Source organism: Catharus ustulatus, chromosome 9 (genome assembly GCF_009819885.2).
Source record: "Catharus ustulatus isolate bCatUst1 chromosome 9, bCatUst1.pri.v2, whole genome shotgun sequence".
Classification (NCBI taxonomy): domain Eukaryota; kingdom Metazoa; phylum Chordata; class Aves; order Passeriformes; family Turdidae; genus Catharus; species Catharus ustulatus.
Window position 1 is genome coordinate 22,536,839 of NC_046229.1, and position 261,344 is coordinate 22,798,182.

General features: G+C 38.9%; 3 protein-coding genes across 5 annotated transcripts; 1 reads left to right on the forward strand and 2 right to left on the reverse strand.

Moving 5' to 3' along the window:
• Positions 1 to 12,205: 12,205 nt before the first annotated feature.
• VAV3 (vav guanine nucleotide exchange factor 3) lies at positions 12,206 to 162,060 on the reverse strand. Of its 2 annotated transcripts, XM_033067480.1 has the most exons (28): positions 161,798 to 162,060; positions 134,313 to 134,429; positions 110,484 to 110,542; positions 109,706 to 109,771; positions 106,441 to 106,549; positions 103,737 to 103,829; positions 103,569 to 103,637; positions 100,308 to 100,411; positions 98,302 to 98,401; positions 96,979 to 97,074; positions 95,221 to 95,289; positions 92,743 to 92,829; positions 92,168 to 92,253; positions 91,684 to 91,816; positions 91,236 to 91,345; positions 76,187 to 76,288; positions 74,943 to 75,043; positions 66,810 to 66,832; positions 63,855 to 63,900; positions 40,895 to 41,031; positions 37,312 to 37,377; positions 33,837 to 33,871; positions 31,184 to 31,300; positions 30,436 to 30,523; positions 27,130 to 27,259; positions 21,858 to 21,941; positions 16,379 to 16,530; positions 12,206 to 14,660 (listed from the first exon to the last, which is right to left on the reverse strand). In XM_033067480.1, the coding sequence occupies exons 1-28, from the start codon at positions 161,999 to 162,001 to the stop codon at positions 14,619 to 14,621; spliced, it is 2,625 nt and encodes an 874-aa protein (XP_032923371.1). In that variant the 5' UTR covers positions 162,002 to 162,060; the 3' UTR covers positions 12,206 to 14,618. The 2 variants fall into 2 exon arrangements, with proteins under 2 accessions (XP_032923371.1, XP_032923372.1); XM_033067481.1 differs by lacking the exon at positions 21,858 to 21,941.
• A 45,438-nt stretch (positions 162,061 to 207,498) lies between these two features.
• SLC25A24 (solute carrier family 25 member 24) lies at positions 207,499 to 230,405 on the reverse strand. Its single transcript, XM_033067704.1, has 10 exons — positions 230,092 to 230,405; positions 219,591 to 219,717; positions 219,019 to 219,106; positions 218,484 to 218,595; positions 215,341 to 215,499; positions 214,850 to 215,002; positions 213,656 to 213,763; positions 211,867 to 212,034; positions 210,663 to 210,813; positions 207,499 to 210,013 (listed from the first exon to the last, which is right to left on the reverse strand). Exons 1-10 carry the CDS (start codon positions 230,275 to 230,277, stop codon positions 209,835 to 209,837), a joined length of 1,431 nt encoding a protein of 476 aa, XP_032923595.1. The 5' UTR covers positions 230,278 to 230,405; the 3' UTR covers positions 207,499 to 209,834.
• Positions 230,406 to 237,548: 7,143 nt separating this feature from the next.
• On the forward strand, positions 237,549 to 260,584 carry FAM102B (family with sequence similarity 102 member B). Of its 2 annotated transcripts, none has more exons than XM_033068041.1 (11): positions 237,549 to 237,790; positions 249,645 to 249,765; positions 250,354 to 250,383; positions 250,888 to 251,004; positions 252,149 to 252,195; positions 254,445 to 254,551; positions 255,069 to 255,164; positions 255,695 to 255,896; positions 255,980 to 256,107; positions 256,492 to 256,561; positions 258,097 to 260,584. In XM_033068041.1, exons 1-11 carry the CDS (start codon positions 237,642 to 237,644, stop codon positions 258,137 to 258,139), a joined length of 1,110 nt encoding a protein of 369 aa, XP_032923932.1. In that variant the 5' UTR covers positions 237,549 to 237,641; the 3' UTR covers positions 258,140 to 260,584. The 2 variants fall into 2 exon arrangements, with proteins under 2 accessions (XP_032923932.1, XP_032923933.1); XM_033068042.2 differs by having other exon boundaries at positions 237,557 to 237,790; positions 258,102 to 260,584.
• The last annotated feature ends 760 nt before the right edge of the window (positions 260,585 to 261,344 follow it).

The following is a 261,344-nucleotide window of genomic DNA, read 5'->3' on the forward strand; positions in this document are numbered from 1 at the left end:
AGGAGGAGGAATGGTTCTTTTCTGTTCCCACCCATGAACTCCCTGTAAGGACCCAAGGTATGGTGCTGCACTAGACCAGTGAGGCTGGGCGAGTGCTGACAACACACTGGGCAGGTACTGCCAGCAAGTAGGAAGGCACAGAAAAATAAGACACATGATAAAGTAGTCAGAGAAGCCTGGGCCATGCATAGGGGTGTGCACAAAAGATCAGCAAACCCAGCCCTCCCACTCAGAAAGGCACAAGCTGATAAGCTAAGGATCTCTTCAGAACAAGGGTGGTATCATGAGCCTCCAGATGCCTTAAAGGGAAGTAATGGGTACAACTAACTCAGGTAATTAGATGTAAATTATCATATTGTTCATTGGACTTGAAATGTCACAATGTTTATCAATCTCCTGTGGTGACTGGTATTCCAATAAAGAAATCTTGTGCAACACCAGGCAGAAAATGAAAAGGACTCACAAAGTAAAATCATCCATGGTTTGCCTTCTCCTGGCTAAATGAGGCAAAGAAGGATAAAACAGCACAGAACTAGAGAAAAATTACATGACTAACAATGTCTGTATACTAATCACCGAGAGCAGAATAAACAAACAAGGCATCCATATTTAGCAGGTGAAGTCTTGTTTTCCTGAGCTTTCATGGGTACTGCCACTAACTTCAATGTAGCCACAATTTTATCCAGAAAAATATATCAGGTGAAACTCTGTCAGAAAATGAACAGAGTTAAGATGTGAGGAACACTGCATACTTCAACATTAAATAAAAAAATCTTTGTGGTGAGAATTTTTTTCATCACTGGAAAGTAAAATCCCTCTGCATTACACTGTCCCAGTAGCTCCTTCCCCTCCCTCATGCACAGCTGACTGTAACTCACTCTCTTCTTGTTATAAGAGAGAAAACACGAGGGCCTCTTTCACCTGTGTTAGCAGAACTGGATTTTTAAAGCTCCAAAGATGCAGAAATTACGTGGAATTCCTGAATGCATCTAAAATCTGTCCCACAAGTCCAGCAGCAATGAAATAAAACAAAGGATGTTTTATTATGCTCCAAATCTCTCTTGAGAGGTAAAAAGTGAAAGCAAGCATAACCTGAGTAGAAAGGATAGCAGGATATAGAAAAGCAAAGAATATCTTGCCCAAACTGAAATGGTGCAAGAAAGTATCATTTGGTCCCTGCCTCCCAGTAATCACAAAGCCTTGTCATCCCAAATGCTTAGGGAGACTACACGCCAACAAAGAGCTTCCCCCGCTTCCACTCCCTTCAGCAAGCTCATTTCAGTGAGTTATAAAACACAAATATAAAAAGACTTCATTGAAACTAGGAGAGAGCAGATGTTAATTACAGCAAAAATGGTCTCAAAGCCAAACTGAAATTTGGTTTGGTTTTGCACAATTAGTTGGGCAGCACTCCCTAGCAGTGCAAACTGCAGGGCATGCAAGCCCTGACCACTTGAGGAAGATATATGTAGAACCTGCCCATCCTCTGTAACTGAGTGTCACCTCTGTAGTTAGTGCCAATTGCCCTTAAGCTAACGCATCATATATCTTTTTGACAAGAGTAATGGCTGGGTTCTGACAATGAATAACTGCCATTTCAATTGAAAATGTTAAAATATAACTGAAATCAATCATTAAATTATTAGTGAAAAATGTAGGAGAGATGATGGAAGTGTATAACTTCAGTGGAATTATCAGAAGCTTGACTGGCATTGCCTTAGTTCTAATAAGGATTCCGTACAGTGCCAGCCACAAAAGCAAATGGAAATGGTAGTTACAGCACTCTGAGTCTCAGTGACTAAGAGCTGCACTGCTAACCAGAGGACAGCCAAGCTCCTAGATTGTTTCCATTCCACCAAATCTAGTGCTTAATTGCCTAATTCCTCCATTTTAAACTGTCAAACTACTGAAAACGCTAAAGCTACACACACTGTTCCAATATGAGCAATAAAGCTGTGTTCCTCAGGGTCAGCTGCTGGGCTCCCCCAGCACACTATTTCTGGGAAGTAAAGAGAGCTGAACAGTAAGTGCTGCAAGTGTCTCCCTCCAAACCTCAGACTTCTGCAGTATGCCATTGTCTCACTTTCAGTAATTGAAATTAAGCTCTCTAAATATTCCAATCAATTACATTTTGATTTACCACCTTTCATGGCATTTTCCTTTTCCATTCATTGGTGCACTTGACTTGTATTTCCTACACGGACATTGTGTGATAGAATTATATGTCATTCTTTTAAAATATCTCTTTCCTTCTAGGACAAGTTTTAGACTGTACCCTGCACAGTGCCCCTGGACTGATCTATCCTCTCCCCAAACCTAGCACCAATCTCCAGTCTTTTCTACCACCGCTATGATTTGAATACTGATCAAAAGCTTCCCCTGAATCCTGTCTCTATAGGGCTGCACTAAGCATAACAAAATAACAGAATTAAACATCTTCCAGCACCCATTTGTAAGAGAGTAGTGTCTGATTTCCTACATTCAAATGCATCAGTTGTAGTCCTTGTCTCCCCTTGAGGAATAATGGTTCCAAACCACGACTGGACTTTCCCCACCTATCTGCAATATAGGGTAATTCAGACTTTGGGATTGTTCTTCCTACACCAGCCACTAATCATTGCCAAACAAGTGAGAACAGCCTTGTGCCAGCTGAGGGGCAAATGGATGATGGAGGTATCATCAGTGCAGCTCTTCAAAACCCACTGATTCAAGTATCACTTTACTGATCAACTGTTACCTGTTCTGCAATGGTTGAAAACTTTGGTGTTTTCAAAAAATGAATTTGAAATATCCCTTTGTATTCTACCCAGCCTCTAAAATACTCCAGCATTCAGACCCAGCGCTTCATCACTCATACTCCGAGATCATTTTTCTTGCACGCACACAGCTGTTACCCACCCGTCACAAATACAATGCTTTTCTTCAGCAACAGAATCCTCAAAATCTCTAAATTAATCTATTTCCAACACTGTTATGCAGACTGAGACTTTGAAAAAGCCTTTGGGATAGTAATCTCTTCACTACAAGTATCTATTCTCCCCATGTATAAACACTGCAGAATATATCCTTTAAGCTGATGTTATTTGTTCTTAAAGTACCAGAAACTAATTAGAAAGCCATGCCTATACTGTACCAACAATTCATAAGGCCAAAGAAAGTGACAGGGTGGAAATGTTTTGAAAATTTAATTAAATTTTGGAGAATCAATAAAACCATTTATTTTGTTCTAGCACCTGTTTTTAGGCAACAATATCTTCATGTTGCTGCCTGTTTGGTTATATTAGAAATTACATGATCTGCTCAGCTGCAAAAAGACTATTGATCTGGATGTAATAGCAGGAGAAGTGCTGCCTGTTTACAAGGGACTCCTAGTTACTGTGAACACTGTCTGCAAACAGGCAGGGCCTCCAGTGTAACACCACATGCCTCAGAGGAAGCAAGCTAAACACAGCAGCAGCTCACACAGCAAGCACTGAGCCACACTCTTTGTCAGGTAAGAAACTATAAGTCTGACAACAGAAATAACACAAAAGATGTCAATCATTTCAACTGCTCCGAAGAAGAAGATGAGGGAAAAGGAAATAAGAAAATAGAAGAAATTTGATAAACATCATCACTTACCATTCCCACAACTTTTTTTTTACGTCATCCTTTCTGTATACCTACTAGAAATTCTTAGGTATATGAAGAATTCTAAAAAACAGGAAAAAACTGATCTAACTGCTAACCAGTGAGCACTCACTTGTCCAAGGAGACAGGGAGAAGCACTCACTGGCAAAGTATTTTCTCCACTGAAAGAATGACAGTCTGTCCTTGACCACTTCTGACCATACTAGAGAGGAAGGAGACGGTCAGCAAAACGGGAATCTTTGTCACAACCATTACTCTGGAGAGTTTACAACTTTTTCTCTATGGGATTTAAATAGAACATGTCAGAATCCTGTTTGACCACGTCTGCAATACCCATCAATTTCAACTTCCAGCAATATTTAGAGTGTCTTTAAAGCAGATAGCCTTGTCTGACACTCCCCTAACAACAGGGTCAGGTCTCCCTGGCTCTCTTGAAGAAATTGCCTGGGCACCTACAGATTGCAATAGTCCAGTTTCTACCTTCTGTTCACCTAGTTAGTTAGTGCATTACATTTCTACAAACAGATCTAACAACTCTTTAGGACCATTAACCGCTATCATTTTAGTATGTTTGGACTGAGGTGCAGGCTTCATTGAGACCTTCTGACTTTGTTACACATAGAGCAGTTGTTGACCATCATGTATATTATGAAAGAGTGTAGATGGAGTGTTGCTTTTAGTAATACTAATGTGCTTAATAAGAATGTTGCTCATTTCTTAATCCTAATAACCCAAGAACAGAGAAACAAAGCAGGATATTTTCAACTAACAGGTCTTTCTTGCCCTTTGGGTAAATTGTAACTGAATCCAACAAATGTGAAAATACGTAGATTTCTTCTGCAATCATTGTTGGACTCAGAAACCCAAAACAAATAATAACAAACAGGGAGCAAGCAGTCCCTATTAATGCATCATAAAATTTTTTCAGCAAATTATTCATCCAAGAGAGTTTTGTAAAAAAGCACCAGGTGTCCAGCATACAAAAAGTTGTTCTCCAAGTCCTTTGATGGACAACTAGAACCTGATAAAAGCAACAGATCTTAAATTTTGGTCTGCTTTACTGCTGACACTGCAGGATTACTGTAGGTTTTAGGCTCAGAATTAGGAATGCTTACCTCCCACTGCAGTACATGACGTTGCAGTCTGTGCAACTCTGGGCTTATGTCTTTAACCTCAGCTTTCATGCATGTGACACAGGAGTGCTGACATTTCTCTCTATGCACTGGAGATCGGTTTGCTTGAGATGCAGCTGGAATATAATTTTCTGGACAGTTATTTTATGTGATTGCCAGAGAACTATGACTTAACTCTAAGACAGGCCTCAGGCACCAGCACTGGTAAAACCCATACAGCTGAATAATTCTCAAGAGCACATACTCTAACTGAACCATATGGCTTCAGTTTGTACCAGTCTACGTCTTCTTGAGAATGAAAGATCCATGGTTACAACAGAACCTGGCAGTTCCAGTCAAGCTTGAGCTTTTTCCGAGGTTGTTTGCTATAGTCTATATCCTTCCATGGTCTTTGCTTCACACATCTTTTTCATTTCAAAAGCTTGACAGAGAATATAACATGACTCCAACTACACCCCAGGAAGTGTAATAGTGAATTCTGATCTTGGAAATAACCACGTACATTTAAAGGGCATTTGAGTTTATAATTTTCACCCTCCTATAACAACCTATTTTTTAGCATGAACACAACGGATTATTTAAATATTGTACAAAATATTCTGAAGTCATAAAACTCTAAAAACTCTATAAAGTTCCATTACACAACAGAATGTTGTTAAAATGAGTGTTCAATTCTCCCTCACAACAAATTTCCTCCCTGCCTCACAAGAAGCCACACTCAGAGTATCCCATAAATCCTTCCATAAGAAAAAGTCACCAATGTGTAGGTGACATGGTGATTCTATTTGAGGTTCTAATCTTAGCACACAATATAAATAACGGTATTTTTGAAAATAAGTGGAAAGTACAATACACACTAGAAATGCTCACTTTCAAAAACCCAGAGCAAATGTTGATTATACTTTGTGTGTTTTGCTGTTGAATTTCCTACTACCATAGAGTTTCTTTTATTTATATATACACCCCATGCTTGTTACTGTGCTGGGAAGTATCCTGAAAGCTGCTCTATTATGTATACTTCAACAAGTCGAAGTTAATACTCTACTAAGCATTTTTCATGCTATGTGGGGAAACAAAAGTTACATGTTTCTTGCACTGGTAAGTATAATAAGAAACCACTGCCCAAGGCAAGGTGCTCTTTGTGAAAACTTAACACATGCTGGAAAAAGGCCTCTTGGTACTGCTTCCTAAAACAGGGATGAGGAATTCACTGAAGTGTTCTTTTGTTGATGTCATTAGAGGGGGAGGAACAAAGGATACAAAAGAGCATAAGGAAGCACTGAAACACTACACCAGTAGAGAAGAAAGTCACAATTGAGAATAAAAGAAAAAGGATTTGCCAGAAACAGCAATCTCAGGAAAGAAAACTGACTGTTCATTTGGAAAAATGGAAAAATCTGTCTGTTCTTTGTAAGTATACTGGTTGAACCAATGAAGTATTTGATTTTTCCCACCAAATCCTTCTCCTAGAAGCAGTAAGATTCTCAACACTGGCTGAAGAATATTCTGTGTGCACAGAAGAATGCATTATGTCACATCCTCATAACACACAGAGCTCTAACTTTTATGTCTAGATAACACAGGTTTTACAATTTATTTTAAAAATAATATATCAGTAGAGCAAATCCTGATATTTTGCCAACTATATGAAGGTAAGTTGGAGCCACAGAAAGGCCCATTAATATCAGCTCCAAAATAAGCAGCCATGTCACACCCAGGTTGAAGTGCAGTGAAACGTGTATGTGTTCCAAACACCAGCCACACCAACAGGTTCTTGATTTTGAATCCAGGTTCATTTTGTGAGCGGAGACAGGCCAAACTCCAATGACACAGGGAAGAACAAAGTGTCATCTCATATGCCACTTGTTTTCCAAGCACATCCTGTTAGGCCACAGGTTAATCATTGTCACTTCATGCACCCACATATCACACTGTTCATTAATTATTACTTAATGTCACTACACTACTAGATTGTTTGATGAATTCTATTAGTAATTAGAACTGCTCATGCAGTGACATTCAAATAAAACTTCTCTTCATAGTGCATTCATTAGGAAGAGCAAGAAAGAGAAAATAGCTAGGTTTTATTAGATGCATTTCATTTAGACTACAGTTTGTTGATTTATTTTACTGTTAACTACAAAATACTCATGGCAATCCACAAACTGAGACTAAATTCAGCTGCATGTAAGACAAGTCACTGCATCTCCTTACACACATTTAGAACAGAGAAGAATGATGCCACGCCAAGAGCTAACACTGTTATTTATCTAGAAAAGGTCAAACAAGAAAAGGATGCTTTCAGACACCAAGTAGAATTAATCCTAGCACTAGCAGTCAACCATTTGACTTCAAAAAAAGTACAGTCAAGCTGTTGGTTTGTTTGCTACTCTGTGTTTTATGGACAAATTTTAATATTACAGTACTTTTGCAAATTCTGCCTGAGAACTAAATGAACTGGGTTTGTTTTACAAAAATGTAGCCTCTGATGATTTGAGGGGGAAAATGCTCGAAGCAAAGTCATTTCTTTATCACATCTGCCATTCTCTTTAAGTTCAGAACCAAGTAGAAAGACATGGTACCTGAGCTGCCTTTTTTGTTGACTTTCCCTGAAATCAATACATATTTTTAAAAGTTTTGATTTTGAAAAACCTACATATGTGGCAGCAACAGTATGTTCTATCAAAAATAAAACTGAGAACTGCAATAATGCTCTTTAGCTCATGCCTCCCACTGTGAAACAAGTCTTAAAGGCTGTGCTTCCACAACATTTTTACTCTATGAGCTAAATATGAGCCCATTGCATCTCCTGAAGAAACTGTTTTAATTCATAAAAATTCAAACTCTTCATATTTAGCAACCTGCTAGCTATGGATGTTCACCTTATCACCTTTCATTTACCTTTTCCTCTACACATTTCTATGAGATTTTGGTAAACACCAGCAGCTGACTGAAGCACTGCTCAGCTGAAAGGCAGTTACAGCAAGGTAGCACAGCAGGAGCTAGAAAAACACGTGATGTGCACCTCAGGCATCTCTAACTGCACATAAACTATCCCTGACAGACATTTAGCTAGCCACATCTGAAACACCTCCAGGGCTGGAGATACCACAACTTTCCCAGATAATTTTGTGTCTATGCAGCTTATTATTCAGAAAACCTTTCTAAATCCCCTTTCTTCAGTTCAAGGTTGTTTTTCCTGTTTAAACTGACCAGGAACTGAAGAGTTCAGTCTCTTAAGTTATGTAAAACCTCTTAGCTCTTTGGATGCTATTGCCACACACTCCTTAGCCTGTTCTACACTTCCATTCAGACAATCCCAGTTTCTTCAGGAATATTTTTAACAAGACTGGACATCCTACATAAGGCTTAGTGGTCAAAGCTGGACAAAGCACTTAAGCTGGAGCTTTACCAGAAATTAACTAAATGATGACTTCCCATTTTATAGATGATGTTTCCATTACTACCCATCAAGACAGTATTTATCTTCTTCACAGTAAAATCCTGTTAACTTCTGTCCATGGTGCACTTTTACTCTTTTCAGCAGTACTGCTGCTTAGCCACTAGTTGCCCAGTCTTAACTGGTACAGACAATCCTTCCCACCTGTAAATAAAACTTCATGGATATTTCATTGTATACTCTTTCTTAAACTACCAGTTTATCAGTATCTGGGTGATCCAATCCTCCAGCCCACTCACAACCAAGAAGTAGTATTTGTCAAGAATTTTTTTGGGGGGAAGGGTACATTTGGAAAGGACATCCATGAGCATGGTATCTTAACTCCCTAGAGACATACTGAGATCATCAGTGACTAGAAAGGGAAGAGTGTGCAGGCTGGGAACCACTGTTTTTGGAAACTTGGTCTTCAAGTGGTTCTTCATAGCACATAAAAGAAAAAAAAATGCGATCAAAGATTTTCTGTAGCAATCTTTTGTATACCTGTAGATATATATAAAATAAAATGTTTACTAGCATGTCCCAGAAGATATAAAAAGGATTTTGTGGAACTGGTCTTACTGTACAAATTTGAAGAGTTATAATCAAGTTCTGGTAACAGGAAGACTAAAACTGCATTCCCATATTCAGGAGAATTTCCAAAAAAAGTATGTTCCCCATAACTATAAATCAAAATTGCAAAGACTGAAAAGCTGAATCTAGACTTTGTTTAGATTTCTACAGTTTGATTTTCCATATCCTACTACTAATTTGGAGATCAACTGGCCTCTTAATCATCCAATTCCACCTTTCCCTGATAAAATGCACACGCTTACATTAAAACACAACTGCAAAAACCATAAATCTCTCTTTTCTAAATCAAATATCAAACTGCTGTTGCATCCTCTACTTGGAATTGTTTTTGGGAATAGAGCAGTTGATACAAAAGCTAACAAAAGTCCCATCCTGCAATAAAAAATAATGTTACAAAAACAAAAATCAGGCATGACTGCTTTTATGATCTGCCTGTACTTTTCTTCTCCCCACATGAGCAGTACAAATACTTGTGGGACTTGTTCCACACCTCAGTTGAACTTTGTAACGGGAAGGGAGAAGAGGTAGAAAAGATCTTTGTGCACACCCAGGTAACTGAGTAGGGTGTGGGTCTCCTAGTACATTCCACATTATTAATAGCTACTGCCATCAGGACATTAATTGTAAAACTACCAGAGAAAAGGTTTTTTCAGTTATACATATTTCCATTAGCCTTATGAAGAATAAGTAAGAATTATAATACTAAAAATAATACTGTATCTCCTTAAGGACACCTTTCAATTGCTTTGGGAAAAAAGACAACTAATTGAAAACAGATTTTGAGAATTATCTGGTAAGACTCGGAGCAAGTGCAAGAGTCTTTGATTAGGACCCACATCAGCAAATGTTTTCCCACACAGTGACATAAGAGAATTTCTGTTTCCAATTCTCCAATGCTATCTAAAGACTTATTTTGGGCAATCATTTAGAAAAGTTACCACATACCCAGTTGTTTCTAACACATATGGGGTGGTATCAACTTTTTACTTCTTGTTTTCTGGTCTTCTCAATTTCTGTTCTTCCCAAAGCCACATATTACACTATCAATATAAAAAAACAGTTCTGAAAGAAGTAAACCAGCTTGATGCCCCTTGATAAACAGCCACCTCCAAACCTGCCTTTTTTTTGTACCTGTGAGTTTACTTAAGGTCACATTGCAACATTTTATAATGAACTCACATATTTTCCAAAAAGCAGATTTATCAAGTAGAAAATTGGAAACCAGAAAAAAATCACCAATAACTTAAATATTTCAGGAAGCTTATTAAATAAAATCTAACTTCACAGTCATGTAAGCAGTAGAGATCCTCATAACGAATGGGCAGAATACACTACAGCAGATCAGGAATTATAAAACTAAATTAGAAATCCAAATTTCATTTGCTATAAAAACAAACGGCTCTTTGTTCTCCAAAAGGAAGTTGCTAAGATAATGCAATGAATCACCCTTCTGCAGCCAATTTCTGAAGCTTAATCCTTTCTCTATTTCTTTTCGCTAATTATATATGCATCACACATTTCAGCATTTTGTGAGGAAGTGGATATGATTAACATCTCATCTCACAGCTTCAGGAAGCTTAATTACTCAAAACTACCCCTCCTCCACAGAGTGGACACGAAGGAAAGAGCAGAAATTCCACAGCTCGTTTCAGAGCCTGGCTCCTGCTTCTTGCAGTTGCTTGGGACAGGATTGAGCATTACACACGGAGAGCATCCCTGCCTGGCACTCCCTCCCTTCATGCCTGCACTGGGTGTGCCCCAGATGGTGCTGGCTGCCACCATCCCAGCTCTTACAGCCTCTTAGAATGTTTTACATCTGCAGCAAAAACACTGCTGGCAACACACTGAGGGGTCAGCTCTTGTGGGCAGGGCTGCACTGCATCAACGCTTTCTCCAACTCTGTGCCATGACCCCCAGTGAACAGAAGTTCGGAGGACACAAAGAAGTAGATGACCCAAACTAACCCAACAAATAGTCTGTCATATAATACCATGCTCAGCAATAAAATGGAGAGGAGGGAGTGCTTCCTCTGTCACTCAAATGAAATAACTGGTGCTCTGAAGAGAACAACTTGAATGTCAGGCAAAATAGTAATGTAAGGCTCTCAGCAGACCAGTTTCCAGCAAGGAGACAAGAATTAATACAAACAAATATTTTTGAACTGAACATTAGAGTCAAACCTGGGTCTGAGGCTGGGTATTTTGCATAAACAAGCACCGCCTCTCTCCAGATGTACCTCTGTCTCACCTTCATAAATGGCTAAAGCCTCGAGAATTGTCCTTTTCTTCTTCGCAGAGCATCTCAAGCTTGCCTGTGAGGCAAAGGGGAAAGGAATCCTGGTTGGCATAATTTTCATTGTCAAGATAGATTTTTTCAAGCTGAGATTTTCAGGCTTCCAAGCTTTACAATGGAAAAAAAACCATTGAGAACACAGCCACAAGTGGTTCTTATGCCCTAATTACAGTGCTTTCTCAATTTCTCACCCATCAGAGGACACCTCGCACGTACAAGGGGAAGGAGAATGTCTGTGACCGAGTGTGATACTCCTAACAAGAGCATTTAATTGGGACACATTTTTGCATCCCACATTAGGTGTGACTTTTCGTTATGTGATATGTTCATGGGTGACAGGAAAATTATGCCTTACATCTGCAGAGATGTGTAAATGCCTCATTAGGTTTAATAATTATCTGTTAGAAAGGCAATTCTGCAGGAAAATCTCTGTTACTGAAAAATGAAAGGGACACAAAAAAAACCTATACGGCAACTGAACCATCGCTGTCCTTGTTGAATTAATTCACCTGTCCAGAAATATTTTTATAAACACATTAATAATGAATGTTACGTTGTAAAAAATACATGAATGGGCTACATCACAAAAAGGTTATCAAGTAGCCCATGAAACCAGACACAGACTGTATTTTCAGACTTGAGCTCAGTTCAGCCTGAATTTATATGTTAATTCACACAGGAGAGAGGAAGAAAAAGAAGGTGGAAGAGAAAAGATGTTGCTGTGAAAAGTTACACATTAAACTTTTTAGGCACAACTTATTTTCAAGCAAAAAACTACAAGTATCACCTTTGATAGATAAAAATCAATAGCATATGACTGATTCTCTATAGCTAAAAATATAATAATAGATTTTAAAAACTAAGAAAACACACCACAAAACAAAAAAGCCTCAGCACCTTCCTGGATGTGGCACAAGGTGTATTATCCTGGCAATAAAAAGTTCTCAAGGAAAGCTACACTATCCCACTTACATTGACAACCTAATTTTACACCTAACTAAGAATTATATAAATCTTGGAGACCAAAACAAACTATTATCAACTTCTCACAATGAGAAGGTGGTGAGACAAATGAAGTACAACCTTGACAGTAGCAAACTATACAATTTTTGACACATCATTAAACAAAAAAATTAACCAGTTTATTATATTTAACATATTTACAAAATAGTACAAATTAAAGTACTGTAACTCCATTATTGCATGACAAAAAATAACTCCATACAGGCAAAAGCAGCACATGAAACAGACACTCCAGAATATTTAGGAAGTCTTTGGTACTCAAAATATAGTTTAAGATGCAGCATTAACTCAATCAATACAGGGCATTGAACACAGACAATGATATGCAGATTTATACCACAAAAGTAAAGTTTACCTATGGTTTTCATTCTTCTCAAAGGATGACTACTGGACACAGGAATTGTTTCAAAGCTTTACAACATTTTTAAGATGGAGAGAATATCCAAAATTATTCTAAACCCAAGCTGTTGAAAATGACTGATATATTTTTCAACTCATACCGAATTTAACTGCCTCTTCTCAGAACTATATGACAGTAAAGCACTAAATACTTCACAGACCTAGAGCCTATTCCTCCACTCCTTAAGCAGGCAAAACTGGGAAAGAATCATCTTTGTCTACTTAAGGAATATAGGATTAAGCTCACAATAGACAATCAAACTGCAAGGCAAAACATGATCAAAGACTGCATACTCTAACCTACACTGCTGTACACATCATTTACAAAAATTTTATGCATCATCTACATATTTACAAATGCTCTCAAATTATTCCATCAAGTAATGTACTAAACACAATCACAGTTTACATAATTTTGAGGTAAATCTTTGAAAAGTTAGAGCATCAGCAGAATTTCATCTGCAAGGCTGAATCTCTCAAGTCAAGTTTCCAAGGACAAGCTCCTCCCTTTGCCCTGATCACACAGCACTGCCTGCCAGGTGCAGCAGATGGGTAAGATGGTTGCAGACATGAATGGGGATTTTGTGAATTCTCTATGTTCTGGTTGATTCCTCTTGATGGCCAGGAAAGGCCAGAAAGAAGCAAAGAACCCTGGGGGCAGCCCAAATACATACTAGCAGATTCTGCTGTGTGGACAAATAGTGGAGATTATGTTGCTTGAAGAGTGGGAAAACATTGCAGCATTAAAATCTGCAGTGTCAAAGCACACTACTTGTAAGATGCCAACAGAAAAAGTGGACAGGCAAAAGCAAAACAGAGGATGTGGGACAGGATGAATTAACTTCATTTAAGAGCCTGATTTTCTTTCAAGTTTTCAAGCCAGGTGTGACATTACTTAATTATTTAAAACAGCACATCTGAAGACATCACCCACATTTATTTTAGTTTATAACTACATTTCTACCTCTTCATAATTACATTAAACACTGCCTTACTAAGCAGTGGACATCACTTTACAAGGCCTGATCTTTCCTGCTGGCTAACCTAGACACATTTGGGAATGTTGAGAACACTGCAACAAGTCAACTCCCTCACTGAACTGCCATTAACATCCCAGGCAACAAGAACAGAAAGGGCAGAAAGAAGTCTGCAAGTTCCATTTGCATTCACAAAAGGTGATAGAAACTCCTTTCTAACTAGGAGAAGACAGTACTGAGTTGAAAGCATCAAAGCTCATCCAAATCAATCAAGAGGCTGTTCTTGAGAAATTACATCACCCTGCATTAGTATTTTCTCCTTCAGAGTAAGTCTGCAATATTTATTTAATGTTATTGCTGAAAACTTTCAACTCATCGTGACTATCCCCCAGTTGCACTTTTATTGTCAGATGCTCAAATGGAAAAACCTCACATAAAAAGGCTTGAGATGACAATAAAAAGATCACACAATTCCACTTTGTGAATGTTTTTTAAAGCAATACCACATTACTACACCTCTTTAGAATGCCTTTAAACAGACTGTTAGAAGATTTAGGCAGGACCTCAAAGTAGTCAGTTAAGAAATTACATATGCATGAATGCTACTCATATTTACTAAGTATTTCCTTCAGAATGTTTTTGTGAGTGTAAAATGGTTTGTAATGATAAGTAGTTTGATGTCTCAAGACTATACTTTATGCCCACTAGAATGGTTGAAATCTGTTTTCTGCATGCAGTGATAAGGAATAATAAGCCTTCATCTCCTTGTACCATCATAGATGTTAGCTAGAAGAGAAATGTTAAATATTCAGCCATTGCTAGTACTCGTGGTGTAGTACAGGGTGAAATGAAAAGGAACAAAGAATTTCATTTTCCAGAGATCTTCTGGGAAGGTGAGGTTGGACTTTGTACTGATCCCCAGTGATGGAAAACTGGCAGCTTGTTTCTTGCACAGCTCTGGGTAAGGTAATAATGTGTCAGCCCAAACTTCTGTATAAATCCCAACATTAAGACTGGAAGGTTTAGACAGGCAAAAATGTTGCTGTTTAAATACTTAACAAGACCAATAACATATTGAAGATATAAATTTTTATAATCCCTGAAACTGCTGGTCAGCAGAGGATAGTTTTTAGTTCATTCATCCTCTTCAACATAAGTTGATGGAAACCAGCCCACCTAAAAAGGAGGAAAACAGAACAAAGTAATACATGAGATGCACAGAGAATTTTTTTTTATGGCACAAGAAGGCACAACAAGGATGGGTGTATTCAGTAAATATATTAATAAGATCACAAAGATAAACTTGGCTGACCTGATACAGAAAGGAAAATAATAACTTAAGATAAAACAATAATTTGCAGATATAACAATTTGGAGACCAACACCCTCTATGTTACTTCCTTCCTCAAAAAATCTAAAACACATTTGCCCATATTGGAAGTCTAAAAGCTCAGAAAAATGCCAAGAGTGGTAGTAGTTTTACTAGAGGCAGGACACTACTATTTTTCGAATGAGGAGTTAAACTTTTAAGAGGCTCCAGTCAGGTTCAGGGAATCATCTTATAAAGGAACACTGACTGATCTGATTGCTTTACATGGAATTGAATTTCACTGCCACCAAAACAGGTGTCACACATGACACAATTAGACAGCAGTCTAGTGTCCTACACTTCAGAAGTTATAAAGTTATCTAGATTCTGAAATTAATGTGCCAAGGTTTACGTAAGACATACAGTGATGCAATGTCAAATATTTCTTATTTCATGTATTTGCTTTAGGTTTCTTCAGACTTCTTTATGCTCAAAGTCAATTTAACATTCATGAAAGAACTCAAAACCAAACCTAGAGCATGACTGGAAGGGATGAGGCAGAAATCTTTAGACTACCATGCCAAAATATCTCCAGAGATAAGTTTATTATGTCCAGTACAGGCTATGAAAGTTACCAAGGAATGCTAGCATGTAACAGGGCATCCTTTAGAATGTGGGCAGCTGCATTACAATGAGTTAGTTGTTCAGCTTTCTTCACATGTAAAATGTATATAGCACGATGGGTACTACTTCTGCTTCCCTATTTCTTCTGGGATAATTGACTATTTAATAAGCTTTAACCATTTAACACAACCAAGCTCATGTACACAATAAAAATTGCATAAAGCAGTAAGTCTGGACATTCACTTTAACTGCACTTGCAACTATCATTTCCAGTTTCCAGACAATTTACATCCTTCCACCTCACATTCCTTGATCCTGCGTCTCAGCACTTTAGACATGCAAACAGCAGTCTCAAATGCTTCTGACTAATCTGCATTATAAGGCAGTAAAGTAAGACTGAAACAGTAAACCATTTATAGGTCAAAACTGAAACTTCACTTCTAAGTCTCAGAGCAGGGTGTAAAGTGAGTTCATAAAAATCCCTGCTAAATATGTCACTTCATCTGGGCTATATTCATGGAGATCAAAGCAGCAGCCTTCTATAAAAAGGTGGCTGATTCCATGCATTGTAGTCTGGCAGAAAGATGAGGGAAAACATTCTGTGGTAAAGTGCTAAAGAGAGTTGCACAGCACCAGGAACCTGACCCCAAATATGGGTGTGCAAAACACTTCAAGAAAGGTCAACTGTAGCAGAGCTATTAATCCTGGTTATTTTCCAACCATATAACCTTGCCCAAATATTCAGCCTGGTAGGTCACATTAAATAGCCAATAATTTATATGCTGGGAAAGCTACCTGGCATGAGTTCTGCCTAGCTACTATGAAACAAAGATGAGAACACGTTCCATCTTGTGAATTTAAATACACAATGTAGGAACACACTTTTTTTTTCTTTTTTTTTTAACAAAATCGCTGTCAGTGAAGGTAGAAAGAAACAGAAAAAGAAAAGAAATTGTCTTACCCTTCCATTTACTTCACCTCTCCACCAGCCATTGGCACTCATCTTGGTATAAATTTTGACAACATCCCCTTTCAGTAAGGACAGTTCTCGCATGTCTCGTGCACAGAAGTCATACCTGGCTATGGCAATGCCTATCACCTTTGGGCTCAGCACTGAAAGGAAGCAGATGGTGGTATTATTGGGGTTGTTACATGAAGGCTACCAAACTACTGTAAATAGAAACCCTGTAAAACATAAAACAGCAACATACACTGACATTCATTTTATGCAAAACATCTGCACTACAAAGGTCAAGAAGATTTAAATACAGGTGAATGGTCGAAAGGTTGAAGGGACTTTTTGGGATTTTTTGAATAGTCCTCTTTATTTTTAGAAGAAAAATCAAACTAGATGAGCCATAAACAAAATATTCCCAACCCTGATATTGCTAAATACATGTGCAATTACTTTATTCTTGTGCTTCACAATAAAACTTGCTGCCAGTTATATGCATCAACATATTTTACAGGTCACTAATTTCTTTCCAAAAGAATTATTAGCATTTACAGTTGATTTAACTTTAGACCTCTAATGAAGCAAAACAAACAGAATAAGGTGCTGTTCTTTCAAAAAACAGTTCCCAAGTTAAATATTAATGCACTTAAAACTGGAAGCTAACATCAGCATGAGCAAAAAGGTACAGACTTTCTACAGGAAATTTCCATGGATCATTTGTTACAATCTGCATTAATATTGACTGATGTAAATCTATTTTTTTCAGAAGTTTGTTCTGTTAATCACCAGTGAATTTTTTCTATAAAATTAAGGCTCAGTCAAATTAACAATTTAAAGTTTTAAGGTACATCAATATAGAAGAATTTTGCCAATGTAAAGCCCAGACATTTTAAGCAATAAAAAGCTGTTAAGAACTTTCGAAAAACAAAGGTGCAAAAAGCCTCACTTCAGAAACCAGCACCTTTTTCAAAATAATTCTATAGGAAATTATGTTTCCGACGCTGATGTAGAATGCCCGAACTTGCAAAAGAAATCCTCAATGATTTTAGTGTGAGGACAATGAGAGGAGAGTGGGCATGGCCTAAAAGATAGAAGACCTTTGACTTGAGCATTTTAGAAATCTATCTACTATTCCTCAGCATTTTTTAGTTGGATTACTTGGCCACGGCATTTTTCAGCCTTTTTTCCATTAATGTCACTGTTTTCCTATGTAAATCACTCTAAGAGGAGTTCAGAAGAACAGGTAAGCTTCCTTTGAAAAGATTTCAGAAGAATTCATATGAGCATAATGGAGGATTGTTATCATGTACATAGAATCCTATCTGTCCTCAGAACCCCTTCACATTTCTTAGGAATGCCCAATCTTCATCAGGAAATGCCTTTAAGATTCTAGTTTGGGAATGCCCTCAACAATGTAATACTAAGAATTCATATCTAGTTGCCTTTAATTTAAATCAGGAACACAAAACATGGCAAATTAGCTAAGAAATCTTAACAGTTTCAGTTCTGCTTGTGTTTAAGTTTTCTTCTGACTGCACTGGATCATAGATATATAATAGTATTAAATATCTGAAAATCTCTGTATGTTAAAACACTTTCAGCTGAAAGAGAAAATACCAACAAATGAATTTAAACTAAAAAGGAATACTACATTTAAAACACTATTAGATATATCACAGAAATAAAATGCCTTAAAAAAAGTTTTGACAACAGATAATGCCCTAGTTTGTATCACGTCACTAAAGTTTAGTCTAACATTCCTGACTGCCTACGTAGGGTACACTTATCAGACACTTGATAAATTATGCAAAAGATGTCATATAACAGAGAATCAGCCTCTCAATTTACTGCTTGTGTTGATGTTGCAAAAACCTAGGTGACCTATTAAGCACATCAAAAGCTCAAACATGCTTTTTTTCCCCTATTAGCTAGCAGGATGTAGATGCTACTTGTTTAAGTCCTGACATGAATGTAATGTCCTATACCTTATCAGGATTGCAATAATCAATTTTACAGGGAAAGAGCACATCATGGGCACCAATTGTTTTGGAGAAAGAAAAAGAGCAGTTACTGATTGGAGGGTCAGCAACCATTCACAGGTGTGCAGCAATATCACTGGCAGATTTAGAGAAGCACTGCAGGATGCAAGGAGTGATTCTGGGGAGCAGGGTATAATTTCAGATTCTAGAAAGAAGATAAAGGGTCAAGGAAAAATTACAGGAAGCAAAGATGAAAAAATTTGGGAAAAATGGTGAAGAAAAGAACTAAGAAGGGAAGCAATGCATAGAAAAATAATGAAGATGGAAAATTAGCATAGAGAAGAAAGAGGAGCACATCTAGGGGAATGGAGGACCTTTAACTCTTTTTCAAGTCACAAAGCAGAAAGTCACAAAGCAGAGAGGAAAAGGAGAAAGAAGCAAGAGAAATCAAAACCATCTATCTTCAAAAGTCTTGAGGCAGAAAGTAGCAGAATTTAGATTAATTTAGAATCCAAGATCCATATTTTCAAATAAAAGTGAAGCTCATGATAGGAAATATATAAAAGGAAGCCAGATGAGTGATGGAATACAGGAAAATGACAGTGCTAATTTTGGAAAAAAAATATTAACTGTATCTCTCTGCTGACACAGTCACAAAAACAACTTGAGTAGAGACTATCAACCCTGAATTCCCAATTAGTGCTGTCCCAGGAAAAGTAAAACTTGAGTGAAGTTAACACATGGAAAGGACACCTGTACAGATGGGACAGAGAAGGAACATTGAGTTAAGGACAGAAAGAGCAGAGCTATAGGAAGAATGCAGAGAGAGAATGGGATTATAACAGCATAGATCAATTGAAAGAAAGGGCCCAACAGGTGGATGAATGTGAATGAGAAATTAAAGAGGTGGTAAGAGAAAGTGTCAAAAAAGAAAATAAGCTGTTGAGAAAGCAGTAATAAACAAACCTTGCATAACAGAAGGGAGACACTCAGAGAACTCACTGGAAATAGAGCCAGAAATCCAAAGGAGGTGAATAAAAAGCACGTGTGTGAATGAGAACATGCTTTTATTTAATCTGGCCTTTCCTGCTGCAAACAGAAGATGATGACTACAGGAACTGTAATCAGCTTTGATTTACACTGGAATATGTTGGACATTACAGTAAAATAGATGTGCTACAAATGGATTTTAATACTAGTTTGAGCCATCTGGGGTGAAAACAACAGAGGTTCTCTGTGATCACAGCAAGCTGGTCTAGCCCACGTGCTTGAATTCCATGAAGGTCAATGTAGTATTATTAAAGCTGCGAGGAGTTGTTTCTCTCTCCTTGTGCTCTGGCCTCCTCATAAATCTGCAGCCATTGCCCTGAGGGTTGCTCCTGTGTATTAGTTTCAATGCTCCTTGAAGCCATGTACATTTACTTGTACATTTACTATTTCACCAAACCTCAGTGCTGTTGTCCAGGCAGCACCTTCAGTAGTGCTCAGCTGTCACCTTAACGTTCTGTGTTACTAGCTTCCATATCAGCAACTAAGCCAGCTCTGAAAATACTTTTGAAAAAAATACTTGTAATGTCATGAAATAAGTATTTGGTCTTTTAATATAGGCAAATTACTGGGCTACTTTTATACGAAAGGTTTGCTACAAACACATGAAGCAATGCAGCTCAGCACTCAGAATGTAAAGGGGAGATAAGCTTAATTAAGCACTGCAGATCAATATTTGCCTTTAATATTTTGTACTTGTGTAACGAAATACTTCAACTGGCATACTGTGATATGCAAGACATTGAATTGATACCTATTGTTAGAGTTATTATTGAATTCTCTTATACAGCAGTTTTTAATATGGAATAAAGGTATGTCATTATAAATGATTGAAATCACATGTGGGAATATATGGGAATGTGTGACAGGGTTAAAGTAACTGAGTCTTGATTGCTGTTTTATCACCATAGGCCACTTCACAATTCTGATCTCATGGAACAAATACCAGTTTCAGCAAGAATGGAATCTTCACTCAAGTACTGGGCAGCTGAATGCAAGACGTCCTTTCCTATCCCCGTCCAAAAGGACAAAAGCTCATAGTATTTACCTCAAGCAAAGAGCTAAAACTTAGCTCCTCCATGTTTTTTCAAATCTAGTGAGTGCTTCAGGGGATCCAGCTGCGCTTTTTCACCACAGGGCAAACAGCTACACCAAAATGGTCTTCTACTCATCTTTTCTACAGAGGCATCCATTTATAAAAGCAAACGTCAACTGGAAGGGCACCTTCTAGCTTGGATTCTCAGTATTGTTGTGACTACTGAAAGGAAGTATTTGCCCCAAAAATATCCTTATGCAAGAGCATAGAAATGGAAGAAACAACTGAGAAGCAAAACATCCAAGTGTAGCCTAAAACATGGAGATTGAAATCCCTGTGGTGAATCAAGAGAGGGGTCATCAGAGATGCTCTCAGCACAAAGTTAGTGCAGTAACCATTCCACTACTGTGCTGCCACCTATGTCTTTTTCCCCTCAGGAAACCATGGAAAGTCTCAAGAATCCTTCTCAGAGCACTAAAAAATTTGGACAACTTCTGTGGGGCAGGTGTAAAACATACTGCCCACTGAGATCTTGATGACTCCATCTGCATGTGTGCATGCTGGACACCTCCCTGCCCTAGAGCAAAATCCAGCTCCGATCCTGCTCTGCACAGCCCAGGCAGTGTCCTCCACCCCTTTGCACAAAGGCAGGCCACTGCAACGTGAGCAAATGCTGAGTTCACATCAACAGCTCCCTCCATGTGCTCCTCAAAGGCATTCACTTTTCTACTGGCAAAATTCTTCTTCAATTGTCCAGTGGTGCAATTCAACTCTCTGCAGACCAGATCATAGAGATCAGAGCAAGTCATGCTCACACTGATGCACTGAGGCTACCAATGGCACTACTTTTAGCATTTTTATGCAGCATCTTAGTTTGAAATGATTGCATTTATTAAAGCCAGAAATGGTTAAATGGAAATAAAGAAAAGAATATTTAGAAAACAGATGGGCAAAATTAATTAACAATGTTAATGCAGAATTTGAAGAAAACATTCTCTACAACAAAAACGCTACTGTATTCTAAGATGCTACTGCAGTATGGTTTGCTGCAGGGATGGGACGAATTTATTATTTATCAATAAGCTGTGAGATTTCCATGTTTGTGCATTTGAACAAATACATTAAAAAGATATAGCTCATAGATGTCAACTGCATAGCAAATTAACAGTCAAGTGGTCATTGATGGAATCTGCTGCAACTATTGAGCTTTGCAACACCTATTCATACTGCTTATTGCAATAAGCAGTAATAATTCAGAAGTTTAAGAGTTTGATTTTTGTTACACTCCAAGAATAAAAAGTAATAACTCTGTTTTTGGAGTTAGAGAAGAGCTGAAGTAGTAGATTCGTCCCTTCCCTCATTTGCTGCACACAGAAACAACAGAAGCAAATTTAGAAGAAATATAAAAGCAGTAAAGCAGTACCTGACCAGAAAGGAGTGGAGGAAGGGGGAACAAAGCTGTAGTCTGGAGGAGTTACAAAAGAAAACCCACAGAACAAAGAAGGGGCTTAGAGGGTAAAAAAAAAAAAAAAAAAAAAAAAAAAGAGAGAAAAAGAGAAAAGCAAAATAACATTGAAATATTGGCATAAGATTTAAATAATAGTTTTTTAACTATATAATTCATTGATAATAAGGAAACTAAGGTTCCCTACTAAGGATGTCTGCAAGGAAATTGACTGTAATAACTAAAAAATTTGGCTCTGTGATTTAATTTTTAACAATTGCATTTTTCAAAGAGTAAAGTAGGAAAAAGTCACCCATTTAGGGTTTCAGAAAAGTAAATTGTAACTGTAGACTCTTGCAAATATTTTCAGATTTAACAAAAGTTTTTTTAATTATTTGTGTGCCCCACTTCTCATCATTACAAAACCAAGAACTCATGCATACATAAATCCTCTTGAGCCCAGCAACACTAGTCACATGCCCTTAATTAGGATATAATTTAAGTTGACCTGAAGTCAACTCTATATTATGGCATGGAAAAACTATGTATTCTGCCCTGTTGATCATTAATATCAATAGGAATTCCATAGCTAAACTACATCCTCTAAAGCCCAAACAGTTCTGCTCCTATTTGCAGTTTCAACAACCCTCTGAGCTAGCAAAAAAAAAAGCTTAAGCTTGGCCTAGGCAGAACCAGCACTTCATCCTAAGCCCCTATAGCAGCTTCCCTGGCTGAAAGCTACAGGTGCTCTTGCTCTGTTGTCAACAAAACTAGGGAGAATGTACTCTCAAACGCAAAAATGAGATTAAATTAGAATTGCTTCAAGTGAAACTACAGTTTATTGACCTGTTCTCACATTTTGTCCCTCCTTTTGAAGAGGCAATAAAGATATACAGTGTGCATGTCTAATACAGTTGGGATCTTTGCTCCCAGCTGTGATTTGGAAAGGTACATCCATTTCAATGGGAGAAATGATAATGCAGCTTTTAAGTTATAGCTAATAATATCTGTAATTACTGAACAAAAATTTTCCTTCAGAAAGTAGTAGGTTTATATTTATCACTTACAGCTACTTCTCTGAATTTATTCTTCTGACTACCTATGAAACACAATAATTTTGCTTCAAAATGGTACTTGCAGGAATGATGACTAGAACAATTTTATGCAAGAATCCATGGTGGAGGTAATGGTACAGTTTTGTGCATCTTACTTGGATGACAATAGATACACTAGTGACAAGGAAACTACAAGCATAAATAAAATAAACAGGACTGATACTGCATTTTAACATTCATAAACCTTGGGTTCAGAAATAAATTTTAAAAAATCCCAAAACACAAACCAAGAGTATTTTAGATTAGTGTTTCACAGGATAAGAAAATCATGCTCCAGGGCCTCTTAAACTCTGGAAACTCCCTTCTGATCCTTCACAATGAATATCTTTTCTCCACCTCTAACACTGAATGGACTATCTGGGATGCATGAGGGGCTCCTTTATACTGGAGACAGTAACCCCAAGTGACAGCTCTGTGGGGAATTGTGCTACACAAACCAAAAGGGCCACTGGACTCAAAAGCAGTGCCCATTCTTAGAGGCAAATACCTGCCTTTATTTCTCCAGAAGCACAAGGCAGAGTGGAACAGCAGCCCACAGAAACACGCCCAGGTTAGGCGCTATATGGAGGGTGGCTGGTCCTTAACTGAGTAAACTTTATCCTGATTTTTCTCTCTCATATAGCTGAAGATTTGGTTTTATGTGTCAAATTCTGGACAAATACATCTCTGCAGGTAGGGAAATCCTACTAGACTTCTACAGATAACTGATCTGTTTTCGTCATAGGGTGTTGGTTCTGGCTCCTAAGCAGAAAGGCTGAATTATTTTGATTCCCTAAGGGTTGGGATGATTCTTGTTTTGTTTTACTTTATTAACAGATACCTTTACACAATAAATGCACTATGCATAAGTAGGATGTTACACACCTATTCCTAGTTAACCCACAAAGAAAAATATCACTCAAGTAGGACTTGGCTTCATGATTTAGGTTATTTTAAAATCTAAGTTTCATAAAGATTCAAATTTATCAATATGATTGTGAGCAAATCAGACTAAAGTGCCATTATTCTACTCTCCAGAGTAATGTCCACTTTTCTTCCCTTTTTGCCTTTATTTCATTAACTGATTGATCATTCCTGTAATCTAATGTAAGGATTAGTATTTTTCTTTGCAGCAAAACAAATCAGCAAAACTGATCATACCGTGTGTGTCTAGAAAAGCTTAAGAGTGAAAAATTAAGATGAAAGAATACACCAATTCCCAAAAAATCTTCCCAATTAACTTGAATTTCTATATTGGAAAAAGTAAATATCTGACAGCTTTTACAATCACATTAAAAGTGTACAATGAATATGACAACAACATGGGTGACTTCTGCAAGACAAGGAGACTGAAAAGCAAAGTTCTAACCCAAGTGGGAAGCCAAAAACTGGAAAGCCAAAATAACTATCCCACTAAAACAGATTTTTATTCTAAAAATCAAGTAGATGTTGAAGCAAGAATCAAATTCCCTGAAAATTTAAGAAGTTACAAGCTGATTTATTATGATTCATATTAGAAATTACAAGTAAAATAAAATACCAGTTTTTCACCCTTTTCTGGGAAGTCAATTCAGTATTGCCATTCAATTTCACAGCAGCTCGAAGACCTTAGCAGCAGAAAATGATATAACTCTCTGAAAGTCTGCAGTGGTTCAGCTAATGTTTTTTAGAAATACTTTTCCCACTTATTCTGTCAGTTATATATCCTAAAGATCAGCAGTTTTGAAAACAAAAAGCGATGTCTTTTCAGAAGATGGCTTCATTAAAAAATCCATCCATTCTAAGAAATGTGAATAGTATAGAGAAAAATACTGTGTTAAACCCAAATCCTTCTTTATATCAGCTTCAAGCTGTCAAAGCCCATTGCATTCACTAGCTTCAGCCCCATGCTTGCAAAATTAAAAAAATATGAGGAAGTGCCCCTCCCTCTCTTGAGCTACTTTGTCTGGCTTCTTTCCAATAATTGTTTTTCTTGCACTTGGATTATGCGGGAAGAGAGAAAAAAAATCAGCTGTGTGGTGGTCCTCACTGAGGGCTGTAAGTTCCATCCCAACTGCTGCCCCACACAACTTATCTGCTTCCTCTACTAAACTAAACCTAAAGCAGCCTAAAGCTTCCCAAATTCTTTCTAAATTCAGCCCAGCAGGGCTCACACAGCCTAGGTATGACTTTTCTCATATCAGCTTGGTACAATGAACACGACAGCTTAAAAACCCAGCAGAGTGACCCACGGATGGACTGTTCATCATGGACATTTTGATTAAACAAACAAAACAAACAAGAAAAGAAACAACAAATAAATCACCACACTCATGGGGACACACTTTACTGTCCAATGCATTAAAGGAAGTGTTATTCAGAGTCAATCTAGATAAAGCAGTGGAATTATGGAAATCTATTAGACTTTACATGAGGAGTTTGGGAATTGAAAATTTTTTCAGGTCAGTTTGGTCAAGACAAAACTACCAGCATAGTCTGTAGCATCAAAGGGCTGATAGTTATTGAAGCAGATACATTTCCTCATCCCCTTGACTAAAATAAGAGCATCCCTCAGTCATTTCTCTTGCTCTCCCACATACTGCCTAAAAGATCTTGTAAAAGAAGAAGTCTTCTTTTATATGATGACTGAAGTTAATGAGGATGTACCATAAATCTTGTATCCTGTAAAGCAGGAAATGATTGAGCTCCTACAGAGTAAGAAGTTGGTGGACAGTATAGAAACATTCTAACTGGCCTAAGAAAAAAATAGAAAACAATCTGGGTCCACTCACAGTCAATAATAACTCAAACAAATGCAAAGTACATCAAGCAGGACATGTCCTTTCAGCAATTAGAGCCTGGGTGCTGTGCAGAGGCAAGGGATGAGGAAAGCACAAGAGATGGTAAGAGGAAGAGAGAAGCACAGGGAGACCAGGAGCTAAAGGGACAGGAAAGGACAGGGCAGAGAAATTCACCAGGTATGGACATGAACAGCACAGAGAGAGGAGACGACTGACACAAGTCCTGGGAAGCAGTGAAGGAGAACAAAAATGGAAAGAAGATAAACTGGGAGGTAGAGACACTAAATGAAATACTCAGAGACACACTGGTTTCTTACAATCATTTGTCCTAAAATTATCTTCACTTTAATTAGGAGAGGAAGAAACCTCTGATGTTACAGAAATGTTATGGAACTGAGGCAAGCAAGTAAACAAAACTCATAAACACAGCAAATGAAAGTAACAAAGTCACCACTGTAATCACAAAGACTAGACTGGACCTTTTGGGCTTTTATAGCAGTCTTCATATTGTTAAAATCCCCACACATTTTTGCTTCCTCTAATTATCTGTTACAGTACAAAGATGCAGCCAATGACTGCAGAACAGCAAATCTATTAATTGCTTTTCGACAGAAAAATTATATCTTTTCAGAGGTCAGCCATGTGGTAGGTTTTACCATTGACATTGAACCTGTCCATGTCCTAAAAATCATGATAACTTCCACTTAAATTGTAATAGCTTAAATAAAGGATGGGATATGCACTGTAAGACTTTTCAGTTTATTTCTAAACTTCACAACTTTTTAACTGCTATTTACATTGTAGAGTAGTTCATTAACTTTCAGAAGCTTAGTAAGGGAACGATAATAAAAATTATGTATGTTATACATATATACAAACAATATATTTGCATGTTAAAAAAACATGCAAAAAATAATTAGGATATAGTAAATCTAATTTTTTGACACAATTATTTGGTATTGCTGAGATGCTACTTCAGAGGGCTATGCTACAAGACTGATTTATTTAAATTCCCTTTTCAAGGATTAGAAATTGTCACAGACATCAACACTTGTAGCTGCACATATGCAAGTTTCTTAAGAAATTAGGCAAGATGCAGTTTAATCTCTCACCAGCATGTCTAATAGATTTTTTTTAATATTGGGGAGTTTTTAAGTTTAGCAGCAAGACAAGCTTGCTAGACATGTTTATAAATCTCCTGGCAGATCTGAATCTGCTTAGCTTCAAAAAATCCTAGCTAAAAGCATTGCCATAGTAATTGGTTATATGTCAAAAATGGAAGATGAAGATGCTCCAAGTACCTTGTCTTTTTTATATACATATATACACACACATATATATGAAAGAAAGTAATATACAAAAATTTATAATCCTCACCATTGCCACCTGTTCTGTTACTCCTCTGACCCACTGAATTTTCAGATTCTTTGTATGGAAATTGAAGAGTAGTATCCAAACTTCGAAAACCTTCTTTGAGAGAGTGGTGCTTGTAGTATTCTACGAGTTCCTTTCAGAAAGGAAAAACACTTTCATTGGAAATTGAAATCACTGTTCAGCATTCTGGTGTACAGCCAATGCAGTTTTATTATGCAAGTAATCTCATTTTATAATGCAACCCATAGAATATGTTTATTTTTTAAAATATGAAGTACTCTAAAAACTGACAGCTTTCATATTGCCACTCAAAAGAAATTTAAACAAAACAAACAAACAAACAAGCAAACAAACAAACAAATCAGTTAAGTAAAATCATTTTGCCAGAGTCAACATTTGCTGCTCCTTTAGGTCAGGCTGAGGATGCCTTTGCTTTTCTGGAGTCAGGAAGAAGGCAAGGTCAGCTTCTTGCTAAAGATGGAGCAATAAATGTCTCTTTTTTCAAATCTCTTTTGCAATGATAAATGGTGTTTAACTATAAATGTATTTGTAAGTTCACAGATCTGAAATAAAGCACATGGCTTGTAAGTTAACAGCAACTTAATGTGCAGATACTCAAGACAATGTAAAATTTCCAAGGCAGGGTAGGCTTGGGGGGGGGGTCAGTCCGTGCACACTGACTGAAAAATCCACCATTTCACATTCTCTTTGTACCCAACCCAAAAATTTCATCATCTCTGTGTGTGTGCATCTATATAAGCATTCACAGCTACACACAGGAATATTGTGCATATATATATATGCAAAAATTCATATATGAAAATATAAAAGAATAACTGAAATAGTTTATGTAACCAAGAAGATAAGTTACTCGAATTCCTACTCTAAAGAAGGCAACATCCATCAAAATTCTGCCAGCTTAAGGTATTCTTCTGCAATCTTCAATCCCTGCCATTGTCTGTTATGTTTGAATTAGCCACAGAAATGTCAATATCACATAGTTTGTACACAGAGCTAGAACAGGATTAAAAGTGACCGGACAATTCAAAGTAAATGTACTTCAATTGATCCAATCAAATGTGGGGTTTCACCCTTCAGAAATGGAAGCATAAAGCAATGTATTTACTGTAAACCCTTCACTACCTTTCACTTACTTATATTTAGATTTCCAAAATCATAGTTGACCAAGCCAAGCTTAGGTCAAAATTAGGAGATCACATTGCGTTTCATCATCTCCTTCCAGGAAAAAAACCCAAACACAAGAAAAAAAACAAGCAAACAAAAGAAAAAATACCAGCACCACAAAAAGCTACCAAAATGTTTAGCCTATAATATCTTCTTGTGATACTAAGAACTCTTTGGGCTTTGCTGTTTGATATCAGCACATCATACAAACTAGAATGTCTGCAACAAAATTTACTCCCATATCATCACTGAATATTCAGACATTCAAATAACCAAGGCAATACTCTGTGATTTGTAAGTAAGCAGCATTCAAAGTAGGATATCTGGATAAACAGAAAATAATAAGTATGAAACTTTAGTTATCTTTTTGCACAGCGTCTGTAAGAATTGTGTTGTTTGGTAAAAGTAATTAGAATTCCAAATGGACAGATGTGGTTTGTTGGCAAAATAAGTAAAATGGCTTTAAACTGATGAAAAAGGAAAAATCACTTCATGTCACAGATTCAGTTATTTTTAAAGCTTAGGTTTTAATTCTATTCTTCCATGAAAACAGTTGACTGACAACTGGCCTCTAAAACATGAATTGCACAAACCCCAGTAGCAAGCTTACAAACAGATGTGTAAGGCAAGCAGTCCATGCCAGCATGGATGGGGCTCCTCAGGAGCTGTCACATTACCCTGATCCACAGCAGCAGCCAAACTGACCTTTCACTGCACCCTGCTTTACACACTCAGCACATTTTAATTACTCTGCTGAAAGTTTTTCAAATGTACTATGAAAAGCAGACAAAAGAGCTCTTCTACGTTTTTTTCCCTTCAAAGCAGGACAAAACGCTGTGTCACTGCAGATCACCACTTGGTGTTTCCATGGATGCTGCCTTTGTCTCTCTTCTGCTCCCACTTCTACTCGAAATACTTTTGTTCCTCTTTTCCTTCAGACACTCTTTCTTTCTTTTTTTTTCCAGTTACTTTTTCTCTTGCATCTACCCAGAACAAAGGAGTTGTTCCACAGCATGTACAAACACCACACTATCACTTGTGTATTCAACTCTCAAGGGCAGAATGCAAAATACCCTAAATATGTGTTAGAAAATAATTCTTTCCCACTTGAATGTTAGCAAGGCTAAGTTGGTAGCAGTGTAGTCCCTACACTAGAAATTTCTTCCATCCTCTCAATTCTGTAATGCAATGCATATTCTTTTTTCCTCCAACTTTGTCTTTTATTTATATTTCTGCTTCACTTTGAAACATGCACCAGTGCATTAAATTGCATCACTGCCATAGGAAGACACCTGGTAGCATGGGACTCCAGCTGCTGTTTTGCCAAGATCAGTTTCCAATGAATCATTTGTAGCATTCATAGACTAAGCAGCCATCTCCTCATGTATATAAGCAGCACCATGATTTCTGCTGCTAAACAATGAAAAGATCTCAACAATGAAAAGATCTCAGGGTCCCCAGCCCTAAAACTAAACAATTCACTGGCTTATAAGTGGGAAATTAAGATAAGAGTGCAAAAACAGCTTGGTGCACTCTTCATCAAGAAATTTATGTTCTTCCTGTTCAAATGAGCACTTACAGATTATCATTTAATCTCTCCCCACTTCTAGGATGCTCTTGTTTTACAGAGTATCAGTGGTTAAAATAAAATAATTTCTAAGGCTTCCTGGTTTTAAAGTTTCCCCCTGCTCTTGTTTTGTATTATTCTTCGTTTTGATTTAGCATTCTTACATACTTGAGTATGCATGCAGGAAGACTGCTGCATAAATTTTAATCCAATTGATTCCTAAAAACCAAGATTTCCAAAGACATAAATTCTCCTTTCCAGATTCAGCCTAACTCTACAGTGGGCTGATGCATAGGATTCAAATTCCTCCTCTCTTCCACTTCACTAAAATGGACAGAGTCCGGTCCTACCAAATAAATATGTAGTTTTAAGCACATAAAATCATCACTTAGAGCTAAAACCATAAATATAAAAAATTATCCTATTAGCAGGAATAGACACAATTCAAATCTTTATTTCTCATAGCTTTCTGGAATTTCACAAACCAAAATAGCTTAATCCAAAGGAAACCACTGCAAAGAAAATCTCACACCGTTAAAAAGCTCATCAATGCTTACCATTAAATTTTTAAATTTTCTATTTTCTGCAATGTGGAAATAGCCATCTCTTGCTAAAATCTTGATGTGTTTCACTTCGTTATTATACCTGTGGGCAATGAATAACTTATGAATATAAATGTGGTTTTAATCAGAAACAATCAATAATTACCTGAGGGCATGCCCCTAGAACACCACACACATAAATTCTTAAGACAAAATGTATATCTGTGCCAAAACAAAGTTGACATCTAATCAACCAACTATATTTATTAAAGCACAGCTAAAGAAGTAATCTGTAATCAGAAAAAAAGTCACAGCTAACTGCTTATTTTAACTGGGAATTCCCATGTACTTTCTGCTTTTATATTCATATTGATAAACGACATAAAAGCAAACAATAATTTGCACCCACAAAATGTATAAACCCACATTTTACTGAATTGTCTGAGATGCAAACGGCTTTGAGTTCTCACTGAAGTCAATGAAACAGATCAGACTGTACTGCAAACAATGCTTACTCTTTTCCAACATACTCAACCATTATTTTTGTAGTCCCAATTTGCTACATCAGCATTATAAAACCACTGCTTCTTTCCTACCTAGGTATTTTTTGATGGCAATTTCAGCTTTTCTATATTGACTCTCTTAAAGGTTGCATATAATTATGTAAAGGAAACAGCAGTTTATTTTCCATATTTATTTCAAATACTATCTAGACAAAAATGAGAACAAGAAAACTTTCTTGAGGAGTTTTTATTCCACTTACTTAATACTAATTGCATATTCTCCTGATTCTTTGGTCCTGTGCCGCACTAGGTAAGTGCTATTTACTCTGTTTATTAGTTCACTTTCTGCTTGCAATCGTTCCATTGCTCCTGCAAACCTGTAACAAGGAAAATAAAAATTGCCTACGATTTTTTTCTAAGTTCCAGAGGTATATTAAATATGCAATAGAGAGTGAAAATTTTCTGCATATCATGGGGACCAAAAACACATCCATTGCAACTGAATACCACTTCCAGATTTCTGAATGAAGATCATGAAAAAATTTTATGGTTGGGAGTTGTGGAATTCTTAATTGGAAAAGTACTTGTATGCATGTTGAACACAATATCTGCTAAGGAAATTACTCCAGCCCAAGTATTTGCTGAATGACTACTGGCTTGAAAAGTTCATAAAACAACTGAATCATTTGCTGCAGGTGAAACAATACAACAGTGCTCCAGAACCTTTGAACCTCCATGAGTTCTAGGGAGATTTATTGTAACAGAATGGAGAATCAGCCACCAGAGGTAGATCAGGTTAACAAAAGACCTATATGAAAATTTGGTACTTACACAAGGAAGTATTTTATTTGGTTTCGTAATTATATATAACCTCTAAAGGCTAAAGTGCAAGGGGTATACCCAACATCTAGAGGGAAAAAAAATCAGCCAAAACCTTACAAATTTGGAAAAGATGATGCTAAGTCTTGAAAGCTAAGACAAATAAATCACTGATTCTGCAGCCTGGCTGCATAAGCAGACTTGTGTCCTTGCTCTGCCTTGTGGTTTGCATAGGACATCATGAGAGGCTGTCAGCAGACACTCGTTTGCAAAAACAGAGGTTAAACTGTTAATTGGGAAAGTGACTTAGCTTCCAGGGAAATTATGCTTATCTTACCATTTTAACAAGGCTGTAACCACCACAGACCACCACTATGTAAAATTTCACACCAGTACATCATGACCAATTAGAATGAAGCTTCAAGTAAAAAAATAGTTCTTTATTAAAAATCCATAGAAGATAAAGACTAATGCCAGTAATATGTTTTCTTCTAAAATTATAAACAGATTGAGTGTTAGAAAATACAGTAATTTCACAACTATAAGATGCACCTTTTTGACTAAAATTTTTCCCGGAACCCGGAAGTGCGCTATAGTCCGGTGCGCCTTATCTGATGGACAAAGTTCAAAAAATTTGCCTACCCGGAAGTGCGAGCTGCGAGCCGCGGGGCGAGCCAGCAGGGCCATGGCTGCCAGGTGGAGGCGGGGCGGAGTGGTGGCGGGCACACCCTGGCCTCGTGCAGGCGGCACGGCCCCTACACAGGCATCCCCCAGCCCCGTAGAGGCGGGACAGCCCCTCCAGAGGCATGCCCCGGCCCTGTGAAGGCGGGACAGCCCCTCCAGAGGCACGCCCTAGCCCCATGCAGGCGGAGCCACCCCTCCAGAGGCACGCCCCGGCCCCATGGAGGCAGGACGGCCCCTCCAGAGGCATAGCCCGGCCCCATGGAGGCGGAGGCACCCCTCCAGAGGCAACCCCTGACCCCGTGGAGGCGGGACGGCCCCTACACAGGCGCCCCCCAGCCCCGGAGAGGCGGCTGGAGCATGCCCTGGCCCCGCCGGGTACAGGTAGACCTGGGGCCCTGCGGCACCACCCCTGCTGGGTACAGGCGGGCCCAGGGGCCAATGGCTGCCGGGTTGAGGCGGGGCCTCATCCAGCAACTGCATGGGGGGAGCTGGGGGCGGAGCCTCGCTGCAAAAAAAAAAGTGCGCCCTATAGTCCAGTGCGCCTTATCTGATCTACAAAGTTGCGAATATTGCCGACTCCCGGAGGGTGCGCCTTATAGTCCGGTGCACCTTATGGTCGTGAAATTACTGTAATTTAAAAGACCAATTTTAAATAATAAACGTTTTACTTGGCTTGTTATGAAAAATCAGTATTTGTTTAGATGTGATCCTAATTTCACTTTTGGCAAGTTAAGAGGAAGTCAGAACTCCTGCCTAAATGACAAAGCATAAAACCAGTGAAAGAACACAAGTGATGCTTACTCCGCTCTCTCAGAATCACCATGTCTTTTTTGAGTTGTGGGAAAGAGTTCACACACTTCATAAACTCCAGAGCAGCAGTGGTTGCAGTTTTGATACACCACCTTTTTCACAGAGTCATCAAGGTTTGAAGAGACTTTCAAGATTCATCTAGTCCAACCATCAACCTTGCACCCACCACAGACATCCCTAAACCATTTCCCCAGGTGCCCACTTGTATCTCTACAGCTTCAGTGTTGGTGAGGGTTTTTAAGGAAATGCAAAATTATTCAGGATACAAGATGTATTTAACATTATTCCTTCCTTTATTCACTCAACATGTAAGATATACTTCCATGCTTCATATTTTAATAAGCTCTCAATGTTCTATTTCAGATGTCTGGGACTAAGGTTGCACAGCCACAGACTTGTAAACAAAACATCAAAATCATTAAGAACTTTATTATATCAGAAATGCTTTCAGGCAACACATGGAATTGCTTTCCCAAACCATTACACAATGTCTCCTTCTGAAGCCTAGAAAGGTTAAACCAACATAATTTAAATTGTAGCAAACACAGTTGCCTCCTGTGACTGCTTCTTTCCACAATTCTTGTAAGACAAAACACTTACCACAGTTGCGAAGAGTAGTCTACTGGCTTAGGAACCTAGGATATCAAAAGAGAGAGACTGAGGGTCAAGATATTTTTTTCTAAAAACCAGAAATTAGATTGATTTAAATATCAATATCCAGGTGATCTTATTTGGCTAAAAGTCTATTTTTTTTAAAGGAAGTTATAAAAAAGAACAAATATTCCAGATGATTCTGAAAGTAGTACAGAATATTTAAAGTTCTTTTCTCCTGTGACAGCTTGTTTTGGGTATTTTTACTTTACAGAACAGTTCAAAGATTTCCTGAGTGCCTGTATTCAAATTTCATACACAAAATAGCTCAATGCTCTGTATTGTAGAAAACAATTGCTAAAATATGCAACCAATTACCAGTAATATGTAAAATTAATTTCATGTATTCAGGACTGTGGCCTTAGACTGTCTACTGGGAAATACGGTCCATAATCTTCACAGAGACTCAAGGATATTCCACAACTTATATATATGACATCATTCATTCCTTTGGGACTTGGGTAGCTGTTGTACTGTAACTTGCTAAGCATGTCATTTGGCTCTGAAATTAAATTTAAAAATTAAGCAAACTGCAATCAGTTGGCAAAATGGATGTTATAGGTACACAAGCCTATGTACAGGTACTGTTTATTCATGCACAAGATGCACAGTATAGCAATTCCTATGAAAATTATCATCTCCCATTAGTGTGTGATAACCCAGTATCACCCTGCTCTTCTGAACAATTGTGTATGGAAATGCACAGTGCTGAAAAATGGATTCCAGTGAAAATTCAACATAAATCTCACACACTTATAACTTAAGGTCACATATTCTTAGATAAGCAAACATGTTTTGCTTTTTTTTCCTTTAAGTAAAACGAATGAATGCTTTATTTTCTGGACTCTAATATGGAAGAAATTAGAGTAACATTCTTCTCACAATTTTTTATTCATGATATATGGAATCTCACCAAAAGAGACTTCCAAAAACAAATCAAGTTAGGAAAATATTATTATAAAGGCCTATAAACTTAAATTGATTGAAATTGCAGTTAGTTACAACTCCCACTATCTTGACCTCAGATATCAACCAAGATCTCTATGAAGTCTCTAGACTTAAACTTGAAATAAAATTAAGTGTGGAACACATTTAAATTCTTTATGATAAAACCAGGCTCACATGTTTGACTTGTGCAGCAATAAATCTAAACAAGTATTAAACAGTCATTCAGTCTAGAGAAAGAAAAAAAGTGCTACTCAGGCAGCTCTGCTTCAAGGGGGAGACCTGGCAAAAAGTCAACAGATTATGAATCTGCTGACAAACAATTCCTAAGAAAAATGTTTTAGTGGATCGACCAAACGACACATTTCAAGGCCACAATTTTAAAAATTACCAAGTTCTTACATGTTGCAAGATATTCTTAAATACTGTGAATTGGTTGAGTAACGCTAATAAACTGGAAAGGATAAAAGGATATAAAAATTCAAAGATGGTTTAAGTCCATCCTCCACAGCATTTAAATGATAGATGAGTAGTTGTTTTTGTAAATTTTGAATGGACAAATATATTCATATAACAAGTGTTGTTCATTGGCATAAAGAAGGATAAAATCAAATGTTTTTCCAGAGCTCTTGGCTCATACTTTGCTAGGTATCCACTGCCTCCACAGAAATTAGGAAAACGGAGGAAAGCTGGGAAGAAACAGATATAACTCATAAAGTGCATAAAATGGCTGCTGACATATACTACTTATTTTAAAGGGGAAAAATTGTTTATAGGTACATCTGTGAAAAGTCTGGAATATAGATATTCTGGAGCTCAGCAGTTTTTCATTCAATATTCATTCCTAAAGTCATCTGATATATGGATTTTATGCTGTTTCTGGGCATTTTTATATCAGATGGTTGTAAAGACTGTAAGACTTAATAATAACAGTAAAAGTTATAGCATGTTTAAAACCCAATTGATGTTTCAGTATCTTTAACTGCATCGTTTATCATAATAAGATGTTTATATTTCATCCTTCCAAGTTAACAGTGGTGAAGCATCAATTTATCTTTTTGTTCTGATCATGACACCAGTTGGTAACATTTCATGAATAGTATTTATTCATTCTGTAAAACTGTGTTATTTTCAATACTCCTCTAAACAGCGTATTTTAAATTTAGCAGAAAGCTTTACCACTAGAAAGATACCTCCTCAACACCCCCAGCAGTATTTTTCCTAATTTCAGATATTTCACTGCCAGTGCTTTTAAAGTGATTCCTGAAAATGCAGCTTCAGCTGCAGTCAATGACACCACACAATGACTGATGGGGTCACTGACAGTGAATGGGAAATCCACCCTTGAAAAATAAGCAAGGGGTGGGAAATTCACAAATTTAACAATAACCAAAGGGTGGAGGGATGAAAGCTAAATTCACAGAACAATTTCATTTTTATTTCAGATCTGTTCTCTCACCCAATCTAACATAACTTGTACCTACAAACAGTCTGTGCGCTCCTCTTCAAACAAAATCCTGGAAATATAGGATATTAAAAATATCTAATGGTATTTTGACACACTTATACTGTTTAGGATCTATGTATGCTTGTTCTGGAAACTAAGGCACAATAAGCCCCAAAGAAATATCAAAATGCAGCTACTAAGAGCTGGTTCCCCTTACTTATAAAAGCCATTAAAGCGGCATAGCATGATTGCTGTAACAAAAGCACTTCTATTAACAAGTCAAATTGCTGAGAAACAGGTTAAAATAAGTGAAAACTACCTTAAAGCAAAGCAATAGGATTCATTACTGGGTTTATGGGTTTTTATCAATTAACCTCAACAAAGGAAGCCAGTAATCTGACGCACAGTGACACAGAGAAGGAACAAGTGTATACTATATTAATGCATCATCACATCTGTACATAAGTCTTGAGTATATAATTGAGTAATTATAAAATTATTTTTCTTAATACTTTCACAAACTTTTCTAGATTGAGAAGCATTCTTGTGTGAAATACAGGTAAGAACCTAAAGAAAAAAGAAAATTTATCAAGCAGTCAGAATTCCAAGTTTTATATTAGTTTTGCAATTTTTAAACTTACTACTTAGGCTGTAATCCCTCTCTCTAACCCAAAGTGACTGGGGAATAGATTAGAGCCACAGCACTCTCACCTTCCTGCTGGGGAAGGAAGAAAGTGCACTTTCACATAAAATGTATTTGATCTACACTCTGGAAACTCTTCAGACAGTTCAATTTGTTAATATTCCCCAAAGTTAAATCTGCTTATCAAACTTCTTTTCTTCACATGTCCTACTTACTTCCAATAACCAAAAGTATTAGAACATTCTACTTTAAGCAATAGTGAACCCACCATGAAAGCAACAAGGAACTAGAAACAATATTATTTTTGTAAGGCAAGATTATCTTGATGAACTAATAAACTAGGTAGTTTTCCTTTAAGGTGGCAAACAGAACTAAATAATTGTACTTACACATGGGCTAGGTTTTACTGCATCACTTGGGAAGAATCCAAGCTCTCCTGTTGTTAGATTTCTTCCCTAAAAAAAAAAAAAAAATCCATTTTTGAGACATAATTGGTATTAACAGCAAATAATAATACATGCCCAGGGATTTTAGTATGATGAATATATCCAAGAGTCTTTAAAATAAAATGCTACTCTAATAAGGTGTTGCTCAATATTTCCATGAGGGGTTTTTTGTTGTTTTGTTGGGGTTTTAATACAATTAAGTAATAATTACAACTGATAGATCTGAAAGCTCTGAGAGATGAGAGGCAAGAAGGGAGCTCAGAGACTGGGATGTGATTCCCAGTTCTGTCAATGTCTGCCAATGTCTGATATCTTCATTAATGTTAATTACCTCCTTTCAAGATACTTCCTTCTCAGCTGGTATTCTGAAAGCTGCCACCCTGCACCCTTGCAGATCCCCAAAATTACTACACCACCGTGCAGCAGTGGTTGCAGCACCAAACTGCAGTGGGAATTCAGAGCCAGTGATCCAACAGCCAATTCAGACATTCCGTACAGCATTTCCATAAGTGATACACACCAATGGAAATCGACTGCGCAGGGGATACTAACAGAATTCAAGATGACTCTCTGACTGTAATATACTGACATGATGTAGATGCATCCACACAACTGGAAGACCAGGGGCAGGAATGCATCCAGCATGGCCTAAACTGAGCCTTTTCTGCAACAGCACTGCTGCCCTCCCAAAGTGGTAGGACCACCAATTTACTGCAGTTTCTAAGCACCAAAAGTGAGCTGACCATCACAATTCCATGCATCAGGAGCTCACACACAGTTCAACACCAACCATGCTCTCCTGAAGAACACCTTAAACTTTTTATTCCTAGTAATATTTGGCAGTGAACACACATTTCAGAGTATAACAGAGCACATACTTCAATTCCTGAACACACATTCATAAAATGAAGGCATCAAAATATGTTAATTTTACTGATTGTTTAAAAGTACATAAATACTTAACCTCCATTAAATGTAATATACTGACTGTAAATATAATATACTCTCAGCATTTGGAAATGAGATTAAGCATGAGTACTTTACAAGCATTAAAATCTCTCAAATTACATTTCTTTTTCATTTTTGATGGCATATCTGCAACATATAATTAAAAAGGGAAAAACCCTCATAAACATGCATGAAACTTCTTCAAGGTTTCGGTTCATTTTGTTTCTGTAACACTAAATGTGCAATTCTACCATAATATCTCTACAGAAAACAGAACTCAGAAAATTCAATAGGGTGGAACTGAATGTAAAAAAATAGCAAGGGTTTATGAAAAAAATCAAAAACATTCTTTGATTGATGCTATCCTAAGCACAATCAGTGAGTGCATCATTCTCCGTAGGAGATCACTATGCAATTTCTCTCACATAGTAGCTACCACCTTAACCAAAAATACAGATAAGTGCAGAGGCAGCAGAGGAGAGGGAAAAGCACAAAGGCAGTATTTAAGCTAAAAGCATTTATACCAGTGATATTTAAAAAAATAATTATGTACAAACAAGTGCCAATCTTACAGATTTAAACCTGTGTTCAGCAAAGCTTCCTTACCCCCTTTCACACATCATCTGCCTGAATACAGGTATACAGGTTACCTTTTGTATCCATATATTCTGTTTACTCTTGAAACACAAATCCCTCTTGAGTATAGACCTAATTTTAAGCAGAGCTCTGAAACAGTCTGCCATTCAAGTGATACTTATTTTCAATACTAATCATACCTGAATAGCAAGTGGGACCACACTCAATAAGACCAAGCACTGAACAAAACATACAAATGTCTATCAAAATATGTTTGACCACACTTCAGCTACAGCTCAAGTAGTGCTTAGTATTATTTATTTGATGTGCTTTAAAAATGAAAAAGTTTTACCTAAACCACATATACTTATCTATTAAATCACTTGAATTTCTAAACGGTCAACTCAGAAAACTATTGTAATATTAGTCTGGTATGTCAGTTGCAAATTACCCTAAAACTCCTCTTAAGCAGGCTCTTCCTTAATATCATCATTTTTAAATGACTCAGAGAAATCTGTATTAAACAATCTGTGACAAGAGAGAAAAAAATATTCCTGAATGATGCTAATGGAGATGACAATTTCCATTAGGATTCAAATCCATTACTAAGGCTTCTAGGGAAAAGCCTCATACACTTTCTGGTTTCTGCTAGTTAAACACAATGAGATTCTAGCTAAATTCTGTAGCATGATAATCACAACCAACCTCTAAGACAATTTCCAGTAAATTGAGCTGACAGATGTGTATGAACATGGCAATAGAATCAGTCCCACGTGGTAGCAGTAATTTTGGCTTGTACTAATTGTATTAGTCAGATGATTACCTTCTAGCCAGTCCTAGGTCAAGAGCAGGTTTAAATGCTTCTCTAGACCTTGCAGAACCAAGTCCTACATACAAAACCACACAGGCCAAACTCTGTCATTTGAAGAGATTTATTTTCAGTGATGCAAAATTCCCATGGTCTGCTAAGTAACAGGTTGGGGGGTTTTGGAAGGGAGTTGGTTTGGTTTCAGGGTTTGCAGGGTTTCTTGGGAGGGGCTATTTACACCTATTTCCATTTTTTTTCCATAGATAAAGTAATTCTACTCTTTATTACTTCACCCCATTAAATGTTCAGGATGATACAGCGACACAGAAGAGTACACTGATCCAGTACTGAAGAGTTTGGAGAAGATTCCATCCTAACTGTAGCCAGAAAAACAAAAGCCAAAACAAACACAAAAAAGTATGACCTAACACATGAAATAGCCCAGGCAGTTTTTACCTTATATTCATTACCTTTTTACAGTTTTAAAAGAAAAAAAAATAAATTCAGATCAACACAGGAACAACAATTCAAGAAGACAGATATTTTGCACTCGTCATTCTATTAATCTCCTGATAGTTCTTCTATTTAGCTCTATTTCCATGTATCCAATAATACAAACAATTAAGAAATCAGTCAAGAAAAATGAGACACATGTTAATGCATTTACTGTTAAAGCAAATGCAAGTCATCATTTTCAACATTTATAGTTCTCATTTAAGAAGAAATTTTAGTAACAAAAGTAATGATGTGAATCACATGACAGCAAATTTTGCCATCAATAGAATATACTTTGCCCATGTATATAAAAACCCTGTCCTTAACTGACTTTAGCCAGCATTAAGCAGTTTCAGTGTGGTGTTAGCACTGAAAATTCTAAAACTGCTTTTTGTGCCAAACACTCTCCTTAACTCTTATAATTTCACTAGGATTGCCACCAATGTCATGCTCCTGCAGATTTATTCACCGGGACTTTTACTTTAAGGTTGCAAGAATGAATGATTTGCATCATATAGGGACTACCAGCAATTTAAAAGCAAAATTAGTTGCATTAGACATTTATTTGGATAAAACACAAAGAATTTTGTTGTTGTTGTTGTTGTTTTTGAAAAAGAAAAAAGTTAGGAGAGCAATACATCAATAAGAAGTTAATATCTGGACAAACAGAATACAGCCATTTGCTAAATGATACAGTACCTGCCAAAATAAGCTGTGTGCATCTCCTCTAATGAGTTCAATAGTGTCCCCAATCTGGATATGCAATGGTGGCCCATCTTGTGCTGCTGGCTGTGGGATTCCATTGTAATTCCGAATTACTTGCATTTTTGGTAAACCTGGAAAAAAAAATTTAAAAAATAAATAACACAAAGAAACAGAAAAAATCCCAAAAGTCAGAATCAATTTTTACTTAATGACAATTTATAGAATATGAAAACCATGAGAGCAATCAAGCAAAGAAACATTATGTCTTCAGCAGGTACATGACTAAGGCACTAGTACTTAGTACTATACCACGCACAACCAAATAGAAAATAATTACTTTGGAAAAACATCTCTATCACCCTTTCTTCTTGGGGTAAAATTGATTTCATGCCTATGGAGACTCTTCTCTGTACACGTGTACCCCTGGTACTGCATAGGGTTCAATTATTAAGGTTGTCTTTATAGTTCAAGGCAAAGATTGCATGAATTAGTATTAAAGACACCAATATGGATAATCTCATCTGCTTTAGAACAGCATTACCAAAAACCTACACCCAATGTGAACATGGCCAGGATAGTCAGGATCACAATTCTTTTAGGTTCCTCACACCATTTTTTTTTTTTCTAATTTTCATGTGACAGTATTTCTGGGTGCATATAGCAACGCCTGGATCAACTGAAGTTTTAATTTTCAAGATAAGACCTCTAGATGCCCACTAGTCCTTCCATATCAGTATTTACTGACTGTATCTGGACAACTAAGCTGTGTTGGGTATTTTTTTAATTTTTTTTTTTTTTTTAAGGGAACAACCCACTTCTGCCTGCTTGTACAAAGAACTAAAATGCTGTTTATAACTACAGTTCAAGAATCCTCCACAAGTGTGCATGAAATAAGGGGGCAGACCCTGTATCTTCAGTCAGAAGATAAAACTGAAGATACTGTAACCCCACATTCTTATAACTTTAATAGCTCTTTTTTTTTTTAAACCAACATTTTAAGCGTTATGGATAGCTACTGTATTGCACTCAGAGCGTGCTCTGATACTATAAGAGTACTTGAAATCAAGTGAAGCACCACCCACTCCATTACAAACATATTAAAGATTTAGAAGCTTTTGAAAAGCATTTTTTGCACTCTATCTACTACCAAGGAAAGTATTTTATCACAACAGAGCTATTTTTAATTACTCTCCCTCTATCTTTAAAAAAATATATAGAATAATTTTCCTGGTTTTAACTAAACAAGGGTTTTTCAAAATTGCTATCATTAAGTGGGTATATCAATTTCAAACCTTAACCAAGCAGTTTTTGGTTAAGTAAAGGTTTTGTGAGAATGTATACTAATTAATACAGGTAAGAGTGACAGGTTGCAAAGTCAAGGTTGCTGGGTTGCCATATTTAACATGTTTCTTGCTGGAAGGTGATTATTAACTTCATTCTAACAACAAAGGATCAGCAGGCCCATAGAAGACTTATTTCTGTTGCATGATCACGACTGTAATTTAAGCGGCAACAAACACATATATCCATGATCTCCTCTAAATTGTATGGAACATGAAAGAGATTACCTTCAATAATTATAACTCTCTGTATTAATTAATAAATACTAATCCTAAGTGCTGATGAAACATTAAGCAAAGTAATACCAGCTCTTATGTTACTCAACCCAAATGACACCTTAACTTTTACTGTTTCTGAAAGTTATCTTGAATACTTAAAATGAGCAGCTAATTATTAGTAAGCCATTATTCCACTTAGGCAAATACTAGACATTACTTTGTTTCTCAGCTGAAGGCTTTCATGATTTCATATACTGATTCAGCATCAGCAAATGCTCCATGGCACTGAATGGTAAGCAGAAGTAATGCTGCATACAAGTGCCTACTGAAAGCTGGCAACTCTGTCCTAAAGCAAGGAAACCCCCCATCAGAATATGAATTATACTTCTCCATATGTGATTAACAAACTGTAAGCAGGTACTCATCTTAGAGACATACATGAAAGTCAAAACAAACTCACAAAAAATTATTCACATTATAAAACCATGTATTTGGTGATTTAGTTTATCACATTTTTAGTGTGAAGATATAATTAAAACCCTCACTTGGATTGAGCTCAGGATATGCTCAGGAAATAATTATGTACTTTTCAATGAACATCCTGGTGGTTTTTTAAGATACTATAGTGCTTAAGTTATTAATCATAAACATGAATAAAAGAACATTTTATTTCTATTCCACTGGTAATTATGATTATTGGCATCTCTGAAAACCAAGGCAAGATAACGATGGAAAAAAAGGAGAAATTGTGCTGTGTTGACTAGCAGAATTATTCAAAAGGTAACACAGAATTAATCCTGCTAAAACGTACCATGCTCAGAATACTTGTGTAGAATTCAGTATGCTTGATTCTATAGAATCCTATGGCAATTTTGATTATAAAGTTACCTTGGCAGATACAATGTTGGAAGATTTCATCCAACACCTCTTGACATTACTAGAAATAATCCTATCATTTAAATAGGCTTTTGGGTTATGGCCTTAATGGAGTTTATTATCTTGTTTCAGAACCCTCCTTAAAACTTGTTTGTTGTAATGCCTACATTACATTACTGAAACTGTAATAACTACAGTGCTATTTGCTTGCTGTAGCTGGTCTCTACTATGGTGACACACAGATCTTATTAAAATTTTATTTTTATCAGTTTCTCCAAGAACAAAAGACTAAATACAATATTTGAATCATCAATCACAAACAAGTACATATTATTCTAGAATAGTTAAATTTTCATGGGTAAGTGTTCTTCTCATAGAACTTCCATTAGATCACCAAAAGCATGGAAAAAAAATAAATGGGGTACAGAAAAAATAATAAATTGAGGGAAAGAGCCAAAAAGCTCCAAACGGAATGCCTAACTTCCTTTTCAGCATGCAATTATGGATTTGATTAGAGTAACTCAGAAAGAGTTTAGCAAATTAACACTGAACTGGTGGACAGGCAGAAACTGGTCAGCTCTCACCTCCTAACACAGGACAAACACTGGGTTGTGATGTATCCAGACCTATCCATGATTAACACACCAACCATCTCAATCAATCTGAGTTTAACAAGCTTACCCTATAACAAATCTGTTTGCTCCTATTTTTCATTCTAGAATTCTATTCTCAGAGCATTTACAATTGTGCTGGCTTTGGCTGGGGTAGTTTTCTTCAGAAAAGGCGGTATGTATGAGGCTACCTATGGTTTGAATTTGTGCTGGAAACAGTGTTTGCTTGCACGATATTAAGGACTTTTCTGTTTCTTGCACCCTGCGGTGCACAAGGAGCTGAGAGGGGACATGGCTGGCCTCAACTGACAAAGGGATAAGCCATTCCATGAGACATCATGCTCAGGATATAAAGTGGGGTGAAGGAGAAGGAAGAAGGGATATTTGGAGTGATGGCATTTGTCTCACAAGTCACCATTACAAACAATGGAGTCCTGCTTTCCTTGGGATGGCTGCACACCCAACTGGCCAAGGAACACAGTGAATGAATTCTCTCTTTTGCTCTACTTGTGTGTGCAGCTTTTGGTTTAGTTGCTAAACTGTCCTTATCTCAATTCATGAGTTTTCTCACCTTTAGTGTTTTGTTCCTGGCTGGGGTTAAACCACAACAAGAATCTTCTACTTTTCAGTGTAAATTAGTTCACGGCCAAGTTACATCCATTTAGAAACAGGAGCCCACATAGTTCTTTTCCTAGTCTGCATTTATTTTCATACTACAGTTAAAGAGAGCAATCATACCCCTATTAACCTTCATTTTGCTAGGCTAAACAAGCCAAGTTCTTTTAGCTTCCTTTTATAAGAGACCAATTCCTCTGAGGCAGTACACCAGGCTGCTTTACAGAAGTTCAGAGAGGCAAGATCTAGGATATTTTCCTTGTCTATCTTGACATTTCATCTTTAGTTGGCACACAGATTCATAACAAATATACTCATTAAGAATCCTGAGGACTTACAGGACTTCAATAATGCAAACAAGAAAAAGCAGCATTCTACAGAAACCTGATATGCTTCGGAGTATAATTATGGATTATTTGTGACAGAAACAGCATAGAACCTCTATGCATTAATGATTAAAATGTGAAATATGTTAAGGATTTAGAGGCACTGTCATTGGAATGTACATAACAGTAGTACTGAAAATATCTGACAATTGCAGAAAACTTGTGGAAACACCTGGCACAAAAACATTACTCATTAACATGTTAAAAAGAGGGTAAAGTCCCAACAAAAAGGATAAGATCGGGATTTCATCCATCTATTATAATTATAATTTTTAAAATCCCACCGTTTTCCAGTCAGATTTCCACATGACAAAGTACTCATCAGGAAACTTTCTCATTTAAAGATACAAAAGAGTCTGGTAGTTTCCAACATTGACATCAAAAACCAAACTTTTCCAATAAATAGCTAAAATTTACTTTACTTGAAAACCAGGAAAAAAGCCTAGATTCCTAGAAAAGTCTTTATAGCCAGGCTCTGGGTCACAAAACTAACCTAATTTGATGATCTAAATTGTAGTTCATGAGAAAAACAGAAAGCATGATAGAGTCAAGATTTATAATGTACCAATTTGGTTATATTATAGAAAAAGTAAAACCTTTCATAAACCATACCATTCATTAAAGTATTTAATCTGATAATTATGAGTCAAGGAAGGAGGTGACAATTTAGAAATAACATAGTACATAGTAAGTCAGAATATTCATTTTATATGAAAAAGCCAAAAAAAAAAAGTAAACTACTTGTATTCCTTACAGCAGCTCTGCATTTCCAAACAATACTGAATGACTCTCAGAGTATCATGCAGAGATTCAAAAATGTTATTTTTTGCTAACATGCATAATGCATGCCCTATGATGACCTCTATCTGTCAAAATTGATTCCAGCATCTGTTACTTCCAAGCAAAGCAAAACGTGGTTTTACACTTTGGGCAGGGATCACTCTAACATACAAAATAATGACACAGCCTATAGGAGAGCAGAGTTCAAAGGTGGATTTGTGGATAAACTTTATACTATCAGAAAGACGTGAAACACCTTTGTCTGCATTAAACATCCTAGTTAATATGAAGAATTTCTTTTTCTCTATGAAAAATATAACCTAGTCACCAAATATTTATATCCTGATTGAAAAAAACAAAACCACTAATGTAATGGAATAAAGCCTCCTGACTTCATGAGTCTTCAAATCTGAGACAGAATTTTAGACCATCTGACAAGGCCACATCCTGATGTTTCTAGAATCTCAAGAAAATAAAACTGTCTTTTGTATATGAAATGACATAAAGCCCACCAATTCCATCCTTTCTTTCACCACAACAGCATTTTGGGTGTCTGTTTGCAACCTCTGAACTTGCTTTGACCCTTCTTGGTTTGTATCTTTGCAGCTACAAACATAGGGAATGAAGTTCTGCTAAGAAACAAGCTGACAGTTAGTGATTGATAAGCCTTCCATAGTAAAGACTGGGAGGAATATTACACCTGAAATCTCTGAGCAGGTGCATCTCCATACATCACACTCCAACCAGGAGGTGAGGGCTCAGTAACTCATGGCAGTGTCTCATGAGATCAAACTGAGATCAAATGTCTGAACAGTGGCCCACAGTATCATGGATAATTTTAACAGTTGAAACTAAAGAAGCAATGGGAACTCAAATTGAAAGAAAGAAGTTAGTATTTACACCTTGCTAAGTAATGTTACAGTAATTTCACGACTATAAGGCGCACCCTTTTGACTAAAATTTTGTTCCGAACCCGGAAGTGCGCCTTATCATCTGGATGCCCCTTATATACAGACAAATTTTGGAAATTTGCCAACATGGAAGTGTGAGCTGCAAGCCGAGTTGGGACCTGTGGGAGCTACGGTTGCAGCTACGGTGGGAGCCCGGAACCACGAGCTGTGCCAGCCGGCGCCAGGCGCGGGCGGGAGTGCCGGGCCCTGTGCATGGGGAGGGCACCTGGGGCTGCATTTAAAGGCTACACCAATCTGTGAAAAATGTTTGCAAATTGAACGCCTTATAGTCACGAAATTATTGTACACCTGGAAGGTTTCTGATCAAGAAGTATAACTGCAAATAATAAAGTAACAAGGAGTTATGGTAGAAAGAGAAAAACAGATGGGTTGATAAGCACAGCAGTGTGAAGAACAGGTGGAATTGTTATACCCACAATCTGAGCATCCATGACACAAAATCACCAGCTTTGACACATTTTTTGGCAACATCATCTAGGTCCAACACTAATATTAAAAGCTAGTTAAAGGAATGCTCTAATCTCAGCATGGGCTATATGAAAACAAAGTCCTTTGGCATTCTCTGTACATTCTTCCAATCAGTTCTGCTAGCTTCACTCCTGTTCACAACCATTCTATTGCAGAATAAACCATAAACTTGGTTCTTCTCTCTTGCATTTATCAGGAGAGCAGCTTCCCAACTCCTCATCAGTGTCATCTAAGTCCACAACCAGCAGAAGTCAATGGTTCTGTTACTGCCAAGGCAAAACTTGTCTAGAATACCTTCTCAGCTGGTGAGGAGACATGAGGAAAGCAACACTACTAATCACTTTAAAAAAAAACCCACTTAGATTCAATTTCTGAGACAGTCTATTAATGCCTTAAAAGAGACTAGGTTGGGGTAGGATTTCTTAACTTTTAGCCAAGTATTTGTAATAAAAATTACAGAACTCACATACATGAAAGATGCCAGCACAGTCTAGTAAGAGCACTCTTCGGAGTGGCAATTATTTAAATAATTACTACTGGACAAAAATAATACAATTAGTAAGCACACAGACATACCTCAAAGAAGAGATTTTAATTGAACTTTTAATTCTCCCAATTTTTAGTCATTATTTTTGTATGTCATTGTAATTAGAAGGTCTAATTTAAGATACTGCTTTCAAGCCTTACATTCATAAAATCATAAATGGGCTGAGTTAAAAGTAACTTTAATGATCATCTCATTGCAACCTTCCTGCCATGGGCAGAGACTTTCCATTGGCCCATGTTGCTCACAGCCCCATCCAACCTGGCCTTGAACACTTCCAGGGATGGGGCATCCACAGCTTCTCTGGGTAACTGTACCAGGGCCTCATCACCCTCACAATAAAGCTTCCTAACCACCCCTTCACCTTCCAGTTTAAAGGCAAGGTGGCTGAAATAAATGCTGGCTGTGCCCAAGACTCAGGAATATCCCACCTGTCTTCTCTTTAACTGCTTTGCCTTACTGTTCAATTAAGTCTCACTATTGGCATACGATCAGCCACACTCTGGAGTTTGCCACTTGACTTAATTTTGAAACCAAAAAACTACACAAGGCTGATTATTAAATCGTTTATGAGCCTTAACTCAACTGTTAAGTTTCTGCTTGCAGAAGTAAAGCAGCCCTTTCTTCCATAAACAGAAAACTTGCAAGCACTGGAGCAATATGGGGGAAGGATGGGGGGGGGGCGGGGGGGAAATAATCATCATTATCTCAAAATTCAGATGACAAATCTGTAGTGCACTCCAAACCACATCTGATAAACACGCACATTTCTCTTCCATTAAAATAGAAAATTTAAAGACTGTCATCCTCCAGAACACATACAATTACCGGAAAAAAGTAGTTTTTTGTCACTGTCCTAACCATGCTTTCTGTCATTGTCCTCCCTCTCTTCCAACAACTGTTCCTAAAACACTTACTGAAATAGGATTTGGGGTTCCCTCCTTTTGACTACCTGTCAAATCTACAGTTTTTCAAAGATTCAATTTTTCCACCATTTCTCCTTAATGTTGCATTATGGAAACTGTATTCTTGGCAGAGACCTCTGCAAAAATGGTCAACCATCAACCAAAATGAAGATATGTGGGAGGAAAAAAATCTGTTGTTAACATTCTGATCAACAACTTGTTATGAGAAACAGAAAAACACCGCAACTCAGGAAGTCCTCGTGCTTCCCCAGGTTTTGCAGATCTGATCATTAGCAGAAAGCCCCCTGATAAGTGGCTATATCTCCATTTTCTACTTAAGATCCACACAAAACTTGGAACTACATTGCAGATCATAGCAGGAGTTCATTGCAAGGAAAATAAACAAGACTAGCAATGTTATTCAATTTACAAGGCAGTATTTTTGAAACTGCATGAGTTCTGTAATACTTCCACACATTTATTTGATTTTACATTATAGTAGTTTTGCTGCTTAAAGACTGATGAATAAATAAATGGGCATCTTCCCCTGCTCTGAATGCCAGTATATGGCTTCACCCAAATGCTTTTGTCAGCAAAGATTTTTTTAATAACTGTGCTTAGTGACAATATCAGCAGCCTTAATAAAGTTAGTAGCACAGGAATATGGACATTCATTCCTCCCTCCTAGTAGGACCTTTAAGTTTCCAGGTTTTTCAAGGCAAGTGCTTAGTGCTCTGATAAACACAGCACTTATTTTGATCAGAAATAAGAAATTTAGCCAAGAAAATCCAAATGCAAACTAAGTTTCAGAATATACTTTTTTTTAATTTAGAAAAATAACTCCAACAGAAAGCATTTTCTTACTTCACTCTTAGGCAGGGACATTTGGCACATGGTGACACTCATTTTAAGGAGCCTGGAACCTCATCTCTGTGCAAGATAAAAAAAAACTGGCACAACAAAAGCATTTCTGAAGAGCCATGTTTTTAACCTTCAGAGGATTAAGTCACAAGGGCTGCCTTTTGGGAAAGGAATGACTCTAATCTTATTTAGATGGCCAATGACCATTTGTCTCTCATGCCCTTATGGGTGGTTCTGCTCATAACTCTCACAGATTCACTCCTGAGGTTTAATTTATTTTGTGCCTCAAAACAGAAGGAAGAGAAACTGTAAAGGTTTTGGGAAGTCAGGTAACAAAATGTTACAACACAAAAGAAATAAAAAAACTAGTCAAGTACAGTGCTGAAAGAATCTACAAATGCCAACCCAATCCCATCTGCACAACAAGCATTTGCATAAACTGTATTTGCATCTTTCCGTATTCCCCTACTTGTCTTTGTAGATCCATATTAATGGAAAAATAAACCTGAACATGCCCTAGGTTGAGAATTTCAGATTGCAAGTGCAGGAAAGTACGTTTAAAATAACAGAAACTTCTTGTGCAATTCCAAAATTATATTTTCGTTTTTATACTCAAACCCAGGTAATTTCTCAAAAGAGAAAGAGGACCCTCTCCATGACTGCACTGGAAGAAAGCTGACAGCGAAGAAAGTCACCGACTTCCTAATGGTCATTGCCACATACTTTTTGTGATTCACGAAGAGCAAAAACTATTTTTCCTTCACTGACAGACCTTGGTTTCCTCTTCACAGCAGAAGAACTTTGTTTCCTCCAAACAACTGTTAAAGACAAGCTCTTGTTGTTTTGTATAATTTTAACTTCAAATGTTTTTTCAGGCAACTACTCCTTACTTGGAGTGACACAGGCAGCTATCCTTGTGAGAGTAAGGGATTTTGGAACTGCCTGGATTGAAAAGTCTCAGCACTTTGAACAAGTATCAGAAACAGCTGAGCATTAAATGTTTCATGGGAATAAACAACCAAGAATAATCAGGTTCAAAAACATAGTTTTCATTTGTTTTGACAAAGTAATGAAATCTCATCCTTTTAATGTAGTCTAGAGGAGGTGAATTAGGGATATAAACTTTAAAAATCATGTTGCCTCAAAAGTAAGTAAGAAGTTTTTTTTTTTTTTAATTAAGCAAAATGGAGTTTTGGCGTATGAATTAAAAAGTGTGGTACTTGTGGTGCTGCTTTTTATAAAAGCACATGGTATGAAGATTAACCAGTGTTAATTATCACATCTTTTAATGTGATGCCATAGACAGGCATGGCATTCTAATTCATGTATTTGTTCAAACATGCACCTGGCCTGAGGGGCCAACAACTTGCATTGGGCAGATACTACAGATGAGCTTGGAAGGTGTGTCCAGACAGCAGATTACGTGCAGCAAAAGGCTCTGAAAAACAGGGACAAATCTTGGAATATAGAAGTCCATTATTCCACAGAAGACATTATTTGGAGCTGTACTTTAAATACTAACTTCCCCAAGCCCAAGAATATTTCTGCAGCAAGAGGAAAAAGGCTTGAAAACAGGAACCCCTCTTTGGAAACAGAATTTAATACTGCAAAATATCATGAATCTTGTACAGGACCTAGGCACTTTTACTGGTGTTGAGAATTCACAGACTGAGTAATTTTTAAAACAACATATAATCCATGAAAACACCTACATATGCCACCTAGAATCTTTTACAGGTATCAAATTTAAAAACACATTGCTGAAAACGTGCTGACACTTTATTCTCCAAGAATTGCAAAAATTAGAATTCAATTCTCTTTCATGCAATTTCTTTTGTGTTCAGTATTGACTAATAGCAACTACCTCTAAGATGAAAGGCTTTAGTCTCCCATTTCTGTTACTTACAAGAATTAAATTCTCTGGCAAGAGAGGCATTTTAAATTATTACATAACGTGAAAGGGAAGTGCCTGATGCCTGGCAAAGCAGGCAGGTCCCAGCACATGACAAATAATTTTGCCTGCACACACCCTCTTCATAATGCTGTATAATCCTTCAGCTTTTCAAGTTAAACACTCATCTTATTCTTCAAGCAATTTTTCTTCTCCATGGCCTCTACCTTGATTACAGCAGATACCTCCTTTACTTCTTAACTGATAGTTCTTAGCACACATGCAAAAAAATTTCAAGCCTTATGCACCTTCTTTGCATGCACGCATCAGCAGACAAATGTTGCCAAGAATTCTGGCATTATATAAAAGCAATGAAAAGACACCATTGTTTTGGCTAAAACAAACCTGCTCTTAAAAAATATGCCTGCTTATTTCTGGTCTTTACAGGCAAATAAATTGTTTTCTTTGAGGAAAAAAAAGAACAAAACTTACTTTCATTACAAAGTACTTGTGCTATAAAAGTACAAAAGGATGAATGTGTATTTCACTGTTAACATCACAATGCAGTTAAAATTGCTTATCTCTAAATAGTATATACTCGGGATTTGGTTTTTATGCTGCACACTTTGGATATTTGAAGTACTGGCAATCAATGAAAACAAATTCTAGAAAATCCAAAATGCATCATATTTTGTGCTGCCTTCAGCTTTCCCATGAATTTGTAGTATCCCTAGCCTCAATCAGTAGACAGACCTAGACAAAAGCATTCAAACTACAATGAAAATATCCACTGAGTATAAAAATATATATCTTACATGTAAGTTTTTACTGTCTCTATTTATGCCAGCAATTTTTTTCTAGCACAAATAGTATTTGAAAAATTTCATACTATTCTGATACACTGTTTCTACATACTCCCTTTTATCAAAGAAAAATATTTTCACAATAAATAAAAAATTAATCTACTTGAATTTGTAATGTCTAAATATAAATAAGTTATTAACTTGAAGATTGCTTACATGATGAACAAATAATAAGCTGCAACAGGATCTTTTAAATGCAAAAATGAAAGCATACAATAAAATAATCCATCACTTGATCTTTGTTGCAAAATCAAGACGTTATTGGTAAATTATCATAGGCAATAAAGATTAGTATCTTGTCCCTGTCAAGACATCAATGCTGCCATAATAATCACATTGCATTTTAGATACTTTTGCTTCTTTCCTTCCATGTCAAAGAAACCCTCATATATTCATCTGCACAACAGTGAAGGTTCTCCTTCCATTTTCTGTTTCCAGTCTGAACGTGGATTATACACTCCAGCAAAGTGTGAGTTTTTTTAAGACAGAAACCGTACCCAAAAGGAATAAAGTATGTGGGTTGATATCCCAGGTAAGTCAGGATGACTTCTCTCTTATCTCCTCATTGTGGCTGCCTCCCATGACCACTTTTCCATTATCTCACTGAAGTTATTTAGCCTGTGACCGGTGATCCAGATATTCAAAATAAAGGCAATAAGGGGACACCTTAGTGAGAAAAAACACCATACTTTGTGGCAACAGCCTATAGTTACACCAAAGAACCACCAGAGATCAAACTGACACCAGAGAACATGTAGGTGTGGTTCTTTCTCCCAGAATACACCTTAGACACTTAAATCCCAGCATTGGCTCTTTGAGCTTAGTTGATCATTCAGTGTTTCTCAGGTGCTTGAGCCTTGTGCAGAGCAACACACAGCATTTACAGTAATTTCACGAATACAAGCCGCACCAATTTGACCAAAATTTTGGTGGAAACCCGGAAGTGCGGCTAATATTCCGGGGCGGCTAATCTATTAACAAAATTCTAAAAGCTGCCAACACGGAAGTGAGAGCCCGCGGCAGCCCCAAGCCAAGCTGGAGCCCGGCCGGCCCCGGCTGAGGTGGGAAAGCCTGGCAGAGGCGGGGCCAGCAGTGTGGGGGCGGGAGGCAGAGCCTGAGCCAGCAGGGCGGGGCAGGGAGGGCGGCAGAGCCTGAGCCAGCATGGCGGGGGAGCCCGGGAGAACTGGGGCTAGCAGTGCAGGGGAGCATGGCAGAAGCAGGAAGGCCGGCGGGTGGGGCTGCCTGGCAGCGGGGGAAGCCCAGCAGAATCGGGGCCAGCAGCGTGGGGGAGCCCGGCGGTGCGGGGGCCTGCAGTGCCGGCCAGGGCGAGGAAACGCGGCGGCGGTGCAGACGGGAGGGGGCGGCCGGCGAGCCTGGTGGCGGCGGTGGCAGCCCTGCCGGCGGGGCGAGCGAAAGCGGCGCTCGCGAAGCGCCGCCGCCGCTCGCGGAAGCGCCGCCGCCGCGAGCGAAGCGCCGCCGCCGCTCGCGGAAGCGCCGCCGCCGCGAGCGAAGCGCCGCCGCCACGAGCGAAAGCGCCGCCGCCGCGAGCGAAGCGCCGCCGCCGCTCGCGGAAGCGCCGCCGCCGCGAGCGAAAGCGCCGCGGGGCGGGCGCGGCGCTCGCGAGGCGCGGCGCTCGCGAGGCGCGGCGCAGGGCGAGCGGAAGCGGCAGCGGGGCGGGCGGCGAGCCCGGCGGCGGCAGCCCTGCCAGCCGGGCGAGCGAACGCGGCAGCGGGGCGGTGCTGACGGGAGAGGGGGGCCAGCGAGCCCGGCGGCGGCGGCAGCACCAGCCGGCCAGCCCCGCCGAGCCGTGGCGCTGAGCTGGGCCACCCGGCCCCGTCGGCAACCATGAGCGGGCCGAGCCTTCCTGGCCCCGCCCCGAGCCAGTAAAGCCCGCTATGCCGCGATCCTGTTACTAATTGGCCAATTTGTGAAAGCTGCGCACGAACGAAAGTGCGGCTAATATTCGGGGTGCGGCTTATCTATTGACAAAGACAGCAACATTGTCGAGGCACCGGGGGTGCGGCTTATAATCCGTGCGGCTTGTATTCGTGAAACTACTGTAAATTGCAGGGCTTAAATTGCAGGGCTTAAATCAATACCACCAGAAATGGACAAATAACAAAACTGGCACACAATGCACAGGAGTAGTTGGAGCTTTAAGTCCCTAGTGTTAAACCTCATACTCTTTTCCTTTTCAGCCTGTCTTGTCCCCACAATAAAGCAAAAAAGGGGAGGGTGAAAATTATAGAGCAGCCTGTAGGGTCCTCTATAAAGAAGAAATAAAGAAAAAAAAATGTTGTAGAAGATATACCAGCATTAGGTGAATTCCAGTGTACTAGAATTATGCCTGCCAGTCACATGAAGACTGTCACTGCCAGGAGTGTAACGCTGTTCTGGAAGAAAAGTTGTGGTACAATCTATACATGCAGCTTTTCTTATACTATATTTCATGCTGTTTGTTGCTGTCAAACCCAATTAAGGAAGAAGTCCAAGAAGAGCAAAAAATCACACTTTATTGTCTGAACTAAGAGACAGTGCCTCATGCTCTCCCCTCTCCCACATGCCCTATTCCAAACAGGCTGGTTAAAGAATAACCTCTAAGGTTAACAGACTGAGGCACGTTTTTAAGGTATCAGATAATGAAGTTACTTTTTAATTCCCTGTTGCACACTGAAGCCTAAGAAATGAAAGTTATAAGAAGAGCAAGACTGAACATGTCTTCTATTTATTCGCAGGTCAGCAAGAGCAGCAATGAGGGCTGAATTCCAAGTTCTTCCACTTAATGCCTCAGAAAAGTACTTTTTCCTGGATAAACCACATCTAAGGGTTAAAACAATTGAATAAATTGATTCTACTGAAAAATCCATCAGATCAGCTTTTATAATGTCACTACTTGAAAATGCTAAGTACCAAATAAATTCAAACATTACATCGCTGAGCTAATTATGATCTGCAAGCTATTTCTTAAAATAACTCAATACCATATAAATATTTATGTTATAGTTATATGTTATAGTTAGTTATATGTGAAGACAATGTTTTAAACTCAGCTATAAACAGTAGATGTCTCAATACAAATATGACAGTTGTATAAGGCAGACTGCTAAATCCTACTATAGAAACAGAATTTACAGGTCTATGGAGAATATAATATAAAGATTACAAATACTGTTTAAGAAAAAGTCAGGGACATTGTTTAGAGCTCTTCAAAGCAGACAATGAAGAAACAAGATTATATATTAATGTGGATTAGCAAAATAATTTTAACAGGACTCACAATGAGGCTCTCTTTCAGTTTATATGGTATAAGAGGAAAATTTTCCACCCTTGCCCCCAAAAAATAAACAACAAAAGGACAGGACATAAAAGGTTAGAACAAGCGTATTGTTTTTCAAATATAAGGCAGCGTCCAGAAAGATCACCCCAAAAAATCCATGTTTGGGCCTTCCTTGTGCAAAAAATTAATAAGCATTATTAAAATGGAAGTAAGAGTTGGTTAAGTCTTGGAGAAGGTACAAAAGCATTTCTTTTAAAAGAACACTACTTGCAAAAGACAGAAGGAAAATTTCATTAACAACAGGATTCAAGATTGGAGAATAACTCTGGCTGGAAGGATCTTTAGAGCCCGTTTGGTCACACCTACATCAAAAGACTTGAAGTAACATATAGATTGAATATTCATATACAATGCTGGAGTGTGGAACAAGTATTATCATAGAGACAACAGATCTCAGAGTAATTCCTAATGATTTTTTACAGTCAGTCTTCAATATTATAATCTAACCCTGCTCTGCACTAAGAAATTTCTTGTGGCAGACACAGAACTAGAAAGACTAACTACTCTTGGACCTAGAAGCATGCAAAAAAGCCAAGAGGATGGTCAGTCATACAGAAGTGCTTTTGTATCAGAAGAATTAAGCAGATAATAGCTCTCTAGGTTAGAGGATACGTGACTGGAGGTAATATGACAGACAACTCACAGTGGCATAATAATGACCAGAGAAAAAGTACTCATTATTTCCTTAATTATTATGTATTTTCTAGATCCAAAAACATACAGGCACCAAAATAATAGGTAGCAGGTTATAAGCAAACAAAAAGATGTGCTTTATTCACATAACTAACTATGAGAGAGACAGTTAAAGGATGTTGTGAAGATTTTAGAGTGGTTTAAAAAGTGGTAATGAAAACACATGGAAGGAAAACAAAGAGCTAAGAAACAAAAGCACAAAGTAAGGTGGGAAGTACCACAGCACGGTACCCCAAATTCTATCCTTCAGCATCCATTTAACCAGCTGCTGTTGGAGGATCCTGAGCTAGCTTGGCCAGCAGCCTAACTCAGCCTCATTGTTCACTGCTCTGGGAATCTCAAAGTGGTGAGTAGATTAAAAACTCTCCTGAAAACCAGCATCAGTTTCTCAGGCTTTTGCCTCTGGCCTCTTCTACCAAGTCTTAAAACCTTCCTCAGGCAAAAGGTAGATGCAGTTCTGGGAGATTCTCTTGTGTGAATTTTCAGCAGTCTTTTTTCTCCCATGGGATGGCTGCTTTCAATTTTACAATGTTTCCCAAATTCTTTGTGTGAGAATTACTTTGAAGTAGTGATCAAATACTGATTTAGTTAAATGAGTAAGCCACAAAAAAAGAAACCATGTGCTTTAGAGTACTTTTAAAATTCAGTTACTTTTGACTGTTTTTAATCATTCATTGCCTTATTATCTTTGTTTTGCCTTCTGAGAATTACAGCACCCTGAAGATTAGACTCAGATATGAAAATAGATGGGTAAATGCAATATACCTGTTGAAGATGAATAAGAGATTTGTTAGTCCCAATAAACTTTACCAAACACCAAGCAATTCCCTTCTACTTGCCGAGGTAAGTAAAAGTAAATTTGGGCCATATAGCTGCTGGCACACATCTCTTCTTTGTTTTAAATAGTGCTGCACTATTTTTGTGTGTATTTAAGATACAAAATAGTGTATTTTTTTGTTTTATTGATCATACTTTTATGTCCATTTTGTCCACCTCTACTTGACCTCTTCCTTTTTTCTTCCTGACAACTTCCTTACAAGTTATCTCTAAACAGTGACTTTTTGCTTATATAGTTGATGTTGAGTGTTTTTATGCAAAAAAAAAAGATACTGAAGGATTTTTAATCTACTTCAGCTTAAAAATTATGTTAGTATATGGCTAAGCATGTATTGAACACCATTATTTCTCTAAGAGAAAAATAAAATGTTAATTGCTTAAGATATAGAGACAGTCCCAAAAACACATCCAATAAGACAAAAGAGTTTAAATCACTCAACTACAAACTAATCTTGCAATCCAACCAGACAAGGATGAAAGAGTTTGACAAAATAAATACATTTCACCCTTTGGCATCTGGGTCTTCTGATGTTTAATTAAAAGAAAAAGCTAAAGGCTATGTTCTTCTCTGAATGTTAGCTCACTGCTGAGATGCCAAGGGGACAGCCCCTTTCAAATACCTCTCCCCAACAGGAATGTAAAAATAATTTTAATTTAAAATAAAACAACCCCAATAAAAATCATTAAACTGCATTTGAAATGCTTCATTGGAAGACAAAACTCTGCTTCACCTTCCAGAAATGCATTAGTGGAAAATTTCTTGGTGCAAAACATTAGACATGTCTTTTCTTGTAACACAAAAAAGATGAATTCATTATTTTGTGAAGTAAAAGGGTAAAGATCTTGAATGCAATACCTATTTTTAATAAATATGTGAGATAAATTAATTTGATCTCACAAATTAGGCCGCACAATTCAGCATATCTCTGAATTCACTGCTGTAGAGGCCCAGTTGAGAGAAGCTGTCCCATGACATGGGACCACAGAGAAATTCACTGGCTCTGGTCTCAAACACCAAACCCATCCCAGCCACTTGATGTAAAACGTGCTCAAACATGTCTATCAATACCAAGAGATGGCCAGGTTAGAGCTGCAATCAAAGTCCCTCAAAGAAGTCCAAGATTCCACACCGTGTCAGTAGGCAGCATCACATCTCTCCTGCCCAGGAGTGCTCTCTGTGCAACAAGTGTGCTCCCAGCTGCCCCATTAAACCCCTTCTGACCTGCAATTCCTCTGCTTCACAAAGACTCCTAGAGACATGGATACATAACAGGTACCTTGAACAAAGTGCTTAGATGCTGTGTAGAAAAGGAAGAAATGCCCACAACTGAATAAAACCCAGCCAAAAGTTAAACATGCGTCACATACATGTAAAATCAAACCTCGTTTTTGCTTCTGTAGCTTCCTTCAAACATTACCATCCAGGGAAATCTTAAGCTACTCAGTAAATATAACGCTCCACAAACATTATAAAAGACCTCCAACTTTTTCAAACAACTACTTATTCACTAGAGGAAGTTTCATGGAACATTTCTCTTTGCTCCACTATTCCTTCTGGCTTTCCTCAATTTTATTTACAGTCAAACTCATTTTGTCCAGCCATTAAAACACATCATTATGTTCCATGTCAATATCTAAAGCTGGAAAGAATGCCATATGTATATTCTAGTACTTGAGGGATTGCTATTCACTCCTACATTTTATTTACAGGAAATATAATTAAATAACAGTACTAAATGTTTATGAAAAACACCTATCAATGTATTTCTTGATTCTATACACATGAATTCCTCTACCAAAGCAAAATGATGCTACTTGGTCTTATTCATCCTAATGAAGACAATCCTAATAAAGAGATACTATCTATGTACTATCAATGACATCAGTCAACTCCTTATACTGGAGGCTTGTTTAATGCCTTTTTTTTATTTTTGTTGGACTTTTTCTGTGGCTTAAATACAAGATAAATTCTTGCTCTCAACACTGACACTGGCAGCCACTTAGTACTGGTCCACCAAAACCACAGCCAGAATTCCAGGTAGCTGTTGCCACTGTTGAAATGGAGAAATAAATTCCTGAATGCTTCTTTTCAGCACTGGTCTTCACCCTGAAGAAGGTTATCTTTTCTCATCCACGAAATCGGGTATTTGCTGTATTAGGTTGAATGAGAAAGACAACAATCAGGACTACTAAGGATGTGGCTGGATAGCTCAACAAAACAAGAAAATGAGTGGCATGCTCCAAACTCTCAGTTAAAGAGTACTTTTATCTATAACAACTGCATACTTGGCAAAGAATTATCTGCTGGTTGGGATATCCCAGCATTTGAGTTTGAGCCAGATTTTGCTTTTGGCTGGGCATATGCTTGGAGTGGCACTGAAGTGGAAATCAGACTTGCATATCATAGATCACACTGTGTAAGAATTTGTTGAAATATCTCTCAGTCTAGCATGTTTCATTCTTAACTGAAAAGAAAATTTTAACTGCCAATATGACCCTATTCCTTAATTTTTATTCCAAAGACAAGATGCAAACAACTAGCACACTACACAAACACCTGAATATTGTTTCACTGCTTACTAATCACACACATATAACAACAAAACAACCCAGTCAGAAGATTCCAAAAATCAAACTTCAACAAAACATGAAGCACAAAGTAGGTTATTTCTCACAATAGCTAATGAAATAAACATATCTCCAGTATTGTGTTTCTCCCTACACAGATTGTTGTTGGTTTAATGCATATGCTCCAGGCCATAAACCCAGTGACTCTCCTCAGATCCTGAGGGGCTTTTAATAATCTGTCTAAAACCAATATTAAGGATTCACAAAGCAATTATGGACCAGACACCAACCAGAAATACAAATACCTCTTTTTAAAATTATTATTTGAACTTTGAACTCCTGGGCTGAAAAATACATTTGCCCAAGCTATTGCATTGTATATGTGACTTGCTAGCACTGTGTCCCTCCATCCCAAAAAAGTCAGATATTTCACTTTCTGTGAAGGAAAAATATTGGTTCCAGCCCTTAGTTCAGAACTGAGGTTTTCTAATCTTTAATCTTTGCTTATGAAGAAATCAGCTGTTTAAGAAGTCAGAATATGCTCAGCAGTGATCTTGCACAGATCAGATTTTGAGTCTAATCTACAATGAATCTTGACTATAAGGCTCCTAGTATTCTATTTTTACAAACTTTATCCTTCTGATATGAAATATACTTTCACACTTCAGAGATTAAAATTCCAATGTTTATATTAGAAGAAGTGTTTAGGGTAAAACCAGTTTCAAAAACACTAAGCTGTGAATCTATCACATTTAGACTCTATACTGCAAAAAAAAAAGCAAACATTCACTGTACTATTTCAATAGCTGAGAAAGACTGTAATTTTTGCTCATATTAAAATAAATACAAAATTATTTCCATTAAAAACATTAGTCAGACTACATCATCCTTCTCAAGAATTCAATAAGAACTTGTACTTATGAATATACATATGAATGCTTCATTTGTCATTTAAGCCAATATTGCATTTTCCATGCTTAAACATATTCCCTACATGAGAATAAAATTTGATATAATAATTTCACATGCCCATCCTATGCAAAAACTGACACCAGTCTGATCACTTGTCAAATGCGTTTAAGCAGAATCATGTTGTTCTACAGTCACATGCAAGCTGTAGACCAAATTTTTCCCGGATTTATAGCTGCAGGTGTATTTGCCAGTTCATTTCGTCAATGGCATTTATTATGTCCTGCTTAACCCAAAGAAAGGTTATTTAAAACCCGTCCCACTAAAATTTAGCAGATGAAGTAATTCAGGAAGCTCTCTGCAACTGAATTTCAGGCTGAAGACCTAGTGCAGAGTGTGAAGACAAAGTCATATTTTGTATGATTTCCAGTCTTTTTTTCACCTGTAGCTTCTACACACTTTTCTTTTTGTACAAACGTTTTTCTCATGACTACTTTCACTCCATGGGAATTTCTCTGTTTCATCATCCATTAATCATTTTTCCTTCTACCCTTCCTTCTTATTCAGCACAAAGCAAATTTCAAGGAGGGAACTGCCACTGTCAAAACTTTTAACGCAACTTCAAAGAAACACAAATGAAAAAGCCATAAATTAACTAATTGCCTTTAGGGTTCTTCAGCTAGATAGGTTCCTTCATCAATGAGCTTTACCAGCAGGAAACAAAATATTTTAATCCAGTATCCTCCCATCGTTTTGTTTAGACCATCCTTCAAATTGTACTACTTCTCATCAAATTTAAATGATTTTTACTTCTGGGCTAAGCTGAGTCAGCAAAAGTTGAATTTGATTCCAAGCATAAAAAGAGAAGCACCAATGCATTAACTTCACCATGCTATTCATGATTCTTTACTAAAATAGCCAAGATACACATAACAGAACAATTTTGACAAGTTGTAAACCAAAATATTTTTATTTACTAGGGATATCAAACTCTATCAATATTTAGTCACTGCAGGTGCTGGTTATAGATTCTCAGCAAGTGTCTGCTCCCTAACCTAGCACCCATGCTTCAGCACCATCACAATACTGGCTGCAGCAGCAGAAGCCCAAACCTTCTAAAGCCAAAGCAGTCTGGGCAGTCAAACTTTTGACCACCTCTCTCAGCAAAAAGAGCATCCTGGTGCTCAGACTCTTCAGAACTTTACATGTCAATGCTCTTGGAAAGCTCTGAGGCTCAACGCAGTAATGGATGCCTGACATGACTGCTCTCTTCCAAGTGTTGCCCTCTGGATAGCATCTGTCTCTCAAGGCAATGTGCAATCTGATGAACAGTTGTACTTAGATTATGCAAAATAGATGCCAGGAGTTTACCAAAGACTTCAAAAGCTATACCCACCAAGTTAGAAGAGGACACAGAATGTCTGTCCTGACAAAATGCAAAACAAATGCTCATTTCATTTGAAAACTGTGAGTGTATGTACAGGGCACATCAGTATGCAATATATTTCTCATTATTATTTATTTAAAACCTTTAAAATGTCAGAAGCAATGCTGTAAGAAGTCTTCCAGAGTCATGATTCTACTAAAGGAACTTAAAGTTCATGTAAACATTCTGCATTTCTTTTGGCTTTCAACAATATTTCAAGGACCAAGAAATTCACTCCATAACAAGATTATCCCAAAAACTCAAGAATTGTTCTGTGTAGGTAAATGGGCAAAGCAGAGGGCAAGCAGATCTGTATTTTAGGTATTAGCTAATGCAGTTTTTAAACACCTACTTAATTCAACTACTTTTGGTGATTTCAGTGGTACTTAGTCTTCAATAAAAATTACTTTTAAAGTATCCTTGTACATAAATATCCTGCAAATACTTCTATCAGACTTCAAGTAAAATCACCAGTATACTCAAAAGGTTCTCAAAGCTAAATTAAATCACCAGTGTACTCAAAAGGTTCTCAAAGCTAAATTACTTGACCTTCTATAACTCTACATGAGGCAGCTGAACCTATAAAGACTACTCTGTAAGCACACAATTACACTTCACTGCAAAATGCAATGAATGGGAAGAACTAAGTCTTGTTAGCAAACACTTGGAAGAAATCATCCCCTTCTGCATTATTTAATTCCTACCCTTGATGTTTTCCCCAGTGACTGTGTTAATTTTCAGAGTTACAGGGTGCTCATTTTTTTCTTTTATGATGCAGTCGTCAGGACACACAGAACAATTTCTAGAATCATGAAGCAGGATTATTTTGCTAGAGGGAAAAAAGCGACGATACGTGTTCCAAAACATGTCAAAGGTACGTGAGTAAGAAAGGTGTGGTCTGCTTCAGCTAGTTACAACATTTAGACTTTCCAAGCCAAGGCAGCTGCAATGCTAGTGGCACAACCAGCATTCCTACTTTTTGAAAAGTGCTTAGCTCTGCCAGGCTATAATGTGGCGTACAGAATTGCCGTCCTGTTTAATGTTTAACTCAACCATTCTCAGATGTCCACATCTAGAAATATTAAATAATCCACAGCTTACTTTTATTCCAAATAGTATCTACATAACAAATCTCTGGTAATTAAACCATACAAGAAACATAAAGGACAGAAAGGTAATTACTGTAAAAAATGACACTAAAAATATCACACAGTTACACTGAAAAACATTGAATATTTTACACAGACACATAATGGGTCTCCAGAGGAAATGTTCACCCACTTGAGTACACAACCTATAACCAAGCATTTCATTTTCTTAAGGGCTGCTGCTGCCATGATTCCATAGAAGTATCTACTATAAACTAACAGGAAAAATAAAATAACTTTGAAAATCAATATAAAACTGCAATTGGTTCATGCCTTTCAGAAAAGCAACAGTTAAGCACTGAGCACTACTAGTTAAGAGCTGAGAATACCCACAACTTGAAGACTTAGAACCTGAGTTTTATAACCCACTGTCTGCTATTCACCCCTTTGTTATTTCTTTTAAACCTACTGAGTACAGTAGGGTGGGTCATATTAACTGAAAGCCCAGAGGCATTTTGTTGTTCAAATAGAACCAGAGTTCTACTTACAGAAAAAACAAGGGAAAAAAAATTAAGAGTTCGACCAGCTGACCTTATCTTTGAAATCACAAACAGAGCAATCGCTTTAGACCTTCATGAATTCAGCAGTCAAGTCCTCAGCATTGTGTGCATGGCAACAGCATTCACAATGCAACTCAACAAAGCAAGTTACAGCTTTCTTACTCTTTCTGTTTCATGTTTAAGTATTAAAAAGTCATGATACAAACCTGGGTCCACGTGTCTAGAGCTTCTTCTAATTCCATTTGTTCGTTTCTGCAGAGCAAAAATAAGAATCAAGGATATGAATAAACATGTTTTCATGGAAGCTCGCTGAAATCCTTTCATTACCCCAATCTACTAGGCAAAGTTAGTTTTAAGTTATTTCCCCCAACCACTAACACAATTATCTTTATCTTGTAGAAAGATCACACTTTGAAAAATATTCTTAGCAATGTTGATGGTTTTTTCATATATCCCATTTTTTCTGACACTAGGCTGAAAGAGTCTGAATCCATAGAATGTTTGTTCATACATCAACACTTTTTGATACTAAGGACAAATGTATTTTTTAATCATTTATTTATTTAATCATTTATCATTTAATAGGATAGGGGAGAAACATGCAGTCTGGCGTTATTTGCTCCAGATAACATCAACCAATACAAAAGTCAAAGCCACTTGCATTGCTTTAATAAGGTAGAAACTTTCACTATTTCTACTTTAAACTGAAGCTAACTACAATTCCCTATGGAATGATTAATTCTTTTTTTAAGTCTTTTTTCCTGGGCAAGTATTTAAATATATTAAGGAACTTGTCTGTCTCTCTAAAATTGGAGGAACCAGAGTTGTGTGAAATCAAAAACTCTTTGAAAAGACTCAGATTATTTCCATTTCTTTTCTATATTTCATACTTTAAGACACTTGCTATGGATCCCCAGAAATTTCAACGTGAAATAATGCATATCTGCGAACTACTCATCTGCTTTTGCAAACTTGTTTTATCTGGTAACTTGATGGTTCATGCATTTATTTATTTTTTAATCATGTTGCATAACAAAAGGAACAATTAGGTTGCTCTGATTTACTCGCCGTTGATAACAGTTGATGCAGGACACACACCAAGGCAAGCCAGAAAGCAGTAACCTGAGGCATAACCAAATTACCAAGCCCTGTAGCAGGCAAGAAAAATCAAAAGCTTGGTTTGAAAACAGCTTTCAAACTCTTGAGTCCTTGACATAGTCTCTCTGTACCCCACAAGTCTAATTAAAGAAACGATACAAGTTTTGCTTCATCTGTAGTGGGCAGAATAAAAAATTAAATCTGCTGCCACAATGAAGATAGTAGTACTGGATAAAAGCAAAATGCTCAATTATAGCCTACATTGTTTTTTATAGATGGAAGCCATGTTACTGATACGGATTGATGCAGATTGGTGAGCAACCACAGATTTGCACATGAAAGGGAATGGGGCAGGACTCGGAAAGGTACAAAGGGAGACAGAGAAATGCTTCATTGAAATAAACAGAGGGACTGTGACAAGTCATATACACCAAAATACAGCTGGAAAATGGTTTTAAGGAAATAGTTCTTGAGCTGTATGAAAGTGTGCTCAATACCCTTAAACATATTGATTTACCAGTAGATTCTTTACTTTACTGGTATGAAGCCTAAATTCATGATTTCCAAAAATTACAGTCCCTCATCCATGCTTAAGTTTTCTTCTGCACAGAAAGAATTAAAGCAGGCACTTAAATAGGAGTCTTGGTAAAAACAAATGTAATCCTGATGTTTTGGATCAACTCAATAGGCAATAGCAAATCAATAGCTCCAGAGAGGAGGTCTTTATTTTCCTAACAAGAAAAAACAGTATACTTATTTTTTCATCCAGCCACAGTATGGTCACCACTCACAGCTCTCCAGCCATGCCTGCCAGCTGCACGACTGAGAAGGCATCAGGCAAATGGACCACACCGTTATTCCCATAGTTTAGAGTGCTCTTACTCAGCACATCTGTCAAGGCAGAGGCACAAAAGGCTGGGCAGCACATGGCCAGAGGCACAGTTGAGGATGCAGCGAGGAGAACGGGCAGAGGCTGGGCACGGGCAGAGGCTGGGCACGGGCAGCACATCCCTCTCCTCTGTTGGAGTTCCCCCATCACATGATTCCCCTGCAGGATCCCAGGAGCAGGAGCCCACCTGGGGCCCACATCCCAGGAGCTCACCAGAGGGTGCAGAGCTGCCCTCACCCAGCCCCACTGCTGTCTGGCGTTCCAGTGACACATCAGAGAGCACAGACATGGACAGCCATGCACACAGCTCCCTCTGCACCAGCCATGGCAGCAATAACATCCTCCCATTGCCCCTGTTAAGTGACAGCATCAAACACAGCCATGCTTATGGAGAGCAGCGACATTTACACTTGCATGCTGTTCATAACTGGCATGTCATTTAAGCAATTACTATAAACTTCTATTTAAAATACATGCCGGAAACTATTATGCTCTAGGTCTGAAGTGCTGCTTCTCTTTTGTTAGATGGGACAGACAAAACCCAGCTGCTATGCCCTCCTGTACAGTAGTGAAAAAGTCCCAGGAGCTGGGCAAAAAAATAACACAGGTTGGCTTGCAGTCTTCCTAGGCTGACAGCAAGCTACACTGGGTGCATCACAGCAGCTCTCTGTTCAGGTCCCACTCTAACATTCTCTCCAGATTACATAAACTCATACCACACAGGATAGCTCTGCAACCATAGTCCTTTCACATGAAGAGGCAAACTCTACCCTGCCAATCCTTCATCACCCCGCAGTTCTCTGGCACAGCAGAGGCAAAAGAAACCCGAAAACTTTTAACTCTACAGACAGATTTTGTCTAGAACAGTAAGGATCTAATCACCAGCTGTGAAGCAATGTTATCTTACCTGCAGCTTAAAAAAGCATCTCCACCCCTTTCAGGGCTCTCAGCATTGTCATTTTGCTGCAAGTTTAATTTACATTTTGAGCAGAAAACATTCATATTTAACCATGAATACCTAGTTGCTTAGACAACTTCTACAGCACTCTAAGAAATCTGTTTGCAAACCCAGAAGAAAAACATACCTTCTCCACCAGCATGTACACAGAGTAATAATGAGCTCTTATGTCACCAACAAAACACACATCACATGCAAAAGAAAACGAATCCTTACCTCATGTTTCACGTTTCCATGTTCTGAAACATAAGTAAAAATTGGCATTATTGTTGATTGCAAACTGTGCACCTTTTGTAGAGCAGTGTGAGCGTGTGCTGTTCAGGCACCCCGCAGCTCCTGCAGCCCGGGCGCTGTTGTGCAAAGCCCGCCGCGCTCATTGGCCCCGCCGGGCTGCGCCCATGGCCGGGGCAGGGCCCGGGCACGGCTCGGCACGCCGCGACACCACCCCGACAAACCCTGCAGTTTATCAACACTGCCTCCTTGGGAACTCTGCTACTGTTCATTGCAAATCGAGCTCGCACCTTTTTTTTCTTCTGTCTTTTCAGTGTGAAATGATGTATCAAGGTTAAACGTATACATTTAGCTTCTAAGTATTCCATGTTTCACGTTCAAGTCGGCATTGCATTACTATACCAGAGAGTGAGGCCACTGCTGCTTTATTTGCTTTAACTTTATGGTACTACTTAAAAATTAGGGGGAAAATCCTGTATAACAGAAAGACTGAATAAAGCCAGTAACACTTCACATGCACAGCACCAGACATCACAAGAGGCACAAAAGAAGATCTCCTTTTTCCATGTCCTTTGGATCCCTGATATTTGGGTACTCCAGGGTAATTTGGATTTGGATAACGCAGGCACTCTGGATTCTGCCTTACCAAAGCTGTGTTTGCCCGTCTGTGCCTCACACCACACACACAGCTGAGGCCCAGCACCGGTTGGGCTCTCTGTACTTCAGGACACTGGAAAACTTTTACTGCAATAACCTGTGACATATCCACAGTAAATCAGATAATAAACTTTAACCGGCAGTCCCCTTCAGTTCCAGTAGGAAAGGCTGCTTTAAGCAGTGTGTGGGAAAACAAAAGCCGTGGCGTGCCGAGGCCGAGCCCGCAGCGGCGTTGGCACGGCTCCGCTCACGTAGGCCCTGCACTGCACAGAGAGCGCTCCTGGGATTCATTCCTGCCTTCCCAGAAGGAGCTGTTTGCATCTGGAGTGAGCAAAGAGAAGGAAAATAAGCCTGCCCAAAGGAGGAGATGCAGGTAGGCTGTTGAGGCTTTTTAAGCAGCCTGAGGGAGTTAGTTGCCCAAGTGCTATTGAAATTCAATATAATTTTGGTATTTCACAATCTGATATGCCTTTCAGAATTTTTGCCAAAATCTGAAAAAATCTCCTCTTTTGAATGTTTGATCTCAGCATTATGAAGTGAAGTCATATAGGTAAGTAGCTGCAAAGGAGGTCTAAACTTCAAATCAAGTTTTTGGAGTTTTCTTTCTTTTCTTCATTCTAAAGACTTAGATTTATTTCAGCAGACCCTTCACCAAAAAGTTGAAATGGAAATGTTGTTCTATTCTCCAATTGGAATGAATTCATCTGATTTTTCAAACGTTGCTGTTGAATATTACTTTTACCTCTAGAAAATATCCCAAATCCAACTGATGAATGAGTTCTAGCTGACGATCAGAGCATCCCAAAGGTTTTTATAATAAATAATTAGGAAATTCAGTGATTAACTTTCAATAACTGAATAAGTGGTTTAAGAAATCACTACATAAGATGATAACAAATACTCCTGATCATTCATGTAAAATAAATTTCATTAAAAGGGAAGTGAGAGATTTGGATTAAAAAGAAAACCAATACTGATGGACCAAAATGCCATTTGTGCCTTCACTGTTAACACTTCAGGAATAGAAAATAACATCCAGCATCTGTATTTCCACCTAAAAGCCTATTCAAAAAATTAAGACTTATCTCATTATTTCATTTCAGTTTATATATGCTGTATTTCAGAATATCCTGTATTGAAATATTTGTATCATGTCCTCATGAAAGACTTGTTTTCCAAACATTACACAAGTACAAGACCAAGATAACCTTCATGTCTGTTTTTAATGGGGAAAAAAAAAAATATATAATGTCTGAGGATTATCTACCAGGAGATATTTTACACATGACAACTTTAATTCGAGTTCCAGCTCCCCACCAGTGTGCCAATGAAATCATCAAGTAAGTCCTCAGTTCTGACAGCCACATAATTAATGCCATAGTTCAGCACAGTTTTGGGGTTTTTCTTGTTTATTGACTGAGGCCATATTACCATTGGGTCACATTTTGATAACCATATTTTACTACAGAAGCAAGAGGAGCAGCAGCTGGCCACAGTAAGTGAGGGAACACAGCTCAGAAAATGGTACTAATCTGCTCTTCGGGGATGCAACAAAGCATCTGCATTTACATGCTAACTAAACAGAGTAAATAAAAAGTATATGTAATATGCTACTCACCTTTCTATTTTAAAACAAACCCCAAAATATTTAAAATGCAGGAACTGTAAGTTAAGTCCCTTGGAAGGAGCTGTGGGACTATGTGTTCCTTTCCAGTCATTTAGCCAGTTATTACTCAATCAGAACAAAATTAGAAATGGGACCCAGATGTACCACACTGTAGGACCCTAAAGAACATCAAGTGCCCTAACTGGCTTTTGTTCAGGTTGAGCAAGAATCATTAGTTAAGCAATACAGCTCAACCTGTGTTGCAGTTTTTTAAAAAGTGGTAGAACTCTAAGGAACTTTGTGAGATTTGAGCATTTACTTGTCAATTCAGGTGACATGAGAGGTTTGGAGGAGAGTCAGCAACTTTGCAACTATCGATTAAGTCAGCAAAAACATAAATAGTGAAAGCTGCTGGTTTCTTTTGAGATGTCAAGACCACAGGCTTTTCATGAATAATCTCTAATGTGCTGTAGCAAGCAATTAGGACATGAACAGCATGGACTGTACCACTGGGCACGCACATTACTGTATGAAAGCAATTCTAAACTTAACCCATTCACATGCCAACATTGTCTTTTCAGTTCATCTCACAGTTGAAGCAACTTCTTTTCCATTTAAAGAAATATAGTACCTTTTCAAATGAAATTAAAGAAATCATGCATAAATTAAGATTTACTATAAAAATGACCAGCTAATGATCTTCTCATCTATTTATGACCTGATGAGACATGCCTTTAACATTCCCTGGGAAAAGCAATCTAAAGAAGAAAACTGTGGGTTTGGCACTATACTTAAAAAATTCAGAACGCTTTCAGATTCTAGAATCGTTGGAGGTTTCTCTAATTGAAATATTCAGTAGTCAGTAGAACCAGCAAGCATTTGCCTGAGAATACTTAATTCAATATAATTTGATGGACTTGGAAAAATTCCAGTGTGGAAATAAAAACGAATTGTTGATTCTGCTGGTTTAGACTAGGAAACAGACTGGAGGTTCTGGGCAGAGTGATACTGTTTTGTCAATCCTGTGAGGACTCTGAAGAAATTGCAAGGGACGCAGAACAGTCTGTACAATAAAAGTGGGAACAACAAGGGATACAGTTTCTCCCTTTGGCTACTAAAGTTGTGTATTCCTCATGCTCGCTTACCCAAGGCCCTGATCTTAAACATTCCCAGACACAATCCCTTCCAGCCAGTGGGAAAGCATCACCAGGTGAGTGAAATTGCTCTGTGCCATGAAATAAGACATAGGAATGCAGTTGAGAAGCCAGAAGGTGTGACAAGGGAGAGGAGATGCCTTCATAACCAGCAGAGAAAAGAACCTACATATGTCTTTATAAATGGTCTGTCACAGAAATATGTTCATCAATTTTCTAATCCTTGTGTTCAAGAATTTCATACAGTCTGTTTAATATCATGCAATCAGACTCAAAGAAATTCATCAGAATATTAGCAAGGTTCCTGAATGACAGAAAGATTAAGTAATAGGGCAGAAAAGTAAAATACATTAAAATGTAGAGGACTATTTGAGGATGTACAAGACAGCATTTCAAGGGGGGGGAGAAAGGGTTAAATCAATAATGACAGAAACAAGCATGGAAGACTTCAACCAGTACTGCTGATTTACAGCAACAGGGGCAGGAACAGCAACTAGAAAACCCAAGGGCTAAATGCAAACATTTTGTTCTGTTTATTAATTCAACTGATTAACTCTGCATCTTTTATCACTAAAATTTCTACAATCTGCTGAACTGGCTGCCTTTGAAGCAAAACATCTGAAGAACTGGCATATGTTTGTCTATAAGGCATAGCATGAGAACACAGCAATTTATCTTCAGATTTTGTCAATGTTTCTCTCATAAGTGTATCATCTAAATCTGACACTTAATAACTTTGTCATTCAAAACGTTTCATCTATCTTCGGATGTCTGTCTTTTGAATTTTCACAAAGTGTGACTTGCAAGGAAATTTAAAAAGATTTAATCCACTCAAGAAAGTTCTAAGCATCATTTCAGAAAGGCTGGCAAAAACATCTGCTCAGGGTCTATAAAGAAAACAGTCTTAAACTTTACAAAACCAGAAAATGCTGAGGAAAATTCAAATGCCTTTGTGAAACCTAATGGCATATTCCCACTTTAGTGCTTTGAACTCAGATCACCTTTTTACAAATAAGCCCCTAGAAGTACAAGAGGTCTACAGAATAGGAATGAAAATTATTTGAAACACAGAAAAAATTACACTTATTAAAAAAATAATAAAAATACTGAAACTGTTCTATGTGGAGAATATACTATTAAGAAGTCAAAATAATCTATCATAGAGAAGCAGTTTAGTCAAGACTTCTCACAAAAGCCCAAATTCACATCTACATATTCACAGAAAACTCACTGTTCTGACACTCTAAAATGCAGTGGGACATTTCCAAATAGGGAAGACATGCAAAAGCATTAACAAGATGTAAAAACTCTTCAAACACCAAAAAATAAAGGAAGAAAGTTTAACAGGATCAAGTAAGGAGTATCATTCCTGGACACTGTGCACCACAGAGAGGATCTGCACTTTTCTGTGAAGCATCTGAAATGGCACTGGCAGAATGACAGAACACCAGATTAAACAGAAAATATATACATCTACACATATATAGATATGATCTATAGATATGATATAGATATATAGATTAGATATAGATATCTACACATGTATAGACATATTCCATATCTGTGGCCATAATACCACATGACTGAGGAACAGTAATGTCCAGTTTCCTAAATGGATGATTCAGTTTCATGTACATTATGCCATGTGAAAAAGGCTGTAATAGTCCCCTAGAATAAAATGTGGGGAGTGAAAAAACAAAACAACAAAAGAACCCACCAAACACAGCAATACAATAAGTGTTCCAGGCATTTTCTGGTGTGCAAGCCTTTGCTCATTTCCCACAGGAGCAGCAAATGACACTGCTAAAAATATTATATTTACCATAAATTAATTTCTCTAAATATTTCAAAAGAAAAGTATTCAAAATTAAAGGCATGTTATAATTTTGCGCCTATAGAGTATACTTCTTCCATAAAGTGCAGCAAAAATGTTGCATTTTATATTACATCTTTATGTCTGCATTCCTTCAATAACACTTCATAGCTTGGCAGGCATGAAAGATAACTTATGGGGGACCGCATTTCTCAACTCTGGAATAATTAAAGGACAACTTTAAAAAACAATTCAAGTTTCACTAACCAATATTTCAGAGAGTCTGAATTGTCTCATCCCTTTGTGGGAAGCAGGTACTGGTAAAACTCCTTCTTTAATCTTTTCTTGGTCTGTGCACATTATGAATGGCCAGCACTGCTTAATCAACACTTCTTTCTTTTAAAAGGCAAATAAAGAGTAGAAGTGGAAAACAGTAGAGAAAAACCTGAGGATTTTCTTTCCTAGTCATCGGCCAAAGTCCCTTTATCAGGAGGAGGGATGACACATTTTGAGCAAAGTAAGCAAAATCCCTTGTCCTTTTCATGCTCCTTGTGTGATAAAGCAAGGGGAAGTATGGCAAGAGCTGCAGTTTAGAGTTGGTTTTTGTAGCCAGGATCACAGAGCAGAGTGTAAGGAAAGACACAGCTCAGTCCCTCCTGCATTTCTGCCTCAAGAGTAGGTGGGAGATATACAACTGTGCTGTCTTCTATGACAGCAAGAGAAGGGGAGAGGGAGAGAAGTTTGAAGAGAGGACAGAGGGTTAAACACCTGGGTTTAACCAAAACATGTAACACAAAAAAGGATCTTAGCAATCCAGTTGCTTGCAATTTCAGTACAGCATAATTCTACAAACATCAGGAACATGATTTAAAGTAAAATCCAAAATACCATTCTATTTCTTTGAATTTTTAAAATTATAATTTATTCCACTTTCAAAGAAGGAGGAATGTGATTTGCTATTGTTGTTATTCCATTCTCTCTAGCAAGTCTACAGCATTGCTTAAGTGTGCAGGAAAATTAAAAGAAATCAGACCTTTTGTTATCTAGGCATTTATGGTCATTCTTACTAATGCATGATGCACCATATGTGTCCACAGATATTTACAGAAGAACAGAAAGACAAGCTTCTGCCTCCTGGGGTGCCAGCTATCCAATTAAAATAAAAACTACAGAACTGATTAAAAGAAAAGGAGCAAAACAAAGGAAAAAAGTAGAAGGAGGGGTGGTTTATATCACAGAATACAGTTCTTTTGTAAAGAACAATATATGTTTGTTTTTCCACTCTATTAATTGCAAGTAATTGCTTTAAAACTTTCCAATTTTAAGACAATTTTAAATATTTATTTTCCTTAGAATATCTGCAGGAGGTTCTGTGAAAAGCCTGTGTTCCAAAAAGGGTTTCAGTCACAAATACTGTGATTGCTTGTATGGTTTTTAAATCTACAGATGATTATTTGTAAAGAGTTCAGACTTGAAGGATAGCATGAGGATTCTCCAATACAGAAAAGCAGCTAAGAAAAAAAGGTTTACTGACTACAGCAAAAATCAGTGCCTGCCATCCTTTTGATTTCATGGAAGACTGGGACAGGTAATTAGCACAGAGAGCCAAAAGCCAAGAAGAAATCAGAAGTAATGCACACAGGAACAAAGACAGAAACAAGCTTATACAATGTTGAAAGGAACAACAAGCTGGAGTCAAAATCTGGAAATAACAGTTTCATAAAGAGCAGTGGATGAAGCCATCATGTAATTCAAAAGTGGGAGAGAGAGCATCTCTGCAACAGCACTTTACAAAGACTGTAGAGACTAATGTCTAAAAGAAAATAACCTAAGGGGAGAGGTTGTAGTGGCTTATGTGAAGTATGTGAGACAAGAGAAACTTCACAAATTAATATGAAATAATTCTGAAAAGGAATGCAAAGACTTTAGAGAAGTGAGAATGATACATAACTAGAAACTTCCCCAACATATAAAACTCTGCTTTCCAGAAATCATCATGTGCTCCCAATAGCTTTTCTTTTCTAAACACAACAGCAATTCAAAATAATCTGTAGAAAAAAGAACATTTGAGAAGCTGGACAGAGGGAAGAGTAAAAAATGGCACCAGGATTATATGACTGTGGCAATAGTGTAACAAACTCCCCACCGGGGGAGGGGACTAACACTGAGCATTAGCATGGGAGATCCAGAAGATGTCAGAAATAGACTTACAGGTATAATACTGAGCAGAATGGGAAGATGTCAAATTTTTGGAGTTATTTGTGGGAAGTCAAATGGTAGTTGAAACCAAAAGACTCCTTAAAGTCCCAAAGAGCAGAACAGGGAAGTGCAAAGTGACAATGGCCAGGGAAGAAATTCACAGAGTAACTGATTAAAAGAAGAAAAAAAATAGTTCTTAGGTGCGAGAAGTAGACAGCCATCAATCACCTTTTTGTGAATATTGTGAGTGGACAGAAACCATGGAAACCAAAAAGATTAAAGAGGAAGCTGAGGCAACACAAACAGCTTTAGGAACTGAGAGGAAAATACAAAAATTGACATAGACATAAAGAGAGAAGCACAAGGATGACAGATGATGTGTTGTACTGGAGGTGTTACATATGAGCAATCCACAACCGATATGAGAGCAATTTCTTGTTGTATATGACATTGACGAAGAAATTTGGTTTGACCTGTAACAGTTCTCTCCTGCTTTGGAACATTTCAATTTAGTAGCAATAAAAATCCCTATGAATCCTAAATGCAATCCTAATTGTGCTTATAAATGGTAGATTCACAAGTATGCACGTTACAATAAACACAAATTAGAGGTAAATTAAACCTTAATTATATCTAGCAAGTTTTATGTCCTAATTAAAAATTGTATTCTAACAATAAAAATGACTTACCACCTGAATTAGCCCTGCCACAATTGTCTAGTCTTCCTAAACATTCTTTGTGTGCTCCAGCTCCACACTTAGAACATAAATAGCCTTGATAAAATGTTCCCCTGTAAAATAAAATTAGGTAGTGATACATTAGAGGTGACAAATTCCACACATAAAGGACATAAAAGACATGGCAGAAGGTATTAGAAGTCATTTGTTGTTCTGCATAATGATAGTCCTTAAAGGCCTGAGAAAAAGTGGCAACTGACAAGCAAGCAGCTCATCTGCTTTCTGTCACTACTAGCCATTTAAAAATCACAACCAGACAGTTCTTTCAGACTACTAGTAGAATAATAACCTCCATTCCAATGTAATCCAAAGCTACTTTGGAACAGTACACTTGAAATTGTACCATTATGCATCTATCCTACTACAGATCTACGCTTCACATCATCTCAGTGGGAGTTTGCCTAGGCACCATGAAGAATAGGATCCAGCTCAAGAGAGTTGCAAGTTCAAATGTATATTTAAGCATTAAGTAGTTTTGAGGCAATATGGCAAATATCCTTGACTCTAAATTTGTTCATTTAAAAAAAAAAAAAACATTTATCATTAACACTTCAGGCAATATTTGGATCTGCTAATTCCTCTACTTGTCTCTGTCCCACAAGGTGGCACTTGGGAACACCCAGTTGGTAGCCCATGGAGAACAGGCAGCATCCTGGGTGCTGTGTCCTGAACGCACAACAGTTGCTCCTCAGCAACAGCAGTTGGTGCAGACCCAGTAACTCAACTACACTGCTCCAAACTCAGGAATCAGCCCTCATGACTTTTAAGTTTTGAAGGTATGCACCACTGTTCATAGTCACTTAGCCCTTATTGCATTGAGGAGGAAAAGAATAAACTGAAAAAAACCCCAAATCTCTGAAAATCCAGGTCAGTCTGACTGGTCAGGAAAAGCACTGCTAAAGGAAAAAAAAAATGCATGACAAGGAGGAACACACCTGAAGTTCATTTTTTCCATGTATTCCATGCCTGTGCTTAACAAAGGTATTACCCACACTCAAATGCCCTTGCTTAAATGCTGTGGCTTCATTTATCAGTGTATCAGCAACACAGAACCATAGAAGGGTTTGGGTTGGAACGGACATTCAAGATTATCCAAACTCTTTGCCAAGCACAGAGACACCTTTCAAAGCCCCATCCAGCCTGATCTTGCAGGGACAGGGAAGGGGGAGACCACCACCCAAAGATTTTTACAATACCTCAGAAGCATCTGACAGACTTTGCAAGATGTCACCCGACTGAAGGTATGCATTTTGAACTCATGAAAGCTTGTATCTGCATAGTCCGGCCGGATGTTTGACCTAAAAACAAAATTTGAAAATATGCATTAAATGAAATCTAGAACATGAGACAACATTCACAGCAGGAAATCTTAATCCACAAACAACTAGCTTATTTAGACTTTAATGTTATTCACTGACAAGAACCAGAAGTATGGACTTTACCAAACACCTCAAAATGAAATCTGAATTATGGTACTATGCAGACTTCTTAAATATACCATATAACTACCTTAGCTGTCACAATAAATAGAAAACTAAACATCTGGTTTTTATTCTTGTTTGAGTAACTAGGAAATTCTCAACAATATTTTATTATGTGACTGCACAAGGAAAAGCAGCTCACAGCCTGAGAAGTATCATATTTGAAGACATTAGCAGTAAATTTAGTTAGGTCATAACTATGCAGCAATATACTGGATAAACTAAGTGCTTTCAAAACAATTAGAAAATATTCACCAGGGTTTGGTTAGCCTTGTTTAAATGTGTTGCACAGTTCCCACAGCTATAGACGCACACAGTAAATTTAACAAAATAAAAGATTACTATTCAGAATGCCAAGATACCAACACACTACTAGCAGACTTATTTCCAAAGATCAGATTTATGTACAAAGCACTGGTCCATTACTGTACTTGCGTTTTATTTACCTTCCCTACTGATCCCTTTTAAAAGCAGGAGCACAGTTTAAATGTGACCCACTCATCATTTGTTGTACCAGTGACTGTTTTCAGATTTAAGTTTTAGTAAGTAATCTATTCAATTTTTTCTTCCAGCTGTCCCATATCCAATAGTGAATAGGAGAACATGCATCTTCAATGTATTTCTTTTTTTTTTTTTAATTCAATAAGATCCCCAAGTTAGTTTAACTGTCAAAATCAGTAATGCTGAAATGCTAGGTACAGAACCTAATATTAATCTAGACTGTATCACACAAGAAAAAATATATATAGTAAGGGTTAGGGAATTTTTTACTATTATTTATATTAGAATGTTTAGGCCTCCATAAATTTCTGGCATTTTTCTATCAAAAACATAGCAAGACATAACGCATAGGAATTAAAATAGGGGAAAAAAACCGTGAGGGCAGGAATGCAAGAATTTACAGTACTCAAAGGAAAAATCAGAAGCTTTTTCTGACATAGAAAATTATATATTCTTCCATTAAAGTTGAAGATACTTATAAGTTTTATTTTTATGTACTATAAATAACTTCCAGACTAAAACATGGAGCAGCCACAACTGCAATGAAACACAGATAACCATCCAAGCATCATTCTCTCTTGGATAGAATTAAAAGGCTTACAACAAACCATTCAAAGAATCTGTTTAAGTACCCAGTGTCAGAAAGGTCAATCTTCAAATCCACCTGCTGAAAATTAACATGCCAAAAATGAAACTGTACTCAAAAAAGGAAAAAGGAATTTTGCTATTCAATACTGTTTTAACTACCTCACTTGTGTCTCTCTTTCTGCTCTAACATGCAAAATGTCAACTCCACAACTTCCACTGACCAAAACAGGTGTGCATACTACCCATCCACAGCAGGAAGGTACAGTAGCAGGATAGAATTAATCTCATAAAGTGAAGAAATTTTTAAACCAGGAGAAAAGGAATTATTATTTTTTAGCTCTTAACTAGGTGCAGCCTGCATTTCAAAATGCATCTGCCAGAGGGCTGCCAAAACTTCTTGGGCTATACTCCAAGCAATCCTGAAAAATCCCTAGAACAAGCTGCGTACTTCACTCCCAACAAAAGCTCATTTTTACTGACCAATCGGTTCAGGCCAGAACGTCTTGCTGAACTATGTTCAAAGTATAAGCCAAAAGTGCAAGACTTGTGAGATTGAAAGCATATCAAATTAAAGCTAACAACCTGACCATTTTTCAAGAACAAGCCAAAGAAGAAATTAATTCATTTAATTTTAACAGAATCAATCTTCAAAAATAATAAGCATAAGTGGATCAAAAGAAAAAAAAATTAAAACCTCATACAGACAGTAGTTTAACACATGGATGTGACTACACAACTTTCTTCCATATGTAAAATTCTCTTTCATTCTTCTCTCAGGCTATCTTCCACAAAGATTGAAGTGCATGAACTACTCAAAATCTACCTCCTATTAATGGAACAAGGATGATACACTGTATTCATTCTTCTTTATATTAAGAGCAATATTTGAAAAGAAGTGCAAAGTTAGAAAATGTATGCTTACTCTGGAGACAGAATGCTGTAAAGTGAAGCACAATATGGGAAGATAATTAGTGATACAACAAAACCCAGAAAAACAAAAGCCATGTGTGCTGTCTACTGCAAATGCAGAGGTAGAATAAGGAAAGCTTTGTAGAAGAACATTTAGTGCAGTGTTACTGGGCTGGAAAACTCATGCACATTCTGCAACCAGATCAGTAATGTTGCATTACAGTAAATCCAGTTTCTGTAGTCCCATCACACATCACATCAGACAAGCCTGAGATGATGCACTATCTATAGCAGCATGTATGGAACAGCAAACCTTTAAATGTAAAGTCAGAAACTTAATTAATCTAGGGGTTGGATATTTTAGTTTTCAATACATCAATTTTGCAAAATCAAATACAACTCAAAAATCCCAACTTGATTCATATGCAAAAGTTTCCAACTAGAGATTAACACAACACATCTGTGACTAAGTCCAAATACCACAAGCATCATAGGAAGATTTTTTTCCACAAAACATTTCAAACTGAATATCACATGCTATGATTTGAGTTTTCAAATACAGCAAATAAAGCTGATAATGTGAAATAGTCATGGCATAGCATACAACTTTTCAGAGCCATGTCTAACCATAAAGATGCTCTTTTGGTTACAGCATGGAAGCTTTACACTGATACCCTCAGAAGAGACAGCAGAGGTCTCACAACACAGTAAAGAGAACATTTCATCCTTCTCGAATCTTCTTTTCTCTTCTACTTCCAAACTTGTAGGCATATCGCAAGACAGAAAAAAAAAAATGAGTATTTATGTCAATATTAATTTTAAGCCTAATTTTCCTCTTTAGAAGGTTTCTTGTTGGAGACCAGAAAAAGAAACCCAGACACGGTTGTTAGCAAAATTCAAATGTATTGAAGCAATTAACAAAATTTATTTTGGGTCTTACACTGGGTTCCTTCACCGTCAAAGTGAGACAGCCAAGCCCTTCTGCAGACTCCTCAGTCCCTCCTACCACAACCACTACTATTATGGGGTGCCTCAGGCAGCAAAAGAAATGTATTTTCTATTTCTGCTGTCAAACAAGCTTGATGAGTGACCAGAGCAGGAAGTCACACATACACCAGAAATACTTAATCTGAAGTAAATAGTGACAGAGAACATGTTCCTCATTTTATTGCAAAACTCTTATTTTTATGAGCAACAGCAATGTGGGGAGGGAAAAGTAGTTTTCCTTTGTCCCTTCTACTTTTTCCCCAGGCAGTTTTAACTTCCCCATTCTAGCAGAGACAAAATGTCAATGTGAATCTGTTATTAGGAGAATTTTTCCAATTCTCTCCTCAATTCAGCACCAGAGGTTTTATAAGGGACAACCACAAATGCCCCCTCCTGCACAGTGCTGGAACCCCATAACCAGATTTACTCCAGTCACTACTGCAATGTCCTTGGGCTGCCCCTGAGCCTTCTGAGCAAAGCTTTCTCCTTCCAATTTACTTACAGAATATTAGTCCCACTGGGACCAATTCACTGCTACACCACCAACCCAGAGACCTGCAGGTGCATTATCTTCATGAGTCTCTGTCACTTGGACACGTAATTCTTGTTCTGCACAAGCTACAGGAGCCACAGTTCCAGGGACAGAATGACCATCTTCTTCAGTCCTCCATCTCTAAGCAGCCCCTCTATCTTAAAGTTTTGAAAGTTCTGTGTAGAAAAGAGTTACCCAGGTATCTTATTCAATTGCCCTTCATATGATCAGCCTTTGGAGCACTCCTTGTGCATATGAAATACTCCCTTCCTAAAAATATTCTCTCCACATTTGCAGCGCCACTTCTTTCTACTAGCTTGTTCTTTTCAGAAGAGTAAATTGATCACAGGCCAATCTCATCCCACCCACATAATGCAACACCTTTATAAATGGTGTCAGGACGTGTCATGTTATCAACCATCCCCCACAAGCTTCTGCAGCCAAAATCCATTCCAGTAATCATCTTGGGCTAGATTAATGGCACAGCTGACCACAGACTAATGATATAGATAACCCAAAATTGTCTTGTCAGACAAGATGTCTAGGTGCTTATTCCTATGTCTATAGAATAAGGAATAAATTCTCTTGACAATCCTGCCTCAAAAAACCAAAAATATTTATATTAAAAAAAGAAACAGTTTAAACTACAATTTTCTCACACTAGCGGCTGGGATAACACATCAAAGACTTAAAACTCATGCTTAATCCTCCAAACACAAACATGTCACAATCAAAAGACTAACGCGTAAGCAAAAAAAAAAACCCCAATGAACCTTGACAATCTTGACATATCCAAATGTGTAAATTCTATGCCCCATTTTACTAATCTGATTATCTTTGATCTAAAGTGTTACCAAGGTGTATATGAAGTCTACATCATTAGTATCACACAACTTAGATAAGAATTGTTCCTGTAATTTCCTTACTTAATCAAAACCATATTCTGATGAGAAGACATTTAAATCAGAATGCGTCTGAGGAGCAGTAGAATACCACAGGCATTTGGCTCTCTTATAGCAACAATTTAGGGTTTTATCAGCATTCTTACATTCATGCTTGCTTCCTACAAGGAAAACTATACAGAGTACCTTCCACAACAGGCTGGAATAAACAAATAAATTACATCATCTTCAGGGGGTAGGCACAATTATACTTTCTTCTATGGTCTGTTAAACTTCCTCTACACAGGTACGGCTTACAAAATAAAATGCACCAGGAAAACCACTAAACATTCAGCCACAAAACTCAATCTTTTCTACAAAATATGTAATTACTACAGATGTTTCCCAAGAGAATCAATAAAGGCTATATATATATTACTAATAATAAAAGGCTGAGAGATAGCTTATTACATAGCCCCTTTCCTCCTATTTTCCCAGGTGGAAAATAAATTAAAATCCCATTAATCCCATTAAGTCTTCATTTCCAGAAAGGACATATTTCTAAATCTATAAAATATTTTAAAAGTCTTATCGTCTCATATTATCAATTTCTCTATACTGAGTACATCTTTCCTTGAATATGTAGCACTTCAGATATTTCAGTGTTAGCCTTGGACACCAAGAACTATTGTCTTATGTTTGTCTTGCATGGACATACTACTGAAAGCTTACTGGTTGCCAAATCTAACAGAAATATAATCAAGGAATAAAATGAAGTATTGTGTTTGTTAGATTAATTAAATCCTTACAGCAACTTTAAATATTAAATAGGAAATTAATAAAATGCAAACCACAGGGCCTTTACAGAAAAGGAGTGCACAAAAGAGAAAAAGTGGCATTATGAAAATGCAAAGAGTAGAAACAAATAGGATATGGAGTCTTTGGCTCCCGGTTAGGAATGTCAATCTCAGCACAAAACAAGCAACAAGGAGGAACAAGAAGCTATTTAGCAGCAGAGACCACTACAAATCTACCGTTTTATGGCCTTCACCTCCAGCAAGGAATTAAAGGAGGGAGACTTCAGAACACAGTACAAAGGAAAATACTTCTTTCTTTTCTGATAAATCTATTTACCATTGTGTTTAATGCTACCAATTAGAAACTGTAGTTTAAACAATCTGCAAGGTCCAGTGCTGTCCTCCACTAGTGACCAGTTCTCTCTTGCTGTATTTTGAGGGCCATTTCTTTTAATTGCTTCCCTGGCAGCTTTTCAATACCAGCTTGACTTCAGCAATTAAGACCTCTACAGATATCCCACCTCCCCAGGTCTAGGCCACTGAAAAGGTGTTGCTTAAACCCACTACAAACAATTCAATTAATGTTGAAAAATTGCTGCTCTGGAGTACTTAATTAAAAACTCAACTTCTCTCTCCCAAACTTCAGGTATTTTTAAACTAAATTTGTTTTTCTTCTTAAACTGGCAAGGAAAATGTTTACAGGAGGGAAAAAAAATCCTCTGAAAAAGTTTGATATTCCTCAGATATATGCACACAAGAAGTACATCACAGCATCTATAGGAAAACAAGGAATGAATGTTTCACACAGAGAAATGCAAAAGTAACCCTTTGCAAACAGATCAAGAAAGTTCCTTTCAAAAGTGAATTGGCTGCAAAACAAGAGGGTATCAGCAAGAAAGAGCAGGTGTTGTGCCAGATACCCTTGGGTAGATCACTGCTGTTAAATACAGAGCCTTGTAAACATTGACTGAATCAAGTCATTCTAGGAGGACTGATGATAAACCTCTCAGCAATCACCTGGGTCCAGAGACATTCCTCCAGTCTGCCACAGCTCAGTGGCACTGGCATCTTGGAGAGAAGAGAAACCTTCTCTTCCCCCAGCAGCAATCCCACAGTAGTTTTCTGAGTAACATGAAACAGTAGCAATTTCTTGGGTTGGGAACAGGCTGTTGAGCAGCCATGGGCTCTGCATAACATTACAGTGAGACAGCTGCCTGCCCACCCTTTGGGATTGACAGTTCTCCCCAGAAGGGAAAAACATGCTAGGAAGTTCTAATGATACTCCTTATTTTGGGGTTTGACTTCTTTTCACAGAAATACTATTTAGGTCAAGTCTCAAAGATCATTTTCCCACCTTAGTCTCTTCAAGAAAAGCAATCGTGTCACAAGAAATTATGCAGAGTCCAGTTGTATGTACATGCTTGAAAAATGTCCATCATTTTGGAAATGCATTATATTTGAAACTGAATAGCCATCTCACTTGATTAAAACTTGGCTTTGGAGGTTAATGCATGTATGCCCAACTGTGAGACCAGAGGCATAACAAATAAGGAGATGTACCAGATAAAGAGTCTGCAATTGTTTTAAGTATTAAAAGAAGAAATACTACAGGGAGTTCAGATAAAACTCCATACCTTGAACTCTCCTCAACTCTCAACCTCAAGTTAGACCTTTGCATTTCAGAGCTGATGTTATTCTACAGTCCATGTTATGCTTATAATAATTTAAAATGCTCCATACAGAATTGTTCAGAATTATGGACAGGCTGAGTACGAACTGCTGAAGATGATATTCAAGCGTATGTGATATGAAATCTGATGATGCACTGATGCACTATAGCTCGTAAAGAAAATGGCACAGGTTAATACCTCTGCATACTGAAAATTTTCATTCTAGATTTATTTATTGTATAAAGAATTGGCATCACTGCAGAAAATGCATCAGTAAACCCAGAAAATGTAAGTATTTCTAAGATATTAGTTGCTACCAAAAATTATTTATTAAAACATTTTACGTTAAAATTCCTAGTTTGTGCCAAAGTGACCTCCTTTCAAAATTTTGAGCACAAATAAGTACAGTAATTTCACTACTGTAAGATGCACCCTTTTGACTAAAATTTTGATCGAAACCCAGAAGTGCGCCTTAAAATCCAGTGCACCTTATAAACGGACAAAGTTTGGAAATTTGCCAACCCAGAAGTGCAAGCTGAGCCACAAGCCAAGCTGTGCCAGCCAGTGCCGGGCGGGAGGCGGGAGTGCCGGGGCCTGCGGCATGGGGAGGGCACCTGGGGCTGCGTCTAAAGGTTACACACCAATCTGTGAAAAATGTTTGCAAATTGAGCACCTGCCAGTAAACCCCACAATCGTACGATTCCATTACTAATTAGTTACTTTGTTGCGCACGGTATGGATCTTCACTGCAAAAAAAAATTGTGTCTTATAGTCCAGTGCGCCTTATATAATGTACAAAGTTGCGAAATTTGCCGATACCCGAAGTGCGCCTTATAATCCGGTGCGCCTTAGTCGTGAAATTACTGTAATTTACAAATATGTAAAATAAAAATAAGTATTCCTTTTTGAGTCTTTACAAGGATTTTGTTATGTACAAAAAATGAAAAAAAAAATAAATAAGGCATTCCTAAGGGATACTCTCACTAGAGGATGATTTGCAGCTCCCTTTTTACCTTCTCTTCTCAGGAGCAATGCTGATTACTTTCAGCTAATTCATTTTCTCTGTTCCAGCTCGGCTGTTATATTTCAGAGTCATCTTTGAAAATGCTATTTACTGAAGTAATCAATCAATCAATTCTCCATATGCTAATACTCAAACATTCTGGTTTGTCACATCAAAGAGTCATCATCAAGAAGGCATGTTATAAAATTAAATTAACCATATCACAAGTAAATTGTGCTTTTGATCAAGAACACGCAACTTCTAAGAATTTGCTAGGAAATATGCTTATTTGATCATATGATGAGTGGCTTTTTTGAGATCAAGGAAATTATCTTGTTAACTTTTTGGAAACATACTGCATTGTTTCAAAAAAGATAATGGTTTTCCTTTTTCTTTATCAGTCTACTTCCCCAAAAAGCATGGGAGGGAGGTGAACTGCTTTGAGCTAATCTATTCCTGTATAACATTTTTGAACACGACCTGATAGGAACAAAGCTCTGTCACACATCAGCATTTGCAAATCAAAAGCATCCATATACTTTACATACTTTTATATTCACTGGCTGAATCTTATCTGTGAAAGTTCTAACTCTTACAAATCCAAATTTACCATGTTGCTTGCATTGATAAGCTTTAAATATTTTATCATATTTACATCTAACTGAAGACAAGTCTGTGTTTTGGAGTCAAAAACTGAAAAGACAGGATTTATACAGCCATTAACTTGCAAATTATTGGAGAAATACCTATATGTGCTAAGGAAAAGGCAGCATTGGTTTACAGGGAGAAGCTACGACATCTATTCATATAACCTGAGTATCAAGACAAATGTGTAATGCAGCATTCCATATTTTAACACTAAAAAAAACTCCTTGCAGAAAAATAGGCCAATATTAAGATGGCAGTACTTTCTTTTTATGATGTAGTGTCACTACAAATTTATTGCACTGAATTTTAAGAAGCACTAATTTTTATAGTAATATTCTTCCGATACTGTGAGGTAAGTTGTAAAAACTTAAGGGTTGGGATATTTTTGGTTTTTGTGAACTGGAAGACATAATATCAAAGTATATTTATCATCTTCCGCTGTTTACCCACTCTTTTCATAAATTCTGGTTTGCTTTCACATTTTGCACTGTGCTCTTAATCATATCTAGCATCTTCACACTGTTTTTGCTGTGTCTGGAATAATCTAAAGAAATTTTACAACTATAAATATGTTGTGAATGATTGCTTATCACCCTGAAAAATATTTGATTAAAACCAACTGGAGTCACAACAAAGAACAGGCAAGCATTCTTCTTTCATAGACGTGAACTTGGCATTCATTTTTGTAGTACTGCAATACTTATACTGATGAAAAAACCCCAGGCAGACATGTATGTTTATTGCTTTGGTAACCTGTGTGAGGTTGGTACAAGTGAAACACCTCTGCAGGTTATTTGAAAAATGCAGCAGACATCTTAAGGCTTTTAAGGTGCTCTGATAAGGAAGCTTTAATTTAATATGTCAGTGTTCAATATGTCAGAGCTCAAATATTCTCTCTGAAGAAAGCTTAATGCACATGCATTATTAATGCACTATCTGAGGGAACAGATCTATTTGAGTGGAATCTGACCAATGTCATTAGTCACAGAGTGCAAAATGAATTTGGAAATACAAATGACAATAGGTAAGAGGACACTTTTCACCTACCTTGTGTCTTGTACTAGTTTTCTTTAAAACTGAGAAAACCAGTGAGCCCTCGTTACAATTTATGTAAACTGTTTGTGCACACGCCTACCGGGTTTGATAATCAATGAATCTCAGGATTATTTCCTCACTATCAGATGATATGTTCTGTGTCCCTTGAGTTGCAAGGTGTGATTTTATATTGAACTGAAGCAGCAATTTTTCAAAAACATGTTAGACTCTACCTGAGGTACTGCACAAACTCTCTAGTGACCCAAAACAAAGTACAGTGCAATTAAAACTAAAACCACTATTTTTGAGGGTTGTACAGCTTCCATGTCTGAAATATTTTATTTAGGTATTTGAAAGAAAAATCAAATTCATTAACTCCATACAATTAATGCATACCCTAATCACTATCATGAACCTGTTTTCCACTGATTTTTCAGGCATTACTAATTAGACATGACATTAACATTGCTATTTCAGCTACATCAAAGTAGAAACTACAATCACATTACTTCAGAAGGTGAAATTTTAACTGTTCCTCTACCTACAAGATGTTTTCATAAATTTCTCAGTTTGTGAAGGGCAAGAGTTGACTAAAGCCTAATTAAAAGGTGAGTTACAACACTGTTGCAAGAGACTTTACAATATTGGTTCTGTGTGTCTTGTAACCCAGATTTCAAGGAAAGCTGACATAGCCCTGAGCAACCTAAGCCTTGCAGAGAAGCCAAAAATCTCCACACACATTTTCCAATCTAAATTCTTCTTTAAATTGCATATATGTGTAAGATGTTTCTATACTCAAGTCAAGTTTGCTGACGGTCATTTTTACAGTGGATTACAAAACCCAATTGAGAAAGGCTTAATTAAATTAGCAAACTGGACAACATAATGAAAAATAAATTCAGCACAAACCAGCATAAGATATTACATGTCATATTACACGAATGGATTCAAACAGTGTTAGTGGGAAAATATAATCTGCAGCCTTTCATGGGAAAGATCTCTGCTGTTGTGGCTGTGAGAATACACACCTGCTTCACACTACTGTGATCAAGAAACAAACTGCAAAGTATTTAGTGGATGGAAGGCAGTGTTAAGTGCCAGCATGAGACAGATGTAGCAACAATCAACAGATTTTCTTTCACTATTTATTCTATCATCTCGTGAGAAAATAGAAGAATTAAATTCTTCCCAACAATTATGAGAAAAGCAGTTGCTCTGTAAGAAGAAATTAAGCCTTGTAATTAGTCAGCTAAGTAGTAATATAACTGAGGTACCAACATAGAATATGTACATATGCTATAATAAAGGAGGGCACTTGAACTTCCAAGGAGTATTTTCTTTTTATAAAGAATGGTTAGCATAAATTCATTGACACAAATATTAGTCAACTATTTTTAAAAACAAGCATTTTTAAAACCAAAAAGCATGTGTACAAGAGCTTTCTAGGGAAAAAATACAAATCAACACTCCCACCTTTAAGCATTAGCTGAATAAGATGAAAGTATTACATATTTGTCCTGATTCTTCTGGTGTTTTCAATAGGGGAGGAAAGAAATTAGACAAGATGTGCTACTAGAAAATATAAAAGATTTGTGTCTCACACAATCAGTTTTTGAGGTTTGAAATGGTCTAGTTACAGCAAATAAACTATGCACTTCATCACATTGCTGACAAACTTTCATTTAATACATGATGTCTCTAATTTCACTGAATGGGAACAGTAATTTGGTTGCACACTTCTATCAAAATTATCCTGGTTATTGCATTTAAACCAATGCTATTTGACACACTAGACCAAATTTAAGCATTCCATATCTGGTAAAGTCTTTGCAGCACTGTCTTTGAAAAGATGCTTATTTACCCTTGCAGCTAAAGGCTCATCCGCTGCTATGCACAGAGCTCCAAGAACAAAATAGCAACTGCTCAAATTGGCCACTGTCGCAGGTGGGCACCACATCTCTTCCAAGGCAATAAGCAGGTTACATTCCCCCAGGCATGCAGAACATCCATTCACACCAGCCAGAGAAGAGGTCCAGTAAGGCAAGACTCGGGCACTTGCAATGGTGGCTCCTCATAAAACATCCTCCAGTGGTTTCTGACAGACAGCTTTGTGAAAATTTCTCAAATCCACCAACCAAAGGTTTAAGAGCTTGACTGCAATATTAACTATGCTGCCCCAGTGTCCTGCTTCATTTTATTGTGATCCAGAAAATCCAGCAATCCAAAAGAAGCAGTGATTTTGGGTTGCACACAGTAAACTCTTTTTGGGATGCTATGGGTAACCAAGTAGCTTCAGCTGTGGCTATTACTGTGTCTAGGTCAATAGCATCAAACGCAGCACAGCCAAAACACAGTATCATTGTTCTATGATGATGTGCTGAACAAAGAGACTTCAAGAACACCCATGAAATTCTTAGGAGAAAAAGAAATTGTGGTGTTTAATATCATATATTTTCTAAATTAAGCAACAGTCTCAGGGAAACAGCAAATACATACTGTAGGAACAGAGCTGCCATAAATACAAAACAATGACTAAACAATTAAAATAATTTACTCAGTTTCCTGTGACCAGTAAACCAGCATTTCCAACCTCCCTCAAAACAAAACTCACCACAAACTACAGTAACAGAGCTGGCTAAGAGGTAGAATATTTTCACAGGTTTGTGAAATTAGCTTTCCAAGAGAAGTTTACTAGTCTGAAAAGTAACAGTCTGGAAACAGCACTGGGGTTTCATCTAGCCTTCCTTTAGGGATTTTCCATACCAAGTATGCCTAACGTATTCCTGCCCTCTGCACCTAAATCAAGTCCAGCCAGCAAAGCAGTGTTCTCCTCTATTTCATACTTCATCAATAACATAAGCTTCCCATACCTGGAGAGAAATTCTCATCTCAACAACACCAGCATCTCAACAATTGGTGTTTTTTCAGCAAATAAACTATCATCACTGTTTCATATACCAGTATAAACATCTAACTTCCTCCCTTCAAAAAAAGAGAAATTACAACCTAGCTGAAACAATTATGCTTCTTAGACTGTTCTAGTAGCAACAAGGTTAATTCTTACTTTAAAAATAGAGATCCAAGTTTGTTCTCTTACTATGTTCTTAGATTAACACTTGCACAAACCTGACTTCAACACACTGCTATCCCAAAGGCATTGAAATTTCTGTCTGGAACTCAGTAAACAACATCATTTCTGATAATCAAAACCCAAAGTTATTCACCCCTTCAACTGTGCTGGGTTTGCAGTCTTGTAAAACTTTTAAATAATGAGAAGTATTTTGCCCATGGAAGCAGTAATTATAATTGAACACGATGAATAAGAGCATAATTTCAATCATGGCTACTTCTCAGAGCAGGAAAGTTAATCTACACAGTTGACAATGAGATCCCTGAAAACAACAAATCAAACCAAGCAACCATTCAACACGCTTGGCTTAGTTTATTCCCAAATACAAACCCTTGTGTCTCAACATGCATTAGAATATCATTACTGCTGCATGCACCAAGGTGTGTTTTGGGAGAGATGCTGAGGAAAACACACAGTAAAGTCAAACCCATGTATCAGAGTTGGGGATAAGCAATGAAAACTTCAGAAAGGATGTAGCAATAATGCCACAGCATCATGTTGCACCTCAGCCCTGATGCCCTAACCACACGGGAAGAAGTGAAACTCGAGGTGTGGCTTTACAAGAAGGACAAACATCCATGCAAGGCACCACTACCCATTTTCAAAGTCCATCTGCCAGAGAGGAAAGAATGGCACATGGACTCCTCAACCACTGAGGTGCTGCCTGCTCTGCTCACACAGGCAAGCAGCAGCAATAACCCTGTGACAGAGGCACACTCCCAACAGCTGAGCAATGCTGGCTGGTGCCCGAGGGCAGAGCTGCGCTCACACAGCAACACCAGGAGGGGAAGGGAAGAATGGTCCTGCACACAACCATAGAACGGCTGGGAAGAGGCGAGAGAAAAATCATAGTGCTCTCCCCACTCTTCCTAGTTCCACCTGACATCTGGCTTGTTTGGTTTTTTGGAGTACTGGGCCAGGATGCCTGAAGAGTGATGAAGAGTCACAATGCTGAAGCTGGTAAGTCTGAGTTCCTCACTTCTCACAAGTGTTAAGTACATATAATTATGATATTACACAAAGCACAGCAGGGAGAGCAGAGGGACAGAAAGAGGCACACATGCAAATAAATACCTCCTTCCATCCCCAATTATGATCCCAGATATTTTTGCTGAAACACATATAATTTTTGCCTGGGAAACCTGGTAAACAGGTTTTATTATAGCTGTCCAACTCAGGTTCTCCTTTCATATGTTTCCATTAAATCATTAACACTTATCATATTCATATTTTAAGAATTATGTATAGTTTATAAGGAAGCTTCACTCAAATCAGGTCACAATAGCCTTTTTCCTGAATCCACATCCCTTTACAACCACATCCAAACCCACCACTGCTAATCCTGTGTGCACTGGGAGCCTCTCACTCCCCCTTACACTTTTTCTTTTCATAAAGCAAGCATCACCTGTCATCCAATTCCCTTGTGCATGCTTAAAATTTAATCACAATACCCAAGGTGTCAATAATCATGTTTGTCTTTATGACAAGAATCAGAAATAGAGATAAAGTTCACGCTGCATAACAATAATGTAATCTGCAGTGCTGCAACTGAGCAACTTACTTTTCAAGAATCTAAAGCAACCTCCTCTCACTTTAAAACATACAAAGGAAATCAGTCTTTCGAAACTAAATGTAATATGCCAGGCAACTTGATTCAGCTAGTAACTAATAAAACTGATAAAAAGCCAGTAGGAAAGATGCCAGGATCCCCTCCCACACCACCAGCATCACCTTTCAAAAACTTACTTCAATTAGTCAAAATTAAAATGGCACAGGAAAAATGTAACTATACTGATAGATATTTATTGTAAATATAATCAGTATTTCCCTGTGGTTGCTTAAGACAGCACTACTAAAACAGTTTTAGAAGCAAGGTTGGAAAATACTACATAGCCTAGAGTGCCCTCTTCCTTTTCCAGAAGGAATTTCAGGGAAATACTGTTGAAGATGTCATTCAGTTGTTTCTCAGAATGTCAAATAAAATTGTGGACTGCATTAAAACATGAAAAAAGTTCAGTATAATTCAAGCAAAATCCTTACATGAGTGATGAATGTGATTCTACCTTAATAAAAATATACTTACAGAGCCATCTGAAATTGTTCAAGCCATTTTTTCTTTAAGTCTTTAGTTTTGCAATAAAGTTCTAAACCATTTTCACCTTGGATATGAATGAGGTAGAAGCCATAAGACCACTGTGTAAGAAGATTGGTAATACAAAAGTCATCAGTTATGAAGAAAGGAAAGGGGGGAAAAAAAAACCCTAAAAAATAACCGAAAAGCATTTGTATATTGTTTGATTCTTAATTTTGGGAACAGTAAGACCACTTTATTGTGTTCCCTTAGAATGACTTACTGAAACATTTTAATTACCTCAAAATAAATAAAGCTGAAATTTCTAAATATTACTCCAGCTTATATTTAAAACAAAGAACATCTTAAAGAAATTGTATTTACATTTTAAACTCCCGCAAAATGCTTCAAATTCTTGCTAAAAATAAACATTTTATGTGAATCAGCAACAAATATTTACCTTCTTATTTTCTTTATCAGTAGTGGGGTTGTTTGTAATTTTGTATTTCTGAAGGTCTATTATTTCCTTCAATTCATAATTATCCCCCCTCCGTTTGCAAACAATGACAGCCAGATCAAACAAGAAGATATGCCTACGAAAATACAATAGAGAGATGGTTAAAGACACTCCAGAAAGCTAACACCAAGAAGTCTTATTTTTGCCAGTGGCACTTAAAATTTTGAAGGTGAAGAACTAATAAAACAACCAACAGTGAAAGTACTTTTGCTTAAGAGTGACTCCCTGTAAGGGACTTAGTGATCTTAGATAATTATGTAGTAACTAATTTTCCATTCATCAGTTTGCACATTCACTTGGTCAATGGTACACAGGCTCAGTGAATGCCCAGTGGAATGGAAAGTCCCCAAGAATCAGTGAGTTGACCTCAAAAGTAGAAAGAGTTACTTCACAGGTTTTCAATAGCAGACACAAGTTAAGCCATCACCTGTCTTGCCTTGCACGCTTGTCTAATGTCGTTATCCTTATTTCCCCATCACCTTGAGGTCTCCCATACTGTAAGAGGGAATGGTTCTGAAAGAGAAGTAAAATATAAGATTCCACAGAAGGGGTGAAGGTAACAACACATTCAAGTGTTAGACCACTCACTCCTTTTACTCCCAAAAAGGACTTTTCAGACCAGGAAACAACACATTTTCCTCATTGCCATCTAAATTAAATATTATAAATTAAATATTAACAATTATAAATATAATATTATTAAACAGTATATATTCCATTTTTATCTTCAAATGGGAAAAGTTTTCCCATTACAAAAACATCTGAGAGTCACTGTACACATACAAACCTTTAACAACACAAATATATTTTACTACTGAGACCCAGAATAGCAAGATTTAAGTACTTTTTTATGCATGTTGTTCTAAACCAAGCAAAGCATACTTATACTTAAATATTATCAACAATATTATAAACTCCTATGAAATGAGGAAAAAATACATCTATCAATATTTTTTATTAAAAGTTATTTTAAAATCATATGTAAATTTCAAAATCACGTACCAAATTCTCTATTGATAGTTGAAACTGTGTAATTTCCCGAAGTGTTTCGTTATCTCTCTTTACTTCATTTACATATTGAGCCAAGTCCTAGAGTATCAACAGCAAAAGGGAAGAAAACTTTTCATTTCTAATTTTATCTTCGTCTTATCTGCATATTTAATAACTTCTTTTGAAATTTTTTTTTACGTTCAAGAATTACCAATACATATGCCTAAATAAAGAAGGAAAAAAGGGTCTGCATATCTTCAATAATAATTACAACACTCTTCATTATATCTGTTGGAACATGAATGTAGTATCAAGAGAGAAACAAGTGATAAATTATTAAAAACAGCTTATTTTTTTTCTGAATTTCCTGAGTGTTTTATTTTTTAAATTAAAGATGGAAACATAATTTATGCAGCTCAGTACTGTCTAAGCAGTCAACATCCAACATGGGAGGGAAATAGGAGGTAAATAGAGAATATAGTAGAAAACATATAAGGCAGTTCAAAAGCAGAATGTAAGGTGTAAACGAATCATAAACCTGGGTGCTTATTAGAAGAGAAGAAGTTATGGCCCCAGTAGTGGGATCTTGCTCTTACTGTTGCACAGCAGAGAGAAGCCATTACACAGCAGATTTTAAAAGGGGCTTTTGAAGGGATATACTACCTGAAGTCACAGGGTGAGATCATTATTGTGCCCTTTACCAGAACATATACTGTACATTAAAGGCTTTAAAATGCTCTGAAGATGCTTGAGTAATAGTGACAATTTGCTGGAGCTTCTCTGTTTATGGCTAGAGATGAAGAGTGAGCAGAAGAGGTAATTGGTAGGGTCAGGAATGCTGAGAGCAGCAGTTGGAAAAGGCATTCTGATCTTCCTAACTTGCTTTTACAGTATCCCTTCAATATGGTCACAAATTAGGAGGGTGGGAGGAAAATACATGATCTCCCCAAGATGCTTTTAATCAGAATCTATTAATAGCTGCAGTCATTATGCTAGTTTCCCAAATGGATCTGTGCAGGATACATTCACGTCAGTAAAAGACTTAGCTTAGAAACGAAATAACCTCTTTTCTTGCTGCCAAAAGAAATCCAACAGCATAATCCTTCCAAGAACTTTCTTTCCAGCGGGGGGCAGCACCACTTTGCTAGCAGTTTTTCCAAAGATATTTTCTTTTTGTCTCTCTTGGTGAGAGACACCAGGGTTTTTAGAAGCAAAACACCAGTGCTACACTGCTATTTTTACTACAGTGGCAGTGACTACAGTAAATCAGAATAGGAACAAGGCTGCAGCCTTAAGGACAGATGCTCATACCTCAGGAGTCTGTGCGTTTGGAGGGGCTGGGGGTGAGGTTTTGTGATATTTTGTTTGGTTACGTGCTGCCAGCCAGCACATATCTGCCACAGCCACTCTGACAACAGATTTCTCTGATTTTTGCATCCAAAAGACATCAAAAATGAAGAAAACCAGAAAATTGGAATGAAAAAGCAGCGGTAAATATAAAACAATAGTTATTTTCTGAGCCAATTAGCAGCAGGCAGGATGCACGGCCTGCCATTAGATGGATGAACAATGTGCTGTCTCTTTTCAGGCACCTCTCCGAGGGAAATTATCATGGTTCCCATCCCTCTACGCTCACTGCACAAAAATGGCTAACAAAAAAAAAGAACTAAAAATCTCATTTATGAGTTAGTTTGTATTCCAGGCATTCAAGGCAGTCACAAAATATGAGACAGGTGTGTGACCCTAAACTAACTTAGTCTGACTTCAGCATCTACTGTGGACCATACAGATTACAACAGGAGATATAATTTGTGTCATGCTGGCTCCTTTCCCCACAAAAAATAGAAAAAATTTCCCAATTGCAGCACATGAATGTCACCATTCGTGCCATGAAGGCAACTGAAGCAGACCTGTGCTTTGTGTCTGAAGCTGTGCAGAGGAGCACATAATATACTACCTCATGCACAAGGCAGCACAGTTATTCTGTAAAGCATTTGTTTGTACCACTTGCAGGTGAATGTATAGTGACAGGTACCCCACTTCCAGAAAGATGCTACTGCTTTCAAAGGCAATGCCACAGAGATCATATTAAGATAACAGAAAAAGGGTTTGTAAACAAAGACAGTTTGCCATCTCGCTGGGAAATTACTGATCTTGATTCAAATTGACGTACAGTAGTAGAAACACTCCTAAATTTCAGAAGCAAGACCAGCATGATTGAAACACCTGCTTTTCAGCAAATGCAAAAGTAACCCAAAACGGGGAAGTTCCATTTCACAAACCCTCTGCTTCAAAAAACTACTGCACTTGTTTCCCAGACTTCAGCAAAACCCTTAGCTTTATACTTGCCATGACACACAAAGCTCACAGGAACCTGTGAAAACATGTTTGAAAGGTTGTGAAGAACATGATCTTCTCCAGGAAATAGAATTCTGAGCTACCATTCTAACCACCAACAGACATAAATACTTCACTGTCATAAATGCTCACCTTCATTGCATCAAGTGCCAGTTTTAGATTTGCCTTCTCCATGGGATCAGTAGTGTGCTTTACCAGCTCCTGTGGACAGAACAGTCAAAACGTTCCACCCACTGTTTATCATTTTTATATATTGAAATTATCACTGCTCATCCCCCACCCCCAAAAAAATAAAGAAGCCAAAACCAGAGAACACAGCCCAAGAATAGGCATTTTCATTCCCAGAGTGAGCAGCCTACCAGTGAGTGGGGACTATTGCAAACAGTTAATTGGCAAGAGTTTAGGAATGATTGCTGCACAGCCTAAACATGACTTTAGCTGCTAATGAACCATCACGAGAAGTGAATTTGGTCTGTCTAGCACTTAAAACTTGCCAAATCAGATCATTACTGTAAGTGCATGCTGGAAGCCCAGGTAAACAACACTCAGGTTCATTTATGGTATTTCATCCTATTCCAAAGCATGTATTTGTCCACAGACAGGGATCCATGCTGGCAGTGAAACCTCAGCTGAAGTGTGCACAGCTTAAAAGTCACTGTCTCATTACACCTAAGAGGAAGCTGACTCAGAAAACATAATAAAATCAACTTTATATGTTCAAGGAATTATTTTAGTCACTTCTCATATGAAAAACACAGAATCTTTTTTGGTTTTATGAAGCAGAAGTGTAACTTCTCGGGGAAACAGGTCATTTCTTCTTTATAATTTGAGGAAATAATTTTACATTTCAGTTGACATAACTCAGTAAAATCATAAGAAACAAAATAGTATTTTTATACTAATACTACAATTAGTAATAAATAAGTAATCAGTACTTATATTTGCATTACAATTTTAATAATTTACTCATTCTCTTTTCAAGTTTGTAAAATATTTTTCTTGTTCAATATATATGGATATGTTACCCATATCTATATATGATATAGATACTGTTACACAGAGCACAGTAACATTGTATAACACCTTTCCACAATACACAGGTTGATTATAAAATCATGAGTCAGATCTCATACCTTTTTTAAAAAAAAACAAGTTGTACCATTCATTTTGGTTTTTTCAAATTTTACATTGATCAAAATATTGATGACTCATTTATAGAAGTATTTCAAAAATTTAATATTACAAAATGTATGTTGTTCTGCAGAGTAAAAATTACGCTTCATATATAAGTAGTAGATCTTTTTAAAATGACATTTTACAAGCATCAGCAGGGTTGACAGTCTAATATAGTAATACATTTCTTCGCAGCTGAACTAATGAGTCTCCTGGCACAGCTATCAAATTAAATTTATAAGACTCTCCACCCTTATTACAGGACTAACTGCAAAAGCTAATGCTTTGTGGGTTATAACAAGAAGCATTTCAAAATAAATATGGCTTAATTGCAATTTATGACAGCGAAGAAAGTATCTTAAAAGTATGCTGTATGTATGGCACAGCTTCCTCTTTTGGGGGGTAATGGCTCACATTTCCAAGTACCATGATTATGGTTTAGGTACTACTAACCATTTGAAACACACCAACAATAAAAGGTCCAGAGAGTGAGGAAACAATCGTGTTTTATTCGATTTTCCCCAGATATGCTTCCACTCTAAGAAATGATCTCTGGGAGAAACCCTGCACTTGACTGAATTTTATTTCATAACATATCTAGGGAAGCGTCAATCACCTTCCTTTGATAAAGACATTTAGCTTTCATTTTTACAAGCCACTGATGACAGACAATCACAGTTTTGCTCTCAGCCCCCTTAAATTTCAAAAATAAAATACCTGGAGTAGTAGATGATATTTTAGCACTCTTTGCATGGGAACCACTAAGAGATCCCGCAATGTAAATTTCCCATTATTGGCCCTCTTGGAACATTCCTAGATCAAAGCAGAAGAAAGAATAATACAACAGAGCTAGACAGTGCACCTATTCAAGTGATATATATGAAAATTCAATGACATATAAGCAACTATATTGTTTGTGATAAATAGTATCAACAAAATGAAGAAAAACAGTTGATATGGCAATATCAAAAAAAGCCTTCATTTAGTCACTTGTTCTTAGAAGTTTCAACGTGCATGACAGAGTAGAACAAAGGCAACAGAATTTAGGCATTCCACATGGCTAAAGGATTATATATTCCTATGGGGGGAAAAAAAAGTGAAAGGTAATCATGGAAACCACAGGTCAGTCAATCTCACTTCAGCACTTCACTGCAAAAATTGTGGAGCAAGTCCTCTTGCCAGCAATATCTGGGCATGTGAAGAAGGTATATATGGGAATCTTCATCTCTCACAGCAGAGTAACATCCATGTAATATATGGGATGTTATGCTGAAGGTCTATACAAAAACGACTGGATTATCAGGCTCAAAAGGTGCAGTGACCGATGTTTCCTGCACCACCTGAGGGACAGCTGCGAACAGAGCTCTTCAGGGCTCTGTCCAAGGCCCCCTCTCCTTTAGTGCCATTGGCAATCATCTGCAGAATGTCACAGGGTGACCCACCAGGTGACACAGGACACCCACAGCAGGTCTGCAGACAGCACAGCCCAGGGTGAAGCTGACACTGTCCAGGGTAGGCCCAGCACAAACCTCACACGAAGGCCAAAGGCAAAGATGAAGGCCCTCACCTGCTAGGCACTAGCCAGGTTCATGCTGGCCCTGAGGGCTGAGCAGGTGGGCAGCAGGTCTGTAGAAAGGGTCCAGGGGTTGTGGCAGACAGCCCTGAGCCTATGGAATATGGGCTTGTTCAGCCTACAGGTCCCTCCCAGCCTGTGTGATCCTGAACATAGAGTTCTACATTCCAGCTGAGAAATGGAAAGGTACCACTGATCATCACTTCCTGAAAGAAAATCCTAACTCTACTAATTCCAGTGGCAAAACTCCCTTCACTTCAGGACCAGGATGTGCACTCTTCTACATGCAGCACATTTTTATTTGACCAGAGGCCCAAAAGAATGAAGGGAAACACATTCACTCATCACTCCAGCTTAGTTTCATCATCATACAGGTTTTGACTTCAATGAAAGCAGGACACAGTCACAGAAACACATGGTATATATAATGTGTGTGTGTATATATACATGTTAAAAAATACTGATACCTCTAACTTCAATTTAACATCTTCTTTTGTCTTAGAGATGTTGTCTAAGCATGATATCGCTATCTCCACTTGACTGCAGTACTGTCCATAAATAACCAACCTAAATCAAAGCAAGAGAAAGAATGAAAGAAATATTCGTTTATTTAAGAACAATCCTTGTTTCAAAAGGAGCAACGCCCATATAACCAAGGATAGAATTTAGCCATGTGTTCAATGAGCAGCATGAATGAATGAAAACTATTCAGGAGAACAGTTTTGCTGTATTTTCAAAATGATTCAAAATCATTCCATTTTCCTTTAATAGTCTCATATATATAAATATGTTATGATAAATAACAGGATTCATTAAAAAGCAGCAAAACTTCTGTTGAACAAAACAGTCTGTAGTGTTTACAGCAATGCAGACTTCCAAGATTGTAATGAATAAATTCTGGAACATAGGTTTAATAGGATTAATGACAGCCATCCTTTAAAAAACTTGTAGGTTATCTAAACTGATCTGGCTCCAACAGTTTCTATCAGGTCTGAGCTCTCAGATCAAAATAATAGTGTATGAAATCTCAAGAAATTTTCAACATACGTCCAGTGAAGCAATGCTTGCTTCCTGAACGGGTCTGGTTTTATGACAGGAGTTTCTTGCCTCTCTGTGGTGTGCTTTCTTCTAGTGCCAGTGCCAAGGTGATTTCTTCTTCATGCTTCAAATCCATTTTGGTGGGTTCCCATGAGCCTTCCACTGAGGTCTCCTAAATTTCTTTTTCTCTCACCTAACTTTTACCCTTTTATTTAATTTTTTTTTTCACAATAGAGTGATGACACTGATTTAAAACTTATTTCTGATTACTTTTAATCATTGTATGGTTCAGACACTGTTTCAACCTCCTTTCCCTTTTTATTATAATATTAACTTGGCATTTCTTCTCAGCTTCCTTTGTTCCTCTTTTAGCACACATTTCAGAACAATTTTAAAAAGATAAGCATTTTCCACAACTCCTTGTCCCCTGATTCCCTCCTACAGCAGCAGAAAGTGTAATAGCCTGGGAAATAACTGTCCTGCTCCAAACTAGAAGCTGAGACAGAGGGTCTCTGAAGGCAGGACTGTTTATGGGCAGTCTGGGACACCCTCCTCCCTTGGAAAACTGTCCCACCTAACATTCTTTGGATGCTGCTGTCCAATTTCTCACACACCAATTATAACTGAAATAATCCTCCTTCATCCATCACCCTGAAGTAAAACCAAGGTCCCTCAAGTCTTTCTGACTCTGCTCCCAGAGATTTTAACCAAAATCCAAAGGTTACTTTAAGATAAGTCAGCAGCACAGCCAACAGAACAAGTGTTCTTCAGCCAAGTACCACAGGCATATAAATTCATCTATACAGTCCAACAGCTGTTCAGTGCTGCAGAAGGAACAATATGAAAAGGTGAGTAAAAAAACTGGCAATTAGCCCACAGGGTATGGCATGTTGCCACAGCTATCCTGTTATCAGCTTGGCTGCTTTTCAAAGCTTGAAGGCAAAGGGTGTTTGCTTTACTGTCACACCTCTGACTCAGGGTAAAGCAAGACCATAGTCTCCTCTCTCTTCTCTTTTACATCTGCTGTCTCTTCTTTCCATTTATGAGCTCTTCTGTTATCTCTAATCTGAAATATCCCTAATAAGTGTCCTTTTTTAATCTCTTAAACAATACTTATACATACTATAAAATATCTGGGATTGTGTGCATTTAAAAAAAAAATCTGTGCAAATTAAGATATTTAAGTTTCCTTAAAAATACTTTTGTTACCTAGGTAAAAATATTGCCAAAGCTGGGCTAACAGGAGGGAGGGCTGATAAAACAATAGGTTGCATTTTGACTTCCAGGCTCAAAACACAAAAACTAAGAAGGATAACTGATAAGGATACTTACTTTGATTTCAATCCTGTTTCAGAAATATTCATCAAATAAAAACACAGTAAAATACCAAACTGAGCACATACTGGCACAATTAGTAAGAGTGCTTGAATCTTACCTTTCCTTGTAGTTAATAAAAATTTGATATAGGTTCTGATCATTTTTGTTAACAATAGAATCATTGATGTCCTGTGTAAGGTTCCTGTGAATTTTCACCAAATCCTTAAAAATAATAATGGGGAGGAGAAAAGTTTTGTAAAACCAGAATGGCTTAAAGCTTTGAATATAAAACTAAATTGTTTTATGTTAGACCAAATAATTTCAATGAATTAGAAAACAGATCATTTGAGAGTAGAATGTAATTTGAAAGTTTGGCACATCTTTATGGTGCAACAAGAAAAACTAACCTCCAAGAAATCCCTATTAGAGACTAATTTATCCTTGCTTGAAACGTGCACTGTTAATTCACCTTTATTTTATAATGATAATTTTAAAATTAAGCAAGTCAAGTAAATGCTTTAGTGACAAGTTGAAGTAATGATTCTTGTCCCTGAGCTGTGAAAAATTAGTTCTGTACATTACATTGGTCAATTAGTGATGTCCCAATGCTAAATTAACTGCAATCATAATGAGTTTCCCAATACAGCACTCACCTATTATCTGAGAAAGAGAGAAAAGAATATTGCAGAAAGATTTCCTCTTTGATTACTGTTGCAACTCTCCTTGCTTATACACTATCATATATAAACTACAGGAGATTGCATCAGCCTTAACACTATATGGACACTGTCAGAGAATTCATAAGAAATTAAGTCAAAACAGGTTAAGAAGTTTGAAAATCTGCGTAAAGAAATTATATACTACAAAAATAATGTTCGATATTGAGCTGTGAACTAAGTTAAAACTTTTCACTTCACACTGATGAAAACTAACAGTACATACATGGTCAATCACATCACTGATGAGGATGCAGAATCTTGAAAGAGATCAAATTTAGTTGCTATGTATGGCCTCATCCTCAGAACCTTAAGTTGCAGTACACAGACTTTATCACAGAAATGTTTCCCAATTAATGTATTTGGAACAGGAACACTTTTTCTAAGGAGCACACAGGGACTAAGTTAAGCAATACCCATGAAAAACAGTTTAATGCTAAGGGGACAATGGGTCTTTTTGGGTTTCTTAATTCAAATCAAGTTTTAAATTAAACTGATGTTAACATCATTGAAGTTAATGAATGTTCCAACACTTCAGTGTGTTACATGTACTTTCACCTCTCTTTGTCTCTGTACGTCCATATATATAATTCACAGGCATGCATAGGTGCACATATAAGTGCACATATATGGGTGCACACATAGATGTACATACAAATGCATATATACAAAATATAGACAGACATACGCAGATGCAAGTATAGAGCCATACATTCACTCTAAAGAACAGAACTTAGAAATATGAGAGCCAAGGAAAGACACTCTCTTGTGACCAGTGAGTAATTTGGGGTAATTGGTTTGGAAGTTTTTTCCTCAAAATGAAGTATTTTGATATCAGCAGTTGATCCAGCAAGCATCTTTTAGAGTCTATTTAAGGAATATAACATCACCCTAAGGAAACAATCCTTCACCACAACCCCTCAACAGAAGAAAATCCATTCTGTTCTGAGAACACAGCATTTGCTCTTCACATCTCACTTTGCTGCAGAGCTCTGTGTAACAGCTATTTTTAGTTTAAAACAAGCTTCCACTGCCCTCCAGCCTTCCTGCTGAGGAACTGCCACACAGACAAGGTCTGAGTAGGCAAAGCATTTCCATATATTTTTGGCTTAAGCAAGTCCTGTATTTCTTTTAAGGTTATGGGATGCCTTTGAAATGCTCCTGGAGTTCAAAAAAAGCAATATCTTGTAACAGCAGAATACTGAATGCTGACTACAAAAAGCAAAATAAAACAACCCAAATATAAGTTTACTATGTGTCTCCCTGATCTAAAACAAAAAGATTTTGCTCTTTTTAATCTTATGTGTTCCCATGCAATCCTTTAACAAGTAGTGAGTGGGGTGACCTGTTTGTGTTTACAGCATTCAAGCACCTTCTGTACCCCTGTGCAGTATTTCCATTGACTGGAATTAGGTCTTTTAATATAAATAAGTCAATGTGCCTGGGCACACAGAGCCTTAGGAAAGAGGTTTACAGTAACTTAGGTAGGGCACATCGTGGTTTTATTTGCAATAAGTGAGAAATACTAATGCAGGACAGAATGTAAATTTGTTTTCAAAAGCAAAAGGATCTCTGTGGGGAGCTGATGTAATTCAAGAAGACAAATTAGTTACTGATATCTGTGACAGTATTTTGGACTGATATTCAAAGTGGAGGACAAGACAGTAATTAAGAGAGAGTGAAAACTTCACTAAGGGAAAAATATGGCAAGGGGTCAGGTATCATCCCTATAATAACTGTCATAACTTACCTCCTATCAGGATGATACTGGAACAATAACCAAAACATTTTTACAGACAGATCGGGATTTCCCAGAATAAAATTAAATCCCCAACACCTCCTCCTACAACCTGAGAGCCTGTTGGACATGCCAGAGATGGCCAAACCAGAGGTGATATTTTACAAGCAATAATAGCTTGATGTGGCCCATGGGCCACACTCTGGGAACCCTTTCTTTACAAAGGCCTCATAAAAGAACATTGCTTTCATTTGTCTGTGTTGAGAGAGGTTTTAGAACATTTCTGATGTCTTCCTTTAAAGTCAGACAGAGTAAAGACATTCTGAACACTTATCAACTAAAAGTGGATGTAAATTGTCATACTGTTTTGATTAAGCCAAAAATAAATGACACAAAGCAGCAATCATAGGAAGTACTATTGTTTCAGACAAATAGGAGGTTTCCTAGATAGTTCACAGAGGATTTCCTTATTCTTTCCAGCACCAGATTCTGAATCCAAAACTGTGAATTATGTTAACTTTCAAGTGTGTTCAATGATGTAAGAGCCTGGGCAGCTACAAGGACTTGCTACAGAAAGTCAGTATACAGTGACAGGTAACTTAGCAGCCACAACTTTCTACCATCATTAAAATATCAGCATTTTTTCAAAGATAATCCATTTCTAGAAATTATCAGCTTTTAAGGATCAAAAATACTCCAGTTTATAACAATTCACTATCTCACATGCTAACACTATTTATCTTACCTTGTACCTTGTTCCCTCAAGTAGAAAAAAAAAATTGGTAGTGCACATCTTTTTTAATCAACTAACAAACACACCATGCACTGTATTTCAAATAATCATTTTGTGCAGTAACATGTAACACAAATATATCACAATTAGCTATGAACCTCATATCTGTCCATTAAATATGCAATTACTCACAGGAATGTTGATGAAAACAGTATCAAACTCTGATGCTGACAGAAACCTTTTCAATGGCACCATGAAAAACTGAAAGAAAAAAAAAATTATATATACATTGGCTATTGTAATTCTATCTACCAGACCACTATAAAAATGCATGCTTCAAGTTCTGCAAGCAGCTCTTACTTTCTCGATCGATTCCAGAGTTTCAGTGTACTTCTCTTCAGTTTGCTTTATTTCAGCAAGACAACAGCTTCTTATGTCATTTTCAGGACATTTCTGCAATTACAATGGAGTCAAGTTTAAGTCATTAACAGGCACCTAATGGATAACAAATGGTTTTATTTGTTTAGAATTACTCAATTAGGATAACTGCTTCCTGAAATTCTCTGAGTACTGCAGCCTCCAAAGATGACAGCAATAACCAAGAATATTTTAATGTTCAATTAGCCAATGACTTTAGTAAAATCAAAAACAAAGTAATATTATGAAAAGTTAATGTTTAGACATAAAGCACTGAAGTACCAGCACGTACTTGGGAAGCTGAAATACAAGATCACATTTCATTTACATTCAGACTGAAAAATTTTATTTCAAATACTCAGCAGTTAATAATTCTATTAAACTTAATGGGGCTAAATCATGTGACTTTGCATCACCATAAATATTGGATTTAGTCTATTCTTGTACTTATTTACAGTTTTTCCCCTTTTATTTCTCAAGTGGAGCTTTCTCTTCAGACACAACAGGATCAGATCAAGAAGTGCAGTGATCTCAAAGTTCAACTCTCACTTATGTATGTGTGTGTCTCCAACAAGACCCTTGGATTTTTTCCATGTAAACCACTAGACTCACAGGACATGGAAGTAATTATCAGTAATTACATGACACTATAAAAATAGTTTACAAGCACTCTTACCCAGGATAGGATTTACAGCATTACAGCTTCAATAAAATCCTATTTCAAATAAAAGAGTAAATAACTGGAAGGTGATATGGAATTGTTCATGTCAAGCAAGGCACAGAAGATCTGGAGATATGAGAAATCAGTGTGGAGGTTTGACACAGTAACTGGATAGGTGCTTGCAGTCAGAAGCAGTAACTAATCCCAAATGTTTTCTCTAACAACAATAAGCAGTATCTTAACAAGCAACAGAACTACAGCATCCTCTCTGAAGCCTGTTTATCAATTTGCAACATCCCTCAGCTTATCCCTGATTGCATCTTACTTATTTTCATCCAGTGTAGAGAATTCCTCTGTTGCACATAGACCAGATGATTAGATGATGTTCAAAAACAGGGAGAGTCAGGAGTAGAAATATAGTACTATAGCTCTTTCCATTCAGAAAAAAACACTTTCAGCCTTAGAACAAAAGACTTTTCTCTTCTAGGAATAGCAGAATTTCTAGACTGAAATTTTAACATTTAGCTCGTGGTATGTTCAAGAGCTAGACTCCTTCCACTCCCTCTCTGCTGCCAGTCTGACGCACCTGCTAAGCACAGCACAGAGTAAGCCCCACTTCCACTGTCCATGAGCCCCACACAGCTCCTATACAGCTTGGCCACCTTACAGTATTCCTACCACCTCAACTACATAGCAAGTTGCAAATCACACAGGTCCATAAAGCTTGGTCAGTGCTTTGGCTGATCTTCTTTACCCTTCTCTCTCTGTCTCTATGTGACTCTACAACCAGCTCCTACAAGCTAAACACAGCTTCTCACTCCTTTACCAGGTGCTGCAATTTCAGAAACTGCTCTTGAAAACCCAGTTGGTGCAGTTCTTCATTTTCCCACAATGAACATTAAGGGTCTATCTTTATCAGATGCAGACACAAGTAACCATTTTGCAAAAATACAGGCTTATCAAAAGAGATGTGCTTTGTGAGCATCACCATGGTCACCCTCATCTCAAGTCTATCATTTCTTCCCAAATTCTTTTGTAAGGGGAAGGAAACACTGTCACAGTTAACTGTAGGTTAATTAATCCCTACAAAAGTATTAGAATTTGACATTATTTAGACTTTCAGCTATTTTTTACCTTTAGCTCAACACTGCCCAAAATGTTTGCAGTATGTGCCCCATTACAGAAGCTGCAGTAGTCAATAGTTTATATCCATTTGCAAAATGTGGGTGTTTGCTGTTCATCAATACTCATATAAGCAATGCAAACAAATCCTGGCATTCCAGTTAAAATCACTCAATTCAGTTTTGTGCTCACCTAACCCAAAGAGATCACTAATGCAGACACTTTCAGCAGAAATTGACATATCAATTTATCTATTCACACCAAAAACATCTAGAATTTGAGTGCAGTAAGCAAAAGGAAAGAGGGAATAAGAAATAATGTGTGATACCAGTAAAGGTAAGAAAAGATGCCTACTCCTGGAAAAAACTCAAGGGAACAGTTCCCTTTGCAACATAATGACAACCTAATGATCAACAAAACCTACATGGTTGAATAAGCAGGAAATTCATTACTTTGAAACAATTCTTAGCTGCCCGTGTTAGGCTAGTTTTCCAAACTATGGTTAAAATAATATTATACACAATAATTTCACAAAATTATAAGAATTTTGGAGGTAGGACACTTTCAAGTATGCAATTCAATTAACTGCTCTTAAAATAGCTGGTAAATTTTACTATTCAAAATTATCAAAGTAATAACTGTATTTCATTTTAAAATCACTTTTTTTTTTTAAAGCTTACTATAGTTAATGTTTTCCCCTTTACCCAAACAGCCTGCAAAGTCTCACGTAGAAGATTATGGTCTGCACATGACAACTCCAGATGCAGCTGAGCAGGAGTGTCCCTGAATCTATAAAGACATCATTTCAACTTTCAAAAAGTTAGCTGCTATTGTTCCAAAGCAGCTAGGAACTGGAAAACATACAGGTTGCTGTGCTGCTTCATCTTTCATTAGGTCTTCATAAACTTCCCCACCTTCATCTTCTCCATAGACACAATCATACAACTCCTCATCTTCCTCAACACCAGTTTCACTGAAAAGACAAGACAAGAAAAAAGCTGCAGCACAAAGTACCACCAGCTCTGCAAGGGACTAATCATAGGAGAAGCTTCTACAGTAAACAAACAGATTAATTAATAGAATATCTAACGAAAATAACTCATTAAGGGAAATTAAGTCCATTAATTAATTTTCTTTTCTCAATTAATTTTAAATAAATTTTACAGAATCAACACAATACTGAAAACTACATTAATTTAGAACCACATGGGAACTAAACTAGCAGCAAAAGCAACATCTCAGGACAGTTTTGTCACAAGCTACAAGCTACAATCCTCTTCTCCTTCACTCTTTTCCCACCACATCAGCGAAGAGGAGCTGCCTCTCCTTACTGCCTGGCATCCCACTACACAGCGAGACACTGTTACAGGTCTTCTTCCTGCCTGAAGAAAGGACTGCAGAGCCAGCACTGAGGCACTGTACCTCCACATCATAAACCAGAATCTGGATCATCTCCCTGCAACCCTCAGCTACACAAAAATGTAAAAAGGAACAAATTAAACTGATAATCAGACAGTTCAACGAAACCAAGTATGCTCAAGTGGTGCCCTCCAATAACCCAGACTGTAAAACTAAAGAAGAAAGTCAATGCTCAACTCTACCCTCAATTAATTCAGCTTCATTACAGTCAGCCCTGCTAGTGTCCCACCTACTTTGAGCTAGGACTGTATCAAGCCCATATCTTTCACTCCCAATTTCTTAGGCTAAGTTTACAAAAAAACTCTAAAAGATACTGAAAGCAGTCAAGTCACAATAACAATATAGAAACTAGATCAAATATGCTGACAATCTTGAGGTTTGTCCTGTTGGAAGACAACACTGAAATCCTTCAGAATAAAAACCAACAGGTTAGTCCAGCATTTCAGTTCCCACCAGCAGTGATGGTGTGCCGGCACTTCACATAAACACTGGCAGCTGCCACATCTAGCAGACACACTCCATTCTACCACCTCTGCTCCAGGGAACAAAAGCTGGCAAAAAGGCAGAGTAAGGATAGAAACAGATAACTACTACAGCTCTTTCTGACAAATATACAGTAATTCCATGATTATAAGCCGCACTGAGTATAAGCCGCACTTCTGGGTTTCAGCAACTTTTTGGTTTTTTGTCCATACATAAGCCGCACCTGATTATAAGCCGCATGTTACAATACAGAGTGTGATAAAAGGTATCTGTTCTATCACCATCTGTTGAGGGTGGGGACAGTGATCCTTATCTCCACGGCAGATATTCTGCTAATGGGCCATCCATTGAAACCAGGCAGGCCATTGTTCTTTATCTTTTCACAACCCATCCTTCCTCCAGGGAGTCATTTTCTGCTAATGGCCATTGAGTCCCATTGTGGGACTGATAAAATTACTGCATCCCACTGGAAGTTGCTCCAGCCAGGGGGAAGAGCCCAACATTTCTTACCAAGATAAAAACAGAGGCTTTGGGACACTAAGGGAGCCCCTTTCTCCACTGGACTCCAGAGGGAAACTGGATTTCTCCACATCACCACTAGACTTCCAGAGGGAAACTGCACCTTCTGCAGGAGCACTGCTCCAACTGAATCACATCTATCACTGCAGGAGGATGCAGCCACCATTTAATGGGACTGCTACCAACACCCTGCCTGACGGGGTGTCAGGTTGTACTCTGACTTTGTCAGGGTTTGGAGTTTGTTTCTTTGCAGTACTGTATTTCTATTTTGATTTCCCTAGAAAAGAACTGTTATTCCTAATTCCCATATTTTTGCCTGAAAGCCCCTTGATTTCCAAATTCTAATAATTTGGAGAGAGGGGGTTTACATTCTCCATTTCAAAGAGAAGTTCCTGCCTTTCTCAGCAGACACCTGTTCTCCAAACTAAAACAGCAACTTTTCGTTCTTTGTCCATATATAAGCCGCACCTGATTATAAGCCGCACTTCGGGTTCGGACCAAAATTTTAGTCACAATGGTGCGGCTTATAATCGTGAAATTACTGTACTTAAACTGATTTTAAAGTCTTTAGCCACCATTTAAACTCAGGGACAATTAAATCAATTTCAAATAAAACTTCCTAATAATTGAGGGAAACTAAGAAACGTAGGCCATTTGCATCATTCACTGGTATGTTTGTTTCTTACTCTTGAATTGCTTCTTCCACAACTGAGACAGCATGCAGCTATTAAATTTCCATTAATAATATTCATAATTTGTTGCACAAGAAGAGTTACAAATCAGTTTTCTGGTATGATTTGTTTGCTTTTTTTTTAATGAAGGACTGTCTCACAATGCTGAGTTTACATACCCATTTAAGAACTGGTAGAAATATTATTTTCAAACAGTTACAATACCACTACATCTAAGAGATAAGGACATCACCTCTTGTCCACTTGGGTCTCAGAGGAGACTGCAACTCCTCCATTCTGCATGCTCTGCTACACAGAGTGAAAAGCAATTATCTCTGAGACAGTCAGTCAGCTGCAGAGACAAGGACAAGCTTTGCAGGGAAAGTGATAAATTGAGCAATGCCAGTCATGGTGAGGTTTCCCTTCTTTATAGGCACTGAAGTAACAATCCCTGGTGTGAACAGCAGCTTCATTCCCACACTTCAGTAACGACATGCAAGGAGTGCTGGGGAACGGTGAGCCTGGGAGCAGTGAGCTCTGACCTAGCTCTGGTCCAACATGAATCCTCATGGATCCCGAGAGAACCCAACTATAGGATACAAGACTATTCTGACAATCCTGTAAACACGTACCCAGAAGAGGTAAATGCACTCACATTAAGAATTTCACTGACTTTAGGGAAAAGATGTATTTGAATGCATTTTCTTTGCAAATTCAAGACAATTTCCTTGAGTTCCTTGCAAGTGATAATGCAATCTTCTGAAAGCATTCTCATAGTACTGACAGGTAACTTAGAAATGCATTCTTTATTTACTTTGCTACCAGGACCCTCTATGAAATATGTTGTATTATACACACAAATGTATCATTATAATTCAAGTAAGTGTTCATCATTAATTCTTCCTGGTCAGCATAATGACTAACAAAATATTTACCAATTAAATAAATATCCCATTCTCAATTAAAACTATTCTACAACACAATATAAACAAATGCAACTGAAAACAAAATCTGTAATTAATAAATTTACAACGTACTCTATTAAATCAGGAAGACCTTTGTAGATATCTTCATCATCGACACTTTCTTCTGTAGGGAAGGGCCTATAGAAAGAAAAATAGCATTAATTACAGACACCCCTAGCCTAGTCATACAGTGGATTTCTGTTTGGTTTCCAAAATCTTTACACAGATTATTGCATACTAATGTGCTTGTATGCTCCCCTCCTTCTCTGATAAACAGTATATGTGTATTTATACTTTGTTATGTGAATTGACACTTAATATAATAAAAACCCTACTGGAAACAGTTGTTATAAATCACCACTAACACATCATTGACATTTTTCAACTGAAAAAAAAAAAATCTCAACTTTCAAGTTAGGCCTGCTTGGGGGTTTTCTGGTTTCTTTTTGAAAACAACAATCTCAAAAACTTGGCCAATGTTGTTGATTTTTTAGAAGCAATGAAGAAGAGAGACCCCATTTGTCTTTACATAAATCGGCACTGCATCAGCTTGACTTCTGATCCCTGTGTCACGATTACCACACAAGTTCTGCAGTACCAGCCGCTCCTCTGTTCACCTCCCATTTCAGCATGAGCAGGACACAAACTCGGGCCCCTCAGAGAGTGTACCAGAGGTAGCAGATACCTTTTGTAACTCCTCAGAGCCTTGCTTAGCTGCCCAGCTGGCACTCTGGCTTACAGCTAGAGAAATTCTTTTGAGGGACACAGCCTATACTGCCTCTGACAACTTTTCCAAGAAGCATCACACCGAGAGGCATAGCTCCCACCATTCCCTATGGCAATAACATACCTTATTCCTGTGCCTAGTGCAATAGGAGTGCGGGAAAGCTTTGAAAGTGTTTCTATCACCTGCAAAAGAGGGAAACAGAAAGCTTGATTAGTTGGAGAACAGAAGCAATAAAACATTTTGTTCTCTATTGTTTCATTACCAGCAGCGCTATTTCAAATCAAATTATATAAACAGAGACAAAATCCGGCTGTGCCAAACACAATTTGCAGTTGGACCCGGATACTGTTGAGATGGAATTTTGCACTGCAGGCTGCCTGGAACACTCGGAGAGAAGGGTTTGGGCTGTGGCGTCCGGCGGGCAGCAGAGGGAGCCAGAGCCCGGCAGCAGAGCCCGGGGCTGCGGGAGCCGGGGGCCGACCCAGGGACCAAAGCGAGCCCGCTGCCGTCGGCCAAAGCTGCACAGCCGAGCCCTGAACCCTCCTCATTGCTGGAACAGGCAGCGGTCTGGGACACCTCGTCCTAAGAGAGCAGCTCCCGTAAGGCTGCGCTTGCACTCACAGCGAGGGGGAGCTTTAGGAGGGGTGGGATTCACACACACGGCCACGTGCACGGAGCTGTTTTGCTGGCAATTAATTAATACGAGACCGACCGTGACTCTGCCTGGCAAGTCCTCTCCGTCACTATTTACTCATAGTCAGAAATGCAAGAGTCTCCTATTTGCTAGAGAGACGAAATGACCCAAAGTGACACTCCGCCTGAACTTCCATACTTCCAGTGACAAGGTTTCCCCCTGAACTCAGAAGTTTCACCCTGTATCTTTTCAAATCAAAACCCATATTAAGCTGGAATCTCCAGAGAAGGTTTTTATCAGCAGTATTTTTAAAAATCAGTACAGTAGCAGTTCTACATTTCTACATTTCACAGGCATTTGGGAATAATCTCTACAATTTAGTTGTTTATTTTTGAAGTTCTAATTACAAGACTACCATGGCCATAAAAGAGAGCTAAAAGTGCATCTCTCAAAGGAAGGAAAATTGTATGTTTACACAGGAAAATGACAAAGTAAAAACCACAGAGAAATATCACAAACTACAGTTTAAACTGAAGTTACAAAGTCTCCATAGTGAACCATATTTCATAGGCAGATGATCAAAATTAAAAATTAATTTTAGATTAATCCTGTGAAAGCAATATTTGGAGTTCATTTAAGCTGCTGTGAAAATTAATGCCAAAAAAAAAAAATCTCGTTTTGCCTTACAGGCAAAGAATAATACAAACAAATAAAAATGCCATTAACATAATCAAAGATGAGGGCACATATTTCCCCTCTGAACAGAAGAGATGCAATATGTTCTAGAATAAGCTTTAGAAATTGTGAACAAAAGTCGATTGAGTAAATTACAAAATTAATTAAAAACTATTTCACATTAATTATAAGGTCAAAAGAGAAAAAAGACTCCTTTAACAAGTCTTACTGTTGCAGGGGAGTTCTGGTTTCCACAGCAGACCAGAACCTGCCCCTGCACACCTGCAAGAATCCCAGCACAGGAACACTGAGACAAGTTGCTGTAGGATTCAGTGGCAAAATGATCTGTCCTGACACATGGGTGGGCATTGATTGGCAGAATCACAGAGGCTTAATGGTTCTCCAAACAAAGAGGGGCAAGTCTGGTGAACTGAATATCCCTTACCTGTTCCAACATGATATTTCCCAGCATACAAAAAAATCTTTTGCAAATTATTCCACCCACGCAGAGCCTTTTCCTTACAGGGATTCTCACTTATCTAGCACAACCAAACCCAGTAGACATATGCCTTACTCTTTACAGCTAATTACAGTTGCTTCAAAATTTAAAAAAATTAAAAAATAAAAGCCATACAAATAAAATTACTACTTTTAGATACGTAACTAGCAAACATTATTCCCAAAATGTACTGCCGAGTTACATTTTAGAGCCATCAATATAAACGTCAACAAAAGCAAGATTTATAAATAAGAGGAATAGAAAAACTTTTTCAGGAACTGATGTGAAAATTTGGAGGGGGCAGCCACAGAGGCCGATGATGACACCCACTGGGGAAGCCAGAGAAGCATTTACCAGAAAATGCAGAGAGAAGAGGACAGAGAAAGGAACTGTATGACTGGAGACAACAGAAGACTAGAGGAATCTTCCTTGCTTTTAGAACAGAAACCATTAAGCATTCCAGTCTCTTGTAAAGATTAGAACACAGATTCAACTTCCACAGAATAAAAGATAATGCCTACCCATTGAACCACTCCTGTTAAACCACACCTTAAAACAGCACTGTCAAGAAACAGAACCATGTTGACTGAGAGGCATTTTTCTTGTAGTTGTGGTTTCCCTAAAGAATTCTGAGAAAATGGCAAGAACACTTACACCAGTAATCACACTTCTGGTCAACACACTATTGCAGTATCATATATGTGTAAATTTGTATTTGCTCCAACAAAAGGTGGGGCAAAGCAAGATTCTTCTCCTTCCACTTGAAATTTCAGTTCTTTGGTTCTGAGACACTGCAGAAACAACTAAGAGCTCCCAAATTTCAAGGTCCATGGGGATGATTGCAGTTATGTATGGGTTGAGTTGTCTGATAAACAAACAGAATTTCAATAGCCATTCAGAAAAACAAACTTAAATGCAGCACAATGTCTGGTTTGATTTTCAATAACTGACAGAAGAAAAGACTCAGGAATTTTTCAGAACAATGCTAGTTTGAAGCTCCATATAGTTAATATGAAGGAACTTACAATATTGTGCAATTCTGAACTCCAAAATTACAATGTACTATACACATTAAAGTCCTTAACATTCAATTTAGCACTTTGCATGTGCTTTTTTTGCTTTGCTCTCTTCCTTTCAGTAAAGCCTTAATCCCTTTTTGCATTTAACCATAAACGATCACCCAGATGTCTTCCAAAGCAACAACTCTGACAGATGCTCCTGTACTTTGAATGAGGCTCAACTGGATCTTAGTTTAAGTGCAAAAGTAGCACTCCTTGCTTGTACAAAGTCCAGAACAACAAAGATTCCACACCTGGTGCTGCTCTGCAACAAACATTTGTACAAAGGGCTGCAGAGCTTTGCACACACACTACCACTAGGAACAGTCAGCAAAAAAACAGGTACTGAGTAGATTCCTAATTAACATTCTGGTCAGCTACAACACACAAAAATTTATACTCTAAAACAGCCCAGAGTGAATATATTCCATCACACTGAAAAGCTCAGTAACTCTACATTTGCCTGCAAGCAACCCTGACTGGGAGATATGAATTAGCAAGAGGCTTCCAGGAATAAAAGGAAGCCTCCCTGCACCCAGCCCAGTACAGTTCCTTTACTGCCTAACACCATGAGACAGAGGTTAAGCAGGTCTTTAGAAGTCACATCAAAGTCACATTCACTTCAAGAAGATGTGAACATCCAGGTTTGTTTTTCAGTACATCGCCAGTTCATGCAAAATATGACACGAAATTCAAATCTGCAGTGCTGGAAGAGGAAGCACACCTCAGCCCACACCCTGCTGAGTAGCTCGGCTCCTCATTCATGTTTCAGGCACTGCTGGCAAGAGCAATGGTCTCACACTGTATATTAACTCTTTACTTCATTAGGAACTCTAACAGCTTTTTTTTACCCCTGGCTTGGTCTGTATTATGGTTTGACTTGACTCACAGTTGTAGGTCAGACTCTCCAGTCTTGCCAAAACATTATTTTGTAATTTCCTGCAGCCATACTCTTCAGTTTATCACATCAGATATTCCTGTGCCTGCTTACAGCAGCAGTACACTAGAGGGACTATTTTACTACTTCCCATAGCAATAGTGTGTCTGAGCTTAAAATGTCCCTCTCTAAAATATTTTAGTGGTGTCTCCTTTTAGTCTTATTTCTTTAAAAAGATCTTGCAAATCATGCAGTTAAAGAACAGATTAAGTACATTTTAAAAGTACTTTTCCACTTTCAGAAGAAACAGAAGTACCTCATTTTGCAACTCAGTCTCCCCAAACAAGCAATAATTCCATGCTACTGACAGATGCTGAAAGGACTATGATCGTATTTATATTTCTGATACTTACCTAAACTGCAAATGTGAAGTGATCAACATACATTGGTGGGAAGAATTGGCATATGCCAATGAAACCTAGAAAGACTCACTTGTGGTGAGATCATCAAAGCAGTTGCTTCCATGCAGGTACTGAAACCAGGATGTGTTTTCCTAAAATATGGTAAGTCAGAGCTCTGAGCAGATCATGAAAAACAAAAAGCCAATGTATATACAAATACAGTGTGTCTGGAGAATACATCATACATTCTCTGCATCATGGGGTGGGGCTCTTATGAGGCCAATTTTGAGTGCCAGATATCCAGGACACTATAAAGCCAGAACTGCCAGTCATGTTGAGTGAATTCTCATGAAGCTGTTTTCACTCATTCACCGTACTGGTGAGGAGAAGGAGAAAGAGAAACATCATGTTGTGTTTCTGTCACTCAGAGATAAACTGAAAATGCTCTACAAATGACTTATATTAAGAAAGGTTTATATTTTGCTGCTGTAGAGTTTAGTAGGCTGTGGATAAACCTAGATCAATGCTTCATTTGGCACAGAGTGGGGTGGGTGGCAGTTGAAATATATATTGATTAATATGTATTAATGTTGTACACTAATCCATTGCTAACTTTTGAACAAAAAGACCTCTAGAAACTTCTACATTTCCATTTTCCTTGGTTAACAATTAAAAAAAAAAAGTGGGGGGGTGGAAGAAGAAAAAAAGAAAATACATGAAGCCAGACAACTCCAGGGTGATTACACACCTGCTGATCTAATGAGCATATTGTTCCAAGTAAAGTATGTTCATAAGTTAAATTGAATATTTTCTCTCCATATGCCTTGTTTGGGTACTGTGTTAGCAGTCTGTGTTGGTTCAGGTTAGTTTTAATCAAACCACAAACCTCTAGGGAAGGAGAAAGGATGAGGATTTTTCAAGAAGGCAAAATGAATGAAAACTCCTTAAATTGAAAGGAAATAAAAGGAGGAAAAAAACAAAACAGAGAGAGAGAAGACCAAACCTGACCTAAAATCAAACCTTTGTTTCACACACCGGCACCTCCGACAGGCTCTTAAAAAACAAAATCCAAATTTCAAATGCCAGCTATGCAAATATGCCTCTACTAAATACTGTTGTGGCATGCACTAAAGTGTCAAAACCATACAGAGAGAAGACAATTTATACCCTTGGCACCTGTACCAGCACCTCCATAGGAAAAGGACAGACTGCACACCTCCAGCAGGTAGAAATATCATCATCTGTTTCATTACACACAGCTTCACATATAGCTATATCCTGATTTTCACCTCATTCAAGTAATGAAATCCAGGCTTTAGGTGTAGAGCACTAATAGGTGCAATCCAAAGGAAAGGCACAAATTTACTTTTCACTGGGGTAATCACTAGCTGTGGGATGCTGCTCTGTCTTCCCACTGACATCACCTTCAGCCATCCTGATTCTGCCTCTCTGATTCTCTGTGTCCATTCTTTCCTTTCCACTGAACTACACCCTAAGGAAATACCTGAGGACTACTTCACCCCTCTTTCCCATCAAGGCTTAGCACTGGCACAGGAGCAGTAAGGAAAACAGACCGACTGTCCCAGGAAACGACGGCAGAGGAATTCACAACCCCGAGCCAAGTCTTTGTGACTGACAGGAGCCTGCCAGCAAATGTGAAAAAAAGGTTTGAAACCAGGTGCCAAATACTTTCATGCAGAGGCAGCAAGGGTATGACTGCTGTACAAGCTGGTTTTGGCAGTCATGCACATTTCCTCTGAGCACTGAGCCCCAGCTGCGAGAGGAGAGCTCAGAGATGGTGCTGTGCTGCCTGGCTGGCTCTGGCCATGCAGACCTTCACACCCTGCACACATTGCCCTAGGGAAGCTCATCGCAGATGCGTTCTCCCTAGTGTTAGCATCTCCACAATGAAGTGGCAGGAAAGTTTCTCCAGAGTTTAAAAAAAAACAAAATATAGCAAAGACAAAAAACCTCCTGGGTGTTGCCGATCTGTTCGTAGATAAGCTAAATACAGATATGCAAACCGCTGGGACTTCAAAAGCCCTGGGGAATCAACAGCTACAGAGGACGCAACTTTTTCTCCTGTCTTCTAAGAAGGAGAAGTGAGACAGGCAGTTTGGAACCAGGAAGGCAGGCACAGCTTGTAGAAAGTAATTTTTACAAACCACTCAAAGATATGAGGACAGGTGACCTGATGTCCAAAAGGACAGGTTGATGCCAACAAGATTTACCCCTTCTGCACACTGAACATTTTACTCCTTTTACCAGGATTGATAATTCTGATCATGTAAACTCTGGAGCTAGAACAGTGGGAGCAGCTGACAGAACTGCACGCATGAATACTAAACTTAAAAGGAGGAAAACCAAAACCAAATGCACTTTGGGACTCTGTAAAACTCAATACCACGTATTGAGAACTACAATGAGCAAGTCTTCGCTATTCGATATCCAGCAATGGACACAAATGTATGTACATTTTTTTTATGGTGCTTAAATCCCCGTTTTTCAAATTTTAGGTCTCTGACAAGGCAACAGTCGCTAGCCCAAAAGCAAGAAAGGTTCCCTTGATGGCTCTGTTCCTACAGGGAAATGAAAAAGCTTAAACTGCACCAGCAGCACAGTCCTGCTCATCCCATTTCGTCTGCAAGGCTGAGACTCCCTAACACAAGCATGGAGGGAAGGAGTTGGAGCAGCTGCTTCCTGCCTGCATCTCGTGGTTTTGATTCTTTGGATACCTTACACCCCAGAAGGCATGGTGAGGGCTGGAAGTTTGGGGCTGGCTTTTTGGTTGGGTTTGTTTGGTTTGTTTTTTCTTTCTAAGATCTGCTTTAAGAATGAGAACCCTACTTTAAGCATTGCTGTGTTATAACACTGCAACTAATAGCCTAAGTGCAGACTGCCTCAGAGCATGCTGTTCTAAACGTGGAATTGGAGTTTGTCCTTTCTGGTGCATTTACTACATTTCAGGTTTTGCATGGAGGGCAAAAGAATACAAAAGGATATTCCTAGTACAGTACTGCAAAACCTATCTGCTATTAAGCCATACCAGCTCCCTTCAGAATAAACACTGCAAGGATAACCTATACTTAGAAACAGCATCTTCGAGCTGTATTCTGCTTTGATCAACTGCTTGTTTTCAATGCTTTTTGAACGCTCTTACTGATGATACCATTTTTTTGCCATAATTTATATGGGTCATAACAGTAATCAATCCTGAAAGAAACTACTTTTTCCTGCATTTTAAACTGGATATTTTAAAACAAGTTGGGGATTTTTTTTTTACCTAAATGTAAGCATTCCTTTTAAAACCCCTAAGGACTGAACAGGATGATTATCAAAGGTATTCAGACTTTGGACATGTGGGTTTTTTTAAATAGGAAAGGACATAAATCAGTGCTGTGTGTTTTCCAGAGTTACATTTCTTTTGCCCCTACCCTATAACAGACTTCAGAACACTATTTTTACATGTTTTGAAAAAAACAAGCAAATTCTCTAAACTGCAACCATCAGTTTGTACACTTTGTATATACGTTTTGGGTGTTCATGACCTTGGATGTTTAAAATTGGCATACAGATATTTTAGAAGGAAATTAGTGCTTACATATTCATTATTGATTGCACCTCCAATACTGTTTTAGGTATGCATCCTGCAGTGCAAGTGACATTTGGTTTGCTCACTCCCACTGTGTTATTTCACTTTAATATTTAAACAGATTACTTGTCAGTTTTGATCCTTGCAAGAGCAATATTCAGAGGAGGCTGTGCAATGGAGTTTTTCTTCCTCTCTTCTGCTAAAAACAGAGGAAGAGTTTTTCTTCCTGTCTTGGGTGAACCAGTCACTGCCACACTTCTCCCTTTTCTGAGTTTACTTTAACCATTAACTACACAAATTTAACTAGTGTGTGGCTTTGCTTAGTGGTACCAAGTCACACCCGAGCCACAAACTGAATTTACTCCAGTTCACAAACAATGAAGATAGGAATATTAGACATAAATAGACACTGTATATCTCCTCATTCACTGCAAGAAAAAAAAAGAAATTCCCTGCTACAGTGCAAAGGGAAGTGAGCTGTTCTCTTTGCTGCAGCTACCCATGCTCACAGTGGTTCACAAAAGCCCCTGAAAAGTCTATCTCTCTACCAGGAGACACAAAGGACTAGACTGGTCCAATAGAAAAGCACTTGCCTCCAACACTACAGTAAACAGGATGGTATAACTTGGACATTTCACCGTCTTCCACTCATTTTAAAAATCATCAGCTTTGTTACGGGATTTTAAAAAAATTAAACTTGAGAAGACATTCTGCAACGGAAGTGGCATTGTCAGCTTCTATTATTGAAACTTGGTAACAGCAGTAGTTTGGTTTTCTCCCCAGTCATCTGTTCACTTAGATTTTAAAAAAAAGTACAGTTGCAGTAGTGGAAGAAAATATGCAGAAAAATACATTCCCATCATATTTGTAATCCAATTCTCCCTGAGCTGAATCCTTATACTGCAGATTACAAAATGAATGAGAAACTTGGTGTTTTTATTTTTTTTTCCTACTTAATTGTCTTATTGCTTTGAACATGCAGCAGCTTGTAGGTTGTATTATCTATGTGCTACATTTCCAGAATACTGCTGCAGAACTAAAGAGAAAGTGGGATTGATTCCTCTCTTTTTTAATATGTTTTTTTAAAAATGTTGTTCTTTAGCTTTCACTTGTCTAGAGGTTGAAAAGAACATTGAGTTCCGAAAAGTCTGTGATGGGGATCACAGTATGTATTTTAGATGGAGATACCATGATAAGTAAGAGCAAACACGAGATACCTATCATTAACCAAGAGATACCTACCATTACCATATCATTAACCATTAACCAAGTATTTACTATTAAGATGTCTCTTGGAATTTCAAGCTCTGCTGAGTACAGAAACTTTTGTCCTTTATTTTGTGCTCTTCACCCACTGTTCTAACCCAACTCTATGGTCACGTCAAACTACATTTGAGAACTGATAAGCAGAGACAGAAGGAGGGATAGATTTCTTAGCATATTATTCTGAAGGGCAGGTAAGGTCCACTGCTTATTTCCCAGCTCTGCTACATCACGAGGCATTCCACCATGGTAGAGGCAGTAATCTCTGAATATAATTAACATTGCCTCTTAGAGCACATGGGAATGTACCTCACTTTTACTCTAGAGGGCTTATAAGCACTTAAAAACATTTGTTGTGGAATTGTGCTTAAAAAAACATTTGTGAAAGGGCACAGGACTGAACACATTCCAGATTGGTAACAAGTCAGAAAACCATCTAGGACCAGCTTCAGTCCTCACTATTTATGATAAAAACACCAGTAGCACATATGAGTTCAATGAAACTCTTGACATGAATTTAGTTGGTCATTTCAGTCCAATAGAGCGAGTCCAAATCAAACCCAATACCCCAAGAATGATTAGCCCTGCTGCAGTCAATCTCAGCAGCAGCCTACAGTGAGCAAATGCAAGAGCCAACTGCAGGCAAGCAGATGCACCTAGAAAACGCATCAGAAAAGGTCATGTTCTGTGAAAAACAGGCTCCCACATCATTTGTGGTCAATGCAAAAAGGCATTTTGGGGAGATAAAATTCAGAAAATATATTGCAATTAAAACCACTTATCCAGCGCAGGTTATCAAATATGAAAGATAAACCTTGTCTGATACCAACATTCTCCTAGCATTTTTTTCATAGATATGGTCTCAGTGAAAGGTACTATTTGTGTTAAAATGTTAAATTTTTGTGAGTCAAATGTCACAGGGGGGGATTTCAAATTGAAAGTAGCAATTCATATCCAGCAGCAATCTGAATTATGCCTCTACCTTCTTCGGTTTTTTACATCAAATTTCAAATCTAAAACCAAGATCAAAAGATATACAAGTTGATGAACATTGAAACAACCTCAACGCTGAATTTTTAAAAAGCTATTCAGCATTACAGCTTGTAATTTTATCTCACACTACCTGTAATATTTCTTAAAATTGTGTTCCTCAACACATCTTCCTTTTTGCTTGGCAGGCACCAATTTTACTGCTCACAGGTATTTCCAACAGCACAAAAATTCCCTTACTGCACTCATACCAAAAATAGTAGCAATGAAAGAGCCAAAAAAACAGCTTAACTGAGGCAGATGCCTGAAATATGATCTTTAGACAACAGCAAAGTCAGAAGATTTGGAGAGACAGAAGTTTTGGGAAATAAGAGAGATGTCAACAGAATAAAGATGTCAGAAAGTTGAAGGAAGGAGAACAAGGCACTAGAGGAAGAGGGAAAATATTCAAAAGACTTAACGTAATCAGCTTCTGAAGGGGTTTGAGACTACAAAAACATCACCTTAAAAAGTAGAGAAAAAGGTGAAGAAACTGAAACCAAACCTGTAAAGCAAATGAAACACAGAACGAGAACAAAGAAAGTAAGAGTTCCCTCTGTGGTAATTTAATTAAAAATATATGATCCATGTTTTCCACCAAAAGGAACAAAAATATCAACGTAGAAAGTTTGTAAGCTGCATTAACAGTGTGTTGCTGTAGCTGAGGTACCTACAGCATGCAGAGTACACACAATGGAGGTTTTGTGAGGTATCTGGATGAGGACAAGACACAGTCTAGGTATAGATTTAGGTTTTGGCAAGTTTAAATTACTGCTGTCCAAGGATAATACAGCCATTAAAACCACTCTCATCCAATACTTTTACACTGTAGCTTAGACCTGCATACAAAAAAATGAAAATTACTGATTCTATATTAAGATGAAGGTCTAGTTGTTGGTCAGAATTAAATGTTATATGTAACGAACAGGGCAGGGTACTGCTGGACAAGTTTAAGTTTTCAGTGGATTTTGGATTACTGATGTACTTTAGCTTCCCACTGTCTGTGACACTCTGAACATGCACCACATGGTCTCCATCTTCAGAACAACTCCTGCTACAACTCATTAAGATCCAACACAGCAGGCAAGCATTCTGACAGCATTCTCTGCCTTTCTAGTTCAGGGCTCCTCTGTCTATGAGAAGCTGCACAGAAAGGGCACTTTTTTTCCCTTAAGACTTTAGTCTGCCAAGTGAACTGAGATGGATCATTTTAAATCCATCATAAGGTCTGAGGCACCCTGTCAGATGGATTCTTTCCTACTGGCCGAACAGCTTTGAAACCGAGGTACAAAGTCACAACACTTGCTTGAGAACGCTGACTTTGCATTTAACATTTTACCTTACACTATCAAACAAATTTATAACTGAATTCCCCTTCAGAGCTGGAGTTATACACCTGCAAACAAGCAAAGCAGCAGTCATGACTCCAGTACCATACCTACTAAAGCAACCACTTTCACTGCCTAGCAAACTGTTTTCAACACACACACAAAGAGCAGAACGAGAGTTAGTGTTAGTAAATTTAGATTACAAGCTTCATATTTGTCACTGATTTTTTTTCCCTAAATAATCCCATAAATTAGCATAGAGAGCAGCTCAATTTCTTCATGAGTCTACATTTTTTTACTTGGCAAAAAAATACTTTCTCTCAAAAGCTTCTGAAAAAAACTGCCTCTAAACCCACACCTGTATTCACCTCCATTTTCTATTTAATTTCTGGCAACCACTTGGAAAACAACTCAGCTTTTTGGGTTTCCACTCTCAATAGAGTAATCCAATAAAGTATTTTTCATAACTCCCAGAAAAATATATCTAAGGAGAAAAAAAGTCTATGCTCAGTAACTCATGCTCACTTTCTAAAAGGAGACACATCCTTTTATTTGGTCACAGCCAGAAACATCCTGACAATATTCCCTGTTGGTTTATTTGCACATACTTCATCTACATCAAGAGTAGGAGATGAAGACCTGTCTTTCAGACCTTTCTATGACTCAGACAGCTCAGACTGCCAGCACTGCCCTAAGTGTCTGCTTCTGCAAACACACACAAGCAGAAATGCCCTGTAAAAGCACAAACACACGACAGAGCACCCTGCACTTCCCTGCCTTGCATAGCATTTTTTGGGTCAGCGCAGACCCGTGCATTAGCACAAGACTCTTGCTGTTTTCTATGTAACATTTACTCTTCAAGGATCCTGATCAGCCTCTGGAGTTTGCAATCCAGGCTTCTAAAAAGTGCTATTGTTCAAGTATTTTTTTTACTGCCTTGTTTTTTCTATGACACAAGCCTTGTTTTCTGGATTCAAACACCCTGAGTACTTTTTAGTCACATTTGTGAGTACTGATTTGGTAAGAAATAGAAAGCTAAACCCTCCTCTCATCGTTCTTTATTTCAGCTTTAAGTGAGGAACCAGTTAACTTCATACTAGAATTTAATAAGTGAACTCTGAGACATAGAGGAAGAGTAAATCTCAGGTACAGGTCCACATTTCTGATTTCTTGAGACATCCCAGCAGTTCATATACGCATGTATTGATCAAAATACGTTACAGAACAATACATGAAGTATAGACAGTTACATGAATAATCTTGCCTAAACACTTGTCTGTTGCATTACAAACTGAGTACTGCTTAATGTCTACTTCCTTCAAGAAACTATGGTTCTAAAAATATACAGTTAAAACCACCTTTTGACAGCTTCCAAATAAATCACAGTATCTATAGCTTGTAAATCCTAAAATAATTTTATTGAACAATTGTCAAAGTGCTAAGTTCCTTCTCACTTAATCTTTAGGGGTGGGGGGGGCACTTAAAGGAAATAAAACATCATCAGAATATCAGTGCTAAAAATTCTTTTTTTCTTTTCTGAGTTTTGGTGGTGCAAGACAACATCAAAGACTTATCACTGTACAGTGAGATCATACAAAAATATACTCTGAATAAGATGCAAGAGGGGAGCCAACTAAACCAAATTGACTATTTCTTCTTTAGAAGAAAAAAAATTGAAGGAAGAGACTCATATTCAGGTTCTAGAGAACTGCAGGAATTTCAAGAGCCGTAGTCCTCCTCTGATGAGTAGGGGGTATTTACCTGCTATATAGGAAAATCTAAAGGTGTATTTAAATAAGCATGGGAATAATAGGAGCAGTCTTCTAGCAAAACCAAGAGAAAAAACAAAACTCCAGAAACAAACCTGAAATGCTTAAATGGAAAAGGCTCAAGAAGCACTGCAGGAATGGGGATGTACACCAGACTGCAGAGCAGAGTGGTGAGACAGGTAAAGAATGCAGGCAGCAAAGAAGACAAGGCAGTGATGAAGAGTAAATAGTAACTAACCACAGAAAATCAAACATTAAGTGATGAAAGTCTAAGTAGGAGTGATCAGACAGATTGCATTCTTTGGGTGTCAGGCAAGGGTGAGCACAGGGCAGCACCAAGAGGCAAGGCTGGAAGAAGGAAACCAGCAGCTCTGCTGCCCAGAGCCTGTGGTCAGAGCTCTGCTAACTTGCTGTGGTTATGGCTTTGTTAACACAAAGTCTGAAAATGGCAGCTTTTTCTAGCATTTAGCAGACTGTTCAAGACACAGGTGGATTAGTCACTTCTACAAGAGAAACAGACATAAGCAATTACCTAAAAGCCCCACAATTTGAACAGAAATATTCTCATACAATCCCATTTAACTCTGTATCCAGCATCAGCACAATGGTTAATCTAATTAATAATACACACAAAGGCAAGATGCTAAATCAGGTTGGTGGTGACTCCTACAGGTTCCAAATTGATGCCACCCAGTTGTGGGTGGTAAATCTTCATTTTAAAAAATTAAATGTGAATTACTTTGTAAAATTTCAAAAATCAAAGCACATGTTATGCTCGAGTTCCTAGTATTCAAGTTCTTTCACTAAGTTTTGGCTAGATGCTTGCCAGATATAGGAAAACTACTCCCTTTCCTATGGTCTAAAAAAGAGATTAATTAATATTCCAATTTAATTTTATATCAAAATGTCCACAGAAAGACAGACTGTATGGAGAATTTTACATCAAATGTCTGGTCTAGAATCCACTTTTTCCATAACAAAACAACATGATAAAATGTGTTAGTAATGTTAATAATAATAATAAAAATATTTATCCTCATTTAAAGCCAGGAAAAACCTGTTTCTTTTCTAATATGGTGTCATCATGCCTTTAACAAACATTTTTTTGCCACAAAATATGCAACTGAGGAAAATCATCTTCTATCCACTAAGTTCGCATATACAAAAACCTAGACCTCACCACTTTGAAAATGGTATGATGACATTTCTAATCAGGTGGTTTAAGAACTTTCATTAACTTGAGTTAATTGAACTTCAAGATTGCTAATGAAGCTTGTTTGCCAACACTCAGATTGTTTCTCACAGATCACAGACTGTGTCCAACCACTACTTAAGGTACTCAGTCTCAACCTTCCTTTTAGTTGGCTGAAAGTCTCTAAGGGAGGTCTTCCCCAAATCAAAACACTAAAACTCAGCCTCAGAAAAAACCCAGAACTGCATAATTCAACAATATTTAGTAAAGCAAGTAAGTTCTATGAGAGGCTGCCATATACACAAGTGCTTGCATCTCAACAGATGTTTATATGTGTGTGTATATATATATATAACAAGTTGGTTGTGACCAAGACATATGGTAAAATCATAATTGCAACAGCCAAGTAAATACTCTTAAAAATGTGCACAGCTATTAATTTATTATTTATTATCTAAGTGAGGAAAGGATTTGATAGAAAACTTGAAGGTAAAACAGATATTAAGAAAATAGGTGTTACTCCTTGTTCTGCTGCTTTTGAAGTAATGAATACACTGCATGGGATCATTCCACTGCATGTCAACTACAACTTTTTATCAGGACTTTGATAGTGATACTATTTAGACAAATCAACTATTTGGACAGGGCTGCCACAAGCTTAGGATTTTGTCCCTTCCTCATGCCACATTTTATTCTCCAAGGCTTCTGTCACCTCCTAGTTATTGCCCCAAGCCCAAACACAACTCCCAAGATATATTCAGCTACAGCAGTCAGAGGGCACACAGCTGGGGCTATGCCTCATACCACTCAGGAAGATCATTCCATTTTTGTCCAGCACTGGGGGAGGAAAAAGCTAAATTATGCCCCACTGAGTCACTATGCAATCAACAGCATCTCTTTAAACTGTGCTGTGAGTTTTGGATAACAGTGAAGGCTGAATGGGAATTGGTATAAAACCCCCCAATCCACCGGTGACCTATATTCAATTTTTTGCTCTACTCTCCTTCAAGGGCACAGGCAGTCCATCCTCCCTCAAGGAATTTACATATTTTGGTTAAAAGTGGATTACATTGTGGATTACACTAAATTATGCAGCTCATATCAATTAGCCACTGCAAGAAACACACATCATGTGCTTCCACAATGCCACTGATGGAGTTTTGCTCAAATTAGTTTACTTTAGAAACACTTTATACCTTCCAGCAACTTAAAGTTGGCTTGGGGAATGAATTTTACTTATGTGAACTAGCCATCAGTTGGCTTTCCCAAAGTAATTCTGTGAAGTGTTCCTTACATGTTCTCAGAACAAAATGGGATCCAGCTGAAGACCTAAATGAAACCTACTCAAACTTACATACAACCCTAATTTGGTGATTTTCTCATATTAAAGTTTAAATTTGTGTATGGGTGAAACCTAAGATGTTCTTTATTTGTAGAGGTTAGCAGTAGCTAAAGTGTGCCATTAAATTTTACTTCTGCTAATAGTTTTATTTGCCAGCAATTTTTTCTTTAACTTTACTTTTTACGTAGCAACTGTCATTATTTACAACTGTTTCTAAACACATTGCTGAGTTTATCATCAGGTAATAGATTCATTATAAAATTTCACACTGAATTGTTTAGTTCTTGAATGGCTGGTCTGGAAATTAAATCCTCAGTGTTCAACTACCAGTGTTTCACCTTCAAAATCTCATGAAGAAAGCCATGAAAATGCAAACAACCTGTTTAATAGAACTTTTCCAAATAAATCTCATTTCATGCATCAAAGTTCCATAAACAACATTTAAGATCCAAACCTATGATCCCACATTTCTGCTATAGCAATTCTGACAAAAAAAAAAGCCATGTCCTCAAATGTTTCAGTGTTAACAGAAAGATGCATTAATTTTCCTAGCAAGGCAGTCCTTGTGATCTAATCAAATACAATGTAAGTTTTTCAGGTTTATAGATAAATACATTGTAATACACTCTTCTGTGTTCTTCCATTATTCACCTATTCAAGTATCCATGCTTTAAAAAAAGGCATGTGCAGCTGACATTTATTCTAACACAATTACTGTCAGAGAACACAATTCTTCTTAGCAAACACTTCTCTAGCCTTGTCACCATCCCTAACTCAGTTTGCAAACCTTTCTCATTAATTCATACCTATTTCCTTTTTATTAAATACTGAAATGGTGTTCCCTGCTGCAAACCATTCACTGCAGCTCCACTTTCTACTGAAGCTGGACAGAAAAAAGCAGTGAATGCATTTGCAGGCAATCTAGTGACCAGAGCATGCTTCCAGTTAAACAAAGCCTGAGCTTTTGATACTTACAAAGAAACAAGCAGCAACTACTGAACTTTGCACTGAAGAACACTCCCGCTTCCCATAAACCTCCCAATCATACAGAGCTGAAGGCAAGAAGAGGGGGATCTCTGCAGGCTCAGAAGAGAAATCATGGCCTGCCTGGCCTTCCCTCAGCGTAGGAACACCTCCCAGGTGTGGTCCAGGATGTCATAGCAGTTCCTCTTGGAGAATGCTCCACAAGCCCAATTCTTCAGAGGAAATCACAACACTGCCTAGGTGATGGTTTAAAACGTATCACCCTAGCCGCCAATTTGTGCCTCTGAGGTGGAGTTCAAGAGCAGCTCAAGCACTCGGGTGGAGGTTTAGCACAGATACTCTTCAATCACCTTTTAAACTCATGATATAGAAGAGATGGGGGAAAGAAAGGCAGAGGGGAGGGTTAGGAGGCATATTTCAGTACTTCAAATCACTCCAACAGTGGAAAAAAAAGAGGCAAAAACCAAACTTAGCAATTATACTTAGTAATTCTCTTTCTCCTTCTAGAATGGAGCAATGAATGTGATAAAACGTATTATTTTGTAATTATGCATAGTAATACATCAAGTCAATTGAACTCCTGTTGTCATCATTAACACATACAACAATAGACATTTGCCAAGCAACAGTGGGGACTGAAATATTTCAAATTGTTCAGCTTTCAAAATCATTTTCATTTGTTTGCACTTCTTTACCTCCTTATCTTCAATTTTGTCAAGATGCAGTTAGCTAAGATTCTAAGTGAATTGCAGTGAACAAGAACAAAAGCAGGTAAGAGTGCAAAATTGTATTCTAGGTAATTCATAGTGCTGCTTGGGTCAGTGTTTTGCTCAGGGAAAAAAGGCCAGGCAGAGGAACCACACTGAACATTAGGAAAGAACAGTTTACCAGCACCATAGTAATTAAGCTAAGCTTGATACAATCAAATCCATTCAAGGATAAACCAAAAAGAAACTGAATATCTTTTATTTAGGTCCCGCACAAAATCATTTCCCATTGAATGCTGCTTTACTACTACTTTAGGACAAGCATCTTACTGTATCTTGAACATGAGCTTCTTATTTCAAGACAGACAAAAAACGTTTCCTACCCTTCTTTGGCGAACAATTTCAGTGTCACAGAAAAAAATACACACAAACTCTTCCAAGTTGATATGAACTTCCCCTGCAAATAACTCTTTTATTACCTTCTGGTTTTATTTGTAGTTGATATTATTGTTATTTACACCAGTATTTATAAATTCAGGAAGTCTGGGGTTAGATACAATTTTCACCACCTTCTGGTTACTGAAATGCTTGTATTACAAGCACTACAGGGAATTAAAGCGATTTAAATACATTTGTATAAACAAATGTGTGAGAAGGTTTAAGTCTTAAAACCTGTTAAAGCTACTCATGCTTCAACTCTCCTCTTCCTCAAAAACCTTTCATCCCAAAAGGAAACATTCCTTGTTAACCTTGACTTTCTAATTGATAACATTTGCTGAAAAACTGAACAAAACAATATTACAGAAGAACAGAAATATCCCAGCACTCCCTCGGATGAGAACTTTTCATTAATGATCAAATATTTGTGGTGCGGTCAATGCTTTGTTATGTGGTCAAACCCAAACACCGTTACCCTTTTCATCAATTGGAACCAAACATCACAACTTGAAAAGTTATGACAGACCTTAAAGAAACTAATAAATATCCATTTTGAAAGGTCACTGAGGTGATTGTCCACTAGTATTCTAGAACAGAAACATGAAATATCATAATTCTGAAATACTCAGGCCTAAATACATATGCTCATGCAGAAGCTATAAGCTCTTGCTAATGCTTTTAGGTTTATTGAAGTTATATGCCCAGAAAACTGTAGACTCATTGGCAATGATCACAACAACAAAGCATTACAATTAAGGACACTAAATTTATCTGGCATTGGCAATGTTTTCCCTGGTTACACCATGGCAAAACATTTCTTCAAGTTTTCAGGGACATTTCAAAAAAGGTGGCTCATGAGCCATACCATGACTCACCCCACTCTTCACCCATCTCAATGCTTTGCCCAAAACTATGATTTAAGCTGTTTGGGGCTGGGAGTGATTTTTTTTTTTTTTACCATTTAAAGGATGCTTTTGGGAGGCTACTAAGTGCTCGACTTACGTATTTCTACACAAACAGGAGTGATAACTAACAAACAAGGTCCCTACATGCCAAGCATTTCAGCAGTTTTGCAGTATCTTCTTGTGCATATTTTGTCCAAAGTATATCCAAGGAGAAGAAAGCTGAAACCTGCCCATTTCCTCTGTTTCTTTATTCCTCCCCACACAGAAGTACATCTTGGAGAAGTTCAAGTGTCATTCATCCCAAGCCAGTCCATCTCACTGAAATGCTGCTCCTGAAAACAAGCTAGTTTCTTGAGCAAACCATTAAGACTTGTTTGCAGTTTTACAACTAAAAGAGCTCAGACAATGAAGATACAGAGCTCTGCATTTAGTAATAGGCTTTTTTTTTTATCTATTCAATCTCTTTCTTCATTGTAGCATCTTTACAGAAATACAGTATAATGTTTTGGCATGTTCCCCCACGTTCTACGGTTTTAATATAACTTTGTGTACAAGAAGTGACCATATTTTGGTCTATTATCCTACTGATTAAATTCAGCAAACAAAATATGAAACAATTGCAGATAATCTCAACTGCTTCAGTTTTACTGAAGATTTTTTAGACCCTTTTCCTGGAAGGATATATAGTTTATAATAATAGCTGCTTTTGTTGTGTTGATTTTGGTATGTGTATCTCATGCACATCTGCCCAATCTTCCTGGAATCCTTTAAACCTGAGGGAATACTAACACACCAGGATTCTCAACTTCAGCATGACTTTCTCCTGCATCCTTGCCCAGATTTCCTTTGCAGTAAGGAAGTGACTAAAATGATCACCAACTATGTAAACTGAGTACATGCAACTCAATATTTTCACAGCAGTTGTTTGCTTTTATATAAGCCACCATTTTAAGTTTCACCAGAGTGAGCTAGACTAGGCATCATGTTATATGCTTTCAAACAATTAGGTACTTATTTCATTGGTGGCACTTGATATTTGATCTCCTTGTCTTTTTAAAATCACAATTCAATATTGTACATTATTTCTAGACATCTAATGCAGGATCCTTACAAGGGAGATTGCTGTGTTCATGTTAGATCAGTTATCTCATAAAAACACTCCATGCTCTGCTACACATTCTTTAGGAAATTAAAAAGCACAGCACACAAAAGGTGCTTTTCTGACACTTTCTGGACACCATTTTCCCCACAGGATCCCAAACGCATCTCTGAGTCCAGGGAGCATCTGTTGACATCAACAAAACTAATCCTCAGATTCCCATTTCTGCAACACATTAGTTACAAATTTCCTTCAGAGAATAGGGATAGCAACAATTTGTTGTGGCGCGCCAAGCAACAAAGGCTGCTGTTGGAGGAGGGCTCTGAGCTGAAAGAACAAGTACCAACAGCATTTGCTTATTCTGGCACACAGGTAGAAATGAAGAACCTGACAACCCTGCGGTAGTGAAAAATTACTCTCCAGCATGGAATTCATAATGAAAACACTGTCTGGCACCTCCAGTGTGTGGGAGAGCATTTCATGCTCTGTCAGGAACTTAATGCAGCAACAATGAAATTTACTGATAGAAAGGTGAATGAGTGGGAATGGGTAAATACCAAAGAAGAAAATCAAGCTATATAAAATGTTAAAAAGCACAGTTTAAAGAACCTTCCTATTTCTGTGTAATGTAGCCCCTCTTTTTTTCAACCACAGCCTAAAAATAAGAAACTGTGCTATTATATTTGAAACAGAAGAAAAATCATCTTGTAGCAGCTAATACCAATATTCATACAGAATGTACATATTAAACACACATTAGGTTACTTGTTTCCATTTCTTAGCCTATTCTTTAGCTATTTACATGTTGCTACTTCAGCTTCACCTCTGATTCTCATCCACTGCACATACACCTTTTTCCCTAATCACTAAGATCAAAGTCTCTGCAGAGTGGAGCACAAAGTTCAAGTCAAATTTTCATATGCTATGTCAAAGCATCTGGAAACAGCTCATTTACTTCTAACTACTAAGTGCAAGTTCCACCATTACAACAAACATTTTGTAACCAGTATTTCACAAGGCTGTTAAAAATCTTATGACTATATTGGCAGGATACTGCTGCTACTTCTACAGTGCTCTGGGTTTGCCTGCCAGTTTCTGGGAAGATATCAGAATATTTCAAAAAAATACAGTTGCCCTCACTAGGTTTCTCACCTTATTTTGCCCCTTCAATATTACTTCCTTGAAGGCATATTTTTCATTTACAGCTGACACATTCCTAATGTTCCTTCCATTAGCATGTTTAAATAGTCACTGAAGTCTGTCATCCTAAACAAAACATCCCATCTTAAGATGACAAATTCAATAGTAATTTCTTTATAAATTAAACTGAAACTTTTAAATGTCCTAGATAAGGTTTATGGAGTTACCTCAGCAACAGTTTATTTATATCTCACCACTAAGTACTTGCCAGCTTCTGAAATCTTAAGACAGCTTCCAGTACATTCAAATGCATAAAGGTAGTGCATACACTCATCACATCACCTTTTTGAGCAGGAGTTTAGAAAACAGTATTTTAAAAACATAGTCCCCTTTTTGTTTGCACCTGTAATAATTTTAAGATCATTCAAATTTTGCACACATTTAGAGAGAGCAGTTCAAATAATTCTTTTGGAAATGGCAGGATGACTTGGTTGCAGTAGCAAGAAAATATCTGCAGCACTATTTTTCTGGCCTTTTGCACACATACAACTTCTGTTCGAGGAAGCTGGAGATGTACAGCTGCATTGCAGTTGTTATTCACAGGAAAATATGAGGGGAAAGTTGAAAAGCAAAGAAGAACTTGAAAAAGATACACTTTCCTGTTCTCACCACTGTTACTAACAATCAGAATTTCCAAGTAAGTACATTATCAGATGTGGAATTGAAATCTCATGCGACTTCAAGATATTTTCTGCTAACTGTACAAACAGTATACTTAAAGGTACACAAGTAACTTAGCATACCTTTTCTTTACTTGCAATTTTATTAATTTCATAGAGCTGCTATTTTTCCTTCCACTTCCATGGATAGCCTGAAGTTCACAGCCCCTTCCAGAAGCTCACTCATTTGCCCAGGCTATAAAACTTACAGCTCAGCCCTTCGAACACGGTCCACTTGCTTGTTGCAAGTTTCCACAAAAGCACCCAACAGGAGCAGCTGAGTAGCAGAGCCATCACACACCTAAAAGCTGCCCAACACAACCACTGCAAGGGCTGCACAGCCCTGTTCAACTCAGCACAGCCACCACACACCTAAAGCTGCCCAACACAACCACTGCAAGGGCTGCACAGCCCTGTTCAACTCAGCACAGCCACCACACACCTAAAGCTGCCCAACACAACCACTGCAAGGGCTGCACAGCCCTGTTCAATTCAGTATCTCCACCTCTGCACAAGCAGCTGCTCCCACGCACAGAGCTCATCTCATGAGAGAATCCCTCGCTGCAGCGCCTCTCAAATTTGTCACTGCATTTCCACCTCATAGCTTTTGAAGAAAGGTGACCTAGACTAGAGAAGTCTTTGCTTAGATGCACTAAAACTGGAAAACCAGGAATAATTAACCTGTTTGTGCTATATGGTGGCTGCAAACAGCGGAAAAAAAAATATTCATGTCTCTACATTCAAATTGACTTAGAGAAATTAAATACTAAGTATCATGGATAGAACTTTTTTAACCAGTTATTCTACTTACAGAAAATCATATTCCAAAATAAATTCTGTTAAAATATTACATATCGAGGTTACCAGAAATATTTGTGGATTAAATTCACCATTAATTCAGAAACTGTTTTTGCTGCATATTCAATAATGAAGCAAGAATAATTTGTGCTGTAAAATCTTTAAAACTAGACTGCATTAAAAACTATCTTTATATGGCACCAAATGAGAAACTTTCACCAAGTAATTACAACACATAACACAAAAAAAATCCTTAGGCATAGGTATCAAAGATTTAAATCAAGCATTAAAGATACCCAACTTAAATACCTTAAATAGGACATTGCTAGCACACACAAAAAAAGAAAACCCAACAATTTAAAATTCCTCTGCTGCTTGTACAATCAAAAACAAATCTCATTTTTAATGAGCCAAATGTTACAAAAGGATCATATTTTAACAAAAGCTTTGTCTTAAATATGATTTATGAGGACAAGATGTTCAGCAAAACTGAAGAACAGGTGGAATCACCAGGTTATCTAATTTAATGCTCAAAGGACTTAAAACCAGACAAAAGGTTGAGAAAGATAATTAGATATTTTGGTTAATGATAATCACTGAGCCATTTCAAACAATCATATTGTAGCCCTGATTCATTCTTGCATTTACATCATCTTTACCTCTATGCCTACTAATAAAAAGAACAGTCCATAAAAAAATCAGATAGTAAAATTAAGATCTTTTTTAAAAAGCAATAATGGTTAAGATATACTAAATTTGAATAAATTACTATTTTTAGTGCTACTTAGGTAATTTTTAGACATTTTCCTGTGAAATTAGGGTAATGATACTATGACTCAAAAGCAGAAACTGAAGTTGAACTAAACACATGTTGGCAGTGACAGATCAAACAGCTATGTAGGAGGCTGAACAACAGACTGGAAAAAGCTTTACATGTAGAATAAGCAATCAAAGTTAGAGAACATACTGTAAATATATTGTGTAAATTAGAATAGTCACAATAACCTTTCATAGCTGTGTCTGAGCTTTGCAGCAGGTTAGGAAAAAACCAACTGTCAAAAAATAATTTTACAAGGGCAAATGATCTGGGTGAATTTCCAGCACCTGAGACTAAAGAAACGCATTCTGTGCCACATGGGCTCAGTGTACAGGCCCGGGGTTTCCAAATCCACATGACTTATGCCAAAGTGATTTTACCAGACAGCACTCACCCACAGTTTGCTATCTTCTTCCATTTCATTTCCATTTAACTCAGCATCTTTCAAACCATTTATCTTGGCTTTTCACATGCTCAGCATTTTCCTGCCAAGTGTTTTTCTCTGCCCTTAATTAGCCCCTCCAATACAAACCTACTTTTTCTGCTTTCTTAATTCTTCCCCACTACTTTTTCATAATGAATGCTCATCCATTAGTCACAACTTCTATATCACAGCTACCAGAAAAGTCCTCTGTGCACAAGCAGAACACAGGTGTTACTTGGGATATAATCAAGAGCATCCTTACCTTTCCAAAATCTCTCACATCAAACAAATCAAATGCTTCAAAAAGTTCACTTTTCTTCATTCCAAATATTTCACAACATGCAGAAAGAAAAGTCCTTATATTCTTCAAGCAGAGAAACTAGAGGAAAGAAAACAGAAAGGCTGAGTGTCAAATGTGTAAATTCAAAATATGTGCTCACTTTGGTCACAAACACATATAATTCATCAATACAATTATTTTTAATTCAGCACTTCCACTATGCTGTGATCCTCCACTGGTCCTAATTAAGCCATAAATATTCTCTTCAGCTCAAAAGTGTTAACCAAATTCTGAGTAGACATTTTGTGAAGGGAATTATTTTCTCTTTTTACATAAACAAAAAGATGTGACAATATGCTACTAGATACATAATAGTCTAAACAGACTTAATTTTCAGCTCCCTATAGACAGCACAGAACAAAACATAAGTTACTTTAAAAATTTGATATGTAAGTATTATTCATGTACAAATCAAGCATTTCATCTGTTAAATTCTAGTTTGAATGTTTAACAAATGCAACTGCACTTTCTTCACACACTAAAGACTTTATGAATACATATTCACCATCTGGCATACAGAAGCAGATGAAGCTTGCAGTGAAGTCATTTAAATTTACCTAGCAGAGATTTAAGATCCTCAGACCACCTTGATTTCTGTACTGAATCAAAGTCTGTTTCACTTTAAGTTATCCACGTGCATCAATGATCATCTGAGTCAGGAAAATAAAGCCTCTGCCACAATGACCTCCTTAAAAGGCTTTTAATGCATTTTCCTGTGGATTATTTTGTTGGCAGATCTTACCTGGCCAAAAGGCAGTAACTGCCAAGAGCATTGGTAACTTCAGAGGGATAGCCATAAAGGGCAATATGCATTCTTGATAACAACTAGCTCTGTGAGGTACTAGCACCTTTTGAGGACATCAGCTTCCCAAAGATGATGTTGCAGCCTTGTGAGCCAAAGTGGAAAAGCAAATACAATATTTATAAGGAGCAGCATTTCAAAGGACACCGCACCATGCTTTGAATATGCATTTTAATATGCATTTTAAAAGTACTGACCCAGCAATTCAATATTACAACAGAGTTCTACATGTTTTAGTGGATTCAGAAGGATCACTCATATTAGGATGGATTATAGAATTGCTATGTTACAACTTCCTGTTTTGATCAAAGCAGTATTTTTGTCAGAGCCATACCAATTCAACAGGCAGCCCTACTTCACGTCTCCAAGAACGTCCCAGTGAGACACAGGAAAAGCAGAGCCCCTGACAGACCAGATTTACAGCAAGGGCACACACATGAAAGTACTGATTCAGTAAGAGATGCTACAAGACCTTGGTTGACACAGGGCAGACAACAAACTCATCACAAAAACCATCCCTGTACAACCCAGAGCCCCCAGGAAAGCACCTGTGGCTGACCAGGGCCTCACCCACAGTAAGGATTCCCAGCTGTATTGGGTGGACCTGCAGCCTCCACAGTTTCCCCCCTTTCAAAAAGCCTCTTCAGCATGTATCTCCCAGCTCACCCAGGGCAGTCATTGCTGGGCTGTACACTGAGCTGCTCAAGGACAACACTGCATTTATGACAGGCTGCTTTCACGCCAAGTGGAATTTTAAGAAATAGTCTAGCTTGCTTAGTCAATATGGCAAGCTTATCTGGTTTTGCAAAGATTATAATTTTGAAGTCAAAATTGCAAGGTTAGAAGGCCAACAGATGTTCAACATATGTGTTTCTTCCTCCATTACATTGGCAGAAAGAACCAGAAAACGAGTTGAGCTTTAAAAACAAGATGGCACATACAAAGTTAGTATTGTTTTCTGTTGCATTTTTCCTCAGATGTTTAATTCTTTTTCTTAAATACTATCAATGGCCACTAGGTTTGTCCAATGCACAATATTGATTCAACTTGAATACTCATCTATATTCTTACATTGAAATTCTAAAAACCACTAACACATGTGATTCTCACTGGAAAATTCAGCTGCCTTTTTGAAACCTAAGTTTTTAGCTTATGTTAGTGCTGAAGTTTCCCAGTGCAAAGAAAGCTTACATCTGCATTAAATTGTTTACCTCTAAAGGGAGCAAGTTAAGGTAGAGACAGGAGCTGTCATGGGCCTAAAATCCGACCTAGATTTGCTAAAGAGCATTTTAGTGAGTTGCATTTAGCTTCTTAATATAGCTAAAAGAACTATTTAATGGATCAGTAGTTTCACAAACAAGATGTTCTCTCCCTTCTGCAAAATCTCTCCAACTATTCTTAGCAATAAAATATAAAAATGGCAGACATTTTTTCCAACAAGATTTATTAGTTACTTCAAATTTCTTTAAATTTTGAGGCAATTTCCTGACAGCCTTTTGTTTAAATTACTGTAAGTATGAATTAGATCTGAGTAGATTAGAAAACATATTACAAGAAATTACAAGCCCATATATTTTAAAGGAAATGTTAAAGCACCTACACTCTAAGTAATAAATTAAATTCGTTGGAATATTTTAACAGTAAGGCCAAAGAAGAATCTAACTGCCATCTTCCTCTGCCCCTCTTTTTGTTTTTTAAATGCTAATTCATTAACATGTATCATTATGTTAAAGAGGTTTGACCTAATTATGATGTAAAATTCAACAACCATATAACACATAACACATCTTGTAGGCTCTAGAAATCACATGGTAAGTGTCAAATCTGCCTGTGCTTCAGATGGGAGCACATCTGAACTGAGTGCGTGCCAGGCAGTGCCTTCAGCAGAATAGCTGTCCTGACATGACAGTCCCACCCCTGCAAGTTCAAAGACTGCTTAGTGAGTTTGAGTTGGTCCTATAATGATTCAGTATCCATCAGTTTTCTCTTGTAAAATGAAAATGAAATTCTTATTACTATTAAAATAACCACAGCAGTTACAAGGATAAAGCTGCAAAACCAAAAGCGTGTTCGTATTTAAATGAATTCATTTTGAAGCACAATATATGAAAAAGTCTTGAAAAACACCTTGTTATATGCTACTAATGTTTTAGAAAAGTTATTTGATTATATTACCCAGAAAACTTCTAGCATTATCTCCAAAATGTTATACTACGTTATACAGTTTCCCTTACTGAAAACAAAGATTTCTATCACTGTGGTTATTGTATGAAGACATACAAATTAGTAAGAGAAGCCTCCAAATAAAAAAAGAGCATACTGCTAAAATCTAGGAAGTTCTATAAGACAGCCTTCCTTGCTGGCAGTAAGAAAAAAGCACAATCACTCTGCAGTCTCTCATTAGTAAGTACAGTCCTCAGGATATTTGGAAAGCTAGTGCATTATTGTGTTTCTTTTTCAAAAGAAAACATAGTTCAGCACACCGCAAAGGAGATGATTAGACAGTTGGGTACCCAGTTTTCAGAGATGCAAGGAGAGCTAAACCTCACTTAGTCTCTTCAACAGGAAACACTTTCTTTCAGTACAAGAACTGGTTTCCCTTCATTTAAAAAAAAAAAAAAACCTCAAAAACATTCTCTAGGAATAGTTTATCATGCATTTTTTTCACCTCTTTTTAAACTACAGTAAGTTCACGATTATAAGCTGCATCATTTTGACTAAAATTTTGGTCCGAACCCAGAAGTGCGGCTTATAATCAGGTGCGGCTTATATATGGACAAAGAACAAAAAGTTGCTGACACCCGGAGGTGCAGCTAATAACCAGGTGTGGCTTATAATCGTGAAATTACTGTACATGGCTATATTAGGAGACAGGAGTCCAGAATTCTCAGTACAATATTGCAGTAGGGTACTGTGTGAGTACAAAAATGCTAACACTAGTGAGAAATACAAATTCTCTCCTGCTGATCCACAGACACATCATGAGAGGAGACTATATCCAGCACTAGAGACAGATGGACAGAAAACACAACCCATCCCCATCCTGTGATTCTGTGACTGGGGCTCAAGAGCCTGAAAACAAACACTTTTCAACATTAACAGCTATAGATTATGAAGACATTTCTAAAGTACCCTAATGTTTCACTACTTCAAGTCCATAACATAGCAATTGTCAGGGTGCCAAAATGGTACAACTCCTGTGATAAACCACTGTGGTTTTATGGAACAGATTCTAGTGGCTTCTGATCCATCCTGCACTGAATTTAATTTTGCAAGAGGCACTAACACGTTTACTGAAATGACAAGCAAGTTTGAAGAAAAAGTATGTCTACCGCCTTAAAAAGGCAGGTATGGTTTATATAATTGGTGTTGTATTTGTCTGAACTTTAAGCACAAGACAATGGGCAAATCAAATTATACCAGGTTTCACAAATAGTATACTATTTTTGCCATAATATTTGCCACTTCACACAAAAACATTTGAGGCTTTTCCCACACAGAACATGGTTATGTGCGCTGACAGAAATGTATAGAAATATTTTACAAAGGGTACTGAATAGAAATGACTAATTAGATACTAAAAGCACAGGCAGGGCTGAAGCTGCCCACAGGGAAGAAAGATTTCTCTAACCAGACCTTTAATGAAGTGAAAGATGAAATGCAGAAGAAAAAAGGGGGGAAAAAATCCATAACCTCTATTCCCATAATGTAAAATGCAGTTCTCAAAAAATATATTTTGACACTGAAGTACTCCAATGGAATAAAGGTCTGTTGGATACAGACCATAGCATCTAGATGTATCCTTTGTACTAAAAGCACTTCTACAGGCGTTCAGAAACCAACACAAAGAGCTCTGAAGATCAAACTGCACCACAAGACATTTAATGAAATTCCAGCATAGCAACACCATTCGGGCGAGTGAAAACTGAAAGGCCAAGAAATGACAAGTATTCAGGAAAGACAGAGTTCTGATTCACTTTTTTTTATTATTTTAATTACCAATAGTGGGAAGGGGGAAAAAAAAGCTATTTGTATTTGTTTCAACTTCCACCTCCTTTTTATTATGATGATTGAGTCACAAGCACAGATATTTAGTCACAAGCCTGGGAATCAGGCAGCTCCCTTGTGTCTGGACCAGACATCCACACTGCATTAAGACTAACTAGGAACATACTGAAGCCTGAGTTATCTAGGGCAGTAAAAACAGATGCTAGGCTATAAGGGGTATAAAACTAGACTGGATCATTGTCACTCAGTGCCAGGAGAGGTGTTTTTCCCCCTACTGCAATTCACTTTTGCTGACATGGAATACCCATCCCTTCACTACTGCACCTGACTGGCTTTTATGCATGTTGTGTTCCCAGCCCCACTGAGACTTCAGGAGGTTCCCAATAACTGTGTAAGGACTGAGGTTAGTTGCTCCTAGCTATCATAATGTAGAAGCTATGATAAAAAAAGAGTAAAAACATAGAAAAGGTACTCTACTTCACCCATTGCCCACTAAATCCACTTTATCTCCTGTAGAGGAAATAAGGCATGTCAAACATGTAAAGTCCCAAAATCTTCCCCTCCTATTCCTTCTCTAAATGGCAGTACTTTATAAACTACACAGCTACAGCTATTTGCCTTGACTTTAAAGAGCCTCATATGCAAAACCAAAAAGTAATAGCATTTTACATTACAGCAAGCATGTTATAGCAAAAATAGCTGAGGAAAGGCCAGACTTTTCAAAACAAAAAAAGCCACTGAGGAGCAAATCTGGCTTCAATTCACGCATCTTGGAAGGTACAATTGCTTTGCTTTTTGATGTTATGTGCAAGGAAGCATATTCAGGTTTGTGAATGTGAAATTTTTCTATTGGTTATTTGTGTTCTTAGAAATGCAGAATTATACAACAATACAAGTCAGAAGAACAGAAGAGTAGACCATTGCCATAACACTTAAACGCTCTTTCTACACCCTCAGTGCTTACTACAAAACATGAGCACATGACCTTTCCTATCTGTTCCTGGAATGATGATGAGCACAGATTAGCTGGGAATCTCTCATTTTTATTTCCACTCTGTTCCTGAGAATATATGCCAAAATACCATTTAAGCAAGAGGAGAAATGTAAGTTTCCATAATGGATTTAACTGGAAGAATTGTTTTTGTACATTCTGTCACCAAGATTGATAAGTCTAAGTTATTTCAGTGAAAGAGAGTACTGAAACAGAACTTGTCTCCTCATAATTTCCTTCAACAAGTTGATGAATGCCCTGAGGGTTGCAGAATCTTGTCTGCTCACTTGCTTCAGTATTTGTTGCATCAACTGTGCTGATAGGAACAGCATATACATCATTAAAATGCTGTTCAAATCCTGCTGAATACAAATTTGAGAGAGATCCCAGAACTGGCTACTGTGAGCAAACAGCACCATCACCTCTACTCACCAAGTCAAGATCCTGTGAACACAGCAAAGGTACACAGCAGGAAGAACAAAATTGTACCTTGAGCCTACACACATAAAAGAGCAACAGTAACTACAGGTAGAGATCCAAGGGTTTCATCAGCTCCTGCACCGTGTGCACACACAGGAAAATTCCAGCTTCCTTACAATTCTTTCAGCCACATCCAATAAAGGGAGAGAACCAGGTACTTAGAGATACAGCTGCTCATCTATCAAGAGCTCCTTTCCATAAGCCACCAGGCTGGACAGTTCCCCAACACATGCCATCTTTGACAGGACAATCCCAAAAGGAGGGTTACCAAAATAGGAGCACATTATCAGTCTAATAGATGTCACAATTATTATCTTTTTACTATCTGTGTGTTAATTAACACCAGATTACTAAATAATCAGACAAAGCCCTACTCTGGTACTGACAATTGCACAGTCAGGGTTAACAATTTGACACAGAAATCATTCCTGGCTCTTCACAGATTTCAGTAGCCAAAGTACATTAGATTAGTTCTGCTCTGCCAAAAGGAGTAATTATCACAATATGCAGTAAAAAATAGCTGTAAGGATTTGTAATTGAATGAAGTATGGACCCACTGATGAAGTCTTAATTCAACATCTATTGATGTCTTCTCATAAGCCAGCAAGAGAGAAGAGAGCAATATCGAACTCAGGAATGGCATTTGTAACATTCTTCTTGTTCATATGTGTGCAGTTTTTCTTGGAAAAATCTTTAAAGCCAGAGTTTTACCAAATGAAGGCAAAAAGGCCATAAGGAATTTAAAGACCAAGTCAACAAGAGAGAATGAGTGTTCCTATTTTCCATAAGCAAATGGAAGCTACCAGGCAAGTAAGCACTATTCTTTTTCTTACTCTTAGATAAAATCTATTAACTTGCAAATTACATTTAAAAAATAAACCAACACACACAGGAAGAACACATCACTCACATCAAAGGAATCCAGTTTTACATTCTTCATTTGACCGCTTGCTCTGCAAACCACCTCAATCATTCAGAGGATCAATATTTCTAAAGCTCTAAGCAGAAGCAAACCAGGTAAACGTATAATACTGCTCAAATGTTGCTCTCAAAAAGCTACAGAGCAGGTACACTAACAAATATGGAGGAGACACCACACTGAGCTCTTTGCAGAGCTGCTTAAGGTTGTGATACCATTACATAAATGAAGAATTTTACTAGGAAATGTGCTATGCAAAGAACAGCAGACACTCCTTAATTCATAGGATTAAGGAGCAGTCAGAGAGACCTACAGTGTTATTACCTTTCCAGATGTGGGCATTCTTTGAAGGCCTGCACAACACAAGATGCTGTATGAACTATAAAACATATTAAATTCCTCTGAACCACTGCTAACACTGTATGAATATTAATAGCATGTTCTTTATTTGCTCAGTTAATGTAGTAATTAAATATTCATAGGAAAGCTCTTAAAATTCCTAACTGACTACTATTCAATTGTGTCTATTGCATTTTGGCTTGAGCATGAAGTTTTGTTTATGTACATTTGCTCTTCTCTGTGCTTCAAAGAAAGAAAATGGAAATTGAAACTTGCAAAAAAGCTGAGGAAGCACAAAGGACGCTCCACTTCTATTAATACTGATACAGAGTGAATAGAGGACAGGGAAAGAAGTTAAGGATTTGTTATGCATTACTGACTCTCTCCTTGGCATTATAACATTGGTTGAGCAATGAGGGCAAAGAAGCATTGAAATTCTCTGTGTCCCTGAAGTCAAGCGCTCCCACAAGCCATTAAGGTGGCAATATATGGGAATATTTAGTTCATTAAGCCCCAACTACAGGAATTCCCTAAGTGTAATTGGCAAGAGATAGGGTGGGAGAACTCGGGACAGGCCCTGTTGCAAAGGGTCATTTTAGAGTGGCCCTTTGCTCTCACCAACAAGACTTAGCTTAATACATTCTGCAGTATCTTGTCAAAAAAACAGCAACTGGAACACAGTATTAAGTATGTAAAGCACAAAGAAATTACCTAGGGAATTCCTGTGCTTAGTTACCTTTTCAAATAAGTCACCCTGTCTTATATACCAAAACTGCATCTCTAAAATGTCTTTCGAGAAATAGCTGAGTGTTTTACAAGCAAATGCAGAAAGGTGGAAGGCAAAGGGAACATAGAAAATAGTCATAAGGAGAACATGAATAGGAGGAACACAGCAACAAGGAAATTAAAAGAGAACGCCAGGAAAAGGAACAGAAAAGGCACAGACACACTAAAAGTTTAAAAAAGAAAATCAAAATAAACTAAAAGAGATCCAGGAGAAAAGAGCACTGAAATAATTAAATACTTGACTCAATGATTACATTGTGCGAGACGTGAAATAAAAGCCAAATACAAGAAAATAATGTGTTAAAATTTTGGTGTTAAAATGCTCCAGGCAAAATTGTTTATGAAACTGTCATTTAAACTAAGACAGACACTGTGCCACAAGGTGCATTTACAATTGTGACATGGAAAACTGCTTCTGTAAACAGCAAAGTTGTTAAGGACACTGATTTCCTAGTTGGATGTATTGCCATTGGTCCCAACACAGGTTTTCACAACACTCACATTTCAACTTCATTGATGAAATATCAGCAGTTGTCAGAAACCTCTATACCTGCACCTACAGAAACTGTACCTGTCTAAAGGATTTAAACTTACTGTAGGGCGGGGGGGAACCCTAAAGCCTCCAGTTTAACTGATAGATTTAAACAGCAGAAAGAGTGGAAAGCCTCAAACTAATTGGCTGTCAACACTTTTACAGCCAGAGAAAACAAAAATTACATTCACACTGAAACTATAAAAAACCTTACAGCAACAGTATGAAACATAGATTTTCACATCTGTGCAAAAGAAAACACCTAATACATCTGTTCCATATTGTTAGCTTGGCACACTAAAAAGCTGTTTCCATTGTACCTTGGTATCTTTTATTCGTAACTGGCTTTTACCAAGTCTCTAATATTAGCTCAATAACATGAGAAGACCTCTTACTCTCCCTATACCTGTGCAAGGGAAATTAATTTTGGGATGAGCCATAAAGGAGCCTTATGAAGGTGTGACAAAAAGCTGCCACATAGGCTAAAGGCAGAGAATTCACTGGGGGATCCACACCTGACTTCAGCTCCATTACAGAAACAATCCTTTTCACTTACTTCTACCCCACACCTAAAAGGAAGCACCATTGAATTCACCATTTGAACCAAATCTCCTCTGTGAATAACTTGTGGTTGTCGTGCCCTGAACACAGCCTGACAATCCAGACCTAGACCTCAGCTATGTAATCCTTTTACAAACACCTACAGCGTGGGCTCAAGAGCATTTTTAAGTTAGCATGTGTTAACTTGTTCTTTTCTAAGCACCTAAAAAATTCTCAAAAGCTGTCATCACTGAATCCTGCGTGGAAATTCAACACAACTGGGGAGGGGAACGGGGTGCTGATGACCTACACAGGGTTTTCAGTTCCTATTAAAAGTGAACCTAGCCCAAATAATTCCTATGCTTTTCCATTTCTTACCAGCTAATACAGATCATGTACTAGGTCTTTGATGTCCATGACGAAGGAAAAATATTAACAGTCATTAATGTTAACACACATGATTCATTAAACATTTTTTATGTTTTCTTGAATTGCCTATGTGTATTATTTTCCAAACTCTTAAGGTCATGGAATAAATTCCTAGCAGGACCTTAAGGATGCAAGTACAGCTCTCTACAAATTGCCCAGTATGAAACCGACTGTCCTCTAGTTACCTATTTTAAAAATCTACTGTTCTATTTTTGCTGGTGTGTCACTTCAGGTTTGCAGTTTATTAGACCATGCTCTCCACGGCAAGGACAGGGGTTTCCAATATATTCAGAGAATAATTCTCAAGGATTGCAATTCAAGTAAATAGAACAGATAAGTCCAGAAGCCCAAAAGACAAACCAGCGAGAATAGCCATGAATGGAAAACCCACTGCAAAAGTAAATTTGCATGATTTAAGGTGAAAACTCCGTGGTTGTATAGTGTACCGATTACATTTTTACACCTTGTGATGTTTTCTGAAGCTTCAACATATTGCCCTGCTATCAACCAAATGTCATCCTTCCTGCACTGAGTGACATACAGTTGGCATCTCAAAAGTGCTACCTAGCACTTCCATTGGACACCCCCTCTGTTCCAACACTGGAAAGGATAACAATTTTTCTCTTTTCTCAGGCCTCAGTCTGCCCCTCTGTTGGCTCTTGCCAAAAGCTGACAAATTCTTGATTTTCTATTGCTTGTTTAATAGAACTGAAAACCTCTACTGCCCTTGTCTGAACTTCTCATTTTATTACATCCTTTTTAAAATAGAAGACCACAACTATAGATTACTGAAGTACTGTGGTTTATGTAGCAGACTGCAATGGCATAAAGAGCCATAACACATAACAGCATAATGAGTGTTTGGGGCACAAAACAAGCTTCAGCATATGCATTTTGCAAAATTCCCTGGGTACTACATCCTCCACTGCTACCTATAGGAACAGATTACTGTTCTGAAGAATCTGGTCTGAATTTCAATAATGAAATATTGAAGTAGATGAACTGTGGTTTGATCCACGGCAGCATTTCCTTTGCTAAAACAGGACACAAAAATATTAAGAGTTCTCATCTTCCAGAAATTATGAGGAAAAAGGCAGTTAAAACACAAATATTAAAATGTAGACACTAACACCTTTTTACCCACAACTATTTTCCACCCTATCACTCTGAAATCCAGCCAGTGTTAGGCAAAATGCACTTCATTTGTACAGTGACATGTAAACCTCTTAATTAATGGATTCAAGTGTAGTGTCTGTATAACACAAGAAGTGGTGAGCTTTAGAACCTTAATTTGCACCACCAACTTAAAATCAAATTAATCTTTGTGAATCTGCAGCAGACTTCCTTCCTTAAGAAGGTTGACAGTGAAAGAAAGGTTAAGCTGACATAAAGCATTCCAGTTGTACACCATCACAGGCACTTGCTGTCTAGAAGGCTGCATTCACTCACTCCAAGCTGTCTGCCAAAATGAAACACATCATTGAAGGCAACCCAAATTTGTGTGGGAGATGTGTCAAAATTGCATAAATACCTACTTCCACTAGTATGAATTAACAGCTGTGATCATCTCAGCAGAGGCAAGTAAGTGGATGCTCATAGAAACTCATCTGTCACCCCTATGTGTCCCATTTCATGAGACAGCTAAATCATACCGATACCTTGTCTCACAATAACAGTTGAGGTACACCAGGAAATGGTCCAGAACTTCATTTCAAAGGATGTCAACTTGGCATCTCACAGAGTAAAACAATCATGAGCATGGTCTCATGAGAATGAAGACTTATGAAAATATGAAAAGAAAAAAAATTAAAATCTTAGAGCACAAGTGAGTATTTGTTAATAGCCTAAAATAATCAAATTGTAAATAAACCAAATACTTTGAAACCTGAGCAGCAGAGTATAATTTAGCATGATCTGGACTCTTAGTCTGCTGAGCAATTTAATGCAGTACAATCAGGGTTTTAAATGGGAGTATGTGAACACCAGTGAGAAGTCTGCATTACTGAACCATACTACATGCTGAGTCTTTAGATAGTAATATCATGGTTTTCTACAATTCAATTAAGAAAACTGTTCTTAAACAATCATAACATGGATGGCTGTTTCAAACAGCTCATTATAAACAACATGAAGGCAGGTTCAGTAAAGGAACCCTACATAATTGGGACAGGATCTGTCACTCAATCTTCAGCAGGTGAAGTCCACGGGAGACCATAAAAGGTGACACAGGAAAGCTGCCTTTTCAACAAGAGAGCAGCATGAAGCCCAAGATGCAGAGCAAGCTTAGTGTCTCCACTGAGCCTCAAGCCTCAGATCCCACAATGACTAAACCTTTCAGCAGTGCAAAAGGCCCCCAAGCCATACTGGCAGAAGCTTTACTATTACGGTATCTTGGCAGTTCCTGCAATATAGGTTGCAAAAATATTTGGTATTTTTGTGGGGTGCTGTTGGAGCCCAGGAGTAGCTGTTCGGAGCATGGGGCAGAAGATGTCACAGACATGAAAGCCCCACTTGAACAACCACCTGGGGCACTCTGCCACCAACACCTTGTCAAGTACAAGTATCTTGCCACCAGGTGCTTCCACTCTCTTGCTAACAGTCACCTTGGGAAGAGAACTACAGAACATTGTACCAAAATAATAATTTTAACTATTAAAGTACGATGTGCTTTAAGTTTTCGCACATTATTCCAATTTACACAGTTCATCTATAGATTATGAACTGTGTTAAGGATCATTTTAAAGTGAAGAACTCACAGTCTTTATGCTACTGACTCACAGCTGAATGACTCCAGAACAACACTGCACACATATTGGTGACCTCATGAAAAGCAAATTTCTTAAAGCATTTTGAATACACCTGTAAAAGGTATTCCTCATTCCTGAAAGAAGGGCTGTGTAAATGATTACTGTAAGTTTCATGCTTGTATTTTCATTTCTCTTAAATTTACAAGAAACATATACAACAGTGCCAGAAAAATTAATCTGCCAAGGCAACCCAAGAACCACTAATTTGGGAAGTCCTCATTCAGTGCTCTGTTAGTCTTCTGAACTTCGTGAAAACAGCTGGATCCTGTTTTATTCCCAAAATTAATCCTACTAAAAATCTAATATGGTCATGCATGTAGAACAAATTAACCATTTAGTAATTCAGAAGCAGTTAATAATTTAGCAACAACACAATTTAAGCTGTTGTATAAATACATCCCTGTCATCTTAAATGTAATATCATCAATAACATTCAGTTTAAAAAGGTATGCCAAAATCACAGCAAGATACTGGTTATTTACACAGATCTACATAAACATCAACAGCCACTCTTGTCATGGCTAAAAATTTCTGCATGAGCAGTAACCCATAACTGGTTTTGATACTGATGCATGCATAAAGGATAACATACAACCTAACACAGGGACAGTGAAAGCATCTGCCTTTGAGCTGTAGGCAAATATTTTTTAAATCTATTATACAAAAGAACACATACAAAAGCAGTACAAGCAGCTGCTGTAACATACTTCCAGGCCTCTGAACAAGCATCAGCTTACTAATCGCCTAAGAGAACATCACTCCAATACAAATGGTTCCTTAGGTGATTTTTTTAAATAACATATTGAATGCAAACATTGGAACTAAGCTATGAGAATGTCTAGGAAGCCTAAATTTGGTCTAGAAAAGCTAGTTTTATGTCTGGTTTTGTTTAGTATTGTTTTGTTCTACAGATTAATCAGCTAAATAAAATTAAATCTGCATAAAACACAGTATGATCCTGGATTAGTGACTATCTTTTAAAAGGCATAATAGCTTATTGAGATGAGTAAAAAGAATAACAAAATCAATATATATGCAATTTGTAACTGGGAATTCATAACAGTGACAGATCTTCCTCTGCCTCTCTATGGAGACAATTCCCAGCACTGGAAAAGCAACAACAGTGATCTTCAGAAAAATGGACATGACAATACTGCAAGGCTTATTCTTGCCTTTAAGTTAGATAGGCAGAATAGCAGCATGGAGCCCATGTAGCAGAAAACAAACTTGTTTGATTTGTTGCAAGATGATAATTTAGTGTGAACAACCAGACAAAAAATATTCAACAGCCTTTTAACAGATCAGAATAAGTGAGGTTATGTGAAACAAGGACAAAAGAATAATTAGGCAACACAATTAGAATAGATCCTTACAACTAATTTTCTGGCTATAAGATTCAGGACATATTTGTATTCAGATCCTGTTCACTTCTTTCAGAAACAAGCATTTTTCCATTTGTGACAATAACATGCAACTTCTCAATTTATGTTCTTAAAAAAACACAAACAGAAATCAGTACTTGAACCTAGTCTAATTGTTTAACAGCTCACTTATTTCTAAATGAAACCACAAGAGCAGCTACGTGGGTATTTTCTTTAGCAAGGACTGGAAACTCACAAGTTTGTGACTCATTGTTCCGTGGCTGAAAACAGCTGTGCCACACACAACTGACCAAACTGATCTGCTGCCAGCAGAGGCCACCCCATCAGGACACAATCAGGACTCAAACACCTCCACACAAATGCTGACAAACTCTCCCGCTGCCTCTTTGTTTAAGTCTTCCCGCCTGCTCGGAGAGTGTCCCCAGGGCAGAGAGCTCTCTCTGGAGGAGATACAAGGTACCCACACACCCATCAAGACACCCATCCTGCCATCAATAAACACAACGTGAAGTTTGTACAGGGCTGCTCCTTGCAATTCACAGGGAAAATGACTTCTAAGGATGGCAGGGGGATCAATAACCTGGTTCAAACGACATTCCCTTTCCAATACCAGTATGCCTTGCCACTCAAGGTATTTCTGATAAATTTGACAGCTGCAGAGCACTAGCAAAAAGTAAATTGTCCCATTTCCTTATCTGTCAAAAGAAGTCAAGTTACTCTCTGCCAAATGGGGTAATTTCTTGTATGCAATAGAGGACACTGAAGAACATGCATAGGAAATCCAAGAACCTCCTAACACAACCATATGGAAATCACTTCTTTTTGTCAGTGATTACTGTTACACAAACTTAGAAGTTTATTTTAAAAAATTGTACCCATTTCAAAGCCAGTTGAGGGAGAGAAAAAAACATCACATGCAAATTATTTGTTCATCATGTGTCCTCCCATCAAAATCTATAGCCACTCAAGATCTCTAGTTTATTTTCCACTTGGGACACTAACAATTAGTAAGAAAATACAGAGAGATAATAATGGTTGGAAAAGAATACGACCAAACTAGAGTAGAACAAATTTGAAAAGGAATTTCCCTTATTAAAGTCATTCTCACAATTACATACAGTTAAAGGAAGCATAAAAGATCAGGCTAGACTTTACAATGAGAACTTTGATGAGGAAAGCATGATAGAAAACTAAGCAAAAGCCACTTCCTCACAGTAGCATATTTCAATTCTGAAAGGGTATCTGAGGCAAATTATTCACAAGTTATGAAAGATCCAATATGAAAGTAAAAAAATCACTGACCTGGATTAAGATCCAATACTAAAGTACAAAAATCATTGACCTGGATTAAGTTCTCAACAGTAGTTCATCATGAAACAAATAGTTTAAAGGTGCTCTAGTACTTCAAATTATATGAAACCATAACATCAGCCATTATAAAGGGATGAGTATGACAATTACTCTTCAAATTACTCTACAGTGAACTGCATGAAAAAAAAATCCTTTAGTCCCATGAGCACCTTTAAAAAAATAACTCACAATTGGTAACACTGAACTGCTTCAGCCTCAAGCAGAGAAATAATGTGACCAAACCAAGACAAAAGGTGCACATTTACAGAACAGTTACTGGTCACTGATGCCTTGACCTTGCTGAGCTTTCACTGACAGCACATCCACTTCCATGGAATAACCTGCTGGGCATCACCCACTTCTCTGCCTGTGACTTCCTTGAATTATACCAGGTCTGTGTCCATCCACAGAGAGCAAACAAGCAAAACTGCAGAAACCTGAAGAAAAACTATTCATTGCCAAGGTAAGCCCTCAGGGACATCACTGTGTAGCAGCTTGTATCTCACAATACAGACACTCAGTGCAGTGGTTATTGCACTTTGAGTGTAAATAGTGCGTCTGGGAAGCAGAAATACAATTATCATGTCTATCAGCCTCTGAAGGGTGAGTGGAACTCACTGGAAAGACACAGAAAACACTGAGACTGATGTCCAGCACAAAGGACACACAGGATGAACACGCTGGCTACCAGGACTGGCTATTTCTGCGTTACAAGCAACCTTGAAAATCAATCTGAGAAGTGGTTAAAAATAACTACCATTCCCATCCCCACCTGCTCCCTCAGGACACCACCACACCATAATATTGCTTTATTGCGTGGTGGCACAAACCTCCAGAGGCTGGTGACAAGGGCAGGAATCAAGCGCTGCTGCCTTTGAAAAGAACAAGTTTCCAGTCTGATCCACCCTGCAGGTTGCCAGCACTAGCTTTCATCCTCATTACTCCAGCAGAGTGATCTGCCCAGTCACCTGGAGCAAAGCAGCAAAACAATTTTGGGGACACCCTCACATATGTTGCAAAGCTCTGATTGCAACAGGGAGGCAGCAGAAATTTTTAAAATAATGAGTAAAAACAAAGTGAACATCATTTACCAAAAGCACTCACTAAAAAGCAGCTTAAAACAGCCCAACACGAGATTGCTGGTCAAGCACTGTCTGGTCCCTTGAATCCCATTTTCACTGATCCTAAAAGTGAAACTTCCACCAGAGCCTTCATGCCCAACACACTCATCTATGCAGCTTCCAGAGGAGATGCACTCCTTCCGTGTAGGAAACGGATTTCAGACAATCTGCAGGGGGATGAAGCCAACAGGAACAGTGAAGACAACAGCACAGGGGAAACAGTTGGACAGAAGAAAGAGCATCAGGAAAGAAGTGAAAGAGGAAACAGATGCACAGGCAGGAAAAGGAAATACAAGTGGGAGGGGAAGGCAAATGTAGAAGGTGAAAGTAATACAGACCAGTTTGAGAGGACAGAGCATAAGCACAAACAAGCTGCAGAACAGATGAGTCAAAACAAATGAGAATTATAGACAAGAAGGAAAGGTGGGAAAAACACTGATAAGTTTTAAAACCCCAGACCCATCTCAGCAGTACTTCTGATTAATCACAGAGCAGTCTGCATTTCTGATAAGTGAGATCAAGTCACCCAAATTGTATGAGAAATAGGGAACATTGGAAAAAGGTTGTCACTAGCAGACCTGTCGGGAAAATAAATATTCTACAGAAACCCTAACAGTTCAAATTTTACTGTTCTTTCAAATCAAGATGAAAGGCATTTTAAGTTCATTAAACTTTAACATTACTTTATTGAAAGACTGGATTTTGAAGTCAAACTCTAATACTCTTCAGCACAAAACAGAAAAAGCTGAATACTACCACATTTCTTTTCCAAATAGTTTTAAAAACATCTCCCAAGAATGACATTTTCAGGGCTAATTTTCTTGCTGAACTGCTTCACCATGAATTTTAGATTAGACCCAACATTGGATGAAATCACTTTTTTCTCACTGGAATTAAAAGATACATCACTTAGGAGTTATTTCCAAACCTAAACATTTAGGAAATTATATTCGTGGTCCTGCATTTTGGGCCACAAATTTGAACAAGTATTTTTAAAAAGCCATTCCATTGCATGGAAATGGACACATGTTCTGCACCAGAAAAAAAAACAAGTCTTTAATTAATATAACAACTACCTTTAGAAGACCTACACAGACAAACCCGACCAAGACAGCAATTTTGCCCCAAAAAAGAACATCTAAGCTTTCTTTGTTGCTAAGCAGAGGCCACATGCACTCACAATTACTGTAGTACTACTGATGGAAGGATCCACTTCTCATGCTATTTCTAGTGAGGTAGGCTAAGAGACAGGGTTGCATAATACAATCCCCCTCTTGTTTTGGGACTTTTTAATTTGTTTTCCTATGTTTCTTCCATTGGTCATGGCAAAAAAAATTATAATTTCCTTTTTTTAATTATGTATTTTTTAAACTTCATAGCAGGTGTTTTTAATACTAGAGAATAATTCACATTACTTTAGTATTGCCAGAGCTCATGCTCTTGAAATAACATGATGCACTATGGGGCTTCCAACCTACAAAAAACCTACATTCTCAGAAAAGAGAAAGTAGATAGTTTAAATTAAGCAGATTCCCCAGGGGTCTATGAATCTGAGCAATTATAGCTGGGAAGACACACAGATTTGAAATACGTTCCAGTGAGCTTCTCATGAAGTGCAGCCCACCCTGTACACAGCATGGCCCAGCTATCCCTACATCCACACTCTCCCATCACCCTCTGCATTAACAGATAAATGTCCCAGGCAGCAAAGCTGTCAGCTCAGCAAATCATTTTACATGGGCTTCAGCAGAAAGGGGAACTACAGGGCTATGATACAAATATAGAGGCATTCCAGTAGGATTACAGGAGTCACTTCATTAGAGCTTCATAAAACCTGCAGCAGCACACCACCAGTAGCTACCAGCCCTTTCTGAGGCACAGTCCTTCTAACCAACAACATTGCTTGAAGGCATCGCTGAGAACAATCGGGGAGTTAAACCTCAGCTTTACAAAGAGTGCCATCTGTTCAGCTTACTTGCAGTGAAACCAGCAGCCTCAGCACAATCCACAGAGAAGATGCATCACCATATTCAGTGCTGCCAACCACAAACGCAAACTGAATGAACACAGACCCTGAATAACTTTCTCATGACTCCTTGTAGTGATTAACATCAAGGCACGGTGGTGGGTAAATGTGCACTGCCCTCTTTGTGATGGAGAAAAAGAAGATCAGGACAGGCAGAACTCAAAACAAAATGGCTCAGCCCTACTTGGGACTCCCATATAACCTCAGGACAATACACAGTTGTTAAACCACTTAAGATTCAAGGTGTTCTGCACTCCAAGAATTCAGTCAAACCAAACACTGCTAAGAGGACACATCATCCCAAGCAAGCCCTCTGGGGTATAGCCCAAAAATTGTTACTTCACATCAAGCATCAACCATCCAAAAAGCTAAGCACAATCCACACACACAAAAAAAAAAAACCACCAAAGTGGGAAATCAAACATTTCAACAACGTTTAAAAATAAGAAGTTCCCAATTCAGAAGGGAATCACCCTGACACCCTGCATTGCTCTGTGCGCATACGTGGAGGATAAACCATTAAGACAAAGTGAAACCTAAATATTTCCGCATACAACTTTACACAATTTAGCAAAACTGGTACTATTGTGAAATGCAAAACTTGAGCCACAAAGTAGCATGAAAAGGTTTTCAAAATAGCTGCCTCAATATAAGTTAGGTTTTAAAAGCTTGGCAGAAATCCCTTTTCAACCAACCACACATCAACTGACCAGAAGCCCAAAGGCAGCAGCCTGCAAGGGCACTCGGGGAGTCTCACTCTTTCTATTTTGAGAGTGAAAGATGCCGCAGGCAATAGCAACAGTTTCAACATTCTCTCTGGTGTTTCCTACACTCTACTTATTTTCCAGAAAAAATGAAATTCAAATCTTGATATAAATCCTACAGAGATAAGTGGGATTAATGAGCGTTCACTTCAAGGTACAATTCACATGGTAGCACTATACCATCACCATACCTCCATCCAGAGACACCTAAAATCTGAGGGGACATTAATGCAGAGAAGTTGTGGTTCTCCATCTGCTTTTAACCTTCTCTGTGCTGGAATCAGACATCCTTACTCATAGATCCTGAGCAATTCAGAGGGGAAAAAAACACCATGGCCCTCATGGCCTTTTACCAGCTGATACAAGGCATCTCTGCTGCACAGGGAGTAGTTGATGGAAATCAGAAGTCAGTCACTGGAGCACATAAATACAACTTAAATCTTAGCTGCTAACATGCAAGTAGAGCACAAGGACTTATAGAAGCTATGATGATGCTGTAATTACTACAGCATCTTAGCTTCGAGTGTGTGCAAGCAAAATAACATGTTCATTTCTTCATGCATCAAATTTCCTGCACAACAGTGAAGTCAGACTGCTTTGACAATTAACATTTTTAAAGGCCAAGTTCTAATTATTCTATTTTAGTTGACTCTCAGGCTTCTTTCCGTGTAGAAACAGTGTGTATGAAGGAACAAGCAATGGTACAAAATACCCTAAGTATCGATTATACAGCAGATACCATTATGCAACTCAGAAACAAATAGGTAAATTTGATGGTACCTAGGATTAAAGGGCATACCTAAGGATTTTGGAAATACAAATAATCTTGTTCTGCTAAGCTTTACCAGTTAAAAATATGCTTTAAAAAATGCCTTGCTTTGTTGGGTATTTTTGGTTTTGGTTGGTTGGAGTTTTTTTCAGAAAATATTTGATTATAGCAACAATGTCTTTCTTTGGGGTTTTTTTGTTTTGTTTGTTGTGATACTATAGTCTATATATGATTTAAAATAAGTCTTAGGGACAGAATGAGCAAAAAAGTCATGACAGGTGAACTGAATACCTATTAACCAATTATTAAAAAAAATTCTGAATGAAAGTAAAAGCAAAAAATATTTTGGATTGTAATATAAGACAGCTGAACCACATCTGTAGGTCTGCAAGAGCATTTTAAACAGTACATGAGCGGCTTTTATACAAATTGCTACAATACCTCTATAGTATGCAATTTGTGTCTAAGGTTTCATGTTATGAATATACAAAGAAACAAATATCCTACTAATAGTCCTTCAGTGTTTCATGTTACCAAGACATTCACTATTGACATTTAGTCTAGGATGACAGAAAGGGTTATTGACCAATACTTTTTCAAAATATATATTCTCACTTGACAATCTGGGGAACTGAAACCAATAGCATGCACTGAGCTTTGCGAAAACACCTTTCTCTTACATATAAAAATTCAAAGTCTTACTATACAGATGTCAGTTCAGATTGCATTTTACACATCATAAGTCTCAGCAAACAGTTGGTATTTCACAATGCCTCAAGTCTTAAACATGACTTGTAAAAGCAAAATAAGAGGAAAGAAAAGGTAGCTCCAGATATGCCAAGTATACTAACAAGTGCAGGGCAAGAAATGAATAGTCATTTGATAAACTGCATATCAATTCATACTTCTCTGAAATTGAATTTGTGAAATACTGAAATAATAGGCAGTACTACACACTGCTATGAAATATGGAATGAGATGGAAGTACTGCAATGCTGTTCCACCGCAAAATAAGGGAAAAGAAAAAAAGTAAAATGTTTGGTCTTCAAAGAACTAGAGGTACCATTTAGGAATTGGGGGAACGAGTTCAAAAACTGACATCTCTATATAAAGCAAAACTTAAAGAAGCTAAAATTGTCAGTGATCTAATAAAACAATACATACTCCTCTGTACTCAGATAGTCACACAATCAGAGTACAAGCCAGGACTCCCCTGCCTGCTCCAGGCAGTGACACACTCTGGTCTGGACAGTTGCTGCCCTCTCTCCTAGCATGTGGCCGCACACCGCAGCAGCTTTCCCTTACAGCCACAGCAGCCCTCCCTTACAGCCACAGCACTTGTCCTGTTCCCCCCGGGTCAACTCAGAGAGCCAACACTGCCTCAGAGAAGGGTCTCCTCTATTTCACCAATATCCAACCGTGCTCTGGCAGCTTTGTGTCCCTGCCTTTCACCAGCATACCAGTGCTGTTCCCAGCTAACCCTGCTCCCCAAAACCCACACCAGTGACAGCCAGGCTCATCTGTGCCAGGCATGGCCAGGTTGGATGCACCATCACACTCTCTGCAGGGTCTGCTCCTCACCCCTGGCAGCTGCCTTGCCTCTCTCCTTGCAGCCTTTCTCTCCTTACCCTCTGTATTTCCTTCTTTACAACAATGACTTCATCAACTCTTTTGACCTTCAAAGGAGAGCGGAAAGACATGCATGTGAGAAATCCAAGACCCTCTATCTCCCCAGTGCACAAACAGTACTGCTGTTTTCTGCTAACCCAGCCTGATATGCAGTGTTGCAGCCTGCAAATAACCTCCTGCACCTCACAGGCCTAAGGCAACATGTTACAACAGAGACTGGCATGCCAGCAATGATAAAGCCACTATCCATTATCATTAAAGAATAACACAGCATACCCAAGATTGGTTTTCTGTACTTATCTAGCGATAAATATCAAAATTCTTAAGTGTCTTGCTTGCTGATGCTCTTTCCAAACCAGCTTCCTAACTTCTTATGACCATTCTCTCCAGTTAATACTGTTTTCCTTGATTATATCAGCCTACTTTTTATATACATCTCTCTCTTCTTTAACCCTTTTGATTTGTTTCTTTTCATAAGCAGTCATTCAACTTGCCACTATCACAGGTCTTCCACGTTTGTCAGACAAGGCTTAGAAAAAAACTTGGCTTTTCCCACATAACACAGTAGCGTGCCATACAAAGACATTAATTTATATCATCCACTGCTGGCAGATACTACAGCCTCCATGAGAAACCAGCATGAATATTTTCTATTAATGCACTACATAGCTGCCAGCACACCAAAATTTTGTGCAGGAGGGAACATTTGAGACACCTCTTGGCAAGATGTATATGCTGCATTTAATAAAAATAAGCTGCACCATAGAGTACAACCACAGTTTTCCTTTCGACCTGACAAAAAAGAATCAATGTGAATCAATTAAAATTCTTACATCAGTTTTCAAGAGCTATTTTCTTCACCTTCCTATGGCAGGAAGAAATACCTAGAAAAACCAGGTCACTACTTTTTCATCAGTCTTTTCTTAGAACAAAACAGAGGTCATATTAAGGTTTTGCTTTGAACAAGTATTTGCTCAAATTATTTTATCAAGTCCAACACATATAAGATAGGCATACATACACATCACTAACACATGGATAAATACACCTTTTCTGGATAACCTATGTTCTAGTAAATATAGTTTTCATTTAAATTGATCACAGAAATAAAGTTATACATAGTGAAGATGTTCAGTTGACCAAAGTACCAAATGTATCTTGGTGGCACTTCCTAGCACCTAACATAACAAGAAATCACAGCATAAGCACCTGCAGGGAGCTCACAGAGGGGCTGCACTTGGGGCAGGAGATCAGAGTTGTCATCTGGGGGAATGGGGAAGCATCAAGCCAAAGGCAGGATCAGAGGAAACAGAGAGGTTTGTCTCACTCAGCACACTCATATCCTGAGACTACCTGATACCACTGGAACCAAGAAAAATAAACTCCTGCACAAAATCTCTGTCACCACACCAAAATACGACATGGATGACAAAGATAACCAACTTCCTTTGGACAATACAGTCACACCAAAAAAAGTAACTCTCTAAAATTACAAAGTATTTGAACTTTTAATACTAAGTGAGGGATGTTTTGTTTATTTTTATTAGAATAATAGGAAATGGTTATTTTTAATATTTAATCTATGTCAACATCCCCTTTAAGTAAACTCCCATGCCAGTATTGCATTAAGTGTTGTTTTCCTGTTTAGCAATCTCTCACAAGTTAACTAAATGCCTTGCAAAAACCATTTCAAAACTAGCTTTCAAAGTATTAAAGATAAAAGATAAGCATTAAATAGATGACATCTTCTGCAACTCCATCATAATCCATTGGTTTAGGTTTTACATTTCTGGTGATAAATTACTTAAGTTCTTGTCTGATGATGATTAAACATTAGGATTAGTACTTTCTGTTATGTATCACTTCTATTTTTATTACTTTCACCAGCCTACATTAGCCAAGAGGCAGCATCTGAGGCAAGTGAATAACTACAGCGAACAGCTCCGAAGACACAGACTCTGAACTTCACTGCTCCATCCTCTGTCTCACTGTCACCAGGGACTGATGCTCCACTTCAGGGGAACTCTGCAACACATCAGCACATCTCCCTTCTTCATTTAGCACATTCCCTCTTCTAGCTCCATTCCCTGCAGCTGCAGTGTGTTAGTGTTTGGTGCCTGCAATAAGACCACTTTCACAATGCTAACTGAATCAGGCAGAGTCCCCTGCAGTTAAAGGCCAAAAGGTATTACCTGATCCATCTCTTGCATTTCCTTTTCTGATGGCACACACACAGGTTGAAGTAACTCAAGTTGTTAGCTTGTGAGAGTTCAAGCAGCAGAGTGAGTTTGAGGCTTGACACAAGAGCTCTTAATAGAACACTGCTCTGTTCAAAGTGAAAAAAACCCTGGACATGCATGTCCCTGAACCTGAATTTCCAACCTCATACAAAGAATATCTGTAATTTTTCACAGGGGACCTCACACCAAGACACACCAGCTTCTCAGACAGGAGCCTGGCAGCACTGAGCTGGCAATCCAGAAGAGAAAGGCTCAATGCTGCTTAGTTTTTATATATGCAAGGTTTATACTTTTAACATGTGAGGCTCACTTTCTGGAAAGTGTAACTGACTGAATCAGCTTCTGTTCTTCAAAGGACAACTTCCTCTAACCAAATATACATATTTTCATAAACATACAGTAATGCAGATGAAAACAGCCAGCATTCAAAGTTCAAACCCCAATGTTTTACAGCCTAAAGCCACTGAGATATCTCTCTTGCACAGGCATTATCTCCAAAAAGGTAAAGGGCCAGAATCCACAGATCTCAAACACAAACAGCCCACCCACAAGAACAGCTGAGACACAAGGTGCATGGTTGGTGATGGGATAAAGGCATGTGGTTCCCCCTGCTAGCCAGCCCATAAAATACATCCCATGCCATTTGGTCAAGCATATTTGTGTTGCAATGCTGAGCATCACCAATCTCAGTTTCTACTCCTGCCCTGGCAAAGCAGGAGTGCTTCTGTTTGAATCAGGTTCCACCAAAAAGCAGCATCTGGCACCACAGCATCAGTCACAATCCCTCCACATTTTCGATGTGGCTTATAAGGGGTCACCAAGGACTACTGGGCAAAGCTGACAGTATTACTCATGTGTGATGTGCCACATTTATTCTGAAAAAATAAATATGTAACTAAATGGAAAAGACTTGATACTTACATCAGAGGACTGACACCTACTCCCAGGTCTGCCTGAGGCACCATCTCTCACCTTCCTGTTCTTTGGAGCTGCTGCATTTGTAAGTAGCCCCCAAGACATGAAAACTTGGTTCATAGAGAAAGGCCTGACAAGCATCAACTGCAGTAAGAGACAAGGTCAAAATGAAACTATCTGCCCTCAATGAGGCCCGTTCATGTAGCCTTCATCCACCCTTCTCAGTTTCTGTATTGATTAAAAACAGTTTCTACAAGATCTCAAGATCCTATGATACAGCAACTTTATGATGCAAATCTACTATGATGCAGTTTATTAGTTTATTGACAAATACTATTCTGACAAAATTTACAGCTTAAGGTACAACTCCAAGTACATCTCACCAACTGAATTATCTTCAAGCCATGGACACTTCTCCAGAAGTTATTAGTACAAGCTCTTTAAAGTCTCAGCCACAAATTACAAAACACTGGAATAATTTCAATTTCAACAATTTTTGAAATTTACACTTGAGTGGTCATTTCCAGCAGAAAGGGTGCCTGCTTTCCAAAAAGCCCACAGAACCTTACTAAGATCACCGAATCTTGAACTTGCAGAACACAAAAGTAAAATTCCCAGTACATTCAACACTATGTAGGAGTTGTCCATTACAGATTTTGATCCAGCAACACCTCCGTTTGTTTAAAGGATAAAATCTATAGCAGAAATGCACCACTGGAGAGAGAAGCCTGCAGCACTGTGGAGTGCAGGTACCTCAAGAAAACTGTAGTTCAAACATACTTAGAGAAATAAATATTTAGCTTGATTCCCAAAACTGTTTTAACAAAGAAGACAGAGCATTTTGATAAGTTACATTTTGTAAACAGAAGGAGAGCACCATGGTTTTAATTCACCAAAAATAAAATTAAGTAATAGTGATACAGATAATTGACATTACTCTAGAATTCAAGCTGATGTAATGAGTTAACCATCTCAAAAATACTGTGTAATATCATGATGACACATTTCTAGTTCATTTTTTAAAAAAACAAACACAAACCAAGGTTCTGGTCTAGCAAGTGCTGAAAGTCACAAGTTGTAATGGTGCAGAGAAAAAACTGAACTTCTACCACTCAGAGAAGCGTCCTTTGTGCTCCATCACTCAGATGAAGTATTGCCTCAGCATATGTCATTCAAGCAGGCACTTGAGCTCTCAAATACATAGAGATAGCCTTTGTACCATTCACTTCTAGTGCAAGAGGCTCAGAGCTTTGACTCTAACTAGCTGAACTACATTTTTTCTTTTTTGCACTCTGAGTTCCCACAAAATGCCACCTTGGTAGCAAGACATAGCTGAAAAGACATAGCTAAGAGAATTCATAAGAAATAAAAATAACTGGGTTTGCAAGCAAACAGAGATACAGATAAAGTGGTATAATTCACTCTACTGCTTTTTTCCAGCATGCTAAACTTGAATGGCATTTTCTATTACTATAAATCAAAAAGAACCACAACACTGAAATGTTCCAATGTATCTGTTTCTCAATGTTTTAAAACACATGACAGGCTCAAAAGTTAGTTTCTTTCCAGACAACATCTGCTTGGCTGCCATCTCTGCCAAGGCATAGGTGTGCACGAAGCAGTGACAGGAAGTCAAGTATATATAGTCTCTTCTTGAATTATTAATATAGTCTTATCTCGATATCTGAAACCAACTTTATGAGTCACTGTAACAAGACATCAGTCCAAACTAAAAATCACATTTAAAAGAGGCTTGAATTAGGAATTACACTTAGGCATTAAATAATGATTCCAAACATCAACTTAAAAAGCCAAAAACAAAAGGGCCTGAATTAAAAAGAAAAAAAACAGTACTACACGGGCAACCAGCTATCAAGATCACGATTTCTCATTACGAATCAATCTTCTCCATTCTACTCGGTCAGTCACACAAAGCTGTGAAGAGCAGCTGACTGGCGTTATCAGGACACCTTCACCAGCCCCTGCCCCGCCTGGGCCGCTCCGGGCGGGCACAGCTCCCCAGGCGGGCACAGCTCCCCGGGCCGGCCTCCGCCGCTCTCCCTCCCCACCAGCGTCCTCAGGAGCAGCCAGACAAACTAGAAGCAAGAGGTCGCTTGATTTGTAACCCGCTCACATTAAACAGTAACGCACACAGATGTTAAATTGCTGACCCTGGGACTACAGCGGGAACTTCTCCTCAGCACGGCCACCCCATGACGAGCCTGGGGGCTCCCGCCCGAGCCGCCTCCCGTTGCGGGCGAGGAGCGCTCACGGAGGTTTGGGGAGCGGCCACCCCGGCGCTGCAGCTGCGCCTGTCCCAGCGCCCGGGACGGGACGCGCCGAGCCCGGGCCGGGCGGCTGCAGAGCGCAGGGAAGGTGCCGGGCGAGCACTGCCTCGGCTCGGGCTCACCTCACCGCCCTGCAGGCGCGGAGGCTCCGGGCTGCAGCCGGGCAGGGCACAGCCCGCTCCCGCGGGTCCCGCTCCGCGCCGCCGCAAGGCAAAGCGGCAGAGACCCCGAGCGCAGCCCGGAGGGCACGGACACGGGCAGGGACCGCGGGCAGAGGGGAGCGGCCTCACCTGGGACATCTGAGGGCGCAGGTTGATCTCCTTGAGGTTGATGGAGTGGCTGCGGAGGTTGTTGAGCAGCTGGCAGAGCAGGACGCCGTCGCGCAGTGTCTGCGCCAGGTCGAAGACCTGCGCCGTGTCCCAGGTCACCCGGTGGTTGGGCGGCAGCACCTTGCAGCTGATGAGCCACTGCCCGCACTGCTTCCAGGGCTCCATCGCCGCCACCGCGCCGCGATGCTGCGGCCGCGGCGGCCCCTGCTGCGCTCTCCCGTCACCGCCGCCGCCGGCCCGGCCCGGCCCGCCCCGGGAGGCGGCCCCGGCGGCTCCCAGCGCCCTGCACCGCCCCTCGCCCGCCCAGCCCGGCCCCGCCGCAGCGCGGAGCCGCCGCCACCGCGCGCCCGGCAGCTCCGCAGGGCGATCCGCCAAGTGCTCGTCTCGTCTGCTCGCCCGGTGATGGATAAACACAGCACCTGCGACACACGAGGCGCAGCTCTGACAGGCAGGTGTAGACAGCAGCGCAGTGGCACGTTCTGCCTCGTTGTCAGTCCTTTGTCCTTTCGCTAAGAAGCGGAGCGCTCAGAAGAGGTTCGAGCAGAATGCTCTCAGCGACTTCTAGAAATTATAGAGAACACGTCATGGCACAGCATTGTTTCCCATCCATTCTCCCCTAAAGTACTTTGCAATGACTTCAATTTTATTTGCACTTTAAATAATTTTTAGAAATAATAATAACTTCCAACAAGCATTCAGACAACTTAAATTTTTTTAAAATGCAAGTGATTTTAAGTTACCAAGTGTGACAAACTCCAAAACCAGACAACACAAACACCAGAGTTCACAATATCCTCTAAAGCTCAAAGCTAAAAAAAAACGCAAAACCAAAACAAAAAAAACCAAAAAAAAACCTTAATAAAGAGTTTTTGTATCCTTTTAAAATACATTCAAACTTTATTTTAAACCAGAGAAGCCCTTAAAAGTACTATTAACATTTATGTGAGGGGAAAAAAAACCCGACACAACACACAGTCCAGGGTGAGAAAGCCTTCCAAGAGCAAAACACTACCATGGATATTCAACATAGGCCACAACTATTGCTGGTTTCCACATCTCCTCCATTAAAACCCTGACACTTATTGCTGTCTGAGCTCAGAATAATTCCACAAATCCTTTTAATAATTTCTGAAATAATTAATACAGGCATTATGGGAATTCATTTCAGAAATTGAGGCCTAGCAAATGATTTGCATGTTTCACTAAGGTCAATATGCTAATTCATTTTATTTTCTTTCTTTAAACAGGCAGCATGTCTGCTATTCCAGGCATTTTCCTGAGCAGCCACTGGCTGCAGAACATGCCACAGAACAGCTTCCCATTTTGGATTTCATGCACCCAAAAAGACAAAGAGAATCATGGCCCAAAATGTAGGATCCAGCTCCATGATCTCAAAGAGCTGTGCCATTGCCCAGCAGGGATGGGATGAGGCAGGTGTGACTTGTTACCTCCTTAGAAGGCACAAGTGCTGCTCGAGGTCGTCTGAGAGCACATTTGTTTCCCCTCTTAAAGATGCACAAAGTTGCAAACCCCTGGCTTGGTTTTCATCCCTCTGCATGTGTTATTGGGGCTGGCACACCAAAGGGGCTCCGGGTCTGACCGGTGCAGAAAGAGCTCACAAAGCCTCCCTGACGTGTCAGAGACATTTTAACAGAATGCAAACTCCAGTTAGCAGCAAGCAGTTTTACATAAATTAAAAGAGAGATCCTCATTCAAAGGACTGGTGACAGTGCAGCTGAGCTTCAACCCTTTAAAATAATCTTTCATGGAGAGTCTGACATAAGGCTGAGTTCCCTCAGTAGTGCCTCCTTCCCAGCAGGTCCCTCCTGCTCCATGGCTACCTGGGCAGTCACAGCCATGCAGCTCCCATTTCTCAGGAAATAGGAATTCTCTGTTTAATAACCTCAGGGCAAACACTGGCTCACCAGTAACAGGAACCTCTGCCTCCTCAGGCCAACATTTGGTTGTTTTATGCCTGAGCAGCTCAAGGAGAGGGCAGGTTGCAACACAAACATGCTATCAAAGTATCAGACTGCTTGGAACCAAGCAGAATTAGAGAGAATCTAATTCCTAATTTAAATCAAAAGGGACTGAAACTAACAGTTTGCACTGTGATCATTTGGATATCATCATCCATCAAAATGAACATAGAGCAGTTTGATCAAAACTACTATAAACACTCTCATAGAAATATATTTTTATCTGTGACATGTATGAAGTGATAAGTAAGAACTCAGTTGTGCCCACAAGCTATCCACCCTCAGGCTGACAACAATGGTAACACTGATGCAAAAGCTGAAAGCAGAAAAGCAAAACAGATAAACAGAAAACCATCTTCACTATATTATCCACATTCCCACTTCAGCTGCCTCCAGCCAGGATTAGTGGTACAGCACCCTGAAATCAACACAAACAGTTGGGATGCCTTTGCAGAGATACAGAAAAACGAGCGCTGTTCTGATTCATAAATAGCAAGAAAAACACTTCAGGCTAGTTGCTCAAATTGATCTAATCTTTTTTACATGGTTAATGGGAACAATCCAACCCTCTTTAATCCAAAACTGACATCCAAATACATATGCTTTAAAGGTGATGGTTGAAGTTGAAAATATCTGAAAACATACACCACAGTTTTAAATTGTTTCTAAGTCATAGGATGTTACAGTGGAATATTAGAACCAAATTTCATTGAAACACACTGGTTTCTCTACTGTATCTCATGTAATTAACTGAGCAACATTCTTCCAAATGGAGAAGAATCCGTGTAAGCATACAAATGCCAGAAAAATAGTTCCTTGAAAGAATTACATGGTTGAGAGAAGGGAAGGGGCAAATGGATTCAAAGCCAAAATTCATGGACAACACAGTCTTGCTGTAGCAGAAGGCAGAAATATTTGCACGTTCACTTTCCTACTGTCAAAAGTACTCTTTAACAACCTCCTTCAAACTCCTATGTTGTCCTCAGTCATTTATTGGAAGGGTTCAACTTTTCTTTCAATCCTAAAAGAAATTTGTTTCTGTTCAAAAGCTACTTTTACACGGACCTTTTTTTTTTTTTTTTTTGCTATTAATAGATTAAAAAAGAAAAAGAAAAATCTATACATCAAATATTAAGTACTTTAAATAAACCAGTTGCTGAAGATATACTGGAAGTTTGTCCTATTTCTATCCTGTTCTTCTCCCTGTACCACACAGATGTATCAGGATTGAAAGAGGGGTCAGTTTACAGTCACCTCAGTCCATCTTCCACAGTTTCACCAGGACTGATCCAGCAGACAGATCTCAGCTAAGATTTTCACTATGTTCAATCTAGATCACATACTTTTTTTTTTTAAACACATCAATAGCCATTTGCTGAGGCAGTTTTTACTTTGGATTTTCAATAAAGAAAACCTTTCAGACACACATTCCCCTTTCAAAATACTGTAAAGCAGTGACATAAAACCAACAAAAAATAGGAATATATATTAAAAGAACAGCAAATATGAAGGAGAATTGTTCTCCAAAAGTGACCCAAAACCTCAAGGTTTTACATGGTTTTTCTCTTCTTCCAGGAGACAACTGTCTCCTTACTGGGGAAATAATTTTTTTTCTTTACTTGTATCCTGTACTGCATCCTATGAAGGTGGCACTTTTCCAATTCTTTTCTTGTTGCTTTACTTAAAACAAACAAAACCAACCTCCCTCAATTTGTTTAATAAGGGCATATTTGCAAGCTTCCTGAAATAATTACTTCCTGGTGTCATCACAGTTGCTGCATTCAAACTTGTGTTTCTCAGCTTGGGGAAAATTAATAAATGAAATACAAAAAAAATAATAAATCAATATATGTACACACATGCCCTCCCCTTCAGTTACTCTTGCAGATAAAATAGTGGCCATGAGCCCTAGGTACAAACCCTTTTAGTGCAAGGCACCAAACAAGGATAACAAAAGGTAGATCTCTTCCCAATGAGAAGCTTCTCACTTCCCTTCCCTACTTTCTCCCTTTACCAATGGATTCATCGGTTCTGGTGCTTAAAATTTTCCTGCCTTCTGATGATTGCTCTTGAGTGTACTTTTAAATGCCACAGGCAGAAAGAGATGCAAGCACAAACAAAGAACTGCCCTCATTCAAGGTTACTGAAGGTCCACTACAGTCTTGGCTGAGCCAGCCATGCTCAAGGCTCATGTCCCAGTTAAACCCACTGAACTCCAGAGTAAAAGAACTAAGTTTCACATTATCCGCAAGTGAAAACATGTGGTCTTGTGTCTTGGCCATTTGTATCTTTCTCACATTTGGACACACATTGAACTACCACTGCTCCTGTCCTGAAGCCTCCCTTGTGCCTCTTTCCTTTTGGCTGGATGGGAATAACAGGCAGGTGGCCATGGTCCAGGCTTTCACAAGGAGCCTGCTTATCTTGCAGTACAAGTAAGTGAGGGTAAGACGACTGACCAGAATTCTTCAGTAATTTCTGGCTGCTGCTGCACATGAGTATCAGCATGGGCCAAGATCTTCAAGATCCATCTGGCTGCATCCTATACAGGCCCCTGTTTCAGAATTACTTTGAGAAGTTCGCAGTAGAAAATGAAAAAGCAGCACTACCTGATGCCTATTAATCATTTGTTTTTGTTATTGTCTTACACTTCAGTACCACCTGAATTTCAGCAAAGCATTATGTTTTACTTGAAATAACTGTTTCAAGTAAGTGTGGAAGACTTTATAAACAATTGACCTGAAATCTAAATAAAGCATTGAAAACAAAAGAAAAATTGTACAAAGGAAATAATAAAATAGGGGGAGTGTGTGGAGCTCAGTATTGAATTTAGTTTTCATTAAAAACCTGGAAGATGCAGATAAATAAATTTGATATATGATGTATACATAGTTATAAACTGAAAGGAATGCTAAATGCTAACACACCGAGATACTGTTTCCAGAAAAAAACTGCCTGAGTACATAAAATGTATCTGAGCACTTGAGAAATTAGTGATACTGTAAAGGAAGATCCAGCCAGATACTGCAAAGGAAGATCCAACCAATGTGAAAGTAAGACATTAAAGCAGTCAAAAAGACTGCCTCTAACAGCCAACTACAAAATAATCATGTTAAGAGTTGAAGACATTGGCTTACCTCTCCCAAAAAACACCTCCCTTTTTTTGAGGTTAACAGACATTTGTCCCATTTTACTGTCCAGAATCCTATGCAGAATTACTAAAACAGGACATTTGATTTCCAGAAGGCCAAGTTCCAGCTTTCTTTAAACCATTCATACAAAAGGAGAAAGCTGTTTATGTGCCACCTATTCGTGCTGAAAAACAGGGAAGCTGGACTCAGGCAGCCACTCGCTTCCTGCCAGTGGGAAGCCATAGCATTTACAATGAGGAAAACACTTACAGGCAGGCAAAAAAAAGGAATTTGTCCTGTACTACTTTATGTATTTTAACCAAGATATCAAAAAGACTTCCTAAGAACCCAAGCAACTTGATATAGTAAATAAACTAGTAATCTTCCTCCTGTTTTTTACCCCTTTCCCCCCGTTCATCTCCATTTCTCATCTTCCACAGGTTGTTTTCAACAACCTGATGAGGATTTCAAGGCAAACCCAAATCAGATTACAGGATTACAGGATAGAAAAAACTCCTCTCTTCTCTCAAGACACAAGGGAGGTGCTGACATAAATAATTATGTGGTCTCAGCTAACAAGAAAGTGGTATTTCTATCAGAAGTCAAGGTGTTCAAGTGCATATAGCCAAGATATGAAAGCTAGAAAGTGGCACAAGTAAGCCCTAAAGCAAGGAAAAGATGGGGGGGGTTATGTTTTTTCGTAGTCTATTCAGTACCCAGAATCAAGAATCCAGAAAGGTTTTCCTGCGTGAAAAAAAGGGTTCAGCTGCTGCAAGTGTGACAGTCACAGGAAACACTGTGCACTGGATGAGGTGTGAATACATAGAAAACCAAGAAAAAACTTCACATTAAAATAAGAAGCCTCTATTTACCTAATGTTTGGAAAAGCTGAAAAGTCTCATTCATGAAATACATACTCCATGAAAGAATATCTGGAGTAATGTTTCTAACTCTATTACTAATAGAATATTTATTTTTAAATTACTGCTATTAGGCAATTGAATTTTTCATATCCTAAAGGCATAATTTACTAGCAGCCTCTAGTCTCATGCTGTGTTAACTGCTAGAATAAATAGGGCAGTCACACAGAATGAGACACTGTTCCAGTTTTCCATTTACAATGTTAAATCTGTATTTACATACTAATCTAAGTTCAGTAAATAAAAGCTGCCTTTTGTGCTTACAAGTCAAAAATATTAATAAATTTTAACAGAACATTCAAATTTATTTTTTGAGAACTCAGCAGGCAAAATAATTCTACACACTCAGTAGGCAGCGAAGTTTCATCTCTAAAGTAACCCATACTTGTCTCACCTCAAGAATAAAGAACATGCATATTTCAGAACATTCTGATTCTGCTACCTACTTTTTTTAAAACTTTTTATAAGTGAGTGTACTTGGTTATTGTTTGTCTAACAAGGCTGGACCAACACTAGACTGAAATCAGCAGATATTTAAGAAATAAGGGGCTCTTTACTCAGGCCATAAGGATTGAATTTGCAGCAGCATGGACAACCATGCTAAACTAAAGTAATAGGGGCCATGGAACCTTTACCTTCAGAAAAATAAAGCATCACAAACTCAGGACAGGAATCCTCAGATGTCCTCTGAATGTTGCATATGTCCAGTTCTGCAAGCTCAGTTTTAGATATGGTGTGAGACCCCACTCCCCCAGGTGCCAAGAACATTTATTCTGAATACAAAACAACAAAAAAACCCAAAACAACAAAAAAACCCAACACATTTCATCCTAAGTCTTGAATTTTACTGTCTAGAATCCCCACTTCAGTTGAAGTCAGTGGTATCTGTAGCTGCCAGTAACCTGGGTTATAAAGATGTGTATCCAAATTAGAGACCCTGTTAATACAACCAGCAGTGTCCTAAATCAACCACAGACAAGACACTGACATACAAAAATTATCCTCTATCTTAAGACATCATCTCCCATCCACTATGCTGATCTCAGAACTTCCCCAGTCCTGGGTGAGAAATACTGTTCTTGAGATAAAACTATTGGAGTGAAATAATGATTTAGAAACAAAAATATTGAAATTCAGATCTACTACATAGATAAATGTTAGAAATTAACTACCCTGCTCTTGCTATGTTAGAAATTGTGGTAGATGTGTGCCAATTTAAGGCACTTCAGATTTACCCATCCCATGAAATACCAAGCAGCACTTATGAGAAGTATGCCCCTCATTAATTAACTGCCTCTCTTCATGCAGCAGTGGAAACTTGACTTCAAAATATCTGAATGAAGACCAAGAGCCACGCTGAGAAGTTTCTAGGAGTTCATTTTCAGGTACATCATATCTTAAAAGAACATAAGACTACTCTGGAGAAGACAAAAGTGGGTGGCTTGGTAGCAAGGTACATTTACAGCCTAGGTTATAGTAGCTGAGGTCAGTGGTCCATGTGGCAAGCCCAAGTTGTAAAACTATTTTACCCTCTTCCCATTTTTCTTAAAAAACTATACCAGGACTAAAATAGGAGTGGAGGTCCATTATTGCCTGAAAAAACTCATACAGTTAACTCTGGCCTAGCTATAAAATTGTTTTGTGCTCTGTAAGCCACCATCTCATCCTCAAGAAAGTGAGGGGTTGCCAGAAAGCAGCTCACTGAAGAAGTAAAAGTGTACTTCTGGAATGCAACAGTAAAGAAGCAACACTCTTAGTTAAGACGCAGGTTGTGTTAAAGGCTCAGTGAACACAAACACAACTTGTCTCAAAGGGCTTGTGAAGGTAACGTGGACTTCAGTCCAGTAAACCAAAGGTCTAATCACCCCCAGGCAGAGCAGAGGGGGTGCAAATAAGCAAAACTCAGACAAAAATTTGGTGTCCAAACATCACTTAACTTGCCTCTCATTTTTATTCTTCCATGTTTCCTGCAGTAAGACTTTCTTAAATCACTGCAACTTGCACACAAGGTTCAACCAAGGAAAACAAAGCTGAAACTAAAACACCTAGGCACCACAGTGCAGCACTTCCCCCATCCTGTGTAAAAGGCCATTTCACAAAATAGCCTGAATGTGCCGATACCCCAGGCACAATCTTAATGGCAATAAATGCTTATATGACATCAAAAGGCTTAAGATCCACATTAGATAAACTGATGCAAAGCATGTTTTTTTTTTAAAGGAATAAAAACATGCCAGTAACAGAAACACACGAGTATGACCAGCACAGATTCTACCCCAGCAAATCGTCTCAGTGTGAACTGGAGCAGAATCTGATGCTGCAATCACAAAAGAGATATTTTCCCTTACTCCAAGGGAGAGTTGTTCCTACCAATTCAGTTCCCAAATTGCTGTGTTATATTGCCTCCTTCGCTGGGTTTACAAATAGGATGCACAAACGAATGCACGTGGAATTACAGAGTTTGATTTGCTGGCTCTTACTTCCCTTGTTCCCAGAGAGGTACCAAAGGGCAGATGAAGCGTGGGCAAGAAGCAGGCAAAGGTCTGGCGGCAGAAAAGCTGTCCTGGCATACAGTCCCTGGAGCAGGAGCAACGCTGAACAGGGGGGAGGCCGAGTACCGGACTGGCCACTTAGAAGCCCCGGGGTATGCAGAACACCTGAGGGAGTGACGCAAGGCAAATCATCAGCCATCCCAAAAGCCAGTCTTTAGTCTCCGGGGAAACTAATGGCTCCCAGGTGTCTCAGTCAGAGCTTAACTGCTCTGGGACTCAGTTATGCTAAATGCTAAACCAAACCTCCTCGAACACATTTCACGTGGGTTTACGGAGGTCTCTGTTGGGTGTCTAGGTGAATACGAGATAGGTTAAACTTGTCTGAAAGCTGTTTCTTGGAGTGTTTTGTGATTGGCAGGTTTTCTACAAATTTTTCTGCCCTGCTAGTTTGTCAACATCATCCTCATCTGAAAATAAAGGGGTTTGTTTATTTTCCTTAAACGCTATGTGTTTGATACTAATTTTGCGTATTATAAGTGCAGTCATACAGGGATTTGTAGTGATCCAGAATCATGGAGAATGATTGGTACTACACTGATAATCGATGCCTTTAACTCCACCGGCTGTGACATTCATTCCTTGCCGCTGCAGACAGCAGAACTATGGACAGCAGTCACTCGGTAGCTCTTGTTCGCAGGTGGTGCATATGCAAAGAGTCTGCCATGAATCTGAAAAGGCATCTGAAAAGAAGCACGTTTCAGTCGCCCGGGTGGTGTAATGCGCTGTGTTTGAGCACAGCTGATAAGATGCAATTCAGCTGCTGTTTGGCTGGCTAAGTAAGCACTGCCTTGCATGGCAATGTCTGATAATGAGGTTCCAACCCCTACCTCAGAATTCCAGCCCAGTTTGCAAGGATGAGAGAGAATTTACAAATCTACTACCTTAATAGGAAATAATACAAAATGGATTTTTAAAGGATACAAAAGTATATGCGCAATTATATGTTTACAGGGTCCTTTTAGTCTTCAATTAAAAATTAAATAAATATTTCCAATAGTATCCATCCTATAGTATCCATCTACCATATTTTCTCCAAAATGAGAGTGTGGCAAACATTGACTTGTATAGATCTAAACAAGTTCCCCTTCTAGATAAGAACAACACTGGAAACGTTTAGCATGGCCTTTCCTCCTTTCTGGAGAAGGTGTCCTGTGCGTGGGAGCTTTGCAGCACAGCCTGCAGCCGCCTGTCTATGTACAGGGCGCAGCTCCTCATCACACACTCCAGGTCCCCAGGCAGCCAGCACAGCTTCCAGGGACACAGTGCAGCAGGAGGCAGCCTCCAGTTTGCAGGATTATATTCTGAAGACAGCCTCAACGTTGTCTTGGCCTCCCACTGTGGGACGGTATTCAGAGTGACGAAGGATTAGCCAACTACAGAGCCATACTGGCCCTTTGGATGTCACATTTCTCAACAGCATTCTAAAATGCGGGACTGAAGAAGATGACAGCCCTCTGTGACAACAGTCACCATACAAGAGCCACAAACTCTTGTTCAATTTACCATTAACTATTTTTAAATATTTCTTGGCATATAAGAGGTGTTTGTTTATATTTCTTTAGGAAGTCAGGTACCCATGAAAGCAAACATCTGAATTTCTGTTCCATTTTCAGGACGCTTTGCTCATGGAGTTTAGCATAAATCTCAGTTTCCCTTCAAAGACCCCAGGCAAAACATGTATTTTTTGGCAGGGATTTGGCTTGGGTTTTTTCCTAGGAGTGAAGGTAGAACACCTGGGGGAAGCACACAGAAAATCTTGTGTAAGTGACACCTTCAAAACAAGCAGTTAGGGTCTGGTTGCTCATTTCATCTTCAGGGCCCACTGTAACAACCCTCTCTGTGTGTCCACGGCACTTGTAGACACTGAGATAAATTTATCTCTGGTGAAAAATGCTGATTTCAATAGTTATACTAGGCATGGATTTGAGTCACTGCGTCCTTTCAAAATGAGCCTATTGGGATTACAGGTCTGCAGTTAAGCTCAGATATAACAATTATCAAGATCAAGGCCACTGCTGGATCACAAATACAACTGAGATAAACAAATGTACTAATGAACTGCCATATGAAAACATGAAAAAGAATTGCAATTTTAAGTATCAGCTATTTGTAACAGCATGCTCATACTTGGCCCTCTGATACCTTAAACAATCTGGAAGTTCAGCATAATGATTACTCTAAAAAAGGAGAAAAAGCCCATGTGGATAATAGTTGTTAGGAGACAGTTATGTTTTAAGCAGATGGTAAAAAGTGTCAGTTTGAGGCAAAATATAGATCTCCCTTCTGTTGAATAATTAATGAAAAACTCCTTCCCCACTATAGCCATTGTAACTGTGTGACTGAATGGTCTCTATTTAATAAGGCCTCATGTATGAACACAAGTCACCTCTTACAACCAGATGTTTTTCCAGGGCTGATATCCATTGTCTTCTCTCCCTCTCCTGAACTCCTTCCACAGGACAAATTCTGTTGCGTCTAGTCAAGCGGAGCTTCCAGTGACAGTAATCAAGACAGTTTGATTTAGCAGTACAGCCTCCTTTTATTAGAGAAATTCTGACTCCACTGAAGGCAGCTGAAGCCTTGACATTGACTTGAGCCACACAGACATGCCATGCACTGAGTTCTCCCTGTTCAATGAATTGTATCCTTCTGCTGGTTTACACCAGCACAAAGAGTAATTTTCTCAGAAATAATTCTATTTTCAAGTATTTGAATATGTTCACTGGAAATGTTCAAATACACCTGAACTAAAAAAATAGACAATGCAACCAGCTCTAATTTCAGGGATACCTTCTTATGATACCAACTGCCATGAGCTACTGCCGTTATGTTCTTGCATGTGTTTCATAACAGAAGGAAGATTTGGGAGCCTAGGAAGACAGGGGGGAAAAAAAGGATAAAGTGAGATTAAAAAGGGATAAAAATGAGAAGAAAAGTAGGTGGAGGTGGTCAGAGAAAGGCACATGAGATTATTCCCTAACTTACCACAAGCTGGAAGACTCTGTTGTGGACAAAGTGGTGGGGCAGGTCATGAAAGGACATTTGAAGCCAGCAGGTCAATACCTGACTGTAGTGCCAGCCCAAGCAGAGCATGAGCAGAGGAGAAGCAGCCACTTCATACTTTCTCTTAATTAATTCATTTAGCTGCAGTATTTGTCACCAAGTACTGGGTTTGTGCAAGCCCAGCACTAGTAGGAACTCAAAGCAGTTGTTAAATTCTGTATGTACTCAGAGATTTAAGACCCAAAAGTTACCTATGTCTCCACAGGCAGGGAAGGCAAACCCTTAGAACCGCATGATGCAGACAGCAGGGAGCTGCCAGCTCAGCAGAGCCTCTGTAACACTTTGAATCTTGACCCCTGGCTCTTCCCCACTGCCAGGGCTCACATCCCTGTCAGCTCCAGCCCCCAGGATCTCAGGGAATCTAGCTGTTTTGTGGAAAAGGATGAAATTGCTGATGGGCAAGGATGGATTGGTGTGGACTGCTTGCATTTCCTTACCACACTGAGATCACAACTAAGAGGTGCTTCAGTGCAAAGTTGCCAATTTTTAAAAACGGGGCATCACTGCTTTTCCTCACCAGTAAGGCATGGCTGTAGTTGGAGGGAAGGCACTATTTACAGTGCAAAAACAGAAAAGAAGGCAAGAGCCACAAATGTTCATTTCTGGCTGGACTACCTGAACTCAGTGGTGTACCCAGGACACTGCATTGTGCTTATGCTCTTGCTACATTAAATGTTTATAACTAGAGAAAGAGAAGTTAACTCATTCGTGTTCATGCAGGGCAGGCAGATGGAAACCAGACCTTTTCTCCTCTCTCAGCCCTGGGGCAAGACTGCAGAGTCCTGAGGCATTGCAGCCACAGCAGAATAGCCAGATCACCAGAGCTCACGAGCAGAGCGACACCCATCACTGGTTTATGGCAATAAACACTGGTGGGTGAGGTGAAGCTTCCATATTCCCTCTTACATTCACCTTAGCTTCTGCAATTAATGACAAAACATGATTTCACATCAGAGGGCATTTCATTCAGTCAGTCCATGCATGCAAATGCCCTTCACCACAGCAGAAATGGAGCACGGAAATACAAGCATTTAAACACACTAAATTTTTCGTATGGCTCTCAGAGTAGTATAAACAGCTCTTCCTAGTAACTCCTATGATCCAGATCCTGCCTGAAATTAAATCTTAAATCTCCTCTTGGAGACTGCATGCTAGCAGATTTCTTTGTATAATACTCACAGCTTGCCTTCAAACGTGTGCTGCATAAATAGCTCAGGGAAAGGAAACAAACTCAAAGTCACACTTGTAAATTATTTGATCACGCTATTCAGTATTTTCCAAATCCCCTCATCTTTCTACAGAAAAAAGAGAGGTTTCCTGATGCCCTACGATCACAGCAAACTCTTTCAAGAGAATTCCCAAAGCTGACAATCTGCAGCCCCTTGTAAACACAGTGAGGCAAACAAAAGACATCTGATACAGATGACTGAAGAATGCTGCTGTAAACCAGCTGTATCAGTCCTGCAGAAACCCTGAGCTATTTCTTATAGGTTGTTTGCCTTCAACTTTCCAACAAGGACTAGCAGCCAATGTAATGCTGCTGCAAGTTTACAGAAGACTCTCTTTTTAAAGACAATGTTTCTAAGCACCGGTTTTTCCTATGCAGGATGTCTGCTCCACTTTGCCTGAAGGCTCTTGCACCATTCCTGCGATGGGCATGTCCTACATGGGCAGGTACTACATCCCAGGAATAAACAAGCTTGCTGGATACAAGGTCAAGCCAAGTTTTGCTCCAGACCAAGCTGCAGAGGCTAGAATTACACTGGGAGCTAAGCTGGTCCCTCTGCACTGCGCTCTGTGTGTGATTCTGCAATAATACTGGCTTTTGTCACAAGAGCTCACAGCAAGGCTTCTCGGGCTTTATGGGGTTGTAACAGGAAAGAGCTTTGCTCATGAAACAAAATTCATGTTGAAAATAAAGATTATTTGAATCCATGCCTAGGAACACTATTAGCATGAGATCCTCAGCAACATAAGGCAACCAGTGTTCACTGATCAGTGATCTTGCTTTAGGAGCATTGACCTTGAGTTCTAAACACAATGGATGACAACAACCAGGTAGTCATTTAAAAATGAAAGGGCAAGGACCAGTCCAGGACTTCTCAAAAATCAAAAGGCAGAGAAACTGCTGGAAATGGCAATGGAGGAAGAAGCTTTTGATGTGTCACACAAGTGTGTGCCATTCAAGTAAAATGCCATTCTGACAGTCAAAAAATAAAACAATTATTCTAACAAAAAGAAAAAAAATGAAAATTGAAAATATTTAAATGCAAGGCCAGGCAATGAGCTCAGAGATAAGGATTTGTCAATCATCTGTTGGAGCACAGACAGCTTTTACTGGTGTGTTACAGCACCTTTTCTCAGCTGCATTTGCAGGGGAGCCAGGGATGCTTTTGTGCTTTTGCACTCCATCCAGCTGCATCTTTGACCACGATCTGCCTGAAGAGTGAGTGAGGACCTAATTCCAGACCTAATTCCAACCTTTGTTCATCATTTGCATTTGGTACATTTCTGGCATTTTTCACCCCTGCCAAGTATAATGCTCGGTGTGAAATGGGGATCACTTCCCCTTTTCTTGGTGCTGTCTCCAGCTCTAAAGGCCCATTAATTCAGTAGGAACAGCAATAACAAACCCAAGTAATACTTTTCAACCAAATGTTGCAGACAACAAGAAGCTTCACATGAAATTTTCAGCTAAAGTGCTAGAGATTGCTGAATGAGACTACAGTTAAAAGCTGTTCTTTCTCCATGTTAAACACACATAGTTTTAAAGAACTGTTTGAAAAGACAAGTCGTGTCTATTTGTCCACTCAACCTGCCCAAGTTAGTTAATGTTTCAAAGCAAAAGCTACAAATTCTCAGGATATTTGATTCCTGCCCTTTCTGACCCTAGAAGCGCATCCCTCTGGTACTGCTGGACAGTTGACAGGCTGCCGAAGCAGAACAGGTGTATGCAGCCTCCACACAAGCACAGACAGCTACACAAAATGCACATCAGCAGAGAATCAGCTGCTTGGATAAAGTAGGGCTTTGAACACTAGGAATTTAGGGAGATAATTACTTTTACTGTCATTGCAAGCATTTCTGAATGTTTAAATTAAGCTACTGATGAAGTTAAAGGAAGAGCTTCTTGGAAGATACCAGCTCTTCCTTTATGTTACTTACCATCAGAAACTGTTTGAACAAGTGGTTGCAGGTGTGACTACAGAGGAAATAGGTGTTACATTTTTATATTTTCCACAGATAATAACCTAGGAGCCTGCAATAAATACAGGGGGCATGATGCTCCTTTACAAGATACTGTGATTATTTTTTTTAGCTAAAATCCTTCCCAGGCCATGCTCTATTATGATAGATGAGCATATAAACATGCAATTTATGCACTTCTTTCCTTTTACTGGCTCACACCTGATCATGTTTACAAGCAGATGTTATACTTTCATTCTCTTGTGGTCCATGTAGAGGATGAAGAAGTGACAGCTCGGGAATGTGTTTATTAAGTATTGTGAAACATCTGCTTCTGTCTTTCAACACACACTACATGTTTACCTATTCACAGGACACACAAGTTTGTATACAATTCACAATTGTACCCATCAAACTATTACAACTATTAATGCAATTATGATAAAAACTTTAGTGTGAGAAGGAGCAGGTTTCCTTAACCACTGAAGTATTGAGTGTCTGTAATATCCCATACGTTTAATGTTTCCAGAGCACGTTTGCATGTCCCACCATCACAGTCAGCAGATCCCTGGATAGCAGGGACTATAATAGAGAAGTCCACCATATAAATTTTTCACCCCCAGAAGAAGCCTTGTGCCCGGACACATGCCTGGGGCAACTCCCGCCCTTCACCAGGATGGGAGGCTGGCACACGGCAGGGGTCCATGCAGCACACATTAGGACAAGGTGACAACACAGCTCTGCTGCTGAGCAGGTTTGCATGGCTACACTGCTCCCCACACACTTCCTGGCAGGGTTCAGGGCCAGCCAGGGCAGCCGTGCCCCTGGGGATAAGCTCCTGTTACTTTGCAGGCATTCAAATTGCTGTCCTGCTCCTGGTACCATTCTAATAGGTGGTTACACAACAATACCTGCCTGTGGTCTGGCTGTACTCCTTAGAAAAAAATCAAAGAATCCCCCACAAACCCCCCACATACACTAAGTCTTACAAATAGAAATCTAGGGTTAATGAGTCTCTAGAGCTTGAGAGTAGGTAAACAAAAGCAACCAAGCAAGCATTAGGATGGTACAGCTAGTAAAAAGGACAAGTTAAAAGCACATATAGTAATGATTTCTGACAGTAAAGAAACCCTTTCTTTTCATTCATGAAATTACCTGAATTTAAACTATTTGGAGAAGCAACCATCTTCTAATAGACAGATTGCATATTTAGGACTTAAAACAGATTGAAAGTGAAAATTTTGCAAAAATCATTGGGGAATTTAAATCCTTGTTTAATTGGCACTGCATGAGCTGCCAGGAATAATTAATAAGGCTAAATTTAACTGCTCTGGCAGTATTTCCCTTTCAGACACAGATCCTTTTGGCCCAAGCCCAGGAGATCTAAAGCAGGTCTATCTTTCCAGTGGTGCCAGGGAACACCAGAGCTGGAGGAGATGTGATTCTGAAGCTGGAGTAGATGTGATTTGGAAGACCTGCAACCATTTTGTGTTCAATGGCACTGAAATGCAACTCCTCTGCTATAAGGTGCTGTTTCAGGCTGAAAACTCTTTTCAGTGTGGCTGCAAACCGGTGAAACCAGATGCAACCAAACAGGCAGGTTTCCCATTCTCTTCTGTGCTTTGGTGTGTGAGCTCTCGTTGAACTCACATGTTCAGCTCAGGAAGGAAAGCAAACCCAGACACCGCACAAGCGAGCAATGGAGGGTAAGTGCTGCTTGAGGTGTGGGCAGCTTGGTTTTGTGAGGTGTAAAGACGTGAGTGACCTTCGCAGCCTGAAGGTTGGTCTCCCTCAATTTCCTGCCTCTTACAGTCATGCAGGGGAAAGAGCAGAAGAAACAAGCATAAACTTGTTATCCCCCTAATTTAATTTTAGCATCCTCCTCCCACTGTTTTTCCTGTGAGAAGTTCAGGCATCTGGAATAACACTGTTGCATTAAGAAATGAGAAACAAATTGCTGAAGGGCACTGGAATTCAGGCAGTCTAACCCAGTGCCTTCTGCTGGCAAAAACAGCTGCCCCTAAGAAAATCCGCCCAGGATGCTGCCTTCAATTCTCAAGGTGCAAAGTTTAAATTTGAAGGCAAATCAGGCTCCAAGCAGAACATGATCACAGCAATCCAAATGGCTCAGCAGCAGCTTCAGCTCAGCAGCAGCTCAGAACTCAGCTCTGGAGGCAACGTGGAGATGAAAACCAAGCTGCCAGTCATGGCAGCAGGACCTAACCTGGGTGTTAGCTCACTGACTTTTTTGTGTTCTACAGCAGGAAAACATGACTCCAAAGCTCATCTCTGTTAGATGGCAACAGCCCTGTCCCACGCACAACCTCAGCTTCTTCTTTCTCTACCATGTAATTAAAGACAAATAAAAGAATGACCCATAAAAGCCAATTGAGTGGTAGTTTACGAATAAATGTATTTTCATTAATTCCCACACTGTTTAGCTGTGGGAAAGAGCACCAGGAGGTTTTATTGTTGTTGTTTTAATACCAGTAATACTGCAAGGCTCAGACTGGATGATGCCTGCAACTGTTCTTCAAGGTACAGTAAGAAAAGTACTCCTAGCAAAAACTGCCTCGCACGAGGTGAGAAAATTTGTATTTTGATCCACAGTGGGAGAAGAAAATGTCGCAGACATAAAAGTACTTGTCCAAGCATCAAGGGAGCAAACATAGGAACAGCAAGAACTTCAAATTATTTTAGCACTCGGTATAAGAAATGTTTCAAAATCCAGAACATAATATCCTTACTCAAAGAGAAAATTTGTTTTTGTGGTTAAGATGAAACTGGAAACTCAAAACACATGTTAATTCCTAGTCTGCATGACATGGGAGTAATTTGATTCTCTGTGTCCCAGTTCCTCACCTATAGCTAAAAATATTACATTTTCTTTTTAAAGGCCCTGCCTTTTAGATTATGAGCCAACAGAGCAGGTATTACATCTTATTTTGTATTAGGTACAGCATTAAGAATAAAGCTGGTATAATCTCAGATGGGCAAGCCTATACTAAAAACTTAAATTTATATGGTAAGATTTTAATGTTAATCTAATTCCATGTCTTGTCATGTCTTACTTGGCATGAACTTATAGGAAAGACAATAATAGCATCACACCTATGTTTCATTCTCTGTAATAACCCGTAGAAGAAAAACATACCACAGAAAGTGAAAAAGAGATTAAATTTGACTGTAAACCTTGCAATAACGCAGCAATGGCTTCAGCACACCTGTATACACTGTGAATGTGAAGCTGAGCCTTTTATTTTCAGCTGGTCCATCAGTGGCTGCCACTGCCATTGTGTCCTGTCACTGACCCTGCTGCCATCACCTCGCCTGCTTCTCATGGCTCACACCTGCACCACCACGGGAGCCCAACCCGAGAGAGCTGGAGGGCAGGGCAGGGTGGGGGGCATGAAGCAGGGGTTGTGCAGGGCAGGGAAGGAAAGCAGCCCTGCACATCCCCCTGCAGAAGCATTGCTTCCTGTCTGCCTCCCCGCAGGAGCAGGGCTCTCATGGGGGTTACTCTGCTGCACTCCTTGCATCCTTCCAGTGCAGACACACCTCCTGAGTGGAGGATGTCTGACCCCTTTGAACTGCTACTCCAAAACTTATAGACTACAAACCCACAGTCCTCCTCCATGCCTGGGAATCAGCACTCAGCCTATAAACTTGGAGGTTGCACATTACTTTGCATGCTTCCAGCCAAGATCCTGCCAAACCAGCATGAGCTCTCCAAGCACTACTGCCTGGCCTGAAGCAGCTGCTCTCAGCTCCATGGGCAGCTTCCTGCACTTCCCTGAGCCCCAAGTGTCCACTTGCTGCACAACAGCACCCACCCCTCACCACTGAGCTGACACCACTACCTGCAGACTGCTCCTGCCCTGCACAAACCAGCTGGCCCAGTTGCCTCTGGGTGCAGTTGCCTCCCAGTCCATTTCCCCTCATCCATGCTCACACACACCCTCTGCCCTTGTCAGACACGCTTTTATTCTTCAGGCAAATGTAGGCAAAACATCTGCCTGCCACAGCCTTTTCCCACCTCTCCACACAGGCTCTCAGTTGCTCCCTCTTTGGAGGAACACCTGGCTCCACTCCAGTGGGTGTTGCTGGCTAAGCTTGGTTTTACTGGGGTTGCCTATGGCAGCCCATGCCATGATACTTGCCAGGGTCTTTGCTTCCTTACAGAGCAGTCACTCCTCATGGGCTGAGCCTGAGCAGGCTGCTCAGAGCACACGTGGTGGTTCCTATTGCCACACAGGTTCATAGAAAGAGTGCTGCTGTTTCAACATTGTTTGCAATAGCTGACTCTTGAACTAGCCTGGAATCTTAAGCTTTTAAATTCCCCATCAGCAGCTTCTAGGGACAGTCCTCCAAATGATTTGTCTGTTGAGAGCCCCAAGCTGGATCTCAAACCCATATTTCATATTCAAAATAGGCTAATCAGTGAATTTATAAAAAGAACTGTGGAGGCCTAGATGGCTGGCAGTACACACCGAATAATAATACGAACAAACACTGCCTGTGATGATAAAGGACAATTGCACAGCACAGGCAAACACATCCCAAATAGACTGCAGTGCAATCTGTCTCCATATAGCCCCATGAGTCATGCTGGGTTGGAAAATACTTTACAAATGCTAGTACTGGCAGGCAATAATTTTAATTAGATATGGCCTAATTAAAAAAGAATAGAGGCTTTTATAGTTCATGCTTCCCCAGTGTGTACTAGGGATCCCCACTGGTTGGCAAACAGGAAAAATGTTTGTATTATTTAATAAGCACAATGTTATCAGCAGAGCTTTAATGCATTTGCTCTGGCTGTACCAGAATGAATGGCCAGGGTGCAGCCTGGATGGAGGAACATCACAGGCATTTCACGTCTCCAAACGAGATCTCAAAATGTGTCAAAACAAAGAAGTACACACAAGGAACTGGCTCAACCTCCTGGGTGTTTATTAAGCTGTTATGTGAGTGTTTGGCAGATTCACTGAGAATAAAAATTGGCCTAAAGCTACAAAGAAGCACCTCAGGCTGATCAGCTTCTCTGCAAGCACAGAGTAATGAGGGGAAAGAAGCGATCCAAGTGCCCTCACAGCAGCCCTCCCCAGAGGGTCGTGCATTCCTGGGTGCTCAGAGCTGCCATACCAGCCCTCAGGCCTCAGCCCTCCACTGCAGATGTGGGAACAGCCACAGAAAGCGGAAATCCAGTGCTCCCATGACCCAACCCACAGGCAGCATGGATCCCTCTCTCATTTTCACATGTCGTTGTGTAATGCTTCCACTCTTTTGGCAGAGGAAGCAAAAATACCACAAGAAAAAGCACTTCCTGTTGTATTTCTGAGCTAGTCAAATCCAGGAAATAATGGAAACTACAGTGATGCACAGACTATTTGCATTTCTTGCGTTCTTTTGCATTTATCTTATTTGCTCTGTTTTTTACAGGAATATCTGAAGCCATAAGGAAGATAAGCCTACAGATATGTACATGATAGAATTAGAGTAGTAACTTCTCCCTGGCCATCTTTACAATAATAGAAACCTTTAGTGAGTGATGACTGCGCATCATGGCCACTACATTGCCACAGCCAGACTGCTCAGTCTGCAGTACTTTGGATCCCAGGGATGCTACAAACTAATTGAAGACCATTACTCCTGCTCAAAGGATCCCAGTGAGCCCATCTCACAGACCAGCCCAACATGCTCAGGATGTGCAGTGTTTCCTTGAGAGCCTGCTGCTTTGCTACAATCCAAGGACCTCCACGAGTTCAGGCCACCCTCCACATCACCTGCTCTTGCATGTGAGGGTGCTGGGTCTGCCCAGGGCCAGGGTGAGAGGCTGGGTCAGGTGTGGGAGGGCTGCCATGGGACAGGGGTTGCTGGGGCTGCCTGACTCTGGCGTCAGTAGTTCTGCTAAGAGCAAGTGCTGCTTTCAGCAATCCTGTATTGATTTGCCTCACCCAAGGTCACCTTAGAAGATGACTTATATTAAGAAAATCAATTTTTCAAAAAGTCATTGCTGAAAACAATGCTTGATTTCTAAATTCAGAGCACAGCTGAGCATGTGTCTGAATTATCCAATTCTTATTAAAGGCAGAAGGAAAGCTGCCCACACCGTATCTTTGCACTGGAAACACATACAATGAAATTTCTATCACCCACTATCATAACTCAAAAAGACTTATAAGCAAAAGACTGCTTCCTTATAATTTTGGCTTTTCCCAACCCCGCCTGAAGTTGCTAGCAGCATCTACTTTGTCCTGGGAAGGGAAAAAGGGTTTTGAAATGCAGTCCTTTCCAAGTATTTTGCCCCAGTTTCATCATTTCCTTCCTCAGTGAAACATGCATATTCACCTCCTTTTTATTAACGGAGAATCAGATGATACTTAGTCATCTGTTACTCAAGGCTCTGCACAGATGTCAAGCAATGTGCACAGTAAGTCAGTATTGTAATGTGAGGAATATTTCCCTGCTTCCTGGTTCATTCATGATTTTCTCCTAACAGATAGCTGGATGCTATACACACATAAATGTTCTGCATCACGACTTATGGAGGTCTCAAAAACCTTTCAGCAATTTATTTGCAGCTCTGAGGGTCACTTTTCGCGATCTCTGTGAGGACCCGCTTGAGTGCCAGAGTCCTCGAGGTGAATCCTCACTCCATCCAGGGCAGTGAACTGGCTGCTGCCCTTGCTCATTCCCACCTGCAGGCAGGGTGCAACCAACCCAAAACACAAATGTCACAGGAAGAGGTAAAACTGAAAGAGAGCATAGTGGGGCAGAGGCCCTGGCTTACTATGGCCTGCTTACAGCTGCATTAGACAATCAGGGCAAGTTTCCAAAGAGGGTGTAAATAGTGGTATGATGGCTAAGGCATTTTACAATGACATTTTATTCTACTCATACCATTAACCAATGGCTGAAGGACCTGGGCAGAAGAAGAGTGAGAACAGGGCTATGAGCAGAAGAGCAGAGGCAGGAGCTGATGTCCCTGTAATACGCCATGTTCAGCATTCTCCTAAAGCTCCTGAAGGAACTGATTTGTACACACAGATTTTTCTCAAACGCTGTTTTGGAAATCTGTCCTCTCAACCAGAGCCTGCCAGCCAGAGCTGTAGTTACACCAGCTTGCTGCATGCTTACTTTCCTTCAGGCTGAGACCGGTGCTTTGCCAGCACTGGGGTCAGCAGCTGGTCAGGCTGCTCTGCCTCACGGGTGGCTGCAGGACACTGTGCTGGGAATTTACAGCCTCTACCTGTATTTTCACTATAGGAGAACCTGAGCAGCATAGCACTTGTGCAAATGCAGCCTGGTTCTGACAGCCAAGGTTCTGTGCAGCCTGTTTGTGCACCACATTTGAGCTGGATAAGGCTAAGCTTGCAATCTCATGTGACTATTCCAAGCATTTCCCTCCAAGACTTAGTCTGCCATCAGTATGTCTCTTTAGAGGGCTGTGAATCACCAGCCTGTTCCCTCCTTTACTCTCTCACTTCACCCCACCCCTCCAGGCAATCACATAATTCCTTGCTCTTGCTGCTCCAGTTTGCCAAACTGCCCCTCAGTTTGTAGGCAGTTGACCATGGTCATTTTCTGTTACAAAGGGAACAGCACTTGCAAGAACAATAACTTGCCAGTCAGTCCACATAGCTCTTCTGACCCACCACAGGTACCTTCAAAGTCAGAACTATCCTAAAAAAACCTGTATTCTTAAAATAGTTTAAAATATATTTACACCTCAAAAAGTCACTTAAATAATGCATTAGTTTGTGATAGCTGCTAATTTTTTGAAGTCTTCACTAATGTACATATTTATGCACATAAAAATGTAATTATATGCTTTATATAGTCGTTTATCCTCTTCTCAGTCCAGCATGACGAGCTGCCAAGGTGCTGTCAGCACTGCGAAGCGCTGACGGCACGCGATGCCTGCTAGCTGCATCCAAGCACTTACAGAATGCACGTGTCAAGTGCTGCACATTTCCTGATGTCAGCACCATTTGCTCAACACATGACAAACAAAAGGACGAGTCTAGGCTTTCCTGCTGATCTTTTTTCTCCAGAGAATGGAGGTGTCTGTTCCTGAATCTATTAAGTGAAATACAGGTGAAGTGTTAAGATTACTGATATAAACTGAAGTTACTGCAAACCTACAACAGAAAACCTTCATAATTACATAAGTATAATAAATGATTCTCTGAGTCATCTGTAATTGGGAAGCATCAGTGAAATGCTTCTACCAACACAGCTGGGCCTGGAGCAAGCATTTATTAAAGCTGCTTAATCTGGGCTACTTAGCCATCCTTACTAAGGCTGAGTCTTTCTGCACCTTGTGTTAAAGCTAGAGAGATGAGCTATATACACACCAGCTGAAGGAGAGAGGGAAGATTATGAATCCCTGTCCTTGCAAGAAAAACTAGACAAATATATTCCCACTCTTATTTGGTATCACAGTAAGTTTGGCAACTCTTTGCCAAGGTTATTCAGTGTATCACAAAAACCTCCTTTAGCCTTCAGATTTGAATTTTGTTTTAACCAGTCCTGACTGGTCCAAGACATGTTATAGGAGTTTTCTGGAGCCATTAGCATCTAAGTATTTTCACAATATATTTTCAGCCATCTGTGAGCAGACTAATACAGCAGTACCAACAGGTTCTTCTGTCTCCATGACTGGATTATATAAATTCAATTACACGGTCCAGACAACTTTTTTTCTGAAGCATTTGCTTTACATCCCCATGCTGTGCATTTTATGTCTTTATGTGTAGGACAACGCTCTGTACTAACTTTGTGGTTTGCTTTTTCCTTCACACATTTAAATAATTAATTTTTGAAAATGTATGCAGACATCAGGACCAACTGCCTTTAATTAAAAATGAGAATGTTGAAGCTCACAAATTATGCCATTTTGAAATTATGTAATTACGTGATGGGTGGTGGGGAAAAATAAGACACATCCATGTATTAAAATAAAAATGCAGAGTAGCATTTCCTACCCTGATTTACATTTGATGAAGTTAACCTTTCTTTTTTTGTCCTATATCAATATTCTATCTAAGTCTACTCTATTTTAGATCCAACTGGATGTCTTTATTCACCCCGCTGTTAAGAGAAATGGATCCTGACACCAAATTCAAAACTGAATTTATGAGTGCTGCCACTCAAAAGCAAGGACCAAGCAGGGGTGGAAGGATATTCGACTTTGGAAATATCAAAACGACTCAGATAAAACTGTGTGCAAATGTAGGAAATCAAAACAGCAGATTTGTACAAACACTGAAATAAGGCCCTCAGCTCCTTCTGTCTCTTGTAGCAGTAGTATAAATCCTTTCCATTGGGAGGATTTTCCCCTTTCATGATTTGAAATGCTGGAGATGTGTGAGACAACGGAAGGAAGGAATTTAAGGTTCGGTACAATCATGAGGGACAAAGAGTGAGTTTTCCCTATCCTGTAGGTTTCACAGAGATATCAATGTTGCTAAGAGTTTTGCTTTGGAAATAATCCAAACTCAAAATTCAGCCACGAGGTGTGTACTATCACTGGGAAAACAGAGATACAGGCTTGCCAAATCCTCCCAAGAAAGCCACCTCCAGCTTGTGGATGCACACCTGTGTGTGCCTTGTGGTGTGTGGCTGCCAGATGTGGTCCAACAACTCAGCAGGCACAGTTATGTCAAAATTATTGTAATTCTATTAAACATTAGGGGGGAAAAGAAAGCAATACAATTAATAAATATTTAAGGTCCTCAGAAGACACACAACTGAAACAGGTCATTCATAGCAGGGCCTGAGAATACCCCCAAGAAGGAAATCAGTCAGTTCCTCCAATCTGCTTGCCTGAAGCAAATGGACAAGGAATGATACTGATGTAGAGGAAAAATAGGTCAGTTTTATCCCAGTTATTTTATGCAGCTACTTTCTATGATAAAGATTTCTAGTGAGGCAATCTCAATTTCTGTATGGTACATTATATATTCCACTCATTCATCTGCTTTCTAAGATGAAAGACCTGAGTGACTGCACTGTTTTGATAGAGTATTAATTAATGCATAACACTCCAGTGTTTAATTTAGCAATGGTCTAACCACATGATAGTCATAAATGCTAAATGATTATTCCTAAGCAAGTTCTTCCTAGAGAAGACCAAGAAAACATTGCATTGAAGATTTAAATGTATGAAATGTATGAACCCACAGAACAAATTAAGAGAGAAAAGAATTCAAAATACATTTTTTAAAAAAAAACTGAGGAACCTCAAAAATGTATTGCTGTTTACCACTTAGTCCATAAGGCTGGGAGAGCTGTGGACAGCAAATGCTTTATCCACAGCAAACACAGTTTCCCTTCCTTCTTAGCAGCTGGCTGAGAGGAACTAAACTTAGCAGGCCTGAGGTGTAGGAAACCAGATAGCACAGTGTATGGCTGGATAGGAAATACAGGGCTCAATGTGTTTGAGGTTAAGATTAAGCCCCGACTTCCTTTGAGTCTATTTTAAACGGTGGCAAATGATGGCATGCTTTCTTACAATAAAATGACAGATGATCAAAGGTCAAATATGATCTCTATGTCAAGCATTTGCAGAAGGACCTTTCTTTGGGGGACCGTGCAGGAAGCATTTTAACATGGTGTCTCATACTTCCTCTCATCTGTGTTTGTTCCAAACATACCAGTAACTGGGGAAAGCTGGATGAATGGCTACAGAGAACTGGCCAAGCAGCGTGTGCCTGCACAAGGAAAACAGTTGGATTTGGACAGAGGGAAGGAAAGACTACCACAGTCCCAGCTATTGCTCATGTGAGGAAAACAGTAAGACTGCATTAACTGTGCTCACACTTTCAGGGGCAGCACCTGGGACACAAAGATACCATATGTTGAGGCCATCTTCCCAGCCCCACTTCTGCAGGTAGCCAGAGATCAAAGCAGAAAAAGTGTAAAAAACAATTTGGATATTCTGCTTTTTTCCAGTTGCCATTTTAAATACAGTTTTGCAATGCCTATAGCAAACAGGATGCTTGACTCAGTGTATCATGCTGAATACAAATGTCACACTTGATAAATTTGCTAGCATTATATATTACCCATGACTGGTGCTGAGGCAGCCAAAGGAGGACTTCACCTTTACATGAAATTGAAAAACAAGAACACACAAGCCTTCATCACAGAAAGTGAGGGGGTACCTGACCACCACAGCCATCCTGTCTGTCTCAAGGCTCACTTCCTTCCCACCCTCTTTCTCATACCTAGAAATCTGCAGAACAAAAGCCTATGTTTGAAAATTCCTTTTAATCAAAATTTTCAACTTGCCTCAGGTAGTGTTGCAACAGTACCCAGCTCCAGCTCTGACCTGCTGCCTGCTGGCAGCTCTGTAGCTGCCCCTGCCAAATACTTGTCCTACTTCACTAAGGCAAAGGAAGATGTTATGGTTTATTTTTTGCTAAGAAAGATAACTGGGATCACTTTGCTTCTCTGAAAATCCACAAAACCCAATTTATTAGTTGCAGCAAGACTTGGAAATAAAACAACTTTTCAACTCACAGTTTTCTGAGGATCCTGCTGGCAGCACCTACTCTCATGAAAAATCAGTAATTCTTAAGTGCAGCTGTGTGGACTCTTAAAAAGCAGCATGAAGCTGCTTCCACTGAGATTTGACACTGGCTAAACAGAGCAGGGAGATTTTTTAAGTATAGAATAATAAATGTGTATTTGAATCAGAAAAGCTTTCTCTGATGTTAAATAGGTGAGAAATCAGGAGAACACTTTATAAAAAGCCATTGTGTTTTCTCTACACCCTGTCCTTCTGCTTCTAGCAGCACAGCCCATTTAAGTGGCTAACAGGATGCCAGTAGGAGTCCTGGGAACTGAAGGGCAGTTTTAGAATGCACACTATGGTTTAAACAGTGAGAGGTGAATATCCTCTGTGTTGTGCAGAGGAACACAGGTACCATTTCCCTATGACCTTTCTAGGAGCTGTTAGCTTCCCAAGTGATTCTGTGAGCAATATGGGAATATAGCCAGCCCTGAGTGTGACTGAAACCCGATGGAGATGATAGTGGCTACACCCTGTTACAGCCATGCTGGATGTCCCAGTCCTTCCATGACCAGAAGGAGGGGGCCACATCCTTCTCCTGCTCAGGCAGCTCTTGGCAGATGTCTCCAAGCTCCTACAAACAAGGAGGGCAAGGAGATGCCAGCCATCATATAGGAGCAAATTGGCACAGGTAAGAGGCATTTTACTCTCTGAATAAAAGAAACCCATCAGCAATGCAATCATTAGGAGAAAAAACATGAATAATCCCACCTAGATGCACATGATAATAAACCTAGCATCTGATTCACACTAAGATGTACAAACCATCGTTTCTGGACTAGTGACTAACATACCAGAAAACTTGGGATCAAAAAAAATAAGATCAAAACATTCTCATTCAATGTGAAGTATTCGTATTATCAGAATAATAGGAAAAAATAGCCAAGTTGCCATTTTGTGTGAAAGAACTATGCTGCTCAATAATTTTTAAGTTTGGGATTTCATAAAACCCAGCTTTTCTGTTGTTTTTTGTAATAAATAGTGAGGGCCCAGAACTGGACGCAGGATTCAAGGTGCAACCTCACCAGTGCCAGCTACAAGGACAAAGCATTTAGAAAACACTACACCATTTTTCAAGTATCCTAATTCCACCTTGTGTCTCTGTCTGAAAGCTTTTACTAAATCCAAGTTAAAATTACTTACACTTCTAGTTCCTGTAACTTGTTCTCTGGCAGTTCTAATGGGCAATTGACAAACATGAAACAGGGTAACTCAGCAACTCCCCTGAAACAGGGGATAGCTCAACAAAATATTGAGTCAGTTCTGGCCCATTCCTCTCAATTCTGGCCCATTTTGACAAATGTCAAAATGACAAGCAAGAGCAATTTGGATAAGGACAGGCTATGGCGATCAGAAGAAGCTGACACAGAAGATTCTGCTTCCTGGCGTCCCTGTCCCACATCTTGCTCTCTTCCTACATCATGACAACTGTTAACATTTCAGCATGCACACTACAGACCAGCATGAACAGTGAAACTGTGACGAAGAGAGGACACAAATATCTCAGCCCTCAGGTTTAGGAGATCAGCGGTATCAAGGCATTAATTCTCAGCTGCGACACAGCCACCAAGATATGTCTAAGAGCAGACAGAAAAGCTCAAAAGCTATCACAGTGAAAGGCATGGATGCTTGCAGGGCCACATTTCCTCATTGGCTGTACCCATGTGAGCTGACTGCCAGCAAAGAGCATCCACCTCCGGTTTTACCCCAGCAGGATGTCCCCGTGTGCCTGGGAGCTGCCTTTGCTGAGCTTGCCCCACTCCAGACTGTGGTGTAGGGAATGCAGAGTAGGGTCCTCAGGGTAGGAAGGGACATGACTGAGCCATGTGAGGCCATTGCAGCTGCTGGAGTGGATCCCAGGGCACAAACTCATGCTCCACCTTTGGTGCCAAAGCTAGTGCCAAGGCATTTCCCCTTACTGTGACCCCCTTCTGGTGGAAGAATGGAAATTCTTTTTCCCACAGGGGAGGCTGACAAGGTGAAAGCTGAGCTTTGACCCACATGTCTATGAAAAATTACATTCTCTATGTTCAATCACATAAACATTTTTCTAGTATTTAGACCACATTTTTGTTTGTAGGCTTTGTCAATGTAAAAACTTACCCAGAGCTTTCTGCAGTCACTTAGGATATGATCTCCTGACAGAACACAGAAGGTCTGAGGAAAGCATGGGGCCTTGGTTAAAAATAATTTATGCTGTTCAAAATAATTTACATAATTTAAAAAATATTCACTATATTGAAGCATATCAGACAGAATTCCCATGGTTTCACAAATGCTTCTTGAAGACTGTGATTGACAGCATGGTCTCCACAGAAAGACTTACCATTTTCAGGTGCTCCAGCTTTGATTCAGCACTGAGTGAAAGAGCACTGTAAATAATTAATATTGTTCTGTAAAAGCAATGACCAGATATTACATATATTTTAATCAGACCTTACGAGAAGGCTCAGTATTTTTATTCTGAACATTTTGAATACAGGCCTGGCTTGGCTTTTCTGGAGGAAGCACAAGGGAGTTGTAGACTCCCTTCTAATGTTGCCCCTACTTTGTGAAATGGGGCATGGGAAGATCTGCATCCCAGGGCAGCAGCCATCCTTCAATATGATATGCTATGACCAGGAACATAAACTTTAGATCTGAGAAAGTACTAAAGTATTCTGAAAGACTACACAGAATAATGGTGAAGGGTTTAATTCACACTGAGCCAGTGTGGCTGGAAGGATAAGCACAAGCATTAAAGCCCAGGAGTTCTCTTGCCAGCTCTGCCACTAAGTCCATGCAAATCACTTAATCTTCCTATTTGGTTACCCCTTATGCTAAAAGGGGAATGTTAATATTTATTTACCTTCCAACTCACAGGCATGTTGTGAGGATTAATTAGTTAATAACTGTTAAGTGCTTTGAAGATACAAGTGACTCTGCAAAATACTAAGTATTATTAACTAACATTAGGCTAATGATGCAGATAGGAGAGGCAATTTTTTCATTAGCTGTATCAAAGCAGAGCCCAGCATTCAGCATAGACATGCATGCTAGCTAGCGAAAAATTAACAAGGTTATGAGAAAGATTAAAAAATATAGTGAATTTATTTCCACTGGTCCACTGGAGCATTAAAAAAACCCCACAAAACCAAAACAGAAAAAAACCCGATCAAACAGCTGTGCAATTCCTGACCTAGCAAAACCCTGCCTCTATTAATAAACTCAAGACCACATTCTGAAAGCTGTTGCTTTGCACCTTGATTAGTCATTTCCAATATGCAAAGTGTTATGGTTTTGAGTTAGTGGCAATTTCCACTCCTCCATCTTGCTCTGCACCTGTGAAAATAGTGGCACACAGCTTAAGATAGGCAAGAATCAAATGCAACATGCAGGCCTTATATAATAAAATGTCACAACAAATTTTCTTGGCATTAATTTCTATCAAACTTTGTGAGTAATCTGGACACTTCTGGTACAGCTGAGTGAGAAGGGTGGTTTTGCATTCAGACAGATCTCCTGTTACAAAGGAAGGACAGCCTGAGGTTTTTGAGGGCTGACTGCTCATGAACAGGGTGCACCTCTGCTTTATGCTACTGTTATAATTCTAGCAAAGAAAGATGGTAAAGACACAGCCTGGAAAGTTGAGACAGCAACTAAAATAACTTCGGAAGATGCTTCCTCAGAGCAGCTGTCCACATAGCTCCACTGAGGAAGTCAGGTGCAGCTCCTAAGAGCCATCAGTAGCTTCCACCTGTGGACCTAAATCACTTGCTGCTTATACAGAAAGACCAGGAATTCCTCAGTTTCAAATATAACCAAGCATTTGATTGATATTTGCAAACAATTTACAATTCAAGTATATAACAGTATTCATGTCTATCTTATTATCTTGTATGATTGTCAATACTGTTACAGGTGCACAAGGCAGCATTTTCTCAACTCTCTTTTTTCACTTCTCTGCCTGAGCCAGCAAACTCAGTTTTGGTTCTTTCTTTTTTTTAATTACTTCAGTGGTAGCAGAGGTGGGTAAACACAAATGATTTTAGGAGGGAAAGAAGATAACACTCCATAGACCTCTTTTTTAGTAAGCCTTCATAAAACTGTTCTCATCCTTGACAAAATTGTTAACTTCTATTATCTCATTACATCCTTGTACAGAAGAAAGATTATGAGACAGAGCAACATAGAAGTTGAAAATGCTGAGAAGATAGAAGGATACCATTTATCTCCAAAAATCTGCAAAACTTCTTTTGAAAGTTACAGAAACACCTTAAGCCCTGGCACTGTGAACGTCTGTTGGCAGACACAAGATTCATTGTGAGGCAAAGATGACTTCATCTACCCACAGACTTCTTTAGACTGAAGACAGCAGCTCTCAAGCAGGTGGATGATTAAGGAAGCAACACAGCCAGGCTCTGCTGCACTTGTTTGACCCAGCTGAGGAAGGAGGCAATTCCTCTACTCTCACTTCCAGATTACAAAGCTCAGAGGCAGAATGTGATTCTCAGAGGTACAGATTTGACACAGCTTGAGAAGTCTCATTTCTTTCTGTATTACAATGTGCTAAGTCCTTTGAGGATCCATACCTTGCACTCAGTTTCCCAGGTACTCTCCTCCTGTGGAAGGTGGGAAAAATGCCTTTGTGAAGCCATCCTTTCAACAACACTTTTGTCAGAAGAGAAGCAGCTGCTGCAACTAAGGTTGGGAGAAGAGTTTCTGAGCCAAGTGAAAGCTCCTGAAGCCTGACATTCAGTTACAAGGCCTTGTACAGCAGGATAACAAAATGTAATTAACCATTAGGTACATTAAGTTATTGTAAAACTTAAATAGAGCAAATATCTTCAACAACTGCATCTCAACACAGGAAATAGAGAGGTTGAATTTCACATTTCAGTGTAAGGCTCAAGTAGTGGTGACTGTCAAGGAAGCTTGACATTTCAGTAGTCTTCAGATGATCAAGTTCTGTTTTCAGATATTTACAGTATGAATAAAGAATATTGATTTGAAGTTAAATTTTATGTAACTCAACCCTGAATTTATTTATCTTAGCAATATGTGGGGATTTTTCCCTTCTAAAATACAGTGAACAAAGACTATTTTGCATGTTAAAAATATATCCATTGTGACATGCCTCTTCCTGCATCTTGTTTACTAAACTCTAACATTAGCTCAAGATTTCTGTTTGACTGCACATCATGAATATACCTACAATCAACTTAAAACACTGGGGAGGTTAAAAACATTTAAGCAAGAACAAAGGCCAAATACCCACTCTAAATATCTTGCCCTCTGGACATACTGTTGCTTAACCAATTTCCACAGGGGTTTTACTTTTTCTGCTGAAATTGCTGGCTATTGTTTGACACATAGTGTTGGTCTCAAAATACTATAAATCTGAAATGCTAATGTGTTTTCCACTATGTGTGATTCCTACCAACCAAATAGATCATCCACAGTTACTTTTATCTCAAGCCAAGTCTAGCAAGGGCAAAACAGAGTCTTGCTTGGCTTCAGAGCTTCTTCCGTTAAATTCCCTGCTTTTTCAAACTCCAAAGCAATCACAGGCTGACAGCACCATCCTGGATTTTATTTTGCAGTATTATGAGCCCCTCTTCCTTACACGTGGAGAATCAGAGGGGCTGGGATCCTTCTCGAGGCAAGGAGGCGTATTACTCGCAGGCTGCCTGACAACAGGAAAAATTGCTTTTTCTTTCTGAAACACACAGTGAAGGGGCAGCTCAGCCAGTGCAGAGGCTTCTACAGAGCCTCTGGGAAGAAGAGGAAAAACACTTCATGCTCCTTGCCAAGATGTTTTAGATGCTAAGTGGAGCAGCAGCAAACCTGAACCAAGCGTCTAAACCCTCACAAGCCAGCCATACAAACAAGGAAAACAACCCTTCAGGAACAGATTTTTTTCAAACAACCCATAGCAGAACAAGCAAATGCACATTGTTACAAATAGTATCACCTCTTATCATATGTGAACCAGACATGCTGCTGTTTAAAGGATGAAAAAATTGGTTCTCGTGAGCACAACATCCAGTGCTTCAAAACCTGCTGAATTACCAATGCATCTTCTACATTTTGCAACGAAGGCACGCACTCAGCTTCAGCACACACAGCTCAAGCGAGCAGATCCAGCACGCTTTAAATTATTTTGAGCAGATCTGGCACAATTTTTTGCAGTTCAAAAGAACCTGCCACAGCATCCACAGAAGATCTGCAATCGCTCACTTCAGTGTCCTGGGCACAGAGATGCTGTGAACACAGTACAAAGTCAACGCAAGCATATCATAACTCTTGTCGACATTCTGACAGCTCCCAAGGCCAACAGCCAAACACTGTAATTCCTACTAGTGTTGCTCACAGGCTAAAGAAACACAGTGTTACTTGGAGGGCAAAGGCATTTTTCCATTTTCTTGCATAGCTGATTTTACATATAAAGTTAACATTAAGCATCTGACTAAAACTGGTCAGAGAACACCATATTTTCTCTGGAGAAAAAGAGTTGTAGCATTTACCGTGGCTAAAATCCAAAGTAACATCAAAGCGCTCTTGTATCCAGGGCAGTGGAAAAAGATCCATCAGCATTCAAGACACCAATCTGCCAAAGCTCCTGCCTACCAATTGCCGTACAGAAATTTTGTGGTAAGACCCACAGAAGTCCTCATCTCTAACTCTGAAGAATTAACAGGGCAGCAATGAATGATTAATAATAATTTTGATACTGTTTTGTTGTTTCATCATGTAGCAGCTATGCACTTTGGAAAACGAGATATAGGGGAATATGTAATGCTACAGTGATAGCTGCTTACAGCAGGGTCATGAGATTTATCAAACACTGTTACAACAGTTGTATTCAATTTTGTGCATACAGAGGTCATTAATAAGTAAGATTCAACAATTATAATAAACCTTGAAAACAAATTAACTGGTTGATTTTCTTCTTACTGAGTCCATATATTTCTCATTTGTTCTGGCTGGCAGCATAGCAACCTATTAGTTAAGAGTGGCTTGTTTGCTTTCTCAGGGCTGTTGTCCAGATGTCTAAATGCATATATCATTACATAAATTAAAAGTTTAAAATCAAAATGTTTGTTGACATCAGAGTGTAAATTCATAGAATATGGAGGGTGGGGTGGTGGTTTTTGGGGAGTTTTGTTTGGTTGTTTTTTTGAGTTCTGGGGTTTTTTGCTGACTAGAAATAAAAAATGTTACATAAAGGAGACAGACATTCAAACAGTGAAAATCCACATCAACATACTGAGTTTATTACAGAACAGCTCGCTGGAAATTATTGGGTACTAATCTTTTAATACTGCAGCTGATCCTTGGTCAACCTGTTACAAGAGCAAATTGCCATTCCCAGCTGTGCCATACTATAAGAGGATAAACAGAGTGGCCCTTAGGAACAACCTATTTCAAGAATATCTCCTCAATCTTTTACAGCTAATCAGAGTGACATTAACAGAAGGAAAGCTGTCAGAAGGGACCATATGTAAATATCCATCCAACTGGATGCAGTAAACCACTGACTACTTTTTTTTCTTTAAATGTAGTAAGATATTGAAAACTCACTATTAAAAGACTGCAGAATTAAGACTCAGATATCAAACATACAAAAAATCTGGGCCTAAGCACTTAGGAGAGTCTCTTCCCTCTCTCATTGCAATAAAGCCATAGTGGAGCTCAGGGGGGAGTTATGCACCTTAGTGCTCAGCCTATTTCAAGGAAAACATGGTGGACTACCTACATCTGAAGTTGCAGTGCCAACCAGAGCATGACATACCTTTGGGAATCCAAATCTGGATCTTACCAGCTGCTACATAAGATAAATTTCCACCGAAACAAGTTGTGATCAGCACTTTTTAATTCCACAAATGCATTTTCTCTTTCAGTTTCTACAACTTTCATTTTCATTCGCACTTACGCTATCCTTGTGCTTCCGTCACAATTTCAAGGTGACTGCTCTAAGTCACAACTGAACAAGAACCCCCCTCTGCACTCACAGCAAGTCTTATCTAAAAAAAGGCTGTCACCATTTGTAAGCTTTTGAAGAAATACTTACTGTTTGCACAACACCTAAAGGTATGGGACCGCCAATCTATCTAAGGTCTTTGGCCACTACTGCAAAATAATTACTTTAAATTTATAATTCTTTTGCTTTCTGTTGCCTATGGAAATGTGTATTCATACTAGATGTCAGATGACTAAACACCATTTCTTTTTATTATCCCTACCCCATTCCAAGATGACAGTATAGAGTAACAGCAGAATCACACCATTTATTTAATGTACTACAAGATGGAAAATAGCCTCCCTCATTTCCCAAAACATTTATGGAGATAAACAAAAGCTTCTGGAGAAAACTGTTTTACTGTTATCTTTCCAATAATTACAGAAATATGGACTAGACAATTTTTAATAACCTCGTATATGGGCAGGGCCAAGCTCTGTGTAAGCCATCCTGATGCTTCTACACTCTAACCCACTCTTCTGGGCCAAAACAGAAGAAGGAAAATATATTTCTCCAGAAATAACCACTCCCAAGGCAGCACCCACCCCATGGTGTGGACAGGAAGGGCTGTGTTCCCTCCCTGCTCCCTCCCCACCACAAACAGTTCGGCTGCATCCACCTAGCGTGACCCAGGCCAGTGAGCAGCTGAGTGTTAATTGCTATCTCTCTGGTTTTGTTTTACATAGTGTTAGTACTCACACTGTCGGTTCCTGCTGGAATTACAACCTGAAAAGGGAGTGGAGGGACACAAAATATCTTGACATTTGACTACTGAAAACTGGGGAGTGATGTTAATCATTGAAAATATCTGAGTATATAAGAACTGCTAATAAAACAAGTAGCTGAATATAATTTGTACATATTTTCCATTACTTATGCCAGAGCTAGATCTAAAAGCTGGCACTAAAGAACACTTCTTCTTACCAGTTTTACAAGCTCTTCCTTGGCACACGTGCCCATTACAGCACAGACCAAAGGGCTTCACAGGATGGACAGGCATTAAATGCTTTTTTTATCCCTCACTCACTAACATCTTCAACAAAACAGGTAGATCCATCTTTGGCCTTCTACCTGCGTAGGGAGTATTTGGCCAACCCTCAGTTTATGAGTCCAGTGTGAAAGCAGCCAACATTACAAAATAATTTGAGCCCCACAGACAGTCCTTCCAGTCAAAACCGTGTTTCCTTCTGCTGATGCTGCCAGAATCACCGGAAAGGCCTCTCCAAACCCACAGAAATTACTTCCCTTTCGTGCCAGTGCTTCTCCATGTGCAGGAGGAAGGACAGTCTTGTGGCTCACAGAGACTTGGCTGTCAGCATGTGTGCCTTCTATTCCTGGTGGTCACCAACTTCTCTTGTGACTTTGGGAGAGTTATCAAACTTCTCCACTCACCAAAATGTCTGTCTGCTATACAATATAATTCAATTTTGCCCTTTAATGGAAATACCTTTGGAAAATTTAATAGCTTGGAATAGATGGGAAGCAGTGTAAGAGTTAAAAACACTGTTATTTTCATGGTGCTATTATTTAGTGGCATTCCAGTTCTCAGCTGAGTAAAATTTTCATTGCATATATTGTGTCTTTATGTCTGAATACTGTCTACGGCGTCAACGCACAGGGAGGTAACTATTTAAATATACCTACTGTTCTGCACCTGAGGGAGGAATGTGGCATGTACAACCAAAGCAAATATCTTGACCTCACTCCACCTTCATACTTACGGTAATTTTCAAGAATAAAGACAGCAATACTGTTTATATGTATTTCTTGTAAATCCCTCCCCAGGCAACTGCTATCAGATCAATATTCCACATCAAACAATTACTAAAAGTTTCCAACACCTGCCTCATTTAATTGTAATTAGATGTATTTCCAGACCCCACCAGCACAGTGCAGTGTAACAGGTGTCCACCTGAGTGACACAACTCACACAGCACAAAGGAAGGAGAAGCTATATTGGTACATCCTTTTACTCACAATTCCCAGTGCTAACATGGATTTTGACACAAAACCAAACAATGTGCAGGAACTTTGTGATGTTGCTCCCCTGCAAAGATGAATACAAAGATGACACACAAGGAGGTGGCACACTGGCCACATCCTAAAATATTTTCTGCAGGTTAGAAACAATTGTTTTCAAAAAAGTTTGAATTCCACTAATAGACAGAGGTACCAGGGAGGCTTCCACTGACAGACTTCAAACACTGTATATTTGATTCAAAGCTGAAGGCAGCTGCTTTGTGAACCCAAAGTGAATCAATCGCTTCAATCTTGACATTAAAGAAAAAATGTTTCCTTATGCAAATAACCAGGCAACCTTGAACTGGAACTTGTAATTAATTTCAGAGCTCATGTTCTCAGCCTTCCTCAACAAAACAAATTTCAGGTGGCTCATCTGAACACCGAGACTGAAATAAACTCAGTCTGAATGAGAGGTAAAAAAAAAAAGTTGGAGACATAATTGCTTTTCATTTTTCTCTTCTGCTCTGGGGCTGCCTAGCTTAAGGGCTGCTATAACAATGCAAGAAGTGATGTCATCCCAGGGAATTTTTTTTTCAGCAAAAGTACTGTATTGATCACCATTATCTATGACTAGCCACTCAGTTTCAAAAATAGTTCTTATTAAATTAAGCACTGGATTACAGGTGTCTTTTCACGTTTTAATTTCTCAGATAGAAGCAAAGTGAAATTGCCATCTAAAACATTTTGCTGCCTTGTACTACTATTCACAATTTTCTACTGAAATTATTCCAGATCTATTGCAGAAATACTAACTCTGGTTTTGTTCATAGATCTCCTGTGCAGAAGTTTTGCTCCTGCAAGGCCACTGTGCACAGAATTATCTTGAAATACCATGTGCACTGTGAGTATGCTGGGTGTGCAGGAGGAGGTCAATAGGTTTTGTGCTGCACATTACCATCACTGAATACTGATGTAATTAGGGTATATCCCCAAGTATGAATAAGCTACTCAGGTCTGATTCTCTGCAATTGTAACACAGCTACAACACTGCTGTGTTGGTTGGTGTTTCCTAAGCCATAGTCAAATGTGTACACAGTTTTGTGTTCTCCTTTCATGCTATGATAGCAACAGCAACTCAAACTGTCCTGTTGTTTGACTGAAAATCTGGATTATGTAAAAATGAAGTTCTTTCTCACCCAAACTAGTACTAACAGCACTGCTTTCAAGCTAGTCGCCCCCTCCAATGAAAACTGGTTTGTTCAGAATCCATTTAATAATTTTCCTGCAGCTAAAGGGACAGCTCTGTGGAAGAAAAAAAAAATATGGAAACTGTTAATGGGATCAAGCTGTTAATTTTCATTGTCTTAGCTCCCAGAAGCTCTAAGAGCCAACATGGAGACTACAAGAGAAACTCGGCTGTCAGAACTGATTTCAATGCAGCAGTGCGAGCTACCATCACTAAAGAAATAGAGTTGTTTTCATTACACAGTTTGAGATGTTATAGGGACCTTTCTTTTGCGGAGGACAAGTTGACAATCAGAACCACTAGCAATTAATATTTTTCCTCCATATGCATTAAATGCCTTGTCAATGACAAGGAATGCTCATTCCAGAGGGTCACATATACTACACAGAGCGTGAACATACAAAGATCCTTCATGTGTCTTTATCCCACCCAAACTGAAGGCTCATTAGAACTGTCCTGATGAAAACAGTTCTATTTTTATCATTTGTCCAACACTTTTTTTCATTTGAAAAACTTTCCAAGAGATGTCACATAATCTCCTGCTGTTTACTGATTAAATTAACTATCAAATACAGTATTTAAAGTCTGATTAAAGGAAGTTGTTCAAGCTCCTCCTCTTTACCTCCGCACTACAGCTAATAAACCCCAACAAATTAAAACCCACAAACTCAATTATTGTCAACAGAAATGGGCAATAAATTCTCCTACTTTACAATCAGCTAAGGAAAATTGAAAACAAAATGTTCTCCCTCTTACAAAGATACAGTGTAGTTACAGGAATATAGAAGGAAGCAGAAGTTTGTCTGCCAGACATTCCTAAAGAGTAATTAGGTGTAGGGACCACATTTGAACACAGTCTGAGAACACTGATTCTTTTGCTTGAAGTTCTCAATAACTAAAAATTGCATTAATTAACACCTGAGGGAATATTCATGCATTTTTCATACACAAAAACAATCTGCATGCAAATGCCATCCAGACTGTCCCCAAGTGACTCAATCTGACCAGAGCCAGTCAATAAAGAAAGGGCTTTTCAGCCCTTAGACTTGCCCCCAGAGACAGCACACTGCAGGCACGAGGGTAAAGGAGTTTGAGTTGGCTTAGGTTACACTGATTCATGAGGCCAGTGCCTACTGAAGGACAAACCAGCTGCTGAACACATTCTGCTTTAGTGCAACATCTTTTCCCAAGGTAGCTAGTAAGTTGTTGTTTTTTTAAAAAGTGAATAAAAATTGCCTGTTTCACTAGAAAGGGAAAACATCTGACATGTTCTTAGGAAAAAAGCTGTGAGAAATTATCAGGAGATAAGCAGTTTAAATAAAAACATTGAAATGTCTGTATGCACACAGATAGAAGAGATAGGCTGCTTTACCCTCTCAGCTTTGATATTTGCTGGCAGATGTTAATTTTCTTTCTCTTAAAATGAGCACTTCTGAAAGGAGATTGCCTATAGAGCCAAACAGAAATTAAGCACATTAGTCAAAATGCCCCAAATTTTTACATCTCTTCTTCATATCTCCATCACACATTTCTAGTTTTTCTAATAGGTCTTTAAGACCTTACACTTTATATTTAGCAGCTGATACACAACTGTAAACTGAGGTTCAACAACATGATCCATGAGTTTAATTATGAATATGGTGTATTTCCTCACCCTGACACTTTAAGACAACTTAATGAAATATTTATCACTGATTTAAACTCTCAAAGCTGAACTACATTTGTGTCTTAACTTTATAATTGTCTGGTGATGCATCAAAATATGCAATCCCTAAAAATGGAAAAAACCTCCAAAACACTCTCTGGCAGGTCAGTAGCTTTAAAAGTATAACTGACAAAAAGTAAAATCCCCTTACAAACTGTTCTTGTTATTTTGTACTGAATTGATCACTGTCTATGTACATTAAGCACTGACCCCTTCTGATAAGATCCCAAACACATGCAGAACACTTTAATCCCATATATGCCACTTCACAAATCCCTCAAAAAATGGAAGAGTGGGTTGCTGCCTAACGTAGCAGCCTGCAACGGGGGACAAAGTGCTTCAAGAATACAAGTTAATGACCTTTAGTCCCATGCTGGCTACTGAAACATCTAAAAAGGTCCTTGAACTTCAACTTTTGGAAAACAATGCTAGCTGTGAGGAAGCAGCTCATGCTCTAGACCTATTCCAACTCTGATGCCCAGCTGAGGGTCTGGACAGAGCCCCCATGGAGAGCCCAGTGCATGGAGGGATGCTCTTCCCATGGCCTCCTCTCCCTAAGGAGGCACTTGAATGACTTTCGTACAAGCGATTGAAAGCCATCAAGTCACTAAGAACTTCAAAACTGAAGCTTACTTAAGAAGGATAGAGAGGTAGTGTCCCCCTTCTGCAAAGCACCTTATAGAAGGAACCACAGAAAGGCTTTTGTTGAATTTGGGTAATTTTTTTAAGTAAGGCCCATTCTCAACGTGTGCATCCCTGTGTTTATACTTCAGCTATGAATAAGGTATACTTCAAAGTTAAATAAAGTTTCAAGTAATTCCACTAAATGACAGCTTCTGGGGGTAGAGAGAGATGCTTTGAGCACTGGCTACTTACCAACCAGCTTTGACCTCGAACTCCAACCCTGGTACCTTTACATGGAGTAAATCACCTAAAAGTTGACTTTTGGCCTCTGGGAAACTTTCAGAACTTCGGGGATCTTAGATGTTATTTGACTTGTTTCTTACAGCACAATGGGAAATTAAAGGAGATGAACACTCAGAATGACTAAAGAGGATTAATGCAACTAGCAAGAATGAAATATCCAATTATCTGTTCAAGGTTTCTCATGAGAAGTTCGTGTGGCCAGACAGAGCATCAGATTTCAGCCCGGAATGCTTATTTAAGCTTTTGCATTTGCCTACATTCTTCATTTAGGCTCAAGATTGTTTAATGCAGGCATCCCAGTCTCAAACTCCAACAGAAAACATTAACAGACTCGAGATTCTGGGGATCAAATGAGCTGTCCTGCTGACTGCTAAAAGGCCATCAAAAACCTCGTCTGTGTGTGCATTGCAGCCCTAAGCAACCTACAGCAGTAAATGACTGTGTGTGATACATGTTACCATACATTTGAATTATTCTATTGTCAATTAGTGTCTCAAGCAATAGGAAGCCCTTTGGGGAGATTTCTGCCCTGCCAGTAAGAGATTGTTGACCTTCAGCCTCGGGTTTCATTGCTCACTTCGATCACACCTCTCACTCCCCTCGCCTCCTGCCCACCTCGGCGGTGGGAAGCCCTTGGCACGCCCACAGCCTGACCACAGCAAACATGTCGCGACTCGGCTCCTTCCCTCGCTCCTTCACAACCCGATCCCTCCCTCCATCCTCCCATCCCGCTCCCTCCCTCCATCCCGCTCCCCGCCCAGCTCCCCCCGCGCTCTCCCGGCCCTTCCCTGAGGGCGCCGGGTCGGGCGGCGCTGGCGGGTGCGCCCCCTGCCGGGCCGCGCGGGAGCCCCAGCCGGCGACGGGCCGGGAAAAACCGAGCGAAAACCAGGGAAAAACCGAGGAAAAGGAGCCGAGAACAGAATCTGCCACTGCAGCGCAGTGGGTTCTTAGTGTTCTCCGAGAGAGAGATACACTCCTTACTGGCAGTGTTAGATACTGCTCTATTAGGGTGTGAGACACTACTTCCAATTAAAAATAAACTGGGAGAAAAGGCTAAAAACAATAATCAAGAAGGAAGCCAAATTTCTTCTAAGAGATGAAAGACTATCTTTCAGATTAATATTAATTTATCCCAGCAGGCAGCTTTGGCAATCAACCTTTTTTAGAATATGATTGATTTCCTGCTTCCATTAGGTTTCTTCTCACAATGTGGTATTATCTTAATCATCAAACCAAGAGAAAAATCTCTACCAATAAAGTGCACGATATTTCAACAAGCACTGCTGTAGGCCAAGGGCTTAATTTTTAATCAGAATGTTATTTGTATCATAGCACAACTGAAGCTACACGCTGAACCATCACAGCAGTCCCAGGGAGCTCAACACCTACAAGACAAGAAAATAGCAGGACCAGAGATGCTGGGGAAGGACACATATAAGATCAGTAGCAGAAGGGAGATTGAAATTTCCATCTGCAAGACACTCTCATCTACAGAATCACACTGTTTCCCATCAAAATGCCATACTGTGGAAATGGGTGCCATTAGATTACAGACCAACAAATGCCTCACAGCAAGGTCTGGACATTGAGTACAAGTCTGCAGGAACAAGTGAGAATACTGAATAAAACTCTTCCTTCATCTGTTTTTTCTCTAGGACAGAGAAAGCAACTGGAGAAGCAAACTAAAATCAGATACTCCTTAAGGGACCAGGCAGCAATATTTGATGTCTAAGCCAAATTAACTTCAAGAGGATGGGGATGGCAGTGTCGTGACTGATTCAGAAGTGCTCCTACTCCAGCACTAATTCCCTGTGGAGAAATGCAACACCACACTTGCATCTTTTTTTCTGCTGCACAGCATCTGCCAAACTCTGGCTGATTGGCAAAAGGAAAATGAAACGTTTATGTGGCAGATGGATCAGATCTGTGCACTGTCACTCATTCATTAGTACAGATACTTAACAAGGATAGGTTACGTATTGCTGCCACCCCAGAGGCAGAAGGCTTTGTATGAGCAAGTCATGGAATTTTGGGGAGTCCAGGAATTTTCCACCCTCACATCACAACCTTTCCTTAAGCCAGAAGGAGTAATTTCAGAACTTCTGTTATGCAGAAGATCACTGTGGTGATGCATGAGTCAGAATTTTATTTCCTTCCTCATCACCACCAAAATTTGCAATTACATCTCAATCTTTCTTACCTACTGAAGCCTTTACAAAATCTGTCCAGCTAGTGAGAAATCAGAAGCAACAAACTTGGGAAAGGAATTCTAAAATGTAGATCTTTCCTGTATACTGCAAGCAATCTTTGCACTGACAGTAAAAACCTTCACGTTTGAGACACATACAGAATCAGAATTGCTTTAGAATTTATTGTGCAAAGGTGACTTTTTTTATATGCATCTATTTTCAGAAGAATTACTTCAGAGCTACTGCCATGATTGAGACAGTAATCTGTACCACCAGGATTATTTAGAAATCCTATTTGTAAACCAAGTCCTATTAAAACACCCCAGCCTCTGAACTTCTCCTCCTTTAGTCAGTTATTGCCCAGCCCCAACTATTTGAAAGGCTTGCTTAGGTTTTTCACACTGGAAGGAATGAATGTGACAGATACAGACACACACTGAAGCAACTTAATGAAGCTAATGGGCATGCAGTTATCAGAGGAGGCCACAAAAGGAGCTAAGAGTGTGGACTTAAAAATCCATGAAGCTGTACTATGTTAACCTAGTAGGTTTAGGTAGAGCAAACATAGACAAATCCCCTGTAAAAGTGGTATCAATGCAATGAATGGAACTGCAGGGAGACGCAGAGGTTGTTGCATCTACACAGCAAGCCAGTTAAAGTTAACAAATCTGTTTAGTTAGAGAAAGCAAAATAGCCCCATTCCCAAACTGCAACACGCGTGGCACAGAGGCATGGGGAAGGCTGCACGGACATGCTATCGCAGAGCCAGGGCCAACAGCAATTCAACAGCTCCCTTCCAAGCCAACAGATTCCGTGGTTCAGTGATAAAAACATGGCTCAGCTGGGCTTATCCTGCACTGTTATAAAGTGCTTTTCCTGTGCTGTGACGGTAACCGCAGGGAATGAACTCGAACGCTGAGCCTGACAGCCATGCCCCTCACAAATGGGTGTCACAACAGGACAGCAGATGGCACTGCTGGAATGCAGTCCGAGCCTGCACGCTTCTGCAAACACTGCCCGGAGGAGAGATGGCTCAAACACAAATTTGTAACACTTAAAACCCATGGCATTTGCTTTAGGGAGAGCGCGAGTGCTTCCATATCAGAGCCTCTGCGAGAGCTAAACTACAGGTCAAGTATGTTAACAAAGGTTTAGTTTAAAATGGCAGAACCCATCCGAAAAGGTCATCTACTGTACTCCCACCTTGCAAGACAATGGCTTTTGCCAACCCCTACTTCAATGGGATGGGCACCAGACATTCCAGTTCACATGAGCCTAGGGGGGACAAACCGTTCTGGATTTTAGCGTCAGTACCACCGACACATTATTTCTCTACCTCCTTTGAGTTGGCATGGGAAAGCTCTGCAGCCAGAGAAGTTCAGGGTTCCAAGAGCATTCAAGTAAAAGGCCATTCTGGAAGCTGTTCCAGCTGATGCTGCACAAAGGAGATGCACAAATTTGGTGCAAAGAAGAAATGGTCTTATACGTGTATATACAAAAATAGATGTAAATGCATATGTGTATACACACTACGGGTGTTCTCTAAAACTTAAACAGTACATAACAGACATCTCTGTTAGCCCTTTAGCAAAGAAGATGCAATGTCTAAGAGTTCAGGTGCACAAAATACTCAAGCATTTTAGTTGCCAAAACACAGACAATTTTTACCCTGAACAAATATTGACAAAAGAAGTAATACTTCTACACATTTTCAGACACCAAGAAGGCTTAGAAGCTACACCTAAGTTATACACCAGGACTGTCAATATTCCAAAATCACTCTCTGTTAAATATCCAGCTCTTATCAATTATGTTCTCCACAACATACAGTTTAGGATCAGTATCTTGTTTTAATTCAAGTCCTAAAAGCCATTCCCAAGACAACTCTGGCATCAGAAGGGGAAGCATTTAAAAATTACACTTCCTTGCACAGCAAACAGCCTGGAGGTTGAGACACCCATGATATTTTAGTAATTTATACATGGCAGTATCACTTACTGCAACACACTTCTTGCTGTACCTTACTCAACTGTTAAATATCAGAAAGGCACGAAGAGAAAGCTGTCAATACATGCTGCCCATACCAGCAAGTGCAGCCAGCTCAGAGCCGTGAAGCAAGGCAGGAAAGGACAGAAGTCACCTCAGCCTGGGCCTCTGAAGGCTAATTTGGGCACCAGGCAGGCCCACAACCCTTGTCACGTGGGAGTGCTGGGCATCAGGAATGCTTTAGCAGAAGGGAAAGCTGCCAAGGGGCTTTCAGCACACAGCTCACCTTGCACAAGCAGGTGTGCCAGGCAGCTTGGGCCAGCCTGGTGCCACTGTAAGGAATGCCCCTGCTGCAGCAGGCATATCCTGCCAGGAAGCCCACCACAGCCAAGAGGGAAGGACACACACTGGCAGCACTATTTCAGATCTCATGTCATTTCTGCAGTGTTTTCTAGTGTTAATGGTACTGAACAGCTGTCACACTCCACATACATTTTGAAGTGAAAACAAATCATCTACCCCTTTTCCTTCTGGGCTCTTCTTACAGAGCACTTGGAGTTAAAGCCTCAAGTCAAACTGAACATCAAATTGTTCACTTAGTCAGAAATCATGCACTGTGCATCTAACTCTTCCATTACTTAAAAGAAAGCTTCTAAGTCTTATGTTAAAAGAACTATATTTGCAGCAGAGACAAGAAAAATTTCCCCTAATTTGTTTACAATTAACATTTGAAGGATTGGTGTGAAAAACTCAAAAGGAGTTGTCAAAGCTGGCTGCTAACAAGCTGTTAGTAGCATAGCCATGCTACACATGCAGAGTAAATTAAGTCAATTACCTTGAAAAGATTTTATATTGATCCTTTGACTAACAAGTAAGATTAGCAACAAAGCAAGATCAGCAGTAATACAAGCATGTTGGTCCCTGATTATTAAGAGTTCTGTCACACAACGTACACAGGAGCATATTATTGGCTAATATTGTTCAATGAACAAGCAAGAATATTAAACATGTGGTCTTCCATTAAGCAATGAGACAGTTTTAAACAGGATGACAATTGACTTACCTCAAACTGTTTTCAAGTACCAGTGTAATAGCAAGTCATACTCTAGTCTGAAACCTATTTTTAGATCAATTGCCTTCAATTTTTTACATTGAGTATTATGCATATAATGCAATAAGGAAGTGTCATCTATCAGATCTTGAAAAAAAAAAACCACTCAGCACACTCCAGCCAAATAAGGAAACAAAGATTTATTAGAAACTGGTAGTTTTATAGAGCTAGATAGGTAAAAATACATTTAAGAGACAAGAATACACAATTGAACACACTCATCACCAAGGCACATAATAAAAATCAAATCTGAAACAGCTCATGTTTTCAACATTTGAAAGGGTCACAATTTCAATACTCATAATGGCACTTGCAGACTATAAACAAAATGGAACAAGTCTGGAAGACAGAAATGTTAAAGTCATCTTTACATCACACACACAATACATTTGCTCATTGGTCACAGTCAAACAAAATTATCAGCAACTGATATCACAAATCCAAAAGGTACAAAGATATTGGCAAAACCAAGAAAAACTCAGATCAGAAAGGCATTATCCATATAAACGATTTGGACAGAATGACTTTTTTTTTTAAAGTGCAAAGTCCAACATTTCCCTAAAGGGAAGGCCAAAATACAGCTAGAGCTGCCATTTTCTGAAATGTGACAAAAAATTTATAATACAGATTTTATGGAATTGCTATCTATCAGTTTATGGAGAATAAACACCTGCCATGGAAGCACTGAACACAACTTTGCATGTGATTGCTGTTTGAAAAATATGGCCCAAAGCATACAGAGAACAAGGGAGATTCAGGCAGTTATTTTTGCTTGCTTGCTTATTTGTCTGCTTAGAAATAAAAAACAAACAACAAAAAAACCATGCACCCCTCATGCCCGCCAAAAAAAGAAAGAATTAAAAAGAAGACCCTTAATGATCTTGGCAGAATAAAGTTCTTCCTTCAGTAATCCAATTTCAGAAAGTGGTCTAAGAGAGTTGCTTTTAGAAGGTCAAGGTAAGTATAATCTCGAATTTACTAAGATTAAGACATCACACATTACAGAAAGCAGAAAAAGCCTAACAACTTAGTCTGGTAATAATTGTTAATCTATTTCAGTGTTCAAGCCTGAAGGCAACTGTGTGCCCCTCCACACACACACATAAAAAAAAAAAAAAAAAAAAAGGAAGTAACTTTGGAAGCTTTGGAAGGACTTGTACATGCATGGAAATACCTAATTTTTTGCATTGAGGAAGGGCTGCTTTGTTTTTTGAGGAGGAACTGTTTCTCAAGCACTAACAGTGTGCATGCTTTGCATGCTACATTAACATCAATCTGATGGGCACCTGAGGTCAGCACTACCACTTGGTCACCGGGACAAAACACTTCAGTATTTTATTTTCCCAATTTCACACCCACAGCTACCGTGCACAGAAGACTGATCGCACATGACAACACTGTAAGAATCCTTTATTACATAATGCAGTTCTCTACTGGCTCAAAGCACATAGTGGATGTAGCCCTCTGAATAAGGGAAAGAATGGAGAGTCCAAAATGAGAAGCATTCCTGTTCCCAAGGCAGCTATGAGCAGCTCTGCCATTGGCTGTACTGCAATTACTACCAGCTTCATGCTGGATCCTCCATCCTACTTTTAAATAGCAACTTGCACTTGTATGGAGTGGATCCAATATCCAACCTTTCTCTGTTCTTTTATTATTATGATCCTAGAAAACACGCAGCTGTAACCCAAATTTTGCCACGGTTAATGGTGCAGGCATTTACAAGTGCAATGAAAAGCAGTTGCAGTGAAGCAAGTTATCAAAATTGCTGATTGTATTACAAAAATACCGTGTAAATCCATTTGAGGTATTCCAATACTGCAGAACAGCAGTTTGTCAGGCTCTTTAAAAAATGAAAAATAAAAAAGGTTTGCCTGAAGACAAAGGTGATGGGCTACATTTTAATGTGTTATTCCATCATTGTGTGTATCCAAGATCCTATTTCTTATGAACTTAACATTCAGTCTTCAAAAATAACAAAAGTGCTCACTTCTAGGCATGCAAAATGTCGCCTGTGAATTGCTTGAGTATAGGCAGCGTGACAAAACAAGAAGTCACTTTCATATATTCAGTATAAAGGCAGTATAAACTTCTCCTACCTTTGGTTTGATCCAAGACAAATACACATTTAGAAAGGATCAATTTTAAAAACCCCAATGAGTAAAACATGCATGATTTCTTAAAAATAAAAACATACTGCTGATTTAAAAGCAGCTTCTTGATTTTCTGATTTTTGATTTTTTTTTCATCTCAGTGACATTTTTAAAGTGCAATATATGTATCTGTTTAAAAATGGTGAACTAAAATTTAAGAAAGTTTCTTCCCACTTAAGGGCAAATGTGGAAGCTGCAGCATCTCTCTATAAAGATCTGTCTCTAATTGTGAGAGCAGATTACTTGAGAAAACATTATCATTCTGGTGTCTCCAACAGCATTAGAAGCCTCTCCTTTTTTCCTTCATTTCATGCTATTCCCAAATTCTGTTTCATTTTTTCATATACAACATAGCTGATGCTGACAGCTGGAAGCACTTTCATAAAATTAGGGGCTATGCCCCTATAAAGTCCTCGGAGTCCCTCTGTAGCAACAATTCTTTTAAACAGGCCAACCATGTTTAGCTGTGGAGCTCCTTCCACTGAGGCTAGAACAAAAAGATAATTGTTATAAAACAGTTCTAGTAATATTATAAATCTTGAGCAAGTACCAAACACCTGGATTGTGATCCTACTATCTCGGTCCACTGAAAAGAGATCTTTTAATCCCAGACTTTTGGGAGATATCCATGTGTTTAAACCCCAGGGGAAAGCATTATCCACCTGTGTTCCTTTGGAAATCTAGGCTCCCATCCTTAAGCCTGTGCAGAAATCTATCAAACAAAAATCTCAAATATGAAAATATCCTTATGAAATATCTTACAGAGTAAACGCTGCTGTCTACCCTCACAGGACAATTCAAGCCCTATCATTACATCTCTAAAATTTGGAAAGCATTGTAAAGTTTAGAAAAGTGCTTCCAGACTATGAGAGGAGCTGTGTCTGGTAGTCTTATATGGAACGTGGCTCTCAGAACATACAAAGCACCAATGCTTGAAATGATACTTTTTAAATTGAGTATGAACAACGTGTTGGGGGGTAAGAGGGAGAAGGCACCAAGGTAAGGAAGAACTTTCCAGATACTTCCTTGGTTTTTCCAAGTTTATTTTTTTCATTCTACATCTCTGCTAGGGCTATCCCACATGACACAATTTCCATGTGACCACACAGAAGCATTTTCAGTACAAGAGAACTCACCTTGAGCCTGCATGCGTGTTCTGACGAGAGCGAGCGGGTAACTGGCGAGCTGCCCACATGTGCTGGAAATGGTGCCACACCCCAAGAGCACAAACACACCTGGGTTCGCAGAGCTCGATGCATAGTGTTCTAGCCATGTACTCTTTAAGAGCTGCCAAGTTACAAAATTAAACAGTAAGACAAGAGATCTGCATTCCAAAAGGTAAACAAATGCTTCTTTATTCATAACAAATCCTAAGGGTCTCAGTCCTGAAAAGTACCAATTTTACTGGCCACTCCTACATGCTTGAGATGCACAGGTAAACAGCTGGGCACTCAGGGAAAGACTTGAACCACACTGCAGGAGTTAGCACCTAGAACAGAAATCCTTTAAAGATCCAGCAGCAGGGAAGTGCCTGTGCATCTGCAATACTCTGGGGAGAGGAGGAGGGAAACCACTCAGCACCCCATAGGGTGCAACAAAAGCTCACACAGCTGTGCACATCATCCCTTATGGAAACAAGGATGCAAACTGTAGAAAAAAATTCTATACAGCTTTGAAAATATTTGTTCAAGCAGTTCTGGTATGCAGTGTCAAAAAAAGATTTGTCTAGACTAGAAAAAAATTAGTCTGTGCATCTGAGTTATTTAACACACTTTGAAGCAACATATATTATCTAAGGTAGATAAAAGACTCAGCATTGCTGGTAGGTGAAATAGGTGCCAGTTTCTATGGAAAGGAAAGACAGTAGTACTTCAAGCTGCTCAGAAAAGCTCTGTCAGCCAGAAAGAATTCTGATGACATGCACAGACATACAAGGAATTCAGGTTAATATAATCCACTCATAAACCTCACAACTGGCAAAAGAATGTATAAACTATCATAATATGAATATCCTTTTAAAGGCACATATTTCCTATAAAATGGGTATGTTCCAATTTAACACGGTTAGGTCACTATGAAAGCTTGTAGTACTGCCAAGGTCTGTATAATCCTCTCATAGCACATTTCCTGCTTGGTAATCTTGCAAGGAAGAGCCCATCTACCCAGACTCTCCTCAAGAGGGGCAAACAGAAACACTGAGGTCAACATTAGTGGAAAGTTCATTTGTCTTTAAAATTGGACCAGCTGCAATAGCACAATAATACAAACATTCTAAAAAATATTTATGTTTTTTGTAAATTAATTAACAACAGTTACATGCATTCAATGATCTAAACTCACCTCATAAACAGCAAGGTCAATGCCAGCATAAGGAATTATACCCAGAATATTAGGAATATAGCCTTTGTAGAAGGCCTTTGGGCCTTCTCTTTTTAAAATCTTCTTAGCACAGTCGAACATCCCAGAATATTGCCCTGTTTTACCCACAGCCAATCTGGTCTTTAAAACCTAAAAGGAAAAAAAATAGCAGTCTTAATCACACACCTATTTATTAACTATTTTAGATACACAGTATATCTCTGCTTATTCAGTTCTCTAGAACTGCTTTGCACTTTGGTGCTGCAAATCTCCTTTGACTAGTGGTAAGGACTTGTTAGCAGCAGGCTTCTTCAAGTTCTGACTTTAGTGCAGAAAACCACACATTACTGGCTTACAAATTCCTAGCCTTTTAAAATTGCAATTTAGCTTTATTTTCTTGATTAAAACAGGCAGTTTACTTGATCAACTTGAAGGCAACAGTGTAGGCAATATTCAATGGAAGTATTGGCTAAGGTTCAAGTAAGAGTACTAACATGCTAGCAGATGCTACTTCTGGTCAGGGAACACTAAAGCATATTAAGAAAATAGTATTTCAAAAATTATGACACTTAAAGAGGTAGTTGAACATAAGGACTGTGTCTCACTACTGAAACCCAGCACCTGATTAATAATGCAAGTAAGTCTGTACTGCATCCTAGGACAAAGAAATTAATATCAGCATCCAAAAGAAACCACAGAGGAAGTTTCCTGAGCAACAATTTGGTCTTTAAAGCCTCACAAGACTGATCTTCCTCAAGAATCTCCTGGGACACTTGGTTTTTCTCTCTCATGTAGGAACATCCTAAAATCACTTCTAGGACAGTACCATATCTTTGTGAGGAAGACCAGAAGATATTTTAGAACAATTCCCTTGTCTCCACTGATCAGTGTAATCCAGACAATCTACATCATGTTTCAGTTCTTTCCTAACTTAACCCATCTGTCTACTCAGGTCAGCTGGGATTCACCCCCTGGAAGGGGTAAAAGATCACAGCAAGGATGCTCTTTAAAGAGCTCATTATCACTTCAGCAATGAAAACAGTTCAATTCCTATTGAAATCCCCACCCATGAAAAAGCTACTTAGGTTACCTTTGTCATTACTACTAGACTTGATGTTGGTATTGGTTTAGTCCCAGCCCCAACATCTGTTCTGTACAAGTGATAAACCTTTTGGGGAACCAGCAGTAAAGAAAATACATCCTGTTTCTGTGAAATGGTGTGCAACAGTTACACTGGAGTAGTTAATATATTAACACTAGTTAAATCCAGTATGTAGTACCATCTACAGGTATGTCCTAAAGGGGAAAGAGCAGCCAATCCACCCAGCCTGAGCTGTAGCTGTTCCATCCTTCCCTACACTGCTCTCCTTATCAGACACAGCTTTCCATCACAACACAACAGAAGTGAACAGACAACAGCATTCCTTGCTTACATGCAGCAGGAAAAGGATTTATACCCAGTTTACAAAAGGCTTGAATACATACTGAATTTCACATGTTCTTGGGTGATCCTTTTTCTTGCACTAGGTTTTATTTAAATATTGTTTTTAAAAATATTATACAGCAATATAAAAAAATTACAAGAATCAGTTAGAACACAGTACATTCTAAAATGCCTAGCACTGGAAGTCTGAAAGGAAGTACAAAGTAAAAATAACTTAGAATAACAGACTAGAGAGGAATTTTTACAATATTTTCAGGACCAAAATGGGGTTTACTCAGGAAAAAGACCAAACACTTTGCAGGTTCCAATGGAAGCAGATTCTCTTACCTCCATGGGATAAATAGAAGTTTGTGCTGTTGCTCCAGCCAAAGAACCAGATACAAATCTTTCAACAGTGCCTAACTTTCCATCATCCTGAGTGAGTATCTTCTTGTACTGTATAGTTAAAACACAAATAAACACACATGATCTTTAGGAGTGGCAAGAGTTATTATAAAACACAAGAGTGTAATAAACAATGTCTTTTCAAGCTGTTCTTAGTTTTTCATGCATTTACAGTTACATTTGCTAACCCAAAAAGATTCTCCAGAACACAATAAACATTCCAGTCTCCAAGAATTCTTAGATTAAATACCTCAGCCACCCACAGTACCATCAGGTGTTTTACCAACACCAGGGTACCTGCACTAAGAACTCCAAAAAACAAAGAGGAACCAAATTCCCTTGCAAATCCAGTTACCCAATCAAAGAATGAAAGATCAACTACCAATTTCACAGAAGCCCTTTGAGCACTGTACATATTGTGTCATTCCACGAGTAAAGAATAATGTGCCCAAGATTACTCTGTGGCACCAAAATCTGCTGTTCAGTCTTGCAACATCCCCAAGTTTATTGGATATTTTGTTGTTTTTATCTCCTCCTTGTACAGAGATGTGCAATATGCTCATTTGGTCTTATTTGAGGCACTAGCAAGCCCCACAGAACAAAAATAAAGCTCATTTAAATACACCAGAATGGGAGTTCATTTTCCAAAGGAGGATTAGGCCTTAACATGATGCTTAAAGCTGATTCAGAGGTAAATATAACTCTGAAATCCAGGATGAGGGCATCATACATAGCATACACACATTAGCACTGTGATAGTTGACTTTAAATGGACCCCTGTAGTTCAGCTAGCATGATGTGCAAAGTTTTTGCCTGTCACTTTGCAGCAACAATCTAGATATTAATGCAGTACTCCACACAAAGCCATGCAGAATCAGAGACTGTTTAAAACATGCAACAGATATCAATTATTTGCACTGCTTATAATACAACAGTAAAATCTGCCTAATAGAAAGTATTTTATGGACTATTTTAAATCTGAAAATCACTCAAATTACTATGAGAAAATCCCCAACCACAACAACAAGGACATATAATAGGACAGCAAGCCCTATAAAATACAACAGTGCCAATAATGAACAGTGAGAGTGATATAGGAATTCATTTAGCATTATTTTCATTCTTGATTTATCCTACCTGTTCATAAGCCCAGAACTTAATAGCTGTTTCAGGAGCTATTTTCACAACATTTACACCATTCCCCCTCCAAAGGGATCGGACACCACCTTCTTTCAACATTTGCTTAAAACCACTGGCTATATTCATTTTGTTTGACTTTGAACCATGAACCTAAAAAAAAAAAAAAAAAACACCAAAGTCACAGTAGAGAACACTGCTCTGATTAATTATAAAACTCATCAGTATTAAATTGATTAAATACATCAACTAGTGAAACCATATGCATGCTTGAAAAAAATCTAAGTAGCACTAGTACCGTAACATTTTGCTTACATTTTTTTCCCACATCTAAAATACCATTTTTATGGACAAAAAAATGGAAATCGTCAAACCATAGCCAGACCTCTGCAATTTAAACACCGACCTTGGCTCCCATTTTGTTTCCCAACAGATCACTAAAAACTGAAGTGAGACACTGGAATCAACAAATTCTTGAACATTGCACCTACCTGCATCATGACTTTAAGGCGATCTAAGGGTGCTGTACCTGTTCGAGAGACAGCACCAGCCACTCCTCCTGCCAACAGCTGCTTCCACCACTGCCCAGTCTTCTTCTCTTCTTCTGTGAACTCATCTGGAACAGTCAAACTATCTCCTATATCCAGTACCTTTAAGAATCCAAAGCAAAGATGTGCAAATAACTATCTCATTCCATCATTTCAGTTTTATCCACAGTTCCAAATTAACATACTACCTAAGAATGTGCAAATAAAGTGCTAGTTACCAATATCTCTAATTTACATTCTGTAATCAACTTGCTATGTATTGCTATTCAATGAAAAGCAGCTTAAGTGACTTCTACATAGACATTGAGCAGTAACACCACAGACCCACCATTTCAAAGACTGCACCATCATCGTTAAAAATTACGACAAATTTCCTCCTTGAGTATGGCCCAAGCAAAGACATTCTGTCATGATCAGCAGTCCTTTAAAGTCAGCACTAAAGCTCAAATGCTTATATGTTGCAGCTAACCTTTCACCAGACAGTCTTCTGGGATTAGTTTGGTAATCTCCTAAGGTTGCTAACAAGAGATTTCTCTCACGGTAATTTATTCACACATGTGGGACGTCTCCTTCCCCCACATTGCCCAACATTTTAAAGCAGGGTTTTAACAGCTGATATATCAGAATAATCTATTTCTGGGAACTGCTGTGTATTATCCTGCAAAATGAAAAGTTTGACAAATACCTTATAGATTTTCTTATCATCAGTTATACTCAAACACACATTTAATTACATTTTTTAGCTATAAAAGTTTGAAATTTCACTAAGGGGGGCATGTTTGTATTGCCGTTGGATTTGATCAAAGAACAACATTAATATAGGTTTTAATGATAAAACTAAGACATAACACTATGAAATCTCACGTCACATTTGCTCTTAAGTGTAACCTATAATCATGATACATGAGAAAAAGTACACTGTAGATAATACAAATTGGCTATTACACATAAATCAAATGTATAAAAAACAAAAATGTACTGACAAGATAAGTACTGACCAGAAAGTGTGTTAACTGATAAACTTTTGAGTAACCATTGATTTTAATTGTAGACATTATATCTATAATTTATGCTATATTCTCTGTCTGTTAGTAGACAGAATACTGTCCTGATCATTTGGGACAAAAATTGCAGAATGCATAGTGCCAATACAGCCACTGGACAAAACGGATAAGCACCAGCTATTCCGGATATTGAACACAGAACAGATTAATTGGAAAATTCTTTCATCTTTCCCACGTTTGAGGTTTCAAAATAAGGTATCATTAACTACATGGAAACATCAAAAGATCAGCCAAAACTCTCAAAACATAAATTCAGTACATATCTACCAGGGTTTAAACCTTGTGTGTACTGAGACCTAAACACAACTAAGGGAAAAAAAAGATAAATTTGAGGATGTTTGTAACAGAAAGGTCATATAATAATTCCATGCCATTGTAGCTATCTGCTTGGACTAGTCTGATAGCAATTATATAATAAAAACAGAATTGTAAGAGCTGTCTGTTAATGCCAGCCAGGCTGGGAGGTCTCACATCTGCTGTTATCTCAAAGACCAGCTGTGTTGCTGGATTTTGCCTGCTGTGATAACTGGGTCATCAGCTGACTGCAACACTAAGACCACAAGAGACTCCCTCACTTGTTTCTTGGGGGTAACTGACATTCCATAATAAAAAAAAAAGAAAAATAAAGATCTTATGTTGAATAATAGTAAGGAGCATTTTTTTTAAAGCAAAGGCTTTTTCCACTAAGTAAGCTGGGAGCAGGACTATTTGATCTCACAGTAGTGCTTCAAGTGCTTTCTTCAGCAAACAGGGAGCTAAGTCCCTTTTGGCAAGCATTCCTGAACTGAGGTTGTACAGTGTCAAACACTCAAAGCTCTCAGATCTCATAAAGTGTTTTTTATTGTGGAAATGCTGACTAATCCCTGGAGATATAAATGGTCTCACTATATTCAAAGGCATCTAACCTTATTTTATTTCCTCCAATAATCTACTGGAAGGAGATTTAGCGAATAGGATTGCTGTTGCTTTACTTACTTTATTACTGTCCTTAAAAATCAGTCACTGAGGTGTCAACAGGTCTATTCAATAAAAAGTTTAAAAATTTCTCTGCACAGTGGATAACCTATAGCTGTAGATTCTGTACGCTTAAATTAAATTCTATGGCACGAAAGAGCACGATGTACACAGAAAATCACCAGTAAAGACACCAGTGATTTTATGATAATTATAATAATACTATATAACTGCAAATACTAACTTCAACCCAAGAAACAGTTAAAATGTCTATATAAGTTGTTTTAACAAATCAAATTGTACTGTAATGTGCAAAGATTTCATATTGTGGTTATTATTTTGTATGAAATATCTCCAAAAGATGAGGGAAATGGATTTGTAGAGAGTTTTTAGGTTTTGGTAGAAGGTTTATATAATATGTATTTATATGTAAATTTGGAGATAAGAAATGTTGATTTAGAAATGTTATGGAGTAGGATATATACTGTTGAGAGAGAAATGGAGATAGAAAAAAGTTTTAAATTATGGTTTTGTAAATAAGATTAGATATTTTTGAGAAATAGAATTATGAAAAATGCATTGTAATAGAACCCATGAGGGGTGATTTTGGATGGTTGGCTTTAAGGCATTTTACAGCATGATGTGACAAAAGCTGATAGGCCAAAAAACACTTATGTATTGTAATTAGGAAATAGTTGGCTTCTGATTGTGATGGCATGAACTCTAACATCTGTATGGTCTCACCCTTCATATGAGACTGAAAATGGAATAAAAGTTTTTTAAAATGCCTCTCAGTTGCCCCATCTCTGGGTCAGAAAAGGGCAAAACCCAACACCAAAGAGAAAAAGATTCTGTCTTAAGAATTACTGATAATTATTTGCAAAGTTTAGATTCAGAAGGAACTCATCTGATACAATCCTGCTTGTAAATGGGAGAACACGAAGTGAAAAGGAAAACCAAATACAGATATGCTTGAAATATAACATGTGAAGCTGTTCCACTCAATATCACAAAGTAACACAGCAGAGATTAGGAGCTGCACTAGGTTAAAAGAGAAGTTGAACTTACAGTGGAATGTTTCCAATATCGAATTATTTCTTCAATGTCTGTAGCTGGATTAAACATAAAATGATCTCTCCACTCATTCCAGTCTACTGTCATGGTCCCATCAGCATCAATACTGAAAAGAAATTGAACAAAAACTATATAAGGAAATAGTAATGGTGGGGGTTTCTTCTGGTTTTCTGCTTTTTCTTCTCCCTCCTCCCCACCCCTCTTTTTAACTTGGGTTATCACATCAATAACTGTAAATTCCATATAGTGACTTCAAGGCTGAATCTGCCACGGTCTTTCAATACTATGCTTCTCTTAGCCAAGTGCATCTGACCTATTCCACCTAAAAACATAACACAGAGCTTCTTTCTATCAACAATATCTACAGAGAAATCAAGTATCATTCTCCTCCCAGAACCAGATGCCCCAATAGTAATACCAACACCTTTCAAAGTCATATCCCATTTATCTCCCTTTCTGAAACAGAAAAATATAAAAATTAACAATACAAAGAAAATTAAGTTGCCTCAAAAAAATGATAATTCCTAACCTTTGCAGGATCTTTTCTGCCTGTTTTTCTGAAATGTTTATACCCAATATCTTGAGGGACTGGACAACTTCCGAGGCTTCAATTTTTCCTTGAAACATTAAAATAAAGATGATACACATTTAAAACGTGGATCTTAATAAACTTAGCATCTTGGAGCTCATTGTAACAGCTGAATAATTGCAAAAATGATTTAAAAATCAACTTACCACAGGTGATGTGTTTTGATTGTCTATTACAAGGATGAAGCAAACGGGATGCAAATATACAGTTAGTTAAAAACTGGATTATCTTTAATAGCTAGAAACAGTCAAAAATTTCCTCACAGTTTCTCCAGCTGGGGAACAAGGAGCCCCAGTTGAGTGTACTTGGAGAAAATAGAAAGAATAGAGACTAATATTGATTTTTTTTATTTTTGATTTATAGCAAACTTTAATTATTATCATGTTAAGGCAAAGAAATAAGGAATCCATATTCACAATTTTTTGTTCCAGTTCAGACAAATATAAGTTACACTACTTTTAATGTGGTTTCTTCAAACAATGTTTGAACAAATAAAATAAATCAAGGTATACCATCATTGTTTTTGTCCAGGCTCTTAAATGCCAGTTTCATCTTTTTCTCATGTTCTTTAAGATACTGCATAAACTCTTCAAAATCCAGCTGTCCATCCTGGTTAGTATCCCCAGCTTTAAAAATTTTCTATTGAGAGAAAAATGAATATTTTATTTGTCCAAATTACAGCAGGTCACAAAGCATAATTTTGTTTTCAAAAGTTAACACACTCGATACTTGCATAGGGAGAGAAAACACTTGGCAGTAAATCTATATTTAAGAAAGCATTATTTATTATTCACATAACTTTTCTGTACAGAAAGGTTTCTTAACAGCACTGGCAAGTTATATCTACAAGCATCAAATAATTTGTGGAGGAACAGGTGGGAGAGAGGAGAAAAACCTGAGAGAGAACAAGTTTAAGCCTGTGAGTTTCCTGTACATTAAATTTGTCAGTAAAATGAGCAGAACCTTGACTATCATCTTATCAAGTGGTCTATTAATTACAAATTATAAAGATAAAAAATAAAAATAGCAATTAACTCTTTAAATGCTGACCAAGGAATTACAAAGATCTTGCCCCACTCACACTTCCAGCCCTCTGTGTTTGAGAGAAGCTGGCTTTCTGCTTCCAACTGAAGCCCTGACTACAATTTTAAACAAACCTGTAACAAATACAAACACACTTATCTTCCTTTCTTGTATGTGCTTCCTAGGAACTGTCCTGCAGAAAGAAATAATTCATGTAGAATTAACTATGCATTGAATGCATGGTATGCAATTGCCAGGGCTGCAGGAAACAAGCCTCAAACACAGCCCAGGCAGACCCTTCTCCACCAACACAGGGCCAGACAACTTCAGCATGAAAAAAGTATTTTCATCTCCTCACTAACTGCAGCACCACAGCACTTCAGTTACGTGTGATGCCAAAAATTCTGCCAAGTATCTTCTGTTTAGCAGACTGCCTTGCACAACAGTAATTTCTGAATAAAGTAACCCTCAACAAGATTTGAATGGCTGTTCTAATCTGCAAAATCTGGTTTTAATTTTGTATAATCCTCTTTTATTAGTAAAGGTCCTCAAAAGACCAAAGTCCAACAAGTTCTAGGCTATAAAAACTAAACACAAAGGAAGCAGAAAGTTGGTGTATCTGTTGCAGGTGTCTGAAAAAGACTGAAGACATCTAAATACATTTATGTTGCCTCCTTTATCTTCCCTATCCCTCTACAAAAGGTAACGTACTTAAAAATTTCATCTCAAAAAACCAAAATTTATAAGATTATCAAGGATTTCTCACTGAAATGGAGCAAAATTAAGTGGCACACCACGGTGAAATGAGCAATTATTTACCTCCCACAATACAGCAATTGTGCACAACAAAAATCAACTCAAGACACCACATATTCAGATAACTGATTTGGTATCAGCTTTGAAAAACAGTGGTTTTGTATGGTCATAAGTCTAGCTTGATTGCAATTTCTATTAATAACCTGCCAACACAGGTTATATACTCATCAATTCAGTTTCATGCCTCTGTCAATACAGTTAGAGCTGTTCAGAATTTTCCATTACAAAAAAAAAAGTTAGTTTACATTTATAGATATTTATGGATACAGTCTGACCACAACCTTCTAACAAGAAATTAAGGAAGGCTAGTAAATAATCACCAAAAAAACCCAAACAAGAAACCAACCAAACCCCACCATTAAAAAATCACTCTAGTCTGAAGAGTCCCGCTCTCAAAGACACTGCAATCTCAAACCATCCTTCACTCCACACGTGGCACCTCCTGCTGCAGGGTCCCAGTGCCCTGCTGGGCTCCCAAGATTTCCTGAGAAGAGATGACTTATGTGGCACTTGTAATTGTTACCGTTCCTTACAGCTACCTGAACTACACAAACAAGAAAAGATGGACAAAACTTGAACTAAATTATAATTACAAAATCTCCACTGCTGAGAATGATGTGAGCCAAAGAAAACAGGAATTCCTGGGAAGTTTAGAGAGCTGGTAATTTCTGTGTGTGAAGGGGGGCACCTTTCAGTTCATCTGCCAAAGAAGTGGATTCCATACTGCAACAATGAGAAAAGGGTAAGCACAAACACACTCTCCATTTCCTACTTTTGTTTTGCCAGTTGTTTTCCAGACTTCAAGCCAGTCTCAGTGAAGCAGAACAGCAACGACAGGGAACAAAAATGTATGGAACATGTATTTTTCCCTCAGTACAAATCTAAAAGCCCGTGCAAACAGAAGCCTCTTGATGTCTATGAAATGAACTAATTAGGTGGGTGTTAAAGTTTGAGATTAAAATCAGTAATTTGCAAGTTTGTGGAAGTAACAGGAACACCAAAAGAAGCTTGTCTTCTGCTTAGCAGGCAGAAACTTCCTCCTGGGGCGTTCCAAACTCCATGGGCATAGCCAGCAGGAAGACACCTCCTGGATTCTCTGGGGAACCTGGCACACTAAGTCCTAGGTACAAACTGCCCCTTCACAGCATCAAATAATTCAGGTTGGAAGGAACCTCTGGAGTCCATTGAATTCAACCCCAGCTCAAAGCATGTCTAATTACATCAGGTTGTATGGGACCACATCCAACTGAGTCTTGGACACCTCCAAGGAAGATTTCACAGCCTCCACAAGCAAACCACTCCATCAGTCAGTCATTCCCTACTTCAGTTCAACACTGAATCCAACTCTGCTGTTCTGCATTTAATACACTACCAGATTTTGTATAATTACAGCCACTTGTCACTCTGCCAGTGCCTGGGTCACCAGCTTCTCAGATGGAGGAGAACTGGACTCATTTTAAAATAGGCATGCTTACAATAGAGCAGGAACCAACCAAGGTGCCAGCACTTGCTTACAAGTCCTGGGAAACAATGTTTGGCATGCCTGCCACATAAAACCTGCCATTTCTTGTTACAGCCTTACTGTGGGATCACCTCACCTTTACAAAGGCCCAGATCCAAATGTTCATTTTTCAAGGCACACCATTTCTTTTCTCATTGTCTAAAAACTGTAACCCCAAGCAATAAGGATAATTCACTGGACAAAATGAAATAGGGATCACATAAAGAATTGTTAATTACTGACAGATATATAGGAAGACAGTTTAGATGATGTCATGTGCTTGCAGCCCACAAAGCCAGAAAAAAAAGCGTGACCAGCAACTGAAGGGAGCTTCCATCCCTCTATCTGCCCTCCTGAGACCCCACCTGGAGCACTGTATCCAACTCTGGGGTGCTCAGCACAGGAAAGACACAGAGCTGGTGCAGAGGTGCCTGAGGAGGCCACGAAGATGATCAGAGAGCAGGAACACCTCTCCTGTGAGCAAAGGCTGGAGTTTTTCAGACTGAGGAAGAAAAGGCTCCAGGGAGACCTTATTGCAGCCTGTCGGTACTTAAAGAGGCTTAAAAAAGAGATGGGGACAAACTTTTGAGCAGGGTCTGTAGCAATAGGACAGGGAGTAATAGTTTAAAATATAATGAGTGTCAATTTAGATGACATATAAGGAAGAAGATTTTTAGTATGAGGGTGGTAAAACACTGGCACAGCTTGCCTGGAGCCTGGTAGATGCTCCACCCCTGGGAACATCTGAGGTGAGACTGGGTGGGGTTCTGAGCAGTCTGATACAGCTGAAAATGTCCCTGCTTATTGCAGGGGGATTGGACTACAAGACATTTTAAAAGTCACTACCAATCCAAACAATGCTATGATTCTGTAATCTTTCTTTTTAATGCTACAGGCTTTCACACAGACGGACTACAATGCTCCTGTGCTGACCTATTCAGTCAGGACACTGTCACCTCTGTCTTTTCTCCTCTTTCTTTTTCTTCTTAATTCTACTACTTTTGCTCTTTTTCTGTTCCATATTTTGTTAATACAGCTAATTTCAACGTCCTGCACAACCAGGCAACACCAACACAAGAGGCTACAAGCAGATTGAAACACTGAAGGTATTTTTTAAAAAAATTCCCCATTACATAAATCATGTTGCAGTGTTGAATTCCTACTTTGTCAGAAGACCTCTGTATTTGGTGTGGAAATGTAAGTAAGTCAGCAGGTCTGTTGAAAAAAAGAGAATTACAGACAGGCTTTATATACACATCAAAAACTCCCTACCCTTCTCTGTAAGTGTCCTGATGAATTATTAGACTGCTCTATGCCAAAGTTATGAACTTTAACACATTCATGGCTACAATATAAAGACAAAGAATGCAATACACTAGAAATATCGATGCTTTTATGTAAACTTTTAAATTCACAGTCTAATTTTCACGTTATTTAGTGTCATTTTTTGTATGTGCATAAGCCTTTACATCCTATTTACAAAACTGAACTGTGCACTAAAGGTGGGGCTCCTGAGTACAAAGGATTAACCAATCTATTCATTACATTGGTATTTCAGCTAATTAATATAATGTAAAGAATATTTAAAAGGAAGTGATTCATCAAGAACTTACTGGTTTCCTATCATGCTATCTACAAGACACAAGCACAAAACAGCACTTCCAGATATATCACTGGTGCAAGTAGCAATTATGTGTTCTGCAACCAGAGTTTCAAAGGGCACAGATAAAAATGCTGCGTACAAAGAACTCCAGTACCACAGTAAGAACATCATCGTGCATTTAGACATCCACACATTTCACATTTGCTTTCAAAATCAGAGGCACTACATATAAAACAAATAATGACATTTTTTCCTTTTTTTGCCCCTTTTTCAGTTCTTTCCCTCTAAAGTATTTTTTAGCCACTCACATACCTCTGCAGTCTACAGTTTTAAAATATTCAGCTGTAATATTATTGGATACCAAATTCAGTCACAGCTGAAGTATACACAACACTTCTCCCTTTACTGTACACGTAGCAGACAACAGTCCTTTTCCTATTTATATATACTAAGACTCCACAAATTTATGCAGACTGTGATAACCCCAAAAACACTAGCAAAGATTATTAAAGTCATCCTTGTCAAACTGCATCAGTTGGGAGATAAATCCAGTGTAAAGGGGAAGGGCCTCAGGATGTGTTCACACAGCATCATGGCCCAGTGAGCCCACACAACACACAAACTACACTGACACTTCACCTCCAGAAATCCAACACAACACTGACTAAAACAGGAATTTGCACTGCCTCTAAAGGCCTCCCAACTGGTCCAAATTCAGCATGCATATTGACTCTCTTGCCTCCCAAAGGATACTACCAACACTTGAACAGTATACATATATATATTTAAACCTGTTGCAGACAGGTACAAGGAACCCCCCACTCCAGCAGAGCCGACTTGCACCCCTGACAGCAGCAGATGCTGCTATCAGCTGCAGAGCTTCCCTTTCCTGTTCCCCGTCCTAAGCACCACTCCTCCCTGCAACAGGACAGCCCCAGCAGAGATGATCTCCCTGCCAGCTAACAGAATCTCTAGAAAACGAGACAAAAAAGGACAAGATGCAAGTGTGAATACGCTCTCCCAAAATGCCTCGCAGAGGCTGCTCCTTCAGGACCTGCATAAACTCTCTCAACTCATAGCTATGAATTAAATTTCAAGAATCTGAAACAGCATACATGGAAGATGCAAACTATCCCTTGAACTTTCATTCAGCATTCTTTGCAAGTTACAGTGGTATTTTTGACTTTGAGTATACTTGGTAGGCTGAGTTTTCCCATTAAGCAGGGCCACTCTGCTACGAAGGCATCCTGGCCGTATTCATCTCAAAATTTTAGAGTTTCCCTTGTTTCTTCACCTGGGACACACTGCTGTCACAAGACAGGGATATAGCAAAGCAGTTCAACACAGTGGTTAAGAGATGTCTCAGAGGTGAGGCTTCCCAGATTTGGGAATTCTTGGCATTCTCGTATTTTGCAGCAAAAGGAGGATGAATTAATCATTCACTGTACCCTGTCATTGCTCAGGGAAAAAAGCTCTATCGAGTTAGTATTAAAAAATAATTCATTTTATCTCCTTGAATGTGTAAAGTGTTATGAAAACAAACTTCAGGTTCATCTTGCTCATTCATATGGAGATTTGGAGACTACAGCACGTATCAGCTAAAGCTTCTGAAGCTGTACACACAGAAATGAAATGATGATTTGTTTGCTTACAATGAAAACAAAGTAAATTTAATACATTCAATTTCAAAGTTACAAATTGAATACATTACTGAAGATATTTGTGGAATTTCACAATTAAGTCCCCATAACCAGTTATGACCTGAAAAGAGAAGTTTAAAGGAACTAAATGGTTCCAGTTTTCTACAATCACATGACATCTGTTTTGATAAAAATTGAATATGCCAGGCTACCCTAAATCTATAATACCACGTTTTGGGCAAACTCTTAAGGTGAGAAAAAGCTTCAATGCACATAAAGAACGACACAGAGACAGGGAAGTGCTGAAGCTTTTAAGACTGTGTATCCGCATACCGGGTATGATAAATTCTAAGAGTAGATACAGTGTTATATAAGATGCCCATGTATCTTCCTCCGAGTTGCCAAAGTAATAACTGTTTCCAGCCAAGCTACAACACGATGGAGGCTTCGGTTACCTCGGTCTACAACCCTTCTAATTTTGCCACATAGGGGAAGTTACCAAAATCAAAGTAAGTGTAAAAATCTTCATAAAGCAGTGGAGAAATATTTAAGGACATACTTAGCTCAGTCACTAAACAAGTGTGTGCTTTCTGGACTAAGAGCTGCTATGGCAAGTGCAAGCTCTGAAGCACTATCTAGCTGCAGGTTTTAGAGGCCAGAGAAAAGCACAGAAGGAAACAAAACACACCTGGGCCATTCTTGCTCATGCTGAGACAGCAGTGAAACACAGCACAGGGGCCTGCCTCACTTGGCAGAATTCTGAATCTCCTGTGCTTTAAATGCAGAACATATCTCAAGTGTTCTGAGTATCTTTAGACTTGATTGGACTCAAATTTTAGGAAAGGGTCAATGACTGTAAACAGACAATAGTCTGACTATGCAAATTTAGTCTCATTAGGCCCTGTCTCCACCACACAGAGGTGTGTCTTCATGCTGTTCTTTATCCAAAAAAGCAGCTCTAATGTAGCCAAACGCTTATATCAAAATGTTACAAGAGTTAGACCAAATAAGATCATTAGACAGGTTCCAGAATGTAGTTATTAATTTCAGTAACATCTTCGTAGTCCTAGCTCCAGAACTCAATGTATAAATAGCACCTGAATTTGAATACTTGGCTGTTCCTATTCCAAACTGAAGCTTGAAACATGGGGTTCACCTCCTACAGATTTACTGTAGGACTGATTGGAGCAGAAGGGAAGGATGAACAAAAATAGTGCTTCATCCAACCACTCACACCATTTATGGTGCTCCCGCCCACGAGACTCACGGCATTCTGAAGACATAGCATGAGATCACTTGTGATCTGATCCCAGTATCTATTTAGTGTCCCTGCTTATCAAAGTCACTGTACAATAGCTGTTAATATTGCTTGTAGAGCAATTTGATAGTTATCACACTGAACTCCTCTTTCATAGACGTTGAGACATTATGTCGCGAATCTCCTGCAAAGCTTTGCAAATAACCCATTCCTGGCAGATAATCGCTACAATATAAAGCAGGAGTCACCCTGGCAGCCTCCAGATTTTCCAGTCATTTACTTTTGTCTGTCAGATACTGCCACAAGGCAGGTCGAGCAGAACACAGTCAGGAGGTTCTGTCAGGTTGAGCTATGATGTCTTGCTGTGGGGGAAAAATGATTCTTCCTTAGAGAGAGATGCAAGCTACCTCCAAAGCTTACCACATAGGTTCACAGATGATGGAAGGTGCATACCAGCAGTCTATTACTCAAATGGATAGTAGCTCTTCTCTTTTAAAACATGCATATTCCTTCTAGAGAGGAACTGCACTTGAAAGAGCAAAGCAGCACAAACACTGTACTGTGAAGGTGGTACAACTTTGGATCAACCAACTGGCTTAGCAGTAAAATCCAGGAACACTCAAACAGTCCCTTTTCCACAGGTTAGCCAGAAAGCAGCTCAGAAGAACAGCCAACATCCCCAGGTATATGGATTTCACCCTATGTATTGGAAGCCAGCCTTGCAAGAGATTTTTGGAAACCTAACACGGACCAGCATCAACATAATGAGGTTTGAGTCTCTGATGCACCCATGAAGCACCAAAGCTGACTCTGCTCTAGGATATCCCAAGCTCTGCCTGTGCCATGGTGCCACTATGCTGGCAGGGCTGAGCAGATATTATTCAGTAGATAACACTTTGCCCCATCGTGTAATATTTTCATGTCTCAATTTCTTACTCATTAGTTATCAGTAATTATAAGACAACTTCTGCCTCTCGAAATATGATGATTCAATATCTGACTTTATTAATAAAACACCTTTTTTCCAATTCAACATCAACATCACTTTAGAGCCTGAAGTGGGAGAAGGCAGCTTTGAGCTGCAAGAAAGTACAGGAAGCAGATTAGCCACATAAAGGCAGGAAAGAAGCAGAAGGCAAGACTTACTGAGGCTCTCATATTACAAGAAGTCTAGTTATTAACAGGTACAAAGCATTGCTCTAACTTCTAGTTGCAGCTGTGCCCACCATAGTTCAAACAGCGAGCACACAGAAGTTTCCCTGCACTCCAACAATTCCTCCACCCCTCCCAAATGAGAAGATGACTCATATTGTTTACTCTCTGTGTGACTTTGACAATTAAGGCAGCAGTTCCTACTCTCTGTTACATTCAGGTATATCTATCTATTTCATGGGTATCCCTTTCAGTTTATCCTGAAGCAACTGAGAATAATCTGACACCTACCCAGATGTGCACCATTAATGAAGATCACTGATTTTGAGAAAGAACTTGGAACTTCAATTCTAAGTTGCTCAAATCTTCAGCAGCACGCCAGGGCTTTCAGGGAATTATGTGGGAAGACCACCTTTGTTAAACACCAGAAAATTAGCAGATCACCTGTTTCCCCATTGTTCAATATAAGTAAAACCCCAAAATTGCTACAGTCAAACTGGTACAACAGGTTTACAACAACGTGTGTATAATGTGTGACTGAAGTTCATAGCTAGCGTGCTCTGAACACTGACAACTCTCATGGATAACCAGAAAGGCCAATCTGTCCCTCCTTTAATTAGAAAAAACCTAAGAACACCAAATGTGCCTATTGTAAAGATGTTTTTGACCAGCAGTAATACTGAAGTGAAAGTGTGCTTTCATTTACACTCTTGCATAAACACCATTCAACTCAAGAGGCCGCCTGGATACTTTTAATATAGGAAACAGAGAATTAAATATAACAGAAGGAGGCAAAACAGAGACCAAATGAGACCACAGGAAAAAACTGTCACACAATCAGCATAAGGTCGCTGAATTATTGACCCAACAAATATTTTAACAATGGAGTCGAAATTTAAGTTCCTTATCCAGCAACTCTTTCAGAAAGTATGCAACAGTTGGTAGAGGCAGGGCAGTGGAATGCAATGGAATCATTCTTTAAACTGAAACAAGCAGAATTGCTACAATAGCAGCTCCCCCCACACCTGCTCAGCCTAAATGAACCTGTGTGTGTGTGTCTTGTCAGAGCAGTCTTGCCTTACCACACAAACACTTGTGCCTACAGAACTGCACATTAAATGATTTTATATGCTGATCCCTGCGGATTACTGGAAATAATTAGGAAAGAGAAGTTTCTCTACCAGGTTACAGGTCAGACCTGCTAATGTAAGTCAGTATCACACTGGAACGCTTGATTACTTCAGTTTTACTGACTTCTGAGGTCACAACATTGATACAAGGGACAAAGGAATGTTATAGCCCAACTGAGCACTGCAGAAGCCACACCACAAGGAGTTTCAGCACTGCCGGTTTCCTGGTTTGATGGCCACTGCTACAAGTGCGCATTTTCTAATAAAGAGCCTCGGTATCTGACAACAGTCCATGCCAAGAAGAACTTCCATATCTATGTGTTCAGCTTAAATAACTAGTTCTGAAATTGCAACCTAGGGCTATGCAGGTTTATAGTACCTGCTGCCCAAAGCAAACCCTAATTTACTCCGATCTAGATTATGCATGGGTGGAGTGGCGGAAAAAAGCTGTAAATTACTATCCTTTATCATTCTGGAAGACAAATGCGCTATCGAGTAACACTCATCAAGGAGTCAAAGGACATCAAAAGTCCACCCATGATGAGTAAAGCTGCATGGGAGAGGAGCCGTGTGCTGTCGGGACCCTTCGCCTACAACGCGGGCGTGCCTGCACGACGCGGCCCCTGGCGCTGGAACAGCGGCCCGGGCAAGGGAAACGCCAGGCCCGAGGCCGCCCCCACCCAGGAGCGGCCCCAAGAGCCGGACGCGGCTCCGGGGGGCGCAGCAGCCGCGCCCGTCCCCGGGGCTGAGCGGCAGCGCCGGCCTCGCCCTCCCCTGTCCTGCCCTCCCTTCCCCTGCCTTCCCCTGCCCTGCCCTGCCTTCCCCTGCCCTGCCCAGGGCCGCGGGGCGCCGGCAGAACCCGCTCGGCAGCGCCTGCGGGCCGCGCTTACCTCCTCCGCTTCCTTCCCCAGAGGGATGCCCATGGCCCGGAGGCCCGTCTGGAGCTCGGCAATGTCCACCCTGCCGTCTTCGTTGAGGTCCAGCTTTCGGAAGAGGTTGGCGTAGCGGGAGTCGCCATCCCTGTTCCCGTCGCAGGCGGCCGCGGGCAGCAGGAAGCCTCGCAGGAGCTGGAACATGTCGGGGCCGTGCAGGCAGTACGGACGGACAGTGTCCCTCTGTCCCGCCAGCTGGGCGCGGACAGACACCGCCCGTGATGCTGCCGGGGGAGGGAAGAGCCCGCCCGGCGGAGGGAGGGCAGCAGGGAGGAGGGAGGGACGGAGGCACGGGCGGAGCGAGCCCCGCCGCTCCCCGCCCTCCTCCTCTCCCTCCTCCTCTCCCTCCAGCCCCGCCGGCCCGGGGGAAGAGCGCGGCCCGCAGCCCCTCGGGCTCGCCACAGCTCCCGCCCGCGCTTACACGCTTGTACAGCTCAGCGTTTCCAGCACAAACAGAGAAATACCACAAACGCTGCAAAAGACCTAGTTTGGGCACTTGGTCTCATTCTAGTACCCCCATTCTAGTCTAGCGGTGGAGGGCTCAGTTGAAGGTGTATGAAGAGCATCCCAAATTAAGGGCAGTCTGAAAGCTTGGCTGCTTGGCTAACAGAATAAACATTAGAAGAGGAAACGCCTAGGGTTTTTTTTTCTTCATAATGGCTTCATAAATAAATCAGTGGAGTTAATGGAGAAGTACACAGGTGGTCTAAGAGTAAATGGATAGAAACCGTCACTAAACAGTCTCTCCACAAAGAGAGTTGCAGTGAAAAGGAACTTCAGCTGCCACTGATTTGAGTCCTACTTTCCTAGTACATATTCTGCCAACACACAGCCAATGGAAAATGCATTTCATCCTTACAGCAGAAATCCTGTAACCTTGATCACGGAGTAATTAATAAAGCTAATGTGCTACAGTGTCTGACCACGGACTAGTGTCTGAAAAAGGGCTACATGCTACTAGGACTTGCATATATAAAGACTGCTGGATTGTGATACAGGTTCATTGTGTTGCAGAGCAAGTGATGTGGGAAGGGACGTCCTACTCAAAGAGGGCTCATCCATGAACTCCAGCCAGGTTACTCAGGTCTTTATTTCAGCCTTGAAGGTCTCCAAGGATGGAAACTGGATAATCTCTCCAGGCAGCCTGGCCTAGAGCCTGACTGTCCTCATAGGGAGGAAGATCCTCCCTTCTATACACTGAGCTGTTCCCATGTCACTTTGTGTCTGCTGTCTTTTATCATCCCACCATATCCCACTACAGAAGCCTGATCCCGTTTCCTTTTTAAACTCTCTGTAGGTACCAGCGAGGTGGAGACCTCCTTTTAAGTCACCCCAAAGCCTTATTTTCTCCTGGTTGGCTAGTACAATTTCCTCAGCCCCTCTTCACAGAGCAAATACCCCAGCCCCCAGACATCATAGTTGCATCTGCTGAACTCTCCAGTTTATCCATGATCTTCAGGCATTGGGAAGTCCAGAACTGGACTAGTGTAAAAATGCAGTCCAGCTTGTGCAGAGCAGAAGGGGTAATCTCCACCTCCTGGCCATGTTCCAGTTAATAAAGCCCAGGATGCTGCTGGCCCATGCACAGATTGCTCTCTGGCAAGACCCCCATGTCCTCTCAGCACAGCTGCTCCTTGTGGTTGCAAGGGAATATTTCTTCCTATGTGCAGTAAGTACTTCATGTTTGTCCTCATTGAATTTCATAAAGTTCTTGTCACCCCATTCCTCCAGCTTCTCTGAATGGCAAACATACCAGAGAATCCTCCACAGTTCATGGGAAATACTGGAAAACACTGGGATAGGCAGCCCTGAACATACTTTACCCCTATCTGGAATAAGGAAAGTGAATACTGCTGAAGGTCACTGCATCCCAGCAATGCTAAGTAGTACAGCCTTTGATTCCATGTTTCTCCTCATACCACCATCCTTACATCTTTATCTAATGAGGTAACATTCTCTCTTATCCCTGACCAGAGTATGCAAGTAGTATCTGTACTCATTACTGAATACAATACCTAGATAGATTACATACATGGAATGATAAACAGGGCTATCCTAAGCTCTCACTGCCTACCAATATGTTCCTAATAATATCCAGCATTGTTGCTGTCTGAGCTGTCAATGTTACACTTATTTTTCTTATGTGTCATACTAAGTGCTGAATGTGTATACTAAGATCATCCATCTATTAGAACCACTCAAAAAGTAACACCACCACTCTGTCATTAAAACATAAGTAAAATTAGTGCCGATAATCCGAAATACAAGGTAATAGAGGAAGAGATGCATTTGTTCTTCCTGAACAAGAAAAAAAAGCTACTTGTGGCAGACTTGGCTTTCATAAATGCATCCTGCACAGGCATAATTGATATGGTGTGCCATACTGTTGAGAGTTGTGTAGGAAGAAAGAGGAGGCCACAGAGAAAAAGCAGACAATATCTTGCTGGTTTGACAATGAAACGTGCCAATAGATTCTGCTTTGACTTGTATGCACAGAAGAAGTTGGAAGTAGCAGCTGTGTCACTGATCCAGCTGTTTATCCACGATGAGACACAACAGTGAAATTCATTCTTCAGGTTTGCACTGGTCTCCCTGAAAATGGAGTAAGTAGCATAGAGCTGTGTAGAAGGCTTAAATGCTTTGACTTTAATAGGACTGGGTGATAATAATGAGGAGGTGAGAGCCTCAGGTATATCCCACATGTTGATGGATAAACCATCAGGCACACACCTGAGCAAGCCATTGCTCTTTGGAAGATACAGACACTCCTTAGGTCTAGTTAACCTCCAACAGGGACATCTGACACAGTGACCACAAACACAAATCCAGAGATCTGCCTCATTCATATCAACAAGAAAATGAGTCTCACCTATTTTTTTGGATTCTAGCTCTACCACACCTATGATTTCTTCTACAAATAACCTTGTTTGGCAGTTTTTGGAGCTGCATCATTTACGAAGTCCCTGTTTGTTAAAAAGGAGTCTTGAATAGTCCATGACTTTGAACACTGATTTTTACCTTGCTTGAAGGGTCTGCAAAGGACATCTGAGTCAAGAAATACTTTTGCCCAAGACATTTTATTTTAAATGTTTGGGTGGGGGGCTTCTGGTTTTGTGATTGTTTGTCTTTTTTTTTTTTTAATTCTATTCCATTTGTATTGATTTTAGTATCATAAGGCTTTTTCATATCAACACCAATTAGTTGTCACAAGAGCAAAAACATAGCAAAAAAAAGCATTTAACTTACCAGAAAAAGCTTTTAATTAGTGTTACATCAATACATATACAATAAATATTTAAATTATGTCAATACAATCCACTTAGATGAAGTGCTATAAATATCACAAAACCTCAGAGACTGGAAGCAGACTTGATATATATTATTAATAGACTAAAATATAAGTCAGCTGAATTTCATTATTAGGTGTCTGATCTAGATACTGTAGCTCTTTTTCCTTGAGTAAGGAAGCTCTTTATAATAATCATAAGATTTTGAAAATCATCTACTGCATGAGCCAGAAATCATTTCTGGCGTAACTCCAAGGACTGCAGGGAAGTTGAGTAATTTTTAAATTATGAGCTCAAACCCAGTTCTGCTACACATTTAAAATGGCCTGTTAATTACATCCAGAAGTTTTATGTCACCTGATGGAGCAGTCTTCAGTTCACACATGGGAGGATATAATGGATATAATTAAAGAACACAAAGACAATAAATATTTAAGAGGCAACAGACAAAGTTTGGTGTTTTTAATTTATTTAAGGTAACATGAAAACTTGCTTCATTATATAGATGTAATTTCCTCGGTTTTAAACTAACATTAAAAATAATTCTTAAAAAAATATGGAATCTTACTATCATATAATGAATTATAGCAAAATTAGATTATTATTTTCAGATATTTTTCTTTACTAGTTTTTGTCTAGCACAGAACATTTGACTGGTTTAGCATGAAAAAGGTATTATGTCTTAATTTGGACAGACTAGTGCTGTAATTCAGGTAGATATCATTTACAAGCTAAGAAATCCTGATTTAAAATCATCAGTGGAGGTTCAGCTGGGTTCTGGCTTCTCCTGTGGCACATGCCCATTTTGCAGGACACAGAAGAGCCCAGGACAGGGGCTGGTACCTGAGCTTTGTTCACAGCACAGCTTTAAACAGCCCAGCCACCCAAAGGCAGGGATCCCTCCGAGGGTAATCCAGGGACAGCTCTGTGGGTCTGTACTCGACAGGTGCAAACACATTTGGGGGACTGAGACTCCAGCAGCATGAGAAATGTCATTAATTTAGAGTTCACCTACACACATTGCATTTAGCTCCTACTAACCTCACTTTTTAGTTCAATTTCATTTCAGGCTTCCAAATGAATCTCTTTCATGACCAAGACAAAGTGCTTACAATGTGCTGCTGCTGGAAGAACTGATCTGGCTACAGGCTGGAGCCCAGACCTTACATCAGAGCTAGAGCAGTGATCCACCTAAAGCCAAATCTAGAAGCTTTTCAATGCTTTTCTGATGCTACTATTCTCAGAAAAAAAAGAGCTACAGGTCAGAAATCAAGTGCCCAGTAGGAAAACAGTGCCACAGAACACATACAGGCCAAGTGGATGAGTACAGATCACATTTGCACAACCTCTAACAATACAGATGCTCTGTAGGATTTAAAGATCCCACAGACCTGTGCTTCAGCTGTCCCCTGAATCACCTGTCCATAAAGAACATTGCCTATTAACTCTTGCAGTTTTGTGACTGAAATGTTACATTCTTCAGGAGAGCAAACAGCTCTTGAATTATTTGTTTTATTCTACTGTAACTGGGGCATTTTGTAAAACATGTTTTTCTTGAACACTTAAGATTTTGTACCTGTAACATTCAACTTCTTTAAAGATTTAGGAATTCCTCCTAAAAAAACTTTCTAGTGCTTTAATCTTACAGAAGTTTTTTTTTATCAATGACAACACAGGACTGTTACATTACCTACAGTGCTCATCTGTTTAAAAAAACCCCAAAAACTCTTCTGCTATGCTGAGAATCTTTTGATTAAGGATTTTAAATGTATTTTAAAATCTATATTTCTGACACTTTTGACTTTGACTCTTTTGGTCAAGAAGATTATATTGAATATAGATAATCTTTTCTAGTCACCTGTTCAGAACATAAATACAGCCCTAGAATAGATTGGCCTTTTTCAGATAAAGAAACTCAAACCTCCTAAAATCATTTGGCACCCACCTCGTCTTTTTTTTCAGCAGCAGCCCCGAGGCTGTGCCAGGAACACTGCAGCCTCTAGCAGCAGCACCCACAGCCAGGCACACCTACAACAGAAAGAAAGCTCTGAAGTCAAGCACAAAATCAGCCTGCAGGTCAGGGCCTTCAACAAGGCACAGACAACACAACAAAGATACAGCAAAGAGAGCCGAAGCAAGGTTCAAGTAAGGACTGCTGGCTCATGGCTGAGCTTAGACAGGGGTGGCTGAGGGCCCAGGTGAGTCTGGCCAGGGTTTTGTTGGGTAAACCCTTACAACTGCCTAAGGAGCTTGGTTATACATGGAATTATTATTATTATACCCTGCTTGCATGGGGTAATAACCAAAGTACACATAGGCTTTTAGAATTTATGAGGGTTACTTCTTCGATTGAGGGAAGTAGTCCAGTTTTTCTTTAAAATATTGATTAAAAACTGTATTTGTTGACCTTTAACAATTTATCTGGCCTGTAATCCTGTTTTTCTTTCTACATCTTAATGCAATGAATCTTCCAGCTAAATAAGGTAATGTCTTTTATCAATAATTTTTTAAAAATTACCCCTCTAGAGCTGGGTATTTTACTTGAAAAGAAAGGGGGCTCTTGGTATAACTTGATACCAACTAAGTACTAATTCAGTCCCTTTAGGTGCTGAAAGCTTTTCACCTTCCATTTCTCTGAACAGAGAGCTGATGAGTGCAGTAACCAGAAAATTGCTTTGTATGAATTCCTCTGTAGGTGCTTGTGGTCTGTTAGACAGAAAAGACTTCCAGGATTACTTTAGGCCATACAAAAGAAAGGTTCTCAAAGGGGAAGCCATAGGTCAAGGCCAAATGCCTAGATCTCCTCTCTATGATATCTTTTTATTAATTTTACCCCAGTAAAAAGACTTCTTTCAGAGCCAGTTATTTCTTGACATTTAGGAGTTTTGTAGGGAATTCTTTGTTAGGAATGCAAAACTGACAATGGCTTCAGAATTACTCTCCTAGTTTATTTTTTACCAGAAAACTGTATATAAATTCTTTTTATGTATGTTTTAGGACAGGAAAAAAAAAAAGAGCATTTATTTTCCAGACCATTTCCATTTTTATGTTTGTTTGTGTTTTTGTTTTTACTCTTCACTACTGCTTTTTTGGTTTTTTTCGTCCCAGGACAGTTGGGGACATTCTGATATACTTAGTTGCATATTATTGTGCTACCTGTATTCATCAGGTATGTATTCTATGAAAAATGTATTTCTATGTATTTATACTGAAGGAGGGGCAGCACTACTTCCACAAACTGCAAGAAGATTACAGGGGCAGATCACACTGCATACGTAGTCTTATAAGTTCTTTTTCTTTTCAAGTGATTAAGTGCTTGATTGTGGGAAGACGTGCTGTGTGTTCCTTATGCAACGCTGTAAAGAGGAAACTGATCTGCTGATGGAGGCTGTTCGGAGCTTGCTTTATGTTTAAATCTCCTGGAACGTTTTGTTTAAGACAAAGCTGTTCCCTAGAGAGCACGGGCTGGTGTTGAACTATACATTAAACAAGAGCGTCGCGTGTGTGTTGCCGTAATCATCTACGCCACAGGACTGTTTTAAATGTAAACACAGATGTGCGCACCCTCCTCCTCTACAAGACCATGAGCATCTGTTGCTTGCAGCAGAAACGGCGCTGGTTGTAGATTACGGGTTGAACGGCTGTACACGACCCCTATAGGGTTTAAATTACAGTGGAAGGAACCTAAGTTCGGAGTTGAAATGTGGACGCCTCAATGATGCTTTGTTACGTTGCTGTTCTCTAAACGACGAGCTGCGAGCAGCACAGGAGGTTCCGCTCCTGGGACGCGCCCCCGCCCCCGCGGGGTCCCTGCGAGGCGGGGGAGCCGCAAAGCCCCGCTCGGCCACGTCGCTGCTGCGGACACCCAGCGGGCCGTGGGGACCGGCTGATCCTGAACGGCGTTACCCCGGGCCGGGCCGGGCCGGGCCAACTTCTCCGGGAAACCGCCCGGCGGCGTTGAGCCTTTGGCGGCAGCGTCGCCAGTGGCTGCGCTCGCCAGTGCCGGCAGCGGGCGGAGCGGAGGCGGGCGGGTTTGAAAGGGAGGCGCCGGCTGCCATGTAAGCGCTGGCCGGGAGCGCCGCGGCCGGCAGGGCTGAGCTGGCAGTGGCCCCGCTCCGGCCCGGCCCGCGGTGCCGCCCTCGCCCCGGGCATGGGAGCGGAGCGGAGCGGGGTGGTCGGAGCGCAGCGGAGCTGCCGTGGGGGCGGCCCCCGGGAAGGCCCATGGCCTTCATCATGATGAAGAAGAAAAAGTTCAAGTTCCGCGTGGAGCTGGAACTGGACGAGCTTTCCTCCGTGCCCTTCGTCAACGGCATCCTGTTCTGCAAGGTGCGGCTGCTGGACGGGGGCAGCTTCAGCGGGGAGTCCTCCCGGTAGGTGCCTGCGGGACTCGAGCCGGGCTGTGCCGCGCTGCCCGCCCCACGGAGCAGCCCCGGGCGGGCCGCGCCCGCCCCCGCCCGTCCGATGGGCTCCGCTCGGCTCCGCTCGGCTCCGCGTCCCCCCGAGAGCAGGGCAAGCGCGGCCGCCTCCGCAGCCCCTCCGCCGCTCCTTGGCTCCCTCGGCGAGCCCGGGGCTCCGCCGGTTCGCGCTGGCGGGCGAGGGCCCGGGGAAAGGAGGGCTGGCTGCCCCGGGGCTCCTGGCGGGTGCGGCCGTGCCGCTCGCCGTTCCCCTCGCCCAAGGGGAAGCTGCTGTGGCACGGCGTGGCACCGGGCAGCCTGGCCGCGTTCTCGTCCCGCCTGCTTTGCCAGCATCAACGGCGAGAGAACACATGTGGGAGCGCTTGGAACTCCTCGTCTGCGTGGCTGCTCTCTGCCTGGAGTCGTAACGTTGTAAAATAAATACTGAGACTCCTAAACACGGAGTAAGAGAGAAAAGGAATCCCTGAGTAATGAGGGTTGTCCCAGAGAAACAGATCTGTTGTGCCATCACGCTGGAGCTGCTGAGCGGATAGGTAACCAGAGGGGAGGCAATTTCTTGTCCCCACGTCTCTGGTCTGAGCTGTCCCCTGTGAGTTGTGCGACCGTATTGTTTAATTATTGAACATTGGCTTGCTGTGTTTCCTTCTGCGGATATTTACATGGAGAGCTTGGAGAGTTCCATGGAAAAGTCCTCAATTTTTCCTCTAAATGCTCGGGTCATGTGTAACTGATTTTGTTCATGCTCAGTTCTGCAGTGCAAGTGCAGCAAGCCAGATGTCTTTTTTTTCCTCTTTATTTTCCTTCACTTGTGCCTCAGCAATGGAGCAGTTAGGTGTCGTGACAGTGGCTCCCCGATCCACAGGTAGCAGTAGGTAAATAGAGTGCCAGTGTATTAATTTTTGCCATGTACCAGGCAGAGGTAGAACCTTGTCAATAGGAAGGGTGTGTGCTGTGGCTTCAGGTTTGGGGAGGAGACTCCCCTCCCATTACACTTGTTCTTATTGTATGACTTATTATTTTACTTTAATATTATTACAAAAAGGAGAAATGGGAGAAGACAGTAACAAATCCATGAATATTCAGTTATTTTCTTATTAAAATACTGTTGTTACGGAGCTTTCTAAATTATCTGCTTTGATTCTGTAAATTAAATTAATTAAGGAGAAGGAATAAAAATGGGACTTTGGCCTAGAACCTCCTTATTTAACCATTCCATTATACTAGCATGTATAATTGAAGATAAATTTTTCTTCTGTATGGTTGGAAGTTGCTCAGCTTGTCAGTGCTCTGTTCTCATCTGTGTCTTTCTTCAACGTTTTGCTTGTGACCGACTTCATAAGTAATAGATGATGATGATGACAATCATGATTCAGGCACTAATGTGCCATTACTGTCCTATTCCAGCCCTTATTGCCTTGAAGTCATTTCCACAGGCTGACATACATCGTCTGGACAGGATGCCTATTTTCAAGGACTTGCTTTCAGCTGAGCAGATGGTTTTGACATGTTATGGTGATCTTAGTCTTTTTTGTCTTGCCTATTCATGTTGCTGAAATTGGACACTTGAAAGCCTACATTCGTATCTTTATGGATGGTTTATTAGAGTAAAATGTGTTGGAGCTGAAGCTTAGAATTCTTCCATTTTCTTTTTCTGGGGCTATGGCTTAAAAATGAACAGCAGTGGAACATATACTGGTATGTCAAGGTCCCTGTGAGTGTAACTCACTCCTACTGGACTGAGAATGTTTGGGTATGCTGGTAGGGAGTTAAAGAATTCTTTTGCAGTGATCCTTCAGTGCCAGTTTAGGGAGTGCCTTTGCTCCTGGCTTAAGAATTAACCGATGAATTTTCAGAGTGGTGATTCAGCAAAGGGCTGAACAAATAAGGAAGAAATTAAGTTTACACCAGAGTGGTAGTATTTCAAAACATATCAGTTGCACACTTTCTGATGGCCATAGTCCTCTAGTTGCATGCATTTGTCAGTTTTGCTGTGAGCTGGCAGATATATCCTTAAATATATATGTTTTAGCTTTATAAAAGATATTCAAAGAATTCTATTGTTTCAGAAAGTAATAGACAAACTCATTCCAAACATTTTATAATGCGGGAGAAACTCACACTGTTTTCTTAATAGCTTTATTTTTGTTACTCATTGAGGTCTAGTAAACTAATTATTTTGGGAGAAGTTACAAAGTTCTCAATTTCGTATCCCTACAGACCAATACTCTGCTGCCTCTTGCCTTAGAAAGTAAAAAAAAAAAAAAGGTCCAATGAATAGTCTATAAATCATCCTAACATTATTATTAGCATTTTATTTCCAAAGCCTACTCACAGAGAAGGCCTTGGAATAGGGGCCCATATGTATGTAGCAAATTGTCATGAAAACAGCTTCAAGTGATTGTCCTGTCAGCCCTCTATGGATCATGTTGTATGAATGATTAAAGTCCTGATCCTGCAAGCAATGTTGTACCTTCATCATCTCTCTGATCACTGAAGTGAGATAAAAAGAAGACTAATAAAAGTTGAAGCTACTGGAAAATAGTGGGTTTTTTCCACTTCTCAGATCTTTGCAGAGAAAGAGCTACCAAAGGAATAGTTATGGAGACACGGGCCATGTTACTGGAGACTTGTCAACCACATCACTTTGTATTTTGTGTTTGCATATAGTTTTTTAGAACTCCAATTAGAAAACTTCTATTTGAAACATCCCTATGCACATCTGTGAATCCTTAACGTAGGAAAATAAAATTCTGGATTATAACACTAAATGTTTAATTACCTGACAAGAATACTCAACTTTTAAAATAATCTGGTAGTGTCAAATAAAATTTTTATCCAAGGACATTGACCAGCCAAGTGGCAGCAGTGTTTAAACTGGAAAAAATGTTGGAGAGTTTCTGCAAGAGCAGGACCCTGAAATTCTGGCAAGAATGAATGTGTTGTAAGCTTTCACTCTAAACCAGGGAAAACCTTGAAGGGCGTTGTAGAAGTGGGGAGGCTCAGTTTGGTTGTTTGAGCAAACTGACAATCAGCCATACAGTGTAATTCCTGCCTTCCTCTTTTTGAAACAGTTTCCTAACATGACTTCTGCATCTTTACCATTGTGTTTTAGATGTTAGTGTAAAGGCTGGATTTTCAGCCAATAGACTGTGGATGTATGCAAAGTTATGCTAACAAACCTCATTTTTATTTAGGAAGCTTTCATCACTTAAGCCTGGTTTCCTGTGTGGCAAGGCATCTTTCTACCTTTCCCTGGGCCAATGACATTAGATCTCTCTCTTTGAAATTGGATACATTAATACACGAGACACTTGTGCAGATTCCAGGATACTGTGTGTCTGTTCTGCCTGGTCATAAAATAGTGTGCACATAATGGCTAATGCACCATGAAAGGACAGAAGATTATTTCAGTGCAGAAATGGCACCTATGAATATTTTGAACAGAAAAAAAATTACTATTTTAAGGTACAGACTTGGCTAAATTCTAAGTATATTTATTTGTAACCACTCTAAAGCAGATATAAATACCTAGCAACTATAGGCTTTCATCAACTGCCCTCATTTTAACAGGCTGAATCAAAAATTAATAGGTCCCTAGAGCAGATAACTGAGGCTCATAGGCTGAGCTGTTGCTCAATCAGCAGTAAATGAACAGATGGCATATGAGGAAATCCAAGAAATTTTGGGAATAAGGATCTGATTTCTTGAGGGTGTACTTTCAATGCTCTACTCTATCGACTGAGGCTACAGTAGCTGTAAGCCTGCTAGTTCCATTTTTAGCTTGGTTTCCAGCTGCACCCCACTCAAGAAAAGGACTTGGTTGGTGTGTTCTGACTGCAGCCTTCAGCTTGGTCATATTCTCCTTCCTTTCAGATCTGATTCCTGACAATTTAGACTGCTGATGTCTCCATCTTTTTTCTTTTACACAACAACATTCTAAACTAAGAAGCTGATTATGATTGCTGTATGTGACAGACAGAGGTTCAAGGTGGCCAAGAGCTATAAGTTTTTCATCAAATTTTATTTTCCAACAGATTTCAGCAATGTGGGGTTTTTTAGTCCTGAGAGGAAGTCTTGGGAGATCATGCATGAATATATTCTTATTCCTAACAGATACAGGCCAGGGGGGTGTAATTGCTTTCAGTAGAAATTGATTTCTTATCTGCCAGAAAAGTACTTCTTACTTCTAGTGATGCATGGCCACCTCCTTCTCAACTGTCTAAAACTACACATATTTTTTGTGACACTAGCAAGTAGGTTTTCTGCCTCACTGGACTCTTCAAGTTGTCTTTTTGCTGTTCTTTTCCTGATTGCTGCTACTGCATTTGAAAAACTCTCCTGATAGTAACACCGCTTAAGTAACTCTGTTTTTAAATAACATTACTTGTTAGAAAAACATACCTGTCCCATGGAATCACTGTCCCTATCACTCTAATCTTCCTGCATGATGTATGAATCCTGCTGACAGTCTTCAGGGCTGGATAATGCTACTTCTAATAGCTTTTTCAGCTGTAACTGGATTTACAGTTGGGGAACTTGAAATAAATTAAGTTTTCAAGTACTGTGAGGAATGTTGGTGGTGGGATAAAAATCCTACCTTGCAATTTTGTAGCTGCTTTTTTCAGATTCTTGAATTTCCACTTATTTTTCATTTGTGAAGAGATGCTTGGTCAAGCAGCTTTCAGACCCTGTCCTCTGTAGGGAAGAAAAGGTAAGAAGGAGAAGTTCTCTACACAAAGTACAACTTTTTCAACATGTAGTGTCTTTGTACTTCTCCTTTCATTAATAGTTACAGTAAAATGTGTTAGTCAACTGATTCAAAGAATATGGTTGAGAAAAAACAAAGAATTAATCAGATGAGTAAAGAATATAATATTTGAAGTTCAGAAGGTTTATCTCTGGAATACAGTAGAAGAAAATAATGTTTGTATAGTCTGCTCTTTGCATGGGGTGTAACTGGTTATTGCAGATATAAAAAGGGCTAAATCCTGGGAAACTTCTGTTACTGTACTTGTAAGAACTGGTAAGAGATGTATCAACAGCTAACTTGTCACAAAAAAAAAAAAAGTTTGAGAAGAGATACATGACAGTCATCTGTTAAAGAGGGAGAGAGAGTGGGAAAAGCCTTCATGCTTAAGGTGCCTGGCTTGAGCAGAACTGGCACTTGGGTTTAAAAGAGCTGATGTTGGTTTGCTTTTTTCCCCTGACCTCAGCACAGTACATGGAGCACAGTATTTTTCTGCCACAAACTTGCCACTTGCAAGTACCATAGCACCTGATTGCCTCCATAGTTTAAGAACTATTTCTGTTCACGGAATAAATTAGGGTGAAGTAGAATGCTAGAGATCACAGTCCAGCTGCCTTCTGAAAGCAAGACTAATTTCAGTTAGATCAGGAAGCTTTGTCCTGTCCCTTCTTTTACTGGAATTTACCTTGGTTTTGCCTCTTTTCCTTTCCCTGTTCCCCACTAAGAAATGTCTGGTTCCATCTTCTAAATTAGTAGAGATGGCTGTAGATGGTAATTAGATCTTCTTTCACCTTATCATCAGACAGAAAAATCCCATGTTTCCAAATTCTCCTGCACCAGAGAAGAATTCATCCCCGATTCAGACCTTCAACTCACACCTCCTGGACTTCATTCAGTTCATCAGTTTTCTGCCAAGAAGGCCCCAGAACCAAGCACATTGCTGCAGATAGAGTCTCAGATGTTCAATTTCCTCTGACTTGCTGACTACAGTCTTCTAATGCAGTTTACCCTTCACAGTGCTAATTCCCTTCTAGGTCTCTGCATTTACCAGTTTTTCTCAGCAGTTTTTCATCCATGATCAATCTATACATATATAAAAAGCTGTTGACATGAAATGCTGCTAGTTAAAAATGGAACCTATTTTATTATGAGTAAAAACATGTAGAATAGAAAATGATTACTCTGTTCAAATTTTGCACATAGTAACAGCAAATTAATTGTGCACTGTAAACAAGTGGAGCTTTTCCTGCAGAGCCAGCTGTTTGCTTAGTCCTGAAATTTGTGAACCATTGAAGCTCTGTTTGTAAATTACTTGTTTTGTTTGGTATTTTAGCAATGCTTAGGAAAAAAACGTTTTTGTTGGAGTAAATGCATCTTCTTATATGCCTCAGGCATGGGGGATACAAAAGAATATTAAGGGAAAAGTAAACTGAATTTGTTCCTGAATGGAAAAATACATTAAAACTTTGCATAAGCTTATTGCTACAGCATATATTTTGGAGCTCATACTCCAAGCACTACAAGTGATGCACTTTTCTATATGAAGCCTAAATTTAGAATTTTGGTTATTGGATAACAATTTAAAGTGTAGCTTAGTACTGTTCCAGGACCCATTGCACGGGTACCTGTACCTTTTCCCTCAACTATGACACTGTGTGAATTTTCCATAGAAGTAGATTTTGAGTAGGAGGAGTGCAAGGAGGTCTCTCGCATGCCAAACCCTTCTGTGTTAATGTATAGTATAAATGAGAATTCTATATCCAACAATACCTTCCTAATACTAAAGACAGCCTAGGAAAGGTTCAGTCTTGAAGTACCTGAACCTGAAGCCACTGATGTGTGGTTACACTGTTACATTGTAGCTTAATGCCTTAATTCCTGTCTCTGTAATGGCATGGATCATGACACTGGCCTTTGTTAGGTGTTCCAGTTTTCTGCAGAAGAAAGAGGTTAGACACGTAAAAAGGTATATATATTAAATATCTGTATGAGTGGGATATTGCTCTCATCTTAGAAGACTATTCACTACACTAAAAGTAACTCCAGTCTACTAAATGCTGTATTTTTATCAGAAGGACAGACCTATTTCTATTAACTTTATTCAGAGAGGGATCGATCAAAGGAAGCTTTAGGTGATAGAAGTCCATTTGCACACCCACAAATGAGTGCAGCCAGCAAAGGCAGGGAAGGTGGAGAGCTTAAAATAATACCCAGCTCCAGCTATTCCCAGTCCTGGAACCATCAGCCCATCAAAGCCCATCCATACAATCCCAAGGACACACAAGCAGGTGGGGAACTGAAATTATGGGCTTGTACAAGGGAATACCCTCTCTGGATCCCTCCCAGGGCTGTCCCAGGAGAGTCTTAGCTCCATTGTCCAAGCAGGAAACCCATCACGTGGAACTAAAACTAAATCATGTTTTGGACTGAGGAGGGTTGCTGCCTATGAGACACATCATGGGATACAAGGGAAGAAGCTTATCATGGGACAATTTGAGGAGGAACTAAAGGTGGAGGAAGGGATGAGTTTGAGGAGGAACAATAGGGAGTTAAGGGGATAAAGGGCCAGTTGGATGTAAATAGTTTTCTGGTTGATACGTTTGTCTAATCCAATTAGATTAGTTGTCTCCTGTATCTTCCTGTTCTTTGTGACTCTTTCCTGGGGAAGGGCTCTCTGTTCAGTGTGCATTGTGGGGCAGGGGTGTCTGAGTGCCAGCAGCTGGAGTCCAGAGTGTCACAGGGCTGCCAGAACAGGAGAGGCCAGAAGGAGAACCTTGTGCCATGGGAGTGGGACTGTGGGTCACAGGGCCCTGTGTCCACTGTGCAAGCAGCTGCCCTGGAGCATTGTGTGCCAGCACCTGGAGAGTCCAGATGGGTTACAGCAAATGCCAGCCCCTGGGGTGGCACCAGCAGTCAGAGATCCCTGTGCCTGCAGTGCCAGCACCTGGAGCAGATGCACTCAGGATGGAGCTGCACTGTGAGCAGTGGGATGGCCTGGGAGCCATGCAGTCTGTGTATGTGTCCAGCACACCAGTGTCCTGCTCAGCCCGAGCACTGGGGAAGGCTGTGGGTGCAGGCTGGCTCTGAGTACCTGAGTGAGTAGAATGAGTAGATAACTCATGTTCTGTTCACATGCTGTAAGATGCATCAGCAAAGAGCATTTTCTTTGAAGTGTTAAACCCAAAAGGAGTTCTGGAAGTATTTTCATGTGAATGTAGTCTGATAAAAAGATAAATGGCATCGTAAAACAAATGATCCCGATTTACTGTTTCTTTGGTGACCAATAAATCTAAAATAATTGCACTACAAATACAAGTAGTTTAACATAACCATCCCCATATGGCTAAAGATCCTAATAGACTGTTTAGAATAATTCAAATAAAAACTTGAGTAAATTTTCTGATTAATGGAACACAGTCTTTTAGTAAATGTCCACAAGGAGTTTTGGCTTCTTTATTTCAGAGCCTCTCATGCTAAAGCATTTCCATTTAGCAAGAAGGGATTTTCCCCATTACAATGGAGGTCCTTAAAAGTGCTGATTTTTGTGTTTGTAGCTATTTGCTGGACCAAGCCAATATTCAAAGATTTTATCCATGTGGAAGTGAACAAACAATCCGATGAACATACACACCTTAAAAAAAAGTCCATCACTTGTTAACAATTTAGGATGAGGAGGTGACTAGATTAGGACTCATTACTATTATTTCAGTTTACTTTTTTCTTTGTTGTGTCAGAAGAAAAATCCAATTGTATTCAACATTTTAAGTGGCAGTTGTGTACAGTATACAAAACATCTACCAATAAGAACTTGTTTACAGTTTAAATCTTGCATTTGAAATTGAGTCAATGTGCAACTGTCACTCTAAAGAAAAAAACAGTGATGGTAACATCTATACTTTTGAGTCATTTCATCCTAAAGTATCTGTTTATTGAATTTATTTGTGGTTACATACTACTGACAGCATTTATTCAATTACACCAAAGCACTACAGCCTACTATGTATTCAGTGCATCTTGGTAACTAAGATACATTTTGATTAAGAAAACAACTGGTTTTGCTTTGCATGTGGTAAAGTGAGCGGGAGGCTCATAGGAAAGTGACTCAGAACGGAAAGCTCTCCCCAGCGTCCTGCGGCACCGGCACAGCTGCCAGGAGTTATCTGCGTTCATTTCCATAGCAGCCAATCAATACAGCTGCTTCTTTCCTAAAGGCCTTGCACTTAACTAACAATCCTGGAAACTTAGATGTTACCGTTGAAGTTAAATGTTCTGATTATTTGACCTTTTTCAACATGATGGGAATAGCTAGCTGATACTCCCCTTTACTATAAAATTTCCTGAATTAAATTATAGAAATTTTTTCTTCTATATAGTGGAATTAGAAGAACTGTTTTGTGGGAATAGGGACAGTTGGTTCTTCTTTTTTGTGGTATTTTTTTTGTTGTTGTTGTTTGTTTGTTTTTTGGTTTTTGTGTACAAATTTTTCAAATATCTTGTGATTTATATGCCAGCAAAAGAAACTAATGATACTTTCTTTTTTCTGACATCCTTATGAGAAGGAAGCAGAACTCCTGGTTTTATCTAATTTTATTTTTAGAAAAATTAGACCATCAGCATCCACAACTGTAGCCTTTTTACTGCCACTTCTTGTTTGCAAATCCTGGCCTGTGATATGAGTGGATGGAGTCTATCAAAAGCAGAGTGGTTTTGTGCTATGTTCCTTACTTGAATCATTATACCCATATAATAGTATTGGTATATTGAAATAAATTCAAAATCCTTAAAGGTTTTAAGCATGCTTACATTTCTCAAGCAGATATTACTTACATTTATTTTGCATTTACAAGCACAAATGTGTTTAATGTTTACTGCATTATCTTTTGCTACAAAGTGAGTGATGTCTGCAACACTAAGTGTAGAATGTGCAGCTGCTTTGACTTTGCTATAAAGGCAGAAGGCTGTTCTGAGAAGCAGAAAAAACTTGAACCATTATACTGAGTAGCACAAAGATTTTGGCACATTGCTTTGAATTTATGAGTTTACAAAAACATCTTTTCAGTGGAAAAAAAGTATCATTATTACTACTGGAAATGTTACAGAAGCAAAAACACTACAAGAATTTAGCAAAGTGATGAATAGCAGCAGCAGTGATGCTGTTACTGGTAGAGCCAGTGGTGTCCTGGGTGACAAGGAAAGGGTGGGAAAGATGATGATGACTGTTGTCCTACTTCTGTAAAAAACAGATGTAATGAGACAGGATTTTCTGACCTCTGTAGATGTCAAGTGAACTCTTTCAGTCCAGTGGCACTGTTTCATATGTGTGACAAATGTTAACAGTTATTAATTATCCATTTTAAGGGTGTATTTTATGTGATATCTTCTTGTCTGAGCCTGTTTCAATAGAGATGTAACTATGCGTAATTACCCTTTTTTGAATTTTGGTGTATTTAAATAACTCACATGACAGCAAGATGGGATTCTTTCCCCCCCACAATACAGGAGAGTTTGCAATGTAAAACATCCCAGATAAAGAACAGATCGTGGTGTTTATAGAGCATGTTCCTTCCAGGTCACATGCTTGAATGTGACTCAGTGCTGTATCTCAGAATCTGTTAGTCTGTTGTGGTCATTACACTGACTCATTTTAGGCTGGCTGATTTATTCCCACCTTAGGAAGTCACAGTGCCAGTGAGCCCTGGAGCTGGCAGTCTCAGCAGCACAGCAGAGAGAACTTCTGTGAGTGGCCTGTAATTCTTCATTTTTCTATACATATAATGAACTCTGCCTCCAGCCTCTGCAGAACCATAGGATTCTATCTGCTAAAGACTTCAAACTGCTTCTTCAATAATAAGCTGCTGTCAGAAGTTAGTATAAAACATAAGAATGTATGTATTAGGAAAATGGAAGAGGAAAAAGGAGAAATATTTTCATATGTGAAGATGGTATTCAGTGGTTAGACTGACAGAAGAAATTATCAGTTTCTTCACAGTTACAAGTTGTGAATTTAGAAACATGGGGCTAGAAAAGAACTTTTGATTATTGAGGGAAATCATCAGAATCAGAGTCCATATGCCCCGTTAGTGACAAACCTTGTCATAAAATACAGTAAAGACTTTTTATCTACTCTTATTTGAAAGCTGTTCCAGAAACTAGCTCTGTAGTTTGAAGCCTTCTAACTTTCAGTTTTAAATGGATGTTTGATTATGCTTTATTTTGGTCTTAACCACTTCTCATTTGACTTAAAAGTTATTTGGTGTCTCAAGTATGTGAATCACCAGTGTATTATTATTATATGATTTTTTTTCTCTTTTAAGATACAGGGGTTTTCTAGTTGTCCTCCCTGTGCCTGCTCATTTTGGAGTCTGTTCTTGGTCAGAATTACCCAAACAGAATGTGTTCTGTCTGAGCCTTATAAAATTCGTAACTGAAAGCATCTTACATCCTCCCTTTTCCTCACTGCATCATACTGTCAGATTCTTATCCTCCTGTGAGAAACAGATCCCTTCAGATGTGTCAGCTCATTTTGCTCTCAAATGGCAAGCTCACAGTATGTAGCTGCAATTCTCATTTGCCCCAAGTGCATTACTTTGTGTCTGGTTATTGCACATCATCTCCTCTCTACTTTTCCAGGCCCCGAATTAATGTAGTTTCGCTTGTATGATTTTCGTTTCCTCTGAACTGAAAAAGCACTTGTCAAAGATGCTATCTTGAGCACATTGCAAAGCTCAGCAGCTTGGGAGACAGTGCCTGGGAGCTGATGTTCAGGAAGACTTCACTCTCCTAAGGCAAACTGCAGAAATTACACTGGCATTCATTTGCAAAAACACATGGCTGTTCAATTCTTCTGGAGGTTTAATACTGTGTTCAAGGTTTGAAACAGTTATTAGTCATGCTGTACTGTTAAGAGCAGAATAGGGGATTATTACTCTGGCCTTGGACCAGAATTTGCATGAAGTGGCCACTGTACAAAGAATGGAACCAGTGTTTGTTTTTGAGCTTATTGCAGTGTATGGTTCTGAATGTATGTGCATCTAACACTGAGCATATGCTGTCTACTTGCAGGGAAGTAGTACAGGCAAATTGTGTCCGCTGGAAGAAGAAGTTCTTCTTTATGTGTAAGATCAGTGCCAGTGCCACAACAGGGATTCTGGATACCTGCATTTGCAGGGTGTCTGTAAGGAAGGTAAGCAGCATTTTTCCCCCTTTCTCTCCTCCTTCCTTGCTCATTCTTGCTTTGTTTTGTTTGAATTTTTGAATGTTCGATAACCTTCATAAAGCAAATTTTAGCTGCAATCACATCAGGTATTCCTTTAGTCAAAATCTGGTAGTAATCTTATTACTCACTTTGACTAATTTTTGGGGGTTTAATGTTTTTATTGAAGAAAACTCCTATTCCAGCAGGGCAGCAAAGGAATTTCTCTTCAGCATTTATAAAGTTAGCTCTTGACTGATCCTTCCAGCTATCAGCAGTAAGCTTAGAAGTCTTGAACTGTGCTAAGTACCAGAATTTTGCATGCAGCACTTCCTATCTTTGGGGCCAGACCTTGTAAGAGCCCAGTGCCAGCTGGCATTGGGCACTTGCCATTCCTCTCTCCAAGTGTCTTGCTGGCCTGCTCCAAAGGCATTATGAATATTAAGGTCTAAATGACAACAGCACAGTCTAGCAAATGTGTGGGGAGATATTTTAAAATAAAGATTGATACCCGCTTTTCTAAAATGAGTCAGTATATTTAAAGGCTTAATGGTATGTCTTTTTCCTTTCTTTTCCTAGGAATTAAAAGGAGGAAAGTCATATGCAAAGGTAAATTGAGATATAACTAATTTTGCCTACAGATAAGCTTTTCTTTGTTGTCATTTTATGCCCTTTTAAAATAATCTTGAATAGTACTTAATACCCATGACTTTATAATATGCAGTGACACAATGATGATGGAATTTTCAATTAGTGTGTTTAGTAAGTATATAACAATGTTATAGCACCAAAACTTTTTTTCTTTTGGGTTGGTATGTGGAAAGGTTGGTATGTGGAAAGGGTTAGTACAATTACACTTTTACATTAAAAAATAACGAAAACTCTCCTCATTCTTTTTCTCTCTTGGCACTTTAAATTTTTAACTGAAAATAGAACTATGCTGAATTTTACACTCTGGGTTTGTTTTCTGCTTTTTGCCTCTGTCCATTCCTTTTAACAGGCATCCTCATATATATTTGAAAGAAACTGCTGTTGAGTGGTACTCAATGTGTAATTAGCAAGTACCTTCATTCAGCTAAATGCTTACTACTAATTGTCATTTTCCCTTAACAGCTGGGATTTGCAGATCTAAACCTAGCAGAATTTGCTGGATCGGGAAATACCACTCGTCGCTGTTTACTGGAAGGTTATGATACCAAAAATACAAGACAAGACAACTCCATTCTCAAAGTAATTTCTTTCCTTTATCATACTTAAAGCAATAAAGCAGAGAACAAGTGCTATTATTATGCACTTAATGAAATTTAAAACTTATTTGCTGAACATCTTTCTGGAAGGAAAGCTATTTGAAGTAAAACCAAAAGTGTTGTTTAGAGACAATCATTAAAATCCACGCAGTCAAAAATAGAACTTGTCCCAACTTTGAAATGGAGTTGGATAGCTGTAAAATAAAAGCTTTTACAAGGTGATCCTAGTCCAAAGGGAGCTGAAAAATGGACAAGTTAATATATGGCATCTTCAAGACTGGGCAACCTTCTGTGCGTCTTTCTGAGAGTGCATCTATTAACTGGCTTATTTAGGCACAAGTCACCTTCAATATCTGCATGACTCCTGGGATTTTCCTGTTTTCTATTTGCTAGTAATCATGGTAACAGTTGGGGAGAATTCTTGCAAGACACCCATTCTGACATTTTCTTCCCTTAGTCCAGGGAGTTAAAAAAACTGAGTAAGCTCCATAAACCTGAAAATAATTCTGTTGAGATTGTCAGGTAATTTTAAAAACACAAATTATTTTTCTACTGAGACACTAGGGTTAATTTTCCACATCATTCAGTACACACTCTGTGCATGGACCTTCTGATCTCACAGACTGTCCAGAACACTTGTAATTAATGGTTGGTTTTGACCTGCCTAACAAGCCTTCAATGCACAGTGTCCTATGGCATATTTGCCCTGTGTGTTTTTGCTGTGTTTGATGTTAGCACAACCCGTCCTGAGAGGCAGCAGTTTGCTGAACACCCTCAGCAAAGAACACACTTCAGCACCCACTGGTTGGTCTAAACAATGTTCTGTTTGCTCATTCAGGTTTTAGGTTTCTTGGCTCTGTTTTTCCCTTAAAGCCATCTTAATTATTAATAATTCTAAGATTCTCCTTGTATATGTGTCTTTTTCAGAACCTATATTACCTTAAATGGTATTTTGTGTTTGTATGCCTAAGAAAAAAGATGTTGTTTTTTGCTGATGTTTATTTGCATGTGTGATGTATTTCCTTAAATATAACATTTGTGGCAAATTTAACTTACTTACATGACTATGCATGTGTCACAGAGACAATTTTTTTTCTTATTGTGGATTTTGTTTTCTTAATGTGTAGGTTTTGATCAACATGCAGCTGATGTCTGGAGACCCATGCTTTAAAACGTAAGTTTGTAAAAAATCTCTGTGGAGTGGGGTTTTGATCATACATTCCATGTTGAGAATTACACTTCTAATTTGTGTTTTTATATCTCTCTAATCTGGCAACAGTATTTAGGAAAAAAAAAAAGCCAAAGAAATGGAATGGTAGCTGAATAATGACTACCATGGTAAAATTGCCAGTAGAAGTGTCATAGTTCTTGCTGTTAGGTACTAGTATCAAGCACAGAATACTCACCTGTACCTCTGTAATGTAAAAAAAACCCAACAAAACAAACACTTCAGGGAAACTGTTCCTGCAGCAACTTTATATAAATACACTTGGTATGGGGTGATCTGACTAATACTTGTGTCTGGAAAAAATTCTGCTATACCTTTTATTCACAGGTTGCAGACGATTTTGAAATATTCATTTGCAAAAAAAAATCCAACAAACAACAGAAGTGTGATATGACTTGGTACAAGAGAAAGCACTTAAAGATATTTACTTAGCAAAGACATTATGCAGCTTTGTAAAAGATGCAAGAGGTAACATTTGAAGGGCAGGAAGCCAGGATCCTTTGGCCTCGTTGTTCTTAATCTGTATTTAAGGAAGTGTAATAGTTTTGCTGTGGTTTTGTACCAGTCTAGCTTAGGTGATTCACCAGAGAACTCTTCAATGTCTCCTTGTACCACTAAATGTCCTTTCTCTTTTCTTCTACTAACATTTAATGAGAAGAACAGAACTGAACACGGTAAAATCTCATCTTGTGCTTACTGAATAAATAGCAAGAGGGTATTATCTGAATTAGTCTGATTGGGCAAACCTTTTCTGTGTCCCTCATTACTTAGCACCTCTTCGACTTCAGAACAACTTCAGTAGTTTTACTTTAGATTTAGACCTACTAAGAAATACATCACTGGAACTGATAAACAATTCATCAAAGGCAACTAATCATCAGATCTTAGATACAAACAAAGCAACGTATTTGTTTTTTATTGCTAGTACTAAAGGAGTTGAAATTAGTACCTAAATAGCTTTCTGGATTCCTAAAGAAAAAATCTCTTACTCAAATTATTTAGACTTAGCATTTTCTTTCAAACTGGTGATATAACCATTTCCTGGAACATAAACTTCCAGCACAAACAGAACAAAAAAATTTATCTAATCCAGATGTCCTTTGTAGGAGGAAAAATAAAACTTAAAACAGTTTCACAATCTGGCATCAACTCCATATTTAATGACGAAGCCTAGAAGGCTTGGTGTTTGATCTGGGATGACATCCCTGAAACCATTCAGTTCTTGCTTTTAAAAGTATGTTATGCAATTAAGTCACACAGGCACTGTACTTCTAGAAGTGCTTTTTTCTTTCTCTCTTTACTTTCAAACAAAACCTAAGAAGGGCTGTGTTAATTTACATGAAGACAGTGACTCATTTATTGACAATGTCAAATCTAAAAATGTCAACAAATACCCATTTGTATGCAGACTAACAATCTGTTCCCAAAGTAGAAAATAACAAAGCATTAAAAAAACATGTAGGTAGCATCTTGAAATATATTTTGGTTGTATTTGCTTGCAAGAGATTGCTTGTACTTTGTAATTTTGTAACTATGTATTTTGCACTAGCAAAACACAAACTAAGAGGTTTATTAATTTAATAAGTTCTCCCTTTGGATCTTGGTATTAACAAGCACTTGAGCTTTATTAAAAGTTTTTAATATTGAACTAAAATTTAAACTATATCATACATGATGCTTTTTTGGTTTCGTAGAAGGTAAAATTGAGAGGGCAATACATGGAGATGGTGCCATAAGCCCCTTTATTAGGAGCTGGGAGGATTATCAGCCCAGAATCATTTCCTCCCCAATGACAGGGATGAAAAAAAGCCAGCACAGAAGCCAACTTGGCCAATTGTTGTATACATTGGGTTTTTTTTTTTTTTAGCTTACCACCTTTTCGTGTATTTCTTCAAGTACTGAATAACATATATTCTTAGCATGTAAACTGTCCTGTGATTCATATACTTTAATTTGAAGTTGTTTCTTTTTTTTTTAAAGACATACCACTCTAGTAATAACCATAAAAGCTTCTTTTTTTTTAATTTTCCTTAACGGGGGACTAGGCAGCATGTTTCCAGAAAAGAATTGTAGATCTGTTAAACTGATGCACAGTATAAATTATGCCAACATATTTGAAAGCAAAACTATGTGCTGATCATTTCAGAAGGACTACAACAGAACTACAGCAAATCTTAACTACCTTTTTCTTACAGGCCTCCTTCCACAGCAACATCTATAGCAATTGCTGGAGAATCAGAGTCTTTGCATGAAGACAGGAAAGGTGGAGAAAACTTAAAAGTAGCGCATCTGGGTATAGCAGGTATAGAATAATGCTCTTAATTTTTCAACTCTTCTATAACTGGCCTCATAGTTTCAAAATGTTTAAAATACTTCAAATCTGAAAGGAATGCTGACAGTTGGCCTTCTTGCATGGCTTGTGGGTTTCTGCTTCAAACACAGATGAAATTTTTAAGCAGGTCAGCTTTTCAGACAGAAAACATCTGGCACAATGTTCTACTATGATACTGGAGAAAGAATGGTCATCTCTTCAGGATTGACACTAGACAAATCTACAACTACATTTCACAGAAATCTGTTCTAACCCAATGGTACTCTCTGTTTTGCTCAGATATATATTATCATTTTAATTTTTTAAAGAATGTATATTCATTATCATGCATGGTATTTTTGTAGCACTTGGATCTCCAAAAGGTTTGTAGAAAATCCGTGTCAAGTCTGTAATCCCTCTGGGAAATGTGACTTTTGAATTTAATCAAGATTACAGGCAAAGCAGCAATAAAGTTTGCTTTAGAAACACTGTCTGACTTGTGTTGCAGGTGTCTCATCAAAGAGTGCCTCAGTCCCAGATGAACTTGGTGCATGTGGACATTCCAGAACATCAAGCTATGCAAGTCAGCAATCAAAACTGTCAGGTAGCTGTCCACAATTTTGTTATCAGTTTTTGGGGATTATTTTTCTTTCCAGGCTCAGACAATGGAAAATAAGTTTACTTTATATTTTGAAAAGGGTTTGGATTGAAAGCTTTCTCCTAGGAGTTTCAGGTGTGGCAAGGATAACATTTTTCCCCTTTTGAATGGATTCACTGGATTATCTCTTCAGATGCAAGACAGCTTTTTGCCTTTGTTCCCTCCAGTGAACATATCAGAATGAGATTTTTACCTCTTCCATGAGTAAAAAAATGGAGACTTATCTCTAAAAGCTCAAGGCAATGATATTTGTCATTCTAATTGTTCTGATATAAACAGGGTTACGCAGAACAAAATAAGATGGCAGGTGCTAGGATACAAAAGCCAAAGTCAGTTGTCTATTTGATGTATGCACATACATTCTTAGGGCTTTTGGAAGTCCCTTTATAAGAAGACAAAACACAAATTTTGCTTTCAGGATGGACTTGGCCTGTCAAGAACATACCTAACCCATCTCTCCTGTATTTTCCCAACAGGATATAGCACATGTCACTCTAGATCATCCAGTCTGTCTGAACTCTGCCACAGGAGAAACACCTCAGTAGGGAGTACCTCAGTGGGAAGTACCTCAACAGGAACTGGAAGTATTCTAGAGGCATGTGAAGAGACTGAGCCAAAAGTAACTGAAGCTGATATTGATACATCTACTGAAGATGCACCACCTGAAAAACAATGCAGGTACACTTAATTTGAAAACCTTATCTAGCAAAAGTAAATTCCTTTATCATATCTAAGAGCTCTAAATATATTTATTTTTGCAGACATCCTGTAAAGCAAGACTCTGTGGAATCACAGCTGAAGAGGGTTGATGCTACCAGAGTTGATGCTGATGATATCGTTGAAAAGATACTCCAGAGTCAAGACTTCAGTTTAGACTCAAGTGCAGAAGGTATGGAGATAAATTAAGGAAGCATAGGACAAACTGATGTACATTATGGACCTTAGGAAAACCCACTCTCTTCACAGTCCCTGTTGTTTGTATTCATAAGGACTGTGCTACACTTTCTACTTCACCTTATCTACCAGAAATTGAAAATACCTGTACATGACTCAGGGAGCTTTCCCAGATCACTATTTTAAGCCAAAAGAGCAGGTGCAAATCTGTGACAAAGGTACTTCCTCCAACCTACCCCATGTAGGAGTTGGTTCTTCATTACCTGAAGTATTCGCATCTGAAAGTATCGGCTACAAAAGCAGTAGACTTAAAATTTCTTAGATTTAGTTAGGGCAACTTTAAAGAAAGCTAACATATTTAAATTCATTTGCCTTTTAGAAGAAGGTTTAAGATTATTTGTGGGCCCTGGTGGAAGCACTTCTTTTGGAAGCCACCATCTACCGAACAGGTATGTAGCCTGAACAAGTAATCCTTAAGCAATACTGAATAAAAATGGATCTTACACAGCAATTATTCTGAATCTACATTTTTATCCTTTGTATCTTTCTATTCTGTATCATTTAAAAGCACCAAAAGAGCTAGATTGTCAGTTTTTAAAATAGGACACATAGATCATTTCCAAACCAGAACTGATGTGTCAGCCATAAGAATTGTTACTTTCAGAGTTTCTGAAGAGTCTCAGTTCAGGTTTTCCAAGATGAGTTTCTATATGGACACAGGGAACAGACACCAGTTTCAAATGGGAGCTCTACAGCTTTATTACTTTACTCTGGAGTGGGGAGAAAATTTTAAGTGTTTCACACATCTGCCTTTACAGTATCAAACTGTTACATCTTCCTGATAACCACAATCATTTTCTTCAGTTTAGTTTTTCTCACACATCCTGTTTCCACTTGTTTCAATGGTTTGTTCACCTTTCAGCTATTTGCAGCACTAAACTCTTTCTTCTGATAATCTGCCTCCAATTATCTTGTTGTTTAGAACCTGAGGCCTTTTTTTCTTCTCTAAACCTTCTTCAAACACCCTGATATATGACTTGACCTGAATGTGTTAATCTTCAGATGAGAAAGCATGAAATATGAGCAAGAATATGCTCTAATACTGTGTTACCTCAATATTTTTAGCTGAAGAAATCAGAATAGCCTCAGTATTTCAGCAACGACTATGAACTTAGTATAGTATAAAGGCAGTTGATAATATATTAAAGTCATAAAATAATTGCATTTTATATGTGTATGTAACACTGGTGGTTAAAAAGCGATTCCTTGGCTCATCTGCAAACTGGGCACACCAACAGCTGGCTAGGATAACATGAATGGGGACAGAACATGCTCCTGTAGCACACAGACCTGTCCTAATGCAGCTGCCACAACAGTCCAGGCACAATACTGTACTAAGGCAGAGGTCACCCTATTAATTTTTTACATAGTACTGCAATTTGCTGTGGAAAACCACCCACTATGGGCTGTCATGTGGGAAATGAGAGAGTTTTGTTTACAATTCGAAGTGAACAAAACACTGAAGAAGTTTTTCTTGTATCTTAATGTAAGATGACAATCAGTTTCTGGGTTTTTTAGACACACTGATCTGTTTATGTATAAATGTATATAAAGAGTAATAGCTGCTTATCATGTAGCCGTGGGGATGGGTACCCTAAATGTGATTTTTAAGAAATTGTAGTGAAGTCCAACAGTAACTTCTTATTTAGTAACATTACTTTTTGTTCATTTTGACTATTACAACAAAATCTTTTTAGTGCATTAAAGTGTAGGTGACTCCATGGCATGGTAATAATGATGAATATTTTCTACCCTTCACATTTAGCTGGTTTGGTATTTACTGTTTGGTTGGAGAGGTTTTGTTGGGGTTTTATTGGGAGGGCTGTTGGTTGGGTTGTTTAAACAATACACTGACTGATATGTGATACTTGCTATTTAGCTTCCATTTAAATTGACATTGAACTAACTTTTTTCAAATTTTCAGAGTAGGATCTGGAGCATATGAGCAGGTGGTGATAAAACGCTAAACTGGAATGTCAAATGAGGAAAACTTGGAGCTCTGGTGTTGATACTTCTGGTATTGTTTGCTCTGTTGCAAGAGCTGAGAAAGACAAAATGAACTCAATGTGATCTTTTTCTGAAAAGCAGTGGAATGCCTCTCACTCATAGAGCATCATCTTCTGTGGTATGAAGGCAATGTTTAGCTATGTGTACCTTGTAAGAGCACTTGGACAGTTTTTGTAAGCTCTGATGTTAGTGGAATTACTTAATTTCTGTGAAACATCTGTGGAAGCATGTCCCATTTCAATATTTTATAGAAAGAGATCACTTGTGGTGATGGACATTGTTTGCAATGTTGTTCCTAAAGAAACTTCTGAAAGCTGGTCTTACAAGAACTTGCAAAAAGTAATTGCTGGATTTGATTCTACATGCCGTTTTAGTTTTACAGAAGCTAATTACTCCTCCCAAGTGTTTATCAGGTCCAAGTTATGGCCTCCAAAAAACAGGCCAGCTATATTTTAACATAACCAAAACCTTCTCTTAAGAGTACTGAGCACTTCATTGTAAGGCTCAACAGAAGAGGTGAACATCACATACATTTAAAACAAACCCCCAAAACTAAAATCTAGACCTAGGATCTAAACCAGCCACTAATCACTTGTGTTAACTGTAAATTAAGGCTACAGGTTTAAATGCATCAAATGTGACTTTTTATTGTTCAAGTGATGAAAAAAGTGGGATTCCACACCAAAACACTAGGGTACAGTAGCATTTTATCAAGAAAGCTGCCTTGATTGTTAAATCTGGAGCTCAGCAGCTGCTCCCACAGAAACTCACTTTGATAATGCATGAACATTGACATGCAATAGGATGGGGTACTGTTTACAAACCTAGTCAATAGTTTACTACCACTTAATTTTTTTAATTGTAGTTTAATCCTTCACGGTCAGTGCTTTGCTTGTGTTTTAAATGTGCCTTGCAGGATTGGGGGTGTAGAGGGAGATTTAACCATTTACTAAGGAATTTAAGCTTTAAAGCTAAGTAAACATCTATACTATTATTAATATAACTTGTTAAGAGAAGCACTTTATTGTAGACATACTCTGCACACTGAAAGTCTTAGTGTGCAACTCTGTTGAACACTTCTTTTTTTGCTATCTGTCCACTGTTACATTAGGTCAATGTACTGTATTTAAATTTGCACAAGTAGTGATTTGCCTGACAGGCAAGAAAGAGCTCTTTAAATTTTCATTGAGAATATGAAAGAATCAATTTTTAAAGGGATGTGTTGGGTAACAAATAGGTGTAATTAATTTTAAACTGCAAATTACTTCATGTTTTTTCTTTTACTGTTTATCAGTTAAGGCCTGGAATAAGTAAAAATAGTGTGGCCCCTTTTGAAAGCTCAGAATGCTTCAAATTTTGCTCAGAGTGATGTCTGACACCTTTTTACTTGATGTAAAAGTAGGCCATATTTAATAGGTTAAATCAGGAAAAGCAGACTTTTTTTTGTCCAGAAATCCATAGCAGAATTATTAAATTTTTATTTGTATTTTTGAGAAAATTTCAGCTTTCAAAGCTAGAATGCTGTTATTGAGTATGACGAATATGAGCTATTTCTCAGTTTTGGTACTTGCATACTTTTATTTCTACTATTAATTATAATCTCTTTAGAGTGTCTAATTAGGTAAAAGAATTAATACAAAGATTGTATTTTAGCTGCTCTTAATAGAAGTGTGGTATTATCAGTTTCTGTTCTCCACAGGAATTTTAAACAGAAACTACTCAGCTGCTGGTATACAACTCTCTCCCACAACACTGCAGTCTCCTTTCCTGTTAAATAACTAATTCATACCAAAAAATCCCATTGCAAGCAAAAGATGCCAGAAATTTGAATACATTCTTTGCTTTCAGTACTCTTTGACGCTGCTACACTTGTTGACAAATCAATTAAAACTAGTAGTAGTTAAATGGTAGTTTACTTACATTTACTAGGAAAACTACATGTAGTTTGAGGGAAACAGACTTTCAAAAAACACTGTACAGCTACTTATGTCATTCTCAAGGGAATTTCCACGGCCCATTGCATTTTATGTTAAACAACCAGCTAATGGTCATAGATTAGATAATTTTTTTACTAGAAACAGTATTTTCTTGCCTGAGTAGATCTTTTAAATAATAGGGAAGTTGACACAGAAATCCAGCTTTTCATAAAACTGTATCATAGTAATTTATTCTTCCTACTTAACAACTCTTCATGAAGTGATAATCTAATTGTGTATCATGTAAGTGGAACATAACCTTCACATTTAGGTGCTGCATCTTCTTTTTTTGTAAACTGTATTATATGAATACTAGAGACTTCCATGTTGTAAACTGTTTGGGATGTACTGGTGGATCATGTGGTTTTTTAACTGTATTTAAATACAAAACTCCCAGACATTCAATAAACTCATGTCTTCCGCTTAGAATCAGTTCCTAAACAATTCTCTTCTTTTTTAATGCAAAAAATTACAAACTTAACTCGAAGTCTGAGTCCATTTCGGTTTCTCTTCCAGTTAAGGACATCTTTTTTAAAAGCTTTGCTTTTTTCTGCTTCTGTATTATCAACAACTGACATCTATAGTAACAGAAAAATGTGTCCTTTAGATCCCATCGTTCTAATCTAAAAGAAATATTTTTAATTCAGAACACTGATCAGAAGTGTTCTGTTCAACTCTTCTGACCATAACCAAACAACAGATATCCACATCATTTCCCTTATATTCGGGATACTGCACTCTTTTCTTGATGTTGGATGGGATTTTTGGTTGTCTTGTGTGTTTTTATTCTTGTTAATTTTTTTCCATCTACTCTATTTGGATTTTACAGTTCTTAACAACACCTGCACGTGAAAACACAAAAAAATTTTCAGGTACACCAGAGGCAGGTTAGCATTCACAATTACCGCGGTTCTTTAAATTTTTAAATTTTTTTCAAGAACAGAACAAAGATGCCAGTTTCATATTTCAATTCAGCTGGAACAACATTTGGTTTTCATCAAGGCTGAGTATGTACTTATCTTGAAAAAGGCATCTATAAATTTTATAGATATTAAGAAAAAACTTGCCCTAAACTTATCTGACTCACATTATTCAGCACAACACAGTAGATGGTAAAAAAAAACCTCTCCTTGAAGCTAATAAAAGACTTCCAGAAATAACCTAGTAATAATGATAGCTATAATAAAGC

Coding starts and splice junctions, on each gene's coding strand:
- SLC25A24 (XM_033067704.1), bottom strand. CDS start 230,277: ATGTTCCAGCTCCTGCGAGGCTTCCTGCTGCCCGCGGCCGCCTGCGAC. Junction 219,107..219,590: donor CCTGGACAAAAACAATGATG/GTATACCTTGAT, acceptor TAATGTTTCAAG/GAAAAATTGAAGCCTCGGAA. Junction 215,500..218,483: donor GATATTGGAAACATTCCACT/GTAAGTTCAACT, acceptor GGATTCTTAAAG/GTACTGGATATAGGAGATAG.
- VAV3 (XM_033067480.1), bottom strand. CDS start 162,001: ATGGAGCCCTGGAAGCAGTGCGGGCAGTGGCTCATCAGCTGCAAGGTG. Junction 97,075..98,301: donor ATGTTAAATTGAAGTTAGAG/GTATCAGTATTT, acceptor GCTTTGATCTAG/GAATGTTCCAAGAGGGCCAA. Junction 33,872..37,311: donor CAGTAAAACCTAGCCCATGT/GTAAGTACAATT, acceptor TTGATATCCTAG/GTTCCTAAGCCAGTAGACTA.
- FAM102B (XM_033068041.1), top strand. CDS start 237,642: ATGGCCTTCATCATGATGAAGAAGAAAAAGTTCAAGTTCCGCGTGGAG. Junction 251,005..252,148: donor AAGACAACTCCATTCTCAAA/GTAATTTCTTTC, acceptor CTTAATGTGTAG/GTTTTGATCAACATGCAGCT. Junction 255,897..255,979: donor CCACCTGAAAAACAATGCAG/GTACACTTAATT, acceptor TTATTTTTGCAG/ACATCCTGTAAAGCAAGACT.